The sequence below is a fragment of the Ixodes scapularis genome, unplaced genomic scaffold (assembly GCF_016920785.2).
Source record: "Ixodes scapularis isolate PalLabHiFi unplaced genomic scaffold, ASM1692078v2 PGA_scaffold2__306_contigs__length_199485367, whole genome shotgun sequence".
Lineage (NCBI taxonomy): Eukaryota > Metazoa > Arthropoda > Arachnida > Ixodida > Ixodidae > Ixodes > Ixodes scapularis.
Window position 1 is genome coordinate 143,002,611 of NW_024609857.1, and position 283,018 is coordinate 143,285,628.

The 283,018-nt window shown below is 46.8% G+C and overlaps 7 protein-coding genes across 8 annotated transcripts; 5 read left to right on the top strand and 2 right to left on the bottom strand.

Annotated features, from left to right (window-relative positions):
* Nucleotides 1-24,273: 24,273 nt before the first annotated feature.
* Nucleotides 24,274-120,188, top strand: LOC8025724 (dual serine/threonine and tyrosine protein kinase). Of its 2 annotated transcripts, none has more exons than XM_029981774.4 (18): nucleotides 24,274-24,431; nucleotides 63,180-63,445; nucleotides 85,084-85,277; nucleotides 87,946-88,080; nucleotides 91,274-91,471; nucleotides 93,784-94,018; nucleotides 98,558-98,753; nucleotides 102,468-102,769; nucleotides 105,133-105,291; nucleotides 106,778-106,881; nucleotides 106,958-107,020; nucleotides 107,532-107,762; nucleotides 108,001-108,233; nucleotides 108,342-108,504; nucleotides 110,958-111,041; nucleotides 112,874-113,123; nucleotides 118,159-118,405; nucleotides 119,852-120,188. In XM_029981774.4, exons 2-18 carry the CDS (start codon nucleotides 63,295-63,297, stop codon nucleotides 119,934-119,936), a joined length of 3,030 nt encoding a protein of 1,009 aa, XP_029837634.3. In that variant the 5' UTR covers nucleotides 24,274-24,431; nucleotides 63,180-63,294; the 3' UTR covers nucleotides 119,937-120,188. The 2 variants fall into 2 exon arrangements, with proteins under 2 accessions (XP_029837634.3, XP_040077725.2); XM_040221791.2 differs by lacking the exon at nucleotides 24,274-24,431 and adding an exon at nucleotides 56,197-56,214.
* Nucleotides 120,189-124,676: 4,488 nt separating this feature from the next.
* LOC8025722 (NADH dehydrogenase [ubiquinone] 1 alpha subcomplex subunit 12) lies at nucleotides 124,677-128,981 on the bottom strand. Its single transcript, XM_002410019.5, has 4 exons — nucleotides 128,772-128,981; nucleotides 128,449-128,531; nucleotides 128,287-128,359; nucleotides 124,677-124,960 (listed from the first exon to the last, which is right to left on the bottom strand). The coding sequence occupies exons 1-4, from the start codon at nucleotides 128,861-128,863 to the stop codon at nucleotides 124,786-124,788; spliced, it is 423 nt and encodes a 140-aa protein (XP_002410063.4). The 5' UTR covers nucleotides 128,864-128,981; the 3' UTR covers nucleotides 124,677-124,785.
* Nucleotides 128,982-129,212: 231 nt separating this feature from the next.
* On the top strand, nucleotides 129,213-130,736 carry LOC8025721 (rRNA N6-adenosine-methyltransferase ZCCHC4). Its single transcript, XM_042292051.1, has one exon. The coding sequence runs from the start codon at nucleotides 129,324-129,326 to the stop codon at nucleotides 130,698-130,700; it is 1,377 nt and encodes a 458-aa protein (XP_042147985.1). The 5' UTR covers nucleotides 129,213-129,323; the 3' UTR covers nucleotides 130,701-130,736.
* Nucleotides 130,737-133,011: 2,275 nt separating this feature from the next.
* Nucleotides 133,012-170,812, bottom strand: LOC8025720 (thymidylate synthase). The gene is made up of 7 exons (XM_029981778.3): nucleotides 170,610-170,812; nucleotides 166,349-166,476; nucleotides 166,095-166,274; nucleotides 151,541-151,711; nucleotides 140,411-140,511; nucleotides 135,095-135,241; nucleotides 133,012-133,518 (listed from the first exon to the last, which is right to left on the bottom strand). The coding sequence occupies exons 1-7, from the start codon at nucleotides 170,666-170,668 to the stop codon at nucleotides 133,381-133,383; spliced, it is 924 nt and encodes a 307-aa protein (XP_029837638.2). The 5' UTR covers nucleotides 170,669-170,812; the 3' UTR covers nucleotides 133,012-133,380.
* A 9,377-nt stretch (nucleotides 170,813-180,189) lies between these two features.
* LOC115319835 lies at nucleotides 180,190-212,202 on the top strand. Its single transcript, XM_029979842.4, has 2 exons — nucleotides 180,190-180,294; nucleotides 210,078-212,202. Exon 2 carries the CDS (start codon nucleotides 210,100-210,102, stop codon nucleotides 212,128-212,130), a length of 2,031 nt encoding a protein of 676 aa, XP_029835702.3. The 5' UTR covers nucleotides 180,190-180,294; nucleotides 210,078-210,099; the 3' UTR covers nucleotides 212,131-212,202.
* Nucleotides 212,203-231,191: 18,989 nt separating this feature from the next.
* On the top strand, nucleotides 231,192-281,156 carry LOC120849559. Its single transcript, XM_040221788.2, has 3 exons — nucleotides 231,192-232,860; nucleotides 279,231-279,316; nucleotides 280,847-281,156. The coding sequence occupies exons 1-3, from the start codon at nucleotides 232,815-232,817 to the stop codon at nucleotides 281,117-281,119; spliced, it is 405 nt and encodes a 134-aa protein (XP_040077722.2). The 5' UTR covers nucleotides 231,192-232,814; the 3' UTR covers nucleotides 281,120-281,156.
* Nucleotides 242,160-245,030, top strand: LOC115319836. The gene has a single exon (XM_029979844.3). It carries the CDS (start codon nucleotides 242,345-242,347, stop codon nucleotides 243,857-243,859), a length of 1,515 nt encoding a protein of 504 aa, XP_029835704.3. The 5' UTR covers nucleotides 242,160-242,344; the 3' UTR covers nucleotides 243,860-245,030.
* Nucleotides 281,157-283,018: the final 1,862 nt, after the last annotated feature.

The window sequence follows — 283,018 nt, forward strand, 5'->3', positions numbered from 1 at the left end:
AGACTAATAAACAGTAATGAAGATGAGAATGCACTACAGAATAATACAATTACAGTTTTAACCAACTTGGAATCAAAGATCTAACTCTGTATAAGATGCCAATAGATTGAGAGATGTTCTTACGAATTTTATATATAGGGGGTCCATGATAAGTTTTCTTCAAAAAGAACACCTAAACATTTATAAGCGGAGACTCATTCAATTACACTGTTCTAGAAATTTAAGATGATATTAGTCATCAAGATTATTTCGTGGCTTGAAAATTACGCATTTGGTTTTGGTCACGTTTAACTGTGGCTGATTTGATCCCTTAGCCACATGTTAGCCGCAGTTTCAAGGTCACGCAAATGATCACCCGAAAAGAAAAAGCTCGTATCGTCCGCATATAAAAATATATCCGGAGTTTGTGGGATGTTTACAATGTCATTTATATCGATAATAGAGAACAATGGTCCCAGAATAGATGCCTGCGGAACCCCATACGTGATTAGTTCAGGCATTGATCGGTAGCCATTTAGACAAGTATGCTGCATTCTATTCGATAGATAGCTACGGATCAGTTCTAGCGCCACATCTCCGATTCCATAAAAAGGGAGTTTGTGAAACAGGATATCGTGTTATATTGAATCGAATGCCTTTTTAAAGTCAAGAAGTTCTCCAATAGTATTTTTTTTTTCATTTCAAAATCATTTAACAATTGGTATTTAATATTTGCTAGCGCCATCTCCGTAGATATGTCCCTTTGAAATCTGTATTGTTCTTTTACAAATACACGTTGTTCATCAAGAAATTTACTCATCCGAGTTTCTATCACATGTTCAAGTACCTTTAAAAACAGTGGAATGACAAATATGGGCTTTAATTGTTAATGTTATCAAGAATGCCTCCTTTGTGTAGAATAGATACTCTGGCGATCTTCTTGCCATCTGGAAAGGTTCCTGTAGCCAAAGCATTATTGCAGAAACGTCGTAAAGGGGAACCCACACAATAAATCTACGACAGCTTTGATATCATCTTCTCCTGCCGCAGTATTATTCCGCAAGGATCTCAGAAAGACAAATATTTAACTTTCGCTGCATGGGATCAAAAATATAGAACTTGAGACTGTAGGAAAAACATTTCTGCCCACGTCATGCATCGAATCTGCTGTTCCTAATGCTGCGCCGGAGCCCAAAAAGTGAGAGTTGATTTTTTCCGCAAATGAGGCTATGCTGATGACCTCCAAAAATAAGAGTATTGGGGATCTTGCTGTTCGATTTACCAATAAGCCTTGCCATTTCCTTCCAAAATTTTTTAGGGTCGTCCGATACGGCAATGAACTTGTTTTTATTGTATTCTAACCGTGCTTTCTTTAGATCTACGTTTAATTTATTTCTTTTTTGTGGATATCCAATTAATATTGTCTGGTTTTTTGATCGGATAAACCTTTCTAATAATTTATTTCATTCTGTAATTTGTTTAAAAGCCCACGGCTGATCCATTTTTTCTATACCGTCTGTGCCTTCTTACAAGACGTAGAGGGAATGCAATGTCGTAGTTATTCTTTATTTTACGTAGAAATATGTCATGGGATAAATTCGTGTCTTTTTAACTATAGGCATCATCCCAACTTATTTCTTCAACTAGAGATACATTTTATTGGCTATCTTTACTTCAGTTCAATTACCACCCTTGTACGTGAGTCTTGTGGCCATCCTTTGAGAAAGGTCATTTTCAATTCTTAGCGATCCTTGCCCAGAGCTCCCGCCATTGAGAAAGTTTATTTCCACACACCAATAGAATCTTGTCAAGAAAGCGTGGGCTCAACCATTCCAGTCACTATCGTTGTTCGAACCACAGCAGATTCCTCTTGAACTTCGTTCCTTCATCTTTCTACTTCCAATAATAGACGATAGCATGTTGCTATTGTCAATTATCATTTCGGCTGTTTTTTTTTTTTTTTGTAGTGGTATTTTTGCCTTTGAAGAGTGCGTGATAAATGACAGGGTGAACCTTGCAAAATTCGAATTAAAAACGATGTAGCCAAAAAAAAAAAAACGTCAGCCTTTTTTTGGTGTGTATTCTTAAAGATTGATTGGGGGTTTATGGCGCATTATTCTTAAAGAATTATAACATCTCACCGATTCTGAAACTAACGGAAAACTTTATATAGAAAAAATATTCTTTAAAAAAGCTAAAAAAATATTTTGAATAAAGATAGTCTTCTCGTGTGAGAAGCACCGAATACTTTTTGCTGAGGTATAAAAGTCGAGTGAAAAAGAAGTAGAATATATTTAGAAACTACAATATTTTAATAAACATAGGAAAATATAATTATATTTTTAGCAGGTTAAGTGTTTTCTTATCCAATATAATTATGAGCTGAAACAAGAGTAAGTTCCTTTTCCCCTTTGAAAAAACAAGAAAAAAACGAGCACGTAATGATGAACATCGTCACTGGAAACACCCTTCATGAAGACTTTGTACCTCAGCAAGCCACGACGTTCGATGCAAAGAAAGTAAAAGACAGCGTCTGCACCATCTTCGTTCGGTTGGTTTGCTTGCTTCAGACACCGGCCAATAACCTAATAAAGTACATAAAGCCTGTACACTGGAATTTCTGCAACGTCTGTATTCCTTCGCGCAAGCATTGCGCCGAGAAACCAAGGCAGAGAAAGAGACGAGAGCGCGTGGGGTCGTCAGAACGCCGAGCTCTAATTGGTGGGTTTAGTGGGTAGACCTAAAGCTAGCTGCCTTTGTCTCCACTGCAGTCGTCGGACCCATTCGAATGCGAAACCCAAACGCCGGCCGCCGGCTTTCCGCGTTCTAGCGCGTTCGACAAGTGCAGTGGAGACAAAGGGCGCGTTAAGTTAGTGAGCTCCAGACTCCGGACATCTGCGCTCGAGCGCGCGGGTTCGGAGCGTAGCTTAACGGCGCACTTTTGTACCGAGGCGCCATCTGACGCCCATTTTTTTAACGCTTCCGGTTCCGGCTTTCTGGCGCGCGTAAACATGGCTCCTGTCTTGTCTTTTTCGACGACGAGTTCGATGAAATAAGTGCGCGGAGACGGCGGCAACAGCAAGAGCTTGTATTTGTGCTGCACGCTGTTGGTGCGGCGATTAAAGGTACGCCGAACGCCCCCTGAATTCCCAAAAGCCTTAAAGAATGACGGCTGAATGGCCGAATTCATTGGCTCGCCTGATCGTGAAATTGCGGTAAGGTACATGAAGAACTTCGACAAGCATTTGAAGGATGTATGCATACCTTTCTACACCAGCACCATGCTTTTTTTTATTTTCCACGATGACGGAACGATTGCACGAGCTGCCAAGCGATCGCCGTCGAAGTATCCACGCATCCAAGCAGGCGCGACTTGCGCGTCCGAGGAAGTCCCTAAAGGCTTCGGCGCAAGCACGAACGACGCCGAGAGCTCCGAGCACTGCATGGCAGCGCAGAACGAGCAGCTCCTACCCACGACCGGGCCTACCTCGGTGCCGTTCCTGGCTAGGCCGGAGCCTTTGGGCCGCGGGGTTCAGTTGGTGCGGTCGCGGTCGGCGAGGTTCGGCGAGGCGAGCGCGGTGGCATCCTCGGAGCGTTCGGAAGCGAACTCGCTCGCCAAGGATTGCGCACACCCGACGCCTCTGGTCCAGAGTGTCCCGGCGGCCCGGCCCGGAGCCCAGAACGCTTGGGGTTTTGATGTTCCTTCTGTCTCGTGCGAGACCACCGCGTGAAACCACCTCGAGTAACCGCGAGACTGGCCGCGAGAGCGGAAACGTCGTCATTACACCGGAAACCAACCTGTTTGAGCTCTCGCGCGCCATCTCCGACGACGGAGCTCGCGGAGCGCGCTCCGCCACCGTGCACCGGAAGTGAGACGCTGTCGTTTAGTTTAGCTCGAGTGCACTCTGACCGCTGGAGCGCGCTCGAGCGCGTTAACTTAACGCGCCCAAAGGCAGCTAGCATTAGGTCTACCCACTAAAACCACCAACCAGAGGTCGGTGTTCCGACGCCCCCCAAAAATCTTGTCTCCTCCTCTCTCTCAAGTTTCTCTGCGCCTAGTGTAAATCCCGAGTCATTATTCGAATAAACAGATTAGTGGTGTGGGAATTTGTTGCCGTCTTACGTGTGTTTAAAAAAAGTGAGGTATGACGCGCAGCTTTGGTAGGCAGCTAATGCTGCAGTGCGGAGACGCCCTAAAAGTCCCTAAAAGGTTGCTTTGAAGTCACGCTTTTTTTTTTTTTTTGTAGCAGGGGTTTTAAACTCATTTGAGTGTGGTGGCCAGATAGCCCATCCCCGAAATGTCGAAGGCCGACACAGGACAGAGGAAGAGTAATATGTTGTAGGGCCGAAAAACAACAAAAACAGCGATGGCTTTTAGAGCGCAGCTCTTAGGCGCCCGTTTCCGGCTTGAGCGGCGTCGCCGTCGCCGTCCCCGTCGGCGTAACCGCGCGTTGTATTATGGGAAACGTCCCATAATGCAACGCGCAGGTCTCACTTGTGACCCGCTCGTTGCATTATGGGGTTCAGTCTTGGGAGGAAAAAACCTAAGAGCTAGGCCTTCGGAGCTAGGTTTCTTTCCCCACAAGACTGAAACTTTCCCACGATTCGCCAACACCCGTTCAAACGCGTAGCCCCGAAAACTTCGAACATAAAGTGAACGCAGCGCGTCCGTCTCCGAGAGTTCTCCGTTTCACAATATTTACGGCACCATAGTTTCACGCCGCGATGGACCGCAGGGAACGCTACGAGCCATCAGAGCCAACCGCATGTCATGCCTGTGTCACGTGACCTTGGGACGTGCCAGGCGCAGGCGCCGCGTAGTCGCGCGACCCAAAGCTGCATTGGTTCAAATGGCTCTTAGCGTCCTCTCCGGTCCACGGTAAGGTGAAACTGAGTGGTGCCCGAGGGGTTGCCCCGCTCGCTTATCGACGGCGCCGGCTCGGCTGCCGTCGACTCGCAACCCCGATTGTGGGGGTTGCGGAAACAGCCTGGCGCCAGGGGGAGCCGTCAGCTCCAGTTCCAACTGGTCGCCGCAAGGGTGCTTCCTGGACCGCGCGTCTCCGGGATTCCGCATCTCTGGGACCTTGAACTCGAGCGTCTGCGAACAACCTTTCCGGATTGTTGATACACACATGCGACGGGCTTACGGTTAACAACAACCCACCGTGCCGAACATAATAGAGAAAGAGGGGACAAATGCGGCGTACGTGAGTTGGGCTGGTTTTTCATTCCAGCATTCCAGCCGTGCAGACCTCTGCAGGTGCCCCGGCCAACCCGAAAGCCGAGTCAGGCCCGGCCCGCGGGTCGGGCCGGTCCGTGTAGCACGCACTGTTCTCGGGACCGCGCTTTGGCCGGGCGGGAAACTAAGCAGGAGCAGTTTTTCCTGACCGGGTCGATTGCATACATAGTCAGTCAATTTCCCAGCGCTCCTTCGGATTCAGAAGATGAGGCACGCCTCGGCCCCTCACCGGGCTGAGGCGTGCTTATTTACGTCAGTCGAGGCACCAGCAGGCGGGCCTGGCCCGATCAGGTAGACAGTCGATCGGGTCGGACTCGATAAAGGTTAGTCTGAAAGTGAGTGGGTTCGGGTCGGATCGGGTTGGACCTCAAGAAGTAGGCCCGTGCTGCGTCTCGCGGGTTCACCGGATCATCTGTTCACCGGATCATCTGTGTAATCACCTCCAGTAGCCTGCGTCGTTATCCTAAATTTGCTATCGTGACTTTAAAAAATAGCATCGATGATCGAGCATACCGATGCAAAGTAGCTCTATCTGCTTTGCAGGGTAAAATATCCGTGTTCTGGTTTGCGGGACTGACGTCGATGTAGTATCACTAACAAATAAATTATCTGTTGGTTTCTCAATGGCGTCCCTACCACACCACTCCGTGCTTTGGTTGACAAATCGAAAAAGTGCGTAGCTATAAAATGTGATCACAAGGTCTACGACTTTTTGACAGCAAAGCTCACAGGTGTAAGATAACCTCCTCACTGATTTACACGCTGGGCTCATATAAGGGACACAACAAAGATTATGAAAACTCATCATTGGTCGAAAATAATTCGCTTTAAACTATGACATCATTTGGAGCATTTTTTCTGACATTGCACAGCATCCTTCTAAAACAATCCCAAAGTCGCTGGCTCCAGTGGGTATCACGCATGCTATTTATGTGTTCTTGATAAGTTGTGACAGGATTCTCAGGGGTTGGAAATTGTTGCCTGCCCAAGTTTGTTATCACCGTCGAGAGCTGACAGAAGTGACGTGATGCGATGTCTCAACTGTATAGTGGATATGACCTGTCAATTCTACAGATGAAACCTCGCCTATCCGCTCCATACTTGAGACTTCTATCCCACCGGAATGCCTTCGAGGAAGTTGAGTGTCCTTTGCACACAGCCGTTTTTTATACGTTCGTCACTATCTTGAACGGCGGAATTTCCGGTATGCGGGAAAATATTGTTCTGATCTTCTTTGTTCCATGTAATATCTTGCTTTTTGTCCTGGATAAGGGATATGTAAACTACGTAGCTGGGGAGAAGGGCATACAAAAAAGGTAAGCGGGAAGCGTGCGAAACCTTAACGAGGAAAGATGAGAAAGATGCGTTTGATTGGTTCGTCAAGGGCGGAACAACTTATGGGGGAGGGGAGGGGGACGGAGTTTATATATCTATAGTCGGAGACAAGTTAAGAGACCAGAGGACACTAATCCCACTTCCAACCCTTTGAGTGGAAAGAGCGTGGGAGAGGAGCGACCTCCTCTGCACCTGTAACCGACTATACGGACGGCAAGTTCGTCTGCTTCTTATGCAGGGGTTGTGATGACGTCAGAACGCAGAGCCAATCAGAGCTCTGCGTTCTGACGTTACCACAACCAATGCAAAAACAAGCAGACGAACTTGCGCTCCGCATAGTGCGATCGCCGCGTCCGTGTCTTCACGCAGCTGTATTCTTGGTATCTTGACATTCGAAAACCTACCCGTGTTCAACTTTGCTGTGTGCGCACTCCCGTGAGTCTACCCGCAGGAGTAACTCAGAGCTCGGATTCCATCGCGTCTCCGGAGTAAAATGGGCTTCGACGGCATCACACCGCCATGTTGTGCAGCTATCCGTGCTAAAATATGATTCTACAAAGTTCTTGTGCGTTCGACGGTCCGGACATTACTGCCGGACGACATTCACCAGTGTCTGGAATGGATAAATTATATACTATGAGAAATATTTTTTGCTTCTCATTTTATCAACTTGCTTTTCACTCGCTGGCGGATCGACGAGGCTTATACTCATCACTACTTAAAATGAATGCATGAAATTAACGTTTATTTTATCTCACGCCTAGCGGTCGCTCTTCGGCGTGGCAGGCCAAATATGATCGCAGTTGCCTTCGCCAGCACATAGAGGAGATGTGTGCTTTCAAAATCCGTCTCTTGTGCAAAAGAAAAAAAAAATTAGCGCCGATTGTGGTTCTGGACGTTTCGGGTAGCGCGATGCCCGGGAGAGCTGACATTGACTGGGAACTGCCACTGACATAATGACCGCTGTCCTTCGGCTACCACAAGCGACGCGTGCTCCAATAGACCGATCTGACAGCCAGTTTCAATACGCCACCGCTGCCGCCATGCCTCGTGAAAACGTTAGTCTTTCTACACGAGCGATAATTCCGCTGAGAGTCTGCGCGAGTGGAGCATGAAGCGACGCTAACTGTCTCGTGAACTGGCGCCTGCCTCCTGTCAAATATACAGTTATGGCGGCGTCCCGCATACACGGAACACTTAGTGAGGTCGGTCTATTGCTTTTGCTCGGAGTCGCACCACAGCGCCTCTACCTTGTCGCATATACTTCCTATTCAGAGGCACGTTGCCGAACAATTAACAGAAATGCATTGATGAGTGTAGGACAAATCGGAAGTGATGACCGTTTATTGTATTGCTGCAACACTTCTGCGTCTAGTTTATGTTCGTTATGCTACCAACACAACCGTTCTGGTTGTGTTGGTACGTGACGATTCCTGCCCCCCAATCATTCCGGCAATAAATCACTTAAAAAATGCATTTGATATGAGGCTTAGGACACTTTAAGAAAGAGCACAATAAAAAATCTCATCTAGGCATGTTCTAGACGCTAAAATGCCAGCAAGGGATCTTAATAGTCGTCCTGGGCAATTAATCGGTTAACCTACAAGTTAATCAATTAACACTTTAATTGCGATGAACTTTTTAACCGGTAAATCGGTGAAATTTTGACGACTCAAAAGAAAATAAAAATTAAACGCTTTCACCACGCAGCCGTGGGCGGGTACACCCGTGAAGGGTAAATTTTGGGTGAAGTATTAAGCCTAGAGTAAACCAGACTTGTGCCTATCTCAAATACTCTACTCAAGATACTGTAGTTCAAATACTTCTTGAAGTATCTTCGTATCTTGCAAATACTTTTGATGGAGAGTATTTGATACTGTATTTTAATTACATTTCTGAGTATCTTGTACTCATTATCTCAAAAACATTTTTAACATTCCGCCATTGTCCGAGATTTTCGGTATGAATTGGCGGGGGCGTGGCACGAACAACCGTGAACATTGTTCGAGCAACCAAATCTTGTTTTAGCTCCGATAAGCTATGGTGACTTAGATTGGGCTTGTGAAAACATCGCTTTTGTGACGAGTGTGACTCATACATCTCCCCAAAGCTCGCACAATGAGGGTTTTCCTTCGCCTTCCCAAAGGCGCCTTTTGTTTCCCAGAGTTTCTCCCAAAAAAGGCTTAAACAAAAGGGGTGGTTTTACGGAATAAAGATTGCCACAGTGAGGCGCAACGCAGAGCGGGAAACGAACTACGACAGCGATGCAGACTTCAGTGTCAAGAAAATAACAAATAAAAAAAATGAGAAGTAAACACAAAAATATTTTTGTTTGCTTGTGCATTGACTGCGCTACAACAAAATGTCGAGATTTTTTTTTGTCGTCAGTACTGCTTTCGCGAACACTGTCTGTAAGCGAACATTGATAAGCCGAGAACGGGACAGAAAACGAACTACCAGCTGGATGACCTCTCAAAATGCCAAAAAAGTGCGCCCCAACGTTGAGTGCCTTTCTGAAGGCAACCTACTTGAAGCAGGTGCGACTAGTGCGGTGGCTATTACGTCGGCTCTCTTGTGATCCATTCACTCATTTCCGTATCCCAAGTTCGTTTATAGTGAACTCCCTATATAGGAAATGTGTATTGTAGTTAAACGATGTGTCTAAGGTGCGCCGCAAAATGTCGCTATAACTAAAGCGACTTTTTGTCCCAGATTTGTTTTGTAATATATATCAGTGATATCCTGCTCCTTATAGTTGAACAGCATAGTATAGCCCTACGGTGTTTTTTTTTTTACTGTCTTGTGCTGTTGTGTGCTAATAAACCATTCTGGTAAACCAGATTTGCGGAACTATATAACTGCGTTTGTCACTGACGTCTATACAAATTACGTAATGCGGAAGTATCTTCAAAAGCAATTGGATTACATTATAACTATTTGTACTCTATTCAAGATACTTTACAGTGAAGGTAACTTGATTAGTATTTTAAATACTTTATAAAGCAGGTATTTAGTAACTTAACTTAAATACTTATATCGAGTATTTTGACCAACACTGGAGTAAACTATAGTGACGAGATTTCTGACTCCAGGGTAGTGTAGATAGTTGCACGTGTTTCGGCCACTTCAACGCCATGTGAGTGTTCGTTTAGGGCAGCAGAGACTATTGTGAACAATCAAAGAAGGTCACTCTTGCTGGAAAATATCAACGAACCCCTTTGTCTCATTCCACTCAGCTGAAGTAAGAATCTGTGAGTCACCGTTTTTTTAACTGTTCGCAACAAAATATCGAAGTTGATTCATAGTCGAAATTGTATATTGCGCAGTTTATCACATGATCAACAAAAGTAAGAAAAAAAGTAATTTTGACGTTTCAAATATAATATGCATGGAAATAAACGAGATCGATTAATCGATTATTTAATCGATTAATTGGTGGCGATTAATCGGATTAAAATTTTTACTCGGCGTCCTGCCCTACAGGTTATAGTCAGTTAGGAATAGAGTACCTGAGGTAAATATCAGTGTGGATTAGCGGTACCGTCGTGGCAGATAACGCCCATTGTAATGCAGCCTGTGCTCCACCATAGCCTCCTATGTACTGACAAAGCAAATCCTGGCAGATCGCCACGAGAAGCGGCCGCCGAAATGGAAAATGTGGAGCGGCAGACAACGGAAGAGAGGAGAGCCACGTGACTGGCACCCCGCTGCGACGACACGCCGAAACACACCTCTCCCAAGCGAACAAGTGTGTTTCGTGTCCTCGCCGCTGCAAAAGCTGTGCGCTGTCGTCAAGGGTCCCCGAAAAATGGCTCTTTGTCAGTCTTTCATGCTCTGTGCTACCAGATCCTCGCGCTCCAAATCTGCGACCGGGCACTCTATGGCTCCGTCGTCGAACTGCCAGGCTTTGTGAGTACACAGAAGGCTATGGCTCCGCCCATTCGTTGTACCCAAAGATAACCCAAATGACCTTCGTGTGGCAACCGAATTGTATTGCACAGTTTTTGTTTTAAATCAATAGAATATAATTAAGTTACGGTCACTAACAACTTAAAGGGGTGCTGAACCAAACATTTCAGTGTCTATAATAAGTGGCGCACTATCTTTTCATGAGTCAACAGTCGCCGGTGTGCGCGAGCATAAGCAACGAAATTGACGTCATCAGCTTGAATGGGGGATGTGATGACATCAATTTCGTTGCGGGTGCTCGAGCACACCGGCGGCTGCTGACTCATGGAAAGATAGTGCGCCACTTATTATAGGCACTGAAAACACAGGGAGGTGACGAGGATGCACTACCAGTTTGACGGATAGGGAAGATATATTAGAGCTTCCGTATAGACCCTTTCCTAAGAGTGTCCCATGTTGGCATCTGTGGAATCCCTGCACAATGGCGGACTAAAACCGCAACGTCACGGCACACTTTATGCGTTGTTGGGTTGCATTAGAAGGCAAAAACATCCACAGACAAATGTGATGAGCGCAGTGACGTTGCGCTTCCGACGCTGTTTGATCGGCTCGACGGTTCCTAGCGTTGGCCACGCTCCGACGTTCGCTATCTTATGGAATGACTTGCACGCTACACGATGTCTGTTGTTCCGCCATTGTGCAGGGGTTCTGACCTCCTAATAATCGTAACTTTCGAAAGGAGTCTATTCTATTTCTGCTTTACATAAAATAGCGGAAGTATTTCAGATGCCACCGAGATTGACTGCACCTAGAGACTAGAACAGAAAGCTATGGCGACAGGCTCGCTCGCCAGCATCTTCCAGAGAATCAGATATTCACAGCGCTTAGCGGTCTAGAGACGAGGTCGTGAAAGTAGGTTGAAAAACAGGTGATGAAAATCTCGAAGAGCTTGTCGGATCTGGGGGTGTGCGGATAGCGTTGAAGCAATACTCGCACACCTCGAATTGCAACATACAGCGTGGGCGAAATGGGTTGAATGCACTTTAAATTGGCCGAATGAATCGACTCCTTTACTTATCGCGCTAGGATTTACCGCAGAGGTGCTGGAAGCTGGTGCACTCGTTAATTGAGAGTATGAATACATACAACTTCTGGAGTAAAAAAAAAAAAAAAAAAGCTGGTTTTGTCTATGGCAAAATTATGGCTAAGCCTTTTATCTCAAACTCATCAGGAGACTCTTTGTGGGCTGTTTGGCATTTGCTACGATAGAATAATCTGTGAAATGGAAAGACTAGAATTGGCTTACCTATTCTTCACTTCATTTGGCCCAAATAACGCCACAGTAACACATTATATCTTTTTTTCGTGTGCATGCAAAGTATAGAGAAAACATAGTTTTTTTTTATTATTATTATTTACTCAGGTGAGCCGATCTTTCCACAGTTTTAGCAAAAGCTTCCACCAACTTCAGGCCCTCCTAGTAAATTCCAGCGCGATAAGTTAAGATACCGACTTAAGCGGGCAGTTAAAGTGTGTTCAATCCATTTCGCCCACGCTGTAAGATCGGCAGTAGATGTCCTGCGCCCTAAGTACGCGCTCGTTGCATTTCGGTGTGTTTGGCGTTGCGTAAACCCAAGTTCTATCGAAGCCAGAAAGCTCGCGCTGGAGGCGAAGCATTTACTGCTCATCTGATGTTTCAACAAGCTATGGGATCATTGCAGATTAGTTGCATGATGAAGAATCCAGCTTCGTTGATGAGACAACCTTGAACCCTACGTGATTCTGCTTCCTTCGCCTATCAAGCTAAAAGTGGACCCAAAAAAGGAGAAAAAATGGTGGCGTGCAGTTCAAGGACAGGGCCGCGACAACAGCAAGGGACACCGACTTGTTTACTTGACATCGTTGTTGTTGTTTGTAGGTTGCACTGCCGACTGCCCCATCTTCCCTCGCTGTCTCGAGCCCTATCACCGCGACCACTGATTATAACCCTCGTTTGTGCGCCATCCGGGCCAACGCCACGCGTTCCAATGCTATTTAAAAAGACGCTTCTCTCGGGACAGAGGGAGATAAGACGAGTTCGAGTGACTTTCACTCAAAAATGCTCTTGCCTCCCTTCTACCCAGCACAACGCTGGCTGAGCGAATTACTGTGTCCTACGCAAGGAGACAGGAGACCTTCGTCCAACGAGGACCCTGAGAAGGTATGCAGAGAGGCCATGAAGGTGCGTAATAATACGTACGGTTGAACGGCAGTCTAACGATCTGTGGCCTGCGTCAGTTTACACTGAAGACGAACCTCAATGTTCACCTCATCCCAATCCTCAATCCTCTTGTACCTCTTCTACTTCTTTCTACTCGTTACGTCCTCCCGCTCTATATTTCTGTAAGTCTGTCCCAAGAAAACCTTCCGCTGTAAAACCAGCCAGAAAAAACGCGCCTGCACATAGAAAGCTCAAACTTTCACCGAATGTGCACTGGACAGGTCAGTTTTGGCGTGTAAACTTTCTAGGCACAATCTTCTTTCTGTAAAACAATTAGAGCAAAGATCTTGCCAAGGTCGTCGTTGTGCGTGTTCGCGGACGATCGAGTTACCGACGTTAGTAACTTGTGGCGCCGTCTTCCAGTAGGCGTAGCGAGCAGACGACGCACCCTGTTGTTTGCTTACAGTGCCTATCGGGAGGTGGCGCCACAAGTTGATAGCGTCGTTAACTTGGTCGTCTGCGAACGCGTCCAATGTTTATTTTTGCAAGATTTTTTGTGTAATTTTTTTACAGAAAAAGAACTACGCCTAATTTCATACGGTAAACCTGATCTGCTCTGTGCACATCCGGTAAAAGTATCAGCTTTGTAGGTGCAGGAGTCAATTTTTCCAGCTCGTTTCACAGCGGAAAGGCCCCTTGGGACGCCCTTATACTTGGTTTATTTTCTTCCTACGAGGGACGCAAAGCTGTTGCTGCGCTCCTCGGCCAAGGGGTGCAGGACCGCCAGCGCAAAGATCTCTTCCGATGATAGAATACCAAAACCTAAAAACGCGTACAAGTTGAACTTCTTTTCTTTTTTTACGCCCGTGAAATGCTGTACGTTTTTATACCTTTTTTTTTAAATGGGTTGATTTAGTAGTTTCTCATGATGCCCAGCAATTGGTTTCTCATTTAAACCATAGCTTTGAATTTATTAATTACAATAAAAAGTTAATTACTCGGGAGTAATCAATAAAATAACTATGCGGCATTCCGCTTCCTTTGGTAAGAAAACACACTAACGTTTTTTTGGTGCAATATGCGTACTTTTCGTAAGAACAATTTGCTGCTCCGCGTGTACCTTCTCTGGAGCATGCATTTTTTACCATAGAAATTATTTTCCTCGTCAAGTACAATAAGAGAGGGCCATCAGCATGATGTAATAACGTGACGTGCAAGCCACGCATAAAGCAAAAGGACATCGTCGGCTGCATGAAAACGCTGCAGAATCAGAGGGGTTCCAGAAGAGCTCGGCACCCGCGCCGTGATTCTGCTCAAGCTGTGGATTGAATGAACTTGCTGGGCCGGCGGAAGGAGCTGCACGTTTTGCAAAGAGTCTATGGTCGTGGGTTCGAATCCTGGATACACGGGCAAGGTTAGCGTGCTCTAAAGCCGCAGTCACACTGCTCGTACATCATACAAAAGACAAGGTGCTCGCTGCAGACATGCCCAAATTATCTGCGGGCACGCCTCACAGCAAGCTGCCTTGAGGTCTACCCACTATCCTTCGGTAAAAGCCAATCAGAGCTCGGCGTTCTGACGTTACCACAACTCCTGCAAAAAAAGCAGACGAACTTCCCCTTCGCATAAGCTTCATACGTGCGTATGCTTCGAACATGTTCGAAAACAGTTTTAATGCAATATTAATGGGATCAGTATTATTAAGCTACTCATCACAGATTGCAGTCTGTCTGGTATATGGCCTCCTAATGCGCAGTAAGGATGTGCAGTAGACCATTTCAGCACACAGTGTTTGCACCCCATTGCACCGCGCGTAGGCGAAGCGGCAGGACGCACTCCATCACATTCGCACCCTCTTCGAAGGACCTGACGACATTGACGTCGTCCTCGACGTCGTCTTTGCGGTGGCCGTGGACGTCGTCATTTAGGTCGTCCTAGAGGTCATTCTTGAGGTCGTCCTAGAGGTGGTCCTAGAAATCGTCCTTAAGATCACCCTAGAGGGCGTACTAAAAGTTGTCATACGTCGTCTTTGACGTCGTCCTCTAGGACGTCGTTTTTGAGGTCTTCGTAAAGATTGTCCCAGAGGCCGTTCTTGAGGTCACCCTAGAGGTCGTCTTAGAGGTCGTTCTAGAATTAGTCCTTGACGCCGTTCCCTAGGACGCCGTCCTTGACGGCGTCCTAGACGATGTCAAGGACGGCGTCTTGGAGGTCATCTAGGACGACGCCCTAGTAGATGACGCTAAGACTGACGTCTAGGATGACCTCAAGGACCACCTCTAGGGTGATCGCAAGGATGACAAGGATTTAGCAATGATTGGATTTGGGCTAGTTGTTTTGACACTATAGCATCGCGTCCTAGAGGACGACGCTATAACGTGAAATAATAATTTAGCGTCGTCCTAGAGGACAACGCTAAATTAAGCGGCGAGTTTCCCCGCTACGTTTAGTGGAAAACTTGACGTCACAACCTATGCACAAATTAGGTTTTTCCGCTAAATTGAGCGGTGTACAACGATAAATGCTCTAGCACTCATAAATAATCACCCCTGCGGTTTATACTAATTTTCCTCGACCATCGATTTGCTGCCGTGTAATTTTTTGCATGACCAATGTGACAGGAGCATCATACGAGGAACAAACATTCTTTAGACAACGTAATATATGAGGAGGGTGTCCAAAGGTTCTCTCATTTTTTTTAGAAAAAAGGATTTAGCAGTCGCATGGTCGTTTTCTATCTAGATGGTGTCCGAAGGATAAGGAAGCAAAGCAGATGAGCTTCTCTACCGCGCCCGTCCTAAACTACCGGACACAGTAAAGGCTGATTTACACATTTCCGTTTGAGTGGGGCCGACTGCGTGCGGTGCAACCGCTCGTATACCGCTTAGGAAACGCGCAGGGGCCACCTATTGGGCAACCCTGGAACACTGCCGCTCTGCGCATCGTATTCACGCACACCATTCTTCCACCCTGTGCGTTAACTAATTCTGACAATGTTATAAGTGACCCTCTTTCACGTGACAGTGGGTACAGGTGAATTAGCAGATACTGCAAGACCTTCGGTCTATAGTTACACGCAAACCGGAAGTGTTTCGGATGGCGCCGGTATTCCAGTCTGTTCTCTGTTCGGAGGCGATTACAAGCGGTTGCAACGACGTCGGCTACGCTCAAAACACAAAATGTGAACCGGCCTACGTGCAACCAAAAGCTCACGCGCACAGACAGTGAATCATCCGGACGCGTGAGTGAATACGCTCACGGATATCACCTAAAAAAGGGACTGCGAGTGCTCTCACCTCTAGAACCGATTGGTTTTGGGGCTCCACTGCACCTCCGCGGCTTGTTTAGATAAAGCATTCATAAAACGCAATAAATGAGATGTTGAACGAAGAGACCAAAAAGTAATTTCGAAGCGACGACATCACTTTCGTGGAGCACTATGTGATTGTAATTTTGTAACTTTAATTTTATTTCAAGCACCCTAAGCGCCACCAAAGGATTACAGAGGAGAGTGAGTTAGAACACATAATACAAAAAAAAATTATTTAAGAACACAACTATTTATATTGTTCATAAAATACTAAATTACTGACATTGTTAATGCAGTTTGAATTCCTAACCAGGCAGAGCGCTGCCAAACGTTTACCATCTGATGTAGATTAACTACTTTTCTCCTTGGTAATTCGTACTGTAATGTGTTTTCGTTTGACTATATTAAGTGGTTTGACTTCGTCTGCTCCAAGGACATGTCCATCGCCTGCTTTAAGCCGGCGCTGTACACGCCGTTTACGACCTTCCTTTGGATTCCGAGGACGGCACCTCGCAAAATGTTAGAGCCCAGATTTAGGAAAAGGAACAACTCAAGCCGTAAAGAGCGTTGGCAGTTTAATGGTGGGCACCTCCTGCGCAGATTGGTCGTGAGCGCGCATGCGCTGCGTTGTCACCTGGCGAGAAGGAAAGCGACGTTCTGACACTTTCGACTCCTCCCCACAGCTCTAATTGGGTGCGTTCAGTAGCGGCCCCGGAGTCAAGGAGTCGCTGACTCCTTCCACTGGACGGCCAAAAGTCACCTACGGTGCACGTAACTCCGGGGCTTCGGAGTCAAGCGGTCAAGCTCCGAAGCTCAAAGGAGCTAAAGATGACGTCATTTCCTGACTGGTGACGATTTCCGGCGCTAAAAGAAAAAAAAAATGGCGGGATAAGCTGCGTCGGTTCTGTCGCGGGTGTGCGGTTTGCTCGCTTTTGTTAATGAAACGTGCTCAAGGTAAGACGAATAACGCGTTCGAATTTTTTCTCAGGTGAGGGTCTTTCGGAAAATGCATTGGACCGTATTTTGTTTGGTTTGAATATGCTAATAAACAACGTAAACGTTCATTTAATGCCGTGTCTTGATCGCCGTTGCACGGAAACTCGGTGAATATCGACGATACTCCTGTCCGCGCTGAACAGAGCAAGGCACGGTATGAACGCGAATTCGGCAGCCGTTGGACACTCACCCAGAGCATGACCCCGATCGATGTTTTGCTTGCGTAGCTAAATCGGGGTGCACGTTGGCTGACGCTCGCTTCGGCCGACAAAACCTTGATCGCCGAGCGCGGCTGAACTTCCCGTGTGTATACGAATGCATTCTATAGGAAGTTCGTTATGAAGGGCAGAACAAACGTATGGCCGTATAAAAGTATCGCAACCGGCGGCGTAGATTCGCCGAGCTCTAAATTTTGCGTGTGCTGACGACTTTTTTGTCGGTTTTTATAACAGTAGCTGCCTTTGGCACCGCCAAGCGAAGGGCTCGATCGCGTTGCATCGCTTCGAACAGCAGCGCTGATGTGTACAGTCACTCGCTTTTTCTTCAACGTCCTTGTCAAAAGACTTCTTCAATACCTGCGTCAAATAAAAGCGATCGTGCTCGCCATCGTCCGCTTCCAGTTTATTCGAAGACCGTCCGACACAGGGGAGGCAGCGGAAATTGCGTAGAAACAAATTTAAAGCTGCAATTTCTTTTTTTTTTTTTTTTTCCCCCGTTTAGTAGGCGCTCCGATGACTCTGACTCGAGTGACTCCGTTCGGAGCTGAGGGAGCCGCTACTGAACGCGCCCATTGCGGACGCGGCCCGTGACCCCGATCGAGCTGTTGGAAACACTCTGCAATCTGGGCACACTATAGGTTATTGCACACGCTCGTCTTCCAGTTTGGAATTCTGACACGACATGACAGTTCTATGCTCGCCCACCGTTCAAATATTCCGGGATGAAAAGAACGGAAATCCGATTGCGTTAGCTCGCAGTCTCCCTTCTTTTTTCTCTCTTTTCTTTTTTTTTTTTTTTTTCGGGTTCATTGAAGCCATAAGGTCCCCTTGAAGGCGAGTTTGCTATGCTGAGTCACTCTTTTTTTTATGCGTTATCATTTATTATTCTGGTGCATGCAGTCGTCTTTCGTTTGAGAGTAGTGGTTTGGACTGGACCACGCTCCGTTTACCCTTAAGTTGAGACTAGAAGCTCCTCCTTCAGTTTACCCTTAAGTTGAGACTAGAAGCTCCTCCTTCATCACGAGCTCGCTGGCTTCCGCAGTGCTTTGGTTGCGCGTGTCTGCGGGTGCGCACTTGTGTTAGCAGGGGCAGGAAGCTCACGCTGAAGGCGGAGCGGAGCGTCTGTCCCAGCTTAAGGGAGTGTAGACGCTTTGCACACGCGCTAGATCACAGCCGCCATTGCCGACCTTCTTTTGTCTTACCCAAATGCCGAGCCAGTGAAGCGGGTTTTGACGAGCTTCTATACAGAGGCCAGTGCTTGGGTGAGGGATACGGTAGTATCAAAAATGGCAATAACCTGCCCTGCTGTGGTCATGATAAAGTAAAGTAAACGTAATAAGAGGAAATAAAAATTGAAGGTCGGTAAGGGCGGCGCCCATTCACAGCTGCTGCAAAACGTCTATGCGGAGGGCAAGCCGTCTGCTTCCTGTGCAGGAGTTACGGTTGCGTCAGACAGACGTTAAGCTCTGATAGACTCTGATTGAAAGATAGTGGGTAGACCTCAAAGCAAGCCGCCTTGAGGTCTACTCACTATCTTTCAATCAGAGTCGATCACAGCTCGGCGTTCTGATGTCATCACATACCCCTGCAAAAGAAGCAGACGAACTTGCACTCCGCATAGGCCTCCTGCGCTGAAGATTTGAACGTATCGTGGCGCCCTCCGGTGGCAGGCGATAGAACGTCTGAGTAGTACAAGTCCTGCGGCCCCGCACAATAATAAAGCTATTTGGGCGGCTATTTATCTCTGCACGCAGCTGTTACTTCTGCGTTCCCGTGGTCACGACTTAAAATGTGTCACTCGTAGTCACCACCGCACAACGTTATCCCGGGGACCCGCGAGCTCGCCGCAAGCTAGTAATTTTTCCGTCGTCCAAGCATGTCGAAACCGGGAGCAGCAAGCCCGGCCTCGATGCTTCGAAACGTCGCCATCGACGGTAATTTTGCATCGTCAACTGTCAAGAACAGGGAGGACTTAACCCCGGCATAAACTTCTACAAATTCCCATCGAAACCGTATGAGGTCAAGCGGAGGGAACGATACTAGGCCGCCCAGCGCACTGAGTAAGCGAGACAATTGATTTTCTCGCTCTTGTTCAGGGACTCTGACACCCCCAAATTTTTTTTTTTTTTTCCTTTTTTGTCAGGCGATTCATTATGGTGTCCGAATACTACCCAATTAATATTTTGCTACAGAGTCACGTATTTTTTTAATAAAGCCAAAAAACGGAACTGCTCGAAACCGAAACCGAAACTCCCGCACCGCACGAAAAAGTGGAGAGGAGAGAGTGAGTGACGGAAGTCACGTAAATGAGCACAACGGTGCAAGATTCTTTTTTTTTTTTTTTTTTTCGCACATAGCAGACGACATGCGTGGCGGGATCAGTGCACCGTGCGATTGCTTTGCAGTTATGATTAGGGATGACGCGAACTTTTTTCGAACCGAAGGTTCGATGATCGATTCAAGCGATTCGAAAGGTGCGAAAGTTTTCGAATTTACGAACTTTCCATATCGAAAATTTCGACGGAAGTTGAATTTTCGAACATGTGTAACTAAGAAGTTAAACGCTTTTCGAAATTTCGAACTTATTACGCTGCAAAATTCGATGCTTGTCGAACTTTCGACCTTGATAGACTAAAAAATTCGATGATTTGCAAACTTTCGCATTTCATACACTAAAAAGGTTGAAGTTTTTCGAACTTTCGACCTTCCTACGCTAAGAAATTTGATAATTTTCGAACTTCCGAACTTATTATTCTAAAGAACTCGAAAATTGTCGAACTTTCGATTCCTGAAAAGTCGAAAGTTCGACGAACTTTGAACTTTTAGGGTAAAAGTTCAAAGTTCGTCAAACTTCGAAAGACCGGCGGGCGGTTCCATTTGGATTCAAGCAGTGAGGTACATTCGTATCTTTCTTTTTCTTTTTTTTTTTTTTTTTCGCAATTTTACATGCGGTGCCGCGTTCCTTGCGAAAGACAATGCCGTTTATTTCAATCATCTGGCATGCTTGGTTTTAAAGAAATGGATTCCCGAGGAGCGAGGAAGGACGACGCGTGTTTGGCAATTGTCGTTTGTGCCATATTTGAAGCGCGCTATAGCCGAAGCTATTTATGGTAGAGATGATAAACTTTTTAAGAATGATCTATGTATAGCCTATGTAAGATTCGTCTTAAGATATAGTTATCGATCGGCGGCTTTCGGGCGGAAAGAAACCGAATTTCGAGCCGCAAATTCTGTTCTGGGTAGTTGGGCTCTCATATGGCACGTACAACTAAAAACCTCGGCGAGCATAAATACCCTGTCAGTGTAACTTTAAGCACGGCTACACGATCAAGCGGTCCTGGCATGCATCGAAACATGTGCCATGCGAATTTTACGAAGCAGAACAGGCTATACTGCCCGACCAGTGGAGCGATCCGATTGAACTACATCTTTTGCAACGTGAGGTCAGCAGTAACAGCGAAGTCTCCAGCAAGAACTTTCCTTTGACAAAACGGGCGTGCGCGCGCACCAACGCACTACAGAAAGCACGAAGCATGTACTGAAGGCGGAGCTCCAACTGCTGATATTGTGTTGCGTCAAGCTTGAGGTGCAAATGCGCAAGAAAAGCTGCAAGAGCTCGAGAAGCAGCGTGCAGTAAGAACGATCTGCTCGGCCAACAGACGGCCGGTCACCGCTCGATCGCTTGCGTCTGCTTTCGCGCATTTTTGAGGTTGGTCATCAGCTGATCGTGCTGGCTGTACGGAGAAACTGCAGCAGGGGTTTCCCAGGAATCGAAATTGGGGAAGGGGGGGGGGGGGGGTGTATCTACATTTTTAGGTGAGCATTGAGAATAGAGGAGTCGTTGCGAATTCAGGCGGTGCCTTCAAATAAACAAGGCACAAACAAAAACATTTCCCTTCACATCTCCTGGGAGGGGGGGGGGGGGGATGTTTACCCCCCCCCCCCCCCCCTTCCAGGAGATGTGTAGGGAAATCTCACGGGACTGCATTTGGGAGTTTTGGCTTACAAGGCTCGGCATCATAGGAAGCTCGTTGTCTTTACGAGTGACAGCGCGCCCGCACCAAATTTGCGGCTCCTTGTACGGCGTAGACTCAGCTTGCAGTAGCATGCATCGCCGAGTTTCTTCCCTTTCCGAAGTGCTGAGGAACGAAAGAAGCTTTCCGTGCCGTAAAACAATTGCGATGAAGAAATTTATACCGCCGGCTAACTTTTTCACGCGGGACAAATTCGATTGCGCAAATTTGTACTACCCAATACCGATAAACAAATCGTAGGGGGCGCTACAAGCCGGTTTCTCAGCAGCGCCTCCTGGGCAAAGTAGGAGGCCTATTGACTGGTTTCGTGAGGCCGATGTGCGGTTTCCGCCGCGCTCTTTCGCCCCGTTCGTTCGCTCGTAAGGTCCACTTTCCCTCTTACAAGAGGGAAGGAGGGGATCGAGCGGCCGTGGCGGTGGCACAACGTACTCGAAAGCGTAAAACCGAGGCTTTGCGGTGACGCCGTTTGCGCGAAACCGCCGAAAACCGGGAGGAAAAATAGGCTCTTCGAAGTATGCTGACCGTACGCTCTAAGAAATGCCTGCCCGTCTACTTACTCGCAAAACACTGGAAGAGCCAATCTCTGCGATGCTGACCGTACGCTCTAAGAAATGCCTGCCCGTCTACTTACTCGCAAAACACTGGAAGAGCCAATCTCTGCGATGCTGACCGTACGCTCTAAGAAATGCCTGCCCGTCTACTTACTCGCAAAACACTGGAAGAGCCAATCTCTGCGATGCTGACCGTACGCTCTAAGAAATGCCTGCCCGTCTACTTACTCGCAAAACACTGGAAGAGCCAATCTCTGCGATCTACAAAATCAGCTCAGCGAATGATGAGGCGGAACGTACGTTTAGACCAGGCACATAGCCAAGATTTTGTTTCGGGAGGGGCCCGCTTATGGCAAAATGCTGTATGAGGGGGAGGGGGAGGGGAGGTCTCAGCAAAATGGAAGATTTTGGGGCGGGCTTCATGCCCCTCCGCCCCCCCCCCCCCCCCCCTTCCCTGGCTACGTGCCTGGTTTAGACCTAAAAATTAAGTCTGCGATCTTGGCCACTGACTTTAAGTTATGAGATTTTCCATGGCATAGTAAGGCACACAGACAACATTCTTCACAACTGGTTTTCCCACGGGAGCCGAACTAAACTTTCCTAACACCTTGAGCATAACACTAGCAATTACATCCTGGTGATGGCCCGCTTCCAAAAAACGCAACTTTTGAGGTCGTCGGGGTCAGTTTTGGTTTGGTGTGAAAGGAAGGAAAATAGCTTGTGTCATTCGGTTCAGTCTGAGCTGTCGGTGACCGAGTGGAGAAGAGGTGTTTCGGCTTTGGAGATGAGGGTCATGGTGTATATACTATAAGAGCGGTTGGTTGTCTTGGTGGTTGTTTTGTCAACTTTTCGCTCTTTTTTTTTTTTTCTTAATTTTTTTTCTGTCTCCGGTTTACAATGGATATATAAACATACAAAATAACCCAGTTTCTTTTTTTTTTTTTCTTTTTTCCAGCGAGTCACGTTTTTGTGATTTTAGCGGACCTGTATATTTTCTCCGGCATGTAAGCAGAACAGCACTCGGGTTCGGGTCGTAAAATTTAAAACCAAAGCGACAGTTTTTTTTTTTTTTTTTTATGACTGTATTGGGGGGGCAGCGATTTTGAAATTGGCGCATTCAGTTGGCGCATGGGACCAACTGAATTTTTTCAGTGCCTTGGTTGGACGGCCCGAGTGTCCGACCCCAAGCTGTTTTCATTCCTCACCAGACGGGACGAACCTATATCCGTTCCGCGCGTTGCGCACCAGACAGTTTCGATCGTGCGGATTCCCGGCCACGCCAACATCCCGGGAAAACCGTCACTCAAGAACAAGGAACAGACCTTCTCGAGATTAAACGAGAGGAGTGACTCGCTCGAAAAGCCCGGCTATCCGCACTCCTCCCTGCGGACTCTCACCCGACCCCGCGGGGTTTTTCTCGGTAGGAGCGGGTGGCACTCAGGCGACTGAAAACCATGACCCTAATGACACCGGTTTTGCGAGCCCGCCTCTACAAGCCCGCCAAACTGCCAGAACTGCTGGGTCCCGGCGACTTGTTCTCACTAAATGTCGGACTGAGCCGGGGCCTCGCGAGAACGCGTGGAAGCGCTTGCGACGTTGACACCCGAACTCCAGCCAACTACGTACAGTGGATGGACAATACCAACCACCGCCAGTGCTCAGTGACGCGAAGGAACAGTATTCGTCCCTCATCGCATACTTCCGGTCCTCCGGAATCGAGAGGCTCATTTAACCGTCGCCACCCCCGCCCCATTCTCCCCTTTCCCTCAGCCTCATTTAACCGTCGTCACCCCACCTAACTCTCCCTCTTCCCCACCGTCCACGACAGGTGAGGCCGCCAAGTCAGGCATGTGGATCAAAATAAAGTACTCTCAAACAACAATCATCGTTGAGTTTGGAACGTGGTCGTGCCGGACCCTTTAATGTTCATCTCCCGCGCTGCGCCCCATAACCTGCCGTGCGCGACAGGGACTTTGTTCAGCGCCTACGAAGTAGCCGCCGTCCTCACCACGAGCGCTAGGACTCCTGACGCCGAGGCGTTCTTTATTTGTAAGCCGAGCGCGGTAGCTTGTCCCAGTCTTTATCTTTCTCTTTTTTTCCCCTTTTTGTATGTATAAGTAAAGTTTTCAATATGTGTTTGTAATCGAACACGAGGCCTCCGGTTCGTACCTCTCGTCACCGACAAGTTCAACCAACCCTCCAGCAGCTAGCTTCATCCACGATCCCCCGGCCCTCGACGGCAGTCACCCGAAGTGCTCATCGAGGTCCGGCAAAAGAACAACCTGAACATCATCACTCCGGCTGCTGACTAATCATGCGTCAGACAGCGACTGTGCACATGATACGAAGGGGGTGCACCAACGCACCCAATGCGATCACCTCCCGGATTTCAAAGGGCTCCTGCGGTGAAGGAGCGCGCGTATCGGTGCCCCTCCATGTCTCCTGGCGAGTGGAAAGATACGGCGGGCCTTTCGACGTCGGGTTCCATTGTTCCCCGCTCGCCGCACTGTTGACATTGTGCGAATCACGTCAGTCGTGCGTCGACCGATTGATACGGCAGCGGACGGGGAGTTTGGCAAAAGGTCGGCATGGTGGTCGTGGACGGGGTGCCGGACTCGTCGGAAAAGTGTCCACGGCTTGTTTGCGTCGCCGCCGTCCCACAAGTACGTAAACCTTGCTCTATTTCTGGGAGGGCGCGAACTGCCTCGCGGCTTTTAGGCCATGGCCACACGGGAGCGTCCCCAGGGTATAGACAACGGATTCGGCCACCGGCGTAGAGCCCCCTGCGATTGGTTCTGTTACCATACCGTGCACGACGAGCACCGGCCTATATATCCGTTCGATTTCCCCTGGTCAGACTGGTTTCGGTTGTTGAGTTCACTTAGTTTGTGAACGACTCTGATCGTCGACTGTCAACCGGACAGAAACCGTGAGTGTAGTATATGTCCACATCTTTCTCTCTCTTTCTTTTTTTAATTCTAAATAAAAGGGCATTTCGTAAAGTGCCCTTTTATTTCAATGTCTCTATTGTTAAATCACGGTTCATCAATCTGAAGATTCTAGCTTGTTTACATATATTTTTTTATTTGTTAGTATAAACTGAACAACACCGGTCAATGCACGCCATACGTGCGGTGTTATGGTTGTCTTTTTTGTACCCTAGCGAAAAAAACAAGTGTGACTTTTCGCTAACTGGATTAGGGAACTAAAAATCTAACTAGATTTCTTGCTGGAAACCTGAAATTCAGTTTGCAGATAATTGTCTGCCAACTGGATTTCAGGATTCCAGCAAGAGATCCAGTTGGATTTCCAGTTTCATAATACAGTTAGCGAAAAGCAATACCGGTTTTTCGGTAGGATGATGTTTGTAATTCTTTCCTCGTTTCCAGGTTTTTCAGTATGATCGTTGACATGCTCGGCCGTGCGCTAACACAGTTTGATGCTCCGCGAGTACGCAATACCTGAAACCTCAAAGCGACCAAACAAGAATGCGGACATTTCTATTTTCTATAGAAATATATATTTAAATCTCAGTCTGCCCCCACCCCTAAATTGTTTCTTTACAAAGAGCTCTGGCGTTTTGCCTGCACAAATAAGGTGTACGCTTACAAATACATATTTTGCTTACATTATACTTTGTAACGAGGGTGCGACGAGGTTTTGTATGTTTCTGCTGTAAAATCATAAAAAATTGACCAACAAAAAAAAAAAAACTTGCAATAACCGCTGGACCGACAGGTGCCCCAATTGGACATATAATACATTCAGGTGGTCGACATCGACGTTTGTTGGATTGTTTGTTTTCTCGCTTGCTTTCACTTGAGAATTAAAAAAAAAAAATCTAAATACATTTCTTCTTTATTTTTAACCTTTGATTGAGGCAAGCTTTTTACTAAGCCTTTTCCTAGAACAAACGCATCCTCTGGCCACTCTTTTATGGTAAATTAGAACAGCTCAGAAGTGCACCAGCTAACCTATATAAAGTAGTGTTAGCAATGAGTATACCACCTCACTTGATATTTAAGTTGGTTTTGTCAAACGCACTGCTGAAAAGGAGCAACACGTGTAAGGTCCGTAGATAATAGAGTGTTTCCCCAGTGAAATTAAGTTCATAAAAACAACGCATTACTGCACAGATACCTCCATCAGAGGTGAAGCGCGCACTGCGAAAGAGGTCATTTCATGTGACTAGCAAATTATTCTGCTTGTTCAAACCGTTAAGTTTTTGACAGCCTTGAAGTGGTTTTATATATTCCAAATGTAAACAGGGAGGAACACTGCTGAGGAAGGCGGTGAACCCTAAAGGAAAGGAATGTCAATTTTCTAGGCTATGTGGCAAAAGCTACTGCCAGATGCAAGGAGTATAGCCCGTAACATTCATCCATCGTTTTATCTAGAGAAAAAATATAAATTGGAGTGGAATACGCCCTTGATAAGCAGTTATTTAGTACCTCTATCGTGTTTAGTAACTCCATCAGACATGGAAAGTGAGTCTAATAGGGCCTGGATATCCCTAACTAAACTGCAACTTAAACAAGCCCAGTACACCTCCATGTGGTCACTTTGTCAAATGGCCTCAGGGTGATATTCTACTTCATATTCTAGTTTTAAGGGACCGTTGTTACGACTACGATACAATTCAGGGATTTAGGAAGAGTGTTTGCAGCTCCGGCGACCTTTCAGCATCGCTATGTACTTTTAAATGGCTGTCGTAAATTTTTCATCTACACTCCCATTACAAAATTTTAGTTCCGCCGTCGGAGAAAGGCCGCGAAGCTTGAAATTAAAGTGATAAAAAAAACATTTTCGAGTGTTTTTTTATTGTTATTGTTGTTTTTATTGGGGGGGGGGGGGTGGAGGGGGGGGGGAGCTGCATGTTACGTTACTGATGGGAGAGGCCGTGCTCAGCAAAAATTGAAAATAAAGAGCAGCCAAACCCGTTGAATATATCTTATGGAAGCAAGTGCTTTATTGAGAAAGCGAAGCACTTAACCGACCTCAGTAATGCACCATATATGAATAGCTGTACCAGCCAACATGCTACATGTTCCGTCATGAACTCCGCGCCAAAAACCCCTAAAATGTACAGAGCGTCTGCCCCCATTTGCCTGATGAGGCTGATGAGTAATCTGTCCACTGCCGGCTGTCTGCTGACTCTGACAGCTGGTATCTACACGAAAATAAGCCGCGTACGCTATGTTTGCAGCTTTCTTTCCTTTCTTATTGGCAAACTAAGCGGTATATGTGTCCTGGTTATCACCTCATCTCGTCATCGGCGCATTATCAGCGAAAGACCAACGCAGTAGCAGAGTGCAGCCGTTCTAATACGGAAGCGCTGCCCCCGCTAAGAATATCAACTGAAGCACCCGATCCGACTTCTTTTTCTGCGTCTGTGGTACCCCACAAGCTCTATCATCTCTCATTTTATCAAATAACCCGAAGTATAGGACCCACACTTCGCGTTAAGCTCTCTTAAAAACTGGCCGGTGTACGCCAAAGAAACACAAGAAACTGTTTCAGCCCACATTGTACGCGATAGTACAGAGGCAGGCAAAAAGGAGGTCATAAAGAATAAATTAGAATACTGTTGAAAACACGCGATAGTGTTTCACTTACGTGACTAAGCCGAAACTGATCATATCATACGGAATAAAGACGAGCATTAGATCACGAACCCAAAAGCACCCGGTCACGAAAGGAATTTGTTTTATTTGTATAGTATTCATTACATTAAAAGTAAATAAAACGTTAGCCCCTCTTCAGATTTTTAATATGGCAGAAAGACGGTCCTTTCATGTTTAAAACGTTGTACAACTCTGAGCTGCACACAAGAACTAGCGCAATCCGAAAGTGTTTTTAAAATGCCAGTCCACTCCGGCTCGTGCTCTACATATACGCTTTGAACTTGTTTTACGATACTGAAATAAATAATACAGATTTTTTTATACGGGTAAAAAGTAAGAGAGAAGAGGAGGCGAGACCACGCGGGGTCATCGGAACACCGAGCTCTGGTTGGAATTGGTGGGCAGACGGAAAGCAAACGCTCTTTGTCTCCACTCAATATTCGTACGCGTTTGAAGATAAATTGTATTTCTCTATTGTATTTGTGTGCAGCTTAAAAATAGGACGTTTTCACAGACACAAAAGCAGGTATCCGTTTCACTCGTCTGAGAAGATCTGGGCACACTTGAGATACAACGGCACTGTCAAGCAGCACCGGAAAAACGCTCGTTTTGAAATCACGATAAAGTGTTTTCTTATTGACGCCAGAAATAGCTAAAAAAAACGGATAGCACACACAAAAAAATTGTTTTGTATCAACCACTTCTTTCGAAACATCAACAAGTGTCGTTGGCTGGCCTCCATGACAGAGAAGCAAGAAATTGTGGCAAATGTTAGTCCACTCTTCAGTGCCCTCGCTTGCACGATTAGTAATACACTTCTAGGGTCAATTATTAAACACGTAGCATCTTGAAGGGGAAATTACAAAAACGCTTGACCACTGGTGTAAATGTTAAGCGGCAGGCTACAACACTTTGAACAATTGTTGCGCCATCATACGAAAATGCCCGTGCAGTTACCTTTGAAACTGTACGGTGGAGACCGGGGGGCTGGACATGCATTTGGGTTTTCTAAATGCTGAATAATCCTAGTAGTATAAGGAAAATCACTGCACGAATTCACGAACAACAACCGTACCTTACGTAAACTGATAAAATAGTTCCTTCTCTGGTGTATACGCCGGAGGAGGATCCAGAAAAATAGAGCACCCCAGCGAAAAGAAAATACGAGCGTTATTCGTGGCTTTTACTGGCGTGACATCAGCGGCCATTGCGAAGGACCTTGTTGCTGCGCACGCACTTATTTCGCTGAATGTCTTTCGCACCACTAAGTTGTTGTTTGTTTTCTCGATCAAAACGAGTAGGAATGACCGTTGGTACGGCACGATGATGTCACGTGCAAGCCATGTAGGTTCTCTGGAGTTTTACAATTCAGCAGTCCACTCACCATAACACGAAAATACCCATGCTTGGGTCACACTTCGACTGGGAGGATAGCACCGTGCGTCTTGAAGATTAAAGGGGTCATGAAATGAAATTGGCCTGAAATAAATAATTTTCGAATGGAATCTTACTAATCGCATATTGTTTAGTGAACGTAAAGCAAGAGGGTAGAAAGTCAAAAGCCCGTTTTTCGGTACGAAAATTCGAAATTATCGCGGAGACCATTTCGTACTTCCTTTCCTTTGAAAGCCTTCCGCCTCTTTACCGTGATACAAAAAATAATTGGGGTGTGGGTATGTTTATACAGCCTAAAGTTAGCCTGCCTCAACGGGCGACTTCTATCAGCTGTAGATGAGCAATTTAGCCAGTGCGGTACGACCGCTAGCCTGGAGTCTTTAACGTGCATTACGCAGAAATGATACACGACCGCACGCCGGTGTACAATGCTCATCCAGGTGGAAACGGGCAGGGGTGGGGACTGAACCCTGAATCCCTGGGTTCTGCAACCGCTCCACATGCTCCGAGCTGGTGTGCGCTAGCTCACTCGGCCCTCAGTCACTGTGGTACATCCGTGGTACCCAAAGCGTGTCGGCCTACCCCAGCTCACGCATTGGGCACGAGCACTGCGTGAACAATCCATCCGTCGGCGAATACAGTATTTGAATTCGCGTTCGTGGCCAGTGAGTGCCGTGACGGAACTCATCGTCACTTGGGAATGACATGTTCTATGTTGTGCCTAAAGACCACGGTGGAAGCTTGGAGTCATCGTACCGGTGTCCAAGCACGTTACGACCGCCTGATACCTTATTTCGCTTTTGAGTTGAGGAGAAAAGCGAAGGAGGAGGAGGTTGAAAAATAAGTGCTTGGATTTGGGTAGTTAATTGATTTGATATTTCTCCGTTTCCTATAACACCATGTTGTGTCTACAATTTCCCGCGGTGACACACATTCGCCGAAAACACAATTCCTTTTCAGATAAAAACCAAAAAAGTACGCCGAATTCAAAGGTCTAAAATTTAGCAAAAACAATAGATTCTATTCATATGTTTGACTATGGGTTGTTAGAAACTCAGCCAGGAGCAATGCCATTTTTCTTTTCGTCACGCTCATATGTAAACAAATGTACCCAACTCAGATTAACCAGATAGGCGTCGGCAGGACGTGCAATTCTTTAGTAGATCACTGCACGAAATTCTGGATTTTGAGTGCTGGCTCACAAAAACATCAAGTTTGGGTGGTTGTTTCCAGACTGCAGAACGCCCTGGAGCGATCTTGCCAGCTGGCACGCTTTATCAAAACCTCTCTTGAACTAAGCGATGGACATGCAAAGAGCGGTTTGATTGTTACGCGTTACATCCACTAATCTTATTCACCTTCAAAAGTTCGTGATTTAGTTAGCATCGTGTAATCTTGTTTAACACGTGCGTCCAACCTTCAGTTGTCGAAGTGGCAAACTTGCGCCGCTAGACTATTGTCCTTCCAGGCAGGGTTGTTACTTTCTTATGATCGGACGGTCTGTCACCATTCGCATTCAGTTCTTCTCAAACGACGCACCCTCGAACTTCGTGCTCGGTGAACAATAGCTCAGGCTACCCCACCCGACAGTGAGCATGTCATGCACGTGAATCAGACTGTCGAAAAATATGCAAGCTTGATCATGCTGGCAAAGACTGGTAAGGCACAGTACGCGTGATAAGCCTTCCAGGGCTGAAGAAATGGGCATCTGACCGGCAGCGTCTAACTCTCATTCCTCTCATTCCTGACAGACGACGTGAGATGGCACCAGCATAACAATAATAATAATAATCCTTATTCGTATATTATATGCGCACGGTCACGTGCTTCGCGGCAGGAAGGGCCGCGAAGCACGCGACCGCGCATTCGCGCGCCGCGCAAATGGCTTCGTTTTGCATGTTACGAACCGTAACTCTGGATAGCCCAGTCTCAATCTCAAGGAGGTGAGCTCAAATCCTGCCGGGAGACTTATGTCTTTTTATATAGCTTCCCTTTGGATTAACACTTTTCGGTGTTTGTTTTTCTTTAATGCCGTTTGTTACAGTCATACGTTAAAAACGCCAAAAAACGAAACACATTCCGGTTAAAAGCTCAGCATATCGTTTTTCACTGATGATTCAACGGCTGATGAAACACCATTCCGGCGCACGCTCACATTAGCGAGTTGCGTCTGTATGTACCACGCTGTCGTCATCTCGTTCTGCGAAAAGCCTGGGCAACACTAAACGGAGCCCCGTCACAAGATAGCAGTGAGATAGATAGATAGATAGATAGATAGATAGATAGATAGATAGATAGATAGATAGATAGATAGATAGATAGATAGATAGATAGATAGATAGATAGATAGATAGATAGATAGATAGATAGATAGATAGATAGATAGATAGATAGATAGATAGATAGATAGATAGATAGATAGATAGATAGATAGATAGATAGATAGATAGATAGATAGATAGATAGATAGATAGATAGATAGATAGATAGATAGATAGATAGATAGATAGATAGATAGATAGATAGATAGATAGATAGATAGATAGATAGATAGATAGATAGATAGATAGATAGATAGATAGATAGATAGATAGATAGATAGATAGATAGATAGATAGATAGATAGATAGATAGATAGATAGATAGATAGATAGATAGATAGATAGATAGATAGATAGATAGATAGATAGATAGATAGATAGATAGATAGATAGATAGATAGATAGATAGATAGATAGATAGATAGATAGATAGATAGATAGATAGATAGATAGATAGATAGATAGATAGATAGATAGATAGATAGATAGATAGATAGATAGATAGATAGATAGATAGATAGATAGATAGATAGATAGATAGATAGATAGATAGATAGATAGATAGATAGATAGATAGATAGATAGCTACGGTCATCCATAGCGCTGGGGCCCCAAACTGCGTTTGTGGACAAAAAGGATCAAATGTCGCGGGATAACTGTCCGCCAGTCAAAATAGCCGTGTAACCAAAATGCATTTTTTTTTTTAATTTCAAAATGGTATGTAAAATTTAAAAGAAGAAACTTAGATTAGCCTTAGCGGACTTTTTTAATGTTTCACAAAACGTTGCGTACTCGTCTTTCGGAAAACTCGTCCCTGTGAAACGGCCGTGCGAAGCGCTTCACCCTACGATATCCCAGAGAAAAACTTTGCGTAGCATTTCAGAAGCGAAGAGTGGCTTCTACTGTCCCTGCCATTGCTGTTGATTACGTATAGCTTTCGAAGAAACCTTTCGCACGGCCGAATTCATTTTTCTGCGCACAAAGAAGTTGGAATTACTACCAGCATAGTGCGGTGACGTCACGGACAAACAATGGGTAGGTGAAGCGCATTGACGCTCGAGTGGTTCATAACCAACACAAAGCGCCGTGGGAGCGAATCCTAAATCCCCGCAGGGCGGAGGCGGTCAGCCTTCTACGGGAGGGCCGCTCTTTTCACCACAACACTCAGAGCTATATATCGCTAATGTGGAGAAAGGCAGGCCCGTCCTAAACCTGAGTAGCATGCCCATTTAATTATGCTGTCAAATAGAGAAAACAAAAACGCTGCACGTAAGGCACAACGTCAGAAATCTTGTTTAGGCATCAGCGTTTTTCAACCGACCAAGAAAGGAATTTCGTTGTGAACGGACAAAATATAAATCCTTTTTTGACGCCGGAGGAGGTCACTAGAAAGCGCAGAATAGTTGGCGTACGACGTGTCGGACGCTGACTGAATTTAATATAAAAGATAAAACTTTTCTTTCGTGATTCGCACAATGAATATAGCATAACTCATAAAAGGAAGATTCATTGGTGGATCTTAAGGGAAAGCGTTAGCACGACCCTTGCGAAATGCCACACACGTCTCCTTTTGGGAAACGCTAACCCTGACTCCTTCACTTTTCTCTTTTGGCTGTCTCTTTTGCTTCCTCTGTTTTTTCTCCCTCTTTCTGGCTCCATTACTGGGTCAGTATTAGCATTTCACAAAGGGGGACGTGTATAGGCGTTTCCAAAAGGCCATGCTAACGAATTCCCTAAAAATTCACCAATGGATCTCCCTTTATTAATTTTTTTTTTCCGGCGAAGTGGGCTCCATGAGCCCTCCCCACCCCAGCCTTTGTCGCACGCAGACCCGCATTTCGGCCAGCCGAGCTAAGCGCCGATTCCGCTCCTCTATCTCGTTCGCCCTCCTTCATGCTTAGCAGCGGCATCCTCTGCCTGACGCTGCCCTTTCGCTGTTCACCGGTTTCCCGCGCGCGCATTGGCTTCCGCCCCGTGACGTCGCCTCCCTCTCTCCTGTGTCCTTCTTTACTCTCCTCCTCTCTACGTTGCTCGCTTCCCTTTCCACTGTTTTGTCCGCAGACGGACGGCGTCAGCTTTTGGCGGTCATGTAGGTACTAAGGCTAAAGCGCGAGACACATGGACGACAGAATCGTCCGATCCGACGTCCGATCCGACAGTCCGAACGCCGCTCCGAATTGCCGCACGCGACAGTTTGAGACACACGCTTCCGACCTTGCATGCGACACGACGATCCGTTCGGCTCCGCCCAGGAGATCCAAGCACTCCAGCGGAGGTCCGCGTTCATAGATCTCTGGTCTTAGATTGACGGTTTAGCTTGCACAAGCGAAGTTATTAGCTTGTTCTCGCTAGCGCGTGCGTTCTTTGCCGGGGTCATCTTTCTCGAATGGGTCGGCGGGATCCATGCGTCCGGCTTCCCCTCGCCCGTCCCGTTATCGCGTTCGCTTCGTCCCGCCAGACCCAGTGCGTCATCATGACGTTCGCGCTAGCTGTGCTGTCATTGGCTGGACGCATCCGTTTAAGCGCGAGACACATGCTCGAAAAATCCGTCCGATCTGACGTCCGATCCGGCAATACGACGGCCTGATCCGAAAAATTTGGTCGCGTCAGGCGTCGGATCGGCGATCCGACGTGCGTCCAACGCGCCAGATAGTTTCGCACGGCGGACGGATTGTCGGATGCGTCCAGCCAATGACAGCACAGCTAGCGCGAACGTCATGGTGACGTACTGGGTCTGGCGGGACGAAGCGAACGCGATAACGGGACGGGCGAGGGGAACCGGACGCGTGAATCCCGCTGACCCATTCGAGAAAGATGGCCCCAGCAAAGAATGCACGCTCCTAACTTCGCTCGTGCGAGCTAAACCGTCAATCTGGGACCAGAGATCTATGAACGCGGACCTCCGCTGAAGTGCATGGATCTCCTGGGCGGAGCCGAACGGATCGTCGTGTCGCATGCAAGGTCGGAAGCGTGTGTCTCAAACTGTCGCGTGCGGCGATTCGGAGCGGCGTTCGGACTGTCGGATCGGACGTCAGATCGCACGATTCTGCCGTCCATGTGTCTCGCGCTACTCATTAATAATTATACAGTTCTTGAGTAAGGATATCTAAGTTCTTATGCGATCTAATGTCTTCTTTTATGTTTATTGGAGAAGGTCATATCATTTTTTTAAACTAGAGATTGACTTTGTTTAGGCATTGATAAAGATCCAAGTTGGCACAGCTTACACGTACACTATCTTCCATACAACTACAGAACATGTGGCTCGATGCGTCAACATATTACGCGAGGGCACGTGCACGGAAAACATTTTCCGCAAGAACTGTACGTCGCTCTAGCTCTTATACGACTGTGTCTTAAGCACAGCGCTGCGTGGCTCTGCACACGAATTGCGATAGGATGTGAAGAATTTCGCCACCCACCGCATTATTCCCTTCATCAAACTTCTAAGCATGCCATTGATTTGTAATGGCTTTTTCAATTGTCAACTCACCGTGCAATCGTAGACTGTTGCAGCACCTTACGCATAGACATACGTGCTTGAACAAAACTAGTCAAGGTGAGACGTTAATTATTTATTGATTTATTGCCTACCGCATTTCATTTAAACATATAGTTATGTTTATTGTCACTGGACAACCCGAACTAGAGTTGTCATGGAGCAAATTCTAGAAAAGGAATACCATCAACCAATGGGAGATCATTAAGGCCCGTTCACACGCTTCCAACCGAGTAGGACGGGAAGAAACAAGACCGGCTTTTAAGCCTCGTGCGGCGTCTTAGGGCCGGATGTGCTGCTGCGGAGTTGGACCTCGCCAGCGGCTTAAAAACCTGTCTTGTCTCTCCCCGTCCTACTCGGTTGGAAATGTGTGAATGGCGCTTTATTCAACAATTGTAAGAACGAAGAAGGAACATATTTGCAGACCGGAGCGTGCAAAGCCAACACCACCTAAAATTTTCAAGGGCTGCGAGCGACATCCTCTTCCTTCGTGGAAGGTCATCACAGTCGGGTCGCATTAACACAACGATTGGACCCGAACCCGATGCCGAGCGTCCTTTGACGCGTTGATTGTACGCGAGGCCCAACCGAGCACTGACCCAGCACTCGTGTCCAATCCGCGTCTTCGCTTGATCTCGCTGTGATGACGTCGAAATTTCAGTGCACAGGCTTCGATTATTCTGTTGGCGAAGCGCGATGTTAAAGGATATTGATGGCGGCGCCTGGTACGTCTCCTAACAGGGGGCTTCTAATCAATTGGAGTCCGCTCACTGGAAAACCGTAGGCCCGCGTGTTCCCTTTGAGTCACTAACGGCAAGGATCTTTATTTCATCACCCAGGTTAATACCCTAGATGTTCAACTGATGAATCAGAAAATTGCATTCATCTTCAACTCCACCCAAACGACGATGTCAACGACGGCCCGGTTTTTCTAGCAACTCTGGGTTCGTTGACCGACAGCGGATAACGCGCGACGTTTTTACCTGCCGATAAAAAAAAAAAAAAAAAAAGAATTGTTGACGAGCCTGGCTTCTTTTCTTTTTCCCCGCGATGAGTGCAAACACGGACCTCCTTCGTACAAGTGGCACTCGGTTGTTTAGCGAAAACAAAAAAACGGGAAGTTTGCTTCTGTCTCCGCGAAGCTGCTATCGCAGACAAATCGCTCTAGTGGGCCACGTTTGCACTTCCGATAGGATCAGAGTGGGGCTCACACGAATTCATCGAGCAAGTGTTTCTATTTTTAGGTTGAGTTTTCGATACGTACGTCTTAAATTGATAAATAAGACAATTTTCAGTGCGGGTTACAAAGAAGCGACACGCAGAATGCAGCAAATTTTAAACCGAGAAGCTCAACGAGCCAAGAGATCCAGCCAAGAGCCAAGAGACCCGTAATTGGACGTCACGAATCGTGACTTGATGGGCCTGTTCGCTCGCTGCAGGATATCTTGACTCGCTAGGTACGGCAGGTCCTTGTACCTTTTGATTCGTTGAGTCTCTTGACTCGATGGATCTGATGAGTTGTTCGACCTCTTGACCCGTTGGATTTGCTGACTTTTTAGACCCTTGGATTTTTTGACTCATTAGACCTCGACCTGTTGGATCTCTAGACTCGCTGGATTTGCTGACTCCTTGGACCTATGCGCCGAGAAAGTGAGGGAGAGGAGGAGACGAGAGCGCGCGGTGACGTCACAACGCCGAGTTCTGATTCGAGTGAAGCGGGTGGGCAGACAAATAGCTGTCTTTGTCTCCACTGCACTCGCCGAACGCTTTGGAACGTGAGAGCCAAACGCCAGACGCCTGTGGTCCGCGTTTTAACGCGTTATGCGAGTGCAGTGGACGCAACGGCTGCTGGCTTTAGGTCTACCCACTAATCGTTCCAACCAGAGATCGGCGTTCTGACGTCTCCGCGCGCTCTCATCTTCTCCTCTCCCTCACCTTCTCGGCACATTGACTCGGTAGATACATTGACCCGTTAGATCTGGTCACTTGAACCTCTGAACTCGTTGGATACATTGACTCCTTGGATCTCAAGACTCGTTGGATATCTTGACCAGAAACCACTGTAGCGCAGGTTAAAAACACGAAATCCTTTTCTTTTTTTTTTCTTTTTTTTTTACTTTCGAAAGCGTTTTGCTGCGTGAGTGCTCCTGCAGCGGAAGGGCCAATCAATGCTGCCGTCTCACGCTGGTTGCCTCCGCTGCGGTTCATGTTAAAGTGAGTACTGCGAATAAATAAACAAACAAATAAATTCAAACAATTCCATTGCGCGCGTTAGAATGATATCTGTGATGTGTACTGTAAAATGACGATTATACACGTGAAGTCATTTTGCGACTTCCTTGGGTCGCTTGAATGGAGTAGTTTGAAAAGGGGTGCGCGAATAGGACTTCAAATCAAATAGCTCAGTGTCACCCCTAACGTCAATGTTGTGAATGACGCAACGCTATTCAATTTCAACAGCTATTTTCACTATAAAGACACGTCTAAAATAGTAACGATATTAAGCCATCGTGTTGTGTGGCGGTACCTTTTCATCCTCCGTCGCATGGGCGCCGCCATCTTGAAATCACGTGACGTGGACGCCGCAAGGTGGCTTCAACTCGACGCTCCGCTCTCACCTACGCGCCTCGCTGAATGCGTTGCATTCGTGCCTTTCGTCGCGTTTTACCCCACTTGTTTTGCCTTGCTTCATGGAAAGTGTTGGACGATGCGTATTTTGACTACCTAATTGCATGCCATCATAATGTGCGCAACTTCTCCACTCGATTTTCAACGCGTTTCGGCTATTTCCATCGGCGGTGCACTCTAAAAAAAGTTTGTGCGTCTACTTTCACGCATAACACTCGGAGAGTAAATCACCGCAACCTACAGAGGCAGCTCAGCGAATGATAATGCCAAAACATATGTTTAGACCAAAAAACGCAGTTTGAGTTGTGACATTAAGCAATGCAAAACGTCACGCTTGCATTGCTTAATGTCACAACTCAGACTGCGTTTTTTGGTCTAAACATATGTTTCGGCATTGTCATTCGCTGAGCTGCCTCCGTAAGTTGCGGTGATTGGCTCTTTGAGTGTTGTGTGGAAAAGTAGACCCACGGGCTTTTTTTTTTTTCTTATAGTGTGTGATCAAAAAATAAATAAACACAAACAAACAAACACAAACAAAACAAAAAAAAATAAACAAATAAACTAAGTGTGTATACACACTTAGTAGTCTGATCATATATAGTTCGTCAACAGTTCGTCGCAGCAAAGCAAGCGTCGCTCCAGAACTTTTGGGGGTTCATTGATAGAACCGTCCGACCCATCTGCAGACCTTCCCGGAACCGGAAGGTCTTTCTTTTTCTTCTCACAAACGGCAACATGTTGCGAACATGATATACTCCTTGACTACGTAGACATTGAATTGACTTTTTTTTTTTAATGGTATTCGAATGTGCCACCAGGATAGCTCAACAAGGCTGATCGCAAACGGAGCTCTTTCATAGCAATAAGTCTTGAGGCATCAGTAAGACAACGGTGCCCTTTGTCACCCCTCTTATTCGTAATATACTTAGAACCTTTGCTGTTGAGTGTTATAAACAGCGCAGAAATTCGCGGATATTATTTCCTCAACAGTAACGCGAAGATGCTATCATATTGCGACATTGTCGCCTACATTTGCACCGACAAACGAAGCATCGAACAAGCTTTGCAAGTAACGGCAAAGTTTTCTCCTGCAACTGGGGCGGCCATCAACAAAGCTAAGTGCAGCGGCGTGCGGTTTGAATCCCGGGCTACGATGCCCGCGCAGTTCACCGACATTTCGTGGTCAGACACCATGCCCGACTATCATGAAACTCTTTTGATGTACATTCGAAGCGCTAATAACTATCCAAGCGATGTTGAAAAAAAAGAAAATAAAAAAAACGTCGAATATCCAGCTAAGTTTACCAACGGGCGCGATGTGTTTATATCTGGAAGGGCTGCAGCCTGCGACGTTTTCTCCATTGCTAAGCTTTTGTATGTCCTCCAGGTGCTACATTGCGCACAACGTCACCTGCATGTGTTTCACCGCATTTCTGCCACGTTCGTATCGAGCTCGCCCTTGCGCCGTGACAATTTGTTCCGGTGCTTAGAAACTGGAGGCCTCGCTCTCGTGCATGTTTTTGTACGACAATTAGTATCAAGGTTTATTTCCTTAAGATATACGCACCGTTCTTTCTGACTGACATTTCTTTTAAGTTCATCTTTCTACAGATTTGCCATATTGGGTTGTTTCAACGTTTCCCGAACAATTTTGCGCGTGCGTGCGTGCGTGCGTGCGTGCGTGCGTGTGTGTGCGTGTGTGTGTGTGTGTGTGTGTGTGTATGTGTGTGTGTGTGTGTGTGTGTGTGTGTGTGTGTGTGTGTGTGTGTGTGTGTGTGTGTGTGTGTGTGTGTGTGTGTGTCTTTAAGGAAGTTGTAAGTGCAGTTAATTTCCATAGCGAACGTTTTCCTTTCGAATACCTGTTTGGAACGGAACGGAAACCTCTATACATTGACCTGGTCGAATGTTCGTTACCACTACCAATGTATACCATACATCGACAACCGCTCAGCCGGGGACAAACGTATTCAGACGTGTTAAAATAATGTGAATATTGCCAACTGCCAAAACTGTTTTGTTTTGTAAAACTGCATACATTTATTTTGTCTTCTAAAACGTGGCTCAAAGACAAGTGAATATCTGTGCCTTGGACCGTAAACTGTAGTCCCTGTAACCATCTTGAAATTATTAAACACTGTTTTCTTTCTTGTACCGATGCCTTCCTTTCCTGGGAAGTCCCAACGGACAATCAAGGAAGACCCCTTTGCTCCTATGGAATTCCCTTTCTGCCAGTTGCTCCCAAAAACGCTGTGCCATTTGACTTTTTTTTTTTTTTTCTCGCTGGGTTTACACAGTTTTTGGCGGTGTAAATTGATCGATTGCAACTAGGGTGACATCCTTCCTGCCGGTGGGATGCGGGACACCCTGACCGGGGGTGGAGGGGTGGAGGGGGGGAAGTAAGAGGAGGACGGTATTTTCACGACTCAAGAAATGAGAATTAAGGGAAATTCACCAACGCGCACACCCCGAAATCCTGTGCTGTCCGAAAGCGTATTATACACCTGAAAATTGTACGCAGCAATTAAACTAAGATAAGTTTCGGTCAGAGTGATATACTTTTGTTTATTTGTAATGGTAAATATTTTATTAAAAGTATCTAAGTTGAAAACATAAAGATCGACTGCACCAGACCCCAATGCATCAAAAGGAAATAAAAAAACAGTAAATATTTTTCGGCTTATTGTTCCCTGTCGATACTTACTCTTATATTAACATGCTCCTACACAAAAATAAGACCTTATGTTGTTTTTTTTGTGTTTTTTTTTTACCATTGTGAGTTGCAGGTTTTTTGCCTTCTGCAACCGATCTTAAAAAAAGAAAAAAAAGCTTTCCACAACAACCCTTTGCAAGATACAGTATGATTTCCAACTAATTACAATAGTTTATTTTTCAGCTTTTGGTGATCAATTTTCGCTCGCAATATTTTGCCATCAAGGGGAGAGGCGCAACGGCGTATGTGTGTCAGTCTCCTGCAAGAACGACGGTTGCTTCCCGCAGTGCTTGGCAAGAAAGTGACATACCATCGAGATTCACACATTTATCAGCAACCTCCGCGGTTCCCCGTCGCCCGTTGTTCGGAAGCGCCATAATTTGCGCAGTGAATGTTACGACAATGTGAAATGCGGGACATTTTGAAGATTCAGGAATTTCTCGCGGGACACGGGACACGAGCCCTCAATGCGGGACAGTCCCGCGAGTCGCGGGACGGGTGGTCACCCTCATTGCAACGCTGAATGACCCCGAACGACTGAATCTCTATTTATTTGGGAGGTTCAGAAAGTTAGGAGCGTTCACGAGTATACAAACGGCGCTCCCGACTGGCTGCCATTGCTGGACCGGTGTCTTATGTTGCCTGATTTTCGAACTGCCCCTTTTTGTTCGGGTGTGTTGTTTCACGAAATCCCCCTTTGTTTTGTGTTCCCAGTGACATGCTCGCTTGATTGCTTTGAAATTTGTTTAAAGTTCGTAACTTCCATGTAATCAAAATATTAAAAAAATAATTTAAAAAATGCTGTGGCTTGGTTTGAAAAAAGCGGCGAGTTTTGAAACCATAAGCTCGGGAAGGAGGTTGTGCGTCCCGGCCATTTCAACGCCATTCGAGCGTCTGGTCAACGCCGCAGAGTCTATTGTAAACAAACAAAGGCGCTCCTCGCTTCAACCGGGAGAATGTCAACGAACTTCTTCTCTGCCGCAGCTGGAGTAATAATCGGTGAGGGTCTTCGTGCTGTTTTCAACTGCACAGAGAAGTTGATTCCCAATTTAAAATTAACATTGCGCCGTCTATTATGTACTAAAAAAACAAAAAAGCTGCAATGACGAGGGGTGTAATTTTGCCCGGTGATTCCTGCTTCCAAAAATCATTATGGCAACAAATTTGAAATCATTATGGCAACAAATTTCTTTAAGCGATGCAACCTTTATTTGAGATTATTTGTAGAAGATGTCATGACATGCAGTGCAAGGTACTATATTTATGCTTATCTGCGGGATACTAAAATTAAATATAACTTTTATTTTTCCGGGATGAACCGAAAGGTCTAGAGACTAAAGGAGTATTCACACGAGAAAGAAATTCCGGGATTTCTCCCCGGGCACGCGCGCATCACGAGACGAAAACGCGAGGCTTTTGCACACCGCAAAGCTTGGCGTTTTCTTCGCGGGATGCGCGTGCCGTGGAGAAATCCCCGGGATTTCTCCCTCGTCTGAATACCCCTGCACAATGCCTGACGAAGGCCACCCTTTGAAGGGGCATCGGTGGCCAAGTGGGCTAGCTCACACCAGCTCGGAGCACGTGGAGCGAAAGCTCGCGCTGCAGAACCCAGGGATCTGCGTTCAATCCCCACCCCTGCGCGCTTCGATCTGGATGAGCATCGTACCGGCGTGCGGTCCTGTATCACTACTGCGTGGTGCACGTGAAGGACCCCAGGTTAGCGGTTTTACTGCACTGGATAAATTGCTCGTCTACAGCGAGGGACTCGTCGCAACTTTGAAATGGCTGACCAACTACACTCTATATAAATATCCACACAACCCCCCAATCATTATATTCCACTATTTGACAAGTTCTTGGTGGAAAAGATAGGCGAAAAAACCTTACGTGCGTAATCTTGAATATAATATCTAAAATAAATAAAAACTTTGTTCATAACTCATATATTTTTAATGCCCATGACGTTCAATCTTTCCCATTAACACCTTTGCCTCCGAACAAGCCCAAAGAAACTTCTTTATCACTCATCGAAACGAATATGCGCCAATGCTTTACACTGCTGTCATTGATGCGAGTTATTTTAAAATATATATTTTATTGCTCGCTGAGATCACTTTCGATTGGCTTTCTTAACACAATTCTTGTTTCTAGCATTGATACTTCGTTCTCTGATGCGTTCGTTGAGACGGTTTCGCTGTGTTATGCAGAATGGCGTACTTAGAACGCGTTCCTTAGGAGAAAAAAAAATAACACCTTCATGTGTTTTTTTTTTTTATATTAGAAGAGAACATTAAGTTCGTTGTCTTCTCGTAAGAAGTGCTGACTGAATGTCGTTTCTTTGCATTTCGCCATGTGAAATTTAAGAAAGCCCCTTGGCCTCCAAGGTTACGATCTACCCTGCATAACCGCGAAAGGAATTACGTTGACTGCGTTTGGGGATGCTAGTGCCAAAAAATGCTTGACGAAATTGCTTTATTATTCTGTTTCGAAAGCAATTTAAACCTACCTAAAAAGTTATGGATATTTTATATTTTATAAATTCTAAATTGGAATAAATGAAGCAACACATCACAAAATCAGCTATGGGGACAGTCAGTTAAGAATAGTCTAAATTTAAGTAAGTTACATTTCCGTCTGGTTTGAGAATACGTATTGCGGAAACAATTTTGAGCCATTCCACTGAGTGAAGGTAATTGGCCAGCGAAGCTGTAGAGCACCACCACAAGTGGTTCACCAAGAAACACACAAAAGCACTTCCACCAAATGTTTATTTACAGTATACATACATAATTTTGAAACGGTAGTGATGATTGCTTTGCTATCATCATGATATACACTAATGGGCTCCATTACAACTTTTGTGAGATTCTTTGCTAAAGGACAATCTAAACATGACCTATGGCGCTCGTCATAAGCCGCGTTTACATGAATGCGACTTAGCCGCATCGAATCCAGTTGTCGCATTCAATGCGGTCATGTAAACGGCATAATGCGCAAAGAAAGCGCGTCCCATTCAAGTCGCTAGACAGAGGTGGATCGAGATGGCGAGTGCGCATTCATTCAGCCCATGTAAGCGGAGGTCGCATCGTATCTTGGAACGGGGAGGATTATGGGAAGGCGCTCGCTGCGGGAGCGAGTGAACAGCTGAGAACAAGGCGGCGGCTAACCTCGTCGGCGGCGCGGAAAGCGGTCCCGTATTGTCGCCCGCAATTTTTTCCCGAGAACAAATGCGAGCTTTTATTGCCATCATAAGTAAGCGGAATATAGCGGAGCTGCTCGGTGAGGGCGGCCCCCGCCCAAGCCTTGCAAAGTACGACTTGCGCGTCCGAAGGGGTCCCAAAGGCTTCGCCGCAAGCACGAACGACGCCGAGAGCTCCGCACTGCATCGTAGCGCAGAACGAGCAGCTCCTCGGTGCCGTTCCTGGCTGCGCAGGAGCTTTTCGGACTCGGGGTCCGGTTGGTCCGGTTGGTCCCGTCGCGATCGGCGAGGTCTGGCGCGGCGAACCGCGGAGGCTTCCTCAAAGCGTGCGCACACATGTCGCCTTTGGTCCAGAGTGACCCGGCAGCTCGGCCTGGAGCCCTAAACGCTTGGGTTTCGATGTCTCTTCCGTCTCGTAACTTCTTCCACAGCACTGAAGACAGCGGGCACAGTCTTTACGTTCACTAACGCGTCGAAAGGCCTCCACGTGCGATGCACCGGAAAACGTGGTGCGGCTGGTGCCGGAACTGCGTAACTTCGAGCTTTGAGACGGCGTGGCGCCACCTTCGTGTAGGGCTTAGTGCGTATTCATGTAAAAATTGCCGCGTCGGCTTCGTTCGAAGAACGAGTGGAGTAGATGCGCTGATGTCGCTTTCATGTAAACGACCCCTAACTATACGTTGACTTCCCAAGCAACTGCAGAACACAATGGAATGCCCCGCTCGACAGCTGCTGTTTTTATATATATAAAGCAGTGACGTCACCCGACTCGAGCGGGAGAAGGCCTCTTTTTCTCGGATGTATCTCCATTATAACATGTTTCGACATCTTTCCTTATCAAAATGCATATCGAGGTGATGAGGCGTATGTGCATTTCCATACAATGGAGCGCTTTTACATGCAATTTCTGACTTTTGTTTTTGCACACAAATATTAAAAATGCATGGAACCTTATCCACCTACAGCTTCGCTGTAGCTGTTCCTCATCTCTTTCCTCGTTTTCACAATAACGCTCCTGTAGCGAAGGCAAGACAGCTAGGTCGAGCTGGACTGATGAAAGCAAGCCAAAGCAGATTAAAGGAGCTGTGCAACGATATTCAATTGGAATGTTTTTCTCTCTACACGAGCTTACTGGCACACCTGGGACTCAAGGATACTCACACGCAACGCCACTGGCCAAGAAACTTCTTTGTTGCGGTGTAATTTCAAGGACAAAAGCGATCATTTTCATTCAATCTCTCCTTCGCAAAATTCGATGACGTAACTCGGGGATCGCAGTACACCCAAGTGACGATATTTGAATGCGGCTCATAGATTGGACCCGAGCATTGCGTGGGCACTCGACTTGGGCTCGTGACAATTGCTATCTCGAGGAGCATTCGGGTTGTAACCCGTGTCCAATCGCTGCAACGACGACAATAGCCGAGCCATAACAATGTCTGGAACTCAGCGCGTGTCCTGCGCTTTGCCAACCCCAGCGCGTGGCTGTGATCAACATTGGCGGCATATAATCGGCTCCAGATCACGTGGCCGCTTGTTCTGGCTGCGAGTTGAGGGGGTGAATGCTGCTCGTTTTTCTTAAATTTTTTTCTGGGACTTCTATTGCGTGAGGTGAAAAACGAACGCGTGTTTCATAGGTCATTAACGTTAGGGATCTGTTTTACGCGGTATTTGTGCAAAGTACAAAAATTGTTGCATTGCTCCTTTAAGGGCTTATTTGGCCTCGTGATTTGGCGATACTGGTGCAACGGTGTATAGGAGGCACAGTGTAGCTGAACTGGGTCTTTAACGTGTGTCACGGGGTAGAGATCACGCAACCGTAGATTGCCCGTCCACAGTAGGTGCCACGCCTACGCCCGTGAGCTCTCTCGGTTCAAGAGCGGTTTCGATGGGCACTTCGCCCATAATCTCCCATCGTCTGGCACATTCAAAATTCTTTCAAGTTAACTCTGCACAAAGCGACAAGAGCTGTTCGGGTTCACCATGTGTATGGGTAGTTGGTGAAACGAAAGAAAACTGTTTCACAGTTCTAAACACAGTTGCGGATATACAGTCGCTCACGCCGCCGCGGAGGTGATGGCCGCCTGGTCGCTTTTCCCCTTCTGTATTACCTCTCCTGATTTCGTGCACTATCCCGGTCGAACGTGAAAGGTGGTTATATGCGCATCCGAAAGATTATCACGAGATGTGACTTTCCGCGAAGTGACTGGCTTGTGCTGACGTCACACCAGCGCCCATTCTGGTGGCCTTGCTGTTGAGCTTGTACTGACTCAAGCATTCATTTTGCCCCACCGAATTTGTTTGTTGGCATGAACAAACAGGAGTAAACACCAGAAGGATGTCGTGATGTCAAACGCAGATCATTTATACAAAAGTAAAGCTCCCCATTTGTCCTAAAAATATCTCAGCTTGTCAAGCATCCCTGAAAGCAATTCAATAGCCTTTCAGTGCATCTGGAGGGACTTTCAAATTAATGCAACCTGAATATTGCACTCTGGATACTCTGTGAAGTGAGTATTTTGTAGCTTATATTAAATACTCTCGTTGAGAATTTGTACAACTCTGGGTGGATGAGACGGCAAAATGAATGGGTTAAGTCCAGGCCCCAACGAACACCACCACTGAGTGGAATTCTGTCACGTGGCAGAAGTCGACGTTTCTAGGAGCATCATACTGCGCGAAGCTTATAAGAATAGCGACTGGCCGCTGGTTAGCTCGCGCTTCTGGGGGAGGCCTTACTCACAAGGTATGAAGAAAACAAAAGAAAAAGGCTTGTTTACGGAATTAAAATACGGCTTTTAATATTCTCAGACAAACTAGACGCCATCGACACCTTTAAGAAATGCGAACGCAAAACCAAGTAACTGATTATAATTACGGAGAACCCCTCGACTGGAGCAAGAGAAAGATTCTTTGAAATTACGTTCAATCTGCGTCAGCTCGTCCGCGCTCTTACTTTTTGTTAATTAACTCAGATGACCAGTTAGGCACGTGCTTGCAGGCATTGACCTCAAAACATGCGTTCGAGCTAGCCCATCTGGAAGTCACTATCAAGCAATATGGCCAGGACAAATAGGCCGGGCAAGAACACCAACCGTCTGCAGTTACTCGAGGAAAACGCATTATCTCTTCGTCAAACTGAAGAAAGCAAACACTGTCAGGGAGCCTGGCGTGGACGAATGTCAAAGCTGTGACAAGGGTCCGGTCCATCGGACCTTTCTCACTGTCAGGCCACCATAGCCCACAGCGCAGCATAGCGCGAAGAGCCACGACAAACAAGCAGTCAAACTCGTCCGAAAAACTCACGGTGTTTCTCGTCGCGTCGATCGGCTGCCCCAATCCAGAACCAAGTGGTCAAACTCGTACTCCCGTCCGCTTCTCAGGGCTTGACTTCGCAAACCCGACCGACGAACTTTGTATCCATCAGATTACCAAGTGGATTGATAAGGGCGTACTCGAGCCACTGAAAGTTCCCAGACATACCAAAAATCTTAAGTTCTCCTTTAGTATAGTGCCGTACACGCAAAATGGATGGCTACAATATGTCGTATGGCTACGAGATGACGGATGGTTACAATATAACGGATAGTAAGAAAATGACGGACAGCTACAAGATGCCGGATGGTCACAAGATGGCGGATGTCTACAGTGAGAACGGATGGCTTCAAGATGCCGGATGACTACAAGATGACGGATGAGTAAAAAAATAACGGATAGCTAGAAGGTGGCGGACGGCTACAGGATGCCGGACAACCACAAGATGGCGGATGGCTGCAATGATGACGGATGACTACAATACAACAAATGGCTACAAGATGACAGGTTCTATACAAGATGCCAGGTATCTAGAAGGTGGTGGATAGCTACAAAATGGTGGTCATCTGCAAGGGAAAGCGGACAGAGTCTGCTCGCTAGCGAGTACTCAAGTATTCTTCTTTAGCGGACTATATTCAGACACGATGTTGCTTCAGTTTATCTCTCAGATGAATTGTGCCCAGCCCCTGGGCTGTGGACGCACTCGCGACGTGCGATACTTCGCAGAGCAGGGCTACTGGATACTAAGAACGCGGCACACATCTACGAACAGAAGGATGGCACCGCGCTATTGGCCAGCAGATCCAACTATAGGGGGCGCTACGCCAAGTTTGTTTCTTCTGGAGTTCTGTGCTTACCAGCACAAGGCGCGTGCACTGGATTTGTCACTTCATCTTTCTGGAGTGAGCGCGGGGAAAAGATTGGGCACGACTCGTGTCTAATTTTTTGCTACGTCCGCGTTTGACTCCGCTACAGTGTACTAGAATACTTGGGTAGTGTTGGGACCGGAGGGGCTCGCTTGAAGCGCGTGGTATTGATCGCGACAGGTGTCGACACCGGCGCGTTATCCGGAAGGTGTGCGCATGCGCGGCTGCACGCGCGAAAATATGAATCTTTGGTGCCACTTTGGTGGAATGCACATAGGATTTCTGATAGAGCTACGACCAGCCAGCGGTCATGCCGCGGCATCAATTACGCTGCGACACGATCGTTAGCAACATGATGCTTCAATGTATTGGACGGTACAAGCTACATTACCCTTCCTTTACATAAAAAAAAAACAATTGCGACTTTAAAGGAGCGGATTGCAAGTTGTTTCAGCGTAGAATTAGCTGCGACTTTCGGTTTGTCTGATGGCGAGCATTTTAAATGGAATGCCCATTTCCTTGGTTGCAAAGGGCGAACATTAGATATTTGAAAGGAATATCTAAAACTCGGAAGCAGTTTTTTTTTTTTTTTCTTTTTTTCCTATTGTATTTTATAATGGAACGAAACGGCACATACTAAAGTCCGAGATTGTTTCAGTATGCTTTTAATACCCCAGGTTAACTTCTCTGTCATCTTCTCTGTCCGTCTTCTTTTTCTTCAACTTAATCAGCTCGCTTCACTGGTCACTTATCCTTGTGTTCATTTATGCGACGAACCACCCAAGCGACGGTCGCAAAGGGGTGAGATTCTTTTCTTTCTGCATGGCTGCCATGACCATCCGAGGACCATCCGACGTTCACTTCTAAGAAATGGCTTATAGGCCGTGACAATTTTTATTACGCGTTTTAACATTGAACTTAAGTCCAAAAACTGTGACAACGTGGGCTGAACAAGTAATGCTTTATAAGATTTTTAAAAAAAGCAAGTATTTCACATAATCTTGAGCAGAAAACATGATTACACGTAGATCAGGCAAAGAAAAAGTTGTAATAGTTTACAGCACGGCATTGAAATAATGGTTACAATGTGCAGCGCATACATGGTCACAATGCAGCGCATTATCCTCTTGAGGGTAAGCCATCTGAAACCTACACGCTCATAACAATATATTTAACAAACAGCTGCTTTCTGACAACCAGGTAAGTCTCACCTGAGCTGGGTATTTGATGGGAAAGACCCCTTGGTTCCACAGGGGGCGTATCTGGTTCACGCAGACATACAGGGTGTTTTTGTTTTATTCTTTACAGAACTTTACATATTTTACACAAAAAAAAAATGATGTGACAGATATGTGGATGCCGTCTTTCGTTATATCTGTAAGACTCAGTGGACAATAAATGGGTGAATAACCGTTGCAATGTTTAATAATTAACCAAAATTTTTTAGTTAACTTGTTTATTAGCCGCTTAATTGGCCATGGTGCAATTGTAGTTTTAAAAGGAGTTGTTATTAAAAGGGCAACGCAACAATTTTTGTACTTTGCGCAAATACCACTTAGAACGGATCCCTGACGTTAATGACCTATGAAACACGCGTTCGTTTTTTCACCCGACGCAATAGAAGTCCCAGAATAAAATTAAAGAAAAACGAGCAGCGCTCACCCCCTCAACTCGCAGCCAGAACAAGCGGCCACGTGATCTAGAGCCGATTATATGCCGCCAATGTTGATCATAGCCACGCGCTGGGGTTGGTAAAGCACAGGACACGCGCTGAGTTCCAGACATTGTTATGGCTCGGCTGTTGTCGTCGTTGCAGCGATTGGACACGGGCCACTACCCGAATGCTTCTAAAGCTAGCAATTATCACGAGCTTAAATCGAGTGCGCACGCAATTCTCGGGTTCAATCTATGAACCGCATTCAAATATCGTCCTTGAGTGTACTGCGATCCCCACGTTACGTCATCAAATTTTGCAAAGGAGAGATTGAATGAAAATGATCGCTTTTGTCCTTGAAATTGCACCGCAACAAAGGAGTATTTTAGCCAGTGGCGTTCCGTGTGAGTATCCTCCAGTCACTGGGACTCGAGGATACTCACACGGAACGCCACTGGCTAAAAAACTCCTTTGTTGCGGTGTAATTTCAAGGACAAAAGCGATCATTTTCATGGTGCCAGTAAGCTCGTGTAAAGTGAAAAACATTCCAATTGAATATCGGTTCACCACCCCTTTAAAGGCAAACACAATTTCGACAATTCGCGAAAAAGCAACGAGGTTCGCAAATTTTATCGTAAAAGTTTGCCTTCGCTTGATTCAGAAACCGCGTTATGAAAATAATATGTAGAATAGTGGACACAGTCGTCTTGATGTGTGGCGCCGGCGAGTCCACCAAAGACACGCTGTCGAGTTAGTGACGAGGGGACAGAAACAACTGTGTCATTTTTCTACGCATCAATATCAGCACAACCTCATTCGCGCTTTCAGCGCCCGATTTTTTAATTAAGTGAAGAAAGGCAAAATTTTAGCGATGAATATCTCAGGACAGAACGAGCGGGTTGGTAGAGATATTTAAGCTTGAGGAAGAAAACGAGAAGGGACGGACAAACACAACAAAAGCGAGCGCCTTGTTGCTTTCGCTCAAAGCTCGTTGTTTGTTCGCGAACTTTCTAAATTGGGTTGGCCTTTAATAATGGCTCCCTTTAATTGCCACACGGGCCATTAAACCGTTCATTAACCCTTCGCCTACCGCAAAAATTAAAAAAAAAAAAAAAGATTTGAAGATACCGTTTTTTTATGTGCCCTATACTCTGTTTCACCTTGTGTTGTACCGCAGGAAAGGCTACATGCGCGAGCTTCTTGCTTAGGGCACATCTCGGGGGCACAAGCTCTCGTGCACCAAAGGCAGCTGCCAACGCTATGAGCTCGCGCTTCTAGCCTTCCCTGCGGTACAACATAAAGTGAAACGGAGTATATAAAATCGTGGTACCGACACGTGCACCACTCAAACTAAAAAAAAAAAAAAAAAAAGTCTGGCTGCGCGTGCCGGATAACTCGACTACAGCGCCGCCACGAACTGTCAATACACGCGCCCTCACGAGCTCCCGTTGCCGAGCCGGCCCGGTCCCAACACTACCCAAGTATTCTAGTACACTGTAACTCCGCTGACTGAGCACGAGCCACAGAAGAACGATGACGCGACGTTCGGCTACGAGGGCCGAGCGCTGCGTCAAAACCAAAACAAATCATATATGTCGTTGTTGTCCCTCATCGGTGTTGTTCTCAGTTTAGCCACGAGGGGCGCGACGGTTGAATCTTCTTCCCAGTTGGAATGGTCAACGACAGTCAGGCACGGGAAGTCATCGCACCGAGCTGATGGTCTTTCCTATTCAATCCATCCGAGAAAAAAAAAAAAATCGGGGATGCAAAATGTGTGTTGCAGAAGGTAAACGCGCTCAGGAGCAAGGCATCTACGTAGCCTCTTGTTTGACGTCAATGTCAGTGCTAGCGAGTCTAACGGTTTAGATTATGATTAGGGTTCTGTGTTTTCGGATAAAGCCGAAAAATTTTAAAGAAAAAACATTCGCCGGTATTTTTTTCCGTTAATTAGTATTTTATCCGAAAAACTCCAGATCTCGGAGTTACAACAACAAAATAAAATTTAAAAAAAGACGGTGTTTTACAAACGAACTTTGTAAGAGCACAGGGTCAGTGGTCCTGAGGGGATGCCACTTCAGTTTCCCTGAAATCCAAAAACTACTGATAACAGGGCTTTGCCTTTGAGCACGTAGAGGTTTCTTCAGGACCACGGATCATGGTACCCGGACTTTTTTGTTAAATTTTAATATACAAGAACTCTACAAAATAAACTTCGAATTGAAAGAATTATGAATCTCACAAAGATCAACTCCGAAAAACCCTGAGTTTTCAGCGAACAATACACTTCGAAAATTATCCACAGAATTTCACGAGAAATTAACTTCGACAACACGTAATCCTAGGAGCTTCCCTAACCAGCTCGCCTGCACACTTTCGCGTCTTCCAACTCTTATCCCCTCCCGACTGGCAGTTTTTTTTTAGAGGTTACGCGTAAGTGCGTGAACGTTTTAAATGCATTAATTTGCCGTTTTTGTTTTCTCGGAATCAACATGGCCGACAACAAGTCAGAAAGCTCGATTCTCAAGTTTAAACGGACACTTTGGAAGGCTGCACTCTGGGCACAGTCAGTGGCTTTAGGAGACGCGACACAGGACAAATTTCAAAGAGCACTGGTGAACCGGACACAACTCGAAACGCGGAAAGGTATCGAAACGAGATAACTCAGCCGGAACTGTATATCTTTCCAAGAAGTTCAGACACCGTGCGCGAAGCTTTCTGGTTGTCCTTGCATGGATATTTCTATTCATGTATTCCCACGCAAAGATGGCACATCCCCGTGCCCGCGGATACGCGTTTAACAGCTGGACTTAATTCTAAGCATTTGATGAAACAAGAAGCCTTGCAATAGAAACCAAAAGTTCCAAAAAGTCTGCTGTGACAAATGTCGAATGAAGAAACAGAAATCGGATATGTTTAGCATACCTTTGTGTAGTTTATTTCATTTAATTTTATTATCGCTCAAAGGTACATGGGAAGTACATTACATGAGGGGAAAAAAGAAAAATACATATTTAAACAACAGGAAAGCCGAGGGAAAAAAACAGCGGATTAGTAAGGAACATGGTGAATAGAAATATCGACAACAAAATACGCAAAAAAGAAAATAAACAAGAAGGAACAAAAGGGTCATGGTAACTAAACATGTTAACTGTGAACAGTTTGGAGGTGTGCCTTGCAGATATCTGAATTTATTGTTATTGGTTTAATTCACAATTAATCGAGGAAGGGAATTCCAGTTACGAATGGGGAGGGCCAGTGGGGAGTTCTTAAATTTATTAGTCCTCGCGAATTGTGGCTTCATTTTTAGGTTATGGTCAAGGCGCATGAAAATCTGTGATGGCGGTTGGCAGTAATGGTCACGAAAAGAGGATGAGGAAAATAATAGCTCGTGGAAGATGACGAGACGCCAGAGACCAGTTCTTTCAGACTATGGACACAAGCCGGAGAGCAAATTTTAGTGCAGTTACGCTGGATTTTCGAGGGTAATCATGTGATATGAAACCACTTGCCTAGCTTTGAGCCGATTTTAATTTGTTAATAAGGTAGGATTGAAGAGGCCCCCGAATAAAGTTAGCGTAGTTTAGTTTAGATTTTAAAAAAAGTTTAATTTGAAGTTAGTTCAACAAAACGTGGGGTGAGGTACCAGTTGCGTTTAATACATCCCAATCATTTACAAGCAGTAGTTACTAAAGTATTATTATGAGTATTCGAAGTTACGTCGTCAGAAAATGTTACACCTAGGTATCTATAGTTTGACACTTTTTTGAAGGGTCAGCGTTAGCAAGAAGTAATTACGTGTTGCACGATTACGTTAACCGGTGAATGTTAATAGCTTACACTTGTTTACATTTATTTTCATTTGCTACGTATCGCACCACTGTGAAAATATATTTAAATCCCGCTGTAAGCACAACGATAAATAGCGTAATCGTCTGCAAAAAGCCTGACGGAAGATGTATAGATGAAGAGGAAGGTCATTAATATATATATAAGGATTAAAAGCGGTCCCAGAACGCTGCCCTCTGGGACACCAGATATTACGGGGAGTTTGTTCATTTTCTTCTAAGTCTTTCCCAACGTTTGAAAAAAAAAAAAATATTTTCCGTTTGTTTGTTACTTGTAGTCTAAATGTGTATGTAAACAAGCGCTTAAAAAATACGATTTAAAAAAATTGCAAGAGAGTTTGAGTGTGAGTGTTTTCCTCGAAGCCTCTTCCTATCTCTCTAGTCGGAGAGGTCACCATATCACTGGGATTTTTCTTTTCTTTTTGTTATTGACCGATTAAAACCGCGATAAGAATGTATCTACGATCTGCGTCCAGTTATGTTTAGCTAGATCTAACGGCGGGGGGTGGGGGGGACGAAACGTGCAATTTCTGCGCAAGAATTTGAATTTATTCCTTTTAACGGATAGAGACAGCGGTCATTATAACGCTGTCTTTCCGTAGCTATGCGCTCAGAAAAGCTAAAGCATCGACAGGAAAAAAAAAAAATTCGGCAGACGCGCTTAAGATTGCTTACGTGTAGGAATGCGAAAGCATCCCTACGCGCAGCTCATTCCTACAAGCAGCGCGCCACGTTTTTTCTTTTTTTTTTTTTTTTTTTTTTCTCACACGAGACCCAAGTCGAAAAACTGGAGACCCTCTACCGAGCCGCCCTTCGGGTGATCACCGGCTTGCCTCGCCACACCCGAGTGGAAGAACTATGTCGCTACGGAAGACTTCCACCCCTGCGGTTCATTATACAAGATTGCCGCGAGGGAACCCAGGACCGCCGTCTCCTCACTCTTCAGGGGCAGCGCCTCCTTCTCTCAGACGACCCCACCATGGCTGCCATTTTAGACGAGGTTTCACCGCACGTGCCGCCGTGGATGGACTTCCCCGTCACGAACGGCAGACCACTCAGCCGGAAGACCAACGCCCAACGCTATGGGCCGCAGCGCGCCACTATCGCCCGCGCACTCAACGAGCCCTCAACGGACCCCACGGAGATGCGGCTTTTTACGGACGCATCCTGGAATCCGAACACTCAGATCGCTGCCGTTGTGGCGAGAACCGAAGACGGCTATCATCGCCTACAAAATTACCACCTAAACGAGACACCCTCCACCACCGAAATGGAGCTCCGGGCGCTTCAAGTCGGTGTAAATTGGATTCTCACAGACCACCGAATTGTGAACGAGCAAACCAAGACGGTCACGATCTGCACTGACAGTTCCACAGCTATCCACGCCTTAATCGGTCCTCCCAGAGAACCACGGAGTACGCCATAAAAAGCGGCTGCAACATAATAAAAGCACAAAAAGACGTCGCAGTGAAAATCCAGTGGGTGCCTGGGCACTCCGGTCAAGCGGACAACGAGGCCGCGCACGACCTGGCGAGCGAGGCTTGCACTTCTCGCCGCTCGCAGGGAGTGCCGATCTACCGTCCATCGCTTGACCACAGCCCGGAGGAAGAACGACGACGACGGAAGCAAATTCGGAAAAACCGGTTCAAAGATCATGTACCACCCCTCGAGAATCCATTGCCTAAAGGTCTACCTCGGGGGGCCCAAGTGCTTGTTGTTAAAGCGCGAACGGGCTTCGCTATCACAGAAGACATGGTGGCAAGGTGGCGGTACAACCAACTGTGCAATCAAGAAGGCGATCCCCCACCACCTCCAATCACACGTTGCAGCAGCTGCTCCGCAGATCAAGCACCGACCATCAGACATCTCATCTGGGAATGTGACGGACTAAAAGACGTCAGAGAGAAGCACCGACCACCAGGTGTGACCTCCTACGAGGGGTGGGTTACTCCGGTACAGGACCAAAAAACGACCTTGCTCGCACTGTGGAGCTTCGCTTGTGAAGCCTCCATAGTGCGCCGCACCTAACTCGTAACACCCCTTTAGCCCCTTCCCAAACAGGCCAAGTGCCACCCTTTTTCGGAATAAATTTGTTACTACTAATTTTTTCACACGGCACTCCGGCGGAGACTTCACGCACCCCCACTGCGCAGGCGCGGCGAACTCCGCCGGCTCCACCCACGGCTTCCTTGACGATGCATCTGCGTTGCTGTGCTTTTGGCCAATGAGAATTCAGGTGCTGTTTAGCTCAGCCAATGGGAATTTAGGTGCCGATTTTTGCTGCTACAGACAACGCCGGCTTCGCTCCATAAAACAGTTAATGCTTTCGCATTAAAAAAAATTAACTTATATATTCATACCGCTTCACCTTGTTTCGTCCTTGTGTTGCCTGCTTATCTATTATATAATTTCCTCTTCACCGATACTACTACGTGAAAGTCGCGATTACGTATAATAAACGCTGATAAGCAACGGCCATTTTATGTTTAGAAAATGAACGCCTATCGTTGCGTATATAAACTCTCAAAACGCAACTCACCTTTTATTTTTTTTTTTTTTATCTCCCCCCTTTTAGTAGATTCAATGTGCACGCGTACCGTTTGGTGGATGCCTGCGGAGCCCTCTTTGTTATTGTTGACATGTTTGGCGAATGTCGGCCCCTTCCCGACGTGCGCTTTACCGCAGATGCGCGATTGAATAACTCGAACGTCAAGCGCGGGCCACAGGTGCAACTACGTCTCGCAGCGGCGCACGGCATATCTTCTACGTCATCCCGGGGGCTTTCCTTAGGTATGCATTCCGTTTCCCATTACGACGGACCGCAGCGGACGCTACGAGCCATCCGAGCCAATCCGGCGTCGCGAACGTGTCACGTGACCGCGGACCCCCACGCGTCCCTGCGCCTCTCTCGGAGGGTACGTGACGTGACTCACGTCTAAAAAAGTGGCCCCTCGATTTCCTCCTGATGACGTCATAGGAGCACCACGTTGTCGTCGGTCGCGATCCTGGTGGCGTCCTAACAGCTGTGGCGGATGTGGCAGACGCCTGGTCTGCTGCAGGTCGCTCTCCAGTGTGGCAGGCCACGGAAGCTTCGGCAGACAGAAGTTTGGACGCCGTGACGACAGCGACACTCGCGTTCGGTCGAGATACTCGCAGCCTTGTCGTTAGCATTGCTACGACCAACCGCCAGGATCGCGACGCGCAACAGCATGACACTTCGGGGCTTCTGTGACGTGATGTGTTGTCCCCCTTGGGGCCACTTTTGATGCATGGGCAGCATAGAACGCTAAACGTACCAGTTTGAAGACGCGCTTCAGGCACCATAGTGACACTCACGGAGCATGGGATTGACTTCGAGGCTTCTTAGCGCCCTCCGCGGTCCACCGTAAGGTAAAACGGGGTCTATCTAGAGTCTTTTCATCCTATAGTTCATCACTGGGAACTCTTTTGTCGGGTGCTGCCAGGCTTCTCTGGGGTTTCGTTTCGCATTCATTGGATGATGCAACGGGACGACACTGCGCTTCTGCCCCGGAGGAGCTCAGCGCACCTGTTTTGGTCGGCGAGAAACGAAACCATTTCTAAAACGAATATCGCGAATGGTTGTTTAAAATAATTTCGCGAACATGCAGCTGCGGCGTTATAGACCTATTGCTATAGTCCTCCTGCGCTGAAGCTTTGAACAAACTGTAGCGCCCTCATTTTGGGTAGTACAAGCTCACCTGATTGAGCCTCGCACTACTTATGGCACTTCGGTTGATCTTTTATAATCTTGTGTGGTGCTGAAGAACGAAAAAACACCTTTGGACGCCAGAAATCGGCCAGGCGCAACGTTGCAAGACAATCGAAAGTGCCAAATTCATAACACCACCGCTAGGGCACGCGTCTCTTATCTCTGGGTGATGACGTCAAAACACCTGTGTCACGAAGCTTTCATTTTTTCCTTCTTTTTCATATCTACTTTGGAACGCGTGAAACGGCATCTCTTGGCTCAAACTCTTAGCTTTGACGGTGTTCGATTTTTTTATTGTTTCTTTGTATTTTCATTGTGATCTCGCGCTCCGCACCAGAGCAGGCACGCTTCTGCATGCGTGACAGTTTGAGACGCTAAAATTTGTACTACCCAAAACAAGTCCTAACAAGTCCATTTTCACAGCGCCCCCTGCGCAACGCAGGAGGCCCATATTACCCAATTCATCAAGGAGAATGCAGGGATTGGTGTTCCACGCGCCGCACGTGCTGGCCTCAGCAGTAGTAACTTTTCTAAAGCAAATACCTAAAACAAAAGGCATCTTGCACGCGCGTTCGTCAGCGCTTTATTTTGGTTATTTACTTCGAATCTTTCATACGGGGAAGGCGTGCGCGTGTGGCGCGTGGAACACCAATCCCTGCATTCTCCTTGATGCTTGGGTAATATAGCAAATGGTCTATTGGGATACGAATTCCATGCGCCTCGTGTCGAAGAGATGAAACGAAAAAGGCGATGACACGCTGAAATCGCTTGCTCAATGGACGCGTGGCCGCTCCCGGCGGTTATTCCGCAAGCAATCCCAAAAGCTGTCGGCGAAAAATTTAGTTTTCGTCACAAGTTCATGCCAGCTGCTTTTTCTAAGGGGGATTCCCTCGGCGGATCTAAACTCACTGGTGGATCTGAAGTGGTCTTGAACCGCTTTTCTTGTAGATATCTTTATTTTTTGCTCGAGCAAGCACGCGCTAGAGTTTACCACTCTAAAGGCGCGAGCATGGAGCGCTTTTGGATCGCTCCAGATCCACCCAGGGAATTCCCTATAAAAAAGATTTTTTTATATAAAAAAAAAAAAGAGTAGCTCGTGCCCCCACTTTAAAACGTGGAGTGAGCACGCGCCCGCTATGTAGCATAGGGTCTACTAAACCGTTTTCACAAAGACGCCTCTAAACCCTTCGGGTGTGCCTATACTGTTTCATACTTAGTGTGCAACGCTGTCCAAGCTACTGGCGCGAGTGTGGGGCTTGATCTCGTTGATCATTTGCACGCGTTCTCACGCAAACCGAATCATAGGTGAAGCCACGCGCTCGCGCCAGTAGCTTTGACAGCGTTGCACATTAAGTATGAAACAGAGTATAGGCAAGGATGGTCATAGGGCTGTCATGCCTTTTTTTTAATTTAATTGTGTATGAGGTAGAAAGAACATCTCCACACAACAAAATAAACCCTACTTTTGAAAAAAGAAAGATATACAGTATATTGTGCTTTTGTTAAAGAAGTTCACGTCTGAGAGGAGGTGGAACCACGATTTTTCAATTTGCGCGTAGACGGAAATCTGAGGGCAACAGGAATAAAAAAATAGAATTGTCTACAACGTTATTATATATATTTTTTTTGTACGAAGCAGGTCGACCGGTCTACTCGAAGCAGTTTGAGTTAGTTTCATGTAAATTTATATTTTAAGTGAAATATAAATTTATATCGGTCCGATGTTTTTATCCGCACAGAGCTTTCCACTGCGTAGTGCAATCATCACCCTGTAATAAGTGGCGTTACAAACACCAGGGGCCCTATACTCGTCAAATACAAAGTTGGGGCCCAAATTGACGGAGCGCACCAATTGGACAATCACGACGATGACTTGGCGTTTTTGTCGCCGACATCCAATCGGCGCGCTACGTGAACTTTCGGCTCCAACTCTGTGCTTGACGAGTTGAGGGCCTTAGAGGCATCACTTGCGCGACGGCGCAACGCTGGTTCGATGGAAATCCCGCTACTATCTATCGCGATTAGAAATGGATTATGCTGGTGTCTATACTTCGTTTCAGCTTCGGTCCGAGCGCGGCCGATGTTACGAGCCGAAGGGCCAATCAAACAGCGAAAGAGGCACGACGTTATGGAGTGCTCTCTGCAGTTGATAGGACCAGCCGGTATTCGCCGTCTCTCTGTGCGTGCTCCTCCGCCGGCTAGTCCTATCAAGAGCAGAGAGCACGCCATGACGCTGCGCTGTTTGCGTTCTTTGATTGGCCCTTCGGCTCATAACATCGGCCGCGCTCGGACCGAAGCTGAAACGAAGTATAGAATGAATGAATCGAATCGTTTTGTCAAAGGGCTACCCACATTAATATGTCATCCCGGGAAAGCTGTGCAGCGCAATCAACCAAGCTCAACACCCTATATGGATCAAAGGCGCCGCAAAGCTAAGGTTTCGTAGCCGTATCGCACCCCCCCCCCCCCTCCCCATAACGTTTCAGCCGAAAAACTTAATTCTAAAATGCGTTTAACAATTGCAAAAAAAAAAAAAAAAAAAGAAGCCTAAATATGAAAGAGTTTGGCAAGAGGCCAAGTTTGTTATTTTATTGTACTTGAAATATAAACTTAAATAAATTAAGACTGACTGATTCAAGTAGACCAGTTGGCGTGCTTTATACATACAAATATTTGCGTCGTAGAAAATTTTATTTTTTATTCCTGTGGCAAGTTGCGTCGAGGCGATATTGGAAAAATCGTAGTTCCACCTTTTCTCTGACACGACCTTTTTTTTTTAACAAAGAAGTTTCTTTTTTTTTTTTGCAATGTTAAGCTTTATTTTGTTCCGTGGACGTACCTTGCTACCTCATATAAAAATTGAAGTGAAGACAAGAAATAGGCGTGACACCCCTACGGCCGTCTTTGTCCGAACACGCTCATGCATCCTATGCGTGCACAACATCCGCATAATTGACCGTCTTTGACGATCTTTTACAAAATTTGAGGGCGAAGCTTGCAGCGTTCTATGTACTCCACTGCGCGACACACGTATACCACGAACACGACATCGACGCCTTATCTCAGTCAACTTACTGGGTAAACTGAGATAAAGCGCCATAGGGAACACCAAAGATTATCACCCAAGCCGATATTCCGGATAAGCACATTCCATCTCAAAACCATAATTTTCGTGCCACTCTTTCAGTTTTGAGAGAAACAAAACAAACCGGCGGTCACTTCATCGTGCTGTGTCAACACCTCGTAGACAGCTTTCAAAGCCTGCGCGTCACGTGACATGACGTCACGTCCCGGAGGCCTGCACGCGAGTGCCGCGACAGCATTCGCGTGGGACTCGTTTCCCATCATAGTCCCACGCGAAGGCTGACGCGACACTCGAACCCAATCAGCGCCCGTGCGGGCCTCCGGGACGTGACGTCATGTCACGTGACGCGCAGGCTTTGAAAGCTGTCTAGGAGGTGTCGGCTGCGTCCCACTCTGTGTGTGCGTGTTTTTTTTTTTTTTTTTTCGCTAAGTGCTTGCTGCTTGGCTTGCTTACAAGCTTCTCCCACAAAGCCCTTCCTTCTTTCCACTTTAACAGAGCGAACTCTACAGAGGAGGAAATGGCCAATGACGGTGAGCAGATAGCTTTGTGGGATGGGCTTGCCCTGCTTTTCTTAACCTGCAACAGACTACAGGGCGTTTTCACATGACGTCGATCCTCCATTTTGTCAAAGTTGTCTAGTTTATAGTACTTGGAAACTTGGCAAGACCTATGAGCGCTTCAGACACAGTGACCAGTGTTGCATCATCTTGGGTCCGTCGGAGTCATATGCCTCCGTTCATCGTGTCTTTGCCCCATTCTCAAAACATTGACTGTTACGTCTGCTTGTGAATCTCAACGAATGACCAGAGCAGGGTTCGATTTCAAGAGCGAGACAATCCTTCCTATGTCGACTCCGGTTGAGCGAATCGTTGACGAGGCCTGGTCTTGAGTACATCCAGTCGACATCCGCACGTAGCGGTGTTGGGTTAAAGTATGCACATTTAGAAAGTGCGTAGCAAAGTACAAAGCAAAGGAGATATTACGTTTTACTTCAAGTAAAGTAAGTTCACCGGACGCAATGTTCTTGAAGTGAAGTTCTACAAATTACAGTCAATATAGTTTCGAAGTAAAGTGCGGGTACTTTAAAGTACCTGCACTCCCTTTCACGATGCTCTTTCATTCCCCTATACAGTGTTCTTTTTCTTTTTTTAGCACTTTTCTGGGCGCGATAAACACATTAGTCGAAGACGCGTTCCAAAGACCACAGTATGTGGAGAGCAAGTCGTCTGCTCCTTGCGCAGGGTGTGACGGTGACGTCAGGACGACGCCGAGCTCTAATTGGCTTCGATTGAAAGGATAGTGGGTAGACCTCAATGCTAGATGCATTCAGGTCTACCCACTATTTCCTTCAATCAGCCAATAAGAGCTCGGCGTTCTGACGTCGTCGCAACCCCTGTGCAAGAAGCAGACGAACTTGCGAGCGAAATTGCTTTTCGTAGTTTCATCGTTCATAGTGATCTGATCTGAACTAGCGTTTTCCTTAGTCTTCTGCCCTGTGTGAACATTCCAAAGTTTGCTTTGATTTATGTCTGGTGACTTCTCGATCAAAATTATTTTTAATGGCATTTTACTAAAATATTGCGCCTAAAAATAAAGTTTATGTGATTGTCCAGCTTACATTCCTTTTTGAATTTTGACTCTGGTTAAAAAAAAAAATTGGGTTGAAATGCTTATTTAGGTATATTTTTTTTAGTATTTCCTCGTTTATATTGTTTTATCTAACTTATCTCGAGACTGCAAAAGGTACCCAGTCGAGCCTTCTAGCCAAAATGTTTGAATACCCCTGGTATAGAGGAACATTATCACCGCGCCTGTTTCTTTTTCACAAGATTTACTATCATAACCATGCCATCAGAACTTTATTGTTATTCGCACACATTCGCATAATTTCCTTTCATTGATAGCGTCTGTAAAGACCGTTCATCGGTCTCGTTTCTTAACTCCGATTGCCATTAACAATAACAGACTGGAATAACCTACGTAGCAGTATCGTGACCAAAACAGATTATATATATCCCAACATAACCACCGATCTGCGATTGCACTAATAGCAAATTCGATTCGTGTTTGTAGAAATGTTTTATTTGAGTATTGTTTGTTCCGTTTAATTAGCTGTTCTTTTCCTAAAAGTGTTTGGGTGTTTAACCTTCCTCTTTCTTTGCTTTATATGACAATATTCTTCAGCTTGTACCCCCACCTTGTGTAATGCCCGCGTAAGGACCCTCAAGGATTAATAAATGACGATGATGATGACAATGATGATGATGACGACGTACTAGGAAAGAGCATGATTTCAGCTCCGTAACTTCCGCAAGCAATTCTCTCGCGGAGGAGTATCATCTCCTAATTTTTTTAACCTCTTCGCTTGCGATGTCCGAGCGAGAAGCAGCGAGAGTTCGAAATGGCTACGGGAAAGCCGCCCGCAGTACTAACGGAGCGATGCGTCCTGCTCGCGTTTCTGGTAAGAGTAGAATATCGCTCCCCCAGTATTTCTTCAGAGATGACAAAGCATAATTTTGTGACACAAATATAACAAGACCGAATTTGGGGAATGTATTTCAAGACGGGAGTTGTATTTTCCTCGAAAAGTACAAGAAAATACAGGTACATACTCAGAGAAATGTACTTCAAATAAAGTACAGGTTTTCTAAACATACTTAAAGTAGTAATCGTAATCGTAATCTTTATTTGCTCAGGAGAGCCGTGGCACCGCGGAAAGGCGACAGCCCGTACCATGGAGGCCCGCGGTGCCACGTCTAGTGATGATGATTATGAGATGATATATACAAGGGGGAGAGGACTTTAAGTACAATGTACTTAACGTACTTTCCAACACTGGCACGTTGTAAAACAAAACGCGAGGGGTGAATACAAATGAAGTACGCCCTCCGTACTTCCCCCTCGTTTTCCTGTACCCCTATTTTGTGTTCCGTGTCTCCGGATTTATAAGTAAACGAAGTTCTTTTTGCTTTCCTCTCGAAATTTATGCATAAGGCAATCGTATGTCGTCACTAAACTTGAAAAAGGAAATTTTAAAAATTGGCAGGCAAGTTGGTGAATGATCCCGACGATCCCCTCGATTAATCTGAGACCAGAATAATAATAATAATTTAAAAAAAAAAAAGAAAAAAAAAACGCCATGTGTAATAATTTCGTTTTCTTTTTATTATTATTTAGTCGTGGACTTAGGTTTAATATGCAGTTTCAATGTACTTGATTTATTTTACTTCACAGCTCATTACTTTGTAAGCTTAGTGGGACCATACCCCTTATAAGTAATTTTGAAGGAAAAAATATCCTCGCAGGAAGAATTGTTTTGCGCTAAATGTCAAATATGACGTCGCAATCGTTTCTTTTTCTTTGTTTATTAAAAATAAAACTCACTCGTTGCGTACACTAGGCGAGGTATTTCGCCATTCCAAGCGAGCAACTCGAAAGCCAGAAGCGAAGGAGGGAGAAATGGCAAGGACCTCGCGCGCAGAAAAAGATACGCGGGAGCAGTTTGAAAACGGGCACACCTCCTTTTCTCGTTTCGCTCAGGTCACGTGCACGCCGCCGCTGACGTCATCACCCCTGACGTAGCGGAAGTTAGGCTTATCGCTCAGCTGGTGGGCCAAGTTTTTCTCGAGGACCGCTGCCCCGTCGCTCGTCTCAAATGAAGAAATCCAGCCGCAAGAAGAAGATGTCTGCTAGTTTGCCGAACGAATTCGGCAAATTCAGCAAGAACAGCAGGTATCTGCGTCGAATATGGCGGGACACAAAGTCTGCACTGGACGACATCGCCAAGTGTGGCTACTTCAGCGAAGGTGAGCCCGCCGCTCAGTTTTCTCTCTTTTTTTTTTTTTTTTGTTCGCTTCTCGTTTGTGTTTCGTGCAAACCCCTTCCTCACACACACCGAAGGACAGCCTGAAAGCTCACGTGGCTCACGTGCGTGTGCCATTCAATAGGCTGCATTCCGTTAAATCGGTGGGCTTTGTGCGGCCAAGCCTCAGTATCGACGAGAGCTCGCGTTGCGACGTACGCGCCCGTGCCAATCACCTGTTATGTTGTTATGCGGCTTTGTCTTTGTTGCTTTCTCCCCCCAAAAAGTAGTAAACGGGAAAAAAAAAGAGAGGGAAAGAGGTTTTGTGGGCGGCGTGGGGGCAGGTCGGCTTTTACCGCGGTGTTTTCCTACAGTAAAATATCGTTATCGCTGGCTGTCTGCGCCAACCGCACCGATTTGAGGTAGCAATGCCGGATTGTTCAAAACAAAACAAGTTGTTACACTGTGTGTTCAAGCCGCAGGTGAGCAGTCACGAAGACTGCTTGTAGTTGTGTGGGGTCGCTCGCGTGATGCTCCACATGTTGCAGGTACTTCTTTTCAAACACTTTTTTATGTATGTTTATTCTGAAGTGGTTTGATTGAGATAGGATTTTTTTTTTTTTTTTCGTGGCCGTAAACATTGTTAAGGGTCTTTCCCTGTCCGCTTAAAGTGCCGCAGGTGTTCCAAACGTGTTAAACGGCAAGTGTCGTCACGATGGGCTCGGTAAAATACCAGGAATTACAATATGAATATGATTGCTAGGGGATTGCACATCGTGTATGTGCGGAGTCTCAGCACTGGACGACAGCGGTAGGGACTAAAAAGACACATAAAAAAAGAAAGCATAGAATAGTTGTGGGTCCGTCAAGAAAATAATATTCAGGGTCTCGGCCATCCCTGCGCAATGTTGTCCATTACAAGTGCAAGTCTTTTTGTGTGTTCGTCTCGGCGATCTTCGTTTCTAAGGCTATATTAGATACTCGAAATTCTGCTGGTAGTGGTTGTTGACTTACCACAAAATACCAGCTAGCTCATTTATTTAACGGAGTGTCTAGAGTTCCATCCAAACGGAACAATAGCAGGCCCAGTAGAGCTTTGTCCACACGTAATGAGAGCAAGCCCTCGAGAGTCCGGTTGGTTCGGTCCTGAGGGCCCAGCAAGAATATTGATCCTGGCAAGGGGGGGGCGGCTGGCTTGGGTAAACAGATCTTGGTAAATCATGCGCCAGCTTTTAGTGGCTTCAAGAGTTAATTATGCATTTAGTAAAAAAAAAAATGGTGTGTATGGTACGAATTCTCAAAATGAATGGCCAAAGCTGTGGCATAGCTCTGTGGTAACGTGGCCGCTTCACACGCAGCAGACCCAGGATCAAATCTGAGGGGTGGCAGACATACATTTTTTTTCCTTTTTGTTTACCAAACATTTTGTGGTATTGACAACACTTTTTTTAGAACTATCACAAGCGCACACCCAGCTCGACGCACGTGGAGCGAAAGCTCGCGCTGCAGAACCCAGGGATCCTGGGTTCGAGCTTCACCCCTGCCCGTTTTGATCTGGATGAGCATCGTACTGGCGTGCGGTCGTGTATCACTACTGCGTGAGCACGTTAAAGACCCGAGGTTAGCGGTCGTACTGCACTGGCAAAATTTCTCATCTACAGTATGAACCAGTGTCGCCCCTACTGGCAGACCAACCTTACGCTGTAAAATCACTAAAACGTCCAATTTTTTCTTGTAGACGATACGTCGCAGAACGATGGGGAGAACTTTTGTAGTGACTATTGGAACTCTGGTGGTTGCCTGGACTGAACTAGAGTTCCGGTTGGATGGAACTCTACTGGTGACTACCGTTCAGTCTGGATGGAACATTAGCCACAGCCTTTATTTAAGCCTGTGCAGTGCCTCAATTGCTTTTTTTTTTTTTTTTAATTGGTTGCTGTCGAAGTATGAAATGAACATGTGCACACCCAGATATGAGCGGAAACACTTGGTCTGGACATTTGTTGCTCCTACCATTCCCACGAAGTTCATAAGCTCTCAGATTGTCAGAGTTAAGATGGACCTAAGCTTTGCATTTACATGGAGGGCTGTTTTGGCTCATATTTCCCGTGGTGGTATTGATGTGTGTCTATGCGAAAAAGAGCAGCATTTGTCAGTGTATTACCACATATCACTTTTTCAAGAGCTGGCTCATCGGTTGCCCAGTGTCTGTCGTCGGCATTGGTCAACTCTAGTTTCTTGAAGGTCTCCCACTATTGCAAGAGATGAAAAAAAAATTGGAGTTTGGACTGGACCAAACCGGATAGAACACATCCCAGATATCGGACCTCCTTATCAGCCTGCATGCCAAATCCGTGGCTGGAATCTTGAGAGGCCAAAACCAGATGGTTTCTTTGATTATGAAGTATCTCCTGGTCTCCAGACTTGCTGGGCACTATCACTGACCGAAGATTTTTTTCTTTTTAGAATTGTATAATCTTTTGCTTTGGATAGCATTGTGTATGCATTAAAAGAAAGGCTAACAGCTTTCTTGCTGCATGACATTGACCCAGAGCCTGTGCTAGAAAGTATAGCTTTCAAGGAATTAGGGAATGGGCTGAATCAGGTTCTCAGCATTGATAAGGATGGTTTACATGTTTCATTGGACCTTGGTTGGATACTTCATATAAGTTGCCACACAAGTTTTAACGGGTTTTGTCCATATGGCGTTAAAATTAAGATAATGAAATGCCACCCAGTTTTTCAGTTTAGTTGCCGTGCATCATAAAGGGCACAATTATGTTTGGTCGTTTGATATTTGCCTAATCAAACTCTCAATTCATGAGTAACTCAATTGAACAGTGTCTTCAAAGTGACACTGACAGGGCATTTAAGCTTGCCAAGATTTTTATCTGTACATGACATATGAGAGCCCAACTAAACAAAACAGAATTTGCAGCTCGAAATTCATTTTCTTTCCGCCTGAAAACTGTCGATTGAGAACCAACCAGTTTGAGTCGCGCTAACTCTCCTCTCCGAGGTCACATACCATTTTCTAAGGTTTAGACACAACCACCTAAGATAATCAAAATCGTGGGTCATCGAAGGCACAGATTGAGTACTAAAAATAGGCAGAAAATATAATACCCATTTTTGGTGGCTTCTAAAACACTTCAAATGTGTTGATTGAAAAAAAAAAACAAGTTGCACAGCAACTTGATTTTTAATAACTATCACCTTTATATTTCTTCTTCCTCCCCAGTCCAGTTTCGTTTTCGAGCAGTTGCATTTTTTTACATTATTAAAAATATATGTGACGCTGTAGCAAAATATTGATTGGGTAGTCTTCAGACACCATAATAAATCGTCGAACAAAACAACACAAAATTTTTGGTGGCAGTATTTTAAAGCAGCAGTTATTAATACGGGCCTACTTGAATTCCGTATGCAATAAACTCGTAATACCAATAGACCATTTGCTATATTCCAAAGCGCCCTGGCCCACACTCTAAGAATCACGGGAACAGTGTTCCTTCAGCTCCCTAGTGATCGCTAATTTCGACCAATTCCCTGGTTACACAGTTTTTGAGCATAATTCGGAGTTACCCTGAACATGCGCCTGATATACCCCAAGGACCGGTCATATCACTTAAAATGTCTCGTCAATGTCAGCATTTTTTATACTGTGCATGCGATTTACCTTTCAACCTGGTTGAGGTGCAGAAATCTCTTATATTATCATTCTCGTGATTGTTGTTTTAGCAGGAATTGCTTAAAAAGCCAAGAATTCACAACAACAAAAACCAGAATTTAGCTCGTAGTTAGTGGGGCTGTTTATAGCATTTTTAGCCTTTTCCAACCTAATATCAGCAACTTTGAAGCTGTGTACGAGAATGATAATAATCTAAGAGATTTCGGCAGCTTGTCTAGATTGAGGGTGGATAGCATGCACAGTACCAAAACCGCTAACACTGAGAAATTTTAAAAGCGATATGACAGGTCCTTGGGGTATATCAGGCGCTTGTTCAGGGTGACTCCAAATTTCGCTCAAAAAGTGTGTAACCATGGATTGGGTCGAAATTGCCAATCACTAAGGAGTTGAAGGAACACCGTTCCCATGATTCCTTTATTGCGGGTCGGGGCGCTTGGGGGATATTGCAAACGGTCTATAAGGGGACACTAAACATAGTTAAACTTCTTCTAAAGCAGTCCTTTTGGCTTTCAACAAGCTTAATGTACTGCTTATTTGTTTTCAGTATTCTCGTATTTTAAGGCTAGACGTCCCTTGGTCTTAAAATTCCTTAGTTACGAAAGCGGGACATCTATTAGAACTGAGTATGGCAATCCAATCTAACTTGGCAACTGAAACGGCACTTCGTTTCTTCGTCTTTCTCTTTTGGTGCATCCAAAGCAGACATTCTCCCCAGCAAAACCCTCCTAACGGGAAAGAAGGTTGCACACAGGGGCACACAATTTCGTTCTTTTCTGCTATGCTGTATCGGTAGAGGGAGTTCATTAAGATAAGTAACGAATAAATCGTAATACAATTCCTATGCTCACCCTCCTCCATGCACTCGTTGCTATCCGCTATGCTTTGCCCGTGTGTGCACACTCGAGACTTGTTACATTCCAAACCATTATCGAGGGAAGGAAACTTGGGCCAGACGTGGAACGATTAAGACCTCCCTACCATTCTCATCCTGAAAGGGACTCTTGCGTCTATTGGGATCAATTCATTTCTTGTTTTAATCAATTTATCTGAATCGTAGTTTCAGGGCATCACTTTACCGAAACTTATCTGCTGCTGAATGCAATACGTCTGCAGGCATGTCCGCAGATGTAGGTGGAGCGGTGGAGGAGGCGGCGAAAAAAAGGATAAGGGCCGGAGTTGGAGCTAATGCTCCAAGTCAGCGATACACGGCGCCTCTCTTGACCACATAGAGAGAATGGAGTTGGGCGAGACCTTGAAAAGGATCAAGGGAAGCGAGTCGGATGCCGTCCAATTGTTTTCTGGTATTTTGCTGTTGCATGTCTTAGCTCCTCTTGGAGCAGAAGAAATGAAGGAAATGGATCCTTAAGTGATTTTGATTGGACATGCTAATAATTTGTTTTTTTAAACTCTTCAAGCACATTAATTGACTTGGTGCCCTAAGTATGATGCTTGCAGCCTCTTTAATGTACCATTCATATCATCCTATATCACAGCCAGGCATGTATCCACTCAGTTGTAATCTTCTGTTTCCTTTTTATTTTGGGCTCAATTTCGCCACATTGAACGTTTGTTTTCCCAGTTATTCTTTGTTTGTCACCTCGTCATTCGTGACAATATTGCATTTTGCTGTTGCTTCCTCTCCCCCTTCCCCCTCGTACAACATTTTGTCATGGTGCCCCTCCCCCCCTCGAATCAATATCCTGGCTACATACCTGATCACAACACCGCCATCAACGAGGCCATTTTCCTTCTGCTTAAATTGGCTCTTTAAATTTTTCAATTTTTTTAATGTTTATTAGATCTTTTTATAGTTCTGGAGAGCAGACAAATACCCATCTTTGAAATCTTGTTTTGCAGGATGTGGTCTTCTGTTACAGACTATGTTAGCTGCAACAGGCACATAGCAATTGGTGGACCACATAGTTGGAGGCACTTTTGAAAGCAGGGAGTGAAGGGCAAGTGCAGTATCTTAAAACACGACAGAGTGATTTAGCACCATTGTTTTCTGAAAGGTGCACACGTCTGGTAAATGGTGAATCTCACTTTGCTGCACTTGCATCATAATTGCTCTTTTTGTACAGAAATATAGTTTACAAACGTACTAAATGCCCTCGCATCCCCCTCTACACCCGCCCACCCACATCTGCACTGTTATCGCTAATTCCTGGAAAAGAGGTTATTTCAGAAATATCACGAGCAATTATACGTACTGCAAAACTCGACGGAGCATTTGCTCTTGTTGGCTCTCTAGTGTGTTGTTCAAATGTTAACGCACCAGTTGACCTGGTAAGCAATGGAGGAGCCCAAAAGCTATTGTTAGCTAAAGCCTAAAGACTTGACTGAACTCTCTGGTTAGCTTTAACCACAGCAGAAAGTTAGCAGTGCTTCCCTGCGAAGGGGAATTTGAAGTCACGTGACTGGCAGAGTAGGGACGGCGGGGAGACATGGCAATCTCCTTCCCAGCGAGCGTTGCTCGCTTTGGAACGAATATGTCATAGTCGCTGCACTATCGGGCACAAAAAAATGGTGCAGGAGGCTTTTGCTCTGCCTTACCTTAATTAAATTGCAAAGTATGAGCAATAATCTCTCCCCATTTTCTCAATGGTCTTTCGATTCTGGCATGTCCCTAAGCCTAAAGGGACGTGGTAATTGTTCGCATGGCAACTTCTTTGGAATCCTAGTGGATTGTCTTTACTCAATCGGCTGGGCATTGGTGGCACGCAGGAGCAGAACGCATACCAATTTCCTCTGGAGCCGAAGTACACAATTTTCATTTTGTGAAGGTTTTGTGTACAGTATTTACGTGCTGGCCAACCATGCTGCTGATGTGCCACCCGCACTGCTCACATCTTCCTCATTGTTTCTAGCACTGAACTTTGTCCTCCTCTTTCGCACTGGGAAGGAAATTTCAACAAAGCTTGTCTTAACTTCAGACGGCCAAACATTGAAGAATTTTCTGAACGCGGGTTGATTTGGTTTTACTTGACCCACCAGTAACAAAAAGTGTTCCTAAAGCTCAAATATATGCACTGCTGTGTTGCAAAAACCTGGCTGCATGCACACTCGAGTCCCGCTTCTGCAGAAAGTTTCCCACGAAAGCCACTTGTATTCACTACAACCAGTAAGGGGCGCGGGCCACCACCCCCTAGTAAAACATGGAGCTGCCGTGCATCCATCCCTCGTCAAACTTGGCTAGGTACTTGTACATACCCGGTATTGAAGGGCGAATGACTTTTTGCCAGCCTTAAAATTAACCGGCTTCGAGAAAATGGGCCCTGGTGTTCATCACAAGTTGCTAGCTTGCTTCATGGGGTTGTAGTGCTATGTGGACAGTAACAAAGCACAGACAACTGTGGTTATGCCTTCCTTTAGGTGTCGCGTGAGAAGCAATAAGTTGGCAACAGTCACCCAACTTTGATTCGGTCCGCTACAAACATTGGTGCTATAGAATTTAGTCAGCGACACCCATGGGGCTAGTGAAACCACATTAGTAGGGTTCCTAAAGGGATGCCATTCCTGTCACGTTAGTGCGATTGCCGCTTGGACGAGGATAGGTTTCCTCTGTCCAGTATTTTCATGTTTCCATTGGCAACAAGCTTTAGTATTCCCTCAAGGCCCAAGGGCATTTCAGAGGTGAGTGGGTGGCAACAGTACAGGAGAAGCAACCACATGGGGCACTACACTTGTCGCCACACAGTGGGATAGAGTTATTTTTCTTTTCGAAAGCGCGGAGGGAGCTATTTAGATAAGATTCGTTGAAAAGAAGCAATATTTAGCTTCATTACTGATAAGAAATGGTAAAGCATGAGATTAAAAGGTACGCTTCTTTAACTTCAGAGAAGTGCAATGTGGGTCAAACTTGCATTATTTCCAGACGTTTGTCAGACTTGAAGATTGATATGGTTGGAGGTGAAACCAAAATTTTCCCCTGGCTCTCCGAATAAAATGTTTCTTCTTTTTGAAAAACTTTGAACTTATAATTACTGACAGAATGAGAATGGAGGAGTTCCGGTTGTCCCGCCTGCAGCGCATGCTGGAGAAGAACGAGCAAGTGCGTGCCGGAGGGCAGGCATTCGAAAGAGTTTCCATGCTATCCTCACCTTGTCTGTGACTATAGACATACCCAGGTTTGAATGGGTGGTGGCTTATGTACGCACCTTGACAACACAAATCACTATTCTCTCACTGTGGTGTAGCATTCAACATAGAAAAGGAATGCTCCTTCCAATGGGCAGCATTGATAGGCATAGCAAATAAAGGTTGCACTTGGTCGAGAGTTTACAAAAAGGAACTAAGGTGTCTTATGTTATGAAAGAAGTGACCGACAAAGTGAAAATGGCGGGGAAGAGCTTTGGTTGTCCCGACTCCAGTGAGAGCTTCCCGCATTTGATAATGCTTCGGTCTTTCGTGCACTTCGAGTGTGCCGCTGCCGAAGCATATGGAAGGCATCGAGCGCGTGCGAAAGAGACACCCTGCAGTTCTCATTCTGTCGGCGACTAGCAAGTCATGGCGTAGTGCGGCATTGGACATTCTTGCATTATGTCGTTGGCTCCCAAGGAGCGCATTAACTAACATGGGGGTTCCCAATTGGTGGGTTAGAGACCATACCAAGATTATCAGGATCTGACGGAGGCTCATTGTAGAACAGGCCACGCTTAAAGACCGACCAACGAAACCATTTTCCGCAAGGTAGGAAAATGCCCCTTGCGTCCTCCTCTTTTCACCCTCCCCCAAAAATCACGTGACGGCTGGGGCTTCTTTTGTGTCGGCTTTTTCTGTAGGGATAATCCTCAAAAAGCGCGAAATGAGCGGCTAGCTGCGAGCGCCACAACGACCTTGAAACGTCCAGGTGTCTTCCCTCGTTGACGCGGGCGCGCTCAATCTGCGAGACTGAGGAAGCCAGCGCGACCGCACGCTTTTTCCCATGAGCTGCAGGTCCGAGGCCGCTCGGTCGGTGGAGATCGGGGGGTCGTGGTATGCCGGATTCGTTCCAGCAGCCGCTCTCTGGCATCGCGCGGCTGCTGGAACCATTCCCGTGTCTGCACAAGGATTGGCTTGCGCAATAAAGAGTTCAGGTCGTCGATAATACATTTATTTCCGAAACTTATAAATCAAGTGGCTTTCCCTAATCTCTTCATTACTGTTTGAAACACATCTCCTCTCATAGGTTGTTCATCCCATTTTGGACTCTCCTACGTATTTATTCTTCCTTACCTCTGCTTGATGACTGTTTTATAACTTGATAAAGACCTTTAAATATTGGCGCGGGCTTGCGCGATCAACGCTGTCCCGGATTTATTCAAAATTGGAAAGATTGGCGTCAGGAGGGGTTGAAGAAGCAAACCGAAATTCTTGCTTCTAATGAAGACGGCACAATCGTAAGATAGGTTTTTGCTTCACTTGCCTCCACAACGCCCCATCCTTTGCACTATCGCAACTTCTCAGTGACATAGCTGTGTACCACGTTTTACTCATGGTTACTATAGATGTGGCCCCACAGGCTTTCCCGTTATGAGCAAGTCGACTTTTGAACGACCGGCGACTCTCCTGAGTGAGAATAAATATTATCACCTTCCCACAACATCCACCCCTTTCTTTACCCCCCCGCCCTCTTTTTTCCCTTTCCCGAGTTGGGGATATATCAGGCCACTCCAGGAAGCAGCCTGCAGACTGCGCTTTTCGGCTACCCATTCTCAACACATTAGAACGGGGAAGTAAACACGTCGCTTGAACGACGCCCTGTTTATTTGCAACCTAAATAATGTGGCTCTACAGTTGGGACCCAATCAATTTCATCATCAATCATATTTTGTAACGACTACATGGTGAAAGTGTGTTCGTCGTGATGCCACAAAAGTGGTCGATTCAAAGGGAGAAATAGGTCCTCGTATTTATTTTGCGGAAATACTCGCTCCTGTGACGCTCTAGTGAGTAAGGTCAACGCACTCGAGGCAGTGCGTAATGCTTTAAAAGTGTCGTTGAAGATGAAATATCTGTGGGAAGTGCGTAAAATTGTTTACACCACAAAAGCATACCTAAAGACAACAAAATATCGCAATAGCAAAACAAAAAAAAAAAAAAAAAAAATCAGCTTGCGAAAACTGTTGTTGCTCGGCCAGCGCCTGAGCAACGAAATTCTATCAAAACCTCGCTTCTTGGAGAAAGGACACTAAGCTATAGGGTAGTGAATCTGCCAGAGAGTTTGTAGAAATAATGGGCGACCATTGAACCTAGCCTTCTGCAGAAATCATGCCCGGGATATTTCCATTTTCCTTCCACGCGATTAGAAGGCAAGACGCTGGGAGAATTCATGTGCACTAACATGCTGCTTCTAAAAGCAAGTACCAGATTTCTAGTGCATGTCAATATACTTGTAAAAAGTTTAATCAGTGTGCACAAACATTCGCGGCCTGGAGGATGACAGGGAAGCATGGCGGAAAGCAGCTTGCTGAAAATAGAAGTCTCTATTGCATTGCACTGGTGTGAAAAATTATTACGTATTTTTGGTCTCATTTCTGTGCGAAAATAAAAACAGCGTTTCGAAACCGAACACTGTGCGTTTTGAGGTGCGACGAAAGTAGATAAAAAACCGGGACAACCTGAACAATACGAGGCGCCTTGCATCACTCAGCTTTTCCTGGTTTCTTGTTTTTCCGGGGCCTTTCAAAAGGGGATGAAAATTTATGAACCGATTGACCCGACCTGCCACATTAGAGCAGTTAATTTTCATTACGACAGGCTCTCTTAGAGCGTCTTGCATAGTTGAGCTTGTGCCGGTCCGTTTTTATTTTCGGTTCCTTTCAAAAATTAAGCTCTATGCAAATGGACCAACCTACAACATTCAAAATTTATGGAAGCGGAGAAGTGGTTGGGAGGGCCAAGCGGGCAAGGGTTGCACGCCTCTCGAACCGCCGTCCGTTACCTTTGCTTAGTGGCTGGGCTTTGCGAGCAGAATGCGAGCTTGCTCGAGTAACTTGGATCCGTTCAGAAAATGATTCCCTCTAAACGACAATCTCCGCCGCCTGGGAAGAACGTAAGTCGGCGAACGAGACGCCTCTGGGTTTTGCTTCACGCCGGCATTTCAAGGGTCAAACTTATTGGTTCCCGACACCAGCACGATTGACGGCTCCGCCCGCGTCTTTGATTGCATATTGATACGGACAAGAAGAAGAGCGCGACGGCCGCGGCCATAGTGCCTTCTGGCTCGCGCTCTGGCGGGCAATCAGATTAAAAACCTACCGCTGAAAACCACCCCGTGTACATAGTCGAAAGCATGATAAGCATCGAATGGGAGTGAAAGTAGACGTATAATGATCCGATACAAAGTTTCGCTTGATTCCTATACGAATAATGCCATAGCCAAGTACACCTTCACATTATATTGTTAGACCGAATTGAAGAGAAGATTGTGTGTTTCTTGAAAGAAATTTCGGCCCCCTTCTATCCGGTCCGCTTTTCTATAGGCCTCAAATAACGTGGGCGAATCATTCGTTTTGTTGCATTTCCGCTTCTCCGCTTCCGCAGATTATGAATGTGGTAGTTTGGTCCAGTGGCTTAGAGCTCACTTTTTGAAAGAAACCGAAAATAAAAACGGACCAGCACAAGCTGGACTATGCAAGACGCTTGAAGACAGCCTGTCGCAATGGAAATGAACTGCTCTAATGTGGTAAGTCGGGTCACTCGGTTAATAATGTTTCATCCCCTTTTGAAAGGCTCCGAACAAACAAGGAACCAGGACAAGCTCCGGTTGTCCCGATTTTTTATGTCCTTTCGGCGCTCCTCAAAACGCACAGGGTTCGCTTTCTAAACGCTGTTTTTATTTTGGCACGGAAATAAGACAACAATACGTAATTAACGTAAATACGTAAACGTAAATACGTAAATAAACGTTAATAAGACAACAATACTAGAGAGAGAGAGAGGAAAGCACCAATTTTCGCAAGCTAATTTTTTTTTGTTGTTATTGCGATATTTTGTTGTTTTTAGGTATGCTTTTGTGATGTAAATAATTTTACGCACTTCCCACGAATATTTAGTCGTCAACGACAGTTGTAAAGTATAACGCACTGCCTCGGGTGCTTTGACCTTACACACTAGAGCTTAACGGCAGCGAGTATTTCAACAAAATAAATACGAGGACCTATTTCTCCCTTTGAATCGACCACTTTTGTGGCATCACGACGAACACACTTTCACCATGAAGTCGTAACAAAATGATGATTGATGATGAAATTGATTGGGCCCCAACAGTAGAGCCACATTATTTAAGTTGCAAAGAAACTGGGCGTCGTTCATGCGATGTGTTTACTTCCACGTTCGAATGTGTTGAGAATGAATAGCCGAAAAGCGCAGTCTGCAGGCTGCTTCCTGGAGTGGCCTGATATGTCCCCAACTCGGGAAATGGAGAGGGGGGAGAGAGAAAGGGGTGGATACTGTGGGAAGGTGATAATATTTATTCTCACTCAGGACAGTCGCCGTTCGTTCAAAAGTCGACTCGCTCCTAACGGGAAAGCCAATGGGGCCACATCTACAGTAACCATAAGTAAAATGTGATATACAGCTATGTCATAGAGAAGCTGCGATAGTGCAAAGGATGGGGCGTTGTGGAGGCAAGTGAAGCAAAAACCTATCTTACGATTGTGCCGTCTTCATTAGAAGCAAGAATTTCGGTTTGCTTCTTCAACCCCTCCTGACGCCAATCTTTCCAATTTTGAATAAATCCGGGACAGCGTTGATCGCGCAAGCCCGCGCCAATATTTAAAGGTCTTTATCAAGTTATAAAACAGTCATCAAGCAGAGGTAAGGAAGAATAAATACGTAGGAGAGTCCAAAATGGGATGAACAACCTATGAGAGGAGATGTGTTTCAAACAGTAATGAAGAGATTAGGGAAAGCCACTTGATTTATAAGTTTCGGAAATAAATGTATTATCGACGACCTGAACTCTTTATTGCGCAAGCCAATCCTTGTGCAGACACGGGAATGGTTCCAGCAGCCGCGCGATGCCAGAGAGCGGCTGCTGGAACGAACCCGGCATACCACGACCCCCCGATCTCCACCGACCGAGCGGCCTCGGACCTGCAGCTCATGGGAAAAAGCGTGCGGTCGCGCTGGCTTCCTCAATCTCGCAGAATGAGCGTGCCCGCGTCAACGAGGGAAGACACCTGGACGTTTCAAGGTCGTTGTGGCGCTCGCAGCTAGCCGCTCATTTCGCGCTTTTTGAGGATTATCCCTACAGAAAAAGCCGACACAAAAGAAGCCCCTGCCGTCACGTGATTTTTGGGGGAGGGTGAAAAGAGGAGGGCGCAAGGGGCATTTTCCTACCTTGCGGAAAATGGTTTCGTTGGTCGGTCTTTAACTGTAAAATCTGTTGCATGTTAGAAATCTCCAGCCCTCATTCCTTTACTGATCATTGCTCCTACCCTTCCTTGGTGGGGAATCTAAACTCTAAAGGATTTTGTTTCATCTCTTGTATTGTTTAAAATTGTTTTTTTTATCAGTGTAGTTGTACGCAGAAAGCTCAAACAAGTGATTGCTCGTTTTTTCTGTTTCTCTCAGCATTGGATTGCTGTCATCAAAGTTGTAGTGTGGTGGAGAGGGCTCATTGGAGGCTTTGACTTAAGCGAGGAACTCTTGTACTATAGTCAAAACCTAAATAGATTATTAAAAAGTACCGATGTTGTGTTCGTGCTAACTGTCATGCAGCATATGTTCACTAGTAATTTTATGTTGCGAGATCAAGAATTGGGCCTTTTCGTATACATAAACATGGTGACAATCCAGCAGCGCTTAGGGGTACTCCGGCGATTTTTTGAGTTACCTCAGCTAACTATATTTTCTGACTCCCCGGCCTTTACCCTTTCTGGTATGCTATTTAGTATCGCGAAATTCATAATAGTTATTGTGAAATCGGCAAATGAAATTGATGCGAAAACCAACATTCAAATATACCCGCACTTTTCAGTGCCAGGACGTCAGTGGCGGGCAGGCTTGCCAGTTGAGCGAGCAGTCTAAAAAATAGAATATGCCAATCATTAGTTCCGTGCTGGAGCGCAGGCACTGGAGCGAGCTTGCAAAGCATTCATTTGACATCATGAAACTGCTTCGAATCGGTTGGGAACAAATTCTACAGTCCAAGCAAAGAGTGAACATGTATATATATTTGACAGCTTGAACCAGGGGAAGATATAGAGAAATTGAGACAGGAGAGAATAGACAGCTGACTACCAACGATTATTTAGTGGGAACTTCTTTTTCCTTGCGTGTTTTCAGACACCAACAAAAATTATTACATATTAAAACCTATTATACTAATATAATAATGCATGTGTATGTTTACAATATTTTCACATTACCTAAACCTAAACTAATATTTTAAATTCACCCGCCACAAGCTCATACTGCCATTTTCTGGACCGTGTATATCTTCCCCTGGTTCAAGCTGTCGAATATATATACAAGTATGTACCAACAAGCTCCACTATCAACCGTTAAAGAGTGAACCCCTGCACTTCCACTGACGCCACTTTTTCGTTGTTGCTAGTAGGAGACTTTCACTTTGAAAAACACGGTGAGGACCAAAATTGTAAATTCAATAACTTTGTGAAAAAAAATTTTGACCTAATATTTGGAATACTATTTGGCGATGTTGTTTGGCGAGTTTAGCAAAATTTCAAGCTAATCGGGGACCATGAAGAAATTGCCGGAGTACCCCTTTAATACTGAAAGTTGTGACTCACAACTCAGGTTTTAAGGCCTGGAAGAAGGAATCTTAAAAAGTAGACCAGAAGCAAAAACACACACTACTAACAAGCCTACACAGTGGCAGCAAGGGTGTTGATTCGATTATTTTAATCCTGAGTTAATGTTGTCAGTTTGTGGCTTCATCCATTAAAGAAGTAATGTTTTTGCTCTTTACCATGAATAAAATGCTCTATTTTATGAAAATCTCACCTACTCCGGCTGTGCAAATACGTTGTTTGTGTTTTAGTTTCTTTTTTTTCGTAAAGATTTCTTCCATGTCGCATTCGGAGTTGACTGATGCCTGTCAAGCCTTGAGTGTCTTCTCTTAGTAATTAGCCTTTAGTACTGTAGGTTTCATCATGGTTCCATTCGTGTTTGTTATTTCTACGCTATTAAAAAAGAAGCTGGTGGGAAGGCACAAATAGTGCAAAATACGGAAAAGTTGCTGTAACAGTGGTTAGTCCTAAATGGAAATGTTTCCTTCATTGTATTGACTTCAGTATGCACTGTTGTATTGCTAAATTGACTCAGGTTCTTTGTTTCAACTATTCTTTATCAGAAATTAAGAAAACAAGAAACAGTTTGATGACTGGTTTTACATATAACTGTGAGCTTACTATTGTGTGGTTGGCTTTTGCAATTGTCCAGAAAGTTTTTCATACCTTTTTTTAGACGTTTCTTCTTGGCTCTTAACCCTTTAAATGCCAGTTTTTCTTTTGCCCCAGCATGCACCCTCTGCAAAGTTTTTTTTCACTGCGCAAAAAAATAATTATCGGATGCAGAAGCACGTTGCATGCTTCAATAGGTATACATTTATTTACCAGATTACGTTGCTTTGCGTTCAAAGAGTTCTTGAATGGAAAGGAGCATTGTGAACTTCCCTGGAGTCCACTTGGAGCCAGTTTTGTCGAGTAATTTTCATTTTGAGTGGCCTTTCAGGTGGTGACGACTTGTTATCACTTTCATCAGTCTCCCAACTACACTCACTTTTACTGTCATCAGATTCTGAATTCATTATCAGTTCCTGGATTTCAAGGAGGGCAGCGTTGTGAGTTCGCCATTCAAAAACAGGGTTGACTCTGAAACGCATACGGAGGAAGTTGCCTCCACAACACTCTCCACCTGGCATAAATAAGCGAAACCACAACTAAAAACTATGGTTCAATGAGTTGTCCACAAATGCCGCCTTCCAATAAAAAAAAGATTCTGTTAGTCCGAGTTCAGTTAGAAGCAGTAGGGAATAAATTGAAAACTCGAAACAGGTATACTTGGACGTGACGGGAAGTGTGCCAGCGAGCATGCCTGAGTATACCTGGGCGCGGCACTCAAATGGGTAAATACCATGAGTACAAAGGTTAGGTTGAATTTTCCAACATTGTGTGATCCACACCCAACTGTATGCGTGACGTCAAAGCCTTTCTGAGAAAGGCCGACATTCCTCACACTTCTTGGAAGCCTTTGGTTGTACCCTCGCAGCAGTCTGACTTCTGCAGAAAGAAAAGAGCTCTTAGATTTTCATTGCACTAGAACACATGCACACATAAAATCTTTAGTTGTATTTATGAGTGGCATACATTTTTTTAGTTCAAACAATTTTTATGTACAGGTTGCTGGAGATGGCCAATATTCCGGGTATTTTCAATCCAGTCTCTATTATGCCGCAGCTTGTAGTTTTTCATTAGACTTTGTGACCACACTTGGCTTGGCCTGACCCTTTAGAGATACAATGGGGTGATTTTCAAAAGTTGCTGTCATGTACAGGTATCTTTGAAAGCAATTGTTTTCCCCGTAAACGGATCAAGCAGCATATCGGGAGATGCAAGGGAAATGCAACCTATCATGTTTTCCGGTGTACGTATGTGTATTTTTTTTCTATAAATATGGACCTTAACTACAGAAATCTTTCATGGGGGTTATGTTTCTCGGCAATTTGTTGACAAGAGTATTTAAACTTCCTCTTGCTTGCACATATATTGCAATCATAACACATATGCAGACTTTTCAATGTGGTTTCGCCATGTCGATTGTACGAACATATTGGTGTGACTTGCATACCAACTTTTTCCAGAAAACTGCCGTTTACAGTGGGGATACAGAGGTGCAAATTATAGACCAGAAAATATGGTGGAGGACACATTGCCTCCCATGATGGCCTGCATTCACTTTGACTCATGTCGGAGCCAACCTCGGCTTCCTTGGATTCTCTCTTATTGATGAAATAATTGAAAAGCTACCAACACGAGCCAATGGACAGATGCCCATTGCTTGGTCATCTATGTTCATGTGGTACACTCCCTCTACCCAAACACCCAAGTCTCGGCAATCCTCATTTCCTTTCCTTTCTGTTCTTCACTGAGGCTTTTTTCTACTTCCACCAAAAAAGTCAGCCCCTCTCTGTTTTATTTCGCAAGATTGAAGTCTGTGCTACAAAAATAAATTTTGCTGGGACTGAGTTCGAGAAATATAGGCAAGCATTATTTTGTTAAAAAAGAACAATGTAGCAGTTTTTTTAATGCTATGGGTCACAAGAGGAACCATATTAACTGAAAGGGAGACTTCACTGTTAGGTTTTTGTGCCCTAGCAGAAGTCTGGGTTCACAATATGTCAAGGACACCTTCCTTGGAATTTTAGCTATCTGATTACTTATTTGTTTCAACTTGTTTTTATAGCATCGTTGGAAATCTTTCTTTTTGTGACCATAATTTCAAAATCTGGCAATATTGCATCAATACAGTTTAAAGGGGTCATGAAATGCTTTTCCAACTTTTTCCTGTTTAGCTTTCCTCCTCAACTCATAAATCGCCCATTCCACCAAACAGTTAAAGAAGACGAAAAGAAGGGAGGCCGCTCTCGCTCGGAATCTGGTTTGTGTAGCCGGACAGAGCCATTGTCCCCCTAGAAGATTAGCCAGTCGTTCAAAATTCAGACAAAAGTTGCTTTCCCCACCCCGTTATCTCGAAGCTGACTGTGCTGTTGAAGCTACGTGCTCGTTGGGCCAGCCACACTTGCCAAGTGAGCGTGGCGAATGTGGCTGCAGAGAATGAAGTCGGGTGATGAAAGGGAGGCGGCTGATTGGTCCGGCAAGCGCGTAGCTTCCAGCACAATGTCAGCTTAGGGGTGAAGGGAATAAGTGAGGTCCGGTTGCGTGTGACGTCAGTTTGGACCCAATGACTCGCTTTTGGGACCGCGGATGTATCACAGTGAAAAGGCAGAAAGGTTGCGAAGGGGAGGAGGTATGAAATAGTCCGCTCTGTTTTCAGATTTTCGCACAGAAAGTCCGGCTTTTGACTTTCTACCTTTTTTCTTTTGGTCCACTGAACGATGTGCTATTAGTAAAATACCAATCTAAAATGATTTATCCCAACCCAAAAATCGTTTCATGGGCCCTTTAAAGTCTGATCAAGCTCTTAAGCTGCAGTTTCACTGGCTGCTGGAGACTGGCATGAATAGCCAGAGATTTTGTGAATGGAGAGTCGGCATATTTGCATAACTAGGGAGGGGCTTGGATAGTTGGGTTTTACAGTAGACCATATCTTTTGTGGACTTTGGATGGCTGTGTTCATGGCCTGTCACTTGGGAAAGCTGGTAATCCGATATACAATATATTTTTTTTCTTTGGTTGATGGTAATGTTGCTGGTGATGATTAGGCCACCATAAGTAATTATATTGAGCATAAAGTTATGAAGTGTTTAAATGGATAAAGAAAACCAAACCTTTGTTTAGGTTTTTCTTTTTTGTTTGTAGTCTGTAAGCAACTCAAATATAAAACCTAAGGAAAGTGATCTCCCTGTGTATCTATGCATTATTGCACAACTTGCATCACTTGAAGTGGAAAAGACAAGATTTAATATTTCCAGTTGATGTCAGCTTCAATGTTGCTCTCAAGAGCAGCCCACATAGGCTAATTGTACATACCATAAACAACATTTGTTTGTATTTACTCAATATTTTGCGTAGTGTGCATTTCAGGAATATTTTGCGGGCACAATATTTGCGATTTAGAGCGATATTCGCTGTATCCGTTGCCATAAACCGAAATATTTGCGTGATTTTTTCGTGATATTTCACAAGTCGCAAAATTTTATGAAAATTGGGTCCTCGTGATAGCTAGGTCGTTTACAGTATGTCGTGCAGATACCCCCTGTACACTTGTAATTCTGCTCATCCCATAAAGCTGGGACAGGGGAGCCTGATTGCTACCACAGCACTTTTATCTCTGAAGAAGCATTGAGATAGAGCTTCTTCACTCCTTTTTCGAGCTTCGGCGGCAGTCACAAGTAGCAGTGATGGAGGTCACAAGCAGCTTGCACCCTAAGCTAAGTGGTACTTGGCTTCAAAATTTTACGAACTAAGGGGCACCAAGGACGGCATTCTAAATGCCTCGGGCAAAGCCAATGCAAACCCTTATCTGTACTTTTGCTACCCTCCAGAGGATGATATTGGCTTAGTTGTTTAAGAATAGCTTGCCACCCTATGGGAGTTAATTGTGATTTTTGATATCTACCCTTTCGTGAAATTTAGTACCCCAAAAATATTCTAGCCTTGTCCAAATGCACAAATCGAGCTGCCGAAAGAAAGAAACCAACATTGTTTACAGCAATTCACTTTATGTCATCACCCTCTTGCACACCGACTACCGTATTTTTCGGACTGTAAGTCACACTTCCGTATATTGAGCCGTTTTTGCAGAAAAGTTGGCATATAAGTCGCGCCTCTTTTCATGGTTAACGCAATGAATTTTATTTCTTTATGCGGATTGGTATAGCGAAATTGGGAGTTTCGCACAATTGGCTAGTTCACATCTATCATTCGACGCGAAACACCCTCTATGTGTCAAGTTGCAAGAAATGCCCATAGAACAGTGCTGTCTGGTGGAAGCAATCAAGTGCTCTGCAACAAAAGGACGTAAAACGTCAAAATGAGAAGGTAGTCGGCTTCATTTCAGTGTATACATGAACAAAATTTGTATCACTAGGCCTAGCCTAGGCCAAGCCATGGAGGCGACATGAGCATCAACGCGTAAGCAAATAGACAAATCTTAAAACACCTCTTTCACTACTGCTAAAAGATCAAAGTCAAATTTGGAGGTTTTAAGTGCCAAACTAACGACGGGCATCTGGCACGCCCCAGTGGAGGACTGAGGATTAAGGATCTTTTGACGTGCAACCGAAAGCTCGGTTACCACGGCGCTTTTTCCGCAATAAGCCTCCGTCAAATTGCGGGCACCTCGGCCGGGATTTGAACTTGCCACATGGGGATCCGTCGGCCGGCGCTCTCGGCTTGGAGCCACCGAGGTGGCTACCCTCTAAAAGCTCAGCTAGCCAAATTCTTTCCTTTTACATGTAGCAACACGGCTGGAGCATGCCAGAAAAAAAAAAACTGCTCATCAGACAAAAACTAAGAAAGACTCTAGAAAATTTTCTGCAATGCTGTGTACCAGCCCACTTACCTTTCAGTTTTACTGGACTAAAGCAAAAGAATATGGAACCATGACTGAATTGGGTAACGTCATCCACATGCAAAGCTTCACTCCCACTGCCTTTCCTATCACATTGCGCCACTTTGAGGAAACCGTCAAACTCCTCGCTTTCTGAGTCAGTCATGAGAAGTGTAGAAGAGTGCGGCGACAGCAGTGCTTCCTGGAAGAGGCAACACCACCTATGGTTACATAGTTACGGTGCTCTACAAAAGACAGCGAACAGCGCATTAAAAATTGGCATTGCGCTATGAAAAAAAATGCATGTAAGTTGCTTTGTTGTATTAACGCACCAAGAAAAATGTTTGAAAAAAAAAAATGTGACATATACACCAAAAAATATGGTAGATGGTTTTAATTGCCCAGAAAGTCCTTTGTTTTAATATGATTATTGATTCTATGCTGCAACGCAAGAAATTCAAGATGTATTGCACACTGAACGCTGAAAGCGACTTCCTTTTGTCCATCATTTTGTCTGACCAGCGCAGTTGAAGCAACTGAAGGAATGTTTTAAACGTAAAGTACCACAATGACTACACTCAAATTTAATTGGCTGAGCTCGCTTGAATATGGCTGCCCGCAGCCAACCAGGAGGCTTCCTTTTCAGCTTCGGTTGATGTCATACAGCGCGGTGCTCTGAAAATATGAAGTCTAGATAATATTGTCAAAAAGGAAGCCTAGGGACAAAGTCTGGGGAATATTGCCACGAGGGGAGTCCGGGGAATGTTGCCACGAGGGGAGTCCGGGGAATGTTGCCACGAGGGGAGTCCGGGGAATGTTGCCACGAGGGGAGTCCGGGCAGTGTTGCCACGAGGGGAGTCCGGGGAATGTTGCCACGAGGGGAGTCCGGGGAATGTTGCCACGAGGGGAGTCCGGGCAGTGTTGCCACGAGGGGAGTCCGGGCAGTGTTGCCACGAGGGGAGTCCGGGCAGTGTTGCCACGAGGGGAGTCCGGGCAGTGTTGCCACGAGGGGAGTCCGGGCAGTGTTGCCACGAGGGGAGTCCGGGCAGTGTTGCCACGAGGGGAGTCCGGGCAGTGTTGCCACGAGGGGAGTCCGGGCAGTGTTGCCACGAGGGGAGTCCGGGCAGTGTTGCCACGAGGGGAGTCCGGGCAGTGTTGCCACGAGGGGAGTCCGGGCAGTGTTGCCACGAGGGGAGTCCGGGCAGTGTTGCCACGAGGGGAGTCCGGGCAGTGTTGCCACGAGGGGAGTCCGGGCAGTGTTGCCACGAGGGGAGTCCGGGCAGTGTTGCCACGAGGGGAGTCCGGGCAGTGTTGCCACGAGGGGAGTCCGGGCAGTGTTGCCACGAGGGGAGTCCGGGCAGTGTTGCCACGAGGGGAGTCCGGGCAGTGTTGCCACGAGGGGAGTCCGGGCAGTGTTGCCACGAGGGGAGTTATGGGACTGTTGGCATGGAAGTTGCTGACCTTTTCTTGTCTTACAGAGATGCCGAGTCGTTGACGTGAGTGCTAATGAATTTACACAAAAGTCTGCATTGAATATAAGGGCACGGCAATGTTTAAGCATTAACCTGTCCTGTTACCATAGTGATGAAGTGAAGTGATTGGAACATCAGGGAAGAAAAAGTGATAGTCGGTTATGGCAGTGCCCATGCACAGCTGCAGAAAAGTGCCAATAGGGCATGTTGGCATCTGAAAATATGAAGTCTCAGTAATATTGTTGTCCGGTTTTGGTGTCTGGCTTGGCCAACCGTGCATCCTCTTCTCTCCGGCAGCGCAATTGGCCCAGCTGCGACTGAACGAGGCAGACGACAAGTTCATAGCCAGCGCAGTGAACCAGCCCGTGGCCCTGGTAGTGCTTGGGCAGAGCTGCTGGGCCAAGGCGTGCGTGGTCAACGAGCTCTTTGGCCAGACCGTCCTCCCGGTCACCTCCCCTGGAAGCGAGGAGGGACAGCTGACCTGGAGGATGGTGAGCAGATCTGAGTGGTAACCGAGTCTGTAGTAAGGTCCTGTCCTTACTACTGGTCAAAGCCACTAAAAGCTTTTTTTAATTGAAATACAAAATATAAGTGGCGCGAACAATTTAAATTAATTATGAAAGTTTTTGTTCAGTATTTTAGATCAGAAAAGAAACAAATGCAGTTTATAATGTACGGAAACAAGAAATGACCCATCAACATACCTGCCACAAGCAAAGGAAAAGGCGGCGCATACTAGAAAAGGGTAGTGGGATCAGGCACCGACAAGCAGCGAGCGTAGAAAGGTCCCTGATGTACGCGGCGGCACTGCGGTCGTATACAGGCTTGAGGATCCGACCGGTTCCGAGCGTTCCGAAGGCCTTCGGAGCAGGTTTGGCTTAGGATTTGGCCGTTTGGCGGTATGGCAGCGCAAAGTGTCTCCCGTTCTGAACTGATCTTTACCCGTGTTTGCTGTCGTTTGTGCCCAATGAAATGTCATGCCAAATTAGTCTAATCGCGCAGCAAATGCAATGCGAGCCACCCTGGCCGCCTGTTTCATACAGCCTATCCAACACATGCTTTAGTGCCGTCGACACGGAGTGCGGCAGCCGTGAACGCTACAATCCCTACAACACTACTCGTGAGGCGATATCTCGAATGGACGGCCGTATTTTTGGAAAAAGAGGTCAAGATTGAATCAGGCCGACGAGGCGCGAGGTGCGTGACGTAGAGTTACCTCGTTTCCTCCTCTCTTCGCTTCACTCCCTCAAGGCGGCGAGGCGGAGTAGACGCGAGGCCGTTCCCTCTCCTTCTCTGAGAAACATGACGTGAACATTTCTGTCAAATGCGCCTCCTTTTTTTTGAAAAATACGGTCATCCGTTAGAGATATTGCTGTATGAGTGATGTTCTGGTGTTTGTAGCATCTCGTTGCACGCTTTCGCCGCATGTTCTGTGGAATCCAGATTTCGGTTTAGCATCCCTTTAAGGACTGTGTATAAAGGTTTTTAGAGCGCAGCTCTTAGGGGCCCGTTTCCGGCTTGAGCGGCGTCGGCGTAACCGCGCGGTGCATCATGGGAAATGTCCCATAATGCACCGCGCGAGCCCCCCCACCGGGGTCACGTGACCTCGTGGGGGGTCACGTGACCCCCCGAGGTCACGTGACTCCCCTGAGGTCACGTGACCCCCTCCTCAAGGTCACGTGACCCCCTCCTCAAGGTCACGTGACCCCCTCCTCGAGGTCACGTGACCCCCTCCTCGAGGTCACGTGACCCCCTCCTCGAGGTCACGTGACCCCCTCCTCGAGGTCACGTGACCCCCCCCCCCCGAGGTCGCGTGACCCCCCGATGACGTCATCGTCACTGATGACGTCACCGGCATCCACATCGTCATCGTCATCATCACTGATGACGTCACCAGCATCCACATCGTCATCGTCATCATCACTGATGACGTCACCGGCATCCACATCGTCATCGTCATCATCACTGATGACGTCACCGGCATCCACATCGTCATCGTCATCATCACTGATGACGTCACCGGCATCCACATCGTCATCGTCATCATCACTGATGACGTCACCGGCATCCGCATCGTCATCGTCATCATTACTGATGACGTCACCGGCATCCACATCGTCATCGTCATAATCACTGATGACGTCACCGGCATCCCCATCGTCATCGTCATCATCACTGATGACGTCACCGGCATCCACATCGTCATCGTCATCATCACTGATGACGTCACCGGCATCCACATCGTCATCGTCATCATCACTGATGACGTCACCGGCATCCGCATCGTCATCGTCATCATCACTGATGACGTCACCGGCATCCCCATCGTCATCGTCATCATCACTGATGTCACCGGCATCCACATCGTCATCGTCATCATCACTGATGACGTCACCGGCATCCACATCGTCATCGTCATCATCACTGACGACGTCACCGGCATCCGCATCGTCATCGTCATCATCACTGATGACGTCATCAGTGACGTCACTGATGTCGTCACCGGCATCCGCATCGTCATCGTCATCATCACTGATGACGTCATCAGCGACGTCACTGATGACGTCACCGACATTCGCATCGTCATCGTCATCATCACTGGTGAAGCCATCAGTGACGTCACTAATGACGTCATCGGTACCCGCATCGTCATCGTCACGGATGAAGTCATCAGTGACGTCAGTGATGACATCATCGGCATTGGGGGTCACGTGACCCCCCCCTGGTTAGTTTACCCCCCCCCCCCCCTTCCCTTCCCTCCTCCTCCTCCTCAAGAGCTGCGCTCTAATTCGGCGTTACAGGGAGTTGTAAGCGGCTTTCATTTTTTTTGTTTATTATAGGTAGAGTTCAGTGTTTACAATGATTATTTATTTTTATTTTATTTTCTTCCATGCTTTAAATCGGGCCCTTCGACACTTAACATTAGTTTTCTTAATATGTGACAATTGAAGTGAGTGGTCATTGTTTGGCTAGGGGGTGCTCTAATCTGTGCATAAAAAAAGCGGAGGCTGAAAAATGTCTGTTTAACAACTACTGCTTCCTTTGCACATTACGTAAAATGGTAAGCTTCTATGATTTTAGGGTGTTTGGCATATCAATGAAAATTGGGAAACTTTCTTCTTAAAAATAGGTCTGGATGACCTCACTTCCTTGCCGCAGGTGCGCTTCTGCCCCGGGACCAGTAACCAGACAGAGATCAGCCTGGCTTTGCCCAACAGCTTCGAGCTCGTGGAGCACCTGGCTGCCTACGACCAACCCTGGAGGACCATTCCCCGAGCCGACCTGGAGCTCGAGGTGAGCGCGCATTCCTCGGTGCCACGACGTCTTCCAAAGGCCGGTTTGAATGTTGACTTTTGCGGGCCAGTTAGCACGTCTGCTTTCGAATGGGTCAAAGCACGCCGCAACTGCTCGTCAGCTTACGATGAGATACCGCTTCGACGCCATCTATGGGTGACTATGAGAAAGGACCGACCTATGCATCTTTCTTTCGCCGTGGGCTCGGAATACTTTTGACAATGTCGCGAGGGTTCCGAGTTTTCGGGGCCTATTTTATTTTTTTAATTTGGAGGTTGATCGTACGGGGTTAATCCCTTTGCGCAGGTTTGGTGTTTTGCAAAGTATGTTTTCAGTGTTTTGACAGAAATCGGTGTTTGTCGGAACCTAAAGGTGCACTAAAGACGTTTCTAAAATTGTCTGCTTTTGGTGACAACTCATTGTATGGGATCTGAGCATCACATAAATCGAAAAGTTATGCTTGTGCAACATCGATTTCCCTATTAAAAATGTGATCGAAGTTCGTGTCACGCCCCTTTCTGAGCGGAAAAATCTGGATCACAAAATTCAGCGGAGGCGGCATGACGATGGGCGAGCGTCAGCCAGTCCGCGCTCCCGTCGTCACTCCGCCGGCGCCTCCACTGGATTCTGCGCTTCAGAGTTTTCCTCTCAGAAAGGGGCGTGGCACAGACTTCAATCACGTTTTTTGTAGGGAGCTAGACATCGCACAAGCATAATTTTTGAATTTCTGTTGTGTTATCACCAAGAGCAGACAATCTCAGAAACGTCTTTAGTGCACCTTTAATTTGACCCTCCGGGGCACGTGCGCATGACCCGAATACTTAAAAAGCGTGCATCATTCCACTCATAAGACAAGGAGATAAGATGAGAGTGGCAGTTCCGCAAGAGAGCAGTCACCTTGTGCAGAAGAATTCTGTGGGCAAAGTTCAGTTTAAAATGCTGCTGTTGATAAATATTTCTTTCCATGAAGCTTGGGAATTTTTCTTCTTCAAGGACGGCTTTTATCCCAGGTTTTTGTTTTTCTCCGATTGTGATGCGACCAGCTCAAGGGTGAATTCTTGAGGTTTGTCGGTACATGCTGAAAACAGAGTCCTAATTGTAAGCAAGCAGTTGTTATACAGTGTGTGTGTTTTTTCTTTTTAAATCTTAACAGACTTAAGAAGAAAAGGCCTTGAAAGCTACACTTTGCGGTTTGTGCAGGTGAGATATACGGCCAGGAGGACATAGTGGAGGGGGCTAATCGTAATGATCAGTTGGCTTATTAAGTAAAATTTGTTAATTAACCTTTAATCAGTGAAAATAAATGTATGGTTCTTAATAGAAACTTGCTGAGTGTCGTCAAAAACTGCTAGATTAGTATTTTATAGAAAGACTTTGAGCACATGAGAAGTACAGTAGTGCGCTGAAGTTACCACCTGTGCTGCAGGAGTGAGGCTACTGGTACGACAACGGACCCGCGCAATTTTTCCGTTTCTTATCATAGACCCAGCCTTGTATCTGTTGCTCGGGTGGTACGCTTACAGCACTACTATGCTTCGTACGCACTCAAAGTATTTCTAAAAATTCTTGATTTAGTGGTTTTCAACGACTCTTAGGCAAGTTTCTAATTGGGACCATGTCTATTTTCACTGACTAAAAAGTTAATTAACAAATTATACTTAATTAGCGGACTGGTCCTTACAATTAGCCCCTATACTATGGGTCCCTGGCCGTATAACTCAGCTGCACAAACCGCACAAGTGTTGATCTCACAAATACTACAAAGCCTTCAGTCTAGTAACAGGTAGTTTCTGAGCTTGCCACCGTGTTCTCTCGTTCTAAGTGGTTCTAATGCTCGAGTCCCACCAGAGCGAAAAAAAACTGAAACAGCAGACACCAACAAGCCTCAAACACGTGCATGATGCACGCTATGGTACCTCTTTGGCAGGCTTGCAATCTCTCGGTGCTCGGGAAGTAAGCGGCAGTAATTTCAAGCCTGCCATGAATACCCTCGCGGGCACGATGCTACTGTTAGACTTCTTGGCTGTTTCTGTTAGATGCTTTAGTGCGACTCTGGCATTAGAGGTCACAGTGCACTTGGTAGGGTCATTTGATTCACTTGCTCCAGCCTGCACCGTTGCAGAAATGTGTAGTGCAGTGCAGAAAAGCGCAGCTGGTGCAGGTTAGTCAAATGAGTCGGATGATGCACGAATCTGCGAACCAGCCTGGAATTGTGGCCGAATGCGTTACAACTGCTTACGACTGCTTGCAACGGAATGGTTGCTGTGGCAAGCGAGGTCCATGCAACATGTCGTAGTGGAACGCCAGGAGCCGGAATGTGGTTATTCACTCGTACGTAGATGTCCGAACGAGCCTTAATAGGTGGAGTTCGTTACTTTGGGGAGCGCCGATCATCCGTCGCAGCTGTTTGACGGTGAACAGACTGGAGCAGCTTTCATGTTTAAATGCGTTTCTCACTTGTGACTGACATGCTCTCGCATATATATTTAGCATCTGCCTCGCACCTCCGGCAGATGTAACAGGTGGTCTTTTGTTTCATATTTTTCTTTTGCGCTCAATGCATTGCGTTTCTAGAGCACACGTGTGTGGCAGCTCCAAGAGTTCATGCACAAGTGTGAGCCACGCATTCTTTAGTTTGTACAGTGAACAACACAGCAAAAACGAGCGAGCGCCAGTTCATTTTATTTTGCACTTAATTCAAGGAGTCATCAAAATTACTGGCATTATGGGCAGGCAGCATTTCAAGCATTACGTTTGCCGATGTCGCGCTTGTGCTAACTACGTTTCAAGGTAGGTACCGTAGCTAATGAAGATAGTGGGCTTCTGAACTGCTTTATTGTAATGATGGCAGGGGAGGGAGTCCCTTGGCTGTCATTCACAGCAGATGGATGTATCTCAAGATAAGTGTGCTCAAAAGCCCTTGGCAGAACACCGTCAAAAGATTGTGTTCCACCATTTTTCGTTATTGCAATGGAATAGACCCGTTTCAAAAGGTTGCACCATCTAGCAGCTGCTACGTCAATTATTCCAGCACATATTTGACACGAGAGCCATTGCAGCCTCCGGCTCGAGCTTTAATGAGTGCTGCGTCGGCATTTGGCGAGGACTCCGATCTAAGTGCGTTCTAAGATCCCTCTCGTGCCTCGAGCTGCGGTCGTTCGAGACCCGCTGAAGGCTGCCGTCGTCTCTCCAGGGGGACGCCCGCCACGACCCCGCCCTGAGCACGGCTGTGCTGGAGATCCGTATGAAGCACCCACTGCTGCGGGAGGAGGTGCAGGTGGTGGCGACTCCTTGCAACGACAGCTCCTTCGAGCAGACCTACTTCAAGGCCGTCGAGGGGTGCACCCCACTCCTCATCTATGCCTTCTCTGACGACGCTCTCTCCGAAAAGGTGGGTTCTTCTGTGGTTCGGACCCCGAGACTAACTCACGACCTCGGGCGGGGTTTGCACATCCTTGGGCGCGTGACCTTGGGGAATTTGTGCGGTTCCGAAGACGTTTCAGGTTTTTTACAGCGACGGCTGTTATGGGGCTCTTCCCACTACCGTAAATGACATCCATCGTTGTTGATGTCGTAGTTGGCGTAATAAGGCATAGGGCGTCCGTCGCAATTTGGCCAACTGCTCGAAAAAGGATCGCCTGCCGCTCTCGGGATTCAAACCTCGGTCCACCGCGTGTGAAGTGGTCGTATTACCACAGAGCTGCACCAGAGCATTGGCAATCTTTTTTGTTATACAATTTTGTGGAACAAACCTGGGTACGAGTATCAAGTAGGGCCTGCTAGATGGCCACAGTTCCTGCGACGTTGTGAGAAAAAATTCTTCGTCATTCCTAATTTCAAAGGTAATTGTTAAAAGTAAAAGCTTCGCCTGGGTGGCACGAGCCACCGCCCGATTAGAAGGGTCCAGCCATATCCATCCATCCAATACCAGCTAGAAAGTCTCACGCATTATGTCGTGGTAAGGCAAATCCCTGAGCGGCCCCAAGCGGCAAACGCGCCAAAACTTGACAAGAGTATGGCGTAAGGCGGCAGACGCGGACGTCTTGGCGTCTCCGCATACTAGCGTCACGCTTGTTGCGAGACGCCGCAAGGCACGCCTGTAGCGACACAGACGCGTCTCGCCGTTTGTCGCAGGAAGAACCGTGAGGTGCATGCCTGTGAGAACGAAGCCAATCGAGCAGACAATTTCGCCGTGATGTGTCGCTGTACTGTACTGCTTTTTTTTTTTTATTAAAGTTGAGTAGGGATGCCATTGGTTGATCGTATAATATGTAAGCCAGAAGGGCGTCTGCCAATCCGGAAAACCTCGAATTGTCAGGTTTCCCCATAAGCCCCCTCCCCCCTTTGGCTATGCCCTGCCCCATGGCATTAATGACAAATTTTAGTTAGCAACTCCAAGGTTTCGTTTGTTCCGTAAGCAGTAAACTCTCGTGGGACTCCAAAGCAGTTTTCATAGCTTTATACACGTGAGCAGGGTTCGGGCAACACTTCAGTTAGGATAGAGCCTCTCTCCCCTCCCGCTTTTACACCCGGTGGTACAAACAAGCCATGTTCCCTAGTTCCTTCCACAGCATGGCTAAGGGGAAGAGGCCACAAGTTGAACGAGGCATTTGTTTTTGTTTTGCAGCATTTATAGTTGGATACAAGCTAAAAATACACCAGAAGCCCCTCCCACGTCGTGATTACTGCCAGCCGCCAATCCTCCAAGATGCACATGCGATCTGCCGCCGAGGCACAGTAACCTTGTGCCGACATCGCATTACTTATTAAGCCTTCTCTGATCGTTCGCCGGAGCGGTTGGATGCTATGGCTGGTACAGGATGGTATTTGTCTGGTGCATTCTTAACCTGTATCTGACAATGGCAGCTACGATGGAGCTAATTTTCACCTTTGATATCGTGCAGTATGCAGTCTACATTTTGACAGAGACTGGTTAAGGGGGGCCACTACCTGGGAATGTCAACCTTTGAACCGCTCACCACCTTTGAACCGCTTTCAGGTGGTGTTTGCAGCCATAGAGAAGGAGGGCGTGCAAAGCTGCAAAGCTTTAGCCCTGTGAACTAATTTTATACGCTCAGAACAAAATAAAGCATAGCTTTGAATAGAATCTGCTCAATAAATCTATCATTGAAAAATGGTGTTGATAACGACATATTTTTTGGTGGAATGCATACTGGAAAACCTGCTGCCAGTTACTAAAAAAAGAAATTTCAGAAAATATGCATTTCCAGGTAAAAAAATTGTATGAAAAAACTTTTTTTTACATTTACCAAGTTTTGCAAATTACAATTTTTCACAATAAAGGAACATGAAAATGCAAAATCTAAGTAACCGGCTCCATAAAATGTCGGCATATAAGGCGCAAATATTAAGTCTCTCGATAGGTAGGAGTTGTGCCAAAAAGTGGATTGGAAAAAAACTCGTTCAAAATGCTCGAACCTCTACCTTTTCTTTAGCATTGGTGGACTGAAAATAATTTATAAAAAATAACTGCACTGTAAACAAACAAAACTTTCTGGGAATACTCTCTATCTCTAGATTTTGGTGGACGTAAATACAGGGCATTTTTCAAAATCAACATTTTTGCAGAATTTCTCGTTCTGGGTGATGGCCCCCCTTAAGATAACGCATTGTGGATTAGTTGGCTCTGCACCGGAGTCCGGAATGGCTTTGACGTTTCTGCTCTGTCCCGTGCCCTCCCAGGAAGTGGCTGACCTGTGCGAGCTGAGGCGGCTGGCCCCCAAGACCCCCGTGCTATTCGTGCGTGCCGACCTGCCCACCACGTCCGAACTGACGGAGTCCGAGCAGCACGCTCGTAGTCTGCGGCACGCGGCGCGTTCGCAGCAGGCTCGGCAGATGCTCATCTCCTCCGGCTCCTTTGGCCACGAAGGGGACGGCAGTGGCAGCGAGGTGTCGTCCACGCCTCCTCTGACTCCGGGTATGTATCTGCGAAAACTCTCTGCTGGCCCCATTGAACCATTGAGGTGAAATCATTAGTGTGTACATGCATGTGAGCACAACCAACTGCATTACAACCGCACATGACGAGATGGTTGCTGTGGTAGCAGAGGTCCACACAACACGTTATAGTGGAACGGGAGGAATCGTACAGTTGAGCCCAGTTGTATCAATCGTGGGTTTTTCGAAATGTTCTTTTGTTTGCTTTTTTCGAACGTTCAAAACTTCTCCTTAAAAGTCCCATGTAAAAGTATAAGCACCTTGTGCATCTCAATCGCACTTCACCACCTCCGATACGTCGAACTGCGCACAGTGGACCTGGTTTCTCTCGAACACTGTCGCGTGTTGAGGATAAAGGACTTTAGCCACGTGCAGCGAATGGCGCCTAGAGGCAGAGAAGATCAACACTCCGCCTAGACTCCTGAACAGTGTTGCGGAATGGGCACCCCCATTCCATTCCAATTCCATTTCAGGGAATTAGAGTTTTCGATAATTCCATTCCTTTCAACTCCTAGGAATGGGTACACTGGGCCCATTCCCACTCCTGGAATGGCTGAGTCGCTCCATTCCATTCCTCCAATTCCTAAACGTTAAAAGTGTCACTTGACAGCTGCTATACGTTGCAGGGTTGGGCAGAAATGTTCAGAAATGTATTTGGAAATACAAATATTGGGATAGATGAAAATAGTTGCTAAGATACTGATACTCAAGTCTCAAATATATCTATAAAAATGTGTAGTGATACGTATCGGAAACGCATTTTAAAAAGAGGCAAAAAGTCTTTGGAAATACAAATACCCGAAATTACTTTTCCGCAGGCTTGGCACTTCGCCTTGTAGGTAGTGGTTCCGGACGAAGAGTCCAAAATGGGTTTAAAAAACGTTCCATCAAGGATTGACCGCGGTCCCTTCCCTAGCATCCTGTCTGACTGACCAGTGATGCGAAAAGACTTCGACCTCTAAAATAAATTCCATCAAAACATCACCACTTCCCTGTCCAATAAGGGCGCCCCTGTCAGCACTGATCACATGACGTCACGGTGGGATGAACTAGTATTCTTGAATTTGTAGGTGTTGCCTTGAACATGAAACTTTACCCACGCTGCTCTATGAAAGGACAATACATACTTTTGTTGTAGCTGACCTCGTTGAAGACCATGCAGGCAGTTGCATTTTGAATTTTCAAGAAAAGTGGACCATGTGAAGCATCCTGAAGCACATGTATTATCTTCTGTTACGGTTGAAAAAACGATACGGTGGCATCCCTGTTGTGACGGTCCTTCCTGCCAACTCTCCGCCTCCAACGCATAAATGGCAGTCTTCAAATTTCGCCTAGCATCACTTAAACAGAGACCTCGTGGATTGCGATCAGAGATGGCCGGCACAGGTGCGAGCTCTTTGAGAAACAGCGCGCTCGAGACAAGTCGAAAGTGTACGAAGTCTGGGTCCGCACAGCAAGGCCATGTCTGGCCTCCTTCCTCGGTATCGAATCACCAGAGCAGCAGGTCACGTTCATGTCGGCTGATGACGTACCAGCTGTGCAATATTACAGGTGCAGACGCATTTGGATATGTGTTGAACTTCACTGGTGAAAAGCGCCACTGCCCCCCCCTCCCTCCCATCCCCCTCTGTTCTTTGCTTTAACGCTTGTTTTTTGTATTGAATTTTTTCCTTTTTTGCATAAGTCTGCTAGGGCCTTAAGCGGGTTCGCAGTTTCCCGCTCGTTTTATTCCTGAACAACCGACTCCCTGACTGGCTCGGTATAGCTGAATGTAAAAAATAAATAAATAAATAAAATTTAAAGAACCTGGCCCATTCCATTCCGGGGTCGCGAAAATGCGGAATGGTTCCGGGAATCATTCCAACTCCGGAGTGGCAACTCCGCAACACTGCTCCTGAGCGCCCCCCCTACCCCCCTTCCAAGCACAAATGCAACAATCTTTTGCTAGTCGACAGCGGTTGTGCAATCACACTTTAAATGCCTTGTTTATCTTTGTTGACCTTTCCTGTCGTAGTTCTTGCTTTGTCATTTTTGTATTGACATTAATTTAGCTGTCTGGCTAAAGTTTTTTTTTTTTAGGCATCCTGCTCTTTAACCTTTTTCTTTTTTTTTTTATTATTTTCGTGTTCGTCCGTGCTGCTGAGATCGTGGCCACGTGCACGCATAAGCACGACAAGCTTCGCGCGCAGTTTTCGCTAAGAGTGTTTTAACACGGTTCTACTGTATTTAGCGATCCTTGGATGCTCTTTGGTAAACTCCCATTTGTAACGATCATCGACGTTGGCAGAGACGCATGGAAATTTCAACTGGAGCTTAAGTTGACATATTTTTGTTTATTGAATTGTCATTATCTCAAACTATTTTGAATATATCCGGGTTTGACTGTGACAGGGGTGTGACATCTGCGCCAATTGTGCCATTTTGATACAAACCCAATTTTCTGCGCCTAGTTGAGCCAAAAACGCGAAATCTGTCGAAATTGCGCCACACTGCGCCAAAGTAGCTCAAAAACTACAAAAAGGTTTGCAGCGACGCTAACGATTTAGCGGGAAACGAAAGCTTGGTTGGCAACATTCAATCTCATCGCAGTAAAGTACACGGCACGGGTACAAGGTTGCGCAAGCAACCGCCGGATTCGAAGATTTCAGCTGTAGTGTCCTATACCTATGATACATGGTCGTTTCACGATTTTCCTAATACTTTCCGATGCCATTTTTGACTGCATGCTAACGGTGCGTTGTTACGCAGTCTCGCTGTCTGGTCGCAGGAGGTATGACGCACAGGCTATCAAGATGAGCAAACCTAAGTATTTCTTTCGTTTTGAGAGTAAACCTTTTCTTAAAAGTGCTATTGAGCACCTCCATAGTGTAATTGTTCACTCGTGTCCGTAATCTCTTCAAAATGGGTGGCGCCGTCGCCGTGAGTACTTTCGATTATCACACACGTGCTTCCAGTGCGTGAGCAAACGAACGAATTAGTCACACACCCGTATTTAGCGTACATGTGCTGCTCATAGTTTTTCTACCAATTCGTTATTTACCTTGTGACTCACTTTTGCGAGACTCTTTTTTCTATCTGCACGTGCTTTCTACGAGCGTCCGATCGATGTCTGGTTGTAGTAAACCGTGCTTCTCTGTTCATGCTCTCGAATCTCCGCTTTAAAAAGTTTTGCACTACAATTGCGCTTTGGCACCAGTTCGTATAAGCTTGAGGTATCTGGTGCCCACCTAACTTTGCAATTGGCCTGTGTTTCCTGCCCTCATCTATGCGCATAAAGCTTGTTTCCCTTTCCGTGTTTTTTTTAAAATATATTTTGTCTTGGTGCATATTAGCGCTTGTGACTTATTGGAACCTGGGTGGACAAAAATAATGATTAAAAAAAAAATCTGATTTCTGTGATTTATATTAGGTTTTTTTGTTTTATGATTTAAATGGCTGATAAGCTGCTGTAACATTTTCTGCTCCTAATCTGCTCCAAACGGTAGACTTTTGTGCTCCATGCATAAACTGCTGCTCCAAAACGAGAATTTTGTGTTCTTAAGCTGCTCCAAAATTCAGATTTTTCTGCTCCAAAACTTGCTCCAAAACCTGTTTCACCTGTCTCACCCCTGCTGCGAAACAATTGGTCACACTTGTACGAAAGTTTAGTCCAGCCCCAATTTTAATGTGTCAAAACGTTGGCCTTTAAAGGCTGCCTGTTTCCTAGGCCTGCATTATCCATTAAACAAGGTTTTGCTGAGAGTTATTGCATGTATACACATACTATTTTCTCATATTATGCATAGATTGAAAAAAAGGCTCAGAAATAACCTCTTAGATCTTTGGGTGGGGTGGGGCAAGGCCATTTTCGTTTTGTGCAGAATGTGCTTAGGGGTGGGTGTTTTATAAGGAAATAACCCGAGAGAATGTAACGCGGGGGTGTAATGTGCCAAATATAACGAGCAACCTAAATTGCCTCGCTAAATTGACTGGAATTTGGCGTAACTCCCTAGCTGCAAAAAAAGTGCAGTTCAAAACACTGCACATTCTGTGTCTCCCCGACCTCATCAGTAGGGTTGAGATACATTTACCGTAATGTCCAGAGAGATAGTCCACCTAAAATCGATAGCTAATTGGATGAGAATAAGGGGTGCATGCTGTAAAAAAGAAAAAAGTAAAAAAATTGCTAGGTTTAAATTTTGTGACCCTCCAAACTTGCGATCGCAGGAAGGGGCGATGAACCAAAGAGGAATGTACTTCCCAGTTGGCAGTGTTGAGTCATCACTCGCCGTGGTTAAGTGACACCGTTTTTGCCAATGTCACTGTTGGTCGGGGCCTTGCGATTACTAAAAGTGGGCCATCTCTCAGCGTTTCGGAAAAAAATAACAAATCCTGCCAAAAATAGGGGCGGGCTATCTTTTGGGGGGTGGGTCATTTCTCTGGATATTACCATATAATCTTTTTGGTTAGTCTGGGAAGCTCGGCTTTCCAGCCCTTATCTGACTGTCTGGCGTGTGCCGTTCCCCGACTGCACTTGCAGTGCAGCAGGAGAATGGGCAGCAGTCCAAGCCGGTGCTGACGTTCCCCATCTCGGCGTACCAGCAGCTGTGCAACCTGGGCTTCCTGTGCAAGCGCTTCCAGGACAAGCGCAGGGACCGGAGGCGCTCAAGCATCCGCTGCGGCGGGACCGTGCTGGCCAGCTCGGAATTCGTCGAGAGCTTCGAGGACTTTGGCAGGTTGGTGGGCACGCTCAAGCCCTTTTTGGGGGACCTCGACGACCAGTGTGGCAACATACCGTATTTATTAACCAGCATGACGAATGCACCCTCACAACGACCATCAATATTTCGACTTTTTCTTCTCTCGCATAATGAACGCAACTCCAATTTTCGGCTCCGCAAGTTTCAAACTGCGTCCAACTCTGCTAGCCGCCAAGCAGCCGGGCCAAGTCGAGCCAAGCCAAACATAGCAATACACACTCTCATAATGGCTGCAAGTGCGTAGTTGCGGAAGTGATCAACAGTGAAACCAAGCAGCGCGCACACTTGTAGTATCTGGGGTCAAGGAATTGCCCAGCCCCGGACATGCTTCACCCATCTGATGCATTGATGTCAACAAGACTCACCGTCGCCTGTGGTCTCATTTTGGATGGTGAAGCATTTTTTTAAAACCCTTTTCTCAGTGGTTGGGCCTAAGAACGGTCGCGTCACTCTCCGTGCTGAGAGAGCTTCGTAGGGCGCTTGTACTTGGACAAAAGGCACACCACACCGAAAATGCCCTAAAGAAGTTTTTCAATTTATAGACCGTGGTTACTTGGCGCACCCACAACCACTGAGAAAAGGGTTTTAAAAAAATATTTGAGGGGTCCCAGCAGCTTCCAATTCACGTTGAAGAAGCAAAATCGAGCATTCAAAGTTTCATACAAATAGTAACTCTAAAAATAAAAAGTTTAGGCTCGATTCCAGCTTGCCCCTTTAAAGGGGCCCTGCAAAGACCTTTTTACTAATTTTTAATTTGCACCGAACCTGAGCGCACCGAACGTAGTAACTTAGTGAAACTTTTCTTTTCTCGAAATTCTCTTTATTTTAAAAGTTATAGGCAATTTAAAATTGCAAAAACAAGCAAAAAATAACCTCCCTCATGACGTCCTTGGTTGCTTGAGAGAGGCCGTGAACTAGAGGAGAAGTAGTGGGCTCATCGAGCGCTCACGGCTGCCGCACTCCGAGTCGACGGCGCGAGAGGGCGCCATTGAAGCGTGTTCTGGATAGAATGTATGCAGCGGGCAGCCAGAGCGGCTCTCATGGCATTTGCTGCGCGAGTAAATACTAATTCGGCATGACACATCATTGGCCACAAACGACAGCAAACATGGGGTAAAGATCAGTTCAGAATAAGAGCTACTTTGCGCTGCCATACCGTGAAACGGCCAAAATGCAAGACAAAGCTTCTCGCCGAAGGCCTTCGGAACGCTCGGAGCCGGTCGGATGCTCCTGCCCAAACGACCGCAGCGCTGCCGCGTACATCCGGGACCTTTCCGTGTCGGCGCCTGATCCCACTACTCCTCTCTAGTATGCGCCGCCTTTTCCACCGCTTGGTGGCGGGTATGTCGACGGGTAATTTCTTGTTTCCGTACTTTATAAACTGCATTCCTTTTTTTTTTGATCAAAAATACTGAACAAAAACTACTTTTATAAACAATTGAAACGGTTTGCGTCACTTATATTTTGTATTTCGACTAAAAAGAAGCTTTTAGTGGCTCTGGCCAGTAGTAAGCCCAGGACCAAAGACGTCAGATTTTGCGCGCTTTCGGTACCGTGGGTCGCCCTCGTCGGTGGAAGAGGTTTTCGCGTCGTCCGGTTAAAATATGACGCACTGATATTTAGTTACTCTCTCTGTGCCTGCTGGCTTGCCCGAACCCCAAGAGACGTGGAAACCGCAAAAAAGGTGGACGCTTAAATATGATTGCAGGGCCCCTTTAAGGGGGAAAGCTGGAATCGAGAAAAACCTAGAAAAAACAATTTCTGCAAAAAAATATTGATTTTGAAAATGTCATATTTACATCCACCAATATCTAGAGTATTCCCAGAATGTTTAATTAGTTTACACCGCATAGTTAATTTTTTATAAATTATTTTCGGCCCATCGATGCTAAAGAAAAGGTAGAGGTTGGAGCGCTTTGAACGCATTTTTCTCCAATCCATTTTTTGGCATAAATTTCACTTATGGGAAAACTATCATTTTGTTATTACGGAACTGGGATCCATTTTTACGAGTTTTTCTGGGGTAAAATTTTAAGAAGATAGCTATGGAGCTTGTATATTTTATTTTTGTCATTTTTCATGCCCAAGAACTAACATTTTGGACAAAGGATGGAAATCTAGAAAACAGTATTTGTGTATGTGGCTTTTTTATTATGAAAGATGGTATAATATAGAAATATAGCTCCATAGCTATCTGCTCTGAACTGTCCTAAAGCAATATAAAACGACAAATTTATAAGTAATTTCAAAACGATAGTTTTCCTATGCAGACATGCCCACTTTCGTCTTTGAACATTTGCAATTTTTTGTACTTCACCCAGGTTAACAAAATTTGGCAGAAATGTAATCAACACTGACAGGAACAAGCCCTGTAACTGTTATTTAAATCAGACAAGTGGTTAAAACATTCACTTTTTTGGGTAGTGTCCCCCTACCCTTTTAGGTATGCTTGGGAGAAGAGTGTGTTGGTTCAAGTAACGGATGAAGAAAGAATAAAACAATTAAAACTGGGACAACACAACCACATCTTTCAAAATTTGAAATATGAAAGATGTGGTTGGTGTCGTCCCAGTTTTAATTGTTTTATTCCTTCATCCATCCCTTTTAGGTAGTGTCCCCCTAAAGGGGGACACTAGCCAAAAAGGTCAACTATTGTACCTTTAGATTAACATGAATGAAATTTACGGTAATATATACTGGCAGTTTTGAGGCAAAAAACAGTGTAGATAAATTGTAAAAGAAATTAGTTGTTTTTATCACGAACACTGACTTTGTTTAGGAAAACTATCAATAGAAAACTAATATAATACCAAACATTTTTCTTAACTGGGTATTGAGCAGAATGCCTGGAGAGTGCAACTGTGGAAACAAAATTTCCAAAAAGTAATTTATTATGCTAATATCACGGTGAAAAATTAAATGAATGCTTTGCCTTTTATGGACAATATTAATATCTTTTATAAAAGAGATCCACATAGTAAAAAAGCAATGCCACAGTTGCATTGCCGATTAAAGTTCAGTTAGGAAAAACTATGAGCGAGTTTTTTTGTTTTTTTTGTCCCGTTACCAAATGATAGTTTTCTGTAAGTGAAATATATGGCAAAAAGTGGAGCGGAGAAAAACGCGTTCAAAGTGCTCCAACGACTACTTTTTCTTTAGCATCAATGGACCAAAAATAATTTATAAAACAAATCCTGTGCAGTGTAAACTAATAAAACTTTCTGAATGTTGGTACATGTAAATAATGCATTTTTCAAAATAAACTTTTTTTGCAACCTTGAGGCCCTCCAGCCAAAAGGCAGATATCTAATAAACGTATTAGCCAGCAGCCTTTTTTGCAGAAGTTTTTTTTCTTCTGGGTAGTGCCTCACCTTAAGCTAGCCCAGATATTTGCATTTGAGCGTAATCGACTGCATTTCGACTCCTCTCGTTTCAGTGTGACGCATTGCACGGACTTCGGTTGCCATAGCAGTCGTCTCGTCGCGAGCAGTCAAAACAGTCGGTCACACTGAAACAAATGTTTGAACTTTAAACAGTTAGAATTAACAAACTCTTAGTGAGACAAAAGATTAGCTCGAAGTTTGCTTTGCCCCCCTTCGCGAGGCTAGGAGCAAAGACAGAGTCGCGCTTTGGTGGTCCTCAAATTCCTCGCGGTTCACCTCTGCCGTCCATTCCCACGGGACCTTGCAGCAGTGCCTACCTGTTCGTGAGGAGCGCCCTGCAGTCCCTGCTGGTGAGCGCAGCCTCGCTGCTCAACACGACGCACCTGCTGTGCCTTCGGTCGTTCATCCTGACGGCGTTCGACATGACGCGGGACATGATGATCACGCCCAAGCGGCTGGCCTACGCCCGGCGGCAGGAGACTGGCCTGTACCACGCCCTCATGGAGGTGGCCAGCCACAAGCAGGAGGAGATCCGCCAGCTCATCGTCGGGGCCGTAGAGGGGCTCCGGGAGGAGGTTCTTCAGCGGGCGGCCGACCACCACTTCGAGGGTGAGGGATTTTGCCTCCTTCGCTTCGTGTACCGCATAGAGTTGATATAATAACCTAGAGGGAAAGATCTCGTGCATTGGGGATGCATGGGAGCGGCGGGGCGTAGACGCGGACATTGACGGTCCCAGTTAGCTGTCCCGATGGGCCCTTACTGCTAGTGACGCTTTAATATGTGCAAAGAAGCCGCATACAGCATAATGTTGTCTGCCGGATCTGTACCTTGTGCTTTTCTAGCTTACTTTGCAGGAAAATTTTGGAATCGAGCGTTGTATCAAACTAAATACGGTTTACAAGCACTCGAGCAGCTTCAACTCGTTGCAGCAAAACGAACACTCCTATCCTTTTGTCTGCATTCTTTCTTCGCTCTTCTGTCGCTGTCTTTCTCTTCCTTTCTTTCTCTTGGGATCGCCGATGTCTGCACCCGGGATTTGCAGTGTTCTGCTTCCGTCTTTACACCCCTGGTGTACTGGGTGTTTGTCCAGACCGGATGAATGGACAGATGCGTACGGCCAAATTGTCTAAATCGGGCGGTGGCTTGTGCCACCTAACCAGTGTCTTTACTAACAGTTAACCTCTAGCTCAGTAGTTCTTAGGTCTCAAACTTTTAGGACCCCTATTTGCCCTGAACAGCAGGTCTTGGCATTGGTGCAGTAAAGCAATGCAGAAGCATGCAGGCCTTGTAAACAATAATCTGTATACTAAAGAGTGGCTCTAGCTATGCATCAAGGGTGACTAAGGTTTGATAGTATAGGGCTTAAACTGAAAAAATGCCTACTCGGGGTAGGGAACTGTTGAGGAAATTTGGGAGCATGGGGAACCCATAAGGCTGCTCTGGGGAACCGCTGTATTCCGAGGAACCCGGTTCGAGAACCCATGCTGTAGCTAATCTATAAAGCGGTAAAATCAGTTCTTTTAGAAATGTCCTTTTAGAAATTCAGTGGCATTTGGTGGCACCAACATCAGCCTAACTTTTACCGTACCATGAGCAGCGAACCTTCTGCACAGCAAAGAACCCTAGTACGTGACTTTTCAAACTACATTAAAAGTGTAAAACGTTCACGAAAGTTGGCTGTTTTTATTTATTTGTGTAAAAATCCACAACCTGGCCCTTAAAACGTTTTGTGGGACACTTTAATTTTCGTGCAGCAACGGCAGACATAAAAGCGTCCTTCACCGTGCAGTTCTTTCTTTTTTGTTTCGTTTTGATTCCAAAGGTGACTGAGAAAAAACCTGTGTATGAGGCGCTGACCCTCCTGATCTAATCCTGTACACCAAAGAGTCGTAGAGCCGAGGGTGTGTTTGGGTATTTTGAACCAGACCCCGACTTGAATGTTGACGCTACACTTTCACTTAATTTGTCTCGAATACACAAGCAGTTTCATCCGCTTGGGTGCATGTCTTTAACTTCTTTCTTCATTGGCCACCGAGAGGCCACCATACACTCCTAGGATGAGAGGAATGCCAGCACGATACTGAGCTTTGGAGAGGATCCATTGGCGTATCCGATACAATTCTGTTGTGCTGGGTTATTTGTATTGGTGGGCTAGAATGAACATCATAGGGCTATGGTCTCTTTGTGACCTTTACTAGGTCTCCTTGTGACCTTTACTAGGTCTCCTTGTGACCTTTGCTGGGTCTCCTTGTGACCTTTGCTAGGTCTCCTTGTGACCTTTGCTAGGTCTCCTTGTGACCTTTGCTAGGTCTCCTTGTGACCTTTGCTAGGTCTCCTTGTGACCTTTGCTAGGTCTCCTTGTGACCTTTGCTAGGTCTCCTTGTGACCTTTGCTAGGTCTCCTTGTGACCTTTGCTAGGTCTCCTTGTGACCTTTGCTAGGTCTCCTTTTGACCTTTGCTAGGTCTCCTTGTGACCTTTACTAGGTCTCCTTGTGACCTTTACTAGGTCTCCTTGTGACCTTTACTAGGTCTCCTTGTGACCTTTACTAGGTCTCCTTGGGAAGGGCAAAGATGGAGATGGTTTTGAAGAAGGATGGGAAGGGGGGAACTAGCTTTGTAAGCTATGCAAGGAAAAAAATTTATCTTTTTCCTAAGGGTGCATTCTTCTGTTAGGTTGTATGTGTAAAGTGACATACCTATGGTTCTTTAGGGCACATTGTATTGTAGTAGTATTACATGAATGCTTCGCTTTTCTTCCATTCTTCTTGCGTCTCTGCTGGTAGAACTGGAATACCCTTGCCAAGTCACTCATTAGTTGTACCTTTATGTAGATGCTTTTTCCCTATTAGGGCTCACGCACAGCCGAGAAAGTCGATGAAATAGAATGGAGAAAGCGAGTCTGCTTTGTACCGAGTGGAAAGTTGGCTCGAGTATTTCCGGAAGCCAATTTCCGCGTGTGTGTCAACCGCAGGGGTGTCCCTTGAAGAAGGGGAGAATGGGTCCCCTCCGACGGCCAGCACCCTGCAGATCTGCACGTCCCAGATCCAGGACCTGGTGCTCGGGATGCTCAACTCTGCCGTGGCCGAGAAACTGGTCGGCTCGGTGAACTGCCTCCGGGAGAGCTTCGTAGGTAAGCCCCACCGGAGGCTGCTTCAACTACACATCAGAATTACTGTGCCTCTTTCTTTTTTTCTTCTTTTTTTAAGTACAGAGCATTTATAGAGCCATCTCTTTGGGTTTCTGCTTCCTCGCTGGTACGTAGAATGGTGTCACAGTCTCATGTGACACTATGTCATTCCAAAGGTGCTGCTCTAAATGCATAGCATTGGCACTTTCTTTGCGACGTTACTTGACACCGTGGTGTCAACGTCATGATGCAACATGACATTGTGATCTAATGTGGTGGTTCTCAGATGGGGGTTTCTGAAGGTATTTTTGGTGTCTGCAAAGCCCTCGATCGTCCATCAAGCAGAGAAATTAATCTTTTTTTTTTTAATTGATGATGGCTGTCCCACAAAGTTATAGACCAAACCATGCATGCCCAGTGAGTAAGATTGGTTATTCTTAGTTTCACGGCTTCAAAGCAGGTTTGCACACATTTAGTTATCTTCATTTATCCAATTGTCGTAGAAATTGCCCGTAACCTCTCCCCCCTCCTCCTTCCCCTGGTGAATTCCACCACTTTCGCTAGTCCAGGGTGGGTCCTTGGGACATCAGTGGTCGAGAACCATTGATGAAATGTGACGTCGTGATGAAATGCGACGTGATTTGATGTTGCACAATGCCATGACGTGGCTTAATGTGCCCGCAAAAGGAGTATCGTGAAGAGGCTTTAGAAATGCTACGTGTTAAGAGGTGTCCAAACAGGATACTACAAAACGCACGACTCCGACAAATCGTGCAGCGCTCCGCTTCCAGCCGTTTCTCTTTGCCGGGGGGAAACTTCCCCCCGTCAAATCTCCCCCTCGCTTCCTCCACGGCAGCCTTGCTCTGCTCATCACGTGGGTGTGGAGAGCCACTTATTTACACGCTCTGTTGGCTGTGTTGACGAGGGGGAGATTTGACGGGGGGGAAATTTCCCCCGGCAAAGAGAACGGCCGGAAGCGGAGCGCCGAACGATTTGTCGGTGTTGTGTGGCCTGACGATCTTTGTAGTGTCCTGTTTTAAACACCCCTTTAGGAGGCTTTTGGGAAATGCTAAAAACCCAGCCTATTTTTTAAACGTCTTTTACGGTGTTGGATATTTGGTATATTTCCCCCGATCATATTGAGGGAAGCAACTAATGAGGCCTTCGTGCCTTTCCATAGTCAGTGGCTCAGAATGCCTGAACTTGGTGTCATTCTCAGATATAAGGACGTCATTCTTTGTCTGGGCGACTGTTTGGTGTTGTGGAGAGAAAGACTTTGCGGTATACTAGACGGAAACAACTGGTAAGAATAGGATAGACCCCTTTATGTGTCTGCATCATGGTCTGTGGCTTTGTTAGGTGCGCAATTTCCACCAGCATGTCTGGACCCTCCCTTCCTGGTAAACGGCATCTCCCACGTGGGGACAGTCACCGATGTGCGTCGTCTGCTTGCTTTTGCTTTGAAGCAACATTGGTTTCGTTCTTCCAGGTACACTGGAGAGGTGCTTGGCGAGTCTGGAAGGTGTCTGCAAGGAGGACGACTGCACCCAAGCGAGCAACGCTCTGAAGCAGATCCTCAATGCAGCCTACCAGGTAAGGCACTGCAACAATGCGTTGACGTCTCTGAAGCTCTGAGTTTGCGCTAAACTTGCATTATTTTGTATGCCAGGTGGAAGTGACTGTCAAGACCAGTTCCTCCTTTCTCTGGGTGCTCTGGGAGAAGATGAAGCAGGTCAGTGGCTTTCGAAGTCTTGCCTCAAACTCGTGGTGGCTCTGATCCAATTGTGGCTGAATTTGAATATTTTTTTTTTACCCTAAGGCACAGTGGAACGAAGGGCCCTATCAGTTCACCGTAACCTGAAATTGCAACTTGAGGGTTATGGTTAAGTGAAACCTAGCTTTCAAGTAGGGTTTCAAGTGTGCATTTTTAGAACCCTAAACTTTGTACAGATATCTTGATGGAGTGCTTTGTGGTTGTGCATTCCATAAAAGCTGTAAAGATAACCAGCGGAAAATGACCCTACTTACGTATTTCTTACATTGAGAAGGTCCTTGTATGATGCATGATAATGCATCATATGGGAGGGAGGGAGGGAGGGAGGGGAAGGGCGAGGGCTGTGGAGGTGCTTAGAATTGCATGAATACGGTAGGATGGGACATTCATAAGCGAGCACGATTGAGGCTGCGGACGCCAAGCGTAGTCCCACGAAAGGCGCTGACATCAGCAGTGGTGTTCGCTGCAGTTGGCGCAAACGCTGCCGGGCCGGACGCCGCCCCGGATAGACGTGGAGTGGAAGCAGCGCGTGGCCGGGGACATGCTGGTGTCCCTGAGTGAATGGCGCCTGGCACGATGCATCTGCGCCCAGTTCCGGGACCGGCTGAGGGCCTCCCACGAGCAGTTCCAGGCAGCCATGCGGCAGCTGGAGGCGGTACACTCCGGGCGCCTCGAGCGCACAGAGAGCCAGCGGTTAAAGGTGAGCCGCGGCTCTCGGGCTGAAGCAGAGCCCCTAATTATTATGGTCGGAGCGTCGACACTCCATTCCCCGATTTTCTCGTGGGTGGTGCCATTGCCTGTAAACACTGGCGAGGTGAAAATGGCGGGGCGTTCGATCTTTTGACCCCCAGTACGCGCTCATCGCTAGCCAGCTCCGCGGTGAATTGCCCCTCGCCGTGCCTACACACGAATGTGGACATCCGGCACTGTCTTTGCAGGTGCGCAAGGTGCACGCCCCGCGGCTGGCCCGCTACGCCCTGGAGAGCACGTCCCTGAGGGACACGATTTTGTACGGGATGCCCCAGCTGGGCCGGGAGCTGGGCCGGGGCCAGTACGGGGTGGTGTACTCGAGCGACGCCTGGGGCGGCATCTCACCCTGCGCAGTCAAGTCGGTCGTGCCCCCCGACGACAAGCACTGGAACGACCTTGCCATGGAGTTCTTCTACACCAGGTGATCGTTCGGATAGTTCAACCAAATTTCAAGGTCCCGTCGACGTCTAATTAATGAAAGTCTACTGTATAGGCGAACCTGTCGGCTGACGTGCCCTCTGGTGTGCAGGAGCGTACCGGACCACGACCGGATAGTTCAGATCCGGGGCTCGGTGATCGACCACAACTATGCAGGAGGGGCCACACCAGCAGTGCTCCTCATCATGGACCGGCTGCAGAGGGACCTGTACACGGCCCTCAGGGCAGGGCTCAGTTGGCCCGATCGGCTCAGGGTGGGTTTCCTTCAGTCTCCAGGTCTTGCCTACCAACAGTTGAACAAATGCTTACAGGGCTTCTTATGCTCGCGCGGATACATTTTTTGGTGTTCTTATCGGCTAATGTCGTAGTCTCATTGGCCGCGGGATGATAATAGGATGCCCGGGATTTGCCACAGCCTGCATTTTTTGAGCAGTCGGTGACCACAGTTCGCCCGATCCCAGACCCCTAGTTCCTCAAATTCAAATTCAGTTAATTTTTTTTCTATCAATTTGTACAGGTGACGGAGGCGAGGGCAAAAAGCCAACATAGGTTGACTTGATGAGGCCCATCCCAATTTCCTCAGCAAAAACAATGTCAATACAAAAAAAAAAAGGTGATCTAACTGTAAAATAACAATGTAAAGCACATATAAAACTTGCAGATGTAAAAAATGACTCATTATTACAGTCTACACATGTCTCAATACGTTACATAAACACAATTTTGATGAAATGTGCTGTTTTCGTTACAACAGTGATGTTGTTTCTTAGTAGATTATTAAGTAATGATGGGAGATTATGTCTTAGCATCTGGGTTCCGTAATATTTTTCTGCTTGTTACATGTCTAGGAATTAAGGTGTAATCATAGAGATGGATAACTGACATGTGATGCAGTGCTTTTAAAAGAGGTTCTGTACGGGTGTCATATGATACATTAATGATGGACCGAGCTGCCTTTTTTTTTTTTGAAGAACATGGAGTTTGTTTATGTTAGTTGCTGTTGTGGTTTCCGAAACGAGATGACAATAATTCAGATGTGAAGCGAGCCAAGAGTTGTGAATGAGTAATTCAATGGTTACTGGGAGGTTCAAACGACGCTTAAGAACACCTACAGCTTTGGAAATCTTGCCAATGATAGTTTCAATGTGGCAATCCCATGACAAGTTTTCTTGGAAAATTACACCTAAAGTTTGAGCAGAATGAACTATTTCAATGAAAGATGGCCCTATCACGAAGTTGTGGTAAAAAACAATGGACCCAATAAACTTCCCCAAGGAACATTGGCAGTTAGAGGTAATGAGTGGGAACACTGATTACTGATGACAAACTGTTGACGAAATTGAAAATATGAAGCTATCAGTTTGCGTGTTATACCATGGAAGCCGTAGAAATTAAGTTTGTTTAAGTGGAGTAGTATGATTAATACGACCGAAGGCTTTGGAAAAGTCCACAAAAACCCCAAGAGTAATAAGCTTTTCTTCAAATGATTTCATGATGTTTCTTTTTGTGTTAGTAGGGCAAGTTCGGTTGATCGTCCCTTACGAAAATCATATTGTGAGGGTGTAAGAATGAAGAATTGATGACAAAAAGTGATTATGCTATGTATGATTTTTTCAAAACACCTGGAAAACACCGGTGAAATGAAAATGGGCCTGTAATTTGATTGCTCATTTTTGTTTCCGCCTTTAAGAACGGCTTTGGCTACTTGCATACGGTGAGGGAATGTTCCTGTGGAGATAGGATTACATATGAAGGATAATACAGGTGCTAATTTATCCAACACTTATTTAACAGGCTTAACTTGTACGTCGTTGATGCCACTACATTTACTAATATGTATTAAATTGAATGTGTTAGTCTTTCATGTTGGTCGTTTAAGTGAAAAAAAAAAAACTATTTTCATGACGGGTTCCTAGGTACCTCATCGGCTATGGGTTGTGACTGCTGTGGCACTTGCAACTTTTACTGAATGGAAGATGATCAAACTAGCATATTTTATCACGATGAAAGAAATACTTTCAGCATCATACTTTTTAGTGACACTTTGAACTAAATACTTCAAAGCGTTGACCAGAAGTGTACGCTTGCATCGTTGATGGTCACTTTTGTGATCACTGTTGTCAAGCTGACATTCCGTGGCTAGCCGTCCCTTTTTTCAATGTTGTGGAGAGGACCCGTTGAGGTGCTGCATGCAATAAACTGTACAAGTTGACTCATATTTTCTTCTATTTACATTCCCAGAGGTATATGTCATACTTGTGCCAGCTTTGTCTTTACTGATGTAATATCCCAGACGTTTGTTTCCGTCAAGTCGAATAGAAATTAGTCTCAACCTTGACCAGTGCAAGAGCAACGAATGGAACCTGCATTTTCGAACTTGTGCCACTATTGCATGCAGCCCCCTCAGTTTGTCGCAGAAGGTCAGTGAAGGAACTGATTGAAATTGCCTGCTTTTCCCAGGTTGCTGTAGATGCATGTTGCCCTGTTTAGGCGACAGTTAGGTACTTTCCTCAGATTCTTGACAAATATAGCATTGCCACTTTATCTTCAAAGTATGTATACCTATAGTGTTGTTTGCTTACGTGTGTTGTCTTGAGATTGGTGAAAGTTCTTTCTGGTAACTTGACTGTAGTCTGAAATCCTCTATGGCACATTTGTCTGATGCCCATATTCGACTGATGTCTGAAATCCTGCGCGGCATATGCAGGTTGCACTTGATGTGGTGCAAGGCATTCGGTTTCTACACAGCCAGGGGTTAGTTCATCGAGACATCAAGCTGAAGAATGTCCTGGTGAGTTTCACTTTCCTCTCATCTTTAATGTGCATGTAATGTTTAGAAATTAAATGCAGACAACTGGTGCACATGTTGGCAAACTCTTGAGGCCGATATTGGAATTGGCGTGGCAGAGTTTTCTAGCGGATCCCTTTTGTTATTTGGCGATACTGTATTTTTGCGTATATTACCTGTCCCTGCATATAACTCGCGCCCCCAGCTTGCTACTGTTGGAAAATTTTAAAATTCCTCACATAAAAAAGACTTGCACTAGCCACTTAAAGTAATGTCCAGATCTCGCTAGGAACCATACCTTTATTTTAAACACGCTCGTGCGGGTGCCTTGTTGAAGATAGCATCGTCGTCTATTCTGTCAAAGCGATGCTAATGCAGCACTTTTTAAAACTTACGCACCATCTTTTCTAGAAAAGTTGCCGTGATCGCGACCTCTTCTTTCCTTGATGAACTTTGCTATCTTTTTTTCAAGCTCAGGGTAAGCGCTAGTCTTCAGACCGCCATTCCATTCTCGTATTCTCGCTCGTGTGACTTGTCAACGTAGCGGTCGTAGTTCCGGCCTGCCACTTGGTTTCCCATTTCTTTGGCAACGAATTTGATGACAGCGTGGAGTGGAACCGACGTCTCGGAGTGTGCAAAAACAAAACAGAAATGGCTACCCGAAAAAAAACACGATAAAGTAGGGGAGAAGAAAGTCCCTAAGAGGGACCAGAGAAGAGGTACTTAGGGGATCTATCCGTACGGCTACGCGCAAATTGCTGCGCTGTCCGCCAAACTTCGCGCATGACCCGCACCCCAACTATGCCTTTGATTTTCAACAAATTTTCATGCGGATTATACGTAAAAAAATATGGAATGTACAGTGTGTATCTTCAGAATGGTTATGTTTTCATAAATGGAAGTGGCTGTCTCAGTAGGGGCTGTCTCAGTAGGGAATGTGGGACTGTTGGAGCTTGTAAGAACTTGACTCTTTAATCAATGCATGGAACTTCATCTAGCAGTAAGAAAGCTAATGGGGGCTAGACAAGGAATTCTGCATGATTGCATCAATAAGGGATATTATCACTGCTGTGTTGCCAAGGGAAACCAAGGTATACGTGAATGCAGCAAGCATGGTGCTACAGTCTAAGCTCGTTATAACAGACCTTGATTTTGATGAAGATTTCGGTCTATTGTAAAAGGAGTATGTTGTATGCAGATATAAAGTTAAGTCAATGGTACATAGAGGAAAACCAACCAAACTTCACAAATGGGTATGTTATATCCAAATATCTGTTGTAACCAGGTCTGTTTTAATGAGCCTAGACTGTACTACTTCCTTCGTAATGGTGTGAAGTTGTACATACTGCCATGCTGGACCTTGTTCCCTCTAGCAGTACGATTGGCTCAAAACAATGAAAAGGCGTTATCTTTCTGATCTAAATTCGTTTTCCCTGTGGTTTCAGTTTGTGTACGTACACTGCAGGACACTGCGACACTACCGCGCGGCGCGCAATACCGTAGCTTACGTATGCCATGTGATACTGCAGAACACCTTACTGTATGCTGCGCAGCACTTGGCACAAATGGCACTCTCGCATATTTTGCCCACACAAAGTAGCGCATTCGTGAACACGAACTCAGTCTCCTAAGCTCTCGCTCGGGGCGAACACCACGGTTGACCCCGCTACCAGTTTTCGCGACAAAATTTAAGTTCTGAAAGGACGGAAAAAACCGGCAATTACTCATTCGCGCCAACTGTCGCGCTCGGTGCTTCTACACCCTCGCCGCTCGTGACCTCTTTCTTCGTTGACTTGCATTGGTGGCCACATTTCTGTCCTGTCCCGGTTGTGCAGCTGGACAGGTCCAACCGTGCCAAGCTCACAGACCTGGGCTTCTGCAAGCCAGAGGCCATGATGTCTGGTAGCATCGTGGGCACGCCCATCCACATGGCTCCTGAGCTGTTCACGGGCCGCTACGACAACAGCGTGGACACATATGCCTTTGGCATCCTCTTCTGGTACATCTGTGCGGGCCACGTCAAGCTGCCCTACGTCTTTGAGCAGTGCCAGACCAAGGACCAGCTTTGGTCGTGCGTCCGCAAAGGTACTTGCACGGCGACGCCGACGCGCATTTGCCAAACCAACAAATGCAGCCAAAAAGAATGGGAACAGCGTTTTGAGTGGCTGTCGTCTGTCTGCAGTAAAACACTTTCTATACGAGATAGATGCACAAGCTCTCAAACTGGTTTCCTATGACTGGTGGGGTTTTTCAAAAGTACTTTCGAGGGTTTCCCAAGCTCCTCTGCTTCCTTGGCCATTCCTGTCTGCAAGTAATTGTTGTCCAGTTCCAGCACATTTTTAGAAAATTTCAGCCATTCGTCAATCTGTAACTATGCATCAAACATTCCGTAGTGTGTGCATTACTACTTACAAGGTCGTAGACTTCCACACTATGCTTCATTCCATCAGTACCGAGACGTTTGGGGTGGGGGAAGGAAGAGGGGGGGGGAGGGGGCTGTCTTGGTACTGATGGCATGAAGCATAGTGTGGTATGGCCATTCCTTTATTATCGGGCATTCCCTTAGGTTGAGAACCTACAAGCCTATCATTCCAGTTAAGTTGTTTTTAGTCTATTCAAAGGTTAATGTAGAAAGTCAACAGATTTGGCAGGTAACGTCACTCTATGCTTGTTCCCAAGAACATCCCAGCAAGGGTACATCAGCATGTTTTCGTCGAGAAGGTTTTGTGAGGGAGTAAGAGGCGACGCTGTGTTCGAAACTTGCTTAAATTTGCATGTTTGCCTTCTTGTGGGTCATGTTTGAACGATGCAGGTGTATGCTTTCAATGTACTTAATGAGACCGGAATAGGGAAGCATTATAGCGTTGCAAAAGGCTCCTGCCAAGTGGAACACATGCCTGTTTTCTGCCTATTGGAGATTCATACCGGTGCACTGCAGAGACTCAACACTCGCAAAGCTTGCTTCTGCAGGTGTTGCTTCTCCGCAGTGCACTGGTGCTCGGTGAAAAGCGCACTCAACTGGGCTCTAGGAGGTCACACATGAGCTATGAAAACGGGCACCACACAGAAGTTTACATAACAACTTGCGCGGATGCTGTGACGTGGCGTCGAGGCATAGGTCCATGTCACAGCATCCGCACAAGTTGCTATTAAAACTGCCGCTCGCGCCGCCCCTTTTCATCGCTCATGTGTCCCCTGCTTAATAGTCTACATTAGACGACTTCTTGGCCTGATAAACATGCTTAATTTTGTTTTGAGCTGTCATGTGCTGTCTAACGGTCCACGACGAACAACATTTTTGAGATAAGTTAACTTGTCATACATTTCACAAATGTTTCATGTGTGGCATACCTGCTTATGATCAGTACCCCTATGTAGAAGAAATCATCAAATATCTGCTCTGTATGTGTAGCCATTCATATGGCAAAGGATAATTTTATTTTAATGCGAAAGCATTAACTCTCCCTTGGAGCAAGCCCCCGTTGTCAGGTTTGAAGCCGCGCCAAACTGCAGCTTAATTGCTTTCTCCAAGTGAAGCCAACTCCCTGCTATGAAACCACGCAAAAAGCCTAGCCAAACGGCACCTAGTTTTTCTGATCCCAAGAGAGCAGAGTAAAGCTGATGCATTTCGGCTTCAGTCTTATTGGTTGGCACGCGTTGACGAGGCTCCCATTGGGCGCTGCGTGAGCTGCCTCGGTGACTCCAAGCCGAGAGCGCCGGCGTACGGATCCTTTGTGGCGGGTTAAAATCCCGGCCGAGGTGCCCGCAATCTGACGGAGGCTTATTGCAGAGAAAGCGCCGTGGGAATCGAGCTTTCAGTTGCACGTCAAAAGATCCCCAGGTGGTCAAAATTAATCCTCAGTCCTCCGCTGGTGCGTGCGACATGTCCGTCGTTGGTTTGGCACAGCGCTACGTCCGTGTCACTTCTTTGTCTGGTCCTCGTCTTTCCGCGCTGTTCTTAATTCCGAAGTACGTACCAACTCGCCCAAGCCCCAACTTTAAAACCCCCAAATTTGATTTTCTTTTGATTGGCCACTGCACGTCAGTTTCAATGACCGCCACCCCATGGTCCTGCGTATCCGTCCGCGTGCTGCTAACACGAAACGTCCAAGGTTGGAGCTGCGAGGAGAGGGCACGCTCTGCCATCAACGCGAATACGCTGCAGACGAAATAAAGGAGCGGAAGAATTACGTGCCTGCTTTCGCAATCACCACTCATAAGAAGTGCTTAGGTGAAAGCCACAAAATTAGTGGCTTTCAGGAGTTCGAATTATTGAGCCTACTGCAATAGGGCAAACACTAGGGTGCATTCAGCTCATAAATGCTTGCCTCAGAAATCCTAACATGCTGCTTCAACTGGGAAAATACTACCCCTTGAGGAGGGGTGATCGAGAGAATTTGGGTGCTCGGAGAACCCCAAGTGCGCTTACGAATTTCCTGGGCTCCTAAATATTCTCAACCGTCCGACCCCCTTAAATCGAGCATTTTTCCATTAAGAGGATATCGCAGCTCCCGAGCCCTATGCAATTCCAGTGGCAACTTTTTCGTTTTCTTTCTCAGCAGCCACGGAATGGATTGACTTCGGAATGGCTTTATTGGAAAGATAATAAGAGAACTAAGTAATACTTTGGTGCTACATTTCCCGACCTTAAAATTTAAATTCTTTTACAGGAACTTAAAGTTGCTTGAAAAAGCACTTTTTTACAGTGGAGGTGTAAAAAGTGCTTTTTCCCGGTCAGCCCGGTCGCACAATCTCGACATTTGATCAAATGATGTGCTACCATTTTTCGTGCGGCAAGCAGCGTGGAGTGAGGCTGTTCTAACGGCTTTTACGTCGGGTGCCACCACCCCCGAAACTCGGGCGCGCCTCTCACCGCCGTACATTCAGGCTGATTTGTGAATCGCAATCACCGTGATCGTGACACTTGTTTGCGCAGATAAAAAAAATTAAAATAGAACTTGTAAAAAGAGTGCAAAGATTGCGACAAGCTACAGGTACAGCCGACTGAACTCCTAAAACAGCTGAAGTGTTCTTGATATCGCAATTTTTTCATCTTTGTCAATTGTGGGATGCTTTGGTTCTGATTATAGGTTGCCCCCCCCCCCCCCCCCCAGTTCAGATTTTCAAAAATTTAAAAATGGTTCGACTTTCAATTGTGTGAATACGGTGGGTGTTCCTTTTGGTTGTAGAGTAGGAAAACCTCTGCCTTAGAACCAGTGTTGGGAAGTACTTTAAGTACATTGTACTTAAAGTCCTACTTGTGTCAGTTTAGAAAACTCTACCCTTTACTTGAAGTACATTCTCAGAGTATGTACTTGTACTTTACTTCAAGTGTTTTTTCTGCAACCTTCCGTGAAATGTACAACTCCAGACTTCAAAGTACATTCTCTGAATTCAGTCTTGTTAAATTCGTATCAGAAAATTATGCCTTCTGAACTCTAAAGAAATACTGAGAGGGCAAGTACAAGAGTTCACCAATCTCTAACGAAAAAATGGTGTATCGTCATGTTAAAGCAAGCCATTGTCTTTCTAGATATTATTTGGTCATTGCTCAAAGTGAAGTAATGGTAGCTATAAGACCAATATAAATAAGTGCATTACAAGTTGATTGTATTAAATAGTTTGTCAGCGAGAGTAAAACAACTACTGTGGTCACTTGACTTTATCCAATATTGCCTCCATGTCCGAAAATAATTGATGCTTTTCTGATTACCCTTGGGACGATGCATACCAGTTAAAAATATATTGTAAAGTACCGATCAAGCACCCACTCAAAATTTGGAGATAATCGCAAGAAAGTGAAGATGGGCGTTTGATGGGTCACAAATTTTATCTATATTTGTACTGCGCATATTTTTCAGATGTAACATTTAGGGATGGGCGCTTAGTGTGGAATGGGCGAATGCTCGGTATTTTACGGTAAATATAAAACTGTATAGGGGTATGAAAGGTAATCATGAAAGATTATGTTAAAAGTACTTGTGTTTTGCTTTGAAAGTATTGCATGTATAGGTAGTACTTAAAGTACATCGCACCCAGTGTACTTCTTTACTTGAAGTACATAACCTCTCATTTACTTTGTGCTTGACTTCAAGTAGTTTTAGATGCATTTTACTCAACACTGCCTAGAACCAGAGTTCTCAAAGATTTTGGTCTTGGGGTAACCTTTGAGTCAGTCGTTTCAGCAGATATGCCGATTTTTTCCGGAATTTTACGGGAATTATATTTATAGGCTAAATTCCTCCCAAATGTAAAAGAGGGAGGAAGAGAGAAGCTTTATCTCAACTTAAGTGTTCTTCTAGGCCTTATTTTTCAACGTCTTTCTTAAATACTTATTTTAATTGAACCCACTGATCTGAGCCTCGTTTCTAAAGAAGGCTGCAAGTTTTTTGTGTCGTACCGTAAAATACCGGGCAAGCGCCCGCTCAAACTTGGGAGATAATTGCAAAAAAATGGGGGATGGGCGCTTGTCCGGTCATCATTTTTATGTATAAATGTACTGTGCGTATTTCTTCAGATCTTACAAATTTGGTAATGGGCGCTTAATGTGGAATGGGGCGGATGCACGATATTCTACGGTATTTGTTTTTACTGCAAAAGTTCAAGTGATATGCTTCAGTATCAAAAACTAACTCTCAATCATTATCAGATATGACCTCATTTAGCGATGCAATCACATTTTTATGTTAAAATGGTGGGCCAAGAAGTGTTGGCGCCTGCTCGAAAAATGTTGGTCACTGCTCCAAACCAATATTTTGCCTGGTACAAATCCTGCTACAAAAGGTCCAATGCAGGTTGCGTCACTGTGTTGGAACAAAGATTCATCTTGAACGGACATATAAGGATAAAGAGGGGCCTTGAAAGATATGTTACGACAAAGAGGGGTACAGTAGATCTTACGACAAAGATGGGCTTTGAAGGGACATGTTAGCACAAAGATTGGCCTTGATGGGACATGTTAGCACAAAGATTAACCTTAATGGGACATGTTTGCACAAAGATTGGCTTTGATGGGACATGGCAGGACAGAGATTGGAGTTGAAGGGACATGCTGGGCAAAGATGGGTCTTGAAAGAAGTTTCCGGAGAGGCCGATCCTCAACAGACCGTTGTCCCTGCAGGGGCTCGCCCAGAGCGCCTGCCCCAGTTTGAGGAGGACTGCTGGCGCCTGATGGAGCAGTGTTGGGCCTGTGACCCCCAGCGGAGGCCCCTGCTGGGGGACGTGGAGTTGGCCCTGGAGGGGGTCGAGGTACGGCAGCAGGACCGCAGCCTGAGCGAAGACTCAACCCTCTCAAACTGCTTGGTCATCACGGCCAGCCAGAACCTGGGCCACACCAACCGGCGACCTCTGCTGCGTGCCAAGGACAAGTACGAGATGGCTCTCCCTGGCTCTGGGCTGAGCGTGAGCTCTGAGTGAGCGCTCTTGGGGACCGCCCTCTGTGTTGTCTTGTTGGCACCTAATACCACCTTTTAATGGCTGTGCGGTGCACACGTTGCCATAAGCTCACGGAAACAGCTCTTCCGATAGACTGGCTACACTGGGAAGGAGCACGAGTTCAGTGTAAGCTTGCAACTGGCCTTGGCGTTCCCTGCTTGTTCACGAGACTCCGGCCATCTGTGGTATGTGCCGGTCATGAAACCATTGCATCAGACGGTGCTCCTTTCATAAGGGCTAGTTGGTGATCAGTCCCACACAAGGCTGGTTTGTGTGGTTGTTTTTAATCGAGGCAGTAACTAGAGATGCCAAATGAAAAGTAACTCTATGCAGGTTTCTTAGTGGCTCGGGGAGTAGAATATTTTATAGGTTTTACCCAAGGTCCAGAAAGAACCTCGGTATTGCCTGTGCAATGGGATGACCAACAGTGCAAGCGACGTGGCAACTGTTTTCTGTGCACATAGACATTTTAAAGGCCACTGTTTTAGCTCGCTGTTCAAGTAGACTTGCGAGATTGTGTTGACACTGCGCTAGCATATACAAAGGGAGGTAGGGTTCTCAAGGGGTGGCTTCCAAATTTTAAGCCAGGCTCTTTTCCAAGGAAGCTTTGTGACTCAAGCATTGCTATCAATTAAGCTGCAGTTTCATGTAACCGATGAAAATTAGCCATGGCGATGTTCCAGTCTTCCAAAAACTAAGTATTTTTAGAAAGACTTATGTGCTAAATTTAGTCTAAATTTAGGGAGGATAGTGACTTGGGATACTTTGACCAGTTCCCCCCCTTCGATATATAAAATAAATGGAGATGTGGGCCATTCTAAAATGTAGCTGGCTACTCCATTATCATTTTTTTTTTCAACCTTCCTCAAATCAATGTTTCTCCTTCATATGTGTTCAAATGTTGTCACTTGCTGTATTTGTAATTAAATGTTGTGGTATTATCGAGTTTTTAGTCGCATCATGACGGTAATGCAACAAGGGGTGTACTTTTGTGCCTAAATCTGTGTGTGCCTTCTGACATTGACTGTTCCCACCCCACTACATTAATGTGAACCAATGTGTGCCTAAGTCAAAGCTGTCATGATAGAGCCATAATTTTATAACCGAAGATCAAAACCGGACTTTTAAAATGTGCCTTAGTAGTATTGTTCCCTCCATGTCCAACACATGCTGATACACCTGCCCGCCTCTTGTATTGTGTACTAACTGCACACAGCACACGCATTTCTTGGATAGCTCAGGCGTGACATGTCTACGAATGCAGTTCTGATCATTCCTGGAGACGTACGGTGCTAAACTTGCCGAAACTAGCTTTCGGCTCGTGGGCGAGAAGCTTGAGGAAGGATGCAGAATCACACAGTCCCCTTTATTCTTTGCAGACGACGGGTACCTCCGAGAGGCGTCGATGCTGTCACCAAAAGTGTGCAGTTGTTTGTGGATATTTATTGTCGCCACATTTGCTGATCAGACGAGTCCCGTAGTAGCATACAGCCTTCAGTCCAGTGCCTTGTGCAGAAATGTGCGCACAACGAATCCATGTATTCTTTCACAATCTGACTAATGTTTATTTACCCGACCGAGACACACTGTGATTTGACCCTTAAAACATTTGTGACTAGCAGGTGTGATCTGCAGTGCGCTGTTTTGTACAGAAGTGTTCTATAACTTGTACATAATGTTAATAAAGATGGCTGCTTTAGTTTTGTGCATGTAAAAGCTCTCACCTTTTTTATTTTCCTATAGTTTATTTTTTTGACAAGTAATATTGCTAATCACCACTTAATGTAATGTTGATGCAAAGTCCAACAGGGTAAAACCATGAAACTTTGCCTGAAGTTTAGCATGTCTAAATGCTTTGCACTGAACAGAAGAGTTGTACTCGGAGCAAACCTACTGGATGCCTGGTGATGCAAATTTAGTTCTCTAAGCTCTGGGGTCAGTGAATTCTAGTAAATATTGCATATACAGCTTAATTTCCATTCAATAGAGTAATCTGAAACTTTGTTCCCAAGATGAATGGCAAGGTGGCAAAAGGGCTTCAGAGATTCTTGGCTCCACGTGACCTCCAGCCTGCTGCAGTCTAATACTCGCCTCACAAGCATTGTTCTAGTAAAAGTGTAAAGCTTGTTTCTCATTAGTAAGCAAAAAAAAAAACATCTTGGGAGTGGCACTGGCAATAATAACACCAGTTTATGAAAAACATCAAGACCCCAGTGGGGGAACTGAAGTCCTAAAAAGAACTCTATACTTGGTTTTGCCCAAAGTCCAGATGCAGCTGATGCTACAAGCAGATGGGACCCATCGGACAGCATCAAAAACATAGAATCCTGGTGTCGTGCTGCTGTACATGTTGTCATTGCTGAACCAATCGGAAACAGAAAAGGCATAGTGACTTGCACTTTTGACTCTGCTCGATTTGTCCCATTAGCTTGTAGCGTCGGCTGCATCTGGACTTCAGCTGAAGTGAGGTATAGTAATATTAGATTACAGAAGTCTTTTCGTTGAATTGGATCTGTGCATTCAGACAGTTCAATTTTATTTTATGGAAATAGTGGACCTTCCATTGCTTCAGTATTTTATTTCTGAGCTCTTAAAGGCCCATTGTGCTGGTTCTGTAGGAGTTCACTGTGCTAGAAATATGTCTGATGGGTCTATGCGATATGCAACAGCCTAGCACTTGTTTTGTATGGAAGGGTATAAAAGTTGCAGGAATCAATTCTAGCTTTGTGAAATGCAACCCAAGTAAAATAGCTTTATTTTGCATAGCATTATACTCTGTGTTAAAAGGCACTTCAAGTAGGTTTAGAAAACTTATACTTAGAGTATTTTCTTCTGGTACTTTTCGAGGAAAGTACAAATCCCGAGTTCAAAGTACATTCCACAAATTTGGTTTTGTTAAATTTCTATCACGAAATGATGCTTTGTGAACCCTGAAGAAATTCTGGGAGGGATATTCTACTTTCACCAGAAACGTGCGCAGATGGCACATTGCTTTGTTTGTACTGCGGGCAGCTTCCTCCAAGCCTTTCAAACTCTTGCTACTTCTCGCTTGGTCAGTGCAAGCGAGGAGGTTACAAATATTAGGAGAGAACACTCCACGAGAGGTTTGCTTGCAGAAGCTATGGGTAGATGTCGGGCTCTTTTCTAACAAGTTTAACACCCTTGGGTACAATCCAGTGCAAGCGGCGCCAAACTCACAAGTATGAGCGATTTCTAAATTCGGCGGCACTTCTGAGAACTATTCCTCTGTGGCCATTTGACTTTGTCCAATATTAGGGGCAAAGCTCCTTAGGGTCTAGCCTTGTTCGTCCGTCCAGCTGGCCGGCGCCCATGCTCACATAAAAAGAAAAATTGTTTGCGCAGTCGACAGGATTCGAACCTGTGCAGGGAGACCACTCTGGATTTCTAGTCCATCGCCTTAACCACTCCTGCTACGACTGCGGGACGAGTAGGGGGCTCTGAGATGTGGTAGTAACTCAAGAGCTGCGGATGTCGTGGATGAAACGTTGCATGTAGCCGCTCAACGTCTATACAAGAGAGGGCGCTGCAATCAAATGTGTATATAATCGCGTTAAACTTTGCATGCATTGGCTCAACGTTTATAGACGAGAGGGCACTGCAGTCAAATGTGTATATAACCACGTTTCATACCACACATTCTCTTTCTGACATGGACCGTTGACTTAGGGGGACACACCCCCTAGGGGGGTCAACTTTTAAACCCTTGTCTTAAAATTAATGAAATTTACAGGGTAGGCTGGTTGTCATGCTAAGGGGTGTACAACGAAATTTCAAGTCTGTCGGTCAAATGAGAAGTAAATTAGAGTAGCTTCTATCAGCAACACACTTACATTGTTTAGTTAATCTATCATTTGGAAACTCACAATATTCAAGATTTTTATTTGCTGGATATGTAGCAGAATGCCTAGAGGGTGCGGCTATGGAACGCTTTTTTAAAAAGTCGTTTATTTCTATAAATTGTCTCTACTGCAAAATTGGTAAACTTTTTGGTCTTCTGTGTCTTTGACAAATGTCAACATTTTTTATAAAATACATCTGTAAACTGACAAAGAAGTTCCATAGCCGCATTCCATATTAAATTTCAGTCAGAAAAAGGGAAGAATGAGCCTTCCCTGTTTTGCCATTATCAAACGATAGATTGTCTAAAATGGAATTTATGTTAAAAAGTGGAACAGAGAAAAATGTGTTCAAAGTGCTCCAAACCCTACCTTTTCTTTAGCTTTGGTGGACAGAAAATAACTTATAAAGAATTAACTATATAGTGTAAATTAATTAAACTTTTTGGGAATACTCTCTAGATGTTGGTGGATGTAAATATGTCATTTTTCGAAATCAACTTTTTTTGCAGAAATTTTTTTTCTTCTGGGCAGTGTCGCCCCTTAAGCGGTGAAGATGCGTTCCCACAGCTTCTAGCGGATCCAAGCTGATCCGCTAGAAGAACCACTGGCTCTGCATTTCACCGACCATAAAGCAGTAATAATTAAGTCAAAACGCAACCCGAAACTCAGCACTACCTATGAGCAATAAAAAAAAAAAATCAGCACCATCAGCACCTATGAACAAAAAAGCGGTATCATCAGCACCACCAGAGCTTCGCCCCAATCAAAATCATTCACCACGTGGAGATGCGGTCATTTTTTGCTGTCATTTCTGCCAATAACAATGTGCCCCCTATTACCCCCAAACCATACCAGTAAACCCCCCTCCCCCTGTATAGAGGAATGAAAGGGCAGCATGAAGGATTGTATTAAAAAAAGTACTTGTACTTTAAAATACATTGTATTTATAGTACTTTATTTGAAGTATATATTCTCATGTACTTTGTATTTTACTTCAAGTACTTTTAATGCAATAGCATTGAGGAGCTCGTGTCGTAGAAAATCCAGCGTCACTGTCAGTGGGAGGGAGAATCCTGATTAGTCGATAGGGTCATGACACCACAGCCACATGACCTCGTGCTAGAATTTGAAGCAACCCACAAAGCTCGCATGGAATGTGACATCACGCATGGAATGAGTGATTAAACCATGACGTAATGGGAATCAAAAGTCGCCGGACGTCTGAAATGATTTCACTTCCTAAAGTAATTAATTTGCCTTAAAGAAGAAATTTTAAGAATTTTAGGCAGAGGCGGGATTCGAACCTACGAACCTTCGGTCGCGTGCCAGAAATGCTACAGACTAGGCCACGCATACATGGCTCGAGAATGAACAGGGGGTTTATACGTTTAGCTGTCTCATTCCCCTCTTAAAGGCAAAGCTTAAGCATCCTCCTGTAATTTAGATGTCCTTTACACAACACTGATTATACTCAGTCTTGCCTTGGCATGTGTATAACCTATGCACAGAACAAAACACTCGCATGTCACTAGACGAGAATTGTGCTACAGGGGACTGAAGAGCACCATGTTGAATTCCAGTTGACGTCTCGGCCACCTAACTCGTCAAATATTGGTCCTATTGAGCACATCCGAGACGTAATGGGGCGCCAGCTCGGAGCTTGCAAACCACCTCCTTGTAATCTACAGAAATTGCATAAACTGTGCTTACCAATCTCATACTATCGTACCTGAGGCACTAGCAAAGGACTTGTGGAATCCATGCCAAGATAAGTCGCTACTGTTGTGCGTGCCAAAGATGAATCAACGTGGTATTAGGTTGGTGGTCGTAGTTTTTTCGCTAATCGGCGTGGTCGTACGACGTTCTGGTGGTATGCTGAAATTCTGGAAACCAGAAATGATGCGTAAGCGAAGTGTATGTATACCAGACTTTCAGCCACGAATTATATTCGGACATTTCAGACCTCATCTGAATTAAATACAAAGTTTTTGAATGTGTGCTTTGAGGGAACTGGAGATATTGCTCCAACAGCCAAAACTCTGAATGAAGCCTTATTATTATCGACTATATCCCCCCAAAAAATTCCACCAGCTGGAATGCGAAGAGAATTCAAATTCTCGGCAAGGCACAATAGGTCACTCACTCGTACATAACCATGAGCCAAGCACTCCCTGGAATGAGCCAGTACAAAGGCCTCCATGCTGCCGAATCGCATTAATGCCAAGGCCAGAAAGGGTTTCTCGACTGTCGATCCAGAAAGATAGAGGGGGGGGATCCCTCGAGATGCAAAATTCGAGAATCTCCGGTTTCTATTCCCGGTGGCATCCTATGGTACAACATGCAATTCGGTGATGGCATTTTATTAGATCCGCTACCTTATGTACAAAATGCCCCCATTAAACTACTTCCAACGAAGACCTGCAGTGTGCCGTGCGGACTCTCGCCACGCCCCGTCACTTCTTGGGTGCCGGAGGCACCCATGGCTGGATCTTGGGCCTCACGGTGCTGTACGGTACGTAGGCCTGGTTGGTGCCGGTCATGTTCTCGGTGTGCTCGGCCAACCACTTGTAGGCAACGGGGGGCACCTTGGTCGGGGGGTCGTCCGTGCTGTAGTGCAGCCACCTGTGCCTGTGGAGATGGGAGCAGTGTCTCGACTATGCACACACTCTGTTCGATGTCCCTTTAGAAGAGGCGCTCGCTTGTTAAGCAAAGGAAAAGAAAGCCCGATATTGAGCTATAATAATAATAGTAATAATAATAATAATAATCATCTTTATTATTCCTACGGAAGAGGAAGGACCAAATATGCTAACATCGACGATCACCGTGAACAACAGAATGTGTTATCCGAAGATCCATAATACCCTGAAGGCATGTGGCGACGCATGTGGCAGGGAAGGGATGCCGCCGCAGCTGAGATTGTGGGACGCATTTTGTAGGGGCAAGTGGCAACGCTTCTCCAACATTTATGTTTGTGAAAGCACTTGCATCGGCTTTGCCCGTTCGTGATGTGGATGCGTTTTGCCTTTCACTTGATTAAGCAGTTTTCACACTGAGCACACCTTCGGGGCTCCCTTACTAAGTATGGGCGAGCTGTCGTGCCGCAAGCCCGGCAGCCCGCGTAGGCGGTGATCAGTCGGCGGCGACCCTTGAGTAGTACAATCAACACAATAGCAACCAACGCCGAAAATTTCTGCGTATTAGCTGAACGTCGTCATCGTAAGCTCAGTATGTTTTTTTTTTTTTTTTCAAAATTTCGCACGTCAAAAGCTATAGGAACTTTAATTAAAAATATGGTGCACACCAGCGCACGTCTGGGCAGTTAGCGGCATCCTACACCTTGGTATGTACAAGAGCGCAGTGTGAAGTTAACCACCAGCATGGCGCGGGGCCCTGTCCTTCCCTAGCGGGATGTCGCATGCAAGGCATGTATAGGGTGCTTTCATGTGACATTAATCCAACATTTTGTTTATAGTTTTTGTTGTTGAGACATTTTTTATTTCTCCACATGCATGGCTTCCAATGTCAGCATGATGAAACATACGTGGAGAGCAAGTCGTCTACTTTTTGCGCGGGAGTTACGGTGATGTCAGAATGACACCGAGCCAGTGATTGGCTTTGATTGAAAGGACAGTGGCTAGACCTCAAAGCTAGATGCCTTGAGGTCTATCCACTATTTTTTTCAATCAGTTAATAAGAGCCCGGCGTTCTGACATGATCGCAACCCTTATCCAAGAAGCAGATGAACTTGTGCTCCAAATAAGCTTCTGTGCACCACATGTTTGAGGGTGTCGTGTGAATCCTTAGAATACTTGCCTTCAGCACATGCCAGACGACTCATAACAACAAAATGGTGGATAAACTTACATTACATGCCTTGCACGTGATTTCATATGGCACCATGATCCTGTGCCCGTACCTTCTCGGCAAGCCTCGCCGAAAAGAACAAATTCAATGGTGCCAAATGCATGCTGCTGAGGTTATGGGCATAGGAGCATGGTACGGAGCGATGGCAGCTGATGTGACGTCAATGCAAGCCATGTATACATGCCTTGCACCTGACGTCATCCCGTCAGCTCTCGAGCCACCAGCAGAGAAGAGGGAAAGGAGGAACTCCCCTCATAACGGAACTCTTTTGTGTGCCCAGACTTGCCCTCTAGAAGACTGTAAAGATTAAACGACACTTGAAATTCATACAAGAGCAGCTTTCCCCTCTCACTTTTCCGTGGTGGTGCGAAATGGATGATGTGATGTCAGTGCAAGGCAAGTATAGTCTGTTGCACGTTGAGAGTAGAAAGACAAGCTCCTCACAATCCCCGCTAGAGGAGACGCGAGTACACCAATCGCGACGAGCACAGATCTTTGTGGGAGCAGCTTGTCCTAAAGCCCCTGTATACGAAAAAGTAGCGACATCCTTTGAAGAATGGCGCCTGCTATCTTGGAGCGATCCAGGCGGCGCTACCGTCGACGCGCGAGCATAGGGAGGCTCAAGTGAGGGTGGGTGCAACTGCTAGATCGGGGATCACGAGACATGGACGCCATTTAATTGCTAAATTTTGCTGGGAGTCTATGGGGCAAAGGGTCGTTTTATTTCCTAACTCATGTCATAAGAGCCCATTAAGGTACTTGAATAATTTACACCATGTATAAATGATTACTTTTCCTTAGCCACCAGTTTTGTTGCGATAGGTTAAGTATTTTTTTTTAACACGAAACAAAGTAAATTTCGCCATCTTGGACGTTGCTGCTTGTCTGGCAACCCTGCTTTCTCCTCTCGACGTCTGCAATTCTCAGAGCGAGAAGGAAGCGAGAGAGGCTGCGCCAAGGCGTTCGTTACTTGCAATGGGAGGCGAGAAAAGGCGCATGGAGCAACAGTGTTGCAACAGAGCGGGCGTCTGCTCTCGTGCAGGCAACATTGGCGCATATCCTTTCCCGAATCCTCTCTCTCAGGCGCCGCCATCTCCAGGTTTTGAGTTGCGCCCACCCTCACTAGAGCCTCCCTACGCGAGCGCGAAAGAGCAAAATATAACAATAAAAGTGTGCATAAGGGAGGAGGAGGGAGAAGGAATGCCTATGCTGTCGGAATGCAGTGCATGCTATGAGCTCATCTCGCCAATCAAATAACGCCGACTGTGTAACGTCACGGCTCTGATCATCTTTCTTTGAGCACATTCTTCGAGGCTGGTAGACCGTGACAGTGCGTTTTTGAACCTGTGTGTATGTATTTTGCGTGTCTCTCAGCCTTTGACTGTGCTCTGACTCAACTATTGGGGAGGAGGACAGACCGTGACGCCCCAAGCGGTTAACTTATCAACTACACGGATGGGGACAACAAATACAATGACGCAGCGCTCGGCCGACATAACCGAACGCGGCGTCAGCGTTCGGCTGGAGTTCGTGCTCTCCGGCGAGGGCGAGGAGGGGCTCTTTTGTTTCCACAACGGCCTGCATGAACAATGCAGCATGCACGATCCCAGCTCAGCACAAAAGCCGAAGTGGGTCAAGCTTGCATTCTCTGAGGATAGATCCGGCACTTAACGTCGCTTCGTCGATTGTTAGTATTTTTTACATTAAACTGTGCCCCGCGCTCTATTGTAGAAGATGACATGGCCATGCCCATAAGGCCTGTTGGCATGTGCACAGGCCTTGTGTTGAGTAAACACCGAGCGTGGGGAAAACAAACGGGTCTGAGCGCCCCCTATAGTTCGATCTCCTGCCCAATAGGAAGGCCGTCTGATATCTTGGAGCGATCCAGGCGGCACTACAATCGACGCGTGGGTGTAAAAGAGCAAGGTACAAAGATAAAAGGTGTTCGCGTCAGAGGAGGAGGGAGAATATGTCGCTACCTTTCTTATTCAGGGACATTAGCTTGTCCTGCTAGCTCATACGTAATCCACGCACACAGTACCGCAGGTATAGACGCAAGTCATCGGCATGCCAGTCGTTCGGCTCACCATTCGGCGGGAACTTGACTGCCGTCATAGTCGAAGTTGTAGTGGTCGGCGTACTCGACCCACCGGTTACGACCTGCCAAATCAACATCACGTAGGAAGTGCGCACCATAAATGAAATAAATACATACAGAAACAAAGCGTGTAGGAAGTGGAATGACTTACCGTAGAAAAATCGGTTGTTTTCGTAGTACTTGTTTCCTACCTTGTCCGTGCCTACCAGAGTTCCCATCCGCAGATCGTCCATCCTGGAAAGTGGGGCCCTCGTTTTGTAACATAGCTGTGACCGACTCGAACCCCTTCAACTCGGAGCCATCGTATAAATGGTTCGGTAACATCGACTGCCCCTTTTAGCAGCACTTTATGCAGACAAAACTATCGAATATTTTCTTAATCGTGCATATCAATCGTAGCTTTTGTAAACGAATGGATATCCTCAGATCGCGTTGACCTTCAGTGCGCGACTTGATGGCGAGTTCAGTTCGTACCTGAAACTCTTCCAAAACGAGTGCATTACACCCCCATTGTGCCGAACGATTTCGAGAACCTTCCTAATTTTGTCCAGCCCGAAGAACTCCATCCTAGTAGAGAGCCCCCCGCTATGTCTCGGTAGTTTCGGTCGAGCGCAGAATCAGCTTGCTTTGCTAAAGCCAGTGGGCCAGTGGCTAAAACTGCTAAAGCAGCGGCAGCGGCTGGAGGCTGCTCGTTGCTCACTTGTTTTACAGCTTTATTTAGATTCAGTATTGTGAATCCTTTAATTGAATAAGGTATTAGCTTGCGCCATCTAGAAGCTATCAAGTACTTCAACGGGAGACTACTGTTGTGTAGAAACGTAACGTTGGTACAAACTAAACAAAAATTAAGATTAGTTATACAAAAATTTCGCTTGATCACATTTATTACGATAGACTACACATGATATAATGTTTGTTTTATATTATTAACTGCACTCGAGCATTATTGACTCGAGGCAGCTTGCAAGCCAGCCTAAGCCGACGACACGCTCACGCGTGTGGTCGGCTGTTTGTGTGCGATTTTTGATGACACTCTTGAGTCTTGACAAGCCATATTACCTGTGTGTGTCGACTATGCACCATTCAACAAACACCGTAGAGCTCCTTGAAGACGACTCCACGGAGGTTCCGTTCTGTAAGCACGGCCCAGCTCTATTGTTCAGGCGCATCGGTACGGCCGGGAAGAACAGCGGCCGGCCCTTTTACGCTTGCTCCGGCTGCAGGAAGCGCAAGGACTGCGCCCTCTTCGTCTGGAAAGACGACCTCCTGTCACGACCTCTTCCAGACTCCAAAACCTGGGATCACATTCGCAAAGAAGTCGTACCAACTTCCTCTCACGACCAGCTCTACCAGAAGCTTCGAAGCGTCTCCAAGCGCCCACCCTCCGAACGATTCTTCTGTTGTCGTAAGCTGCTGGCCAGGACCGAGCTTGGCGCTCATCGGGGTCATGCGGTCACCACTCCCGTCGAAGACGACGACCTGCGTCGGCCCACTCGACTCATCAACGCCGACGTCACCAACACCACTAAAGCGCAGTACTTCTTTAGCGATGCATGCGTCGCTTTCCTCTGCAGTCTTCTCGAGCAGCAACACTTCGAATCCGTCATTTGCCTGGGGGCGCCCACTATCCACGAGCACCTTCGCGAGAGCTGTCCCCAGCTACCCAGCATCCTGTTGGACATAGAGCAGACCTACGAACAGTTCTATGGTCCGAGCGAGTTTGGCTGGTTCAATATGTTCAACGGTTTCTTTTTTCGAGGAAGCTCGGCCGAAAAGACTGTTCAGAGACATCTAAGCTCGGGAACCAGATGCGCCCTACTCATAGATCCCCCTTTCGGTGGCCTCGTTGACGCCATTGTGAGGACCCTTGCAAAGATGGTTTCGGATGCCGCAGCTGTGGGGTCCGCTTTAAGCATATTCTGGTTCTTCCCGTACTTCAATGAAAAGCGGATTGTCGAAGCCATGCCATCTTTACGGATGCTGGACTTTGCGGTAGACTATCGCAACCATGTGACCTTCAACGAATCCGGTCGGACCAAAGGTTCCCCCGTGCGGATTTTCACGGATATTCCGCCGGGTCAGGTGAAACTTCCGTCGGATCGGTACAGGTACTGCTACGACTGCGACCGGTGGGTCGCACTTTCAAATACGCACTGCGACATCTGCAAAGACTGCACATCCAAGGACGGGGGACCTTATAGACATTGCGACGAGTGTGGCGTCTGCGTTAAACTGTCACACGTGCACTGTCCCCGGTGCCAAAGTTGTTTGCCCCAGGGTCATTCGTGTGGGTCGACAGGTGTCGTCTGCTTCCTCTGCAAGATGCCGGGACACAAGAGTGTACAGTGTAGTGCTAATAGGAAAGGGCAGAAAAATTCCGGTAAGAGAAAGAGGACAGAATAAACAATATTGAGGGCGAGTTCATACACACGCCACTTGTGGGCATTGTGCAACCATTGGGTCGTAAACGTCGACCATTTTAGAAATAAGTGGCACCACTCGGTAGAGGTCTGTACAAGTACGGGCCAGGCTCAGGCTTCACAGTTACATTCGAATCTTCAAGGCAGGCCAAGCAACTGAGTCGGCCAAGACCTCTTCTTTGGGGGGGGGGTTGGGGGAGACAATGCAACGGAGGAGATCCAGATTCTAAAAGCATCTGCGTGTTTATCACAATGATTTTAACCCCAGACTGGGGCAGGAAATTTTTTTAAAGTGGAAGAAAACGGGACATGCAGCGTCTCTATAGACAGTGTAGTAGAGACGCTGTCTGTCCCTTTTACTTTCTCATCCACTGTAAAAATATTTCCTTCTACCCTTCTTGAGTTAAAATCGTGGTAAACTTCCACCGCTTGCCTATGCACCAATTGTAATTTCATCTCTGCAGGTAATTTTTTTTTTTTTTTTTTCAGTTGAGTGTGCATTGGCTGCTCTTCCAGAGCACGAGCAGCGCAGCATTCCTTTTTGTCGCTGTCTAGTCTCTTGTCACCATCACAATACATACCCTCGCAGGCATAAACCATCCTTATGTGCGAACACGTGCATCCACAATATGGGTGAAGAGATGTCGCTTCCATCAAAGTGGTTTTCTGAGACTCTTTTTCCTAACCAATCTCTTGCAGATCACCGCAAAAGACGGCAGCATTCTTTCGGTCACTTTTTTTCGGTTGTGCAAAGTAAGAGTGGGGCAGTTTAGAACATTTTTTGTCCTTTGTCCGAACCTGTCCAGACGCTTCCCTTCCTTTTCATCTCTTGCACATTTTGTCTCCCGTTGCTCGCCATTTTTTTTTCTGTTCTTTCGATGCACTGGTTCAGCGCTAGGAAAGACCATGAGGGCGAGGCCTGCAGAATGGTCCGAATACGGTCGACTCGCGTTAATTCAATCTCAGTTAATTTGACTTGTCATGTAATCGGGCCCTGTTCAAAAGTCCCAAAAAAAGTCCATACATTTTTATAGCAAAAAAACTCGTTATTTCGATCTTGAAATATAAAATATCGGTTAATTCAACCGAGAGCGCATATCAGCAGGTCGGCTGGCCGCGGTTGGCTGCGCCGACGAGTGCAATCGGCTGCGCGCGTCGGCGAAAAAGCCAGTTTATAAATTTCTAAGCGCACACCAAATTGCAAAGAGGGCGAAAGAGAGACCACATGTTGAGACACGGGAAACGAAAACTGCCATTGCCGTGCGACGGCTCATTACAAAAATGTCAGCCCACCTCATCTAAAGTGCTGGATATTACAAATTTCACATGCATCTTTTAATTTGACTTTTGGTCAAAAAAAAAGATTAACAACAACAAAACAGAACAAAACAAATTAACAACAACAAAACAAAAGATTCTTTCTGCATTGACTATTGCATACTGTATCGACATGTGTAGCAGCGGCAAGTGAGCTTGTTATGCCAGGCAAGGGCCCGTGGAAATTAGTGCCGGGAACAGCCGGGCCGGACGGGACCGGCTGTCTGAAATGGATAGCGGGCCCAAGAGGGCAGTGGGCAGGGCTGTGCCAGGCTCTTAGGAGAGAGAAGTGTCTTAGAGGACGAAATTCGGGGGCAAAGATATGCGGCCCCAAAGAGACCATGGGGGGTCCCAATCTATCAGTGCAGCTCATTGGAGCCAGCAGGATCTAGCTTCCTTGGTCGAGAGGAGTGCACATGCTCACATATTTTCGTGTAAGAACTTCCTGAACCAATGATTTCCGAAAATGGTCTATTGACACTTTGACAGCAAAGAGCACAGGTGTCCATGCTGGCATCTTTGCTTTGGAGAGTTACGAAAATCATTCAAGAACAAAACTTTCTAAATCAATGTTTTAATTTTTTTTTTCATTGAAAGTTTGATACAAGCATTGTCATAATGAAGCATATGGGTTTCTTTGTGCTGTTATGACCCATTCAAAAGCGACAATGGCCTAATCTTCAATACATAATCTCAGCAAGAATAAGTTTTGCAACAAGAAATAATCCTACCTCTGTTGGTTTTCAAAAGAAGGGTTTTTCAAAGACACCACATTTTGAGTGCATCACATTGTGTACGCATCAATGTTTAAAATAGGCTCGTGTTCATGAATAAAAAAAAAAAATTTAGTTTTATAATTGTTCTTTTTTTTTTTGCTAAACCTGTTGCATATTTTTTGCTGCTGGTTTCATGCATGAACATGAGATTATTCTAAACATTAGTAAGCCAAAACAAAAAATTTGAATCCCAGTCGCTTCCAAGTTGTGTAAAAATTCCACTTTAATGTCGAGCAAAATTACTCTTCTCACTAACGTATTTAGCGAGCCATAAGACTTGCTTTACACTTACAAATGGGAGAAGTGGACACTCATCACGGAGCAAACATTCAGCTGTATGTGTACAAGCACTAAAATAACTAGCATGTTCAGATCCAGTAATTGCAAAAAAAAAGCAGGAGTTGCAGTAGGGTTGCCACTCAAAACTTGCACGGCAGCTTTAATGGTAGCAAAATAAATGCAACGAAACACAGATTGAAATGACAATGCAAATGCAACGCAAAACTAAATGCAGGGGCAGACGGAAATCAAGCCGGTGGAGAATGCACGCACGGTTCAGGGCTGGACACTTCAGACGGACATCTCCATCTTGATGGCAGGGTGCGGATGGTAGTCGACAATCTCAAAATCTTCAAAGCGGAAGTCGAAGATGTCCTTAACGTCCCGCTTGATGTGCAGCTTGGGAAACGGCCGTGGCTCCCTCTCCAACTGCGAGAAAGAAAAAGTCGCAAACAACGTTAAAATCTCTATTCAGTCTGGCTGACAATCGATGCAGTCAATCTTCTGGTGGTATAATACTGACCGATGGAAGCGAATGGACGTCGTCCCAAAGTATACGCACCAAATAGAAGCACTTGGGAAGACTCGGAATGAATCTCGCATTAAAACGGTGCACAAGTGGAGAGGAAGAGAAAAGAACACAGAAAGCTCTCCCTCTCTGCTGATGTGCTGTTTTAATACGATGCTATCGTACTAACTAGCTCAACCCTCCACATTACTACCGAAATATCTCGAGAGATGCCCCACCCCCCGAAATATAACCTGCCCCTATTTTCGGTGTGATTTGCTATTCTTTTTTTAAACGTGGAAAGATAGTCCCTTTTTAGTAATTCCAGAGCCCTAGCCAATGGTGACCTCAGTAGAAATGCTGTCACTTAAGCACAGCGGGATATAATCGAACATTGCTGACTGGGAAGGACAGTCGTCTTGGTTCGTCGCCCCTCCCTGCGATTACAAGTTTCGCAGGTCACAGAATCTAAAACTAGCATATTTTCAACTCTTTTTGATCCCACACCAAAAGTTAGCCCACCCCTTATTTTACCCCGATATGCTTTTGATTGGCTATCTCTCGCTATCTCTCGGCTATCTCTCGGGCTATCTCTCGGGACATTACGGAGCAAATATGGTGGCCATTTGTTTTCCTTTTTTGGGGAAATTTTATTCTGTGACATACACATTCTGTCCAAACACTTTAAAACAAGTTTTCACATTTTTTAATTCAGTGCTTTCTAACTTTAGGTAATGGCCAAAGGGTATCTGTGAAAATTGAATTTCCGCTTCTGCTCCCTTTTGCCACCGACTAGTACTCCGACTATGCAGAGCGAATCACGATGCAAAGGAACTAGAATGGACTGTAAGACACTGTCTATAAGCAAAGGAAACCATGGGGCAATGGTTCATCAGGAGGGAAGTCCGACGGGGGTGCATGTTGTGCGAAACCGACCTGCACAAGAGAAAACGCTGCACGACCCAATGGGATCATGGTCTTCGCAACGAGGACCATGGCCAAAGTCTTCGCAAAAGGACTTCTCGCGATTCCCCGAAGCCCTCTCCCTTTGGGCGAGCTGAGCAATAAAACTTTTTTTATTACTGGTGCTGGCTGTCCCACAAAGCTAAAAGACTAAACCGTGTGTGAAGAGTCAGAAACGGTTGATTACTCCCTGTTTCAGAGCTTCAAAGTTTGTTTGCATGCATTTAGTTTCCTTATTTACCCATTCGTCATTGTAATCGTCCAATATCCCTCCCTCCCGCTAGTGGATGGGGTTCCCCATTACCCCTGCTGAACCAGAAGGGGTTTTCAAAACATTGGTGGTTGAGAACCACCGCTCTAAAAGAAACCATACGTTCAAGCGTGGCTTATCTTAGAGACGGTTCACCGAAGCATGGCCCGATTAGTGGCTCTAGGTAGCACCCTGGGAGTCGCACCCTACGACGACTGCCCAAGGAAAGCTCAAGAAATGCGTTGACCGTGCAACGGGCACGATTGACGCCCAAGAAGCCTCGCCTGTTGTTTCACAGCGTCCACGTGGTTGAGGTAGATGTGGGCGTCCCCCAGGGTGTGCACAAAGTCCCCGGGCCGTTTCCCGGTCACCTTGGCCACCATGTGGGTCAGGAGGGCGTAGCTGGCAATGTTGAAAGGCACGCCCAGGCCCTGGGGTGTTGCGAGAGAGGGCGCCATTGTCACTCCCGCAGGGAGCGGAGAAATTTCGTACATGGGAAGGACAGTTTCCCAGAGCGGCGAAAGTAAAGGTGCGCCTCCTAAAGCTGCAGTCATGCTGCTTGTACGTCGCACAAAAGGCGCAGACGTGACGACAGAATCGCCTGCGGACTGCTGACATGGTGCACATTCGAAGCGTGTTTGTTTCGTGCGTATATGGGGTGTTCTTTTTTAGGCCCTTACAGATTTGTTTTAAAAAAAGCCCCAGAACCTATCACTAATGCAACCTGCGCGGGTTAGTTATACGGTCAGGTGGACACAACAGAGGGGACTGATCATTGCGACAAGTGAAACAATTACCTAAAATTTGTTCATTAACGTTTCAATCAGTAAAAATAAATGTATGCCTGTATCATCGAAAACCCCTAAATAAGTAAATTTGACGAAGGAAAAAGGAGCCTGTTGGAAGCACGGGGGTGGCTAAAGTTACCGCTCCTGCAACGGGCACGAGACTGCGGGTGCGAAAACCCTCCCGCGCGGGTTTTCCGTCTCTTATCGCCCGTGTTTTCGCATAACTGTCCCTGCGTCCTTTGCGTGAGTGGCAACTTTAGCATAACACCGACCTTCCCGTATGTCCCATATGTCTCAAATTTACTTGTTTAGTGGTTTTCCATGACACTCGGGAAGTTTGTAATTGTAACTACGCCGTAAAATACCGAAGCCCCCACCCATTCCACAATAAGCGCCCACCCCTCAATTCTGTAACATTCGGATAATATGCAAATGACATGTCTTTATTATAGACTTGAGCATGTTGGTAATCTACACTGCCTTAAAACGAAAGAAACACACAAGAGGACGAAACAGACGACACAGCTTTCGACTTACAACTACAGATTTACTGGGGCGGCTCGCCACTCAGAACTCGACTTGGGGAGGCGATGGGGAAAGGGGGGAGGGGGATGAGGGGAGGTGTCTTCCCCGAGAAATTCCGCCTTCCCCGAGGAATTCCGATGACCCCCCCCTTCCCCCACTCTCCGTCGCGCCCCCGACGGCACGAAGCGACGCGAGGTGTCATCTACGAGAGGCGACACGGACCAGACCACGCCGTGGACCAGACTCCAGACCGCCCGCTGTGTTCGCCCCCGCAGCGGTCTCCCTGTGTTTCTTACACCTCCCCTCATCCCCCCCTCCCTTTCCCCATCGCCTCCCCAAGTCGAGCTCTGAGCGGCGAGCCGCCCCAGTAAATCTGTAGTTGCAAGTCGAAAGCTGTGTCGTTTGTTTCGTCCTCTTGTGTGTTTCTTTCGTTTTAAGTCGACATGTCTTTCTTTACATGTTGTTGACCTAAGGACAGCCCATCTCCCAGTTCTACACGATTACCTCCAAATTTTGAGTTTGCGCTTGCTCCAACTCAAAGTACACACATATGCTGTGAGCATAAGTGCACACTTCATTTCGCTGTGTTTTTTTTTTCCTCAATAATACTTAATTAACAAATTTTAGCTATTTAACCGACTTATCATGACAATTAGCACACTATATGATGTACCCCTGGCTATATAACTCACCCGACCGCATTAGAGTAGCTTTCAGTTTTTTAAAGTGAAAGCATTAACTGTCTCATGGAGCGAGCTGACGTCATCAGTCTGAAGCGCGAAAATGGCAGATAGTTTCCTTCGATTCCATTGGCTGGCGCGCGTCGACGGGGCTCCCACTAGCCGCTGCGTTCGCCAGTTTCCACAACCGCTCACCCCATGCTGCTGCGTGTCCATCAGCGCGGAGCGTCCAAGGTCACCAGGGAAGCACACGTGCCGATCGGCGACGAAAAGTACGCAGCAGACGAAAAAGGAAGCGGACGAGCGGCTTGCATGCTTTCACATTCACAACTCATAGGAATGCTTGGGTGTACCTCAATCTTTTTAAGACAAACTTGTAAAGCCTAAAAAATAAGTTTTTAAGATGCAAGAAAGAAGTGTGTCTAGGACAGTGTCTGCTGCCTGTCTTTTGTACGATGTATTAGCAATGCACCCGTGGCTTTAGAGTGGGTAGGGAGAGGCATGCAGACTTCTAGAATGTATAGACCATAGACCCACACAATGAGTTCTTAGGACACTGGGGCTAGTGTAGGGTACCCCCGGGGTCATAACAATCATCCAAATTTCTAAATGCAGTGACGTGATTGGTCCGACTCATTTTGGAGCAGCCCTTGGAACAGTCGAAAGTCCAGTTTGGAGCAGAAAAAGAACCTTTAGAGCATAAGCACACACTTCATTTTAATTCGTATCACTGCAAATATTATATTAAGATTCGTGCGTTGGCCTGTCCAACTAAATGCAATGTCTACTTTGCCTTCTCAGTTAAATGTAACCTTTTGTTAGCATCGATTGCACAGCAGGAGAGATTCCCTCAAACACAAAACTAACCGCTTAGTTACGTGTAGAAGCACCCGACATACGACACAATAACAAGATGACCGATGAAACACAGCACAAAGTGCCGTGAATGCTTATTTTAGGTAAGAAATTCCACTGAAATAATGTTAGAATACAATAATAGACCCTTTCAGAAATTGGATGGCACCTAGCAGCTCAAATATCAGTCTAAAATTTTGTATGCTAATGGCGGTTAAATTTTGGTACCTATTTGTCAACGGCAGACATACGAGAGTTACAATGTTCTTCGCTGTACAGTTCTTTTAAATATTTTTTTTGCTTAAGTTTTAATGGTGTCAAGAAACTACCACTCTGCACGAGGAGCTTACTTGAGTACACCTCTTAATAATATTCACCATATTTTATTGTCATGAGCAGTCTGGAGTGTGCCAAAGCCGAGCATTCCATAATTTGACGTGACACTCTCAAATGTGTAGCGCACAGAAGTATATAAGTCTCGTCTCGCTGACATAAAACAATTCAGCCAACAAACATCTGGAATGTTCAGGCTCCGGATGGGTGCCTACCTTCAAATTCTTCCTTCATCAGCTATCAAATGGCAGCCATCAGCATGTACAGATGATATACACTTAGGTGATGATAGTTATCGAAATGGCCAGGCTGAATTTCGGAAGAGTCTATTGTAAGCACATAAATTTGTTTTCTTCAAATGCTAGAGGTTGTAATAAAACTGCAAGTCTTAATTCGGACAAAAACAAAGCATAAACATAATCCTACAGAAGAGTCCATATAAATATAATTCCAATACCGAAGTATTTTTACGAAATCTCGAATTGAAAAAAAGATGCCACCAGAATATCGCAGTCTATCTGTAGGCCAACGCGCTGTTTCCAAACAAGCCCTCACAAGGTGCGGGCACACGCGCAGTTTCCACACGAGGTGTGGCCACTGCATGTGCACTGTGCGTGTGCAGGAACCACACTCGCATCAAATGGAGCGTCTACGCATGCTCCCTGCCAGTCGCAGTGCCACCGCAGCAATGTTACGTCAGTGCTGCGTGTTGGTGTAAAGGGAGCATTCACTGGCAGTCATAGCTCTGCACAACTGCTGAGCGCATGCTGATGGCAAGCATCCAGTTCTTTTGCAGCGTGCCTTCCAAACCATCAAGATTACCGGTCTTAGTAGCTTATTAATGTAAGCTCGTTCTGAGCATCTGCTACAAACAGCGCATTCAAATATAGCGTCCAAACCATTCCAATAAAGAGCTTCAGGCTGGCTCCATCTTCATAGTTTGTGCGTACGGCACGCGTTTTCCTTGCTTTCGAAAGACATGAGCCCGTACGTGTTGGGCTGTGAAGATTATATGCTTAGATGTGCATTTTAATAGATTCTAAAACATGAGAGAGGTGCATACAAGCCGAAATTTTATTCAGAAATTGTGCAACGTCTAGCTATCAAAGAGTGCTTTCCCCTGAGCAAGCGGGTGTGCTGCGTCAAAGCAAGACATGCAAAATCGCGATGACTACTTTGCGGTTGTCGCTTCACTGCAGTTCATCAGTGTGCAATGAGAAGCACACTCAACGATACTAATGGCGAATTCAGGTGGTCAGTCGACGGCAACTTATTTTGCCAGGAAACCGGCAATAGTGTTAGCGTGGGCAGCTTCCGGCCAGCGCGCAGCGTTCGGGTGGTGGTTCTCCAACAAGCACCGGCAACTTTCTGGTGCCTTTTCCACCCGAGCTTCAAATGGCCGGGCGAGCAGGCGCCAGACTGTATCCGGTGTCGTCACTTCCGAAATGAGAGAGGTCAGTGAGAAAAAAATAAATGAAAGAACGAAACTGATCTGAAGTCACTTCAGCAGCCACTAATCAAGTCAATCCAAGCCGTTGGGACATGAATGACGGCGGCGACAGCGTCTTGCTAGCGGTGCCGTGCGGGCAAGAGGCAAAGTAAACTGCCACCGTATGGCGTTTCGTGTTTGGGTGCTGAGGGTGACGTGGTGTGCCGCGGCGCGTTTTTGGTTGCCGGTTCCGCCAGCCCGGTCTCGCCGGCGATTGACCACCCGAATTCGCCATAACTAACCCGCCAGAACCATGAACATGAGAATTATTGCAAAACTTCCGAGTGCTGCCAGTGTTTGATGCGAAATCAAATCGAATAGCATGTTATTTGGGGCGGGTATCGAAAGTTCTGAAAACCTGCAGAAGCATATCATAACAATCCGGCTGGGTAACAAGGTCTGAGATACTTATTTTCAGGATTATTAAAGGGAAATAAAGTTTTTGTACAATGTTGGTGGAAATTCCTCATTTTGGTCAAATGTATGCTACCGTTGTGCAACGAGTTTCTCTCGCTTCAAGCAGATCGCAAACGTGGTCGAGTCATATAATAATGTATTTCCATAATTCAGGCACTCCTAGCTTTTTCCCAAGTCTTTGTAAATTCATTAGCATAACTTGTGACACGATTAACTGTTCTCTTTTCAGAAAACACTAGTAGGGAGGTCATTTCATTTATCCTTCTGACCAAGCATAACTGAAGATCAAGACGCATGAAAATCCCTGCCTAACACAATGGCCGAGCAGTTTCACGAGCAACAAAAGGGCTTGTTGCCGTTGCGGAAGGCGACATTTTTTTTCTCCGCTCACTGACTCCCTGGATCTCTGGGATAAACTGACGTCAATCCTGAACCAAATACGGATGAATCCGATCACGGCAACGTATCTTTACATACCACTGTTCCCTCTAACTAGATGAACACCTTACTCACCATGTCAGCAGAGCGCTGGTACAACTGGCAGGAGAGCTCATCCTCGTACACGTAGAACTGTGCCAGGCAGTGGCATGGAGGCAGGGCCATCTTCCCCAGGTCTGCATCGAGCAGAGCCAAAGTCACTGGCGTGGCGAAATAATTTTATTGCTCCGATAGGAAATATCCGTCTTTCTTCTAAGACGATGCCGTGATTTCCATGTCTGTAAAAACTTTGTGCCGCTTCAAAGCATGCATGATCCAGAACTACAAGAAAAACATACTTCCTACCACAGCAATGAAGTTATTTCGCCGGCCAGCGAATGCAAATGAACCTCAATGTGTTTGGTATTGTGTTCAATAGATGGCAGCACTTATAACCTCTATCAAAAATTGGCAAGTGTTTTACACCACACTCACCTACATCTGAAGAAAGTGTCGCGAGTCTTTAGATGCATGCCCCATATCAAGGTCAAAATAGAGGCATATCTAAAGACGTGCTCCCTCGTTAATGGTCACTACGGTGTGTCGACGTATCCCACAGGAAGAGAGCAGCAGTCAGCACATCCTCTAGAGCAGAATTGCTACTCCGGGTGCCTCAGAAACCTTCGGTTCGGATAGCGGTTTTTGATTTTCGGCGCTGATCTTACTTCGGACACCATGTTCTGGTGGCAGAGGAAGAACCAGACACTACCGTAGGCCTTAGTCACACGTAGAACAAGGATCTTTACCAGCCAGCAGCTTTCCCAGCTGAAGGACTAGTCAGCAGGAGGCGGGAAATTCCATACCACAGTTGGCCCCGCCATTGTTCACCTCCTTTAGCCCACCAATTACAAGCTGCTGCAGCAAGATGGCGTTTTCAAAGCAACTCTTCCTCATCTGTGAGTAGACTTTTCTTCAGTGGCATGATGGTACACAAAGTGTGCAAGCAGGAACCCTTACAATATGTGTAGTCTGCTTTGCTGCTGAGAGCAAATGCACTTTGTGCAAAGTCCCCAATCCAAGAGCAGTTTCTGATTGCATGCAACTGCTTCATTGCCTCATGCGGCTTGCCTTGTATCCCTTTAAAGGATGCTGAACCGAAATCTGGATTCTCCAAAACACGCGGCAAAGGCGTGCAACGGGATGCTACAAACACCAAAACATCACTCACACAGCGATATCTCGAACGGATGACCGTATTTTTCAGAAAAGAAGGTGCATTTGGCAGAAATGTTGACGTCATGTTTCTCCGAGAAGGAGAGGGAACGGCCTCGCGTCATCTCCGCCTCGCCACCTTGAGGGAGCGAAACGAAGAGAGGAGGAAACAAGGTATCTTGGCGTCACGTGCCTCGTCGGCCTGGTTCATTCTCGACCTCTTTTTCCAAAAATACGGCCGTCCATTTGAGATATCGTCTTACGAGTAGTGTTGTAGGGATTGTAGCGTCCCGCCTACATCTTCTGCATTGTTTTTTGAAATCCAGATTTCGGTTCACCATCCCTTTAAAGGGATACTACAACGAAATTTCGGCACTTATTTTATGGTCTATATGTGTTCAAAGAAGCAGTATCACATCGAACACACCAATATCTTGTTAAAAAAAGTCACGAAAAAGAATTTTAAAACCAATTAGACGATTAGCGAAGAGCACCTGGTGGATGTCGCTAACGCCTCGTTTGTAATGCCCGTCTAGGAACCTTGACAGCTAGTGACGGTGAGTGTCTCGCCTCCAGCCACGACGAGAGAAGAGGGGAAGGAGGAACTCCCGTCTTCCTGAGAATCCCTTTTGTGTGTTGCCTGAAGTAGCTATTGTCCTCCTACAAGATTATAAAAGATTAACCCGCCACTCAAAATTCGTACAAAAGCAGCCGCTTCGGTGGCTGGAACGACTAGGCCATCCCCTCGACGTCAGCCTCGCCGTAGCTTCGCTCGTCCCGAGACGACCTACGCCACGATTGCGTTGGATGTCACATGCTCTAAGCTGGGCCTTCTCAGAGCGCTTGCTAGAGTGGGCCGTTTATAACAAAAAATGCAGCCACCAGGCTCAAAATACAAACGTGTGATTGTCATTTACGGATATTATTAGGGGTGTGCGAATAGTGATTTTTGAAACCGAATCGAACACGAATCGAATAATTGTGGGACCGAATCGAATACTTTTCTAATAGTTTCCGAATAGTAAGTAGACAGCTATTAAAGTAGAGCAAAGAGACTATAAATTGATTTTTATTGTTCCAATACGTTTCTTAAAATTATTGTAAAATCGCAGCTAGACAATAATAACTAGAGTTCAACTACCTATATATATATTTAAATAAAGACAAAAGCTAATAAAATATTAGAATGCTATACATACTATCACGGTTCACGCGGATGCTGAACATAAAATCACAGCTCGCTTGAGCCTGGTAGATCCTGAAGCATTGTCCATGATAGGAACTCGACAGTATCTTTTTATTCCTTTTTGTAGCAGATGTCCTTGAATTGAGGATCAAGGAATGTGTAAGGGCGTGATGTGCCTGTGCGCTAACGTCAAGGAACCTTATTTTGATGAAAATAATCCCTGGAGAAGGGGAACAAGAGGGACAAACACAAATCTCCAAACACAGCTAGGTGACTGGTGCGGTCGCGCACCAGTCACCTAGCTGTGTTTGGAGATTTGTGTTTGTCCTTTGTCCCTGTTGTTCCCTTTCTCCAGGGATTATTTTCATCATTACTGTCCAGCTCGCTTGCACCTTTGCATTTAATTGCATTATAATCATAACCTTATTTTCACTGATCTGAGAAGATTCTGGGAAAAACGCATTGTCTTGATCTACTTGCGCCCTCAAAAAGCAACATCTTCACACACTGAACAAGTGGAACAACCATGGAAAGTGTTGGGAAAGACTCGACACAAGCAGCTCTTGTGGCTTATTGAATTGATTGCATGGGAGCAGCCGAAAAACTTCCCCACTCTAGTGCGCTTTCTCTTCGAACAACTTCCTGCTTCTACCACTTCTACTTCGCTTACACAGAACGGCGGTACCGTTGCAACTAGTTCTGAAACGTCTCCACCACACGCTTTCCAAAAGAGTGCATGAGCAATCTCGAGCGAAAGTTGTTCCTAAATGCTGAACCGCATGTAAGCGATTTAGCGAGCGACAAGACGAGCGACAGCGACGACGAGGGTCAGCAGCAAGCGACAGAGATTTCTCACTGTCGCTCGTCGCGTCGCTCGGTGTTTGGATTTCTAGAAAACGTCCTCATCGCCTTGGTCACTTGCTCACGCCACTTTCATGCGGCTTGCCTCATCGCGCGACTGATTGAACGACAGCGAAGCGGGTCAACGTCGCCTGTCTCGTCTCTCGGCAAATCGCTTACATGCGGGTTATACCTAACACAGTGGTCCCTAATGGAGGCAACAGCAACGTACGTACGGAGAGGGACGGCTGCTGCCGATGATGACAATCGTTGTCTAGGAGAAGAGGGTACGTATTGCCATCTTGCGGGCACATATTTCAGGCGTGCCGGCGCGTTGTGGGACGCCTGTGAAGGGAATCTCGGGGCGCGACACCGTAACGACTATTTGGAACTTATTTGAAAAATATTCGAAACTTTTGTGGAATATTATTCGATTCGATTAACGAATCGAATAGGGTAACATTCGATTCGTTATTCGAAAATAGCAAATATTCGCACACCCCTAGATATTATGGATCATATTCAACCTATTTTTGAACACGACGGATATATTTCAAATTTCGTTGAAGTATCCCTTTAAAGGGCAACTCCGCTCAATTTTTGCTACTGAGAAAACAATGTAATTCTATTCAGTATAATCTAGAAAGGCTACAAGTCAAATACTGGAATTGAATTCCGTCTAAAAAAGTTGTACAAGCGCGAAAATAACAATATCAGCTAACTATAGCGGGAACGTGCGGCGCAGCCAACACTGCACTTCCGCCGATCTGCTTCCGCCGCTTCCACCGTCAGTGACGTCTATAGCATGCGCAGCTGTTTTCTTTGTTTTTTCGTTTCGAGGTACAGATCCCACAGGCGGCGCAACGCTCGCCGCCTCCGGCGGTCACTCTGCCCTCTGACTCAACCAACTATTGTGACTCCACCTACTCTACCTCGGAGGCGGTGTCCACGTGATCTGCGAGCAAACGCGGAGGCTCCGGTTGCGTCTTTGCCGTTGTGCTGGTTGTGCCGTGTTATCTTTCGTTGCTTCGTGTTTTATTTAGGCAAGAGGCGCGTAGATTTGTTCCTGGTGTGCCTTTGCAATGGCTGGCAGAAAGCGCAAAGGCAGAGGCTCACATTGTTGTGTCGCTGGATGCCCGAACCACCAGCTAAACAGCCCAGGAGTCCTCTCTTCCACAGGTTTCCTGGCGACATTGAACGGCGGAAACTTTGGACGGACGCCCTGTGCCTATGGGACCCCGAGAAGTCCTTGCCGCCAACTGCCAGGATATTGATCTGTTCCGATCACTTCTTGTCCGAATGTTACGAGCGAAATATGCGCGTGTTAGCTGACTGTGGCTTCTCGACGAAGTACGCGAAGCTGAAGCCGGACGCCGTGCCGTCGATCTTCGCACGCGGCACAGCTTCCCCGACAGCAGACGGCTCAGCGGTGGCTCCATCATGTTCAGATCTCGACAGCCAGGAAATTGAGTGGCTAACGCGATTTTACCTCGGCAACGTATTACTCCAGCACATCGCTTTGGCATAGACAAGTGTTGAGCGATTGCTCATGCAACCAGAACATGTTTTCACTACGCGATCGTGGGCTTTCGAGATGTATCTTTCTCGCGGGGCAATGTTAACACGATGCACGATGCGTATGCTCACTGTCTCCTGACAGCTGGCAGTCGCTCATACGCAACAACGCAGTCGTTTCTATCGGAGGGTTGCATGGGTTCATATAAACGGGGGCTATTGGAACTACGTAATCGGAATTTAGAACAACGAACGGTCGCACCACACAAGTTATTAGAACAACGAACAGAAGCCACACATGCTGACTACGTTGCAACAGTCCTTCCTCAGACCCGTTCAGGTTAGAAATACAGCTCTCCCAGCGTGCAAGCGCGTGCAGCGTGCAAGCGCGTGCAGCGTGCAAGCGCGTGCAGCGTGCACGAAAACGTAGTGTTGACAAGCTTGTGATTGCACTGGTTTCCCCGCATAAAATAAGATATGACGGCGGCTACAGGCCCAGCTTGCATCTACTACAATTGCGTACAAAATATACCTTGGCAAGAAGTTACCTCGTTGTGTGTTTCGGTTCACAACGGAAATGAAGCGGGAGCCGTCCTGTGCAGCCGATGCGATGCAGACGACGTGTGTGCAGCGCCTGTCCGTGCGGAAGGCCACTTGACCCTTTGTATCCCACGTGGTGTGTGCATGCTCTCGACGTCGACCGTAGGTGCTGACGATAGTGTTGCCCATCCTTGCCGAAGTTTCGGTTTCGTTTTGCGATTTTGCTTCTTTCAAGATTACTCGGAAATTAATTTACTTTTCTTGGAAAAGAGTATGCAGGGTCGTTTAAGAGTGCTTTGCAAGGTAACATCATCCACTAACTCCAAATTTTCAAAATTGAGCGGAGTTGCCCCCTACATCCCAGCGCAGACATTGCAACAGGTGACCAACGGGAAATTTTTGTTGTATGCTTAAGATGGCGATGTAGACTGAACCTGATGAGCGAAGCCAGAGTGTCCGATATTGTTTCAACTGCAGTCTCGTGATGGCGTCACGCACACAAGTCAACAGGTGACATCTCACATCTGATATTTTACTCATGTAACTGTAAGATGACCGACCTCTTTGAAATAGAATGCTCATAGGCTACTTAGTATATACAAAAAGTTCTGCAATTTTGAGAACTCTAGTACATAACTGCAATAATCACATTACAAATTTTGATTATTTTTGTTTGGTGACCAGGCAATATGGCCAAGTCAGTCACAACATGGTGCCCATAAACCATGTGATCATCATAATTAGCTGAACGCTCTTTCATTCTAGGCTCACTCAAGCTTGCCTCGCCGCAGTACAATCGCACACCATCACGCTACTTGACTACTCCAATGTTTCTTGTGCTCTTGCCCCCTTACTCTTTGACCTTCCACCCTGCACGCATGTGCGAGATCGTCACGGACGATGGTGACTTTGTTCCCGACTATCTCGTCGTAGTTGCTGGAGCTGGTCGTCAGCGGGTCTAAGTCAAAAAGACCAGCTTCCAACATCTCTCGATAACAATCACTCTCATCGCTGCTGCGATCAGTGTTGAAAACTCCAACGATGTGAGCGATGCCGTAGATGCCATCATCTCGAAACCGTGCACACAAACCGCAGAAGGTAAACAAAGAAGCAGAAGGGTGAGACGCCAAGAGAGCCAAGCCTGCGAGTGCGTGCAAGTGGACGCCGCGCAGTGGGCGGATGACATCACCAACCCAACAAACACAGCGGCCTTCTTGAATAGGGTGGATCTGAGGGTCCCGCAAATAAATCAATCTATGCACAAAACTATAGCGCCGTTTTTAGAAGAAATTTAGCAAAAATTTAGGAACATACAATGTGTCTTAGCAATATATGTATCTCATATTTTATTTTTGGCATGTCCTAACCCCTTTAGAAGACGAGAATTAGGAAGAAATAGGTTTGCAGGTAAATGTAGCTGTAAGCCCACTTTGAATGTAAGCAATTTCATAGAGTAGTCCCTCGCTATAAAAAAATCCCTTTTTTCAGATTATCGCTTTTCTCGAAGTTCAACGTGGTCCTGACTGAAATGCGCACATTTTGAACCGAATGATTTTAAGTGTATTGGCGGCCGACCACACTTATTACAGGGATGGAACTGGGCAAAGCAGCTTTAGAGCAATCTTGGGAGCAGAAAAAAACTACAGTTTGGAGCAGGCTGGGAGCAGCAAAAACGAGGTCTTGGAGCAAGTTGGGAGCAGCATACCAGTTTTAAGAATTAAAATAAAGGCTAAATGTCACATGGTTTTCAAAACTCAAGGAAATATGGCATGTAGATAACTCAATGTGAACTTAACAGTAGTTTGAATTAACATTTCATTTGAAACGCTTTTCACAAAATTACATGAAAATTAGACAAATCATATAAAGCAAAACTGCACGACAGAGTGACAAGTGATGGAACCGACTCGCAAAGAGGTAAATGTAAACAAAGAGGTATAAATAGCCTTCAGCTTGTACCTTGTTCCGTCACTGCTCGCTCTCCTTTGTTATGTTCCCAAGTTTTCTGCGTTGGGCCTCGGGGGCAGGCCAACATGGGCTGCGGGCTTGCAATTCACCTTTCCATAAAAACGTATTCGAGCGCGTTCATTGCGGTGTTTGTGTGTTATGCATGCGCAGTTTCTGGCTGGCTGCAATTGCAAGCGAGTGCTGGATGGACTGTGATTTTGCACGCGTCGACTGTGTTTTTTGTAAACAGTGGAAACGTCTATAGTCACGCAAGTACAGCCAAGAGGGAGGTGCGCCAACTTAAATAGATTTGAGTTGACTGCAATACGGCGATGCTGTTTGCTCCGCTATTCAGATGAAGTGACTCTTGCACTCCAGAAAAGCACACAATAACGGCAGCAGACGCAGCCGATGCTACAAGCACCAGCATGTGGCCTTGAACAGTGTTTGCACTGCACGAGCGTGCATTCTTGGCAGGGACACTGAAATTCCGGAGCTCTCGTTTGTAGCATCATCTTCATGTGGACTTGGATGAAGCAGGGCGACAGCGAATGGCTTCAAAGAGGTCTGGTAGCGTGAGCATCGCAATGAGAATGCTGTAACAACTATTTTAAGCTGAAACAAAGTATAACCATGGCAGCGACCTTCGGACACAGAGCTTCGGATTCGGATTCATCAAAGTTCCCTTTAGGCCGGAGTGTCTGATGTCAGTGTTGCCAACAAAAACTGTGAGACGGATAATTTAGACGATGCTCATTTATAATTTCAGTTTTGGCGCACCTTAGCACAAATTTGTTCTTATTTATACTTTTGTATCAGTGTGGCGCATGAAAAGTCATTAGGTGCACAATGGCGCTGCAGTTCCATCCCTGTTATTATGAAGGCCGATGTGCCGAAAGCCTACACGGAGGCGCACGGAGACCTTTGCATTTCCTCCCTTTCTTCCACCACGGAGCGGCGAAAGCAACGGACTTAAGAAGTCGTCAATAGTACCTTGCTTCAAGTTACACCTCCGTTTGTGTTCAGCCACTTTTTATTAGCTTGAGAACTGCTGTCTTCTTTTCTAAAGTTATGGTCAAGTAGTACTTTCAGTGCTTCGTGGTGACACTTAGTGGCGGCGGAATAACAAATGACGCCACAACGTCCAAGTCAGAGCAGTCAGAAAACATGATTCACCAAGATGAGATGAGAGGCGCAAGTCTAGGACTGCACAATGGCGAATGAACAAAGCAAAATGGTTACAATGATGATGATAATGACGCACAGCTAGAGAATAAAAAGCCGTAGCTTAGCGTTACCAAGCAGTAGGACTTAACAGTACTCGAGTAGCGCTGTCCAACCACGCCAATCCATGGGCAGTCAACATAGAATCTAAAATGGCGGCTTCCCAATAGTATTTCCCGCTGATCGCTCGCGACGATTTTGTCAGGGATGTTTAACTTCCAGACTTCAAGCTGTCCGAAACATTGGTCGTGAACATGCACTATTTCTATCAGGTAGGTCATGGTTCCTTCTTTAGGTCTGAAATATCGAACAAGTCTGAATTATCGGTGTCCGAAAAATCGATCGGTGACTGTACTGCTTATATCAAATTTATTTTGCCGTTCCGTTGACTTGGTATAACGAGGAATTACTGTATTCTGAAAGCCACCATTACAAAACAGAAAGGGTGGAGCAATAAAATTAATTATAGATCCTGTTGAGCCCGAGATGATCAGAGTAGAATACAGTTAGCCCAAATGCTTAATTGTTAGTTACTTTGAACAGTCAGAAAGGTATTGCAACAAATCAGCACACTGCAGTCCATTTGTGCAAAACCAAAAAGTAAAATGGGCTCTACGGATGTCACCTGTGATAGTCGGACGTATGCAAGCACAAACTCTGGACCCTGGCTGTTTCACATGCTGTACCTCGAAACTCGACAAAAAAAATCAGATGAAGTGTAGAGATTAATAAAAAGAAGTCACACGACCTTAAAGCTAAAGAGGTGTTTTTATTTTAGGTAAAACGAAAGAACACCGAAAGGACACATTGAGGGCAACTTTGCTCTAGAGTATAGACTGAGACTAGACCATGGGTGGCCAGGCTGACCCAGCCTAAGAGCCGCAAAAAAAACCACGAAACTTCCAAGAGTCGCTCTAAACTTTTGTTTAGAGCAATAAACGAAACTTGAACTACTTTCAGTCTATCCGAGTCAAAAGCAGTCCAACTATACGAAAGGTAGCAGTTGCACAAGACTACCAGACCGCAACCTGTCTTTCGATTTAAAACAAGTTTCATTTCTCTTTTTGGGGTTTCGGGGAAGTGGTCTTGTGACTGGGAGGGAGACGGGGGAGTGGGGGGGAGCCAAGAAAAAGAGCCACGAGCCACACTTTAACACGCGAAGAGCCGCATGCGGCTCGCAAGCCGTGACTTGGCCACCCCTGGTCTAGACCATGTCTCAAAGGACCTTGGCACACCCCCTCTGGTTGTTGGCACATTTTTGGGATATGCTTGGTATACTATTTTGGCACAGCATTTTTTTTATGGTGCCAAAGCTACAAAAACAAGCTTTGCTTTTCCAATCCTTAAAGTGTCAACTCTCCCACTTTTAGTAGACCAGCCTGTGATAAATTAATTTATTTATTTAGAAATACAGTACTGCAACATGTGACAAGGTTAGAGCAAGTGTGCTATGCAAACATAATTTCAAATTCAGTATAAATGTTAGGTGAGGGTGACCTTTGTGTATACCTTCAAATCCCGTAAGAATGCCCACCCACAAGGAAGACATACATGGTGAAAAATATGGGGAAAGCGAACTTGGAGGATGCAGCAACAAAATTTTATCCAGAAAGTAGTGACAAACACAGGAGCACTCCCTACAAACCATGTCACATGAGAACTGACACCCCAGATTGCGGGCATGGCAAATTCACGTTCCACGGTGCAATAAACACGCGAGAATCCGTTGCAAACTCCCATGTCACGGGATGTCATAAGAACCGATACTGCAAATGACGGATGCAGCAGATTCGGGTTTAATGGTGCAATAAACACATAAGAACCTGCTACAAACTCGCGTGTCACGGGAACCGGTATCGCATGCGCAGACTGCCACAAAAAAAAAAAGCAGGAACTCTCTTCAAACACGTATGTCATGGGACAATACCACAGACTGCAAACACAGCAGATTCCGATGCCACTGTGCGATAAACACATAGGAACCTGCTACGAGTTTGTTTCTCACACATAACAGTATCCCAGATTATGTGGCTAATGTGATTCCCGTCGGTGCGTGAGCGACGTTTCTGAATTTTCATGTTATGAATATTTAGTCCAAAAAACAGGATGGGCAATCTTTCGGGGGAGGGTATCCAAAAGGGATTTTACGGTACATCTGTCAACAAATCAGCATTAAAATAAACACTTTGAATGCACTCATACACTTAGGTTTATAAAACAAATTGAGCGAACTAATGGTTAACAAACATAAGAATAATATGCCCAAGTGGCTTCTCAACTTGCCAGCCCCGCCTGTCCTGCCTGCGGGCCACTCGACACTCACTACCATTCCCTTTGTGAATGACCCCGCAGACCCATACCACCCTCTTCCCTCCCATCACCTTTGGGAGCAGATGTTGCGCGACCCGGAGGAGCCGAGCCAAATCCTGACCACCCAACGGGCCTTAGCAGTCGCGGCAGCCCTCTGGGCCTCCACCACCCCCAATACCTGATCCCGGAAGACTAATAAAGTTTCCTCCTCCTTCTCAACTTGCAGCAAGCTGTTGGGCTTTAGAAGAAGTTTCTGAATTCATACAAAATTTGTGAGGCTTCAGAAACTGAGGCTTCAGAACAAGTTCTGAAGCATATAGAAACTTGCGAGGCTTCAGATCTGACAAGTTCCTGAAGCCTCAGGGAAACTTGCAATGCTGAGAAAGAACTTGTTCGCATAGACAAAATGTGTCAACGGAAGGAATGCCCAAGAAACAAAAAGTGTCAGAGACCTGCCGGGTTCCAGGAGCAGAGAATCATCCTGCGGTCATTGGGGTTGGTCTTGATGGTCTCGATCAGGTTCTTGATCTGGTCCACACCCTCGTCCCCGTAGTCCGTGCGCATGGTCCGGTAAGGAGCTCCAAAGTGCCTCCACTGGAATCCGTAGACCGGGCCAAGGTCTCCTGAACGAGTGTCGAATCAAACGTGGAGGCTGACAATCCACCTTTCTCGAATGCCAGCAGACAAAGCTGGTCTGCCACTTTCCCCTTCCTCTAAAACATCAAGTGGGGCATTGTGAGCTCCTTTCGGCCATTTAGAAACATTTCCCAGCACTATAAAAACCTCATAGTCATTGTGGCCTCAGCTCATGTCACAAAACTATCTATATACATATTTAGGAAAGTCGTAACGTGGGCCCGTCCGAAGCGAGCCGAGCCACAGCCGCCAAATGCAGCTTGTACCGTTGATTCTCCGTAGCTCGTGTCGAGTAATTGTGGATCATGCATGCTCCTGCCTCGCTTGCTACGCGAGGCGGGAACAGCTATGCGGCCGGCACCCAATGCCGTTCACTACAGTTATGTCGAGGGTTCCGTGTTTTCTGAAAATATTGGATAAACTCCTAACACTAACCCTCGAGCCCGTTTTATCAAAATCAGAAAAAAAACAAAAAATCCTGAATTGGAGCTTGTCTTGAATAAGGAAAATCTAAGCCTAACAGGCTACAGCTTTATCTTGTGTTGACCCGAAACAGAGCTCTCGTTGAAGTCTTTCTTCGAGAACCACGCCAATTGTCTCGTCTCCTCCTCTCATCTGTATCGGGACGTTTCTCAAGTACCCAAGTCACACACATGTTCCCCGAGAATTGGAGAGTCTCATGTCTGTGTGCCGTTTTCTTTAACAAAACCCAAATAGACACTTTTTTTTTAACTGATGCTTTAAAATTTGTGGGGACTAATAAACCTCCCAAAAATACCCTAACATCGGAGAAAAACAAACACACAAAACACGGGACAGCTAGTTACATTGTACGTCGCTGAAACAGCTTAAGTGGCATACGTCTCTCCGGTACCCCGCTGCCACCCATGAAACAGCGATGCCAAAACCAAAAAGTTTGCAAACTATAACTTGCACAAAGACATCAGTCAGAAACACACTTGCAAACCAGTATCAACAACAGAAAGACAGGAAGATACATGCTCGTTGCTGTCCCGTTCATTCCTATAATGTTTCTTTTAGACCAGTTTATGCGCCACTGCCATGTTCCTTACGTTCTGAGTCACTTAGCTTTGCAACGGCAATCCTGCGCACAAACTGCATTGCTCTCGGCTGTAGTAAAACAATTTTTGTCAAACCTGAAAAGCCCAGAACATGCTTTACACAATGGCTCCTATTGTTTCACATAGCTCACATCATTACCCAGACAGGCTCTTTCAGTTAGACCCAACCGTTGGTATTGCTAGCTCTGTTGATGCAGCTGCTTGTGTAACCAGATTTATGTATTAGTATGATTGATTTGTTTTATTTGATGATTTACATTTACCATCACTTTCTGATTCAACAGAAGAGACAGACCAACCCATGGAGGCGGCCATAGCAGTCATTCTAAAGAATAACTAGTCAGCTGTATTGTTAGATCATACTGCATCTACTCGAGTAATAGCCGCACTATTTATAAACAAAGCCGTTGCGTCTACTTTCCCACAGAACACATATACAGCCAATCATTGCGTTGCACATAAATATCATAGCGAATAACCAGATTGAGAACACGATTCTCCATACAAATGCGATCTTTACAGACAATATCTTCACACTGACACCGTTATCTCTGTACTGTAAACAACTGGAATCATGCTGTCAATCGCGGTGATTGGCAACCCGCTTGCTCTGCGGAAAAGCGAACCCTCAGGATTTCTTCATAAACAGTGCGGCTATTACTTGAGTAAATTTGGTATATAGCTGATCATGAAAATCTGTCTTCGGATTAATTACTATGGAAAATCATTTATCTTGTTCACTATGTAAACCGTAATATCCTGAATGAACGCCCACCTTTTCGCGAGAGATAACTGGGAAAAAAAGGTGGGAGCGTGAACCTTCGAGATTTGCCCATCTGCCTTTTCGAAAGAATGTTTTATTATTGCGAAGTTCGTTGCTTGCATACACGCAACGAATACTGCCGATTGGCATACAGCGCAAACGCTTGTTTCGTGAAAGCAGGTTTCTTACACTGCTATGTTCCCTTTGTTAGGCTCCTTAGCCTTTGCTGATTTGTAAATTCAAAAATGAATGGAGTAAAAAAAAAGAAAAAAAAGAGTCAACGAGAAAATAAAAAAACCAACCAAGTGCAACTGGCAAGGGAGCAAGCAGGCAAAAGAAACCACGAAGAGCGATGCTGGGGAAGCTTTAAAGCCGGCGATTGCGTTGGCAAATACTTTGGCGTCGGGCACCTTGGGAATCCTAAGGGCAGGCTCTTGTGCAACTTTCTAGTTTGGTGCATACATGCATGCATCCGGAAACTTCTGGAAAATAGTCTACCCCAGGTGTCCCCAGTTTTTTCGGAATTGCTACTTTTGGAAGGTGGGCAATATATCAGGATTTTCTTTGACAGAGATATTTTTACATAAAAGTGGGGTGGGCCAAAATTCAAGGGTAAGAGTATGTTCAGGATATTATGGTAGTTTGCCCTCCTCAAGCGTAGAAGGTTTAACTAAACTGCATGATCATATACTGAAGCACTCTAAAAGTTGGTCAATTTTAGCCTGTGACTTTAAGGGGGGACATGGGCCAAAATTAAAATTTTTTTCATAAAAACTCATTTTTCAATTTTGAGGTTTTCGGTTTTAGAAACCAATTATACACCCTGAGACTAATTTCATAACCATACGCCAAACAGTTACGTTGATATAAAAATATTTTCACCACATTGGAGGCACTAACAATGTAAAGGAGTTCACTGTTTGAATGCAGTTTTTTCAGTTCCACTTTTTGCTGCAAATTTTGTACGAAGGAACGCTTTGTTCGAAGGTAAAAGTATTTCGTTACCACAATCAAGATTTTTCTGAACTGAAATTTACTGGGGAATTGGGCTATCTACTTAATTTTGTTTTAAGTTGAAGTCTTCACTAAGAAAATCCTATGTTTTCAAAAATTGACATAGGACAGATATGCATCTCATATTTTGAGGTAATCACTCTTCCTGAAATATCTACATTAAAGTTATAAAAACTAGATAGCCCGAAGTTCCACATCCCCCACTTTATATTGTACCAGTCGAAATGATGCTTAATAGCTTCATTTGCATATCATAGATTTCTTAACAAAGAGTGACACATCTTCTTATGCAGAAATCTAAAGTTGTCCGAGAGAGCTGAAAGTTTGCACAGTAGGCCTACAGCTGACGTTAAATCTCCCCTGCAAATTTCATTCCGATCACTTGAGTAGTTCAGAAGTTAAAGGGGCGATGCAACAATTTTTGTACTTTGCGCAAATACTGCTTAAAACGGATCCCTGACATTAATGACCTATGAAACACACGTTTGTCTTTCACCCCACGCAATACAAGTTCCGGAAAAAAATTAAAGAAAAACAAGCACCATTCACCCCCTCAACTCGCAGCCAGAGCAAGCGGCCACCTGTTCTGGAGCCGATTATATGCAGCCAATGTTGATCATAGCCACGCGCTGGGGTTGGCAAAGCACAGGACACGCGCTGAGTTCCAGACATTGTTATGGCTCGGCTATTGTCGTCGTTGCAGCGATTGGACACAGACCACTACCCGAATGCTTCTCGAGCTAGTAATTATCACGAGCCCAAATCGAGCGCCCACGCAATGCTCGAGTCCAATCTATAAACCGCATTCAAATATCGTAATATGGGGTGTACTGCGATACCCACGTTACGTCATCAAATTTTGCAGAGGAGAGATTGAATGAAAATGATCGATTTTGTCCTTGAAATTACACCGCAACAAAGGAGCTTCTTGGACAGTGGCGTTGCGTGTGAGTATCCTTGAGTCCCAGGTGTGCCAGTAAGCTCGTGTAAAGTGAAAAACATTCCAATTGAATATCGTTGCACTGCTCCTTTAAATCTCTAGCCAGTGTCCCCTCTTAACTAACTTATCGACTGACCTAAAGTCGACTGAGATAATTTGTCGTCTGTCTCAGCCTGTGACCAAACCGTCCTTGGCATTATGTTTGCCTGCAATCTTTGTCAAGCCTTTGATGTTCCCACGCAAATGCAGGGTACTCCATCCTCCATTCTAGACCTTGTGTTTAATAGGTCACTTTATGATGTGCATGCAACAGCTGAAGACAGTTTGTCCGACCATAAACTTGTTTCTTTCACACGCTATAGGGCAGCTTGAATGACCCTGTAGCCCAGAAACGAAAAACCACAAAGGAGTTTTCTAGGGCTGACGATGAGTGTGTCCAGGGTTACCTGGAGTTATCTTTAGATACACTTTCTGGAAACAATGTAATTATTTGTAGAAGAAATTTCAATCTATCTGTCATTTTTGCCTTCGAAATTTCATATGCAATAAAGCCAAAAATGTGCATTGTAAGAACCCTTGGATCACATGCAATATAAATTAACCAGTGCAGAAAGTAAAACAAAATACAAGGTGTAATGCAAATAAACAGTTTTATCAATCCAATATGCTTACACAGGGCAACTTCAGACAATAGTTTTTAACTGAGGATTACGACTGTTTTCAGCTAAAACCTGAACTACTACATGGCATAATTTTTTTTTTCAATATTGTGTGCAGTTTTATAAATATCACGGCTCAAAGTGCAGTGTCGGGCGTCTACGGCAAAACCGAAACTAACTGCTAGAGGGATGGCAACACTGCTCATCAGCCGTACAGCCATGTTGTGACATCACAAGGATGCTGCAATACGCAGTGCAATCAATTGACCACAGTTCCACCGCGAGGTGAAGTCACAAGGAATCTGCGCCAGTGTTCCTTGACTTAAATCTACTTGCTTGCTGCCCGCCAAAGAGCAGCTGGTCGTATCTTTAAAATCGGTTCTAGTGGAGCATGTCGCTTCACTTTGACGTAATATTTTGGCTGCAATCATATTTCGTGTCGCTAAAGTGATACCAGTCATTCATTTTGGTTTCGTTTTCGACCGGAGTTTCCCTTTAAGGTGCTACCAAAACACAAATGGAAGGAAAACCGCCGATTACATTAAAACTGGTGAAACATTTGCTGCGTTTGATTTGCCTGCACCTCCTGCACCAGCTGCATTCGGTGCACACCACAGTTGATTTACGAGTGCAGGCAATCCCAAAGCACAACAGGAAGTACACTGCTCTGCACTTTTCTGCACCGTGCTACACTTTTTTGTGCCAGTGCAGGCCGGTGCAGCTAAATCAAACGTAGCAACTGGTTAAAAAAAAGCAGGGACTGCAAAGACCAAGGTCTGCAGCATCGTGATTAAGTAAAGCCAAACTATGATGTCGCACCAACCCGCTGGCGAGATAGTCGTGCTTCAGTGCTTTGTTAACTCTTGTGATGAGGCTGGTTTTTCTATTGAGGTAGTGTCGAGAGTGGTTGTAACGAAGTCACCGGGAATCGCAAATCGTTTCGCTATATCCGCTTCGTTATATATGAACTCATACAAATAACATGAAAAAAAAAGAGATAACAAGAGTTGTCACGGGCACATGTTTATCAAGCCTGCAGAAAGCGGTATTGGCTTCCCTGCACGCGTCTTCTGCTAGATCGGAGCCACTTCTCACCAACTGCGAGAAGGTCCGATCGAGAAAAGACCCTGCTACGTACAGACCATGTCGACAGCTGCGATGGCCCGGCAGGGGATGCCGGCAGTGGACGGTAATGTTTACGTTTATGCGCACTCCGTCGAGGATGGCACGCTTTTGATTCAAGGAGATTGCCTTCGTATTCCCCGTCGAGGTGCCGGCTGTGCCGGGACTCTCCATCATTGGGTGGTGATGATCCGCCGAATCGGTGCTTGAGTGAAGTAGACTTTCGCACAAGAGCGACCTCATTGACCGGACACCGACACGGATCACAAAGCAAACAAGGAACTGCGCACGGCACAAAGTTCGCACTCAAGCTTGTTTGTCATGGGTATAGAGGGCCTAGATTTAAGAGATGGGGCAACTACTCGATCGAGGGCAGGTGGTTTGTAGGCCGTGTTTGCAAAACAAGCTGCAGCATGAGAGGAGAGGAATCAAAACTCAAAAGCGTTCACGTCGTGCAAACATGTCTGCCTCTCCGCCCAGTTTCCTCGACACACTAGCCGAGCGACAATCAGTGTTTGCGCGAAAACATTTCGCCGTTTGCTGATCTTGTTGGGCGGGGATATAGAGACCAACCCAGGTCCCATGACAGCAAAACAAGAAGAGATGTTAATGAGTGTGCATGTAATGGTCCAGAATCTGTCTACTAGCATGAAAAAACTTGAGGCAGGCCAGGCAAAAGTACTAGGCGATATCAAAGACTTATAAAAAGAACAACAAGAAATTGACTCGTCTATCTTGTCTCTGAAGCAACGCGTCCATGGCCTAGGACAAAAATCAGAAATCGGTGACGCGACCGGATCACCTCAAGTTATGGGGCAGTTGTCGGAGATGAATGCAGAACTATATACGCTGAAACATCGGTGCGCTGACTCGGAAACACGATCACGCAGGTGTAATCTCCTGTTCTTCGGCATTAAAGATCAGGATAAAGAGACCTGGACGGAATCCGAGCAGCATATTATCAAACTCTGTGCTGATTTGCTTGATATAAGTATTGAGCCAACTGAAATTGAACGAGCACATCGCCTGGGTCATTTTAAACAGAAAAAAAACCGTCCTGTCATTGTCAAATTTTCTTCTTTTAAGAAAAAGGAAACCATTATGTCGTCCGCCCATAAACTGAAAGGCTCTGAATTTGCTGTAAGTGAAGACTTCGCACCAGAAATTCGGCTTGCTCGTAGAAAGCTGTTAGATTTTGGTAGATCTCAAGAGGGTCCTTTTAACCCCTTGCCCACTCATTTTTTTTCTTTAAAGATCGTACAGAAAGCTTTACAGTGTAGACCGCATGTAACGTATGTCGCGGGAGTCGCGAAAATCCGCACTATAAGCGGTACCGCACTATAACCAAAACATCAATTTTTCAGGCCAAAATACATGCCATGAGACAACTTACGTTTGTAAAAGCATTTTTTTTACGTTAGATGAAAAATAAAGCTTAGTTTGAGGAAAGTCTTTATTTCACCAGACTAGTACACTTCTCTCTCAAGTGTGTCACACATTTTGAAAGAAATGAGCGGCTTTTGCCTGGCGCAGCCTTTTAACGGCGTCGCGGGTTGCGGACGGACGTTGCGAGCGTTCAGGATTGCTAACCCTAATCACTTTTCTCCGGAGATGAAAACGCGTGAAAATTCGCATCCTTCATACGGTACGCGCCAGTAATACCTTGCACTTGAGCACACGCATGAAATGCGCCAAATAAGAAATCCGGGCGATGTTCGTGGACACAAATGCTTAGAAATCACCACTGTAGTCGAAGTAAACAAACACGACGACACGGGCGTTTCTGCCGACTTGAGAGCGCCGCCACGACATCGCCGCTCGAGTAGGTGGATCTTCTCTTCTAAAGGCCCGTTCACACTCTTGCAACCGAGTGCGACCGAGAGAGACCAAACCGGTTTTTAAGCCTCTTGCGATCTCTTAGGACCAGCTCCGCTCAGTGCATCCGGTCCCAAGAAGTCTTTCTCGGTCGTACTCGGTTGCAAGAGTGTGAACGCGCCTTAATACGTGCCGGGTTATCATAGCGACACACGACGCAAATTCACAGTCAAGGATAGCGCTTTTACGCGGAACGATGAGATGAACGCCGTCTACGACGACGATCACAACGTTGATCACAACCGACGCCTTGTTCGCGGATAGAAGCAGCCGGCCCGCGACGGGCATGCAACGCGCGCGAACACTTCTCCTGTCGTTGCGGTTGTTGGTTTCCAACGCATTGGAGGGATGCACGCACGTGAACGACACGTGCGTGCGTCCCTCCGTCGCTAGGGCAACTGAAGCCTCTCTCTTAGCTTCTCCCGCTTCTTCGAGCACCCTCCTTGCCCCGCGAGTGCCGCTTGCGCAACGCTTGCGGCTCGCGCCGTCAGCGCCGCTCGCTGCTCCGGTCGTCGGCGCGGTCGGCGGGCTGTGCCAGAAACCGCACTATAACCGGTATTTCCCGTCGCGCGCCTGCGTTTTAAGCGGTATGTAATTACATGGAGTTCTATGGGAGGCGAACCGGTGGTTTAAAAAAACCGCGTTATACCCGGTCCTGCACTATAAGCGGTTACGTTGTAAGTGGTCTATACTGTATCTAAATCAAGCAATTTGCGTCAAAATAAAGAAAAACGTTTCCTTGGCTTTCAGGCGTAGTCTCTTGCTCTTTACCAGGACTTCTGGTCGTCTCCTCTTCTTCAGTAGTTCTTCACAGTATGATAGCGCTGAAAACATTCAGGAACATGAAGAGCCACCTTGCATTGTCCACATTCCCAAGTTGTTTCACTCCGTTTCTTGTTGGCTGTGCACACTTTGCACGCCCGCGTCGGGTTCTTCTTCTTCTCAGTGGGTGCGATGTGTTGCACAAAGTGACCCCAACACTTTGCTTGTAAGCGAAGGGGAGTGTCGCCGTTGGATGGCCTTCCGCGAGTTTTATAGTCCGGAAGTTTCACACTCTCCAGAATTTCTTCAGCAAGATCCAGGCGGAAGTCAACAAAGTTCTTTGTTCTGCAGTCTCCACTCAACTTCTTGTAGATTACATACGAGTTGAACACAGCAATATCCATCACATAAAAAAAGATTTTCTGGTAGCCTTTGACCAATTTGCGCATCAGCGGAAAGCAAGCCACCATTTGATCTTGCTTGTCGACGCCGCCGTTCCTATGTTGTAGTCGAGAACACACCTTGGCTTGATGATGTCTTCGGCATCGCTTTGTCCCTTCCTCTTGATCCATCTTTTCTTCCCTGTTGCGGTCATGTCGGAGTTAGAATGCATTGTGGACAAGATGTAGACATCCTTTCTGTCGTGCCATTTTACTGCAAGTATGCCGTGACTAGACCTGGACTCGACTTCTCCTTTTTTGAGTTTCTTTGCCACCAGGTCCTTTGGCATGTTTGCCCTGTTTGGTCTAACAGTTCCTACAGCATGAGTTTTGCCTTCCTTGAGCTTGAGGAACAAATTTGGAGATGTGTACCGATTGTCAAGGTATAATATGTAGCCCTTCTCCAGCAGCGGCTTTCCAAGTTCAAGGACCACGCTTTCACTTGCGCAGGTAGTTTTGTCTCTTCCTTCATCTTTCCCAGTATAGATCTTGAATGCAGAACAATATCCCGAGGACGACTCACACAGCTTGTAGAATTTTATTCCAAATCGAGCTCGCTTGCTGGGATTGAACTGCACGAAGCACAGGCGCCCTCGAAACTTCATCAAACTTTCGTCGATGGAAACCTTTTGGTCGAGTGTGTACACAGATGCAAACTTCTCGTTCATGTGCTCAAGTACAGGCTTCACCTTCCGGAGACGGTCACTCTTGTCGGCCGTTTCATTATCAACGAAGTGAAGAAATAGAGAGATTAGCAGAAACCTCACATAGGACATCGTTTTGCCGAAAATTGGGGTCTCCACTATGGACCTCTTGGACCAGTTCATTTTGACTGTGTGTTTTTTCACTTGCGTCATAATGATGCACAAGGCAAAGTATGCCTTGGATGGAAGAACCCAAGGTGAACAGGAGCAACAGGGGTGGTGCTGCCATCTGCCGCAGAGCTCACAAAACAAGCTCTGAAACCGAAACACGAGTCACACTCGTGGTCGGGTTTTATGGTCCGTAAATGGCGGCATGAGTGACACTCGTTATTAGTAGGCAAGGGGTTAAACTACGATACGATAAGTTGTGCATTGGTGAACGTACATTCGTGTATGATCAAGCCTCGCAAGAAGTAAAACAAAAAAGCTGGGACCAAGTAGGCTCTTCTGCTGAGAGTACTACAAAATGAAATCAGGTGTCTTCGCCAGCAGCTGCAAAAACAAAAAAACATGAAAAGCCAATCCGAATGTTGGTTGTAAACTGCCGTAGTGTCAAAAATAAACTCTCCGAATTATGGGGTCTCATTGAAGCGACAGGTCCCTCAATCGTTGTGGGAACTGAATCATGGCTTGATGATAGTGTTAAAGATTGTGAAATATTTCTTCCGGGATATGCAGTATATCGTCATGACCGTAATAGTCACGGCGGAGGGGTGTTCTTATTGATTGCTGACGAATTGCACAGCACTCACTTTGAAATTCAGGACAGCTGTGTTGAGTCTGTTTGGTCTCGTATATGTGTAAAAGGGACAACAATCTTAATCGGTGCTTTTTATAGACCCCCCAAATCAGGTCATGAGACATTAGCCATGTTACAAGAAATTATTAATTATATGCCAAATGAGTGTGTAATTTTAGGTGGTGATTTTAATCTTCCAGAAATAGTAATGGACAATGGAAACATTAGAGTGCCAAATACGATCTTACATAAAGAATTTGAATGCCTTATGAATACTTTTGGTTTTAAACAATATGTCACCCAGCCTACAAAGAAAGACAACACTCTTGACCTGGTAATGTGCAACTTCCCGGAATATAATGAAAACACAACAGTCATTCCTGGAATAAGTGATCATGATGCATTTACAGCTGAACTATCCCTTACAAGGCCACCAAGTCCGAAACATAATAAAAGGAAAGTTTATTTATATAACAAGGGTAATTATACTGCACTTTCACAGGACCTGCAGTCTTTTTTAGCTGTTTTCAATCACAGGGCAAACCTCACAGACATTGAAACATCATAGAACATGTTCAGGGATAAACTGCACTCTCTTATGAACAAACACATACCCACGAAAAACATTAAAGAGGGAAAAGCTGTCAACAAAGCATGGGCTACTCCAGAACTTTTAAAACTAATAAAACGCCGAAACAGAGCGTTCGGTAAATACTGTAAAAATAAGTCAGAACTAAACAGAAATAGGTTAAAGAGCTTGTCAGCCCAGTACAAGTTACTTGCAGAAAAAAGTAAAATTACATATTTTCAGAGGCTAAATAGCAACTTTGCCAACAACAAAAAAGAGTTTTGGAGGTTCGTGAAGAGTAACAAGAAAACAGACACTACTATACCGGCACTCCTTTTCGAGGGAACTGATGTCACTGATGATACAGCAAAGGCGAACTGTTTAAATGAGTATTTCAAATCTGTGTTTAACGCCAAGATACCACCTGGGGACACGTCACGTTTTGTAAATTTAGGTTATCATCCAATGTTGCCGCTTATCATCCAATACAAAGGAATTGAAAAACTGCTGCTTAGTCTCGACACGTCGAAATCAACCGGACCTGACGGCATTCCTGCTGTCATGCATAAAAACTGCGCATCTATCTTGTCGTGCTATTTGCAGATTATTTTTACAAAAAGCTTAACTGAGCGCAAGTTTCCAGATGATTGGAAAACCGCCAATGTTGTGCCGATCCACAAAAGCGGTAGCAGAAATGTTGTTAGTAATTATCGGCCTATCTCGTTGACGTCGATCATATGTAAAATTCTTGAGCATGTCGTTTATAGCAGCCTAATCACGCATTTGGAAGATCATAATCACCTTGCAAAAGAACAATATGGTTTCCGGTCCGGTGCATCATGTGTAACGTTGTTAGCTGACTTTCATCATGACATCGCAGTTGCAATTGAGTCCGGAAAGGAGGTTGATTGTGTTTTCCTAGATATGTCCAAGGCATTTGACAAAGTAGATCATTCTCTGTTATTGAGAAAGTTAGAGTGTTTGAATATCCATTCCGATGCTTTAGCCTGGATTGGTAACTACTTAGATGATAGAAAACAATGTGTACTATTGAAGGGTTGTTCATCCAATAACGTTACTGTAACATCTGGTGTTCCCCAAGGTTCGGTGTTGGGACCTCTGCTCTTTCTGACATATATTAATGACATCTGTTCAAACATTTCTTCGCGCTTTAAACTTTTCGCCGACGATTGCGTCATATATAGAGTAATTGAGGAAGACGAAGATTATCTCAAACTTCAATTAGACTTGGACCGAGTGTCAAACTGGTGTATCGATTGGCGAATGGAGCTTAATGCAAAAAAATGCAAAATGGTAAGATTTTCGAGGAAAAAGCAAGTCAGAGAAAATATGGGCTATACGGTTAACACTCAACAACTCGAAAGAAAAGAAAATATTCGTTATCTTGGTGTTATTTTCTCAAGCGACTTACTATGGAATAGTCATATTAATTTCATTACTAATAAGGCGAACAGCATGTTAGGATTTCTACGTCGCAATTTTCGCCATTGCCCAAAGGAATTGAAGGAAACTTTATATTTCTCTTTTGTACGTTCAGTTCTGGAATATGCGTGCATAGTTTGGGACCCCCAGACTAAACATCTATCGGATAAATTAGAACGAGTGCAAAATCGCGGTGCTAGATTTGTCTCAAATATTTATAGGTTCAAAGCAAGCGTCACGGCCATAAAGCAACAGTTACACTGGCAACCGCTGTCGTACAGACGAAAAAATCTAAGACTAAAATTTTTCTACTGTCTTTATAATGATAAAACTTGCATCAGTAAAGAAAATTACATTCAATGCCCTTTTTACGTGTCGGAAAGAGTGGACCACCAATACAAAGTTGCAACCATTAGCTCTTGTTGTAAATCATATTTTGTTCGAACTGCATCAGAATGGAACATGCTTAACGGAAATGTGTTTCCATCTGTGTTTTCAGCTGAACTGTTCTTTGTAAACCTCTCCCTGCAATAATGCCTCCAAGACGATGCAGGTAACCTCAATAAACCTCAATAAATGCAGGCGTACTTACTGCTCCCTTTCTTAAATCTAGGCTCTCTCTGTCATCTCCGCCGGTACATTTTCGCTAGGGCTCCCCACACCCCTATCGGCATGCCATGACGGCTTCTCCGCGTGCGATGCGGTAAAGTTGCTTTCCAGATAAGGAGGAGGGAGTGGACGACGTTGCAGAGGCTGCCTGGCCTTTCTAATATCTTCAACAACCCTCTGTCTTTTAAGTCGACTGTCTCGTCGACTTAAAAGGATGCTGAACCGAAATTTGGATTTTGTAAAACAAGGTGACAGATGTGTTGGACAGGACACTATGAACTCCGAAACATCACTCATACATCGATATCTCAAACAGATGGCCGTATTTTTTGAAAAAAAGAGAGCGATCAAGCGAGGACTGTGACTTCACAATCCTCCTGGAACAGTTAAGAATGAGAGGAAGCGGCCTTGCTTCTTTCTTCCTCGCTTCAGTTCACCTGTACCTGCTCGAGGGGACAAAGCGGAGAGGAAAGAAAATAAGAATCGTGACGTGACATGTCTGGTCGGCCAACCATTAGAGACATCGCTGTATGAGTGATGTTTTTAAGTTCTGCAGCGTCCTGCCCACCTCTCCAGCCTGGTTTTGTGCGCTCCCAGTTTTGGTTTAGCGTGCCTTTAACATAACCTTTGAGTAAGGTTCTTAATGATGGATTGGATGCTCTTTCTCCTTGGTGGTCCGGAGGAAGGGGCCTTCATTGGGTCTTGGCGGCAGGGAGCAGATCAGACGGGACAACTTCTAGTCTGAAACTTTGTAAATTTAATAGTAGGCGTATACGACTGAATGAAAGTTGACGGAACGAATACGGAAAGACCTCAACAACTCGAGCCGCGAATTCAGCCGCTGTCAGAGAGTGGCTTATATCTCTCCGACGATAACGAACCAAAGTCCCCTCCCTTTGTCTCGCTTGTGCTCATGTGAACCTTCCGCCTGTCCCTTTTTCCCGTTTTTCCATGAGGGTCAGCATTTTCATCCAGTGCCCGAACCCAGAGATGAGAAGGTGCCAAGCCAAGCGTAGGAGACAGACAAGTCTGGCTCTCAGACACAACAAATCACCACTGGCACTCCGAACACCGGATGGAGGAACAAATACAGACAGGCCAAGCACAGCGCCTCAGACAATTCTAGGAGGGTAATCTTACGCTCGTCAACGGAAAAAGGAAAAATGTTTCCGTAACATAAACAACCCATGAGTGGTGGCACCGGTAGCCCACCGGAGAAAATACATTAGGCGGAGAACCTTCTCAGCTGCAACCAGCTCAGCGAAGTGCGAGTCGCCCCACTGCCACGGGCTGTTCACGGGTAAGGGGACGCCCGCCCCGCTGGGGGCTCCTTGCCCTACGCACAAGCTTTTTCTGCTCAAAGGTCGTAAACATTCCAGAATCTTACACCTTCCCATCTACTCCATGCAGGACAGCCATTTTTTCCCGTGCAAAAGAGACTTACCGATACTAACAACTCCTGTACAAACGGCGGTGGGATAGGCAGCTAGCATTTGGCACTAGGCACGTGCTGACTACCTACATGGCGCAGAACGCCCCGATGGCCCCTCCTCCTGTATGAACATGAGGTCACATGCCAGTCACATAAGACAACAATAGGGCTGTAGCTCTTGACCGCCACATTCGACTCACGGTGCCACACATACGTACCTTCCTCCCTGTCGACAAAACCGAGGCTGTCAAGGAACTGGCGGGAGCCGTTGCCATCCCAGATGCGAACGCCACGCTCAGACAGCTCCTTGGCGTTGGTTGACCCCCGAAGGAACCAGAGCAGCTCTTCCACAACCCCTCGCCAGAAGACCCGCTTGGTCGTCAGCAAAGGCATGGTTCCTTGGCACAAAGAAGGGCCTTTTAAGTGGCCTGGCTGAGGCAGAGCGGGCCTCTCTCATGTCAAATCAACGAACCATCTGCAAGGGAGTATCTGCACTGTGCACCAAAGATGGAGATGGTGCCAGTCCCCGTCCTGTCTCCCTTCTGCCTTCCGTTCTTGAGGATGTGTGCCAGCGTGTCCAGGTACTGGTACTCATCGTGACTGCAAGCAACCAAAGCAGCTTGATATCCGATTTCCCCATCACTGCAAAAGTGTCTAGGCCTTTGATGAATTGAAGACACTTCTGAACAGTTAGGGGAAGCGTCACATTGGGCACGAGAGTTTGGCACTATGTTCACTAAACGGACAGGAGCGCCGCTGGAGATTGACACGCAAGCGTGCTCTTTGTGCACCGAGTAATTCTCGGAGTGCAAGCGACTTCTTCACACTCCATGAAGTTATGTCAATAAACAGGATGGCGCTGCGCTGAGAGAAACATTGACGAGACGAAGGGCGCAGTGGACCGCTGTCCCTTTTCAGTTGATTAATGCTTAATCCAGCAGAAGACAGCAATTAGTGTTCCAGAAAAGGTTTGTTTGTGCATATCGCCTGAAAACAAATTCATCATTGAATGGTAGCATGCCTAGCTTAGCGAGAAAAGATACTTCAATTGGAAAGCCAAAACATCATTAGCATTGCGTAAAAGCTGCGCTCATGCATCTTGCCTGAAAACAAATTCAAATATTGATCAGTAGCATGCCGATAGCACACCGACAGAAAAGTTGTCGAGATGAGAAGACATTCAAACTGCTGCCCTTTTTACAACGCTTAGCCCAGCGAATAAAGATACTTCGACTGGAAAACCAAGACATCAGTTAGCGTTGCGGGAGGGGTTTCTTCATGCATCTCACCTGAAAACAAATTCATATATCGAAGGGTAGCCTGCTGATAGCACAGCGACAGAAAAGTTGTCGAGATGAGAAGACATTCAAACTGCTGCCCTTTTTACAACGCTTAGCCCAGCGAATAAAGATACTTCGATTGGAAAGTCAAAATATCAGTTAGGGTTGTGAAAAAGATTTGTTCATGCATCTTCTTGCCTGAAAACGAATTGACATGCTATTTATTGAACGGTAATGTGCTGGTATCGGCGTAGCACATCAACGGGTTCCATTTTGCGCTGCAAGATGAAACCACAGAACATCGACAAGTTTGACAGTTTCTTGTGTCAAAAAGCGAATTCAAGAATGTCGTCCTTCATTTAAACCTGAACAGCATGCATGATCAATAAATAGATCGGTCTTCAAACCTTTCAAAAATATTAAAACATTCGTACAAACTTCCTAAGGTCACTTTTTTTTCTTTACACTGTGCCGCTCCACGGGGGACTCAATTAATTTATCTTCGAAATAATTTTGGCTTTTACCACCCGTATCTACAAGATGGCAAGTTCGTCATGATTGGCTCATGTGGCTAGTCGATAGTTTTGGTCTGTCGCGCTGCTGTATGCTATGCTCTGTTTAGTTGCTGTGCTCAGAGTATGAAATTTGGAGCATTAGTGTAGTAGTAAAGGAGCACAGAACTAAGGAGCCCCTGGAAAGTAATGTTTTTTTTTTGAACAGTCTAATTGGGACATGCATGTCAACAAAATTAATTTTAGGAGAGAAAAAAAAAATTTTTAGAGCAATTGGCTACTCCAACTAACTATAGGTGGTGCCATTCATTTTCCAAAATGGCGGTTATAGTGAGGGTCGGATATGCGTGCCGCTGTTGAGCCTGTCTAGTGTGCTGGCTTCACTGAGTGACACAAATTATTTCTGGTAATACGAGGAAGCTAGGGTGTTATGGCGCAGGTCACCTCTTTATCCTGAAAACAAGAACGGTCTTTAGCGTAATATTTACGCCAAGAGGCACATTTTAATTCTGGAGCGAAACCGAAACTAACCTCTATTTTTGATTTAATTTCTCAATATAAGTCTGGATTCCGTATTCTTCTATAACTCAAGATGCGTTTCACATCGTAATTATTTACTTAGAGAAGTTGTTCGCGGAAATTGTATCTTGTGACATACATGTCCGATCCAGGCGGAAATTTGTAGTTGTTGTAGTTGTTAAGAAAATCAGTGCTGATATTTGTGCGTTCTCGCTGCCTTTTCTCACTCAGATAATTGTTAAGGGAAATAATGAACTGCGGGTCTTTTAATGGGTTTTGGGGTATTTAGATGATTAATTGGTTTAACATTATTCTGAGCACAGGAATAAGAAAATAATTCAAATTTTTACAATATGTCCACAAAATGTATAAATTAATAAACGCATTTCTCACTGCAACATCCCAAAGACGGAATCCGAGTCAGACAGCTGAAATGTGTCTGTGTCTTTTATAGCAACGCGTGAAGCATGGGACTTCATATTATATCCAGTATTTGACTGTTTGTGTATATTGATAACGATGTCAGAGTTTTCATATGCTAAAAAATATATATATACCTTTCTGGAAAGACTATTATGGTTAGATAGGCGTATTTTCGTGATCTTTGCGTTAATCTGGGGCATATATTGCCGCGATTTGTATTTATAATAATATTATTAAAATTCAGATATTTTAATACGTAATTTTTCCTGCTCTGATATGTTTTGTTGGTTATGGTCTCATTTCAAACACGCAAACAGCGCGAACAAATTTGACAATCAAAAGTGTGCTAATTATCATCACTGGTTTCCATTGCAGCATTTTTAATTACTAAGTAATAAAATAAAAAGTCTAAAATAAATGAAAACTTTCTAGCAAAAATTAAAAAAGAAACTTTTTTTTTTTGTTATCTATTTTTTTATAACATTTAGTTATTTTCATAGTTACGCTCCGTCGTTTTGCCAATGTGAGCCTCTCAAGTTTGCCGGAACGCCTACCTGCTTGCACATCTGCTCACTGCAGCACTTTTCGTTGGCGTTGGAAGCCGGTGAAACAGTAGTGAGTTTTAGTATTGCATATACGAGCGAACTCAAGCCCTGTGTGTTTGCGTTAGCTTTGCGCGTTCCACACTGCGCGTCCGCGGAGCCCGAAATTGCGGTTTCGGATGGCGCATGGCGATGAGGCGCACGCACAACGTCGGGCACTCTCTAACGCAAACGTAAACGCACACCGCTTGCGTTTGCTTCTATGCGCCATACTAAAACTCACCAGTAAGGTACAATCCCATACTGGCTGCAGCACTATACGTTGGGACAGTGAAGAGTGCTGCTTGCACTCGGAAATGACATTTCGCGAGCCGTGACCGCGAGCAGTTCCGCCGTGCCCGCTGAGCAGGAGAATCGGGGGACCCTCACTAGAGCGTTTCCCGTTTCCGCCGCGGGAAAGCGAGCTTCGAGCTGGAGACACGAATATTGACGGCGCGAGACATGATTTAGTTGGTAGTCACCCCCCCCCCCCCCCCCCTTTCCACTTGTTTTCTCTCTCAGCATTTTGGGCGCGTGGACGAGAGATGGAAAGAACGAGAGGCGATCTTGTTGAGGTCGAAAGATCTAATGACCATTTCGTGACGTCGTGGACTTTGCGCACAGATTTCAAATCAATCTCTCCCCGTCAATATTGCTCTAAACAATTTTTTTTCTATAAAAATTATTTCTTGGCACGCGTGTCCCAACTAAACTGTTAAAAAAAAAAAAAAAAAAATCTTTTTTTTTTTTTAGAAGTCCGTTAACACGCCCATTTTTTTTTTTTTTTTTTTCTTGGAAGGCAAAAGTTTGGCAGGACTGGAAAGAATACTTCTAACGGGGAAAAGCAGGATTCTCTCCGGGAAATCATAATTGTGTGTTAAAATTTATCCTAATAAATCTGCTCTCATCTAAATGATTAAAAAGGAACCTCCCGAGAAAACAGCGAGCGATTTAAGGCAGCCAGGCTCCTCCCCTTTAGCGAAAACCGGAAACTATTCGAGATCTAGAGCGCCAGATATTTTTCGGACGGAGCCTCCGAATATCAGACGGCTCGGAGCGAGAAAACGTAAAGCATTGCGATTTCCGTGCGAGAAGAAATGCCTCATGTTGCTCGTCTTCCGAAAAACTTGGACAATGGTTTTCGGGTGGTTGGATTTTTGTCCAATTCTCGGTCCATTTTTTTTTTTTTTTTCCGCATCATATGTTTCAGCCTTTACGCTGCCTAATGGCAGAAAGCTAGCAGGTATTCGGAGGTTTTCTGCAAACAGTTTAACTGAGCCCGGAGAACGGACGAATATTTCCAAGGGTGCGCGAATTGAACAAGCTTAGAAACGTTTAACAGCATAACACGAGCACGGTATCAATATAAATGTTTCGCGAAGCAGTCACTCAGAAAATATTCTGCCTTCAACACTTACTTCGCTTGTTTTGGCTCTTTGCCATTGAGTTCCGCTGTCTCCATACCAACGGTACACATTTTTCTCTGATCAACGTAGGTCGAAGTAGCAGCGATCGCATGAAACCGAGCTTTTTCCTCCTTTTTCCCGCCTATTTTTGCGCGCCACCGTTTTCATTCACCATCTTGATACCACTTAGCCTAAAAACAAACAAACAAAGAAAACAGAACAAACACATTGGATTTTGGCTTGTCATGCTAATGGCTAAAGGTTATATATGGCAAGATAAACCAGTGCTGCCGTTTTGCAGACGTGGCCGAATGGCCGAATCAATGGATCGGCCAAAACCACGACCAACTGCCAAAACCAACGTTGGCGAAATGCGAAATCGTGAAATCCGAAGAGAAGACGACCAAAGACGATCATTGCCAGCGATTTCTGTCAGCCACTTCAGACACTTCAGATTTGCTTTTGTGTTCTGATATTTGTTTTGTTGTGTGCGTAGTGGTCTCGGAAAAAGGACAATCAATTTGTATTTTGAAAATATGTAGTGTGTTCCATAGAGGTGTGTTCGAATGATTTGGTGCCAAGCTTCTCGTGCCGGATCGAGGCATGTTTACATTGTTGGTGCGGTCACATCCAAGACGATGCCGTGAGCGCTCCTCTGCCTTCTTCCATCGCTCCGTTTGGAAAGGGGTCCATATCACAAGAGCGAATGACATTTTAGCGAACGGCGGCATTTGAGCAAATGGTCGTTTTAGCGAATAACGGGGGCGCGCGTTAACCCATCCGTCGCGCTGCGCTTTACGCCGCTTCGCGGCGACAGTCTGCGGCAACTCATTACAAAAATATGGACTCACTTGGCCCACCCGAAAAAGCCGCTTCGCGGCGTCCGACTATTCGCTAAAGTGTCGTTCGATGAAACGTGGGCGTTCGCTAAAACGTCATTCGATCAAGTGAGTGCCTCCCGCGTGGCGGGGGGGGGGGGGGGGGGGATTTTTACATTTCGTCGAGGGAAGTGATGCCGGAGCCCTGATGCGCTCAGTGGGCAGGACCCAGGGCCCGCGTCGATGGCCGGAGAGCGGAAGGAACCCGTTCACCCGAACGTCTCACTTGCAATCCGGTCCCGCCAGCTGGTTGCAGCCCGAGTTCGCCAGGAGAAAAGGAATATTCCAGGCAACAGACCACTGTTGGCCCCGACCGAACCCTGAACCTCCGATAGTCGGTGCCTGGTCCCATCTTCAGCCAGATCGAGGTCCAGGAGAACCTGTGCGAATTTCTCGCGTGCCGCTGCGACGGAATCAGGGACGTGGACTTGGGCTGCGTACCCCCGGAAAAGACCTCGGAAGCTGCCCTTAAAGCCCCGCGGCCGACAGCCTGCGGCTCATCAGGACCGCCGCTGCCGAGTCGACGGACCAAACCGGAGAGGGGCGAGGAGACCACGGCCCTGGCTCCCGTAATATCGGCGGATGAGGACAATGGGGAGCCCTTCCCGGCCAGCTCCCTTGCCGACAGCGGCCAAGATCGTCATCTTGCCCAGGGGATGAGACGGGGAGAGATACCGCACCCCGGACCCTCATTACCCCGGCAGAGACCATGGCGGCAGCGTGCTCCGGGCCCCGCCTTCTCGATCCCCGCTTCCATTCCAGGAACATCTTCAAAGTGCTGCCTGATAATGACAGAGGCAACGATCTCTATGACCCCTGGTGGGAGGGTGGCGCCGGTAGGTACGGGGACCTGGATGGGGAACGTGGAGGACTGGGCAATGGAGCCGAGCCCCCCCACCTGCAAAACAATTCCAAGCGCGCTGCGACTTGCGGGATGCAGGTCAGCAGACCCCCCAGACCGTCCTGCTCTGGCCCAGAGAGCGGGCGGCCCTGGCAAGAGTTAACTGCCCAAGTGTGGGGCAGGACATCGGCCTGATTGCAGGCAGGGTCTGCACCACTGGCATCAACCTCAGCCGGAACATTATCGCGGTGGACACTAACGACGAGGAGGCGACTGACTGCCCGTCTCCTCGGAATAGAGAGGTTGGGCGGGTTCAGAGTGGAGCTGCTGCTCGCCACCCACACCAGGGCCCCTAGGGGCTGGTGGTTGACGTGGACCCGGACCTCGAAGTCGACACCTCGTCGCGGACATTGAGTCACCCTTCCACATCATCGCAACCCACCGGACCAACCATGGAAGGGACTTGCTTGTCTGCTTTAAGGGCGAGGTACCGGGGCACGTGTGCTTCTGAGGGGTGCAGACCCGCGTCATACCGACTCAACCGGGGGCCTGCGGACTACCCACCGCCTGCCCCACCTGCACAGGCCGCCACCCTCCCGGAGGGTGCCCCCTTAGTGACACCCCGCGCTGCCCCAACTGCGGGCTGAACCATAGCGCGCTGGACCGTTGGTGTCCCACCTACCGGCGGGGAAGTGAGGTCACGGCCATAATGGTCCACGAGAGTATCCCCCGCGCGGAGGCTCGCAAGGTCATCGCCGACCGCCCCCCTCATGCCCATCATCAACGGGCATGGCAGGCGCCCCCGCCTGTGAATGAGAATGTGAATTTGACAACCACTTTCGCCCCTGCCGGCGTCGTGGTCCCCCTACGTAACCCTGCCCTGTCCCGCGGGGCCACCGCCGGCTCCCCGCCTGGACCTCGCCCGGGCCTGGCGAAATATGGACCTCCCATTGCATCCTGCCGGGACTCGCGTGGACGGACCTTGCCTCAACCACGGCCCTGACCCAGTGCACCTCTTCCGCCCGTGAGCCAGAGCGCCAAACTTCCAATCACTAGCACGTGCAGGGCACCCTCCTCGGCTCCGAGCAACTACAGCCCCCCGCTCCGCTGTACCGGCAGGCACGACGGCCTCGGCCAGCAGGCACTGCACAGAGCCTTAACTGCCCTCTACCATGGCATCCTTCTTACGTACCTCCCCCACCCGCCGACGGTCACAGGTACCGTCCTGAGAGTTGCACCCCACATTCCACCGAGCTACAGATCAGGACACATATGAAGATTGAGCACACTCTTTACACACTCCTGTCCCTCCTCCGCACACGCCAGACAGCGAGTCCCTCCTGCTTCAACACTCTCCCATCCGCAGCCTTCTCTATAACGCCCAACATGGCTGCCAACCACCACTGCTACGCACGGTAACCAACAACAAGACACCTTCAATACTACAATGGAACTGCCGTGGCCTATCAGCTAGGCTACATGACCTCAAAACTCGCCTCTCCTTCAACCGCTACATCATCGCCCTACAAGAACCACACTGCAGCGTATGTAATGATCCCTAGATTAGTCTTCCGAACTCAGTGGATGATCTCAAACGTTCATTTATTCTGCCTTATTCCGTTCCTCGTTCTCATCTTCTTCTCTTTTTCGTTGTCCTGTTTTTTCTCACTCCTCGTCGTCGTTGGCGATCTGATCCAAATCCACTTCACTCTACCACGCTTTGGACTCATCCATCCTTGGATGATATTGAAAGATATTTCCAATTGACGGTGTTCCTAGGCCCGTTGTACCACGGCGGTCGATTTTGTGTCGGATCATCTACCAAGAGCGATAACAATTTGCCAACACCAATAACCTGTGTCCACTCCATGAGGGATAGTTCGCACACGATTCACACTTTTGAGTGAGGATGTCGCCGAGTGGCTAAAAAAAAAGAAAATATAGCATGGTTGATTGTTCTTGAAATTTGAATACCAAGCATCACCCAACTTCACTTTACCTCACGAGACTTGCACAAGTTGCGGCGGTTGCAGCATGCAAAAGAAGTTGCCTCTGCGGAAGGGAAGTGGCTTGGATGGCCAACAAAAATTGTCGCCAGCCTTCAAGCCAAAGGCACAGCAAAAGGCACAGTCACGTAAACATGTGCCTGAACTTACTACAATGGCGTACAAAACTACCAGCCAAATTTGCGGATTATAAGTTTGAAGTTATTTAGGAGGGTTATTTTTTCCGATTCGGGCATCTTGGCCAGCTCTGGAACTTCAGCACAGGATGTAAGTGGCGGCACATGACGTGCGATTAGAAGATGGTGGGTGGGGTTCAGCGAGACCGTGGGGTTGGCCCCCAGTTGACCGAGCTGAGCTGACATGCCAGAAGCTGGAGTGTAATCCGACACCAAGGAGCACGGGCAGAATGGCAACGTCTGAGATGATACTGACACAGGAAGAACTTGTTATGGAACTGTTTGGTAAGAATCAATAATCATGTAATCAAGTGAAAATAAACATATTCGATTTACTAGCCGAATACTCATATTCACACTCCAGCCTTTCCTCCTTCAGTGTCAACACCACCATGAATCGTGTTCACTGGAGGCAGTGGATTTTTGAGGATACTAGAACCTCCAATATGAATTATGACAAACCATGTTTAGTATAGGCCTCCTGCATTGCCCAGGGGGTGCTGCGAAAAGGGACTTGTTAGGACTTGTTTTGGGTAGTACAAATTTTAGCGTCTCAAACTGTCACGCATGCAGAAGCGTGCCTGCTCTGCGCGAGATCACAATGAAAATACAAAGAAACAAAAATTCGAGCGCCGTCAAAGCTAAGACGCTAAGAGCGTGAGCCAAGAGATGCCGTTTCACGCGTTCCAAAGTAGACATGAAAAAGAAAGCAAAATGAAAGCGTCGCGACACAGGTGTTCTGACGTCACCACCCAGAGATAAGAGACACGTGCCCTAGCAGTGGTGTCATGAATTTGGCACTTTCGATTGTCTTGCAACGTTGAGTCTGGCCGATTTCTGGCGTCCAAAGGTGCTTTTTCGTTCTTCAGCACCACACAGAATTAAAAAAGCTCAACCAACATGCCATAAGTAGTGCGAGGCTCAATCAGGTGATCTTGTACTACCCGAAATGAGGGTGCTACAGTTTGTTCAAAGCTTCAGCGCAGGAGGCCTATAGGCAGACTGCATGGGGACTGCACTTTTTCCACCACTCCTGAACATGTGGTGTGTCCCAAAACAAACTCCAGTGATGTGGAAATGTTATTTATTGATTTATTTCCTCAAAGTCTAGGCATTGCAGAGAAAAAATTTAAAAATACATACAAATAGTATGATAGCACATTGACATTATGAACATAAAACGGGCACAGCTACTGAAAACAAAAATGACATACATAGGAATAATTATTTCTGTAACTTGTTAACCATAAAGGCAAACACACCTTTGAGCATCTAGTTTAGTAGTATGTGATGAATCTGAGTATAGGCATTGTTATGTAGCACTACATTTCATATGCATATGACATTCAACCTCTTGCAAGACCCTATCAAGCAACATTGATGGTCGCCATTTTTTTCGCTGTAAAGTACATGAATGAACCCCACCCAGTTCATGTCGGATGTTTATGCCGCACTCGTGTCCAACAGGTGCTGAACCAAGCGAATTGTTGTGTGTATGTTTATACAGCCAGAAGTTCGGTGATTGCTGACATGATGTTCTTGTCGAATACAGGCCCAGAGCGCATGCCCAAAGTATGAAGGCCTCTATCCGAGTATAGTAGCTACACAGTAGCTACTATACTCCGTTTCACCACAAATCGGCAAGCGGCAAAGGTTCCCGGACATTTCATCGAACGCCGTTTCATAGAAAAAATGGACGTTTCATTGAACTGCTGACGGCTGTTTCGTTGAATGTCTTTTATATAAAAAGTGTGAAGGCTGCTCTTTTATGCACGGATCGAGTGCATTTTCGTGTCATTCACTCATTTCATCGTCAGGTTTTTTAATGCCCAAACTTGTAGCTGTTACAATTTATTTTCATGCAAGTAACCCATGAGGATATTTGAACCGATTTTTATGTTTGTTTCGCATATTGTGCTTATCTGCCCACCGCCTCTGTATTACCCGATGGGCCTTGAGGCTATTTTAACAAATAAATAAAAAGTCGCACTCCCGGTAAGAGCGTACTCCAACTCATGGAGGCCAGAAGGCGACTTAGGTTTTGCGCAAGCGCAACAACTCTAGCCATGTGAGCCTTTTAGCCTCTCATGTCTTTCTATTGATACTTTTTTACTGCCTGAAGCTTGCATTAGCTAAAGCTTAGGTGCTATTTATGAAACTGCAACGAAACATTGTTTTTTTTTTAGTTCTAAGACTCAATGAAGTCAAAAGTAAGTATGTCACTTCAAATTTTATTTGAAAACTTTCGGAGGTTCATGTGTTCGTGCGACAGCCATTCACCATTTCAAATGATGAGCAATTGCTCTCAAAAAGTCCCCCACTGCCATGCTCTGTTGGTTCTCATAAAAAAAGGCGGACGCTCTCATTTCTTGCCGGTATGGCCTTCTTCTGGCGAGGAGGAACTCAGCATCGCCTCCAGCGTGTCTTCCGTCAGTTGATGTTCTGCGGCGATGCAAGTCAAAAACTTCCAGAACTTGCGATGGGCACCTCCGACCAGCTTCAGGAAGCGGGAATGCCACCCTGGCTTTCGATAAGATGGCTTTCGATAAGATCGCGTTCAATAAAACGGCGTTCAATGAAACGGCATTCGATGAAACGGCGTTCGACGAAACGGCGTTTGATGAAATGTCTGGTCCCAAGCGGCAAAGGCTACAGTCCCAGGGAGCCAATATGCACGTCGAAAAGTCACGTGACACCATTTCATAGGAGTGCTAGCTCTCCTCCTGCCGAGAGTCGTCAGATACCTTCACTTCGTCTCTCTGGTTGGGTTGAGGGGGCTGTTGAGTTTGCTCTTTGCCTGGTCATGGTAAAATAAGCGTAGGAGGCTCACACTTTTGAGAGAAAGTATATGGAAGAAACTGAAAGTAATGGTAGTTAATATATTGCTACAAGACTGCTCCTTTAGGCAAGGGACAAACACCAATTATTTGGTTCAGGTAATTAGAGCAAGTAAATAATTGAGTGACTGATACATGGACTCTAATGAAAGAAATAATGGCTGCAATAAATTCTACGACAGTGAAAAATGATTTGCAGTTCATCTTCTATTCTCGAGTTGCATTAAATTTAACCAGTTGTTCATATATATGGTTCTATCTTTGGATCTCTAAAAAGGGGGGGTGCATTTTTTTTTTGTAAGAATTTAGATGTCGAAATGATGGATGAGACGACCATCTAAGAGGAGTCTGATCATACACTGCAGGTTAACGCACATTCACACACTTGCAACCGGGTAGCACCGGCTGCAACGAGACAGATTTTTAAGCCTCTTGCGAAGGCTTAGGATCTGCTCCGCAGTAGCGCATCTGGTCCTATGCCATCGAAAGAGGCTTAAAAACCGGCCTTGTCTCACTCAGTCGTACTCGCTTGCAAGTGTGTGAATGGGCCTTTAGTGTGAACTGCTGATGCCGATCATCAAGGTCACAACTTGGAAGCTTACTAATACTAATTTCTAAGGGACGTGGAATACAGTAATTTGTGGACTGACTAATCAAAAATGTAGACTTGCTAACTGTCTGTTTTATGAACATTAGCAATAAACTACAGGGTGGTCCAAGTCACCAGGCTCGGTCTAAAATGGACCATAAAAGTCGACACCTGCACATAGCAATCTAAACTTTTCGTGAAAGGTGTATTTCACAGGTCGGTTTTTTCTTGTAAAATTACGAAGCGAAGTTCTTTCTGTAAAAAATAAGGCCAAGAAAGTTGCCAGGGTCTACGGCGGGCAGCGACGCAGACAACAGGTTCTGTAGCGAGGTGCGTTTGGCGTTCGTATTGATAGATGGCGCTACCTCCTTATCGTGACTAAAGCCCCTTGATAAAGGCGTTTTTTACAAGTACCGCCAACCATTGTTGTGGAAACGCGCGAGACACGTGCTACGAGCGGGTGCTCCGCCGCCATTCGCTTCCAAGGGCCGCTCATTTCAGTGCTGCGCCGCCATTTGCTTCCAAGGGTCGCTCGAGACACGGGCCTCGTGCACTCGCGCATTTGACGCTACTTGCAAGACAAACGCAAATACATCGAGGGGCTTTAATCGTGACTAGAGTTCCTGTATAGGCTCCCTGCGGGAGCCAGAGTTGCGCGTTCATCTCCGTAGTGCCATCTTTCCTGCACGGCATCTTGATCCCGCTCCTCACGTGACTGACTTCGGCGAATAGTGGCACCACACGTTCAAGGTGCGCGGCGCGCTCAAAAGCAAGGGAACGTACGGCGGGGCGTTTGCAACGTCTACTTTCCTGCACAGCACTTGATCCGGCTCCTCACGTGATAGGATCTCGGCGAATAGCGGCGTGGCGGAACGTGGAAAATAGACGCGCAACTCTGGCTCCCGTAGGGAGCCCATACAGGAACTCTAATCGTGACGGCTCGCAACCACCATGGTTTATCAAAATGAACATAATCTTTTTGAAATGTACCGTCGGTTAAAAAATAAATGCGGACAATAAAAGCAATACTTAAAGTAAAAAAACGCGTCTGCATAACGGTGGCGCTTTTGCTGACAGCGGATTTCATCTGCGTGTTGTCTGCTTTCTTTCGCTGGTCGGCTGCACCTTCAGACGCTGCTCGTGACGCCATCTATCAATACGAACGCCAAACACACACCCCTACTGAACCCCTGTCGTCTGCGTCACTGCCTGCTGTAGACCCTGGCAAGTTTCTTGGCCTTATTTTTTACAGAAACAGAGCTACGCTTTGTAATTTTACAAGAAAAAACCGACCTGTGAAATACACCTTTGACGAAAAGTTAAGGTTGCTACGTGCAGGCGTCGATTTTTACGGTACATTTTAGTTCGAGCCTGGTGACTTGGACCACCTAATATTTTCCGAATGATTGGTCCCTACCATTCGTACGGGTTCGCGTGCACGTCACCTAAACAAACGTCAGCTTTTCACTTAAAAAAAAAGAAAAAAAATACTGCGATCGAGTGCAAGCTACTGCAGTGAAAGCACGTTTTGATAAAATTCTGGAGAACTGCCAATTCGTAAAATCGTTGATGGGTACAAAGGGGCTTCCTTGCTAAAAGTTGCTGCGATCATGCCGTGGCCTACGGCTGAAATTTCCCCTAGATTCTACACGCCACGCATACATTCCACTTCGAGTCTCACATATTCGAACGCTCAAATAAAGCTATGCAAATGCGAAAATCTCATGCTAAAAGCACTAAAAGTTTATCGATCCTGAGCACGTATGGGATCGCGAACATCGCTACAGCGATACTGCTGATCTCGCGAGTCACAGGTGCTACTAAACACAACGATCTGGCGCAAAAAGCGTATAAAGTCTAACTGCTTCAGATTTCCACATTATACCTGCGTCAGGAAGCACAAAGCACTCCGAAATCGTCGGCAAGCAGCGGCACATCACGATTTCGGAACACCGAACCAACTCGCATCAACAAGCTCTGGGCGCTGCCATCTTACCGGTGACGTCACGGGAATACGCGACGTTCCGGGCGTCCGTGGCTTCTGCGGCGTCCGCCCGAAACATCGCGCAAACCATATTTTTGCAATTTCGTGGTGACGTGACAAGCAGTCACTTTTGCGTACAACATGACGGAAGGAGTGACACCAAAGTGCCTCTGTAGAACTTCTAGAATCATTCGAACTTCAGGGCCCGTGTACAGAGTACCGACTACGCTACAGACGACAGCGCCAAATCAGTCGGCAGCGGTTGCTGTCATCGTTCTTGTCTTTTTGAACGTCGACGCTGGGCAGTGGGCAGATGCTAGTTCGTGCTTGTTGGTTGATAGCAGTTGCCTAGGAATACGAGGTAGGCGAGGTTACAAGCTGCAGTGGTAAGTTTGGGAGTTTTCGTGCATCGACGTCGTTGTCGTGAGTGTTGTGAACCTCCCACACGCTCGAAAAGGATTCTGAGCGAGATTTCGTTCCGTTTGATACTTCATCTCGAACGGAGTTAGGCTTAATGTTGGGCGCCGTTGGTGCAGACATCTGCCGGGAGGAGGCGTTTTTCTTTGTTCGAATCTTGGGAACGCACGTGGAACGTGTTTTCGGGATCGATTATTCGAGAGGCGCTATTACGGTCCTCGGATCTACTTCAGACCCAGCATTGGGTTTTGCAAGTATTTTACTTCGTCGATATTTTTGTCATTGGTTTCTCGCGCAGTTTTACACTTCACGGGCTCACCGACAGGTTTGAGCGTCCCTGGGTTTGTATCCCCCTACCCTCTTGTTGCCACTTCCCCTGTCTCGACGTGCACTGAGCTGGTTTAGTTATTTTTCCGTTTTTCAGCATCACTGCCAGTCTTGCAGCCAGCGCCTTCCGTGTTTTCGGCACCAAAACAAGTGCCTGATATAGCTTTAGTGGGACAAAGTAATGCCCTAGCCTAAACATTGTGCGAAAGGGTCTCCGCAATCGCTTCTAAAATCAATGTTACAATCACCAGCGGGTTACCTTGACGCTACACTGGGCAACGCGTTGCGCAACATTAGGGAGGGGCAGGAAAGTGTCTAGGCTGGTTGGCGCAATCTATCGCCCGATGTAACAGACAGCCACTAGCATCCATCCATTTGCGGGGCCACATTCCTTAGAATATTTTTTCTTCTATGCTTTTCACTCCTGTCTCGGCCGAGGATTTTAAATGCAGATCTTAATCCTTTGTGTGTAAAACAATATTTTTATCACTGCCACTACATGCCTTGCACTAACGTCTATTTCGTACCACCACGGAAGATAAAGAGGGGAAAGCTGGTTTTGTATGAATTTTGAGTAACTGGTTAATCCACAATCTTCTCGGGGGAGAATTAGCAACTATCACAACCTATAGGGGGCACACTGGCACCTATCAAAATGGCTGTCATCTGGATGATCATTGTAGAACAGCAGTATAAATCTGGGCCTGCAGTGTATAATTTGTTTTTCTGTATACGAGCACTATTAGGCCTTACTTTATTTTTTAATGTCGGGGAAGGTATAGGCGGACATATCTATTGTAGAGGCAATCATCCCGGAGCTAGGGAATGCGATTCTCGCACCGCAGTACTACCATCGCTGCAAGTAGTGAATAGCGACGTCTGGGACTCAAAAGGGAGTCCCCACTTCTCTTGTGGTGACCTGAGAGCTGACAGGACGACGTCAGATGCAAGGCATGTATACGTGCCTTGCATGTGTCGCGTCACGCTGTAGAAGGACGGGGCTGGCACCATGATGGTGATCGACTTCACATCGCGCGGATGTGCTTACCAGGTCGTAGGATGCCGTTAACTGCCTGGACAGGTGCTGACGTGCACCATCTTTTCAACGAAGATACCTACGCTTTGACGTGAACTTGAAAAAATGTTCCGAGCTTACATTAACGACATTCATCCAGTATGTGTGGAATTTTTGGACGTTAGTGAAGGGGAAAGCTTTGATATTCGGTATGTCGCCGACAAAGTTTGACGCTACGGACTGCCGCGCCGGCAAAACAAGAACTTGCTTACATGCTCAACAATTATTTGTGAGCGGCTCTAGGAACTGTTTGTAGTGATGTTGTTGCAATTTCACGATGTGCCGTTAAACAATGCAAGGTTACCATGTCGCGGACGGCTTAAGCCAATGCTCGGTGGCAGCGTCTGCGAGCATGCACTCGTGGCACAGTTTGTTGGTTGGTCGGGTTTGCAGCGCAACACACTTGCCCATACTTGGCAAGGGAGCCTTGAAGATGTGCTCAGAGGCGTAAAAACGCCGCGATGAAGCAAAAGGCAAAGGGCATCTGCAAATGGGCAAAGCCGATGCAAGCCACACGGGAACATTAATAATGCTGGAAAAGTGCCGTCGCTCGCTGCTACAATATGCGTCCCCTAAACTGGATACTGTGTTGTGGGGCATGCCGATGAAACGATCGTCGGGATACTTGGCTCTTGCTATAGTTGAGTGCAACACATTTTTTCATGGTCTCGCTGCGAATGGCCTTCGGCTCTACCACTAGTGCTGCACTTGCTTAAGCCACCAGAAAATGCTTGAGGATGTATATTCTGGGACAATATTTATGTAGATTGCCATTGCTTTTGTAACAGAAATGTCCAGTTTCTGCAAAGAAACTCCTCAACAAAATATCTCGAATTGGGTTGCAGTTATATAAAACATTTAAATCTTAGCAAGATTGTAGGAATCTGGCAACTTCCTTGTGTATAAGGCTTTTGACAGGTAGCTTTCTGAGACTATTTTCAGTAATATCATTTATATAAGTATTTTGGGAGTGTGCGACACCTTGGCAGCTGGTTGGCAGCGTCACCAACGAAGGCGGCCACATTATGTCGGATTGTGAGGTGCTGTTTGCTCGAACCTCTTATGCACCTACAGTTTTTTTTGGCCGCGTTCGAGTCTTCCAGTGGCTTGATGTTGCTCCAGAGTGAAGGTTTGGTGCCTTGACATTTGAAAATGTATTCATTACCAGCATCGACCCGTAGCCGTTCCCAATTATTCTACCGACCGGAGTTGCTCAGAGCACGAGTTAAATTTAAGGGGCTACAACGGCAACGGACCGCCATTTTTTTTGTTGTATCTCTTCTGGAATGTGCCTTTACAAAGTGCTTGTGTGCTTGACAGTCTGGGAATCACTATGGGATGACCTTCTCTAATGCCAGGAATTGGTAAAATCTACATGAAAACATTTTCTGCTCCTTTTTATCGAACTGCTTTTCGCTCGATGGTGGATTTAGGAAACATACTGGGAATAACACGATCACTGCTGTTTTCACCAGTGCATTGAAGAGATCTACACTCTCAATTCCAAATCTTGTGTAAGAAGAAAGCACTGACTAGGTTCCCAAACATTTGGTATAGCATTGTGCTTAGGTAAGCTGACACTGGCTATAAACTAAGGTCAGCTGCAAAGCAGGATATCTATGTGAGTCAGGGAGCCCTCATGTGCGCTTTGCTAGGGTGATGCCACCCTTTGTAATACCACTTGTCGACAAACCAGCAGCCATTTTGGTTCTCGACGATAATCCGTGGGGCTTATAACCCTCCTAGAAACAAGCACCTTATCTCAAGTTCAAAGCAACGTTGTGGAACCCATGGAGGGAGGATTAGCATTTTCCCCCTCGGATGGGAGGACCGATGGACACAAAGGCCACTTTCCGGCGCACGGAGAAACAATGAGAGGAACAAAATGGCGGTGGAAGAGGGTGTGGGAAAGGGAAACAGGCAGTTGGCATCACTCCATGCGAAGCGCACATATAGGCACCCTGATGCGAGTTGCTTCTGGTAAAAGCAGAGCTAGGACTGTGGTGCCACTGTCTTGTTGCATGCTTCCAATAATTGTGTAGTAAAGGTCGTAAAACACCCTGTGACGTCCCCAATTGGCCAGTTGGAGGGGACATACTAACATTTCACAATGTGTTACTTTTGAACTAATTTAGCATGGGATGGATTATAGTACAGTCAATTTGTAGTAAGTGGTGTGGCACTTTCAAGTGCTTAGCAAAAACGGGTGAAACGGCTGCGCCTGTTGTGCCAGACGCATTTGTCTGCGCCAACCTGCGCCATTTCGCAGAAACTGCCCCACAGCCAATACCTTGCGCCATTATGCACCAAATCGCACTACTTGCGCAATAAAAAAATTTTTATTTTGTTTTGGTTTCGGTTTCTATCGACTCGATTGGCAACAATGAGCGCGTTTAGCTTGGTCGGCCTTGCAATCCTTTGTTCTGTTTATTCTCCCTGTGTATCCCGAGTAGGAAGCGCGCCAAAGAAACTCTGGGATCGGATTCGGAGCGCTAGACCTGCGACTGGATTATTATTCTTCAACCATCAGCGGTTAAGCAAGTTGGCCGAGGTGAGGTCGAGTCGTTAAGCGTCAGATTGCCTGAGGCTCCGCGGCTTGGGTTCCGGACAGCAGCCAGTTGAAAACAAATGAGCAAAAGATTTCTTTTAGTACTTTATCGTTAGAACCGCATTCCCGCAAGATAATTTGTGATCTGATAGAACTGAAACGCGGTCCCATCCGAAACCTTGCTGGCCAGCAGCTGTCACGCGAGCGTTAGATCTGCTCGGCGTACTTTAACCATGCTCTTGCTAATCGCTTTGAATACAATAACTTCGTTAATTGTAGTCTGCTGCTTCGATATTGAGTTGCACAATAGGATAAACTCGAAATTTGTTGCCCTGTTCCTCCACGCAACTGCACGTCCGTTGCTTACGCACGTCAAGAGGTTCGCACATATAATTACTATGTCGAGCACGTGTGGGTTGTGCGATAAGCAGGGCTGATTTGCATTTTGAGCAACTGAAAGCCACTCAAAATATCCAGGACATTATCTTCAGAAACATATGGTACTTGCTTTTTGGTTGTCATTCAGGCTCACAAAGTTTCAAGTTTTCGCATCTGTTACACTGTTATACCATCTGCCTAGGTTCCTAACCATTCATGTTCATCTGTGCTGCTAAGCACAATCGAAATTGCTCTCGTGCTCGTCTAGGACACAAGCTGAAGTGCAGTGAAAACTGATCTGAGCTGCTCCTAGCCTGCTCCAGAATGTAGCTTTAGCTGCTCACGACCTGCTCCAAAACAGCGGTTTCAGCTGCTCCCATGGCTGCTCCCAAATACATTTCATGAGTTCCACCCCTGAAAAACTATAAACTAAAATATGGTTTATCAATCTTAAGATGTGGAGACAAAGTTCTACCAATCATACATTGCATTAGTTGTTAACTGTTCCAAAGGCCGTGCTGTAAAACAAAAAAAAGAATGGTTTTAATGTCTGAAGCTGAAGTTGCTATAAATAATTTGCTTAAAAATTTTGTAAGAAATAAACATCAATAGTATGAGATAATTTTAACTGTGTGCTTGAGGTCCTGACTTAAAACAGGTATAACATTGTTGCTTTCTAATCTGTTGAATCAACTCCATCTTCAAAGTTTCAAGCTTCACTTAATGCAGCAAAAACAGCTTGTGGCACTCAAGGAGAATGATTTCCAGTGGCCTTAGGCTCAATTCTGTACAATAAGCTTGCATCATACCTCCTTGATCCTTAAATACTGTAAAGAACTTAATTTTCGCATGGACCTAATTCTTCGAAATTTTGTGAGCCGCCTCCGTTTCGCGAACAATAGGTCCCGCGAACAATTCGGAGGAAATTTCATCACCTCAAAAGCAACATTGACACACCAGGAAAACACTCATTCGAAAAGTATCACATCATTTTACTGTATGCGATATGTGAATGGGATATGGAAAGTGTCTTAAAGTAAATAATGCAATAAGTCGGAATTCATGCTCAGCTCGAGAAGTTTATTTGGCACCTTCAGACAACTCCTGCCAAGGGGTTGGTATCGCGTCTTAACGGTTCCCGAGATCCGCATACACCTCAATCAGCCACACTGCGTGAACGAGCTTCATAACACTCGCCAGCAAGTCGATCTTAACGTGAGATACAATTTGTCCTTTCTCCATTACCCTTTGCACACATCCGGCATATCACTGGGTAAAGCGGTTCCTCATGATAGTCTTAAACACATTGTTAATGTTTAAAGGGGGGGTGCCACAATTTTAAGATGAAAAGAATTTGCATCTTGTTATTTTTACATTGTTTATAGTGTCCCAGAGGATAGAGAAAACATCTTCATTAAAAAATGTTGGAATTCCGCTGCATAATCACAAAGCAAAAGTCAAGCTTTTCCCCCCACCTGCAGCCGCGAGTGGCAGCCAAGGGAACTACGGTGAGAAGATTACGTGACCTCGCTCGGCTCTAAGCTGCAGCTTAGCGCCCTCTAATGTCTGCAGAGAGAGGGAGAGGAAGCGTCCTCTGAGAAAGCACACTGGAAGCTAGACGGCACCCCGAATTACATCACTAGAAAGGGGACCAGGTGTGACTTTGAAGACTGGGAGTGAGTTGAGGGGTGCCAGAAATGCCAATATTTCTTCTTTTCTGTTTTACATGACAACTAGGACACGCAGGCGAAATCAGTTTTTTGTTGTTTATTTTAGAAGTGTCGGAAAGCAACTTCCCCAAATGTTTGACTGAAGTCCGGAAATAGTTGCACCCCCTTTAAATCATTTGGTTGCAGGAATCCTATGCAGCTTGCCCGGACGAAGACATACTCAATGTTGTTTGCAGCTAGTTTGTGCAGAAGACTTTGTACGATGTGCAGCGAAGACGTCAAAAATACGAAGTGCATGTTTACTGGCATCCCCCACACGACTCCTATACGTCTCCTCGTACGGAAGAGCAGTGCCAAGAAACCGCAGCATTGTGATTTCGTTGCTCCAATGGTACTTACAGTACCACACATCCCAGTCAGTTGGAAACTTCACCTTGGCATGACACCTGTCTGTTTTGCCTGCATACATTACTTGAGGAGGCAAGAGTTTGCCAGAAAGCATCATAGTCATCAAAATGATGACTTCCCTTTTGTCGTCTAGGTCAAGCACCGTAACTTGCTTGGAACCTCGGGCCTCCATCGTCCACTTACTGGACGAAACCAGCTAGACACCTTTTTGGTCCCAGTCGAGCACCAAGTCGTCGGGAATATTGAAGTCGTTTCTTTTCTCATTGATAGTATGCAGGAACTTCTTGGAACCCTCGAAATCATATGAAAAATTTTGTGCTGTCTTCGTTGCCTTCTGTTCGATGAATCCCATCCTGTGCAGGAAAGATCTTGCCCAGGATCTGTCGAGAACGAGAGTCGCACCAAACTCTGGCAAGAGTTAGGGCTCGGTCGCCCGCACAATGCCCAGTGCAGCAGCAATGCAAATCCTGGTGTTTTCAATCCCGCCCGCTTCTCTGAGCTCCACAATGTATGCCCGTACGTCATCACCCAAGTTTTCAAGCACAGGCTTGACACCTCCAAGTCTGCTAGTTAAGCTAGCCAGCTCTTCCGAATGGCGGGACTTGCAGGCTTGGACATAGGTAGTCTTCATCCCTTTGATGGTGCTCTCAATGAGAAGCTTTTCTTTTCCACCAGAAAACTTCCTCTCTGCAGCAATTGTCCCATTTTCCGCAGCATATTTTCCAATCTTGCATCTAAGTTTGTCATTGTAAGTGGAGTAGGGCCCTCGTTTCTGCTTTCGGGAGTCCACGGCGGCTGAAGCGGCAATAACACTTTGATTTGCCGACGCAAAAGAACGCTTGTCACATGTGGTCTTGCATACCTGTGGATCAGGCAGTCCGGGCGTATGATGATCTTCTGCATTCTCAACTGCTGGCTTGAAGTAACATAGTTATGACGTCGCGGGACAGCAGACTGACGGGCACAAGGAGACGTACCACACTGATAAGCGCTTGCTGGCATCGACGATTACGGAACACGACCAAGTTATCGCAATACAAATTTCGGCTCAGTTTTGCACAACAGCCTCAGAATTTAATAGGTCACTTGTCTAGTGGTCAAAATTGTACATGCCGGCAGCCGAGTGGGAGTAATTTTTGCTTGGTGGTCGAGATACCAGTTTATCGATCTAAGCCCCTCTACCTCGTTGTGTCAAACACTTGCAGTACTCGGAAGTTGTGCAATATTTTTCGTGTTCATGGCCTGTTCTAGTAGGTTACGTGCCCAGCTTAGAAAAAGCTCTGCTACTATTAAGTTCACCATGAAATTCATGGCCTGTTCTTTGAAGGCAGGATGTTTCAGTTGCTTGATACACCTGCAGAAGATTGTCGTTTACATACTGAATATGTAAAAAAAATTCCATATGGAGCGAGCATCTGAATCGGAAGACAATTCATTTGGTATGTGTGGAAGGGAGAAATAATTAAAATGATGGTGAGAAAAAATGGCACGGGGGAGGACTAAAAATAATAAGCACTTGATATATCTAATTACAGTGCTAAAATGACACCAGAGCAGTCAACATGTGGCTTCGTGATAAGCAAAGCCAAAAAAAATTAACGAAACATCTTACTGTCTTGTTCGTCTGCAGCCATCATCAAATGTTTGCCTTTTTCTGAAAGACTAAGATCACTTCAATCTGCAGTTGCATTTAAAGTGTTCTTAGCGGTAGCTTCAGAAACTCCTGTAGTGAAAGAAAACTAATCAAATGAATTTGGACTCCACAAATTAATTTATACCTCCAAGTTTACTTTCAAATGGCACACATTAGATGAAGCACAAAAAAAGTTGTATTTTTCATTCACCATGTGTGAAGAAACGAAAGTGATAGCTTTACATACCTGCCAACTCTCCCGAATTGTCCAGGAGCCTCCCGAACTCTGATCACATTTCCTGATTGCATGGACACGACCTAAAATCGCCCAAAAAACAACTGCTGTTAAATTTCTTTTTCTTTTCTGTGTGGACGTTTTATTGCTATAATCACGTGTGTGTCAGTGCGAGTTTTAGGTTGCTCCGGTGGGTTACTATGTGACAACTCAGTCGGAGCAGCAGCGTAAAGCGATGGTAGATTTTCAAACGCCAAGGTATGAAACCTATTCTGGAGTAAGTTCGAGCATATTTTGGAAGACGGCTTATATGATTGTGGGTGCGTTAGGCTACAGTTGGCTTTGTTGGGTCGTCGTATGAAGTGTGGAACGCTGAACTCCTCTGTTTCCCCCAATTTAGTTGTTTATTTCGCGGCAAGGCCGACATCAAGATACCCATCACTTCACAGAAGCGTCAGAACTATGTTCGTCCCGCAGAAGGGCGGGGCACCATCGGCAGTTTCCTCCAAAACAACTACGAAAACAGTGTGATCCCCGCAGAGTTCCTCTTCACGGGATTTCTTGTCGACACAACTTGCTGCTAAGCGTGACGTGCGGGACCGTTATTTCGGAGAATGTTCCGAAGTGTGACGACGCAAAGCGCTACAGATGTGGACGCACTAAAGCAACTGCCATCGTCGGGGAAATGGCTGCGGTCGCCGAAAGCTCAATGCTGGAGTCTCTGAAACGCCGTGCTTTCGCAATCGCTGTGGACGGAAGCAACGACAGCGGGTCGCAAAGATACCCCATCGTGGCAACTTACTACGTTGAGGAATCATGGAATGTCGAAAGCAGACTGCTTTATTTACAAGAACTCCATGGAGAGGCCACCGGGCGAAAGATCGGAAACCTCGTTCTGGATGCGCTCAAGTCGCGCGATATACCCATGGAGAACATAGAGATCAGTTCAAAAGAAACTAGTGTGCCTTCACCCTCCCCTCATTCCGATGTCAACCTCAATAATTTCAAAACTTCTAAAAAAAAAAAATTTACTTTTTTTTTCCTTTTTTTTTTTGCGCAGCGGTTTCCCAAATTTTTATGTTGCTAGGTTGGCAGGTAGTAGCGCACGGTTGCACGGGTGGAATGGTGCCGTCACATACCTGAGGACAGAGGTGCGACGTGGTTAATTTTCGTCGTGGATGCCATTGGCGACTGCCACCGGTGATTCATGAAGTAGGTGGGAAAGCGTGGTGGAAGTTTCTAAAACCATCCAACATTACGTGTAGTAACTGGATACTGCCAAAATGGTATTTCACATATTGCGAGTAATGTTTTGAAAACAAGTCTCAAGCAGACAAATCAGTGATTCGCCCATCATTTACAATTCTTGGCGGGAATGGCATCGGGCGGCATGGCGGGCATGGCGGATGAGGAGTCCCGACTTTCCTCTCCTCACAGCAAGAGAGAAAAAGGTGTTTTCTATTTTTTGTGCGTGCAGCCATGGCAAGGACGAAATCACTGCAAACCATAAAGCTATCACTCTAAAGGTGAAAGTCCTCATGTGCAATTAGTTGCACAGTTCACATTTCTAGATTCCCAAGCACACTCATTGGCCTGAATTTACTACATATAGACCTTGAAAGATTGGGATCGCTATTGATCTACATGAACTTGCTACAAAATATTAGAATGAGAAACAGGCAAGGTCCATAGAACATTCTCGCTGGCACGAAAGCCATCTCGCAAACTGTTCTCTTTCTTTCCCACCTTTGTTTCTTAGTTCTGGGAGGAACACACAGATGGCACCACGGGGCTATGCAGTTTACTGCATACTCTGGCTTACTCCACAAGTTGCCTAGCCTTCGAGTTATGAAATTGGAAACTAGTGTGATAAATACTGCACAGGGGCCCCGAGAGGATAACCAGCGTTTTCACATAACTATTTTGGTCATGTCCTGTTCTTTTAGGAATGGGAGTTTTGATAAAATTGTCAAAGAATTTGAAAATGTCATTTTGGTAGACATTGTGTTAGTGTGGCCAAAGCTGTAGCGGTAGCCACAACCTCTCCACCAGCTCGTCTCCCAGACGGCGTTCTCGGAAGACCCCGTGCACAGGGGGGGCTAATACCCGACCTGCCGTTTGGGAGCGCAGCGCTCCGTTGCCCTTTGGCCAACGGAGCAACGCGCTGTGAGGAGGTGCCAGGAAAGGATCACACAGAACACCACACAGCCTGCACTATGCAAGACAACTTTGGTCTAGCGGCCGGGAAACACCGACATTGTGTCTTCGATATTCTAAAATTGGCCATGTAGTTTCAGTTGATTAAATTAGACATTTTAGCTGAACACGCTTCACTACATTGTAGACTTCTACAACATCCTGTCATCTGTTGCTTAAAATACTCTTCAGTCTTTGCAGACCCTGAGGAGATGCCAGAAGAATGTCAAATAGTGTAATTGAAGTTAAAAGCGCTCGGCTCTTCTGAAAGCTTGGCCTAATGGAAACTGGCAGCAGCCTTTAGCTTTGAAAGACGCCAAAACGTCTTCCAGAAAGGATCAGTGGAAGACATGTTGCCAAAGCATGGCTTGAGAAGAATTAAATGCAGATGTGGAGGTTTCCAGAAGCCTTAGGGACAACGAAAACGCCCGCACACCAATCTGTTGGGATATTCACTTTTCCGTTAACAGCTTTAGACTCGAGCTTCTCCAACCCTTCAAACCACTTTGAGAAGCCATTTGAGAATTCGGGACCCTGAGAGAATAAGAAAGTACAGTTAAACCTCGATTTAATGAAGTTGACTGGAGCCGCAAATCACTTCGTTACATCGCGGAATTCGTAAAATCGGGAAATGCATTTTTTGGCCATTCGATTCGATAATTAGGACTTTAATGCAGCGGCATCCAAGCTGCTTCCGCGGCACCGTATTAAAGGGGCACTGACACCGCAAAGGTCGTATTTATTTTTATTGTCTAAAACGATGCAAGTTGCAGTCATAGACACGCAAAAAAAACCGCATCGCGGAAAAAAATTTTCTTGCGCGCGCGCGCGCCTTTTTGTTTTTGGCGTTTGATTTTCCCGCGTCTCGCCTCCTCGCTTCTTTTGATCGGTGACGTCAAAAATCAGGAAATTTAGAAGCTTTGTAGGCGACATCTCTATAACATTTAATTACGGCAATCCTAAAACATGTTTTTTAATGCAATTGCGAACGCACTACGGCCCTTCTTTTTGAAATACCAAAAATCGGGAGTTCGTTGTGGTGCCGTCTCCTGGATTTGTATCCTCCAACGGAAAACAGGCGACACCGCTCAAAACCGGTCCGCCGCAACGCCGGGCGCTCGCTCCTTTCCTCCTCGCTTTGGGTCGCCATGGCAACAGCAGGGAGTGGTGAAAGGAAGTCGACTCTCAGGTCTCCGCGATTTTTGACGTCAAGGCACCGGCGCCGATCGCGCGGGAACTTCGAATTCGGCATTTGGAAATTGTTTTTTTACTTCACGAGTACTGAATTCCCAAATCTCAAATTTTGAGGGTAATGTCCCGGCATCGTTTTCAATCGTTTCGGATAATAAAAAAAAATATGATTTTGATGTGTCAGTGCCCCTTTAAAGCTTTCAATTCTCTGGAAAACAACAAATTTATTGCTCAAGAAGGAAGCTGGTGATCTTCGACTCCGAGTGCTTCGTCAAAAGCGGAAGCACACACTTCTCGTAAGCGGTGAGCGCGTTGAAAGCAACTGCAGTTCCCTCGTGCGCACCCGCGAACCGCCTCAGGAGATCAACGGCATCCATCACCTGGCTTGGCGTTGGCACGGGATCCTCGACTGCTTCGGCGTCATCTGCTTCGGCGTCGTCTTTCTGTCCAGTAGCAACGAGCCCCAGTATCTTGCTGTCGTCCAGGACCTCCGTCGTCTGAATGTCAGCATCGGCGTCGTCTCTTAAATAATCTCCAAAGCTCGAGTCTTCCGACACGTGGCCCAGTTGGCGAAGAGCTTCCCAGGAACTGGGCGTGGCCTCTTGGTTCGGGAGTTCAGGGTTGGACGGATCCTCGGTGTCGGGCGTTTTGAAGCCGGCGTGCCTGAAGCAGTTCACTATTACCGACGTCCTTGTCGCCTTCCATGACGCCGTTATCAGAGCGATAGCCATGTAGATGTCAATCTTTGTGGCTCGATCATGCTCCAGGTTCAGCAGCAGCTTGTCAATAACCCGACACTTGTACACAGACGTCACGCTGTTCATAATGCCTTGGTCGAGTGGCTGATTGACTGAAGTGGCGTTCGGAGGGAAGTACTGGAGCTGCACGTTCGTCAACTCGAGCTGCGAGACGCAGTGCGCCGTGCAATTGTCTAGCAAAAGGCACACTTTCCTTTTTTGGCTGCACATGTCGACATCGAACTGCTTCAGCCACTTGCCGAAAATCGCGCGCGTCATCCAGGCTTTGCCATTTGCCTCGTACTGCATGTCAAGCTCTCTGCATCCTTTGAAGCAGCGCAGGTTCGCACTCTTTCCGATGATCAGTACTTTTCGCTTGTCGGTCCCATCCATATTGACGCACAGCAGCATCGTCACCCTTTGCTAGCTTTGCTTGCCGCCGTGACAGGACGCACCTTTTTGGGCAAGCATTCTTTTCGGTAGCATTTGATAGAAGAGACCGTTTTCATCGGCGTTGTATATGACCCTGGGGGCATAGCTTGTTAGGATGTCCGGTACATTCTCAGACAGCCAGTCGCTGGCCTCAAGCCTGTTGACACTATTTTCCTCGCTGCATATCACCTTGCCTACAACCGTGTAACGCTCTTTATAACGCGTCAGCCAGCCAGAACTTGCTTTGAAGTCATCAAAGCCCAGCAGACATGCAAAAGAGAGCGCTTTCCGTTGTAGCACTTCCCAGGATATCAAAACGTTCTTGGCTCGCATGTCCATAAACCATGTGTAAAGCGCTTCTTTTAACTTTTTGTACGGCGTAGCCTTAAGGTTTTTCTTTTTCGTCGCCTTTCCTGACGAAGCCGCTCGAAGGATAGCGTCCTTCCCCTTCAAGATCGTGCTCGCTGGGATGCCATGCTCTGTAGCAACGTCTCATTTTTTACGTCAACTGGCAACAGCATTGATTACCTTTGCTTTTTCTTCTAGAGAGAGAACTTTTCTTCTTTGGCGGCTCCATTTGGCAGCGACGTAGACGTGTTGGTAGAGGAATCCAACCCAGGAACAAAGAAACACGGATCTCGGCTGCGCAAACGGCCAAAACGACAGATGGATGGATGGATGAATCCGGCTGAGCCCTTTGGATCAGGTGGTAGCTTACGCCACCTAGCCATTTTGTTTTACCATTTAAGCTTAGAATATTTAAATGTGTAACCTATATTCACTCTGCACTGCAAAGAAAGTGAGGCTATAAAAACCCCTTGCCATCAGTTAATAAAAAAAAAAAACTAGTTTTCTCTTGCTTTCTGCCACCATTCACTTAATCCTTGCTTGGTAATCTCTACTGTCTTGAAATCCACTCTCCCTTCGCTGTCTCTAAAACCCAATGACTTTATTAAATCTATGTCGTCTTCGGTAGGCATAAGGTGGAGCCCTTTACAGTAGAGTATCAAGTGCTCAGCCGTCTCGTCCTCCTCTCCACAAGCAGTGCACACTGTATCCATTTCCTGGTACTTCGCTCAGTATGTTCTGGTTCGCAGAACCAGAACATACAGAGCGAAGTCCTCGCCTCAAACAACAACAGTCCTCGCCTCAAACAACAATGAGCTTCCCCTAGAATTGTCATAAATGCTTTCTTTGGCAATAACTGTTTTGTTTAATCTATAGCTTTCCAAAGCCGTCTTCGCATTCCTTTGGCGCCGACGACGGCGAACGTCGGCGGCGCCATCTATTGCACGCGACGTGAAATACCACCGCCAGCGCCATCGGGTATAGTTTACTCAAAGCTCGTGATGCACAGTTCGTTTTTGCATGGAGTTCCATAAAATACAGACATCGGGTTCCTCAATGTTACTGATGCACCATAATGGCAATTTTCTGAGTCTTTCGTTTCGAAATATCCGTGAAACAACCTCGTTTTACTTACATTTATTTTCAAAAAAGCTTCGTTAAATTGGAACGTTATTTCGTCATTTCGAGTTCAGAAAAGCATTGACCCCTAGGGAACCTTACAGAGAATCAAAATTTCTTCGTTAGATTGCGGAATTCGTAAGATCGGGTTTCGTAAAATCGAGGTTCAACTGTACCAGGGTGCAGCCGAGTGAGTCGTAGCCCTTTCATATGCACACCTGGATCGGATATGGAGCTGAGGAACAGGTTGACACCAAAAGAAAAAATATCTAACCTTTCTGGCTCATTTTTAACCCCTTGCCTACCGCAAAATTTTGAAAAAAAAAAAAAAAAAAAACAATTTGAAAATACAGATTTTTTATTATGTGCCCCCTAAATTTAATATGCAATACGAAGGCCAAAAACAAATGCCAAAAAATTATTATATGAGAGTTCTTTGAACGCACACACTGTAAAAGAAAAGGGGACTAAAGTTCGGCTTCACTGCATTACCACAGACAGTTCACATCACCTTGCACATGGACGTTCAGGCCAGGCATAGCAGTACTGCAGACAGTTCACATCACGTTTCACGCAAAGTGATCGCAAAACGTGGAGGGGCTGGAGGGGATTTTTTACGTTGATTCTAGTTCAATGCTGACACAATGTCCTCATCGTAATAGGAGTCATCTGAGCTAAAATCCAATAACTCAGTTGCATCGCTCTCGCTGTTCGATGAAATATTTATCTCGTCTTCCAAATCTGAAGAGACACCACAATATCTTCGTTTTTGCCCCACTTTTGAGGCAAGATCGTCACTACGAACGCAGCGACCAGACGTTGACGCCACCATTTTAAATCCCGTTGCCTGCGTTGGAACAATTTTCCGTCAAATTCAGAAATTCACAATGTTTTTATTTTCTGTGAGGCGCCATCTACCCATGGCAAAGCTAACTAGAAGCACGTGGACTAGCCTAGTTCGTCCATGGTAGCGTACTGGAGCCCAAATCAACGTGGACGAGCCCAGCTCGTCCTCGGGGGCAGCGGTACAAACAGTGTGGACGAACCCAGGGCTTCCATGGTAGGGAAAGGGTTAAGGGAGGATTTGGCGTCTTTAGCTTTTTCTTTATTGGCCTATCTCCTTGATATTTCGCATGGTTACGTGGTCATACCTGCCAACTCTTCCGAATTTTTCGTAAAATGTACGAATTGAGGCTAATTTTACGATTTTACGAATCTTGCCTCAAATCTTACGAAAAATATATTTTTTAATTTTTTTTTTCTTTTTGTCTTGTAACTTCGTTGTTGGCGGTAGCTTCACCGCCACAAGAGGACGATAGGTATTGTCCACAGCAGCGTCGTGGTTTTTACTATCCGTCTATCCGGTGGCCACGGATCGAAAGCCAATCCAAAGCTCAAAGCCTCTGTTCGTATGTTCGGCGGTGCAGGGGTGCACGTTGGTTCGGCGTGTTCAGACGTTGTTGGGCCTCGTTGTTTCGGTCAGTTTCGAGGCGAGAAGTACGGCGTCTGTGTTTGTTGCACGTGTAACTGTAGCATTCTCCTGGTCACTTTGGCTTCGCGGCGCAATGCTGAACTCAAAACCTCAAAAGAGGTACTTTCGGGTGTTCCTGAAGTCCTGCACGTCGAAATTTCTGTGCTTCATGCCGCCCAAAAAGCGAGAGAAGTTCGGATTTTGGAGCACGTGCATGTAAGCGTTTCGCGCGCTGGCCAGGCTGACATTAAGCTGCACATCGCTTCGCATACCCCCCCCCCCCCCCCCCCCCGCGGCTGCGGGACTTTTACGAATTTGGAAGTCCACAAGTTGGCAGGTATGCGTGGTTCTGATTTCAGAAATACAATCTGATTTCAAATATGCCTTTTGTAACAAAAATTACAAACATAATTAAAAACATAATTAGCTTATTACGGGGTTTTAAAACACTTTCCTATTAAAATATATTCTTAAAATTGGTGTCAGTTGTTTCCGAGAGGTATGCCATGCAAGATAAAGCTATATTCATTTCTTTAAAACCGAATAATCTGCATAAAAAACAAGTCTAATTGGAGGCCATAAAATGGCTATAACAATGCCCAAATGTGAAATATTAGTATTATAAAAAAATACCATAATAAAAATGGGTTTAGCTCGCTGTTTAGTTCTTGCTAAAGAGAATACTGCTAAGCTCATAAAAATTGGCCGAGTAGAAGTTTATGAAAAAAGCTCGTAAGTCTGGAGCATGTGGTGAAAAAAATCAAGCTAAGAAAATCGACTTTGAAGTTTAAACATGCATAAGTCTTGGATGTTTCAAGCTCAGACAGATCTGTCTGGTTTGAACTGTGGAGAAAGGAAGAGAAACATGCTCAAGAAGCAGCCCGATAAGCAAAAAATTTTTAGCCCTAAAGCAAACTTTTTTGGGGGTAGCGTCACATGCTGGCTCAGATGAGGCTGGCTGGTTCTGAAAGAAGCCCGGGACTGTAGTCTTGCGTTGTGTCTGCCCTTTGCCTTGTGGAGAGCTGCTGCTTCATGCTGTCGCTGACCAAGAACACCTTGTTGGCCTTGTGGAGCTCCTGTCATCCTTCTCGATGCTCCTCCTGACCAGTGTGTGCACAGTTTCTTAAAACCCTTGAAAACCCTCGATTTTTTTTGCTACACTTGAAAACCCTTGAATTTGATAATTTGGCTTGCAGGGCCCTTGAAAGCCCTGGATTTTCTTGGCTAGACCTTAAAAATCCGTGAATGGCTATTTATAATGGCAAATGCGAGTATAGTACATTTTTGTTTGGTAATAGATTTTTTTTTGTTTTGGTCCAAATTATCTTAATTTGTTTAGATTTAGCTGATATTCATTGGATGGTTGGCCACAGTGGAACAGATCCGAATCCAATCTGTTCCGAGAATGCTTTGCACACTGTTTCTGCTATTGGCATTGTGTTTTGTTGTTGGTCATAGGAAAATGCGTGGCAAAAGCAGCCGTGCAGAAACAGCTTTGATGTCGCCGTCATGTGCGAGTCAGCGTTGAAGAGCCATATGAAGAGCATGAAACATGCCGGCATCGTGAAAATTGCAGCCAAGAGCTCGGTGCAAAATTACCTGGCTCCCAGGCACGAGTGAACAATCCACTGTCCCACCTCCACCGCAGTTGCCAAACTTAAAGGCTGCTTGCAAGACGCACGAGTAGATGACAAACGCCGAAGTGTTGTGGACTCTGAAGGTCGTCACATCCCACTGTTGCTACTGGTCATCGTCACTAGCGGGCAAGTTGTTCCATCAATGTTCCCAGACAGTGAGGTGGCAAAAGCGTTTTCTTGCGGAGAAAAGGAATGCATCTATGTGACGTGCCATGGACTGAGACCTTTCTTTCTAATGGCCTTGCAGCGGGAAATCGAACAGTGAGCACTATGTGGTGCTTTTTGACGAGTTTTTGAACGACTTTTTGCATCACAAACAAGTAGATGTGCGCGTAAGGTGTTGGGACTCATCTCACAAGGTGACAACAAGGTACTACAACTCAGTATTCATGGGGCACCCCGCGGCCGAGGACATGCAAGGAAAGCTGTTGAGTGCACTCAAACCTTTGCCTCTTGAGAAGGTTTTTCATATCGATGGATGGTCTCAATGTTAACTTGAAGTTCTTTAAGAATGTCCAAGTGCACCTGCAACAAACATACCAAGTTCTAAGTGTGACTTTGGCACCTGTGGGCTTCACACAGTGCACAATGCCTACAGGGCAGGCGTTACAGTAAGTAGGTGGGGACTAGATTGCTTACTGTCTAGTCATGAGTGCACTGTTTGAGAGCTGTCCAGCAAGGAATGACGACTTTACAACAGTTACTGGGCAGGGAACATCTTTCATAAAGTTTGCTCCTCGCCTCTGGGTAGAGAATGTCCCCATAAGTGAGAGCCTTGTGATGCGACATCAGAACGTTTGTTGAGGCTGCAAGAAGCAAGGTAAACCTGCCAAAATGTGGGCCGTTTTGGAACTTGGTTATGTTCTGCAGCGGCACTTTGCTGCCGGCAAAGCTTAACTTTTGCACTGGGCGTTGCCATGGAACTCAAGCCATCCCTGATGGAGTACCAAACAGACAGACCGATGGTCTTCTTCCTTGCAAGAGATTTGGGAACTGTTGTCTGGAAACTGCCATCAAGGTTTTTGAAGTGCTCAGTCTTGTCTCATCATGAGGACTCACTGCCCTCCTGAGGCTGGACATTGAGAACCCAGACAATCATACTTCAGTCAAAAAGGTGGATATAGGCCCTACAGGCTGAGCAGATCGTCAAGCCAGTTCAAAGAACGTGTTTCAGTTCTGGATGGAATGTACACAGTTCCTGATCACTGTGAGAAAGCGCTAAAGAGGAGCCTTTTGAAATTCCCAGTGGTTAGGGGCCTCTCCTCATTGGACCCATGACAGATGTGTTCAAGGCCAGATGAGTGCCTTCCTGGTTTTAGAAAATTGTTGGATGTCCTCATCACTGCAGGAAGAATGACTGGTCACCAACGAGACATGGTACCGCCACAGTACACAGAGTTCTTGCAGGAACAGAAGCGTCACCTGTGACTATTTAAAAAGCATGAACAGAATAGAGGAGCATTTCACTGAGCTCAAAGTTTAATTCATCATATACAGAGCTGTAGAAAGGGGTTAAACTCTTGCTTGTCCTAAGCCCCGGAGTGGCATTATGAAATTGATGTCCCGATCAAATTTAGTGTTTATAAACTGTGAAGAGTTGCTTGAAAGTTAAATCTCGACAACTTTTGAAAAGTCAATCTCTCGCGATTTTTGCTATTCTACAATTCGTGCCACTCCTGAGTGAGGTATATTTGCTCAATGAAACTAGAATGAGACACACCTGAATAGGAAAGTATATACAATTTTTTGCAGTGGACTGCAATGCAAGTACCCTTTTGAGTGAGGTAGGAAAGCTCTTCACAAGGCATCCACCTACTCCAACATATGAACACGTGCAACTGAACCGGAACGGGTGCTCAGTTGCACCATTTAGCAATCAAGTTTAGTGCTTGACTATTCCATGAATCATTAGTCAGGAATGATTTTAGTTGGTTTAATGTGTTGGTTATTGAGTATATGCAGGGTCGCGGCGCGCAATGGGAATAAACGTAATGCTTGGCAAGGAGGGACGAGGCGTAGCCTCCATAGCGTCGCATCGCTGTTTTATTAGGACTGACTTCGAATGAGGAGGAAGAAAACACAGCACACAAACAGGCGCTCCATCTGGTGGTGGTGCATGACACTTGCTAACACCCCTCCCCTTCATGTGCCACCACACTCATTACACACCTGAAGACCCCAGTGTTCACAAAGTTCACGGGTTCTTCTTCCATTGAGTGCCTTGGTCAGGGCGTCGGCACAGTTGTCTGATGACTTCACATACAGTGGTCTTATTCTTCCTTCAATCTTCTCTCTCAAGAAGAATGACGCAGGTCAATATGTTTGCTGCACTCTGACGTCGCTTGCTTGCAAGAGCGATAGCTCCTTGCTTGTCAACTTGCACAACTTGTGGCTCAACGACAAACTCCTGGGCACCTACCGTATTTACTCGCAGAATGAACGCACTTTTTTTCCCGAAAAATCTATGCGAAGTTAGGGGGGGCGTTCATTACGCGAAGTAAAATTTTTGCGTCCCTATTTACTCGCATAATGAACGGACCTTTTATCCTGAAAGATCGAAGTAACTTCTTATCTCGTTGCGCGCGGCGCCCGACCCCGTAACCAAACTAAGCTGTGCAAAAAACAAAAAAAACTCTTTGTTTTCTTTTTCTTTTAGTTCCTTGTTTTTTTTTTTGCCGCCTTTCGAAAGCTGTTTTGTTTGCTTAGGCGTTGCTTCGGCGAGGGCTCTCCGCTTATCTTTCTTATCTCCTTGCCCGCGGCGGCGCGCGACACCCAGTAACCAAACTAAGCTGTGCAAAAAAAAAAAAAGCTCCTTTTTGTTTTTTTTTAGTTGTGTTTTTTCTCTTTTTGCCGCCTTTCGCAAGCTGTTTCGTTCGGTTAGAGCGCTTCTCCGCGCTTCTCCGCTTCTCTTTCTTACCTCCTTGCGCGCGGCGGCGCGTGAATCCAAAATCAAAAATGCTCTGTGCAAAAAAAAAAAAAAAAAAAAAGCTCCTCTTTATGTTTTTTTTTTTGCTTCCCTTAGATCTTTGCGAATTTTTTTTAACGCCTTTGGCAAGGCGTTTTGTTCGCCCACGCTGCCCATGCATTCGCGACCTCGCTGCACCAGGATAGAAAAGTGCGTTCATTTCGCGCGCGTGGGGGGAGGGGGTCAAAATTTTGACGTCAGAGTCGGGGGTGCGTTTATTACGCGAGTGAAAAAAAAAAAGCCGAAATTTTGAGAGCCGACTTGGGGGGTGCGTTCATTGTGCGAGTAAATACGGTATTTCGTTGAGAAAGTGTTGGAGCCACAGTATCTCCTTCGCCGCTTGGCACATTGAAAGGTATTCGACTTCCATGCTGGATAATGCAGTGGACTTCTGCTTCTTGCTGCTCCACGAAATGGCAGCTCCAGCCAGCATGAAAATATACCCACTAAATGACTATCATTCGCCCCAATCTGCATCACAAAAACCTTGTACACAGCCTCCTGTCTTCCGTGTATGTGAGGGTATAGTTCTTTGTCTGTTGCACATACCTCAAAATGTGCTTTATGCTGTTTCACATCTGCAAGGTGGGATGCTCACTGAATTGGCTCATACAAGTGGTTGTATGACTCCCCCTAAGCAAAGAAGCGCTCCAACCGTTTGTCGGTACTTGGGCTTCAACTCCCTGTCTTTATCGGCAGTAGTAGATCTCTGAAACTTCATTCCAGGATCAAGTGGTGATACCGCCCCTTTAGCACTTGTCATCCCAAATGACTCAAGATTTCTTCGGCGTATGCTGTTTGGTTCAATGTGAGTGCTCCACCTTCATGTCGCACAACTTTGATTGACAAGATGTGGCTAACCTCTCCGAGGTCCTTGGTGTTGAATGCACGTCCAATGCTTCTCTTGAAGCTCTTGATCGCCTCTTCGTCCTTTGCGAGAATCGGGAGGTCATCCACGTAAACATCTACAATGATGTTCCCCCCCTGCTTAAAGTATATGCATGGATTTGCCTTGGACCGAGAAAACCATTCCGTCTTCAGAAACTTGTCCAGTTCCAGGTTCCACTCCCGTCCGGATTGATGTAGTCCATACAGGCTCTTCAAGGGACATACGTTGTCCTTGCGGCCCTCGTACTTCGCAGGTTGTTCCATGTACACGGTCTCTTTCAAGGTCCCATTTAAATATGCAGCAGTGATATCAACTTGATGAATCTTCCTGTCTCTTTCAACTGCTACTGCTAACAGTGTTCTTATATACTTGAGCTTCACCACTGGTGAGAAGGTCTCCTTGAAGTCAACTCCTACCTGAGAATAACCGCAGGCAACAAGTTGAGCCTTGTAATGATCTAGGTCACCATTTTGGTCAAACTTCTTGAATACCCATTTGCATTTGATGAATTGTTGGTCCTTTGGTCTTGGAACCATTTCCCATGTCATTTTTCTTCAGGTTGTCTAGCTCCTCTTGTATGGCTTTTCTCCATTCCTGCGCATCAGGCATTGAGAGTGCTTCCTCCACTGTTTGAGGATCAAGTACGAGAGCGTTCCGGAAGTTACTTCTTCACTGCCAGCCTCTCCGAACGTCTTAACACATTGGTGGTCTCTGCCACTTGAGTAGGAATATCTTCCTCTTCCGAGATCTCGTCTTCGTCACAGCAGGTGGTACCATCATCACTTCTCTCTTCCTCTGGTTGGATTTCTTCATCTACAGTGACTGTGATCAGGTCTACAGCACAGTCTCCGCCTTCTTCATTGAGTCGACCTTCAGCCTCAGTCTTGCGTGGGAAGCTGTTTTCGTTGAAGGTCACATCACGACTGACGAAGAACTTATCGTTGCGCCAGTCCCAGAGTTTATACCCTTTTACTCCCTTTGGGTAACCCACCAGCACACACTCCACTACCCTTGGGTCGAGCTTTGTCTTCCCGCGCTTGTTGTCAACCATTCATACCTTGCATCCGAATACTCTTAAATGGCTCAACTTGACCTCTCTGCCAAGCCACATGGCTTCGGGAGCCGCTCCGTCGAGTGCTTTCGATGGACACTTGTTGCGAATGTGTGATGCAGTCACCACAACATCAGCCCATAGCTCTTTTGTGATGCCCGATTCAATCAGTAGGCACCTTGTGTCCAGCAACGTTCGGTTCATCCTCTCAGCCACCCCATTTTGCTGAGGCGTTCTGGGCACCGTCAGCTGTCGCAAGATACCATGCTTAGCAAGGTATTGGGTGAATTCCCGGCTGATGTATTCACCTTCATTGTCACTGAGTAGCATCTTCACTTTCGTTTTGTGAAGGTTCTCGACCATTTGTCTGTATTGGTCGACCTGTCCAGCACTTCATTTTTCGTCTTCATTGGGTACACTACAGTGTATCTGGAGTAGTCATCAATGAACGTTGCAAAGTAGTTCGACCCTCCCTTCGAAACAGGTGTGATCTTTCCAACAACATCCGAGTGAACAAGGTCCAATGGGGCCTTAGCCCTCGTTCCACCAGTCTTCGGAAAGCTGTTTCTTTTCAACTTGCCGAGTGCACACGTCGAGCACTTCGCGTCTTCACTGCTTCTCCCACTTCGGCAAAGTTTTTCGACAGCTTCATGGCAGAGATGATCGAGGCGTCGATGCCACAAGGCAACGTCTGTTGCCTTTGCTAACTTCAACGTTGCACACGACTCACTCAGTGTACAAGTTACCATCACGCTTTGCTATGAGAGTCAAGTCACCATTGGCTTCACTCACTTTAGCCGTTCCGTTGCTGAAAGCCACGTTCAGTCCACGTTCCTCAATCTTCCCAACTGACAAGAGGTTACCGTCCGAGCTGGGTACATAAAGGACATCTCTAAGCTCGATGGGGATGCCACCGCTGTCTTTCGAGAGATCAATCTCCACTCGTCCTCTCCCGAGAACCTCCATGACTTCGTTGCTTGCAGCCTCAACAGACAAGTAGCAGGACTGGAAGCTGGTGAATTTGGCTCTGTTTCACGTCATGTGGTCAGTTGCTCCACTGTCGAAGTACCAGATGTGTGACCCTGAGGAACTCCCACCTCTGGCACAGAGCGCCTTCTTTGGTTCACTGGAATTTCTTCTCTGTGAGCCGCACCCTTCATCATCAGGACCCTCCTTGCATTCTCTGGCGATGTGTCCAAATTTTCCGCACACAAAACACCGGACTCGTCGTTTCGGTTCAGAGGATCTCGTAGCAGTGAGAGTTTCTTCTTTCCTTGCAAAATGTTCTTGCCCATTACATCTATGGAGCTGACTGCTCTGTGTAGTGGGCTTGTTCATCATGAGGGCCTTGTTTTCTTCACTCTCACTCAGTCTGCCTTCTTCACGTTTGACTTGCCGCTTTTCTTCCACCAGCAGCCTTGCTTTCACTTTCTTCAGCGTCAGTGTTCCTTCGTCTTGCTCAAGAGTTAGGATAAGTGGTTCATAAGCTTCTGGCAAACATCAGCATCACCAGTGCCACTTCCCTGTCGGTGATGGCGTATCCTGCCGCTAAAAGCTTCCTGTGCAGGTTCATTATTCGACCCAGGTAATCCTGCATAGTTTTGTCTGGCTTCATTTTGGTGTTGAAAAAGTCATCAACTGAAGAGCATGTAGTAGGCCACACTTCGAATGTATCTTTTCCAGTGTATTCCAGGCCTCGTGAGCTGTCGAACATTTCCCAATGTCGTCCAGGTAGGTGTCTTCCACTACTAGGAACATGAATGTCAAAGCCTTATTATTTATCTTCCTCTCGTCGTTCATCATTTCTCTCCCACCATAGCCAGGCTCGATGGCTTTCCAACTGCCGTTCTGGACGAGCGCCGTTGTGGTTCGAATCGCCCACGCATGGTAATTTTCGCTTGAGAGTTTTGGTATCTTGAATTTGTCCAGCGCTGCCGTCGTATCGCTTTGCTTCGTCGAGAGCGGTTCGAAGTAGGCTTACCGCGATGAACTTGCGTTGGGTTCCCGTTGCACGTCTTACCGCACCCAGCGAAGCAGGAACACACATACTGGTTTGGTGACGTCTTCCACAAACTGTCGACGCAGTTTTTGCTTAGTTCATTTCTTTTGCAGCACAGCCGAGCTCGTTATCCGCGTGTCCAGTTCCACACTAGTGGCATGATTTCTCGTCGGCGTCTTCGTCGTAGTTGAGTCGCTCCTCAGAAAACATTAATGTCGCTCACCGCACTGTGCACTGGCATAGCGTCGTCCTGGGCCCATAACCTGTTGGTTATTGAGTATATGCAGGGTCGCGGCGCGCAATGGGAATAAACAATGCCCGGCGAGGAGGGACGAGGCGTAGCATCCATAGCGTCACATTGCTGTTTTATTAGGACTGACTTCGAACGAGGAGGAAGAAAACAGCACACAAAAGAGAGCTCTCGCGTGCTCCACCTGGTGCTGGTGCATGACACTTGCTAACTGTTGTGAAGGAAGAAGTAAACGTGCTGCGGCGCGGGCTGCACGCACTTGCACTGGGACTTGCATGGCGTCTGGTTCGATTATGACAACTGGCGACGAGAGATAAACCTTAATATATTGACGCAGTGCCGTGACGAAGATATCGAGGAGAGGTACGTGACAAGATGCCGGCCGTCGGCAAGCTGGAAGCGTTTGATGCAAGTACAACTGAGTTTGTGGAATACCAGGAGCGTGTTCTCCTGTACTTCCTGGCCAACGATGTTGCCGAGGAAAAGAAATCGGCCGTATTTCTGACAAGCTGCGGGACAGCAACATACTCACCGTTACGAAGTCTTCTCTCGCCAACGAAACCAGGGGAGGCGACGCTCACCGAAATCTTCGCAGCTCTCAATGCCCATTTCAAGCCCAGGGTATCGGAAGTTGTTGCAAGCTTCAAATTCTTCTCAAGGCGACGGCACGAAGGTGAGGCTGTCAGTGACTATGTAGCGGCGCTAAACAAGTTGGTAGATGACTGCAACTTCGGCACCATGTGCAACCGCATGATGAGGGATCAGATAGTGTCCGGTATCAACGACACGGGAATGCAGACACGGTTATTGGAATCGTCAGACCTGAACCATGAGTCTGCAAAGCAACTGGTCATTGCAATGGAAGCCGCAAGGAAAGATGCCCACACCCTCTGCCCTCAGCCTGAGTCAGCGGCCGCAGTGGAGCCCACCAACTTTGTGGAACCTCCCAGACGGAATGCGGCTAACGCAGTCGAGCGTGGCTGTGATCGGTGTGGAGATAAACATCAAACGTCCCGGTGTCGCCACCGGGCGAGCACCTGTTTCAAGTGTGGACGTCAGGGGCACATTGCAAGGGCCTGCAGGGCGGCACCGACTGGCTCAAAGAATCGAATGGACTCTTGCTCTGTGCACCAAATGGACGACCTCCAGGAAACACAACCCGAGGTAGACGAGTGCGCCATGTGGTCGTTGCGATCAACGGGACTCGGGCCCATGCAGATTAAAGCCATCGTGAAAGACTTGCCACTAGTCATGGAGCTGGACACCGGCGCCAGCGTTTCCATCATCGGTGAGCAAAAGTTCAATGCACTGTTTCGTGGAACGCCGTTAGAACACTCCGAAGTGAGACTGAAGAGCTATTCGGGAGAGCTCTCATCGGTTCTGGGGAAGATTACTGCAGCAGCCAAGGTGGGAACACTTGAGTCGACACTGCCCTTGTTTGTGGTGAAGGGGACATGTCCGACATTGCTGGGCAGAGACTGGATGGAAGCATTCAAGATTACTATTTCAAAGCCTGAGGGAGTGAATGCGGTCCGTTCCGTCACAAGCCTAGTCGAACAATTCAGCGAAGTTTTTTCAGACACGCTTGGGACAATGCAGGGTGTGTCAGCAAAGATCATCCTGAAGGAAGGGTCAAGACCGAAATTTTTTAAAGCACGACCAGTGCCATTCGCACTCCGAGACAGAGTAGTAGAGGAACTTCAGCGTATGCAGCGCGAAGGCATCATACGCTCTGTCAAGACGTCGCAGTGGGCTGCACCCGTAATTCCTGTTGTCAAGCAAGATGGCTGCGTACGCCTTTGTGGCGACTTCAAGATCACCATCAATCCAGCGACGGTCAGCGAAAGCTATCCAATTCCTAGGATTGGAAGAGCTGTTCGCGAAACTGACCAACGGGGTGAAGTTCACCAAGCTCGACCTAAAGGATGCGTATCAACAAGTCCAGCTGGATGCACAGTCACAAGAATTGGTCACGATCAACACTCTGAAAGGCCTGTTCACGTTTACAAGGCTTCTGTTTGGCGTGGTGGCCGCCCCTGCCTTGTTCCAGCGAGAAATGGACAATCTCCTGGGTGATTGCTGCATGTTGCGGTCTATTTCGATGACATTCTTGTGACCGGCGCAAGTGACGTAGATCACTGGAAGAATGTGTGCCGGGTCCTCGGGCGCCTTCAGGAGGCAGGCCTTCGCTTGAAGCTAGCTAAGTGCGAGTTCATGAAGGAGCGTGTGGAGTATTTAGGGCATATCATTACGCGCAGTGGGTTGCACCCCAGCCCCAAGAATGTCGAGGCTGTCCTCTTGGCTCCGAGACCGCAGGACGTCAAAAGCCTCCAAAGCTACCTGGGCCTTATTAACTTTTATCGCAAGTTCATTCCCCGACTTTCTGCAGTACTGCACCCGCTGAATCGTCTGCTGGTTCCGGACGTACCATGGACTTGGACGTCATCTCAAGAGGAGGCTTTCTTCCAGAGTAAGTCCTTACTGGCATCAGCAGAAACGTTGGCCCATTTCGACCCAAAGAAGAGAACTGTGCTGGTCACGGACGCATCTCCGTACGGTCTTGGTGCGGTTCTTGCACTGAGGGAGGCGTCGGGAGAAGAGCGACCTATCGCATTTGCGTCGCGGAGCCTGGTTGCTGCCGAGCGAAACTACAGCCAGCTTGATAAGGAGGCGCTTGCTATGGTGTTCGGAGTGACGCGTTTCAAGCAGTACCTTTGGGGGCGTTCGTTTGAGGCGGCCACTGACCATAAACCACTCCTTGGGCTGTTGGCAGCTGACAAGCTCATTCCCGAGTCATGTTCGCCACGTATCTTACGCTGGGCATTGTTCTTGTCGGTGTATGATTACACTTTGAAGTACAGGCCTGGCGGACAGATTCCTCACGCAGACGGACTGAGTCGGCTGCCCTTACCTACAACCGAGTTTCAGGTCGAGTGCCCCCCAGAGGTGTTTATGCTCCAAGGATGCTACCCAAGAGTATTGTCAGCCCAAACGGTTGCAGCAGCTACGAGTAGAGATCCGTGCTTGTCACAACTGCGAGCAGCACTGTGGACTGGTCAAAGGCCGCCCTGTGGACATCCGTGGAAGCCATACGAAGCACGGTTTCAAGAGATGAGCGTTCAGAGTGATTGCATTTTACTTGGAAGCCGAGTGGTAGTCCCCACGTCTTTACAGGCAGATGTGCTCCAGTTGCTACATGAAAGTCATCCAGGAGTCTCCAAGATGAAAGCAGTGACCCGGAGCCATGTATGGTGGCCAGCTCTGGATGAGGACATCACGGCAGCAGTGGAGGCATGCCGTACCTGTCAAGAGCATCAGCAAGCGCCAAGATCGGTACCAGTGAGGCCATGGCCATTTCCGGAAAGGCCGTGGTCTCGACTGCATGTAGACTTTGCTGGACCCCTGAGAAACACCTACCTGTTCATTGCCGTCGACGCTTATTCCAAATGGATCGAGGTACTTCCAGTAAGCACATGCTCGACGTCTGTGACAGTTCATTGTCTGCGGAAGATGTTTGCTATTCAGGGGCTGCCGGATGTAGTTGTATCAGACAATGGTCCGGCATTCGTGAGCGAAGAATTCAAGACATTCTTACGGAAGAATGGCGTAAGACAAGTGCTGGTGCCCCCATACCACCCCGCGTTCAATGGAGCAGCCGAGCGAGCTGTGCAGACGATTAAGCAGAAGTTGAAGAAGGCGGGATCGGGGGACCTTCATACGCAAATAGCCAGACTGCTGCTGTCATACAGGACGACGCCGCATGAAGTGACGGGCTGCAGTCCTGAACTTTTGATGGGTCGGAAGCTCAAGACTGCGCTGGGCTTGCTGAGACCCGATCTTCGGACCACAGTGAACCTAAAACAGCTCCAGCAGGACGTGCGCAAAAATGGACCGTACACTAGGGTTACGGATATTCCGCCCAGAACACCAGTCTTTGCTCGGATTTCCGACCCGGACCTAGGTGGGTGCCGGCTACTGTAGAGTCTGACCAGGGATTTGCATCGACGGTGAAACTGCCAGATGGCAGGGTGTGGACAAGGCACCACGATCACATCCGCGTGGCACCGAGATGCCCCAGTTTTTCTGGTAGCGCGGAACTCCCATCATCAGCTCGTCCATGCACACCAAGTGTCGACCTGCCTCCTGTAGGCACAAACGCTGCTGACTCCATACCCTCGACGACGGAAATCTCCCGGATGTGGGCACAAATTCAGCTGTGAATTCTGGGGATGATATGCACCAACCCGCCCAGTCCAGTGGTACTACTGACCTCGCAGTCAATCCGGACGCTGCTGACACCACAGCCTCGACTACGGTGATACATCAGCAGACCCCAGTTCGTCGAGGTACACGAGCGCGGGAGCCCGTGGTGCGGTTTTCGCCCTAAACAGTGGATGAACATTTGGCTGTGCATCATTTTCGCATATTTTTTTTTTGTTGTGTTCTAACAAACATTTTGCCGTGCATGTTTTCTGCAAAATTTTTCTACTATTATATATTTCACTACTCGTGAGGGGGGAAGAAGTGTTGTGAAGGAAGAAGTAAACGTGCTGCGGCGCGGGCTGCACGCACTTGCACTGGGACTTGCATGGCGTCTGGTTCGATTATGACACTAACATAATGTTTAATGAGGAAATTTGTTTTTTTCCCCCAAATCGTTGAGCCAGAAAGAGTCAAATGCTTAGATCTTGTGCAGGCATGGCATGGATTTGAATAGCACTTCAAACACCACATGATGCCTTATATACTATGCTGTAGACACAAGAATCTTCAAGACATCGATGCAAAATATGCAGATGTATTTAGTTGTCAATATGAAGTGCAGCAAACTGAGTGTTCTATCTTCTGTTTCTTAAGCTGCCCCAAAGATATTGGAATATACTTATCTGAGGCCCATCTGAGTTACTGCATACTTTAGGAAGCTGCTTCATTTATAATCATTTTTTTAGTCTACACCTAGTACCAGCTATAAACATGTCGATAACTAATTGTGAGGGTTCCTTTTAGTGTCAAAAATGCACACTGGACAGAAGCTATCAAAGAAGGGTTTATTCTACATGTGTACTTGTGCATTGGAAAATTTTTTTTGTGTAAGTATTGATTCAGGCCCCACACTTGTTCATTTGGAGTCTCGAGTTTGTATTTCACCTTAGAAATGACCACAAGGGCATAAGGCTTGTTTCTATTTTGCAGGGTTTTGCTGACCATGTGAGAAATGCAAGGCCCATATTCAAATCAAGGGTGGGTTCCTTATGGGTACCCAGTGGATCACACCTATGCCTGGTACGAGAAACGAACCTTCCAAGGCTCTGGAGTGTCAAGCTTCTATTACTACCCTCTGCAAGAGCAACAGCCATGTGCCTCTGGTATTACTGGCTGCAGAAGTGCTACCAAAATGCCCATCCCCTGCAAAAGCACCAAAGTTAGTTCATCTCGCGAATGGAGTGGCTTCCATTCATCTGTGTCATGCAAGGTTCAAGAATCAGGACTCCAAGCTACTGAACCCTACAGTACAGAAGTGAAGGAATTTCATGGAATGACACCTTCATGTGGCTCTTCATGGAAAAACTCGAAAGTTGCAGTGTCTCACCATGCCATGCCGATGGAAATTTCACCGGTTTCTAAATGGAAAGACCCAGAAGTTGAAGAGTGCCATGATGTCGTGCCGATGGACATTTCACCGGTCTCCAGTCCTAAACGTGAGATCTCCAATGATGAGACATCTTCAAGACACTGTAGCTGTCATGTGAAGGAAAGAGCATCGGATTCTGCGAACAGTGCAAGGCATATTCTTGAGAAAGTGTCGTTTAGGACTCCACATGCACAGAATATGTCCTCGTCTGGTTTGAATGTACTAAAGAAAAGTACAGAATGCTGTGCACCAATGGCAGGGAAAGTAGAGACCATAAACTCTGAGTGCAAAGCAAAGCAGGCCAGTGAGCCACCTAGTCACGGTAGAAATGGCTCATGTTTTCGGGGTGAAAGGCTTAGGAGTGGGGGACTTGTGTGGAGTGTTAAAGGTGCGGGCTTCAAAGATTATTCAAGAGTCCGCCATCCTCGGTTGCCTCCCGACTGGTTGACACCGCAACCTGTGAAAAGGCAGAGTGGAAATACTCTAGATAGAAAGTGCACCATCAATCAGAAAGCTGCTAAGCCAAACTCCTTGGGAGCTAGTGGGAGTACTCCAAAGCTTGTAAATGAGAGAGTGACCAGTCCACTGGGTAATGTAATCAGTGAAAAGAGTTCTGTGAACCCTACTAGGGCTTCAGTAACGGGGCTGCAGTCTGAACTTGTACATAAACAAGGAACAGAAAAGGCAGCAGTTCGGTTGCCTCCTGACTGGTGTACTCCGCAACCTGTGAAAGTGGGTGGAAGAGGTCTGAATTGGAAGTTTGCTAGCAAGGACAAAGCTTTTAAGCTACGAATAGTGCCCATGCCAACAACTACTGGTGGCAAAAAAAGTGAAAAGCTTGTAAATAAGGAAGTGATCAGTTCACTAAGTAATGTCATGAGTGAAAAGAGTTTTGTGAACTCTATCAGGGCTTCGTCAACTGAGCTCCAGACTGAAGTTGTACATAAGGAGAAAACAGACAAGGCAGCAATTGTAATGCCTTCCGACCAGTGTACTCCAGAACCTATGAAAGTACATGGAAAGGTTCTGAAGGGGAAGTTCGTTAGCAATGATGAAGCTGCTAACCCACGAATAGTGTTGGAGTCAAAGGCAACTGATGGTCTAAAGACTGAAGAGCTCAGAAAAAAGGGAGTGATTGGTTCATTAAATAATGTGATGAGTGAAGCAAGTTCTTTAAGCACCATTGGGGCTTCCTCTCGAGTTCAGCCTGAACTAGTTAATAAAAAGGCTACAAGGAAGGTAGCCTATGGGATGCTTAAACAACCCTGCATTCTGCTCGGCACTAAGAACAACACAACAAGGACGAACTTGGTAGCTGAAAAAAACACTAAAATGGAACCTCAGAAAGACATCAGCAATGCTATTGACAGCATTGTAAGAGGGGTGGACACGAAACCTATGAAGGAGGTACAAACAAGTGAAAGCACCAGCATCTGCAGTATTGGCAATTCAGAGTCTGTAACGGTGTATCTGGTACCAGATGACATCAGTAACAGTCTTTTGTCATGTGGTGATATTGCATTCAGTAGTTCATCGGGAGGTTGTGTTCTGGAAAAGCTTGAGTTGACATTGCAGCTTGAGAAACTGCATGATGGCTTTATTTGGGGAGATTAATTTCCTGGATTCTTATGTTCAACCCTTCATCTGAAATTTCCACTTTGTATAAAGGATTCTTGTGTACCAGCATTGCTGTTTCTTTGTGCACTGGAAAAATGTAAGTAACACGGAAGTACAGGTAAGTTCAGGTAAGTGCTTATTAAAGCTTTTTACATTGGCGCACTATAGTTAGGGTTGAACATCATGTGGCAGGGAATCTATGACGGTACATAAAAGCAGTGCCAGAAAATATTTTGTGTCAGTTGGATATGAGTAAAGCAAGACAATACTGACTTGTGATGCACTCATCAGTGGTTGGATGAGATAATCAGTTTCCAATGTAATAGCTTGTGATCTGACTTGGCAAGGGCATTATGTTTCAAATATGAAAAACTGCTTCGAAGTTGGTGTTTTAGTTCCCAGCCTTCAAATATTGGCCGTTAGCCTTTGTCAGATCGTTCCACATTGTGCCCAATTCGATCTAGCTGCACTTTAATCGTTCCCAAGGGAGTCGCAACGCAACAAGAGCAATCAAGTGGTTTACTCACATTCTATTGCCCTAAGCCCGGTCTCCGGTGGTGGTTGCAGCTGAACAACTCTATGAATCAAGACCCTCAGCTAAAGACTGAATCAGGACTCTCTCAAGGCCTCCGACGAAGCCTTCCGATGAAGACCTTATGGTGACTCGGACTCCTAACACCAGACTCAAATCAAGACTCCAATGACTTCCAAAAGAAAACTCATTTGAAGATTCAAGTGAAGACCCACCAGACCCCTGCCTGCTATCTACTTATGAGGATGGCTAGTCGGGCTAGTGATGTTTTGCATCATGGTGTAATACGCCAAAAAACACTGACAAAAATGAAAAGAACTGGACAGGACGCCTCGTAACTTTCGACTGAATGGTTTATTTGAATGAAATACTTTTAAAATGATAAAAACTGACACTTGGCAGAACAAGATATAGTCCAAAACACCCCTCAAATACCAGCGTCATTGGTTCTGATAGAATTTTTCATCGGACAAGGACGGTAACTGACGGAAGAGAAAGTACAGGCAAGCTGGTGAATTGCGGACAACAAAACCTGAGACACTGGAAGACGAAAAAAGGACATGAAAAAATGAGAGCTTTACAAGCCTGTAATGTGAATCTAAAGCGCAGCTCTTGAGGAGAGGAGGGCTTGTCCCTGCTCCTTACCCTCCTCTCCAGTCGCTGACTTTGTTCATGTGTGACATGACAAAGTCTAGACTTTATTCTCCCTGCTAAATTTAGCGGGGAAACTGAATTGGTGTTGAGGTCGCATGACGTCAATTTTCCCACTAAATTTAGCAGGGAAACTTAACCCAAATTCAATGGGAAAATTATCCCGCTAAAGTTGGGAATTTTTTTCTCTTAAATTTAGTAGGAAATTTTTCCGCTAAAGTTAGCGGGGAAGTGTGCCCGCTAATTTAGCAAGGAACGTCAACATCCCGTAATGCAATGCACGCGGTTGCCCTGAGGCCGACGCCACTGCTTCCGGAAACTGGCGTCTAAGACCTGCGCTCTAAAAGAGAACACCAAACGTCGCGAACATGTGTTGTTCGCCTTGTTCGTGTCCTTTTTCCTTCTAATGTCTCGGCATTTGTTATGCCTACCAAGAGAGTGCACTTACGCAGGGGTTTAGGTGGGACCTGATCATAAAGGTTCCATGAATTTTTCTGGCCGTTTTTGTTTTGTAATGGCCCATAACACGGGTCTTGCCAAAAATGGGGCTGCACTTCCCGCATTAGCAATGGTCATAGTGAACCGCTAGGTGGCCAGACGGGGACTGCCTGATCGCCAAAGCATGCTCATATGAATGAACATGCCAAAGCATGCTCATCCATAAACTGCAGCGGACCATGAGCCAAGCTCGTGTGAACTTTAAGCCAAAAGCATAGCTCATGAATTGTTCTTAAAACCCCGCGATCACGTGATCGTCTGCAATGACGACGGGACACGCACACCGAATACTCTTGTACGTAAAAAACTTTTGCATGTTCCTTCTGTTGCAATTTGTGCTTTCGGCTTAAAATTCACACATGAGCCATTGGTTCGTGGTCGATTGCAGTTTACGGATCTGGGCTTGTATTTTGTTGCGGAGCATGCCTGCGGGGCATATGATCCTTGTTACAATAAAGGAATGTTGCCGTTCAGGACATTGCCTCATCTTGCTTGAGGGCGGCGCTAAAAAAATCCTGCCCACGTTGAATGAAAAACAGTTTTAATTCTCAGCTTAGCAGACTTAAAGCGGCAGGGTACACTATATGTTTTTCTAAATGTTTCTGAAACCTTAGCGAAAAAGGTCAGAAAAGGCAAGAGCGCAGTATTATTACCCTGTCTTTTTCCGATAAAAAATTCTATCTAAAGAACCAATAATGCTGGTATTTGAAAGAAGTGTTTTTAGACCATATATTTGTGTGCTGCCAGGTGTGCTGGTTTTTATATTTTTAAAAAGTATTTCGTCCAAATAAGCCATTCAGTTTAAAGTTATGCTGCCTCCATGTCCAGTTCTCCGTTTTCGTCTGTTTTTTGGCGTATTGCACAATGAGATCTTATATAGCCTTCCCGACCCCTCTCCCTCCCACCGAGAATCTAGTGTCCAAATAAGGCCACGGGTGAGCACTGCGGTACCGGTCTGAGAAATCCCGGCTTTGTACTGAACGTAAACCTCAACGAATGTTTGCCGGCAGGCAGTGGTGAATGCCATCCTTGGCGCTGCTTATGTGATGGGGATCAAAGGGTTCCAAACTGTCAGGGAATGAGGCTTTGGCACTGGAGACGAGTTGACAAGCGTTCACACCGGTGGGGATTGTGGGCTTCGGCACCGGGCACGTGGAGGCAAAGCCAAAGGTTCTCCACGCTTACCTGCCCTCGAGGCTCGGACGGGGTCTTGAGATGGTGGGGGCAGCCGGATTTCCTGAGAGGAACAACTCCAGCTTGGCCATCACTACATTTTAGCTGGTTCTAGTCTAAAGAGACAGCGGAGACACTACAGCCGAAAGGAAGGCAGGCACAGGTGGGAAATGGTTACCAACTTGGGGATCCGGGGCGACAACCGCAGTTGGCAGATGGGACGTGCCAGGGCAGCAGGTGTGAAAGGGACAGTACAGCCCCCTCGCAGAAGCGGCCCAGCTGCTTCCTTGCTGGAAGGAAGGGCTGACGTTCTTGGGAAGCACAGCGAGGCATCTGCTGTCACCAAGGGTGTGGTGAGTGGCTCTGATTTGGGATAGAGCAATTTGCATAGGCTCTGGGGTGTCTGAGGCGGTGCCAACCCAAGGTGCGGTCAGCTCCAGGGACGACCACCTCATGGCACAGGATGCGAGGGCTTTGGGCAAGTGCCCGGGGTGACTGGAAGAGCAATTGTGACCGCATTTGGGCGAACCGGGCCTGCTAAGTGGAGCCGTCCACGACCAGCATCACTCCTAGCCAATATTCTGAAGCAGGCGTTTTGGATAAAAAGAATTTAAACACTGAGAGACATTACACTCTAGACCAAGGGTTGTAACGAAGGTTGCAGTTATCCTCCGAAGTTTGCTCACTGGTGTCGTTGACCATCCGGCCGCCATGCCAAGTCGGTGCTCCAGATTGCACGTATGGGTCACCTGAACTGGGATGTACCCTGTTTTCCTGCAATCCCTGGTTCACTGTTGTATTGGTCGCAAAGGTAGTAGCTCTTCATGTCGGCAGTGTGAAAAGCGCCAAAATCGCTGTTGTGTCCGGCCAAGCAAGTCTAAGGTGCGTTACTAGCGACTTCCTGGTAAGGCCCTCCCCACTTCAGGGCCAGCGATTATGCAAACCCACTAGCTGTGTTACTCAGCAAGTGAGTTCTTCGTAGGACTAAGTTTCCAACGCATTCCGGGTGACGGCTGCCTGCTCCATCCTTGCGGCATCGAAGTTCTTTACTAGTATTGTGCAATGGCACCCAAAAGGCAATTCTAGAGCTCCGCCACACATTTGGGAAAAGTCCATATTATCTGCTTAGGCTTCGTAGCCCATTCCTCAGTGGAGACGGTAGCTCTTTACCCTCATTCGAAAACTCTGGCATAAATCCAGTTGCTCCGTTCAGTCATCCGAATGACAAAGCTCATCTCGGCGATGTGATTGTCCCAGCCACTCTGTCTCTTTGTTAGTGCAGTCAACATTCTTTTCAGGTTTCGATTCACTCGGTGATTTTAAGCTGAGAATATGGTGTCCACCTGTGCATTATAGTAAGCACCAAGCAGAAGTCTACAAACCTTGCTGGTGAAGTAAGTAGCATTGCTAACGAGACGTGGCATGCCGAGGTGCAGGAATTTATGTAACTTCCAGACGCGCTCCGAAACCAGTTTCTTCAAAAGGTACATCTTCACCTATTAAAGAAATGTTCAGTGATTAACAGCAGATACTAGTTTCTATGGGGACCCATTGGCAATGGGCCTACGTTTTCACAAACGTCTATGCCCCGGGTGCTAACCCCACCGACTGCATCAGACCCAGAGGTTGTCCACTGGGCAGCTACGAGCATACCAAAATACGTCCTGCCTAATTACTGGCCAGGTCGTGCGGCAACATGGCTTTTGAAGTCTTGCTGCTGCTGCCATGACCATCTGGAGCCGAGTCGCGAAGGTACCCAATAAACTCTACGTAGCTTCTTAGGAAATAGTCCTTAAGGGAGAGTCGTTCCCCTTCTCTTCGTCAATCATTGGGATGTAGCAAAGCAACAAGCCGTCTTCTCCCAGCAGACATAAATCTAAGAACTCCAGTCATCAGCCTTTCTGGTGTCCCCGCAGGGGGCACCTGTGAAAGCAGGTGTTTGGAGAGGCGTCTCCACGGACCCCGAGCCATGCGGGTTCGCCCGCCCACGTATGGCTGTGCGTGGCTTTCCCGTGTGCGGGGAAAAGGGCATCCTGGTGGTTGAGCCGAGCGCGGGGTAGGTTTGGATCCTTCGGGGCCCCCTGGGTGAGGCAATACACCACTTCGGCCCCTGCTTCTCGTAGACGGGAGTCCTGGTAAGGCCCGGCCAGGATGATTCAGCCTAGTCGCCTTTTCTTCTACTATCCCCTCCGATCTTTCACTCCCACCTTTACTTATACTTCTCTCTTCTCTCCATTCCAATTTCACCTTCTTGGCGGCAAGGGCCAACCTTGAGTGGAGAAGGACGCTAGTCTAGACCCATTCTTGGGTATAACATTTGGGTAGGTGCTACTTGAGTAACGTGCACAGCAAAGCCATTTTTGTTATGTGCCGTTACCCTGTCCCATGTTGGGCTCCATGGTGGGTGGCACACCGCAGATGTCGAAGGCCTCCCATTTTTTTATGGGTTCCAAAGCTAAACTTCCTTCTGATCGATCTCTGAAAAGAGTTCGCACCGAAGCCACCGTTCCACTAAAAACTACTGATAATACTCAGGCCTTCCCAAAGTTCCTAGTAATGCACTGTGAATACGACCTACCACTTGGAAGGCTCTCCCCTTTCCTTGGGGCAAAAACCCTGGAATCATCTGTTGGAAAATCTTACAAAGCAAAGAAGCTCCACTCTGAGACCTCCTTGTCGAGGTTGAAACAGAACAACAAAGTAAAGCGCTCCTTGGACTTACTAGTATTGCTAATCACAAAGTCACAGTAATGCCACACCGATCTCTCAACACCATTCGGGGTGTGATCTCCGAAGATGATCTGTTGGAAAGTACTGAGGATGAGATCCTTGAGGGACTCGGCAATCAGGGTGTGATTGCAGTGAGGCGTATTACCTTTCGGCGAGATGACCAAGAGAAGCCTTCGAAGCACCTTTTGCTTTCAACTCCACGACCCTCCCCCAGGTGGTCAAGGCAGGCTATCTCAACTGCAAGGTTCGACCGTTTATCCCCAATCCGAGACGTTGCTTTAGCTGCCAGCGTTTCGGACATGGGGCAGCCACGTGCAGGGGGCGGACAACCTGCGGAAAATGTTCAAGCAATGATCACCCTACTGACAACTGTGCAAGTGATTTCTCCAAGTGCGTGAACTGTTCAGGTACTCACCCTGCATACTCCCGCTCATGCCCAAAGTTTAAAGAAGAAAAAGTGATACTAACACTGAAAACCAACGAAAATCTGACTTACTTTGAAGCCCGAAAACGCCTCTCATTCTTACAGAGAGGCACTTACGCCGCTGCGGTCAGCAAGGGGGCTGCACCAACAACGGCTTCCGTGGAAACACAGGTCTGCCTTTTAGACCTTTCTGCCCCGCGCAAACCCCAAGCCCCCAAAATCTCACCTGGAGTTCCTCAAGAACAGAGGGATTCAACTTGGACCGTTTCCTCAAAGGCGACGGTCCCGCGCCGTCTGCCCGCACGCCCACGTGAGAAAACTGTGACGACAGAGTCACAGTGCCTTGAAGGACGCCCCTCATGTTCCTCGCATCGCGAGTTTGAGGGCATGGATGTCTCCAGCAGTCCGCCGGGGCCTCCACCTGCCCCGAAGTGCGGTAAAATCTCATAAAAAGTTGAGGATCCAAAGAAAAAGACTAAAGCGACAGGTCCAGAAGCTGGCACATAGCAAGTGCTTAGTCGTGGATGCTGTTTCAACTCTCCCAAAAATGTTCATTAATACTTCATACACCTCACAGCATCACTGTCCTTTGTCACTAACCTGCATTACCTCACTCACTCTTAGGGATCAGTTGGGACAGAGGAATAACGGCGACTCCCTCGCCAGTGGCATTGGCCCAAAGTCTCGGTGCCCTTGGAGGTCAGAAAGGGCAGCTCCAGAAGGATCAGCCAGAGGACTACTGGCGACTCCCTCGCCTGGGGCACTACCTCTATTTGTTTTTCCCCGAAGGTTTGGTCGGAACTGCCCTCCTGTTGACATCCACACCCATTCATGTCCTCTTTTGTTTTTTATTAAATTTGTTTTTAGATGTTTTCTTAGAACCCTAGTTTGTGAGTGGTGCCTTAGCCTTATGCTTATGCAACCTTAGCTGCTTATGCGCTAGGGCTACCAACTCGAGGTCCTGAATTTCAAACTCGTTACCGACAATGAGTCTTATTCAGTGGAACTGCCGAGGTCTCTTGTATAATTATGACGATGTTTGCTCCCTGTTGGAGGAATATCGTCCACTGGCAGTGTGTCTCCAGGAAACTCACCTGAAGGGGAGTCAGTCAAGTGTCTTTAGGCACTTTCATTTTTTCCGCAAGGAGAGAGATCACTCGTCCTACTCTTCTGGTGGCGTGGCCATAGTAGTGCAAAAATCAGCGGCATGTGTGGAGGTTCCGGTGCAGACCACCTTGGAGGCAGCGGCTGTTCGCATTCTGTCAGACCGCCTGATAACCCTTCACTTTATATTCCTCCAAACTTTCATTGAAGGTGTGAAGACCTTGAGTCACTCATTGCTGAACTCCCCCATCCATTCATTATTCTTGGCGATTTTAATGCACACAATCCGTTGTGGGGCAGTACTAGACGCGATGCTCGTGGAGCAATTGTTGAACGGTTTATTTTGTCTACAAATTTGTGTCTTTTTAACGAGAAGAAGCCTACATGTTTTAGTGCACCCACAAACTCATTTACATCAATTGACCTCTCTATAAGTGAACCTATTTTATTTTCACTGTTTACATGGCAGGTTACAGATAATCCTTTAGGCAGTGACCACATGCCGATTATTTTAAGACTAAATAACCCAGGTGCAACCCTCCCCAGCCGGACTCCCCGCTGGAAATTTGAGAAGGCAAATTGGTCAGAATTCAGTGAATTCTCACTGCTCGCATGCACATCTCTTGACAAGCTTTCAATTGATGAAGTGAATGAATACTTAACAAATTGTATCCTTCAGGCGGCCTTAATGGCAATCCCCATGACCTCGGGATGCCTCCCATACCGTCCCAAGCCTTGGTGGAATGAAGAATGCTCAGAATCGCGAAAAAAAAAAAAAGGCATGGAGCATATTTCGACGGCATCCGCCATCAAGCAATTGTCTTCACTTCAAGCAAATGAAGGCCCGTGCACGGTACATTCGCCAACAATCGAAAAGAACAAGTTTTCAAGGGTATGTGACATCAATAAATAGCCACACATCACTGAAGGAGGTCTGGGACCGAATTAACAAAATCAATGGATCCTATAGTGCTTTCACCATCCCCCTGTTATCCTGCAACGGAACCTGTCCAGAAAGTTTAGAGGAACAAGCCGATATTCTCGGGAAACATTTAAAATCTGTTTCAAGTTCCAGGCACTATTCACCATCATTTCTTCGGCTAAAACAGCAGAAAGAAGCCAGGACCATAAAGGCACCTGTTGGTGCACGGGAACCGTATAATAGATCCTTCACTCTTATTGAACTAAAGATGGTCCTTCATAGCGTCAAGCGCTCGGCTACTGGTCCTGACGGTATCCACTACCTCATGTTGAATCATCTCCACCCGTCTATACTTGATCTGGTCTTATACCTTTTGAACAGAATATGGGAGGAGGGACGTTTTCCATCAGCTTGGAGAACGGCTACAATTATCCCTCTGCTTAAACCAGGAAAGAACTCGGATGCTGCTACTAGTTATAGGCCAATAGCATTGACGAGCTGCTTGTGTAAAACCCTCGAAAAAATGGTTAATAGGCGACTGATGCAGCACTTGGAAAAACATAGCATCCTAGATAAATACCAGTGTGGTTTCCGCTCGTCCCGCTCGACGCAGGATCAATTGATTCGATTGGAGACAACTGTTCGAGAGGCGTTCGTCAATAGACAGTACTGCCTTTGTGTCTTTCGATCTTGAGAAAGCATACGATACTGCCTGGCGGTATGGAATTTTGAGGGACATGATTGACATTGGTATCCAGGGCCGCATGTTCCATGCCATTGAGAGCTATTTAGGTAGACACACTTTCCGAGTAAGGCTGGGGTCTACACTCACGATGGTTCGTACAGGAAAACGGCATTCCACAGGGCGGTGTTCTAAGTGTTACTGTGTTTGCTATAAAAATCAATTCTATCGCGCGTGTCATGCCACCTTCAGTCCACTACTCACTGTATGTAGAGGACCTCCAGATCGCTGTTTCCTCATGTAGCCTCGCAATCTGCGAACGGCGTGTTCAACTAACTATTAATATTGCAGTGATGTGATTGCTGCGCCAATTGCGCAAAACTGCGCCAAGGGGCTAACCCTGCTACATCCTGCTACATTTCACCGAAATATGGCTAATCTGCGCCAAGCCTGCGCCAAAGGACCAATTTTGGTCGCCTCTCAAAAACGAAACTAAACTGACTACCATAATTGAGCATGTATGAGCTAGGTGGCACAAGACGCCGCCCGACACAAAGTACCCTGCATCAATCGTCTATTCGGTCTTGCATGTATTTTCCCGTCGTCTTGCGTTTCGCGCTCTCGTCGTCTCGGAAATCTCGTCTCGTGCTTTTTTTCTTTTTTCTTCTTTTTTTTAGCGATAGACGTGGGCGTGTGCGGACGCTCCGACGTTAGTGTGGCCGGGTTCCAGCCATGCCGTCATGCTGTGAAACAAAACAACGTTTTTGCGTGGCGAGAGTTACTTTGTGAGCTGAAGCGCTCGCGCGACCACAATCGCCGTGGTCGCCCGACGTCGTGTGTTTCCGTCCCCACGTCACTGCAGATATGGCGCTTTCTAAACTGAACCGCATCAACATTCCTGCTCTTGTTTAAATCATACGCAGCTATAAAAATCCCTCTTTAACTCAATGCTTGGCGAAGTTTTGATTACCTAGGTTTCTCTCGATGGGCTTTCTTTCGAGAGGGACCCCGGTACGTGAAAAATCTGCCGCGAAAGAAAGTTGATGACGAGAAGCGAGCTAAAGCAAAGAAGGCAATGTATGCATGCTGAACCTGCACAGCGCGCTTGTTTGTCTCGAGCTCAGTCGTTGCACAAAGCGCTCCAAGAACTTTTTGACCTTGATTCGTAATGTCTTGCATCGATACTCTCAGGTGCTTTTTTCCTGTGTGTTTAGCCTGTACCTCGCCTGCCGGCCTGGCAAGCACGCGCCGCTGGTCTTTTTATTGTCGTATGCTGGTCAGTTACATTTTGCATATTATTTTGGGTCGGTCGAACAGCCGTTGTCTCCGCACGCGCGGCGAATCACGTGTAACTGCAAGCCTGCCGAAGTTGCCCTCACGGGCATGTGAACATGATTGCACGAGAAGCACCATCCGGGACGCTTGAAATTTATTGTTTTAGGTTTGCTTACTTTTTATAAAAATCTGCCACGTCGGGAACCAGTAAAACGATACCAAGTGTTTTTTTTTTTAATTTTTCGGCAACGCTTACAGCTTTGTATACTTGTGGGATGTCTCAGCACCACAAACACAAGCAGCGAGTTCCGCCCCAACACGTCACATCACAACACAACACAAAGTGGCCTTCGTTTGTCCAGCACTTAAAACAAATATTAATTTTTCTAAGAATATATGCTCCAAAAGTCACTTTTTCTACTCTGAAACACTGTTTTGGCTGCTCCAAAGTCCAGATTTGTTGCTCCAAAACACTGTTTTGGCTGCTCCAAAAGGTGCTCCAAAATGGCTTAGGCCAATCACATCACTGATAATGTGACAAGGTGGGCTGACAATAACGGATTTAAATTCTCCACGGAGAAGACTGCTTGTGTTTGTTTTTCACGAAAACGTGGTGGTGATGCCGACACCTTCGTTGACCATATACAATGCACCAGTTCAGGTAAAAACAGAGTATAAGTTTCTAGGGCTTATATTCGACTCCAAGCTCTCTTTTAGCCAGCATATCAAAATGCTAAAACAAAAATGCCAGAAATCCCTTAATATTCTGAGAGTTCTCTCCCACAGGACTTGGGGCTCCGATCGACTGTGCCTCCTAAGAATCTATAAATCGATTGTGCGGTCACGCCTAGATTATGGATGTTTGGTGTATGGATCAACGAGTGCATCAACACTGAAAATGTTGGATCCAATCCATCACGCAGGGATACGACTCTCCACCGGTGCGTTTCGTACATCTCCTGTGCTGAGCCTCTATGCTGATGCTAATGAAATGTCTCTAGAGAAAAGGCGAGATGTCCTAGGTCTAATGTATTCCCTTAGGATACGGTCTGTAGTACAGCATCTGTGTCGGGAACTAGTAAAGGGAACACGTTTTGAACAAACCTTCCAAAGCAAGCCCGCTGTTAAGCCTCCCTTTTCATTGCGGAACAAGACCGCGGCCGTTTTGGCTGGCCTTGAGACAAACCCACCTGTTGCTCAGCTTTTGGGAACAGTGGCACCATAGGAACATGGTCTGCTCATCACAGACTTGTCACTTACTGAGTACACTAAGAAAAATACCCCACCAGAAGTCTTAAAACAGGAATTCTTTGAGCTATAAAATACATATAAAGACTACACCAGCTTTTATACCGACGGAACAAAAACCGATTCTTGTGTCGGCTGTTCCGTGATTGGACCATCACTTAAATGTGTGCGGAGAATTAATTCCAGTGCAACTATCTTGACTGCTGAATTATACGGTTTACTATTGGCCACAGACTATATTATCAAAAATAGGCATCCATACTCTGTAGTTTACACTGATTCACTAAGTGCTCAGAGAGCACTCAGATCCCTTGAGATAGCAAAAAACCCTTTAATAACTCAGCTACAACATAAAGTGGTTGCTGCGGCTAGGGACAACAAATTGCAGGTAGTCTTGCTGGGTGCCTAGTCACGTGGGTATTCCCGGCAATGAAGCTGCTGATCGTGCCGCTTCCACATGTGCTTCAAGGAAGGTTGATATTCTCGACATACCCTACCAGGATTACAAAACGACCATAAAGAAAAATATCAAGTGTAAATGGCAAGAGCAATGGTCCCGCAAAACCAACAACAAACTCCATGTTGTGAAGCCGATGCTACAGGAGTGGGCGAGTGCCCGTCATAGGGACCGTTTTTTCGAGGTAATTCTTTGTCGGTTAAGAATTGGCCACACACATCTAACACATGGGTATCTGCTTCGCCGAGAGGATCCACCTACATGCGAACACTGTTCAGAACCATTAACTGTAGTGCATATCCTTCTTGAGTGCCCCGCATATAACAGATACCGCCAATTCTACTTCGCAGAGTTTTATTCAGCACAGATGCCTTTACACCTTCCTCTTTTACTTGGAGATGAACCTTTTATACCTCATGCAAATGTTTTTAAATTCCTAGAAAGCACTGGACTTTTACGTCAACTTTAAACTTGCTTTGCAATTTTAAATCTTTCACCCACATTATTTATATACAAATTCATGCACATCCTTTCATTCTATCACTGGCCACTAGAGCCCTCTTTCCTCTCTAGAAACCATTCATAAAATAGTCACAGACTTTGGCGCTCTATAGCCTTAGATGCTTTTGTGCTATTAAAACTCACTCACTCACTTTCTGGTGTTAACTGCAATCTCTGCAAATTTTTGAACACCAGCCCACAAAACTTGTGTACTTTCTGGGCCTCGAGCAAATCTTACTGTTTCACCCCAAGTCATGATTCTTCACTCTAGTGCAGTGCCCTACCACTGCCATGAGCCCTGTGCAGCCTCCTCCTGCTGCCATGGGCCTTTGTTGCCTGCTACCTCTGCCACAAGTCCCGGCTGCTTCACCGTACAGCTCTCTCCTCGCTCTTCAACAACCGTGCTGGGCCTGTCCCCCGCAACTTGCAATACTTTCCATTGCCCCGCGCTCCTCGGCGCCCTTCCCCGTTGCACCAGCTCGTGACCGTCCTGGGGCACCCGAGAGAGTGCGTCCGTGACCTTGGTCAAACCCTTTTGGAACTTGACCATGCATGAGTAGTGCTGCAGGGTTAATGCATGTAGTGTTGTGCCCATCTTACAGATGGCGGCACCGTTCCACACGGGGTGTTTTCGTTTTCTTTCTGGGAGCATGTGAGGAATAAAATCGCTTTTTGGTTCAGCGATCACCTGGTGTGCATCTCTCTTTCATCCATCCTCCCTGGATGTTGACGCATCACGACCGCCTGGTCATGACATGGTGTTAGTAGTGGGAAGTGGGATGCTGGGCCTTACAGGGTTCGACAGCCGAAAACCACCTTCACGTCATCACGCAACCTTGCATCACGTTAATTGCCAACAGGGTGACCGCTTCTGCTTTCTTTTGCGTTCTTCCATGGCGGAAGACTGAGGGATCACGAGAGTCTGGCATCTCCACCATCGCCGTCACCTTTCCAAGCGAGGGCCTTGCTCCGCCACTGATGTTCAACTTCACTAATCTGGACATTTTGCCGCACTGGATACTTCAGTTCGAGGATTGCAGCTTTGTGGCCGGCCTGCACCAAGCACCCGGGGAAGTTCAGGTGTGCATGCTGCTCTACATAATGGGTTCTGAAGAAGTGTGTCGCGTCCTTGATACTCAGGCCTACCCGCAGGGAGTGGGCGACCTTCGCTGTGGTCAAGAGTTCATGGTGCACTCTGTGCACCCGCTCAACGAGTTGTACGAAAGCATTAGATTCCACCACCGTGTCTAGGAACCTGGGGAGAGAGTACAACTTTTACACAGTGCTTCGGGAGCTCGTTTGCAAGTGCCACCATTCCGCGGAGTTAGAAGACTGCCTTCGAGAATTTTTTGTCGTGGGACTCCTCGCCCCAGAATCTCTTGGACAAGTTGTGCCAGTGACCGAATATTATGATGGCCGAAGCACGTCTTCAAGGTTGCATCCACGAGAATGTCATCATGGCAGGCGCGACAGTTTTCTGTGAGGGGACTGGACCTGTTCCTCCTGAGCAGCTCATGCTGGACACATCTTTTCTCAAAAGGTGGCAGAAGTCATCCGGCAAGACGCCTCACAAGCGAGACATGTCTTTGTCGCCTAAGAAAGCTGGCAGGAGCTGCAGGTTCTGCGGCGTTCGGATACACTCCTACAATGAGTGTCCCGCTCGGCAGGTAAAGTGTCACTTCTGCTGGCGCCTAGGACACTTTGAGGACGTCTGCGAGAAGTGGAATAGAGACCTGAACTTTGTTCACCTACATGCCGTGTCGACAACGGATTGTGCCAAATTCGTCAAGGTAGCTGTCAACAAGTACGTCGTCACCTTCAAAGTTGACTCGAGCTGAGGTGACGGTCGTGCCAATCACGTTTCCTGGTGCACTTTAGCATCTTGAGAAGTCGGAAGGTCATCTGGGAGGCCCTGGAAACCGTCCCTTGAGTGTCCTCGGCACGTTCCGAGCGACGCTGACCTGGAAAGGGAAGTCCATTGTGAAGCGGGTGTATATCTCACTTTCTGAAGACCGGGCACTCTTTGGGTTTCCTTCCATCCAGAAGCTTAGCGTCGTAAAGTCCATCGATGCCCTCTGCAGTCGTGACCAATGGACACCACTTCAGGATGACATCTTTGATTGCTTGGAAGAAGTTAAGGACGAGTACATGATTCGCCTCCAGCCACGTACACAGCCGTTCTCCCTGGGTGTCCCTCGGCGTGTACTAATACCTCTTCATCACATCTTCTGCAGGAAACTGGACAAGCTTGAAGCCGATGGTGTTATTCGGAAAGTCAATGATTTAACGGACTGGTGCTCAGGCATCGTCATCTCGAAGTCCGCAGGGGGCTACCACATTTGCGCCAAACTACCTGAACTAGGTAGTTTGGCGAGAGCGTCACGTGCTGCCATTGGTGGAGCACATCCTAAGACGCCCGGGGTGTGCCCTCAACTTTTCCAAGCTTGATACCACGGCCACCTTTCACCAGGTCAAGCTCTCTGCAGATAGCCAGCTCCTCTCAACTTTCATAACACCCTTTCAACAGTACTGCTTCTGTTGCTTGCCCTTTGGGATTTGCTCCACTCCAGGGTATTTGCAGTACCAGACGAGAAGGATTCTTGAAAGCCTGGATGGTGTCCTCCACACTATCAACGATATCCTCATCTTTGGATGCACGCAAGAGGAGCATGACCACCACCTGAAGATCAGTCTCAGCAGAGCCGGCGTCAAGCTGAACCGAGCCAAGTGTGTCAGCGCCGAAGGTCAAGATCTTTGGAGTCACAGTCGGTGCCAACGGCATCAGCACCCATCCCGACAAGCTCAAGGCTCTGGTGAACTTGGAGGCTCCAGTGGACGTGGCAGCGTTTGGAGGCTGCTGGGAATGGCTAACCATGTAGGCCGTTTTCTTTCCCATCTGTTTGACTTGACTGCACTGATCCGAGCCCTCCTTCAAAAGAACAGTGCCTGGTGCTGATGCCCAGTCAGCAGATGGCCTTTGAACGACCGAAGGGCATGCTGAGGTCCGAAGTTTGTATGGCCAAGTACGACCCCTCCTGCCCCACCACGGTGTCTGCTGGGAGCCATCTTGCAGCAGGACCAATTGTCAGGAGAGCGTTGTGCAGTCGTTTATGCTTCATGGTTTCTCACACCAACAGAGATTCAGTACACTCAGACTGGAAAGAAAGCACTGGCTGTCACGTGGGCCATCGAGCTCTTCGACCAGTTTGAGGCATCGGGTTCGACGTTGAGACCGATCACAAACCCCTCGTCGCGCCGCTGGGTTCTGTGGAACTGGACACAATTCCTCCTCATGTCCAACGATTGAGGATACGTCTGATGTCCTACCAGTAAAGGGTTCTGTACGTGCCCGGGAAGCTTCTGGCAAGAGTGGACACTTTCCCGAGCTGCTATGAAGGCCACCGAGAACCAAATCGACACAGTTTAGCTGTTGCTCAAGGACGTTGAAGGTCTCGCGACCTCATCTTCATCGTCTTCGCAGGCACCAAGCCGAAGACGGAGTCTGTGCTGGCTTGCCCAGGTTCTCCGAGGGCGGCTGGCCAAAAAAGGTGTCCAATGTTCCTGTACTTCAAGCCTACTAGAGGGAACGAAGCAGCATCACAGCATTCCATGGGCTGCTGCTGAAGGACTGTCGTATCCTGGTTCCCAAGTCTCTTCAAAGGGAGCTGCACCAACTCCCCCACGAAGGTCACCAAGACATTGGGCGATGTAAAGCAAGGGCTCGCGACTCAGTCTGGTTGCCCGCCATAAAGAGCGAGTTAGTGTGATGTTTTCCGAGTCCAGGAACCGAGTTATATGAAGACAACAGCAGGTCCAGTGTGATGCGGAAGCAGTGTTCTACAAACGCGGGCCAAATCGTTCCTGGTTCGTGTCTGCTGCTGCAGAGAGCGCGTGAGGGGCCGGCACGCAAAACGCGCTGGGCTCGCGCTTCTAACATTCTAGCATTATCGGCTGTCGGGTTTGTGCGAGGGCCAATAATCATGATGTTGATTATGGCTGCGCCCAAGCGCCACCTAGACACTGTCACACTCCTCCCCCTCTGCACGCACCAGCTGATGTTCTGCCGATGTTCATAGTGAGAAACGCACTACGGGTTTTTTTAGTCTTGTGCTTCTCCTTGGTAGTGGGGTGCTAGGGGCAGCCATGCCTTGAGATGTAGCTTGGGCAGGAGCGGCCAAGGCAGTCTGTGAGTCCACCACAGGAGACCCTTGAATCAGTGCAGCCTCGACAGGGGAAGTGGCTTGATGTGCTGGTTGTGTTGATGCTGCGGTTAGAGCAAGATCAGGATATTGACATTCCTGGTGATCTGGTGTTTTAGTGACTTGAGCGAGATCCGGACGCAGGTGTTCTTGGTGACGCCTCCAACACCGGCCATCTGGTAATGTCACATCTATGATCTGGTCGCTCGGCGTCTCGATTGCCGTTGCCGGGACCCATGGCGGACCCGGACGAAAGTTGCGCGCATAAACTGCATCTCGTATCTGGGCAGGCGGTACCAGCCGAGCGCTCCTGCCATGCGCCATCTTCTGCCTAAGCTGCCTTTTTGACACTGATGACCTCATGTCTGGATGCAGCAACGTCAGCGCTGTCTTCAACCTGCGTCCCATAAGCAGTTCTGCTAGTGTAGATCCTGTGGTTTCGTGCGGTGTAGTCCTGTAATTCAACAAGATGCGGGCCAGCTGACAGGTGAAGTTACCGCTAGCGGCTTTCTTCAACTTGGACTTAATGGTCTGGACTGCACGCTCCACAGATTCATTCAATGCTGGGTGATAGGGCGGCATTAGAACGTGCCTTATGCCGTTCTTTTGGAGGAAGTTCCTAAAAGTGCCGCTGACAAATGCTGGCCCGTTGTCGGATACGATAAGGTTCGGCAGCCCGTGACTTGCGAACGTGAGTCGTAAGCAAGGAATTGTGGCTTCTGCTGACGGCATAGACAGTGGAACGACCTCGATCCATTTCGAGTAGGCATCGACCACGATAAGCAAGTACTGGTTAAGTGGTCCTGCGAAGTCGATATGCAGCCGAGACCAAGGCTTCTCTAGAAACGGCCATGGCATCATTGGTACTGGCCGCGCAATACGTTGGTTCTCTTGGCATACACGGCATCCTCGTACTGTCGCAGTAATATCGTCATCCAAAGATGTCCACCAGACATGGCTACGTGCCACGGCCTTCATTTTAGTGATACCTGGGTGGCCTTCATGCAGGAGTCGCAGCACATCTCGTTGCAAAACTCTGGGAAGGATTACCCTCGACCCCAAGAGTATGCAACTTTCTTGTACATTCAGGTGAGTTGCTCGGCCTGCGTATGGTTTCAACTCTGGGTCGTGCAGCTCAGCCCCAGACCACAACGCATCTCAAAGCTTCGCCAAGGTCGGGTCCTTTGAGGTAGCCTCGGCCACAACAGACGCAAGTAACACCTTGGGATAGACGTTCTCAAGCATGAGCACCTCGTCTGGCCGCTAGATGGGGTGCGCAGGGACAGGCAGTGGCAAACGGCTGAGAGCGTCTGCGTTCGCTATTCTTGTACCAGGCCTATATAGCAGCTTGTAGCGGTATGCAGACAGCATCAGCGCCCAACGCAGGACACGCGGCGAACAGGTCTCGGCCACAGGCTTGTCCGCAGCAAGCAGTCCCAGCAAAGGCTTGTGATCTGTGACAGCTTCAAAGTCACGTCCCCAGAGGTATTGCCGAAATTTGGTCATGCCAAAGATGAGGGCCAGGGCTTCCTTATCGAGCTGGCTGTAGTTGTGCCCAGCTGGTGAGAGAGTTCGAGAAGCAAACGGAATCGGCCGCTCAGCGCCTGAATCTTCACGATGAGCTAGGACAGCCCCAATTCCGTATGGTGGTGCATCACAGATCAGCACAACAGTTTGCTTTGTGTCATAATGCACCAGCACCAGGGCAGAGAGCGGCAACTCCTTGCTCTTACGGAAAGCTTCTTCTTGCTCAGCACCCCAAGACCATGGCATCTTTGTCGCCAGGAGGCGATTCAATGGGTGCAGCACACTGGACAAGTTTGGCAGGAATCGCCGGTAAAAATTAACTAGTCCCAGGTAGCTTTGCAATACCTTGACATCCGTTGGCCTCGGTGCTTTCAGGACAGCCTCAGTTTTCTCCGGGTTCGGTTGGAAACCCGCCGAGGTGACGATATGACCCAAATATTCAACTTTGGGAATCAAGAAAGCGCACTTGTCCAGCTTAAGCTTCAGCCCAGCTTCCTGCAGACGACTTAGTACCTTTTCAACGTTCTGCAGGTGATCTTGGTCCTTCTCGCCAGTCACAAGGATGTCGAAATACACGACGACGTGCTTGAGGTCCTGCAACAGGTTGTCCATTTAACGCTGGAAAATCGATGGTGCCGGGGTCACACCGAATGGCAGGCGCGTGTATTGGTAAAGACCGCGAGGAGTATTGATGGTCACCAATTTTGAAGATTCTTCATCCAGCGCAACTTGTAGGTAGGCATCCTTCAAGTCCAGCTTGCTAAACTTCTTGCCCCCACTCAGCTTGGCAAACAGGTCCTTTACCCGAGGAATCGGGTACTTCTCAGGCACAGTCACAGTATTTACCGTCACCTTGAAATCCCCACAAATGCAAATCTGTCCACTCCGCTTCAGGACCGGAACAATAGGCGCGGCCCATTCAGACGTCCTCACAATACGCAGGACTCCCTCCCGTTCCATACGCTGCAGCTCCTCGTTAACCTTGTCGAGCATCACGAACGGGACTGGCCGAGGCTTGAGAAACCTTGGCCTGGCGTCCTCTTTTATAGTTATCCTTGCAGTCACGCCCTTGAACGTTCCGAGGCCATCATTGAAAACACTCGAATACTTAGCGATGACATCTTGAACAGACGTCACCACGTTTATTTCTTTTGCCCCGCGCAACTCAATGCCGAGACCCTTCATCCATCCCCGTCCAAGTAGGGACGGACAGGCACCCGGCACGACGTACAGAATGTCCTGGCACCGGCGGTCTCCAAGCTGTACGGTTGCAGCGAGGCTTCAGCGCACAGGAGATAGTTCACCCGAGTAGCTCTTCAGCATGACGCTTGACCGGTCGAGCCGCAACGGCGGGAATCGTTGGCGAAGTGTTTCTTCCGACACGACGGACACGCTGGCGTCCGTGTCGAGTTCCATCAGTAACGGAGTCCTGTTCACCGAAACTTCCACCCGAAAAGGCTGGCCATCGATTGCAGGGGCCCCCAGTTGCCACATTTCGTAGACCTCCGGCGGCGAGACATCCCTCACGCTTTCGCCCACGGCGTGGACCGATCATTGTGGCCTGGTTGGCGGCGCTCGGTCACCGAAGCTCGCATTCTCCTTGCAAACTCGTGAAAGATGGCCGTTTCCCCGACATTTGTGACAGATGCTACTTGCGTGACGACACTGAGTGGCGAAGTGCTCGCCCCCGCAGCAAAAGCAGGAAATAGCGCCAGTCCTTTGTTTCCATTTCGATGCAGCAGGAGCAGTAGAGGTGGTAGAAGCATCATGTGACATTGCATTTTCAGCCGCAACGCTCGGCAGTTTCGGTGTCGATAGCAGCTGCGAATCCTTCGTCGCTGCTTCCATCGCGATGGCAGTCTTCTTCGCGAGGTCGAGGGTCAGGTCCGGAAGTTCCAAAAGCCGCCGCTGTATCGCCTCATCGCTGATCCCCCGACTATACGGTCTCGGAACCTCCGGTCATGGGACACGCCAAAGTCGTAGTCGTCCGCAAGTTTGTTTAGCCCGGCGAAAAAATCTGCTGCAGCCTCCCCGGCATGACGTACCTGTGAATGAAACTTGAAACTCGCCACGACTTCTGACGGCCTCGGCGAGAAGTGCCTGCCAAGCACTTCAAAGACGGTCACCAGGGTGGCTTCTGACGGCTTAACTAGAGCCAGTAAACTGTGCAGCACTGAATACGTGGCCTGGCCACAACAGGTGAGGAACACGGCTCGCCGTTTGTCCTCGTTGACATCGTTGGCGATGAAGTATTGCTCGACTCGTCCCCGGTACTCCTCCCAGCTAGATTCCGCGTCGAAAGGTTCGAGCTTGCGGACCGATGGCATTCTGGAACAGCCGTACGTGTCGGCGGCAGCAACTTCAGTGCGTAAACATCCTCGTCGCCAGTGTGATGTTTGCCGAGTCCAGGAACCGAGTTATATGAAGACAACAGCAGTCCAGTGTGATGCGGAAGCAGTGTTCTACAAACGCGGGCCAAATCGTTCCTGCTTTGTGTCTGCTTCTGGAGAGAGGGCGTGAGGGGCCGGCACGCAAAACGCGCTGGGCTCGCGCTTCTAACATTCTAGCATTATCGGTCGAGGGTTTGTGCGACGGCCGATAATCATGATGTTGATTATGACTGCGCCCAAGCGCCACCTAGACACTGTCACAGTTGGAACAGGTGGATGGCATTTGTGAGAAGCGAGTCACTTGTGGGAACTCGCACTCCAGACAGTCCGTGGCAGCGAGTTGGTGTGGACCCGTTTGAACTGATGGGATGGAACTATGCCATTATAGTGGACTACTAGCTCTTCCTGGAAGTGGTGAGTCTTATGTTTATGACATCAAGTTCTGTCATTGCTTTCATGAAGAGCCCCTTTGCTCGTTTTGGAATCCCGGACTCTCTGGTATTGAACAATGGTCCATCGCTTTCGTCGGCCGAGTTTGCTTCTTTTGCGGCCACTATGGGTTCACACATCAGACAAGCAGCCCAAGGTACCCCTAAGCAAGCGCGGAAGCAGAGCACATGGTCCGGACGCCCGAGGAGCTTTTTGTCAAGTCGGACGACCCGCACTGGCATTGCCGGTCTATCGTGACATTTCTGGTATGACTGGCTACAACCCCTCGGAACTGCTGGTGGGAAGGTGCCTACAGACTTGGCTTCCAGGGGTCAACAGATCACTTACTCCCAAGTGGCCATTGCCAGAGTTCGTCAGACTCCGAGACATGGAAATGCGAAGTCTTCAAAGAAAGGACTTCAACCTTCGTCAAGCGGCCCGGTCACCGCGGTCTGTAGAAGCAGGCACGGACGTTTGGGTCCAGGACATTTTGTGCGCGGCAAAAGTACTCAGCCAGGCACAGCCACCCCCTCCCCCATTCCTACGTCGTCGAAACGCCAAGGGGAATGGTGCAACAACCGCAAGCATCTGGTATCATTCACTTTCAGTCGGCTGAGCGATCCAGTTCCATGACTGCCAGCCATACCCGGTCAGTGAAGCCCCATAGCTGAGTGGCAAGCCAATGCTCCAACTCGTGACTCGTCGGACGTGCCTAGCACCTCTGGGACAAGTGCTCCTTAAAGGGCAACTCCGCTTCATTTTTGATATTTAGAAAACTATGTAGCCCTCTTCAGTATCATATAGGAAGACCCCACGTCAATTATTACGATCTAATTCCGTTTATTTATTTAATAAACTGGCCGGCAAACCTTCAAGCGAGCCAAGTCGCCGAAATCTGCCAACTCTAGCGTGCGGCGCGAGGCGCAATCATCAGCGCAGTCAATGCCACGGAGTTGGAGCGGCCAACGTTGAGCCACTACGTCAGAGGCATGTACGTCATTCTCACGTTTTGCTTGTTTTTATTTCTCAGAGCGAAATGCAACGATGGCGTCATGAGTTTCTCCTCCCGGTGTTGGCTGACCGGGCGTTCACGTGATCACCGTAACACGGATGCGCTACTTTGCGCTGCCCTGCGCGCTTATCGGTCTGTTTCTCCGCTCCACTTCTCTTTCGTCTTTTCCCTTCCCCCTCTCACCCAGGCCATCACCGTCCACGCCACGCGAAGCGACCTTCCCGCGTCCAATTAAAAAAAAAAAAAAAAAAAAAACCTGCCCGCGTCGCGTGTCCTGTTTCTCGCTCCCTCCCGAACGTCACAAGACCACGTGGTTCGACGTGACGCGCATGCCTTTGACGACCCAAGACCGATGTTGCCTGACGCAACCGAAGTTTCGGTTTCGGTATCTGCTGACGTTTAAATTAGGATTACACAAATAATATTCCACATTTCGCGAATCCGAAGACGTAGAGTTGTTTAGTAGTGCTTTGTGAATGTGAATCACATGGAAGCCTAAATTTTTCGGAATTGAGCGGAGTTGCCCTTTAAGGTGTTTGGGTCACCTGTTACTAGCGGCAGGTGAAGCCACCAAAGAGATTGAATTTATGAGCTCGAGGTTAGGCTGCAGACGACCCCTCGAGCTCAAAAGGGGGATGTAGTGGTGTGCCCATCAAACAAATGGCACCGCTGTTCTACACGACGGTGTTTTTGTTTTCTCGCGAGCATGCAGGGAATAAAATCACTTTTTGGTTCAGCAGTCACCTGGTGTGCACCTGTCTTTCTTCCCCCCTTGGCTGCTGTCGTCAGTGTTGCCATTGGTGGCTACTTTGCACCAAATTGGCTACTTTTGAGCACGGTCTGGCAACAAAAATTTTAAGTTTCTTCTTGACCGTTTAGAGCGCAGCTCTTAGGCGCCCGTACCCGGCTTGAGCGGCGTCGGCGTCGGTGTAACCGCGCGGTGCATTATGGGACGTGTGATGTCACTGATGTCATCGACATCGTCACTGATGACGTTATCGGTGACGTCACTGATGAAGTCGTCGTGTTCGTCACTGATGACATCACCAGTGACGTCACTGATGACGTCATCAATGACGTTATTGATTACGTCATCGGCATCCGCATCGTCATCCACATCGTCATCGTCACTGATGACGTCACTAGTGATGATGACGTCACTGGTGGCGTCACTGATGACGTTTTTGTCACGTGACCTCAAAGGGGTCACGTGACCCCCGTGAGATCACATGACCCCAGTGACGTCACGTGACCCCCTTGAGGTCACGCCACCCTCGTTACGCGACCTCGCGCCCACTCAGAGGGTGGAGTAGCAGACAGGGTGAGGAGGGAGGAAAGATATACCTTCCCCTCAGTACCCTTCCCCTCCTCCTCCTCAAGAGCTGCACTCTAATTCGGCGTTACAGGGAGTTGTAAACGGCTTTCATTTTTTTGTCTACTTTTAATTTATATTTTGTCAAATTGTTAGTACAAAGAATGTTCATACTCGGGCGGGCAGAAGGAAGACATATACCCCTGTCAGACGGGCTAGTCTAGTGCACTTCAAGCGAGTGCACTTCAACCCGTGGAAACACATTAGAAGCATGTTGCTGCTACACAGAAAAACTTAGTGTCACTCCAAAATGATGGCAATGACTATGGGTAAAGTAAATGGAACGCAAAATGTTAAAGTGCATACACATATTTTCATAAATAATTTCGTCGTCGTATTAAAGACACGTTACCACACATTGTTGTGCTAAGTCACGAGCTTTAGTCCAAATTGAAATTCAATTTGATGGCTATGATGAGCCATTACAAGCCAGGCAAATCCAAAATCTAGACATCACCTTCAATCGCCACAACAAAAAATAAATAAATTGGGGGTGTGTGTAGAACTTAGTAATGCCTCAATGGGTGACTTGTCTCCAAGCTGTAGATGAGAAATTTAGCCAGTGCAGTACAACCGTTAGCCTGGGGTTTTTAACGTGAACCGCGCAGTAGTGATACACGACCGCACGCCGGTACGATACTCATCCATAACGAAATAGGCAGGTGTGTGGATCTAACCCAGGGGATTCCTGGGTGGACCCTGGGTTCTGCAACGCGAGCTTTCGCTCCGCGTGCTCCGAGCTGGTGTGCACGAGCCCACTCTTCACTCGCCACAAGGAAACATCATGGAATGGAGGACGAGCTGGAGAGCGATATCCACGATGTTGGACAGTGGAAGCGCGTGGTGGGGGCACTTTTTTCGTGAGAGCCTGACGCCTTTCAGGTGAGAGGCAACTGGAGATGAATGCCAACACACAGACAAGAATTTCGAGTGACATCGATCAGCAGCTGCAGGCCAATGCCTTCACCACAGCCGCTCTCTTGACCGACAGCCTACCCGTGATCAGTCGAGAACGGTGGACTTTCCAGAGGAACGAACGGTGGCTCGAAGACACCTTGCCCCGTTTGGGCGAGTTCCATTTCAAGCAAGCCTTTCGCGTCTCTCCTGCCACCTTCAAATTCCTAGTGGAGCCTTGTCGGTGCCTCCTGGTCGTTGCTGGCCGTCGTGAAGGGCCAAGGCTGGAAACTAGATTAGCCGCTTGTTTTCCTGCAATGCACTACTTTCTTGCCAACAGAAAACACATGCGCATCTAATGTTACTCCTATCGAAATGATACTAATTTTACGCAGCGTTAGTTTCTTCTATTATGTTTACTCCTTGAGCACTGCTATCGAGATTACACACTCGGTCTACCGGAGCGAGCGTAGTGTGCTCCCCGAACTCACTTCATCGGAAGTGTGTTCTTCGGGCAGGGCTGGGGATGGAACTCAGGATCACTGGGTTCTGCAGCGCGAGTTTTCTCTCCACATATTCCTATGTTGTGTGAGCTAGCCCACTCGGCTACCGATGCCCCTTAATAAAGACATTAAAAAATGACACGTTTACAATTCTCTGTAGTGCCGCATTGGAGCGCAGTTCTTAAGAAGGAGGAGGGGGGGAGGGTATACCCCCAGCTGCTTCCCCTCCGTACCCTCCCATTTTCCTCTCTTCCCCTCCCACTTAGCGAAACATTTTAGCTTAATTTCTTGCTAAATTTAGCGGGGAAATTTTCTCGCTAAATTGATGTGTGATGTCACTTGACATGTTACGTGAAATTTAATGTGTGACGTCACGTGACATCACACGTGGCGTCACGAGAATAGATTTTCCCGCTAGATTTAGTGGGAAAATTTCCCGCCAAACTGTGCGAAAACCTTTCCCGCCAAATTTAGCGGGAAAATTTTACCCTCGTGATGTCACGTGGGACGTCATTTTGGGAAACATACCACGATGCAACGCGCGGTTACGCCGACGCCGCTGAACCCGGAAACGGGCGCCTAGGAGCTGCACTCTAAAAAAAAAACGTTACATTAATGAACGATTTTTACGCCAATTGGAAGATTCTGATCGATCATCGCCAGCCAATATAAAGAAAGAAGCATATCCAACTTTGGCGTTCCACTTCGACCCACGGAAGTCTACGAGGACGCCCTGACACTGCCTAATTAGATCATAATTATCGTGTTGTCTCGAATAGTTACATGCTGAAACAAAAGTAAGATCTATCTTTCTCTGCTAACCAAGATAGCCTTGGAACGACTGACTTCGTCGTCGTCTTTTATCAATTCACCGCGGCGCTAATTTGGTACAGATGCAGATCAACCTAAACTCCAAGTCCACTCCGCTTTTTTTTTGCAATGCCACTTTTCTGTATGTTCTCTCTTTTACGAATTTCCTATTCATTATAAAATAAAATTTACGCCACGTTTTTGGTTTCTGTGTTATGTTTAACTTTTGAAACACTCCTATCGATGCCACGCATTCGATCTAGTGAATCGAGTTCGTCAAACTTACTCGAAACCAAGTGTGTTCCTCAGAAAGAAGCCGTGTGGCACACTACAGAAATGACACTAAAGGCGAAGTGCACTTGGTTGAAGTGCACTATATTAGCCCGTCTGACAGGGGTCATAATTTCTGACATTACAAATACCTTTAAAAGAAAATTATGAAAAATACGCGGCACGTTCTGGTCATCATGATACTGAAAGAGCGGTCAATTACAAGTCCACAAACATAATATAAACGGAAGCAACAGCTGCATTAGAATCAGTATTTTTTGGAAAACTTAGTTGTTTGCTTTTGTTTTCAACAATGATACGCGGTATCATTTCTAGGCATTACTACGGGCTTTAAAAATGATTACAAAAAAACTTGACACTTCCTGGCTATCACGATACTGAGCGGCTGCTTACAGGAGCGTTTCTGGAGTGTGCCCTTTTCCATGTCTCGCAGAAGGTGCGCTGAGACTCCTGTCGCTTCCAGTGTTGAATGCGAATTCTGAACACGTGTTTTCGAAAGTTTCACTAACAAAAACTCAACTGCGAAACAAGATGAAGCTGGACGTTTTTGTGGCGATTCTGAGACTAAAGTTCGGGCTGTGCCTGCAAAAGAGAACAGCCTCCACATTTGACGTTCCAATCGAGCTTCTTAAAACTTACCCTCAATTACTCTAAACGTGGCAGCATTTATTTCCGTTGATTAAGGCTGCACGTAACCTCATTTTATAACTTCGTATGACAATTCTTTTTTTAGAAAAAAATCGTGGCGACATTTTTGGCGCCAAGACAAATAAAAGGCTCCTTTTGGCTACTTTTGATCTGCGTTTTGGCTATTTTCACGAACTGCCCAACGGCAACACTGTCGCAATACGACAGCCTGTCGTATTGCGGCCGCCTGGTCGCGACAGTGCCCAGCGAGCCAACCTTTCCGCCTGCTCCTTAAGCCTCTGAATTCTGGTTATCACCACGTGGTCTTTTTGAATGTCAAGTCATACCATCAATATAAAGGTTGAATTTCTTTAGCACTAATATGACGGCCAACTCCTTTTCTTTTAGTCAACACTTGGCTCAGTGCCCAATTGCTGTGAAACCAGATCCAACATTGCTATCATGGCACGCACAAGCTCAACCGCATCTCTGCCACCTGCCATCGGAGCTGGGGGCAAAGCCCCAGCCTCCGATAGCAGTTGTGGGCCGGTGCTCCCATCCGCAGGGACATCTTTGCCAACATTCGATCCTCGCCCCCTCAGAAGAACTGCCCTTAGTCGCGCCGCCTTTGGATCTTGTTTCAGTGGGCATTGTTTACTCGCGACCATGTACGCGTACGCCTGGAGGACTCGACGTAAACAGTTTCTCCAAGAACGAGAATTTGTGAGGTGTGCGACTCCTGGGGTGATCTAAAGCAATGGCTGATTATCGGGCTCCACGTTGGGCGCCAAACTACTGTGCAATCGTTCTACCTTCTACTATGCCCGATCCCATCGAGAAACACTTGAGTCGTTTCCAAGGAAGTCGCACAACACAGCAAGTGCAATCAAACAGTTTACTCGCGTTCCATTGCCCAAATTTCCATTCTCTGGTGGTGGCTGCAGTTGAACAGCTCCCTCCATGAATCAATACCCTTTACTAAAGACTATGAGTAGACTACTCAGGACCTCCGATGAAGCACCCCGATAGACCCCATGGAGGGTATTCCTCAAAGACTTCTAAATCCAGACTGTCAAATCAACTCTGAAATGAAGACTTCCAAATGAAGCCTCACAGGGTGCACTTGTGTTAGTAGGTGTTTGGTGTGTGGAGTCACCACGGATCCCGAACCATGCGGGTTCGCCCGCCCACATCTGGCTCTGCGTGGCTTTCCCATGTCCGGGGATTAGAGCATTCTGATGGTTGAGCTGAGCCCGGAATAGGTTTGAACTCTTCAGGGCCCTCCGGGTGAGGCAATGCACCATTTCAGCCCCCGCTTCTCGTAGATGGGTGTCCTGGCTTGGCCTGACCAGCATGATTTAGTCAGTTGCCTTTCTTTTAAATTTTAACTTTCTTTCTTTCCTATTTCCCCTTTTTCGTGACAAGGGCTGACCTTGGGTAGCGACAGAACTTTCTTTTAATTCACACTTGGTTGTAGCATCCTGGTAGCACTAATAGAGTAACATAACCAGACAAGCCAGACCTGTTACAAGTTGTTACCTATCCTACTGATGCCGAAGTCCTTTCCATTTCTTATGGGTCCTAAATTAAACACAAAACCTGATCGGGCTCTGAAAAAAGTTCGGACAGAAGTACAGGTTACAGAAACGTGTGTACCTGTGGAGAAGTTTCCTCGATTTCTCGTGGTGCACTCTGAAACCGAAGAAACCGTTGTCATAGCTACTTTTCCTTCCTGGTTTCTAAGACGTGTAACTAATCGGGAAGCATTTTAAAGTTTAAAAAAGCCATCTGGAGACCTCATTGAAGTCACAACCTCTTGGCAAAGCTCAGACCTGCTGGCAGTCAACTTGGTTTCTGGGTACAAGGTTACTGTATTGCCACACCGCACTCTGCATTATGTTAAAGGCGTAATATCTGAAGGCGACCTTGAATTTTCCGAAAATGAAATCGTAGATTGCCTTCATGACCAAAAAGTCATTGGTGCAACATAAATTTATTTTTGTTGTGATGGTGACGAGATGAAGACAAACTGTGTCATTCTGACTTTTGAGCTGTGGATGCTTGCAGAATCAGTCAAGGCAGGTTATGTCAAATGTAGAGTACGACCGTATGTGCCATATTCTCAACGTTGCTTTCATTGCCAGAGGTATGGCCATGGCGCCCAGAGCTGACGTGGAAAAGACTGTGTGCCAAGTGTGGCAAAACTGATGACCCAGCAGAAAATTGCTCAAAATCACCTTGCTGCATCAACTGCAATGAACCTCACCCAGCTTATTCTCGGTCTTCCAGGAAATCGAAAGAAGAAAAAGAAATAAGACTCAAGGAAAAGGAGAATATCCCGTTTCTTGAAGCCAAGAAGCGATCCTTTCTTCAGAACGGGTCTTACTCCAGTGGCACGTGCAGGGGGCGGGTCATCAAAGTCTTCGGTAGGAACCCAGGTCTGTCCTAAACACTAGGAAATTCCACCACCACCCCCTGCCTCACAAAAATTAGCTCCGCAACTCCATTGGTTGCTGGAATCAAAGGAACCACAGGGTCCTCCAGATGGTACAGAGGCAAGGTATGCCTCTGTGGCAGCAGAGGAGAAACAAAAGGAGAGGCGGCAACACCAGCTTCAGTGTTTCCTCAATTTCAAAAGACTGGCCATCGAACCATGTGCTTGCCTTGGTTACTCGGACCCCTCCCAGGAGGAAGGGGGGTTTGTCTCGTTTTAAGATTTTAAGGGAAGCCTCACCATCTAAGGAGGTGCATGTACCAGTTGCTCCCTCTGCCATTCAGCCTGAAGAGCGGATGGAACTGAGAACTTTCTCTTCTCGTTCGGTGTCTCCTGATGACGCCAGGCTTAAAAAGTCATCTCGGAAAAAGCTCGATCCGCGAGTAACCTCACCCATCCTGCCGCAGGGCAGCTAGGGCAGGTCTTTTTGTTGTTACTTTATAGTATCTTTAACATGAGTAAGTATAGTTTTATGCAGTGGAACTGTAGAAGCCTGCAAAATATTGATGACATTAATTTCTTTCTGGATGAGCTTCAGCCCATTGCTGTGTGCTTTGCAAGAGACATGTCTGAACAACACAAACAAATGTGTTAAATCACCGCGTTTTTAGGAAGGATCATGATTCAGACTATTATTTTGGTGTTGTTGCCATTGTACAGAGTGGCATAATGTGTGTAAAAGTATCTCTGTGTACATCACTGGAAGCAGTTGCAAAATGTGCTCTTGCAGATCGCCTCATTACGCTTGTGTCCTTGTATTTACCACCTCATCGTCAACTATATCTTTATGAACTTCAAGGATTGGTTCAGCAACTTCCAAAGCCTTTTTTAGTTTGTTGTGATTGTAATGCTCACAGTCCCATGTGGGGCAGTAAGCGTCTTGACTCTCGTGACACTCTTGAAGAAAGTTCTTTTTACTGTCATCAGATGTATGACTTTTGACTACGAAAGAACCAACGTTTTATGGTTCCACTCATAATTGCTTCGTATTTGTCGACCGCTTCATTTAAAATAATGATGGTGATCATCATTATTTTCTTGTTTTTCTTGGAAGGTTTTAAACGACCCTTATGGAGCGATTACTTTCCCTGTTGTAATTCAAAGCCTCATTCCTCTGCCAAATAATTTAAAACGAGCACCGAGGTTGAAATTGGACAAAGCCGACTGCGCACTCTTCAAACTCAATGCTGTGTTTGACCTGTCAGTTCTGTAGTGTCTACTGTAGTGAAATCTAGCCATAAATCTGGCTTGGTCTGGCAACTGTGAGACTCTCCAAGATGGCTACCAACTAACGAATAAACGCCAGTACGTTGGTCTTCGAATCCAAGGGAATCCTTCCCTTTTTCTACGCCTCCAACATTACAAGGGCGACGAGGATGCGTTAGAACAACGCAAGAACCGCCCAGCAGCAATTTTGAACCGCACGGACCCCTCCACACCCAACAACGGACGTCTTGTTTGACGGGATGGAGCACAGCATGCTCCCCACGTTTTCCTTCTTCGACGTGCGTGCCACTGACGCCAATAACGTCGGCACCGAGTGGTTGAAGTGGGTGAGACGCTTCGAGAACTTCGTAGTGGCCTGCGGAATCACAAGCGACGCCCGTAAGACCGCTTTGCTGCTACACTACATCGAGGAGGAAGTCCACGACATCTACTGTGTGCTTCCCGAACCTCCTGCGACCGCACCTGCGGCAACAGCGTCAGCTGTCTTAAGCACCGCTGGCGAAAGCCCGCTCCACACCGCAGCACGCAAGAAGCTGGACGCCTACTTCGCTCCAAGGGTCAACACAACCTTCGAGGTCTACCATTTCCGGCAAGCCAGGCAAGTGGAAGGAGAGCCCCTTGACTCATTTTACGCCAAACTACGACAGCTAGTGCGACACTGCGCCTTCGCCGATCCAGACACGGAAATCAAAAATCAGATCCTGCTGTCTACAACATCGTCACGCCTTCGCCGCTATGCCATGCAGCATGACCTCGATTTGGAGGGAATCCTCAAACAGGGCAGGCTATTTGAGGAAGTGGAGCACAACGTCACCTTGATGGAACAAGGAAGCCAGCAGCAGCCCAGCGAGAACACAGTGGCAGCGATAGCAGCGAACGCCAAGCTGTCTTCGCACCACCACCCGTCCAAGCGCCACCAGAAAACCTCATCACAGCCTCGTGAGAATTCACGTCGTCAACACCCGGACGCATCATGCTACAACTGTGGAGGATCATGGCCGCACAATGGTGGTCGATCCAGCTGCCCAGCCAGAGGCAAGTCCTGCAGGTCATGCCAGAAGGTTGGCCACTTCTCCAAAGTATGTCGGTCGGCTCCAGTCACTGTCCGTGCTATACGGAAGAACGCTGGCTCGGACAGCGACGGGTACACTTTCGCAACTGACACTTCATGCGACATCTCGAGGTCACCGCGAGTGATCGTGGAAGTGAACGGTACGCCAGTAGAATTCACCCTCGATACAGGAGCTACTGTGTCCACCGTGGGATCAAGTGACCTGTGGAAACTCAGGCTCCGCCACAGCTTGGAGCAAACAGGTGTAAAACGTTTCGCATATGGTGCAACGTCCCCACTGCCAGTGCTTGGCAAACTGTCCGTGACCATGAAATACAAAGCTCAGGAAGGCACAGACGAAATCTTCGTTATCAACGGTGACCATCCAGCCCTTCTGAGTTTTTATGCAGCCTCACGTCTGGGTTTAGTCCAGATCACCTACAACGTCGAAGACACCCTGATAGAAAACAATATTCAGCAACAGTACCCCCAACTTTTCACGGGAGTTGGATGCCTTCGAGACCAACAGGTACGCTTGCATGTGGATGACAGTGTGCCACCAGTCGCACAACCACACCGTCGCATCCCTTTTGCCATGAGAAAACCACTAGAGGCAGAGCTGAGTAGACTGCTAGCGCTCGACATCATTGAGGAGACTGAAGGGCCAACACCGTGGGTGTCTCCGGTTGTTCTAGTGCCCTAGCCACACGACCAGGCTTTGCGGATGTGCGTAGACATGCGATGCGCCAACAAGGCGGTCTGCCGCGAGCGGCACGTCACGCCAACAGTTGACGACATCCTCACAGCACTCAATGAAGCAACGGTGTTCTCCAAACTCGACCTCAAGGAAGGGTACCACCAGCTAGAGTTGCACGAAGACTCCCGGCCAATAACAACTTTCTCGACACACGCCGGACTCTTCAGGTACAAACGTCTGAACTTTGGTATCAACTCAGCAGCAGAAGTATTTCAAAACACCATACGACAAGTCCTCGGCGGCATTCCCAACGTGCTTAACGTCAGTGATGATATCCTGGTTTATGGCACGACCAAGGAAGACCACGACAAAGCCCTTGAGGCAACGTTGGAACGTCTGAGCAAGGGTGGGCTCACGCTAAATCCCAAGAAGTGTAGCTTCTTTCAAAAGCAGCTCACTTTTTTTGGACACGTCTTGAGTGCTGGAGTACAACCAGATCCGATGAAGGTGTCGGCTCTCCAGAACGCTGTTCCACCAACAAGTGCCAATGAAGTCCGGAGTCTCCTAGGGATGTTCAACTACTGCGGACGTTTCCTACCCAACCTCGCAAACCTGACTCAACCGTTGCGCCAGCTGACCATCAAAGGAACTCCATGGACTTGGACCAGCGTTGAACAAAGAGCATTCGACGAGCTCAAAGGCATGCTCTCGAACTCTACTACTCTAGCCTATTTCGACCCCGAGAAGAGCACATATCTCATCGTTGATGCTGCACCACATGGTCTCGGTGCAATTCTCGCCCAGTCCTCCGCAGCTGGAACTAAGGTGGTTGCTTACGGAAGCCGAGCCTTGACGGCTGTGGAAGCGCGGTACTCTCAGATAGAACGAGAGATGTTGGCTGTGGTCTGGGGTATGGAGCACTTCCAGATCTACTTGTTCGGCACCAGCTTTCGAGTGCTCACCGATCACAAACCGCTCGTCAACATCCTGTCTAACCCACGTTCTTCTCCGTCAGCGAGGATGGAACGTCTGGCACTTCGACTTCAGCCATACAGCTTCGACGTCGCACACACCAAGGGGTCAACTAATCCCAGCGATTACTTGTCTCGACATCCACCACAGACCCCACCAGACAAGAGGGACAAGCTTCGCACCCTTGTAAAGATGTAAGAAGCCTACGTGGCCTGCATGATACAGCACAGCTTACCATGTGCCATGACCTTGGAAAATGTCTTAAAGGAAACCAAGGCAGACCCCCAGCTGACCAAGGTGACCAAAGCCTTGCAACTGCCGCAACTCGACAAAAATGCCTGGAAGGATGAACTCCGTCCATTTTCCCGAGTAATGAGTGAACTTAGTATGTCCAGAGAAGGACTGATGGTGCGAGGGACGCGGATCGTGTTACCTGCCAACCTACAGCACAAGGCAGTCCACCTTGCACACAAGGGGCACCAAGGAATCGTCAAAACGAAGCAACTGCTGCGAAGCAAAGTCTGGTTTCCTGGGATAGACAAGCTTGTGGACAGTATTGAGAAGAGCTGCATTGCCTGCCAGGCGGCAACACCTGAACACCACCGTGATCCACTGCCTGCGTCCAAACTACCAGAGTGTCCTTGAACTGAGTTGTCTCTAGACTTCGCTGGACCATCTCCTGATGGCAAGTATGCCATGGTCCTCATCGACGACCACTCAAAATACCCAGTAGTAAGCATTCTGCGAACAGTTGCCGCAGCAGTTGTCATCAGCAAACTACGTACCATTTTCGCCCAGTTCGGCATTCCAACGGTGCTGAAGACTGACAATGGTCCTCCATTTCACAGCGGAGACTTCTCAAGATTCGCTGAAGAATTCGGATTCAAACACCACCGTGTCACGCCACTTTGGCCCAAGGCAAACGGTGAGGCAGAGAGATTTATGAGAACGCTCAACAAGCTAGTCTTGGCAAGCAGAATTGGTGGCAAGGACTGGACGGAAGAGCTACAATCCTTCTTGCTAGCCTACCGCTCCACCCCACATGGCTCTATAGGAACTTCACCGTTCGAGCTCCTCTTCAAGCGCACAGTGCGTAACCTACTTCCGGTAATCCCCGACCCAGACAACAGTAGCCCTACTCACATCAACTCACAAAGAAACGACGAATCCCGGAAAAGATACAACAAAGAATATGCTGATGCACGGCGACACACTCAACATCACAAGTTTGTTCCTGGTAATCTTGTAATCTGCAGACAGGAGAGGCGTTACAAGTTCACCCCGTTCTACGACCCCAAGCCCTACACAGTCATTAAGGTTCATGGATCTCGTGTCAAGGCTTCTCGCAATGGGAGAGTCACAACGCGAAACGCTGCCTTCTTCAAGGATGCATCGCAAGTAACCATCACGCCTGGACGAGAAGAACTGGACATCGAAGATCCAGGGCCCCCTCCATCAAACCCTGGCAGTCGCATCTCCTTAGACCATCGCTCATCTCTGGCCCCATCTGCACCGCCAATGAACCGACCAAACAGTGCCGGGCGCCGTTATCCGACAAGAGTTCGTCGTGCTCCTCGTCATCTTTCGGACTTTGCAGTGTAGAAAACGTTTCTAACGAAATGTTGATGAGGAATTTTTTTTCAAAGAAACATTGCAAGTTAACGAATGTATCAGAGCAAATTTGATCTTTGAGTCTTATTTTCTCAGGGAGATAGCTGGTGCGAAAGAGAACTCCTCTACCAGTTGGACATTTTCAGCACACTTTTAGTGTTGCAGTCTCGTCAAAACTATTTTCTCAGGGGGATAAATGTAGTGTCTACTGTAGTGAAATCTAGCCATAAATCTGGCTTGGTCTGGCAACTGTGAGACTCTCCAAAATTGCAACCAACTAACGAATAAACGCCAGTACATTGTTCTTTGAATCCAAGGGAATCCTTCAATTTTTCTACATCTCCAACATTACAAGTTCTAGCAAATCTGTCGCCCGAAGAAGCAACAATGTATGTTACTGAACAAATCAAGTGCCGCCCAAGATGTCATACCTCGCACCTATGAAAATTCACCCAAGAGGTGTAGGCCTTGGCGGAATGAAGACTGCTAACCACAAGGTAAAAGCAGTATAGGGCATGGGATTCCTTTCGGAGGTATCCTACTTCAAATAGGACAGGATAGATAGAACTAAAAGCAAAGGCCTGATGGACTAGTAGAAAGGCAACGGTGGTGTCCTGGACCAATTACATTTCCCTCCTAAATAAAATAAGCCGCTTCCCACAGAAAGAAGTTTGGGACAGGCACAAAACAAATCAAGGGATTTACCGTTCATTTGTTATTCCTCTTTTTAGCTCGCCGGATAATACGCTGAAAGAAGTTGCTAATTTGCTTGGAGAGCACTTAGAGAATGTTTCCAGCTCCCGAAATTATCGGGCGGAATTTAAACGTTTTAAGGCAAGTGCAAAGTGTCACTGTATTCCGTTGTCGGTTGTAGCTCTCTTTCTGTAAAAAACAGGCCCAGAAAACTTGCCAGGGTCAATGGCGGGTGGCGACGCAAACGACCAAGTCGAGTTGGGGGACGTGTTTGGCATGCGTAGTGATAGATGGTGTCGGGAACAGCATCGGAAGGTGCAGCTGTGTAGCTGTCCAGCGAAAGAAAGCAGACAGGCAGACGAAATCCGTTGGCAGCAAAAGCGCCATCGCTATGCAAAAACTTTTTTTTTACTTTAAGTTTTGCGTTTATTGTCCGCATTTATTTTTTAACCAGAGGTACATTACAAAAAGATTATGTTAATTTTAAAAAAACCAGGTGGTCGCGGCTCGCGAGCAGTCTCAATAAGGAGGTAGCGCCATTTTTCAATACGAGCGATAAACGCGCCCTCCTACCCGACTTGGTCGTCTGCGTCGCCGCTCGCCATTGACCCTTGCAAGTTTTTTGGTCCTATTTATTACAGAAAAGGAGCGACGCTTTGTACTTAAGAAAAAACCGACCTGGGAAATACACTGTGGCTACGCACAATTACCAACATTTTGGCGCACTACAACCTCGTCGTCGTCTGCTTCGGGGAAGCACGGCCGCGCGCGACACAGGCACGCGGGGCACAGGAACGTCCGTCGAGCGCCGCCGCCGAGGCAATAAAGCCGTCGTTCCTTTTTCTATGTTGGGATTCGCTCGTCACCACGACACAGCATCCCACATTTGGTGACCCGGAAAACGAACACAGCACGTCGCCATGGCCGACCAGGAGGACCTTCAACAACAGATGAAACTACTCCAGGAGCAGATTCGGACCCAGCAGGAACTGATTCAAAGGCAACAGCAGCAGATTCAGCAACAGCAGCACCAACTCGATGGTCCCGTGCAACAGGACCCTGCTAACGCCAACACACACCGCCCGTACCTACCGGCACCGCAGCAGGCGGCGGAACCCCTGCAGCTGTCATCTCGGACGCTGCTTCACTCGGCCTCTGCCGTGTAGCCGTCAAACTTCCGCCGTTTTGGGTGGACTCGCCTGAGGTATGGTTCACACATGTCGAGGCGCAGTTCTCCCTGGCGCGCATCACCCAAGACCAAACGCGCTACGATTACGTCGTCGCCCACTTGGACAGCCGCTACGCCAACGAGATACGGGATATCCTCGACAATCCACCAGCGGCCAACCTTTATCAACATCTGAAGACTGAACTCACCCGCCGCCTGTCACTATCGGAAGCAGAAAGTCCGCCAACTTATTCAGTCCGCAGAACTCGCCGAGCGCAAACCATCACAGTTCCTCCGCCACATGCGTGCTCTCGCAGGCATTCCCAGAACTAACCTTTACAAGTTTTCGCCTCTTCAGCTTGCTATTAGTGACTGGAACCAACTACCCGAAGTTATTGTCACAATAATAGACCCACAGAAATTTGCCGATAATGTTGCCGTTCATCTCCATCTGTGATAATTTTCTTGTTTTATATTACTAGCGTTCTTTTGTTTTGACACTGTCCTGCCAAATGTCCCCCCTTTGTAATACCCCTCGTGGGTCTTAAGGGGAACCAATAAATGAAATGAAATGAAACACGCAAGTCTACGATTTTTCTTCTGTGGACACTATGGCTCCAACGACTACCACGACACGTCCAGGCCATTCTGCAGGCTCAACCTACGCTACCTCTGGACCAACTTGCCGAAATTGCTGACCGCGTCATCGAGGTCTCTGTACCGTCGCTGTCGCCCACCGTCCACGCCGTCGGTGCACCGCTGGACACCACAGAGCTCGTGCACCGAATCGACGATATCACGCGACAGGTCAGCTCCATTCAACGACGCCTGGATCAAAGTCCTCCGACGCGCCCCCGTTACCGCTCACAGAGCCATGACCGTAACACCGGCCCGTCACAGCCGCCTCGTGACAGTAGCCGATGCTACTACCATCGGCGCTTCGGGGACAGAGCCCGACAATGCCGACCACCCTGCTCCGCCGGACATCAGGGAAACGCCAACGGCAGCGTGTAGACGCGGCTACGAGCTGCCAACCCGCAGGCCGCCGCATCTTCGTCACCGATCAAATCACAAAGCAGCGGTTCCTTGTCGACTGTGTCACTGACATTTGCTGCTATCCTCGTACCCATCTTCAAGGTTCCCATCCACCTACGTCTTTCGAGCTCAGCGCAGCAAGCTGGTCCACCATCAAGACTTACGGCTCGCTCCGTCTGCACGTCCAACTAAAAACCCTACACCTTGACCTCCATTGGAATTTTGTCATCGCCGACGTCTCCGAGCCAATCATCGGCCCAGTCTTTTTGGCACACTACAACCTCCTTCCCGACTGTCGCCACGACCGACTCATTGACGCGACAACGGGATTTTCTTCGCCAGGCCAGCGCACGATCACCCACCAGCCCAGCATTAAAGTGCTCGGTGTGGAAAACCTTTCGCCGTACCACGCCATACTCGCCGAATTTCCCGGTGTAACGCGACCCAGCGGGCTGCCACGGGACGTGCGACACACCACTGTACACCACATCCGAACCACTCCGGGCCCTCCTGTTTTCTGCCGCGCTCGTCGCCTTGCTGCGGACCGCTTGCGCATCGCCAAAGCAGAGTTCGAGTCCATGGTACACGAAGGAATCGTCCGCCGATCCGACAGCCCATGGGCCTCGCCGCTTCACCTTGTCCCGAAGAAGACTGAAGGCTGGCGACCCTGCGGGGATTACCGCGCCCTCAACGCTCGCACCATCCCCGACAGATACCCCATTCATCACATTCAGGACTTCGCCCACCGTGTCCATGGCTGCCACGTCTTCTCCGTTCTAGATTTGGTGAAGGCCTACACGCAGATACCTGTAAACCCGGATGACATCCCCAAAACCGCGATCATTACACCCTTTGGGTTGTTCGAGTTCCCCTTCATGAGCTTTGGCCTGAGGAACGCAGGACAAACCTTTCAACGTTTCATCGACGAAGTCGTCCGCGGCCTCGACTTCTGCTTCATCTATCTTGACGATATATTAATCTTTTCCCAAAACGCCGAAGACCACCATAGGCACCTTCGCCTACTTTTCCAACGACTTGATGACCACGGCCTGCTCGTTAATACCCAAAAGAGCACTCTCGGCGCCCCCGCTGTCACCTTCCTCGGTCACGAAATTTCATCAGAGGGAACTCGACCCTTGCCTCACCGCATCTCAGACCTGCAGAATTATCCTCAACCGTCCTCTGCTAAAGACCTCCGTCGTTTCCTCGGCATGCTTAACTTCTACAGGCGCTTCTTGCCTCACACAGCTGACTAACAAGCTCCCCTTCATGATGCCTTGGCTGGTCTACGAGGCAACCAACCCGTCACCTGGACGAAAGCTTTAGCGCAAAATTTCGAGAAATGCAAAGCTGCACTCTGCGATGCCACACTTCTGTCTAATCCCGTACCAGACGCTCCCTTGGGGCTCTTCACGGAAGCCTCCAGTTTCGCAGTCGGCGCCTCCCTCATGCAACGTGTCGACAACATCTGGCGTCCCTTGGCATTTTTCTCAAAGAAACTCTCCATTCGGAAAACGTCCCCTCCCACCGCCAGCCCCACCGACACAACTACGACCTCCGCTCAGACGAACTGACCAGCTTACTACAGAGAGCTTCTCGCCGTTTACGAAGCAGTTCAGCACTTTCGCCACATCCTCTAGGCACAGCACTGCACCATTTATACCGACCACAAGCCTCTAACCTACGCCTTCTCTCAACGCCGTGACAAACTTCCGCCAGTTCAGCAGAACCAGCTTTCGTTTATCGCCCAATTCACCACCAACATCCAGCATGTCAGCGGAAAAGATAACGTGGTCGCCGACGCGCTTTCTCGTGTATCGGCTATCAGATCTTCGCCAATAACAGCTGATGTTCTCGCCGAAGCTCAAACAACCAACACCGAACTACAGCAACTTCTTAAAGGTGGGTCTTCGCTACAGCTGCAACAAGTCCCCGTTCCTGGGTCGACTACAACCATCTACTTCGACATGTCCACAGGACACCTCAGACCCTACGTGCCCCCGTCCTATCGCCGTAGCCTTTTCCACCAGCTACACCACCTCAGCCATCTCGGAATCCGCGCTTCTTCACGCCTTGTGGCTGACCGCTACGTCTGGCCCTTCATGCAGCGTGACTGCCGCAACTGGGCGCGCTCCTGCACTCAATGCCAACGCGCCAAAATCACCAGGCATGTCGCTTCACCGCTGTGAGCATTTTCTCAGCCCTCTGGTCGTTTTCAACACGTCCATCTTGACATTATAGGCCCGTTTCCGCCAGTCGGACCTTACCGCTACTGCCTCACCGCCATCGATCGATATACCCGATGGCCTGAGGCATGGCCTTTCGAGAGAATCACCGCGGAAGGCGTCGCTTCGGCCTTCTTCACCGGTTGGATCTCCCGCTTCGGCTCCCCTCGCCGCGTCACAACCGACCAAGGACGACAGTTCGAATCGCAACTCTTCAGGCCGCTCGGGCTCACCACCGGGTTCGAGCGCTTGAGGACCACCAGTTACTATCCTTGCGCCAATGGGATGATTGAGCGCTTCCACCGGCAATCGAAGACAGCCATCATGTGTCACCCCGACTCAACCTGGCTCGAAGCAATCCCAGCCGTCGCCCTAGGTCTTCGCGCCACCTTCAAACCGAACATTCAAGCTACACCCGCAGAGCTAGTCTACGGGGAACCCCCGCGCCTACCTGGGGAATTTCTTGCTGCGCTATCGCCGCCCTCCGCCCGTCACCTGCTGCGCATCACTGCAAGCCTACGCCTTTTGTTTTTAGGGATCTGGCGACGTGCACACACGCCCTCCTCCGCGACGACACCGTCCGCATGCCTTTTCAGCCGCCTTACAACGGACCCTACCGGGTTACCCGTCGCGACGAGAAAGATTTCACTCTACACGTGAACGGGAAGGACATCCGCATTTCTATCGACCGGCTGAAGCCAGCATATATCCTTTCGGACGAATTAAACAACCCGAGTGCATCTTCAAGCGTCCAGCCACAACCCCCGACACCGCAGCCCGCACCAGTCACTACACGTTGTGGACGTCAAATACGCTTCCCGGATTTTTAGAAGCCCTGAGGGCTCTCCACTCCGCGGGGGGGGGGGGGGGGGGGGGGGGGGTTTGATGTGGTGACGCACAATCACCAACATTTTGGCGCAGTACAACCTCGTCGTCGTCTGCTTCGGGGAAGCACGGCCGCGCGCGACACAGGTACGCGGGGCACGGGAACGTCCTTCGACCGCCGCCACCAAGGCAATAAAACCGTCGTTTCTTTTCCTATGTTGGGATTCGCTCGTCACCACGACACAGCATCCCACAACACCTTTGACGAAAAGTTTAGATAGCTACGTGGAGGCCTATATTTTGGAGCGTAATCACTTCTTTACTAATAACCAGTGTGGCTTTCGAGAAGTGCGGTCTACTTTGGACCTGGAGAAAGCACATGATACGTCATAGTGGTATAACATATCCTCCATGATTTGTATTGTGTACGTGGTCGCATGCTGCGTTGTATAAGCAGTTTTCTTACAGGGCGCTCTATTTCACATGTTCGACTTGGCATCACACTATCCGACCAGTACGTTTAGGGAAACGGTGTTCTTCAGGGAGGCGTATTAAATGTCAGCTTATTTGCCGTAAAGATTAACTCGTCAAAGGGGTTTCCACTCTCGGATTCATACTCACTCTATGTGGATGATATTCACATTTCAGTTTCTTGCAATTTGTCTAGTTGTGAGCGCCAACTGCAGCTTACAATCAACAAAATTAGTAAGTGAGCTGACGAAAATAGGTTTACGTTTTCGCCTGAGAAGGCTGTCCTTGTGCTATTCTTTCTGCTTCGAGGGTTGTTTCTGGATCCAGAACTGATATTAAACAGGATTCCTATAAGCGTTAAAACAAAACAGAAAATTTCGCTGTTTTTCCCACCTGAAGGGCTTGAAAAAGTAGTCTCAAATCAGCCAATATTAAGAAATCTTAGCGCATAAGTCATGGGGATCCGATAGAATATTTATTTATTTAAAAGTTTCCTCAGGGTCCGAAGGCTCTACAGAGTGGAGCGGGTTACATCACTTGAATTCAACAACGTACAATAAATAACAACCTATGAATGTAAAACAATATGTACATATTAGTGAAACGCTGAAATTTTAACATTGCTAAGGCAGTTTTTGAAAGCGGCGCTGTCAGATATTGATACCACAGAGGCTGGAAGGTGGTTCCACAACACTGTGGTTCGAGGTATGAATGAATTGTGAAAAGTAGTAGTGTTATATGAAGGTACGCCCATCTTGTGTCGGTGATCGAGACGGGGTGATATGTAAAAAGGAGATGCTAATAGCTTGTCACGTAAAGTATGATTGTGGTAGTACATTTTGTGAAACAGGCACAAACGGAAAACTTCTCTACGCCATGCAAGATTAGGCAGGTTCAAACTTGATTTCATGGATGTTATGCTGGCACTGCGATGATAATTAGTAAGTATGAACGGACGGATCTATTTTGAATTGCTTCAACTGCAGATGTTAATACGTCAGTACCGGAATCCCAAATTGAAGAGGCATATTCTAGTTTAGTGCGAACAAGCGTTTTGTAAAGAAGTAGTTTAAACGATGAGGGGGCTGCTGAAAAATTTCGGTTTAAGAAACCCAGCATACGATTGGCGTTACTTGTTACGTATTGAATATGAGTTTCCCAGGACAGATTGGATGAAATATGAACTCCCAAATATTTGTAGGTTGTTACTTATTGCAAAGGAGTATGGTTCAGGTAATAACAAGAGACATCACTGTGAAGCCGAGAAACCCTCATTACCTTACATTTCTTAGTGTTAAGCTGCATATGCCATAAATCACACAATTCAGATACGCGGTCAAGGTCACACTGGAGAGAAGAAACATCGGCTTTATTAGTCACTTCACGATATATAACACAGTCGTCAGCAAACAAGCTTATTGAAGATGAAACACAGGAGGGTAAGTCATTGACATATATAATGAAAAGAAGAGGACCCAGTACGGAACCCTGCGGCACCCCGGACGTCACAGAAGCTGAAGGGGAAGACGTGTTATTCGCAAATACAAACTGAGACCGGTTAGTTAGGAAGGCGTGAATCCGAGATAATGTGCCGGAATCAATACTGAGTTTGCTTAGTTTATGAAGTAGTAGACTATGTGATACCTTATCGAATTCTCTAACGAAATCGAGGAATATGCAGTCAGCTTGGGAACTTCGATCAAGAATAAGGTGAAGGTCGTTAGTGAAAGTTAGTAGCTGGGTTTCACACGAAAATGACTTACGGAAATCGTGTTGGGCAGGAGAAAAGAAGTTATTAGACTCCAAGAAGTTTACTAAACGTGAAAAAATTACGTAATTTTTTCACGTTTAGTAAACTTCTTGGAGTCTATCACTATTGCAAATTTCTTGAGCACTGTTAGTGTTATGGGGCGGTTATTAGAAGGAGATTGTTGATCACCCGTTTTGTGTATGGGCACCACCTTTCCCCCTTTCCTGCCGTCAGGTAAACACCCACAATTAAGATACTGAATAAATAGTTTAGAAAGTATTATAGAAGAATATTCTTTGGTACTTTTGAGGCATTTTGGAATAATAGCATCTACTCCCACAGAACACGATATTTTTAAATTATCGATTACATTAGCAATTCCATAAGCATCAATAGCAACCGGGTACATAGGCACAAATCCAGTATGTTGAAAGGGAGGTAAAGATGAAACGTTATCGTCTGAAAATGAAGCGACAAAGGAGGACTTCAAAACAAGGGCACACTCACTAAAAGGCACATCATTTCCTGAAGAACTAAACAATGATATTGACGATTATTCATTTTGATTAATTACATTCCAAAACTGCTTTGGGTTGCTTGTTAAAAGTGATGGTAAAGTTACATTAAAATAAGTAGCCTTCGCATTTTCAATAGCACTTTTATAATTATGGGCAGCAATATAATATGCAGACCATTTAGAGTCAACATTTGAAAATTTAGCTGCTCGAAATTTTTGTTTTTTCTTGTGAGAAAGCCTTTTTAATGTGGTGTTAAACCATGGTGATTGCGGGAAAACGGAAATGTTGCGCAAAGGTACCGTATTTTCCGGACTATAGTCCGCACCCGGTGTGTAGTCCGCAGAGGCAAATTTGGGGTCAAAAAGGAAAGTTTTTGCTTAGATAGTCCGCACCCGCTGCATAGTCCGCACCTGGTGCTTAGTCGACACGAAATTCTTCTCATACGCGGCACACCTTGACATATGTATGTTTTCTTAGCTCATAAAAAAAGCCTATAATATACATAAATTATCAATAACATACTTTTTTATTCACAAAATCCGTCCCGTCTCGTCATAATCAACGATATTGAAAAACATAATTCCTGTATAGTCCGCACGCGTAGATAGTCCGCACAGCCAGAAATTTCAACTTTTAAACATGTATAGTCCGCGGACTATAGCCCGAAAATACGGTATATATGTATTAGTAAGATGCACAACCTTGATTTTAAATAACTCCCAATTTTTATGAATTGAGCGTTCCGAAAAGAGCGGCAAGTAATCACCAAGTAAAAGAGAAAGTTCGCTGTTGATGGCCTCGAAGTTACCTTTAGCATAGTCGCGTATTTTTTTCTGGTTCTTTGGAGCATTTCTACGAGGAACATCGATTACAAAATATGTTAATGAATGATCACTTATGCCCTGCATGGTGCTAATTTGAAAATATTAAAGAAGGTGACGTTTCTAAAATTAGATCCAGTATGTTGGCTGTTGTATGGGTACTTCTAGAAGGAAGAGTCACCAATTGACTGAAGCTGAAATCGTTACACAAGTTTATGAGGTCAGTCGCGTCTGATGAAAATGGGTGACTGTAAGCATGCAAGCCAGTCCAGACTCTATTTGGGTAGTTAAAGTCACCCAAAAGAATGATTGGAACAGAAGGAAAGCGCATTAATAATGAGTTTATTGCGTCATGAAGACTGGTAACGAAGGACTGGTTGTTAGATGGCGGACGATAGCATACGCCCAAAATAGGTTTCTGGTGATTCAAATGCAAACATACCCATGTTATTTCCAATTCGCTACTCAGGCGCACACAAAATGATTCAATATGACTTGCAATTGCGATTAACACAACCCCACCACTCCTTTTGCCTCTATCGCAACGATAAACTTTGAAACTTTTTTCACAATAAAATATTTCGGAATATCTAACACAAGAGGAAAGCCACGTTTCGGTTAAAACCACAATATCAGCACTGGATGAAACTTCAGCAGAGCGCAAGTCATCCCTATGACGTAAAACACTCCTTATATTACAAAAAAGTACTGACATATGTTTGCTTTTATCAGTACGACCCTCACCCCTCGCAAATTGTAATGATGATGCAGGTGTTAGGTTAGTTTGAACAATCGCTTTGTTATCTCTCGCGCGTACATAAAGGGCGGAACCGAGCTCGAAAACCGTATCAGTAGTCGCGTTGTACATGTAGCACCTTTTGTTGACATGAAGCTTGTTATACTGCAGCTGATATAGCAATTCGTGGCTCCACCAAATTCGATTAGTTTTTTTCTGGCAATACAAGTAGCCGGAGAACAATCTTCAGTGATATACGTCGTGCTTCCTTTTAATTTTAGTCGCGAGTAGAGTACGTTGTCCTTGGCCTTAAAGGAAGAAAACTTTATAACTAGCGGGCGACATCTGGTAGGATTAAAGGAGCCGATTCGATGTGCGTGCTCAATGCAATCTGGAGTTACGTGGAGCTGAAGGGAACGGGAAATGAGCTCGAGAACTTTCGTTTCACTTTCCGCCTGTGTTTTTGACGCAACGTCAGGAGGACCATGAATAATGAGGTTATCACGTCTTGAAAAATCTTTCAGGTCATTAAGACGCTCGAGTAAATTAACGTTATCGTTCTGCGGAGCCTCAGTGACGCCCTGCATCTCTTGGAAGTCGTGGTCGACTATTTCAAGTGCAGAAACCTTACTTTCAGCAAGAAACAGTCGACTTCCTAATTCGTTAATTTTTGCTTCAATAGATTGCTGTTTTTTTAATCTCTTTTGCGGTTTTTATTAAACTGCTCTACCCCTCCTGTGACATTATGGCACGAGTATTAAGGTCTTGCAGTTGCTTGCGCGCATCAGCTAGTTGCATCGCTTGGGCTTCAGTCATGGGGCCAGGGTTAAGCTCTACGTCGCCAGAGTAATAACAGTGACCTCCAAACATCAAGACACTGTATAAGTAATGCACAAAAACACTTGGGCACGGAAACAGCAAGAAGCAATGGTTGTTAGTTTTCTTAGTGTGTAATGATGGAACGGACCCAACCTGCACAAAGATCCACACAGCGTTAAAACGATGCATTCCTAAGCTGTTTCTATGCCCACTGAAGTATCCAAGGGCGCTCCGCGGTTTAAAAGCCAGGCCATCGTTGAGTGACTATGTCGATGCAGAAACCCTCTCGAACGGAGTGAAGACAAGCTGTGGCCAATCTGCGAGAGCGCCGAAGGGCCCGCCGACGATGTTGTCCGGAAAGCCAAGCAGCACTTGACTATTTTCTGACGGGGTGGCGATGACTGGTTGAAGTGACGGTGACCAAAGCCGCAGGAAGAACAGCAATGCCAGTACCTGCACAAGGATGCACAAAGCGTTAGAACGATGCATTCCTAAGCTATTTCCATGCCCACTCCATGTCTGCTACACCTATACAACTTCCTTATCCGATCACTTCCGGACTATAGTGCTATAGTTTTCGACTCGGTGGGGCTCAGCACTCAAAGTTTTGGATCCTGTGGATCACCTCGGTTTAAAAAAAGACCTGCAGAAATCTTTATCCGCCTGGAGGAAAGTCCTTCTTGCCCTATTTTTAGACACTTTCCCTCTTGTCTTGTTGCATGGCGAGGCGGAGGTGTGTGTGTGTGTGTGGGGGGGGGGGGGGAGGGAGGTACCCTTTTGTACCGGCCTCTTCTGAGAGGATACGCCTAGGATAAGCGGATTTTTGGCCCCTCGCAAAGCGTAGCACTCCGGGTGGATGTTTTACGAAGCCGGAAGGCTGCGCCCTGGCAGTCACTCATTTGAGCTGTTAAAGTTGTTTGGCTGTAGCCCGTGGCAAATTAAACGCTTACTGGAAAACTGCGATGCATCCCCACATCCATTGAACATACTTTTAGAGCGCAGCTTTTAGGCGCCCGTATCCGGCTTGAGCGGCGTCGGCGTAACCGCGCGGTGCATTATGGGTAAATTTCTCCGCTAAACCTAGCGGAAAAATTTTCCCGCTACATCTAGCGGAAAAATTTCCCTGCTAAATCTAGCGGAAAAATTTCCCGGCTAAATCTAGAGGAAAATATTTCCCCGCTAAATCTAGCGAAAAAATTTCCCCGCTAAATCTAGCGGAAAAAATTTCCCCGCTAAATCTACCGGAAAAATTTCCCCGCTAAATCTAGCGGAAAAATTTCCCCGCTAAATCTAGCGGAAAAAATTTCCCCGTTAAATCTAGCGGAAAAATTTCCCCGCTAAATCTAGCGAAAAAATTCCCCCGCTAAATCTAGCGGAAAATTTTCCCGCTAAATCTAGTGGAAAACCTTTCCCGCTAAATCTGGCGGAAAGATTTCCTCGCTAAATCTAGCGGAAAAATTTCCCCGCTAAATCTGGCGGAAAAATTTCTCCGCTAAATCTAGCGGAAAAAATTTCCCCGTTAAATCTAGCGGAAACATTTCCCCGCTAAATCTAGCGGAAAAATTTCCCGCTAAATCTTGCAAAAACATTTCCCCGCTAAATTTAGCGGAAAAATTTCCCCGCTAAATCTAGCAGAAAAATTTCTTTGGGGGGTCACGTGACCCCCACGTAATTTTGGGGAGGGGGGTAACGTGACCTTTGTGGCCTTGGCTCCTCCTCCTCAAGAGCTGCGCTCTAATTCGGCGTTACAGGGAGTTGTAAACGGCTTTCATTTTTTTAAACTTCTCGGTTTCTGAAATAAGGAGTGCAGAACGCATGCGCGAGATGTGGTGGTTTCAATTCGTGAGAATGTTTACAGAACATTCAGCATCCTTGAAACGGCAGCCTATCACGCTGAAACCTGCCTCAAATGGGGAACGATAGAGAAGAGAAATGCGCACCAGGCGTGGGCATCTTAGCGGATCTCTGTTTTCCTAGAGCGTGCACAAATTATTGTATGCCTAACTCTCAGAATATCATGGTCAACAAAATGTGGAGGAAATTTATATCTACACATCCCTAGAACCACATAAAGTGAGAGGGCAGCAAGGGTGGGTATCGATATTAGGAAGTTTTAATGGGTCGCTTTTAGCTCTTTGATAATGGCCGATTTACACGACGAACTGATCCGCGGACGTATTGATCACGTGACGACGTGTCCACAGTTTGTCCGTCTGCCAAGCGCATCCACACAAGGGAGACAACGAGCAGACGCCAGCGTGGACGAACGGAACCTATTCGCCACCCCACAGTGACGCGAAACTCCAACATCGCACCGTGGCACCGTTATCCAAGAGAGAAATTTACGTTTGCTACTGCGATAAAGAATCGTACGTCGCTGTTACGTACAGATTGAGACAAAACACTGTGATAGGCTTCGCGCGAAACGCCACTAGCTTTACTAAGCCAAGGCATGACAGTGACACAGTCATGGTCCTGCTCGAGAAGGGTTCGGCGGAGAAGCGCCAAAGTTCTAGGCTCGCGGAGAGGCGTTTGGAGATACCTTCACGCTCTCCGCGCTCGTGCACAACACTCAGGTACACCACAGCTACAACAAAGGTCTTTTTTCGGTGAAAGGTTGATTGGACGTGCGAGAGTTATCACGGCGTGCTAGAAGAGTTTTGACGGGAACTTCTTGACACAAAACTGGAGGAGTACCGGAACCTGCGTCGCGTCAGCCAGAAAAAAAAGTTTCTGCAGTTTCTTTCATGCGTGGAACCAAGAATCGCGCTACAAAAATAACCAGCAAACGCACAAAACACTACGATGCGCCATTTTTGTTTTAATCGTCACAAACAGGGGGATGGCATGACGTCACGAGCCTAGCCTCCGCAAGGCAACTTTTTCTGAAGCCGCCTCTCCCCCTACCCTCCTCACATTTTTTTCCGGAAACGGTATGCATCTCGGGACGAGTCGGCCCCGCCACGTGACTTTTTCTGGTAGGTTCTAGTAGAGGCGCTATTATGGTGAGCCGTAGTATGTTCAATGTACGGAGTAGGCAGTGGGCGCGGAGACGGTGGGTGTCGGATTGGTAGCGTCGGCTTATCTTTCTTTTGCCTTGTAATTACGGAATCGGCAGTGAACGCGGAAGCGGTGGGTGTCAGATTTGTAGCGCCTGCTTTTCTTTATTTTGTCTTGTATTTACGGAGTAGGCAGTGAGCGCGGAGGCGGTGGGTGTCGGATTTGTAACGTCTGCTTGCCGTTCTTTTGCCTTCTATTTACGGCGTAGGCAGTGAGCGCTAAGGTGTCGGATTTGTAGCGTCTGCTTGCCGTTCTTTTGCTTTGTATTTACGGAGTAGGCAGTGAACGCCGAGGCGGTGGGTGTCGGATTTGTAGCGTTTGCCAGTTGTTCTTTTGCCTTGTAATTATCGACCGCTACGAATAGAGCATGAACTGTGGAATTTCAGAACTAAAGCACTTCTTCGCGGTGCACCTACGTAGTTGGTGAATCTCTAGCAGGCTTCGTAATGTAAGTCGAGCGGCTCGCTCGAAGCAGCGTCTCAGCAGCGTCTCAGCAGACACTGTCTCAAGAAAGCGCTGTCAAAGGCAGCGCTCAATCTTAAATCGCGTCTCGCGCGCTCCAACCTTGACAGTGCTTTTTAGAGCGCAACTCTTAGGCGCCCGTTTCCGGCTTGAGCGGCGTCGCCGTCGCCGTCGGCGTAGCTGCGTGTTGCATGCAACTCAGGTTGCATGCAACCCGCCGGCGTTGGCGTAACCACGCGTTGCATGAAACCCACGTTGCACATAGTACAGGTTGCATGAAACCCGGCGGAGTCGCCGGCTGCATGCAAGCCTCCGGCTCCGGCGGGTTGCATGCAACCCGGTGACGCCCCCGAGGTCACGTGACCCTCCGAAGTCGCGTGACCTGGGGGATAAGGTGACTTTGGGGGTCACGTGACTTCCCAGGTGACGTGACTACCCCAGATCACGTGCCCCCCCCCCCCCCCCATGTCCCGGGGCACGTAACCCCCTCCCCCCGAGATCACGTGACCCTTGTGAGGGGAGGAGGAGAAAGGAGGGGAGCAGGGAGGATGAGCAGAGGGGACGAATCCGAATTTTCATTACTCCGAAAAATGATTTTAAAAGACTTATCTCTTGTCCCTCGGCCAGCTTCGAACCGAGCCCTTTCGTTCAGTAGCTACACGTGGTAGCTCTCCGCCAAAATTACATAATTGAAAAGCCCTGCAGGCAGGAAAATAAAAGAACAAAAAGAAAAGGAGGAGGTGAAGGAGATGGAGGGGGTGGAGGAGGAGGAGGAGGAGGGGAGGAGGACTAGCAGGCAGGATCACGAGGGAGGAGGAGGGAGGAGGAATATACCCTCCCCTCAGTACCCTTCCCTCCTGCTCTTCAAGAGCTGTGCTCCAATTCGGCGTTACAGGGAGGTTTTTTTTTTAAGTCCGTCTCAGCTGAGACGCTGCATTCGAGCAAGCCGGTCCTGGGCAGCGGTCCTTCCGTGCGCTTTAGCATTCTCTTTCAAGCTGCCCCCCCCCCCCCAAAAAAAAAAAAAAAAAAAATATATATATATATAACTTTTTTTTTTTTTGCGAAATCGCACAAAGAGCTGACGTTGTCATCGCGATGTCTTCGGCAACGAGAAGTGATTTAGCGATGCGAGGCGTCCGACCGAAAATTAGGAAGATCCAACAAAGGAATGAAAACGAATCATGGTGAACTCTATACCCCTCCTGCTGTGCTCGTGGGATATCAACTTACCTTGCGGAGGCAGCTTCATTTGTTCACCGCGAGTAAAGCCTAGTTCCACTTGTCTTGAAGTGTCTTAAATCACGTATTTTATTTACATTAGAATCACTTCGAAAATTAAAACAATATATACAACACTTATTTACAGCATAGCAATAGATTTGCAGCACAATATTGACTTATAAATTAGTTACGGTACCCCTTTCAGACGGACAAAATAATTACAAGGTTGACAGAAGACATGGTAATCTGTTTAATCTGGCTTATACTGGCATTTGAACTGTGCGAGTTCGGTGTGACTTCGCCTTACTTTCTGTTGGTGTAGTTCATCTGTGGACACCGTGCTTATGCTTTGCTGTCTGTTGTCCAGGTACTGCTGTGCAACAGACCGAATGAGGCGATGGGCGTGGTTCTCCATTAGTTCATTCTCAAGCATGTGGTCATTTAGTGAACTAAAGATGTCTTTGCCAATGAAGCGTTTCATCAGCAAAGGGTGAACGCACTCACCGATGAAACGAAACACCAGTGGGCGACTTCTTTGACCGCTCGGACCGATTACTGCAATTTCGTACACTACACAATCCCATCGCCGTTAGGAAACACCAGCACGATTCGTCCACACAATCAAGCGCGACCGCCGCGATCGCAAACACTTTGCAAGGTGACTCTTTGATAGAGACTACACCTTTGATGTCGTTCTCCGTCAGAACTGTTGCTCAAACGGTGCTGTGCGTTATCACGCGGATGTCACGCTTTGGTGGTTCGCAGACTCCGCATCTCGACAATCTCGGGCATCGCCGCGCGTCACTCCTCCGTTGGCTCCGTTCGTCATGCTTCAATTTAAACGCCAACACAACAGGGACACAAGGATAAATGCAATCAGGACGAGGCGCCTAGTCCTGTTTGATATTGATATTTTTTTATTTAACCCTTGAGAGATGGGACATCACAGAAGGCCAGTGGCCCGTACCCGTAGGCTTGTGGTACCCGTACCATACAAGAAATTTACACAGACACACTCACACATGCACACTCACACGAATAAATAAGAATGGAACCGAAATGGGAAGGGAGGGAGGCAAGCGTCGCAATCTAGTAGGCGCGGAGGGAACGCACAGCGTCCCTGCAGAATTTTTTTACATTTATCTCGCCTTCCAGGGCACTGGCTGTCAGCGCGTTTGGCAGTGAGCGCCATATCTGAACAATACGAATTAGGTATGACTGTCGGTGACGCTCTGTGCGTGCAAACAGGGGTTGAAGAGCGCCATCACGGGTGTGCCGGAGTTCATCACACAAGGGAGGGGGACGCTGGTCAGGGCAGGTTATGCTGGCAAGCAGCCTGATGGACGCCACTTTCCGTCGGAGGGCCACGGTGTCCCAACCTAGAGCTTTGAGCAACTGGAAAGTCCGCATGTCTTTGTAACAGGGAGGGCGTGGTGGGAGGCCTCTGCACAGGACAGTGTATGCAGCGCGACATTGTACACTCTCTAGTGATGCAATGAGGCTAACCTGCGAGGGGTCCCATATTGTAGAACAGTATTCGAGCTGAGGAAGAACGAGCGCAGTGAAAAGGTTCTTGAGAGTATCGGCTCCGGCACCCCTAGATATTCGAGTGGTAAAGCCCAGCATCCTCCTGGCTCTTGATAACACCTCGTTGATGTGGGTAGTGAACTGGAGTCGATAGTCGAGCGTAACGCCCAGCAGTCTTGTTTGATGACTGCGGTGAAGGGCGTCACCAGCAATGGTTAGTATCTGTTGCTCATCAGGTTGTTTCCTGTGGGAGACCGGCATGGCAGAGCATTTGGAAGAGTTTAGCGGTAGGCGGTTGATCAGTGACCATTGGTGTATGCGGTCCAGGTCCTCTTGCAGCTCCCGAGAGTGCCTAGGGCCTAGGGCAGGTTGTAGCAATGTGACATCATCAGCGTAGAGAAATGGGGTAGATTTCAAGGAGAGCACCAAGTCGTTCACGAAGACATTAAACAAGGTCGGGCCCAGGACGCTGCCCTGGGGCACACCAGACCGAACGTTGAACGTCTGCATCTACCATTGTATCCCTGTTGTTTTGGCGGCTGGCTTCAAGCATAACAACCAACTAGCCCAACGCCCGTCAGTTTTGACAACTTCATCACTCGTAAATCCCACCGAACGACATAGAATTTTATAGCATACCGTCAACCGGCCGACTTCCGGGCGGACTTTTTTTTTATGACTAGGCTTAAAAAAAATCACGTGACGCCGTCCTCCTGGTCAAAAACAACAACAAGACGAAAGCATTGCACAGTTGCCAGACTAAACGCTCTTTAAGTCTATCTCCCGCCAAAAATCCGCGAGTGAAAAGGCGCTCGACTTTATCAGACCGCGCGTCCGCGGACGAACGTGGATCGCAGGAATCGGTGAAGTGCCGGTCACGTGTACGCGGTCCGCGGACGAAAATCGCGATTCGATCGGTCATGTGAATCGGCTATAGCCGTACCCCACAACGGTATATAAGCTAGCCTTACTGTGAGCATTCATTATCGAGCACGGATATCGGAGCGGAAACCACAGTAGGGAGTCTTCGTAGCTCGTTTTCGCCGTCCCGCAACGCTCCCCGCGACCCGCTACGATACCCGGAAGACGCAGCGGCGGCTTCTTCGTTGTGGAGGGCTTAGTGGAGGGGGAAACGCGGTCTTCAAAAGCTCCCTAATATTAGGGAGTTTTTGTAGATAGTTTCCGCTGTCCCGCAATGTTTTCCGCAACCCGTTACGAGATCCGGGACCCTGCAGGCAAGGCTAACGCCGCGCATGCGCAGTAGTGGCGTCTTCGTTCTAGAGAGCATAGCGGAGGTGGAAAAACCGTCTACGAAGACTTGCTTGTTTGTTCCACCTTGCTTGCTTCGGTACTATAGCACGGGCTGACACTTCAAAGTATTCTTCGGAGTCTTGAAGAAACTAAAGCAAAAGGAGCCCTTTTTTAACAGGTCGCGGGACTGTAATTTGACATTGTAAAACATTATAGGTACACTCCTCCACGCAGTTAGCACGAACAAACTAGCGCAGGTTTCTCCCTTTTTTGATTTGTCTTTAGAAGGTAATAATGCTTATAAAACTCTTATATGCGAGTATCTAACCTAAGCGGCAGATCTTAGGGCTAGACAATACATTGCTGGCGAAAAATAGCAAACATTAAGTGCCGATGTTGTGTTCGTGCTAACAGTGTCGCGTAATGTACGCATACCTCTTCGTGATCAGACAAAATAAATGAATTCATTGTACAAACACAATTTTTTACAGCTGGAAAGTTATTTCTTTACAAGTGATTCTGCAAAGAGTGTCAAATCGCACGTAGATAATAACTATAAACAAGCCGTATAAAAACGTACACGCAAAATGTGGATCTGGCGTAATGGAAGTTTTGTTCAAATGTTCGAGAAATAGACTTGTTTTCGTGCTCTGCGTGACACAGCTAGCACAAACATAAAAGCGACATCTCAATGCAAGGGTCATGGAGATTTTAGTGTAAAGGAACAAATTAATGCAACGTCGAGCGGTGACCAATAGCTGCACTCTTTGCCGAATCGCTTGTATAGAACTGACAAATTTCAGCTATAAAAACATATAGTTTTTTTTGTCTAATAAATTTACTGACTTCCTCTGCTTGCACTTATAGTGTAACGGTATGCGTACATTACGCCACATTGTTAGTGTGAACAAGACATCGGCGCTTTTTGCTTTTTTTCCCCAGCTGTGTATTGCCTAGTTCTAAGATCTACCGGCAAGGTTGGATACTCGCATTAACAGCTTTCTAAACATCTTAACTTCTCACAAGAAGAAACGGACGAGAAAAATCGTCGATAGTTTGTTCGTGCGAACTTCGTGGCGCAGTGTTCCTATGTATTTAAAATGTGAAATTACTGCCCTATGTCATGTTAAAAAAAGAGTTTCAAAGAAGTATTTGTGGCCCCCCGTGCTATAGCATCGATACAAGCAACGTTGAACGATAACAGAACACGCTAAACTCCCCAATAGGAGTTTAATATTGCGTTTTCCGCTCCGATAGCCGTGCTCGATAAAACATGCTCACATCAAACCTAGCTTATTTATCGTTGTGAAGTACGGTTATGGGAGAGCTAAAAACATCTACTAAAACTTCCTGATATCGACACTCACTCTTGCTGTTTTCTCTGCTCATGTGGTTAGGATCCGTAAATATAAATTTAATCCCCATGCTGCCCTTTCAACTCATGTGGTTGTTAGGATGTACAAATATAAATTTCATCCACACTTCGTTGGCCATAATTCCTGCGAGTTAGGCACACAATAATTTGTGCGCACTGTACGAAAACAGATTCGCTAAGATGTCGGCGCCTGGTACACATTTATCTTTTCCATCGTTCCCCACTTGAGGCAGGTGTGAGCGTGATAGGCTGGATTTGTGAGGATGCTGAATGTCTTGTGAACATGTAAGTCATGCTCACATACTGGAGCCACCACATTTCGCGCATGCGTTCTTGAAAAGTACGTTCAATTGGTGTGGGGATGCATCGCAGCTTCCCAGTGAGCGTTTACTTTGCCAAAGGCTACAGCCAAACAACTTTGACAACTCAAATGGGTGACTGCCAGGGCGCAGCCTTTCAGCTTCGTAAAACATCCACCCGGAGGGCTAGGCTTTGCGAGGGGCCAAAAATCCTGCTTATCCTTTGGCTTATCCTCTCAGAAGAAGCCGATACACAGAAGAAGCCGGTACAAAAGGGGACCTTCCCCCCGCCTCTCCATGTAGTTAGACAAGGTGGAAAGGGCAAAAAAAGAGGGTGGGGAGAACTTTCCGCCAGGCGGAAGAATCTTTCTGCAGGTCTCCCTTTAAGGCTCACTACAGGTGCTTTTGCATATTGCCTATTCCTAGCTCGTATGTTGAGTGCAATCAGATGTCACTTAGGCACAGACAGCGTTATCTTGCTGTGAGTTATGCTTCCAGAATTCTGTCTGATCCAAATCACCGAACTTCCGGTGATTTGTTACATTCTTTGTTCCCTCTTCTTTTAGAGCATAATCCAAGCCTTCGCCTTTAGCGCATTTGTACAACTCTTGACCTGACCCCTGGCGAGACCTACCTTCTGCCGAAAGGTGAAATTGAAGCTCCGTGATAACGCTGCCCGTTTTTTGTGATTGGTATTTTACTAGATTCAACAAACACAACGTCCCCCCAGTGGTGATTCAGCAACAATTTCTTCAGGTGAGGATAGATATGGTGTCCACTCCCAATTTTATACCGATGGTGCCAAATTACTGCATTTTGTAGGATCAGCAGTTTATTCTGAAGGATTCGGCAAGGTTCAGCCTCTCAAGGAATGTGCAAGTATATGCACAGCAAAGCTCTATGCAGTGTTGATGGCCTTGGAGTATGTTTTCAGCAGCAAGACAATGAAATCTATTTTTTTAATGGATTCTTAAAGTGTGCTCGCCACACTTTTCTCAATGAAGGGTAGTAAAATAGACTGGCACAACGTGTCCTATGTAAGGTACAGTGTGGTCTGCGGTTTGGCCGAGACAAAATTTTGCTGGGTGCATAGCCATATGAGGATGCGAAGTAATGAAAGAGCAGACGAATTGGCCACTAGCTCTAAGCACTTATACAGTGTGGTCTGCGGTTTGGCCGAGACAAAATTTTGCTGTGTGCATAGCCATATGGGGATACGAAGTAATGAAAGAGCAGCCGAAGTGGCCACTAGCTCTAAGCACTTATTGCCAACTACCTCACAGATACCATTTTAAGACATAATGCCACTAGTAAAATCATTAATTTTTCAACTATGGCAATTTGAGTGGAGTCTGGAATGCGAAAACAAACCATGTGATTAAGCCAGCTCTTGGGATGTGGGAGAGTACATCCTACAGAACCCGCCACCATGAAGTTCTGTGCCGTCTGAGAATTGAATGCTCTTACCTTACCCACAAGCCTCTACTCGGGGGAACCCACACCACTGTGTGACGACAGTGACGAGCGTTTATCTATTTTACACATTTTGTGGCTGTGCTTGGTGCTTGAGCAAGAACGACATACATATTTCCCCGAGTTTTTTTTCACACCAGATTCCTTTTCACCCCGCACTGCTAATTGATGAGAACCCTACAGTATGGTTCGATCGTTTCATAAATTACTTAAGAAAAACGGGCTTCCTACTGGAGTTGTAGTTTTAATTGTATCACTTTTAACCTTGTCACATAAACCTCTTTTTCTAGGTAATTTGTATTAACAAGTTCTGAGTATGTACCTTCCAACTAAACAAGCTTGGCACAGTATGGCCATAGTAGCTTTACACCATAAAGTCTTCAATCAGCAATCCCAAATGAAGACTCAAGTGAAGACACACCAGACCCCTTCCTGCCACCTCATTATTAGGCAGACTGACTCTTTCGTCTCCCGCTTTCTTTCCCTCCCACCGACAATCTCATACCCAAATTAGGCCACGGGCGAGCAGCGTAGCGGCCGTCTGACAAAAAGTCCCGGCACTTTACCCTAACGTGAACACCAATGGATGTTCGCCGGTAGGCAAGCGGGGCATGCCTTCCTCGGTGCTGCTTACGTGACAGGGTTCAAAGCAAGCACGTAGCCAGAATTTTGTTTCGGGGGGGCGGGGGGGGGGGGGGGGGCGCCCATGACAAAACGCTGTATGAGGGGGAGGGGGGAGAGGAGGTCCCAGCAAAATGGAAGATTTCGGGGGGGGGGGGCCGGGCCCCACGGGCCTCCCCCCTGGCTACGTGCCTGGTTCAAAGGGACCCAGACTGGCGGGGAATGTCGGCTTTGGCACTGGAGGAGTCAACAGGTGTTCACGCCGTTGGGGAATGTGGGCTTCGGCACCGGGCACGTGGAGGCAAAGTCTAAGGTTCTCCACACATTTCGCCTGGCAAGTAGAGAGAGCCTACGGATTGGAACTGTGCATCTGGTCTTGGTGCAGTGGCAGAGCAATTGCTTTCCAAGGCACAATACAGCAGACGGTGCTGTACTGTTCTCCATTTTGTCTCTTGGTGCCTTGCCAGACCTGTGTAAACCACAACTGCAGGATAGGTGCAGCTAATGTTTAATGCCTTGACTTTTATGTCAAACATACCTACCTGGTATGTTTGACAAACATTGGTTGCAACTTCAGCTGTTTGGGGGAATGTTTACACCACATGACTTTGCTAACCTTTGAACAGCTTGTCAATATACTTGTAGCATAACTGCATTCCTCTAATGTTCTCAACTTTTAAGACAAATTGTTGCTGTAAAAGCAGTAGGGTGAATGTCAAACTGAAATGCCGCGAGTGACTACAGATCAAACTTCTCCAATGGTGACCAGTGCAGTTAGCTCCCAGTTTGTTCAGTGTGCTCCACCACCTTCCAGAGATAGGTTGAAGCTGCTTGGTGAGCACTCCGCCGGATCTAGATCTTCAAGCAGCATGCAGAAAAATTGCTCGCATCTCGTAAAGGGCAGGAGGATTTGCTTGGCCACGGGAAGGGGCTAAGTAGCTAATGGAATCTCGTCAAGCAGGCTTCGGATGTGGTGATCGCAACATTTTCAAGTCGACCCCGAGAAACCACAGTGACCATTTTATATTGCCTCCAGTTTGGAACTTAAGGCAAGGGCTGACAAAGTTCAGAAGCGGGTGCTGAACAAGGTACGGCTGCGACAGCTAAGCCAAACATGCACAGTGAATACAAGTGGCAACGAAGTTCCTTGCATCGTCGCACAGGAAGCATCTCGAACCTATGATCACGGCATGAACCAGAATAGGTCTATCTACAGCAGAAAGAGCTAAATGAACCGGTTATCCCCTCTATATTCACTATCTAAATATAGCGTTCATGTTCCTAAAGCCTTTTATATATAGCGGTACACACTTAAAGGGACCATGAAACGATTTAGAAATCGAATTTCATCCATCACACGCCGTAAAAGGTGTGAAAGGAAAACCAAAACACAAAAATAGCAAAAAAAGATGTTTCGCTATGAAACTTTTAAAAGAAAAGCGGACTCTCTTACACCTTCGAAAGCTCTGCCTTTTCTCTGCGATGCATCCGCGGTGCCACGGCACGTCAACCAACTCCACGTCGCCTATTAGATAAGAGACTACCTCACCAGCACCGCGATCATAAACAATAAATAGCCTGCAAATGTTTCTTAAAAGTATCGTTAAAAAATATTCTGACCCACATTTTGTTGAATAATTAGCGATGTGACGGAAATTGCCGAATTTTATAATGCTCGGAGTTATGCGCCATCTATCCCGTGGTAAACGGAGCAAGAGAAAGATAAGTCTGCGCCTGCGCTGTTTCGCGATTTTTGCTCTTTGCTGAAAGACATGTCGTCGGTGGTCATCGTTAAAGTGGTCGGCGTGGTGGAAGCTCATCGTTCCGCGTAGAGCGCTATCCCTGACTGAATTCTCGTCGCGTGTCGCGATGATAACCCAGCACTTCCTAGAAGAGAAGATCCATCTACTCGCAATGTTGGGTAAAATACATCTAAAAGGTACTTCAAGTAAATTTGTACGACGTAAATGAGACGTGATGTACTTTAAGTAAAGTAGTAAGTACACTGGGTGCAATGAACTGCAAGTAAAGTACTATATATACAATGTACTTTAAAAGTAAACACAATCTTTCATTATGTCCTTTAATTCACTTACACAGTGATTTTTTAACGGGTATGCAATACCCAGGGGTAATCAGCGGTGCATGACCTAGTTTCAAGAACAGTGGCGAATATTTGATAAAGTCAAGTGGCCACAGGGTAGTTATTTTCAGGGATGGCGCCAAATTCAGAAGTCTTTCTTGTGAATTTGGCGCCACTTGCACTTGATTGTTGCACCCAAGGGGGTTAAATGTGAAAGGAGAGAGCATGACGTCAGCCCCGTAGCTTGCGCAAGCAATCCTTTCATAGATCGCCTCTCTTTCAGGAAAAAAAAACAACAATGAGTGTGAAAGCGAGCTGGTGATAATTAATCATAATGTGACACCTGAGATTGTGGTGCGAAAATATTAAGGAAATTTCAAGTCGAAGAAAAAGACAAAAGAGAATATCTCTGAAGATTGTGATGTTCTTCTCTGTTGTCTTTTCCTTCGACTTGAAAGTTTAATTGTTCCGCACCACAGTTTCAGGTGCTAGATTATGATTAATTTTGCTCTCATAATATTTTAAACCTCTTCGCTTGCGCTGACCGACCGAGAAATAGCGGAAGTTCTAAAAGCTACTGGAAAGCCGCCCCCAGAACAAGCGGAGCCATGCGTCGTCTGCCTACGTCTCTGGTGAGAATAGAATATCCCTCCCTGTATTTCTTCGGAGTTGACAAGGCATCATTTCGTGATAGAAATTTAACAAAACCAAATTTGGGGAATGTACTTTGAAGTCGAGAATTTTACTTTCCTCGGAAAGTACCAGAAAAAATACTTAAATAAAGTACAAGTACATACTCAGAGAATGCACTTCAAGTAAAGTACAACAAATTTCCTAAAACTACTTCAAGTAGTACTTTAAGTACAAGGTACTTAAAATACTTCCCCACACTATCTACTCGTACGGTGATGGTTTGGCGGCACCCTCAAGACAGTAGAAACGCTCGTGCCGTCGTTCGTTTACTTCGACTACAGTGGTGCTTAATCAGCATTTGTCGCCTCGAACAACGCCCGAATTTCTTATTTTGCACATTCCATGCGTGTGCTTAAGTTCAAGATATTACTGGTGCGTACTGCAGTTAAAGGCGTGTATGAAGGATTCGAATTTTGACGCGTTTTTGGTCCCCGAGAAAAGTGATTAGTGTTAGCATTCTGTAGCGTTGGGCGGTTTGTGGACCGCTATCAGAGCACGACCATCGCTGGCAGAGTCTCGTGAGTAACTGCTTTATTCGGACAGAACACAGAAGAGGAAAAGAAAGAAGATGTATTGCAGAATAACGCGATAGATTGGACAACACAAAGAAAAAGAGGTGAAAGATAAACACAGTAAGACACAACAATCCCCCCCCCCCCCCCCCCGGACAAACATGCGTCAATAATAAAAAAGAAAACAATCAAAGAACTTTTCACTATTGCATTGCACTCTACATATACATACTCTATTGACATACTAAAGGACGTCTCCCCTATTATATTACACTCTACATATACATACTCTATTTACACAATGAAAACAATGAAAGCACTTCTACACTCTACATATACATACTCTATTCACACAATGAATAAGCGTTTCCACAGAATTCATTCGTTATTTCATTCAAGCTACCCCTGGCCAAGGCTACGTTTTACGTATCCATACTAAACATGTACTGCTCCCAAACAAACTAGGTAATTTAAACGTTTCAACTAAAAAATAAATCCGTCTCCACGTTGGTCACTTCTATCCGAAACACAGGAGTGCCAGTTAGAGACTCCTGTCTCCAAATCGCTCTGGAGGTCGACGGTTTCGTTTTGATCGGCGAGGAGCCTCCCCTTGCATAGCTTGATCAGATCCACTCAGACCACCTGGAGACGCCACGTCTCCATTCAACTCAGGTTCCTGGCAAGCTGGGAAAGGAGGGGGTGTTTGCGGACGTAACTGCCGCTGTTGCCGCTGAGCATCCTCCCTGAATGTGGGCGCTTGCCCCTCGTGATGAGGATGACGGTTCGTTGAAATGTCCCTCGTAGTAATGCTTGCAGGAGCCCCCTTACATGATCTTGTCACTTCTTGTGGCAACTTGTTGCCGATGCGTTGCTTAGGTGGAGCCGCCACCGTAAGCTTGGAGGCGTTCCAGATGCGTCCGTCATGAAGATTGTAGGTCCATCGACCCACGCGCTCAACAATTTTCATTGGAGGTCCAAAAGCTTCTTCTCCCTTTCTCACCTTCCCTGGTTTTCTGACAAGCACCCATCCGCCGACCTGAAACTTCGGGATTTTCGCCCCTCGCTGTTGGTCTGTATTTCGCTTGCTGCTCTCCTGCCCTCTCTGGACTCGACAACGCAGGCGTTGTAACTCATCCAGTGGATTTGGCAGGAACTGCGATGGTGACAGGCCGGTTATGTGTAGCCGGTTACGTGGCTTACGACCATGCAGCAGGAGTGCAGGAGACAATCCTGTCGTGGCATGAGGTGTACAGCGAGACACGTGCAAGAAATCCAAGACGCCAGAGTGGATCGGTCACTTCTCTAGGGAAGCGCACTCTACAAACGACTTAAAAGTGCGATTAAAGCGTTCAACACCTCCGTTGGCCTGTGGATAGTAGACGGAGACAAGGTGATGGTTGATACCTTGCGTAGCTAGGGAGTTCCTAAAGTCTACGGAGGTGAACTGGTATCCGTTGTGCGAAACAATACTTCCGGGGTAGCCTTCCCGTGAAAAGGTGAGACGCAGGAACCCCTTCACTGTGCTTGTCGTGACGTTTGAACAAAAGTAAATTTCCGGGCATTTTGAAAAATTGTCCTCATGTGTGATCGCGTACCGATACCCTGGTGGTGAAGTTTCAAATGATCCAACAATGTCGATGCCAAGCTTCGACCATGGTCGCTCAGGGAGAGGTACAGGTTGAAGAGGTGTTGGCGCTCTTCGCACTTTTGTCGGCAGACCCGCAAACGCCACAGGCCTAGACCGCTGTTTTCACCTTCGCATTCATACGGGGCCACAAGTAGAGCTCTCGGAGTCGGGACGAAGTCCTGCCGGTACCAGGGTGGACCTCGTGCGCTCAGCCGATGTGGGCTCTCCTCATTCTAGAGGGAATAACGAACTGATTGCCACGAAAAAAAAAAAGAAGACCATCGTGCACAGAAGATGTGTCCTTAGTGTCATGAAAGAGGGCTTCATCGGTAGCCAACCCGTACGAAAATGTCAGATCGGAGGGTTCCAGTTCGGAGCCGCGCGGTTCTAAACTTGTGGACAGTTCAGATCTGCGCTAATCCGATCTGGTACTGCGCGGTTCTGGGTGTAACTAGTCGGATCCAGTGAGACGCAACACACTGGAACCGCACGGTGATGAATGGATTTGATCCGTTCCCCTTGGTTACAGTGGGGTCTGCTCCCAGCCAGGGGGCGGGGACTGGAGGAGGAGGGGGGGGGGGGCGGCGGGGAACTTTTGCGGTCTCTCGCAGGTCACGTGTTATGGTACGTTTACACCTGAAAAGAAATCCGCTGCCGCGGGAGCGGATCCGCTCCCGGCGGCGGCGGTGACGAGCTGGTTGTGTTTACATCTATTTCCTTCGAGCAGTGGCGGCAGCGCCGGCTGCGGCAGCGGTTCCCGTAACGTCTCGTCAAATATGACGAGAAGGCGCGAGAGTTCCCGCCTCGGCTCTCTCTCTCCCGGGCGTTGCTGCTCCCGGAAGAACGCGTACTCGTGACGTAGGCAGCGTCGCGCTGCGCAAGGATGTCACATCCGGTCAGCGAAACGCCTCTTTCGGCGGCAGAAATAGATCCCGGACCTATTCGGCTCGCCGCCGCGTTTTCCGCCCAGCGTTTCGCCCCAGCGGCAAAAGCTGGGCGGATCCGCTGGCGGATCCGCAAGTGTAAACGTACCATTAGGGACAGGCGCATCTGCTACGCAGGCGCTGCGAGCGGGCGTTCTCCGCGCGCGCGCGCGCCTCGCTTTGTCTATTGCAGTCGGCGGCAGCGTTCCGAGAGTTTAGGTTCTTCTTCCCTCTCGTCGGACTGTCGGTCGGCGCTCTCCAGCACCACATGGACTGAATAAGCCGTCTCCGCTTCACTCATGACGTCACGCCATATGTCCGTCTGTGCCGGACTCTTGCCGTTCGGCAATGGCTCAATGGCTGCGATGGTGACAGCGGCTTGTGCTTCGTCCAATTTGTTTCTGTTTTAGACTGCTTTGTACCGTATCAGGAATGATCCGTGTGTGGTGGTTATGCTGTTGTGTGTGAGAAGCAAGCCTCTGGATATTTGCATAACGAGAAGTTGGTGATCAGAATTCAAGATGAGTTGGAAATTTGCCCATCGTTAGGCCTCACTGCGCTTTGGTGTTTTACTGGATCTAGGTTTGTCATTTGCCTTGCTCATATTTTAATCTGGCGTAATTTTGTGATTCACAACATGCCTACGCGCTGTGACGGGCCTTTTCGTGCGTAGGTAACCTTTGACGACTTTAAAGCGGCTCGATCGGTAGGCCGCAACCTTGTAAACACTTCGTACTTGGGAGGTTCAAACTTATCACTAAATTAACGGAACTGTCGTTCTAATCGATCGGTTACCTACGGTTTTTCACGTCGATGACTAGCTAAATTTGATTGGAACTTTCGGCATTATCTTGGTGACGCTGATGAATAATAATAATTGGCGTTGTGTGGATGTTTATACAGCGTGTAATAGGTCAGCGACGAGTCATTCGCTGTAGATGAGCAATTTAGCCAGTGCAGTACAACCGCTAGCTTGGGGTCCTTAACGTGCATCGCGCGGTAGTGATACACGACCGCACGCCGGTACGATGCTAATCCAGATCGAAACGAGCAGGGTGGGGATTGAACCCAGTATCCCTGACGTTGATGAACGTTGCAGGTAGATGTGTTGTGCAACAGGCGGTTGCCTGCAACAGGTAGTTGCCTTATTTTAATCCATTTTCATCGAGTTTTCAATCTTATTGCGTTCAAGGGAAGAAAAACAAACTCCAGCCATGCTATGAAATGTAAGTGTGTTGAATTTATTACCAAAATAAAAAAGCAAAGGTACTGAGCATGTTTTCTTTTTTCAGCAGTCGAATTTCTGCCTTCAACGTTTTTACATTGTTCTGCGTTCTAGGGGAAGGCTTGTGTTTGTGCTTGCTGTCCTAGTTCTTGGCCAGGGCTTTTGTTTTTCGTGACTCCTGAACTTGCTGCGCCTTCTGCTGAATCCCATCGTTGATCGTGCCACAGTTGTTCCTCAACAGTGTAGTTGCTGCGCTCACCATATGCTTCATGAGAAGTAAAACGCTGTGGCTCATCGAGCAGGGGCTGATGTCGAGGGCTTCTTTGAGCAGTGATAACGCAATAGACACTATCAAGGACCGCCGCTTTCCGCCTTTCAAAAATGCACCAGCATTCTCAGGAGCCGACAGTTTCTCAACCACTAGTTTAGTGACGAGGACCATTGTTACAGTGCATGGCTGCGGAAACTTGAGACCCCCCTCTTGTTAAGTGGGAGACCAGGCAAAGGTCCTCCACCTCCAACATTCTCCCATCCGTCACAAGTAGTTCAGCACAGGCTTCGCAGCGCATGCACTTGAGTGCAGCATGTGCACTGTAACCAGCAACATACGTAATGACCGGCATGTCGCACTGCGAACTCTTTAAGCCGTCTTCGGGTCTGTTATCGGTTGGGGGATTATGTCAGCGCCTAACAAAATGTCGCGATTATGCAGGAAAATCAATGACCGCCAACCAATAACAGACCTGTACAATACTAAACATAAAAAGGGATACACTGATTGCACAACCGGCGTCGTTTACGAAATTCCAGTGACGTGTGGTTTATGCAATTTAGGGAAAACTGGAAGATGTGTCAATGATCGGGTTCGCGAGCACGCCACTTCAACTAGAACGACACCGTCAGGGCATTTGACTGTACATTGCAGCAGACGCTCTTGCGCCCCGTCATTTGACAACTCTAACATTTTGGTTAAGTACAAAAACAAAGTGTCACGCGAGCTTCATGAGGCATTTGAGATTAGGAGTAGGGGTGAAAAATGCATTAGTGATACTTCTCGGACTCTATCTACGGATGAGTTTCAATATTTGAAACGTGGGCTGGGCGGGTATTAACTCGACGTGTTATATCTGATGGTGTGCTCCCATTGCTTGGTTTTATTTCTAATATATTCAGTTGAGAGTGCGCCCTGTATCTTTGTAATTCTACACTTTGTTCCCATTCCTTCGGCGCTTATTTTCCATAAGCATGTGCGCCATGCTAGCAGCAAGAGGAGCTATTGGCTGTGGGTGCTGCGTAGTTCCGATATTTGTGGCTGCCAACATTTGATCATCCGACTTGCTTTTCTGCCGAATGAAGGTTATTTACCTCGGGCGGAGCTCTGTATATGCAGACCTCACAATATTCGTTCAGTTGAATGCACAACACAGCCTTTGAAAACTTGCCCTTGGGCAGTACTGGTTCATACATTTCGATTCAACGCTATTACGGTTGTCTGTATTGAATAATCTGTTCATGCATCCTTGGATTGAAGGACTAAAATTGTTCTTGTATGTTTCAAAATTGTCCAAGGATGCAAAGTCAGCTTACTCAATACAGGTAATCATAAACAAATTAAGTCAAAATGTCTGAACTAGAATCAGCAGTGCTGGCGAGGTGCAAGTTTCCGAAGGGTCTGCTGTGAATTAAGCTGACTGAATATAGTGAAGTCAGCATAGAGCATGCCACCGGAGGCATGTCTGTTTGTACACCAGCAGCAGAACAGTCTGGATAACTGGGTGTGGATAGGCCGTAATCTTGCAATAAGTCAGAACCTGGTGTCAGTGGCCCTTGCTGGCAACGTGACGCGGGTGTGTAGCCCGAGGCCGTTCACTCCTGTGGCTTTTGTTGGCTTTATCCAGCACTGTACATAAAGCTATGCATGCTCCTTTATACGAGAGGCGTTCAAAAAGCATTCGACCCGAATTCGTTCCGTGGAAACAAATTATGCACGGACAGCACCTTCTGATGGGGCCAGTGCAGGGAACATTAATGCGCATGCGTGCATCTTATTAGGCCCACAGAAAATGTGAGTCGCTGGTAGTCATCCTTTGAGTGAGGAAGTTTAGTCAGTGCTTGTCGTTTTTTCCCGTAACTCAAATAAGATTCCTTTCAGCGGCATTTTTATCTTGGGGGAGAGCCAGAAATCGCAAGGAGCCATGTGGGGAGAGTAGGAAACCTGCATCCGGCCAAGAAACTCTGAATCACATGCGAGGAATGAGCTGGTGCGTTGTCATGATGCAACTTCATTTGTGAGCAACTTTGGCACGAGTTTTGCAGACATACTCCACAAAGCTAAATCTTCCTTCAAAATTGAATGCATCGAACTTGTTCCCACCTGAGCTGCAAGTTCTTGAATGGTGCTGCAACGATCCTGCATGACCAAAGTCCACACTTGGTCGCCTCGTTATTTCGGCTTGAAGGCCTTCTAGAACATGCGTTGCTCTCCATCGACGTGCGACAACCTCTGATCCAGTTATACCATTCCCTAATTTGTGTAATGCCCATGGTATCGTCGCCAAAAATCCTGCTTAATCCTTCTAATTGTTTCCACTGGAGTGTCACCAAGCTTGAACCAAACAGTTCCCTCATTTTGCGGGAAGAAAAAAGCGACGAGCACTGACTACACTTCCTCAGTCAGGGGCTGACTGCCAGCGACTCACATTCTCTGCGGGCTTGATAAGATTCATGCAGGCGCACAAATGTTTCCTCCACCTCCCCACCACTGGACGCTGTCTGCGCTTTATTTGTTTCTGCGGAAGAAATTCAGGTCTGATACTTTTTGAACGCCCCTTGTCTTCATAATTTCGGGAATTCGTTGTGAGAATTCATTTTGAAGTGTGTCTCTCCTAGTCTTTAAAACAAACCAGCAGGATTGTACCCGGCATTATGGCTAACAGGTCCTTTTATGACGGTTCAATTAAAGAAATTATTTCTGAATAATGTTGCCAACTGCAGCAGGCACGAGGGCACGAGTGTAAATTGAGAGAGAACTACTTCATTCGTTGAATTGATTAATAAATTGTTTCACTGATTTTAGTTGCCATATATCAATCACTGTTTTTACCAAAATAACTACCCTATAGTTATGTTACTAATTATCACCTTATGATCATGCTCTGACGTCTGCTACTGTTTGTAATGTTATCCCGAATGAATAATTTTTTTTTCTAGTTCAAGGGTTTCATGTTTTTACTTCTCCGGTATTGGAACTCCCTATATATGTCTGGACACAATAGTGCTTCATGACGATGCTCTAGTAGATGGCAGTTGTAAGCATGACCACATATTGAATAAATTATGCTTTGGACATAATCAGTTCTGTACTTTCAATTTGCTGTTCAGACAACCAGGCAGTGGCAGCCCTCCAGGTCCTCCGCTGGAATGTGAAGGAGCCTGGTGCCTTCAAGCACATCTTTGTTAACAAAGATGTAAGTCTGGCTAAACTTCCTTACTGCGCTATGCTTTTTGAACGTAGAAGAACACAGAGGGCGATTTGTTTACTTGCGAATGGAATTAAAAAAGCTCGGCTCACTGTGAAGTAGATGGTGCCTTCGCTGCACTTTCTTAGTGTGGCGGATAGCCGTCAGAGACTGTTGAGTAATTAACTAAGAATGTGTCCATTAACTTTTTTATTACTGCCTTTACGGTATATGCTGTAATTGCACTCGGAGTTTCACTAAAAATCCTTTTTCTTGCAAATCGCGAGTGTTCGCAGATCTGGAGCTTCGAGCGGTTGGTCTCTGCGACTGAGGGCAGAGCGAGGTTGCCAGCGACACAAAATGCAATAGATGGTCGCTGCCAGCGCCGCCACTGTGTTGGATTACAGTTCCCCCGACTTCTTGTCAGCCCACTGAGCTTACCATCAGCCCCACGATAAACACAAAAGCTGTCTCCAACGAGGCAGGCATGCATGCACAGCTTAAATTTACCGCTTGGACTAGAAAGGGAATTGATCGGCGTACCTAAGCATACCTCCAAGTATGTAGCGCAAAGTGTTCACCTTTGTCGATCGCAATCTCAGCTGGTTGGCTTTGGCGGGAACGGCGGCCCTACTCAGTATCGCTTCGTCTCTCAAACAGCTCGTTGCGAGACTTGCAGCAATGTCATATTCATCTGGTGTTATCATAACTTTCTCTCGTGAAGCACCGCTGAAGAAATCGATGTGATTGCTGACGTGGCGGTGAAATGAACGGTAGCACAAGCATTGAAACCACAATGCTGTGTGAGCGCTCAGCACTCTCCGCCACTTTCGACAGATCTGTGGAAGCGGCTCGGCATTTGCTTCGTCGGCTCCAGATCCGCAAGGGGCACGTGAAGAGATCGTTCGATTTCGCAAGGGACACAGGAACCCGCTTGCCGAGTACTTCAGATTCGCAAAGGAAAGAAGCTATAAGTGCAACAATGCCTTAAAAATTTTTGCGCTGAAGGGCGGCACGGCACTCAAATATGCGCAATTTATTCATGACAATTTATGTCATGGGAACATCAGTCTTACAGACATCTCTTCGTGCATTTCATATCTGTATCAAAGGAGAGCAAGGCAATACATTTTTGATAAATATTTCTACGCCAGTAGCTTTTATTCTATAAAGTGTAAATTGGTTTAGCCTTCCTTGGTATGTAACTGTAACATAGAACATAAAGCCAGGAACTAAGTAATAATTAATTGTATTTAATTTCCCAATGGTCTACCGGCTATCCGCCCGTGTGATGTGCGCCGAATTCAAGAAAAAGGTGAGGACAATATCTATTTAACAGTGGGTCCCTTTTCTCAAAGTAAAAAAAAAAGTAAATTGCTTTGCTTTTTTTTTTTAATGCCCCGACCATGAAATGCATGAGTAGACAATAAAATTAAACTTTGGTGGTACCATAATAAACTTAATTTTAACAACATGAATCGCTTACTTGCTATTTTATAGCTTTTTATTCTGCAACTGTCAATTCTGATATGCCTGCAGGAAGAAACCATCCCGGTGACGCCATACATCACCTACGTTGGAGGAGATTTGGAGGCGGCAGAGCTGATGAGCCTCCACGTGGATCAGCTAAGGCTGTTCGATGCAGCGGATGCTGAGGAGGGCATAGTGTCCGTCATGGCAGCTTACTGGCTATTTGGAATAGAATATAACAATTTCTACAACACGGCCTGTTTTCTTGAAAGACTCGGCCTCAAGATGGCCTACTCGCCACTGCGAGCAGTGGCAATTAAGCTGCTGAATAAAATAGCGTAAATTAGAACCTTTATAGAAAAATAAAAAGTGGACCAGACTCATTTGCTGTCGTTTTTCCGTGCATGCGCCTTTTTTCCTAGCATTTCTGGCAATGGTAACCCTCTAAAGAGGGTGTACCACCGCAGTCACAACACCCTTATAAAAAGGTGTACTGTGGAATCAACCTTTTATTAAGGGTGTTAGGGAAACCCTCTTTTAGGGTTGTTAGGATAACGCCCTTTTTTAGGGCGCTTTGCTACACCAAGATGGGTGTTAGTTATAGGACAAGCCATTTACACCTACAAGGGTGTTATGATGTTTAGTGGGTGGTCCAGACCGAAATAATGACGCCGCGATCGAGGGCTTAGATTACCCGCTCAGTAAGAGGGAGCTACGAAGTGTCCTAGGACTGTGCGACTACTTCTTAGAGTACATAAAAGACTACGCTGCTATCGCCGAGCTCTTTACGGTCCTTATCAAAAAGGGCGTACCGAAAGAAATACCTAGGCCGAAGGGGGCGGAGAGCGCGTTCCCGCAGCTGAAGACAGCACTCTGTGAGGTGGCGAGCCTTTCGACCCCGAACTTGTAGGAGCCTTGCTGGCTTTTGACAGACGCGTCATCAGTTACAGCAGGGGCATGCCTGGACCAGATCAGAAGTGACGGAGCTGAGACCCGATCGCGTTCGCCAGCCTTAAGTTCACTCCGACTTAAACACGCTGGTGCACCATTGAGCTTGAGGCGTTCGCTATCATTTGGGCGCTTGGCAAATTTAATAACTAGCTCTTCGGCGCAAAAGTGCACGTCGTGTCGAACCACAACCATTTGTTCTACCTGGCGTCCATCTTTGTCCTTCATGGGGCAAAGCTGTCAAGGTGGCCTCTAGCGCTACAGCGCTATTATGTGATCGTGACCCACGGAAAAGGGTCCGCTAACGGTAACGCAGACGCTTTGTCTCTCTTGCCAAACAAAGTTTGGGATACCACTGACTCAGCGCTGCGCCCACCTAGGAGTATGGGTGGTTCCACTTGCCGCGCGGCCTGAGTCAGACATCTCAGGAGCGTGGCCTTGCTGCTGTGTCCGTGCGTGAAGAAGAGACTTTGTCAAACCTCGTGACCCATTTGACTTGAGATTTTCCGGTGCACGGGCCTAGAGACAGTTGTTTCGCAAAGTATTTTTTTTTATTGCTTCGAAGCGCGGATATTGCAGCAAGCATGTTCGGCTCGGCGTTTTTTGTTTTTGTTTTTTCGTATACGTAAATGTGTGCATTGTGATATGTGCGCGTATTTTCCTTTATAGTAACGTATTGTCATTCAATATGCGGACATTGCAAAGCGCGTGTCTCATGGCATTTAGTTTTTATATTTTGCTTTCTGTAACGTTGAAGTGCTCGGTTATGTGTATACGTTTTCATCTTCGATGTTATGCACTTATGTTTACGAAGATAACCTTCTTATTAACAACGCTACTTGCTTCTTTCGGACCGTACGTAGAAATATGAATGATGTCTTCGATCCTCTTTTTGTGTGTTTGACTCTTAGCAGTTCTTTCAGTCCAGCAAGAGTCTTAAGGAGGGAGGTGTGACGATTTACGAGGGCTCCGCGGCTGGGTCGTTAGCACCAGAGGGACTTGGCTTCTAGGAAGGCGCTTTCGTAAGCACATCCCGCGATGGGCGACCTCGAGAGACAGGCGTACTTTATGACGCGAGGTTCGGAACGCGCGTTTTCTGCCGAGAGAATCGGAGCATGCGTTCCGGGCCGGGAGAACGCGGTTGTTCTTGCCGGCCAAGGAGGATAGAGGGCTAGGAGAGGTCATGACGCCAGCCGCGTAGCCTCCATAGGCCATGCTCCCTTGTCGCCGCGCCTCTTTCTCATTTTTCTCCTTACTCTCGTCAAACGTGACCACATCACGTGACCGTAGCTA

Coding starts and splice junctions, on each gene's coding strand:
- LOC8025722 (XM_002410019.5), bottom strand. CDS start 128,863: ATGGAGTTCTTCGGGCTGGACAAAATTAGGAAGGTTCTCGAAATCGTT. Junction 128,360..128,448: donor AAACAACCGATTTTTCTACG/GTAAGTCATTCC, acceptor TTGATTTGGCAG/GTCGTAACCGGTGGGTCGAG. Junction 124,961..128,286: donor AGTCAAGTTCCCGCCGAATG/GTGAGCCGAACG, acceptor CCATCTCCACAG/GCACAGGTGGCTGCACTACA.
- LOC115319836 (XM_029979844.3), top strand. CDS start 242,345: ATGGAGCACAGCATGCTCCCCACGTTTTCCTTCTTCGACGTGCGTGCC.
- LOC8025721 (XM_042292051.1), top strand. CDS start 129,324: ATGACACTCTTGAGTCTTGACAAGCCATATTACCTGTGTGTGTCGACT.
- LOC120849559 (XM_040221788.2), top strand. CDS start 232,815: ATGGAACTATGCCATTATAGTGGACTACTAGCTCTTCCTGGAAGTG. Junction 232,861..279,230: donor ACTAGCTCTTCCTGGAAGTG/GTGAGTCTTATG, acceptor TTTGCTGTTCAG/ACAACCAGGCAGTGGCAGCC. Junction 279,317..280,846: donor ACATCTTTGTTAACAAAGAT/GTAAGTCTGGCT, acceptor ATATGCCTGCAG/GAAGAAACCATCCCGGTGAC.
- LOC8025724 (XM_029981774.4), top strand. CDS start 63,295: ATGAAGAAATCCAGCCGCAAGAAGAAGATGTCTGCTAGTTTGCCGAAC. Junction 107,021..107,531: donor TCTGGGAGAAGATGAAGCAG/GTCAGTGGCTTT, acceptor TGTTCGCTGCAG/TTGGCGCAAACGCTGCCGGG. Junction 118,406..119,851: donor CTGCTGCGTGCCAAGGACAA/GTACGAGATGGC, acceptor TATTCTTTGCAG/ACGACGGGTACCTCCGAGAG.
- LOC8025720 (XM_029981778.3), bottom strand. CDS start 170,668: ATGTGTACCGTTGGTATGGAGACAGCGGAACTCAATGGCAAAGAGCCA. Junction 151,712..166,094: donor TTTTGTCGACAGGGAGGAAG/GTACGTATGTGT, acceptor ACACTCGTTCAG/GAGACCTTGGCCCGGTCTAC. Junction 135,242..140,410: donor ACCAGCGCTCTGCTGACATG/GTGAGTAAGGTG, acceptor GCAACACCCCAG/GGCCTGGGCGTGCCTTTCAA.
- LOC115319835 (XM_029979842.4), top strand. CDS start 210,100: ATGCAAGGCCCATATTCAAATCAAGGGTGGGTTCCTTATGGGTACCCA.